The following is a 242,883-nucleotide window of genomic DNA, read 5'->3' on the forward strand; positions in this document are numbered from 1 at the left end:
GCAGCATGGCGTCGAGCGTCGTTGTCAGGTTCCTGCCGTAGACCAGCTTGAACGGCGTGATCTGTGTTGTTTCTTGTACCGCCGTGTTGTAAGCGAATGTTACGTACGGCAGGACGACATCCCAGGTCTTGTGTTCGGCGTCGACGTACATCGCTAGCATGTCGGCGAGGGTCTTATTCAGCCGCTCCGTAAGACCATTCGTCTGCGGGTGGTAGGCCGTTGTCCTCCTGTGCCTTGTCTGACTGTATTTCAGAATGACTTGGGTGAGCTCCGCTGTAAAGGCCGTTCCTCGGTCGGTGATGAGGACTTCTGGGGCGCCATGTCGCAGCAGGATGATTTCGACAAAGAATTTCGCCACTTCGGCTGCGCTACCTTTCGGCAGTGCTTTTGTTTCAGCGAAGCGGGTGAGGTAGTCCGTCGCCACGACGATCCACGTATTTCCGGTTATTGACGTCGGAAAGGGTCCCAGCAAGTCCATCCCGATCTGCTGGAATGGTCGGCAGGAGGCTCGATTGGCTGTAGTAATCCGGCTGGCCTTGTCGGCGGTGTCTTGCGTCTCTGACAGTCTCGGCATGTTCTGACATAACGGGCGATGTCGGCGGTCAGGCGCGGCCAATAATACTTTTCTTGCATCCTCGATAGTGTCCGGGAAAATCCGAGGTGTCCAGCGGTCGGATCGTCATGTAGGGTGTGCAATACTTCTGGACGAAGTCCTGAGGGGACAACGAGAAGGTAATTGGCGCGGACTGGTGAGAAGTTCTTCTTCACGAGTAGATTGTATTGAAGCGTGAAGGAAGATAATCCGCGCTTAAATGCCCTGGGGACAACGTCGGTGTGCCCTTCCAAATATTCGACGAGGCCTTTTAGCTCCGGGTCTGCCCGTTGCTGTTCAGCGAAGTCTTCCGCGTTTATCATTCCAAGGAAGGCGTCGTCATTCTCGTCATCTTGCGGCGGCGGGTGAATGGGTGCGCGTGATAGGCAATCGGCATCGGAGTGTTTTTGTCCGGACTTGTAGGTTACAGTGATGTCGTATTCTTGTAGTCTGAGGCTCCACCACGCCAGTCGTCCTGAAGGGTCCTTTATATTCGCTAGCCAACACAACGCGTGATGGTCACTGACGACTTTGAATGGCCTGCCATCAAGATAAGGGCGAAATTTAGCTGTAGCCCAAACAATGGCGAGGCATTCCTTTTCGGTCGTAGAATAGTTGCCTTCCGCTTTTGACAGCGACCGGCTAGCGTAAGCTATCACCTGTTCGACTCCGTTTCTTCTCTGGACTAGAACGGCGCCGAGGCCTAGGCTACTGGCGTCAGTATGGATTCATGTATCGGCGTACTCGTCGAAGTGCGTAAGTACCGGCGGCGACTGCATGCGTCGTTTGAGTTCTTCAAATGCGTCGGACTGCGGCGTTTCCCACTTGAACTCAACATCACATTTAGTTAGACATGTCAATGGCTCAGCGATGCGTGAAAAGTCCTTGACAAAGCGCCTGTAGTAGGCACACATGCCAAGGAATCTACGCACTGCCTTCTTGTCGATGGGTTGCGGGAACTCTGCGATGGCAGCTGTCTTTTGCGGGTCTGGGCGGAGACCAGATTTGCTGATTACGTGGCCTAGGAACAGAAGCTCATCGTAAGCAAAGCGGCACTTTTCCGGCTTCAGAGTGAGCCCTGATGACTTGATGGCCTCTAGTACTGTTGCAAGCCGCCTAAGGTGATCGTCGAAATTTCCGGCGAAGACGACGACGTCATCCAAATAAACGAGACAGGTCTGCCACTTCAGTCCTCCTAACACCATGTCCATGACGCGCTGGAACCTTGCAGGCGCCGAGCACAGTCCGAATGGCATAACCTTGAACTCGTAAAGGCCGTCTGGGGTGATGAAGGCCGTCTTTTCGCGATCTCTTTCGTCGACTTCTATTTGCCAATAGCCAGACTTAAGGTCCATCGACGAGAAGTATTTAGCGTTGCAGAGCCGATCCAATGCGTCGTCTATTCGGGGGAGGGGGTATACGTCCTTCTTCGTGATCTTGTTCAAACGACGATAATCGACGCAGAAACGTAGGGTTCCGTCCTTTTTCTTTACCAGGACAACAGGGGATGCCCACGGGCTTTTCGACGGCTGGATGATGTCGTTGCGCAGCATTTCGCCGACTTGTTCTCTTATAGCTTTACGTTCTCGCGGCGAAACTCGGTAAGGGCTCTGGCGAAGTGGTCGAGCGCACTCCTCGGTGTTTATGCGATGCTTGGCGTCTGGTGTTTGTCGAATCCTCGATGACATCGAAAAGCAGCCTTTGTATCGTCGGAGCAGACTTCTCAGCTGCTGTTGCTTAATCACGGGGAGACTTGGATTAATGTCGTAGTCTGGTTCGGGAGCCATGGTCGTCGGGGTAGATGCGGCCGAATCCGAGAGGACAAACGCATTACTGGTTTCCAGAATTTCCTCGATGTACGCGATCGTCTTGCCCTTGTTGATGTGCTGGAACTCTTGGCTGAAGTTTGTCAGCAACACTTCAGTTTTCCCTCCATGCAGTCGAGCGATCCCTCTTGCGATGCAACTTTCACGGTCTAACAGTAGACGTTGGTCGCCTTCAATGACGCCTTCTACGTCAGCGGGTGTTTCGGTGCCGACCGAAATAACAATGCTCGAGCGAGGCGGGATGCTCACTTGATCTTCGAGAACACTCAAAGCGTGGTGACTACGAAAGCTCTCCGGCGGTATCGCTTGATCTTCCGACAGCGTTATCGATTTTGACTTTAGGTCTATGATTGCGCCGTGTTGGTTCAGGAAGTCCACGCCGAGAATGACGTCTCGTGAACACTGTTGGAGGATAACGAAGGTGGCAGGGTAAGTCCGGTCATGAACGGTTATTCTTGCCGTGCAGATTCCAGCCGGCGTAATGAGGTGTCCTCCAACGGTCCGAATTTGGGGGCCCTCCCATGCAGTCTTAACCTTCTTCGACTGGGCGGCGATGTGTCCGCTCATTACGGAGTAATCGGCCCGTGTGTCGACTAAGGCAGTGACTGCGTGGCCGTCGAGAAGTACGTCGAGGTCGGTGGTTCTTTGTCTGGCGTTGCAGTTGGGTCTTGGCGTCGGATCACGGCTGCGTCGTGTTGAACTGAAGCTGGAACGTCGCGTCGTCAAGCCGTCTTTCGTCGGTGTAGTCTTGGCTTCCTGACTTCGTCGGGACGGCGGCGTGTCGTCATTAGGTCGTCGAGATGGTTTCTTTGTCGTCTTCGTCGGCGACGGAGGATCTTCGTCAGTTCGACGAACAGCAACCGCACCTCCATCGGTTGCTGCTTTTAGTTTTCCGGATATGGGCTCGCTGACCGGCCCCGGGCTGGGCCAGTGTATGGTCGGCGCTGCGGCGAGAGGTAGCGGCCTGGTGATGGCGAACGCGACGGTCGTCGAGAGCTCCACTGAGTAGCGGCGAGGTAGTCGGCGATATCGCGAGGGCGTTCACCTTGCTGCGGGCGCGGAGCGTTGACGGCGAAACCTCGCAGTCCCATCTCCCGGTATGGGCATCGGCGATACACATGGCCGGCTTCTCCGCAGTGATAGCAGAGCGGGCGGTGGTCGGGGGCTCGCCAAATGTCCGTCTTCCTCGCGTAGGTGCGCTGGGCGACGGGTGGGCGTGCTGGCGGCGGCGGCGGCGGACGACGGAATTGCGTCGTCGCAGGGCCCTGACGTGGTCGCGGAGGGGGACCTTGACGGCGTGCGACGGCGGCGTATGTCATCGCTTCTGGCTGGGCCTGCGGTAATTGTGGTTGCAGCTCGGGAACTCCAAGCGATCGGTGCATCTCTTCTTTCACGATGTCGGTGATCGAAGCCACTTGGGGCTGCGACGAAGGCAGGACCTTGCGCAGTTCTTCGCGCACAATGGCCCTGATGGTCTCCTGAAGGTCACCGGAATCCAGTCCTTGGATGGCGTACTGCGGCGTGAGCCCCTGGCGGTTATATTGCCGGGTGCGCACCTCCAGAATTTTCTCGATCGTCGATGCCTCTGCAGAAAACTCAGCTACGGTCTTCGGCGGGTTACGACTAAGTCCTGCGAAAAGTTCTTGCTTGACGCCCCGCATCAGGAAGCGGACTTTTTTCTCCTCTGACATTTTCGGGTCGGCGTGCCGGAAAAGACGGGCCATCTCCTCCGTGAAGATCGCGATCGTCTCGTTTGGCAGCTGCACTCTGGTTTCTAGTAGTGCTTGGGCTCGCTCTTTTCGCACGACACTTGCAAATAATAATAATAATAATAATAATAATACTTTATTGACACAGAATTCCGCTAATACTAATACATAATAGGCCTGCCAAAGCCGCATTGGGCTTGAAGGGCAGAGCCGACAGACAGCGTTTAACACGATGTAATATCGCGGATAACGCAAGATATGCAGAAGCATTGTTAACAGGCACGGACACAAGGGATATACACAAACAGCAATGAGGAGGCAAAAAAATTGCACACAAACCACGTATCCTGCGATGAAAAGTAACATAACCCACAATACTTAAACAGAGCAAGAAAACATACATCAGGCATTTGTATGTCACTTAAAATCCGTCAATTATCCTATTGACAACAGCCAAAAAAGACAAAATGAAAATAGGAACCAAAAAGAGACAGGAATATACATATGATGTCAGCAGGGAGCAGGGCCTTGAAACAAAACGAAAGTATTCTTTCCAGGCTCTATTCACACACATCAGTAGGCGTAAAATGAAACAAATAAATTGACCCTAAATTTATGTAGGGTTTTAATACAAATGAAAGAAACCAACCGCATAATGGATTAGAGGTTAATGCGACGAAGAATTTGTTTTAATTTATACTTTGATTTCGCGCGAAAGGCGCTTGCTGGTAGTTTATTGAGAGAGGAAGGGATGAAGTAATGACGAGTGCGCTGACCGTACTTTGTAGAACAGCGAGGCACCCGAAAACGGTCTTTCGGCCGGAGACAACGAGCAGGAACATATTCAACCTTGTATTTGTGCGACCAGAAATGCCTCAGGATGGCCGTTTCCGCTAGAAGGGCGTTAAAATCTGGCAACCTTAAGGCTTTGAAAAGGTCGATGCCGGTGGTTAAACCTAAATCATAACCAATAATTTTCAGAATTGATCGAAGGATAGAGTTGACTCTATTTTTCCATCGAATCGCGCAGTGACCGTACACCGTAATCCCATAGCGAAGCATGCCGTAACCCAAAGCTTGCAAAACCATTTTACGAACTGAGAGTGGCATGTAATATCTGATATGGTATAATGTACCTGAAACTGCACGTAATCTTGAGCATATATGGGCCAGATGCGTATTCCATGTGAAGTCACTGTCGAGGAAAACGCCGAGGTATTTCACTGTTGAAACATATGGAACGGGTGAGCAGGTGCAGGGGGAGCAAGATGAAGAGTGTGCCAGTAATGGAAAGTTTAAACTGACCTTCTTCAAAGGATTATGAAAACATATAAGCTGTGTTTTCGAGACGTTTACTTTAATGACATTGTTATTAAACCAGTTGATAACGCTGATCGTTGCATCTTGTAAAAGGGAGATTGCATCTGAAAAACGGGGAGCTTGAGACAAGATAACTGTGTCGTCTGCGTACTGAAATGTAAAAATAGGGGTAGCAGCGGCAAGGTCATTCACATATAGATTGAAAAGAAGTGGACTTAATATAGATCCCTGAGGTACTCCGGCTTTTATTGAAGTTGTATTTCTCCGGTACTGACCAATGGAGACTAACTGCGTTCTATCCTCCAAAAGGTTAGAGAGTAGTTTTAGGAAAGGCCCACGAAATCCCATCAAGGAAAGTTTATATAACAAAAGACTATGGCAAACACTGTCGAAAGCTTTGCTAACATCAAGAAAAAGAGCACATACGACCTGGTTAGCATCAAAAGCTGAATTTATAATGTCTGAAATATCCTCAAGGAGAGCCTGTGTGCCTCTGCCTGGAACAAAACCGTACTGCGTACTTGAAATAATGCTACTGGTGTCGAGGTACGATGACATGACTTGCAGAAGGTGTTTTTCTAATATTTGAGAGATACACGGCAAAATTGAAATTGGGCGATAATTTTCGTATCTATTTCGTGCACCACTCTTGAAGAGCGGTATGACTATGGCCTTTTTCATTTCTGTAGGTACAATACCATTGGTTAGAATGTGATTCAGCAGTGATAACAGCACATACTTAACAGCGTCGAAATTTCTGCGTAATTCGTCCACAGTAATGCCATCAACGCCCGGTGATTTACCATTCTTTAGATTAAAAAGAATTGATCTGAGATCAAGTTCTGATAGAGGAGGAAGGTGTGCAGATTTGTATACGCTGTTCCTTAAAGTACAGTGATCAGGGTGTGGTTTAGCAGTACCAGAAACCTGCGAGAAGTATGTATTAAATTCATTTGAAACAGTTGCTCCATCTGCAGAAAAATGGGACTCAAGTGGGAACAGGCGACCATCATGTTTGAATTTACCTCTTAATTCATTTGCAAGAGACCACGTCTTTTTCACGTCCGAACGAGCTTCTTTGAATTTTTGGCGCATATGATTTCGCTTTGCTAGCCGAGTCATGGAATTCACTCGATTTCTACATGTTTTAAATTTCAGTAGTAGCTCCGGACAATTTGGAGCCCTTTTAGCTTGGGCCCACATAAGGTCTTTTTCCTTAATTGCCGCTAAAATTTGTGGCGATAGCCATTTGTTCTCTTCTCGACGTAATCTCACTTTTACAAACCGGGTGCATTTGTTTCTGTAATTGTGGAGAATCTGAACGAAACGGTCGTATAGATCAGCTGGAGAGAGTGTATATAACATGGACTGCCAGTCATGCTTTGTGACGCATTCGTCAAAGAGCTTAGGATCAACAATGCAAATTTCCTTTTTCGTGCTGGTGACTTTCGAAGGCGTGGCATCTTCTACAAGACGACAACAGACGAAGTAATGATCAGCGACCTTAGTTTCAACAACAGCTGCCTGCATCACATAATTGGAGCACCGAACATTAATATGGTCAATGCAGGATTGAACCAACTTTCCACAAAGAAATTCTTCACGCGTTGCTTGATGTATAATGCCTTCTAATCCCCATTTAGATAATAGATCGAGATAATCGGCGACCGGTGGCAGAGTGGGGCGGAGGGTGTCGATGTTTATATCGCCTAGCACACACACGTTTTCGTCAAGAGATAGGGATGATAGGGCTGTGTCAAGCTCTGATAAGAATAAGCGAACATTGCAACAAGGCGGCCGGTACATAGACAAAAGAAGCAATGAAGTCCCAGATGAGCATAGTCGCAGAGCAACAACTTCAGCTTGCGAAAAGGAAACCGGTATTTCTGATACAGACCATTTGTCTTTCGCAAATACCGCCACGCCCCCACCCTTACGCAACGTGCGAGTGTATGAAAACAACTTATAACCTGGTATAGAATAAGAAGACATAGCGTCCGCAGGAACATTAATTTCTGTCAAAACAAAGACGTCACAGATAGACAGGAAAGGCGAAGTTAAAGCGCAAAAATGATTACAGTGTTTACGGATGCTGCGGATATTAACATGGGTGGCAGTGAAGGCATTACCGGTGTTAGCAATAAAAAAGTTATGAACGTCTGAGAAGGTATAAAACGAGAGTGGTCTAGCTACAACCATATTTATACGAGCTTTTCGAGGTCAATGGAAGTATCAATGCGAATGACAGGAGCACCCTCAGCCTTTCTGGCCAGCACCCTTCCGTTGCGTGTCCAGACAAACTTGTAGTCCTTTTGCTTCCCTCTTAGGCGAGCCTGACGAAATAAATCTCGGTTAGCGCGTGTGAGATTGTCGTTGAAATATAGCCGAGGATTTGGAGCCATTCCATTAAAGACAAGACTTGGGAGACAACTGCGCGAATCGAGCCACTTTTGCTTGATCGCTACAGTTTGTGCTTGCACAAGAATGGCCGGGATGGAATCCTTGCGAGCTGGTAGCCTGTGTGCAGCAGAAACTTCTGAAGGCTGAAACTCTATATCAAGCTTTTCCGCCACTTGACCCAGTACAGATATCAGGTCCTCGTTATGCTGAACGGGGAAACCGTGTATCTCAAAATTACACCTTCTGGTGTACTGCTCGAGGGCATTGAATTCAGTGGTCATACTGTGGAGGGCTGCAGCCTGAGAAGAGACTGTCGATGACAACGTCTCGCACTGGGCACGAAGCTGGCCAAGTTCAGCTTGGCTATCCGACACCGCCGAATGTACGGAATCGTATTTTGAGGACAGAAACTCAATAGACTTCTGTATTACCCCAACAGACTCATTCAGCTTTTCTCCCGAGGTTTTGAATTCCAGAAGTTCTTCCATCTTAACCACAAGTGCTTCTACAATTGTTGTAAGCTGATCCAGTTTGTTCTTGACGTCTGTTAACTGATGTGAGAACGAAACATCGCTATTCGTGGATCCAGATTGCCTACATGTCTGGCAGGACCAGGCTTCGCGTTTTTCGGACGTCATTTTAGTGTAGGTACCCTCGGTAACCCCCGAACAACTTTTGCCAAGATGATACCCCCGCTTGCACAAAGAGCACGTTAAACATTTACCATCCGCAGGTAACACCTGGGGGCAAACAGCACAAATATTCGGCATCTTGTTGCAGTCAGCGGCAAACGAGGACACGTGAGAAAAGTACAAAAGCAGGTTGATACAATGACTCACCTGCCGACAGCAAGGTAAAAACAGTCACTTGCTGGTCACGGTCTGCCGCTGACTGCAGAGTAGGCCGGTGGAAGCGAGGTTTAAATAACCGCAGATGGACGTGACGTCAGGGGAGTTGACTTCAGCGACATCGGTGGCGGCAAAGAGCCGACTAGAAGCATCCCAGGCAGCAGGTCAGCATTCCGCATGCGCCGATGTGTATTCCAAGACGAAGCAGCCTTTGCAGATAGAAGATCCTCCCACAAGCTGACAGGGATGCCGCCACGTAACCTGCCGACAGCAAGGTAAAAACAGTCACTTGCTGGTCACGGTCTGCCGCTGACTGCAGAGTAGGCCGGTGGAAGCGAGGTTTGAATAACCGCAGATGGACGTGACGTCAGGGGAGTTGACTTCAGCGACATCGGTGGCGGCAAAGAGCCGACTAGAAGCATCCCAGGCAGCAGGTCAGCATTCCGCATGCGCCGATGTGTATTCCAAGACGAAGCAGCCTTTGCAGATAGAAGATCCTCCCACAAGCTGACAGGGATGCCGCCACGTAACCTGCCGACAGCAAGGTAAAAACAGTCACTTGCTGGTCACGGTCTGCCGCTGACTGGTCAATGCAGGATGTTTGCAGGAAGCCGCTACGGAAAAGTGCCCAGGTCGTTAAGGTGGCTTCTCGGTTCTCGAACCACGTCCTGGCCGCGTCTTCCAATGCGAAGAAGACATATCGCAGTTTATCGTCGCTGTTCTAGTTGTTAAACGTAGCGACTCTCTCGTACGTCTCAAGCCAGCTTTCCGGGTCCTCGAAAGTTGAACCGCGGAACGTCGGAGGCTCCATGGGCTGCTGCAGCACGACGGGGGACGCTGGGGCTGCCATTGGGGTGGACTTGGTGGCCATCTCCCTAGTCGTCTCAGGCAAAAGTCCGTGCTCCGGGGGCAGTCCTTGCAGACTGCGGCTACCTCGCTGGTTCTTGGTGACGTTGGTGTCTTCCGCGTGAGGGTTTGGGTCACGGCTTTGTGGGCGCGTCCGGTACATGAACGCAAAGCACCTCAACCAGATGTCACGTGGTCGTGACGTCAAAGAACACAGTAGCAATACTGTGAAAGGCAAAACTAGCTTTTATTGGGCGAACCTGTGCCCACAAAACAGGCTACACTTAAAGCACAACGAGAGCGGCGAACACAGTCGGCGATCGTCGAAAATTTGATCAACGGGTCAAGCGCGTCGGCTTTTATACATCAATCGTCGAATGTTCCAGACTAATCGTTGGGACCTGCGTGCCTTCCACAAAGTTCTACACCATTCGCGTCAGGCGATGAAATCAGATAACATAAGGTTCGGCGGCAACAGAAAGCGGATAGAAGCATCGATAACTTTCCAGAAACTTCGGATACATGCAGGCGCGTCCCGCGCTGTGCGATAACATTTGTTAGGCGGCGAAATGTGGTCGCCCGATAAAGATAAGTACACGTGTCAATATGTGTTCACTGTTGCGACTATAATTTCCTCACAATTACAGACAATACACGACCAGGGACAGCTGCTCCTGAGCAATACATTGGAACAAATGACAGCGTCATTGAAAATTTTCACTGGCCGGTGCACATGTACAATAATGTAGACAAGGTTCTTGACTGGCAAAGTTTCATTAAAACATTTGTCCTCAGCTTGTTCATTTCATGGCCTATACATTTTTCATATCAGCGGCATGCACTGCTTTGCTGGTTTCGAACTGATATATTTCTAATGTTCGTGTGATATTTTCGTTACTTATTAAATAGACAAAAACCATAGAAGCATTGATATCAGCTATTTCGGACACAATTTTTGGGACACATGAGTATATTCTTCTATGAAAAAATACATATTTTACTTGTCTGGACAGTGCGTAGCGTTGAAAAATTCGTTTGCAGCTTCTTTGACAATTGCAATGCAGTTATTATTCATATATTGAATCACTCGACAAACTATGAGGAGGACGCCGAGCTGCAACGTGACCCCCCCCCCCCTCCCCGAACAAAATTTCTGGCGACGCCACTGCTATCAGTACTTCGTCTTTCGGGCGCAGCAGTTGTGATCGTTATTGATAGTTTGTGCTTCTTCGCCCGGTAATAACGCTAAGCTCAGTTAGACTTGAGTAGGTCTCACACATTGTTGTTATAGCATACGTAACACCAGTTGTGCAGTTCACGTTCGGCCTGATGGCTTCATTTGTCGTTAACTTTCATTTGGACGCAGCTCATGCCTAGACACAAGTCAATGGCACTTTAATAAACACTATGTAAGAGAGTTTGTTGGATGCGACGTTGTTGTGGAATGTGTCTAAATCGTGGGAGCTATGTCTGCTGATCATTTCGTGTATTTTTTGAGGGTACATTTGAGATCGGCACAATAACATTTTCTTATCTCTCCAATATATATGCATTCGTTCACCTGCTGCACTAGCGCTTGGTGCAGTAAGGTTTTTAAGCAATAGTGCTGACAGCTCTCCGGTGTACGTTTTGCAGTTTTCATTCTGAGGCCAATTACAACGACCGTCTTCATCTGTAGATGTCGGCAAACCCTAAAAATGTGTACATCCTCAAAGGTGTTCGTTCGCACGTCTCATGGCGGACACCGTTACCTTGAGTGTTATAAAATTGTTTATTGCAAGCGACAGAGAGAAAAGACATAGTTGGAAGCTGTGTATTAACTGCAACCACCTGGTGCGCATAGAACCATCTGACGCGAGAACTTGACAGCGACAGCTATGCAAGTTTTTTTATTGCACATTTGGTGTCGTCTGTTGCAGCTATCACCATTTTTACTTGCCACGAAAAGTCACAGAAAAAGAAAACTTTATTTGTCCTCATTATGGATTGAGTATTGCCCCTTAAGAGCCAAGTATTAGGCATGGAACAAACCAAGCAGCCTTTATGCGTCCATAAAGGCGTTAAATATCAACGTGAAGCAACGACCATTGTTGCGTAGTATGCCATGGTGGGAAAATGGTTCGATAACAATGTGAAGCTGCACAATAATCGCAAACTTTTAGAAAAATATTCGATATTTGACTCTGTTTGCTTTTGGGGCAACTCCACTGTGTCTCAATAAGCATTCGCACACCCACAATTCGTTTTGTAGTGAACTACTCCTCCCTACTCCTTCTTGTAAATTTCCAGGGTATTTCTTCATTTTTATGCCGTTTCTGTTTACATGACAACCGCATATTTATCAGTTAACTATAAAATTGGGTATGTTAATGTTTGTTATCATTGTTAATTAAATTATTGGGTTTTACGTGGCAAAACCACGATCTGATTATAAGACACGCCATAGTGAGGAACTCCGGAATAATTTGCACCACCTGGGTTTTTTTAACGGGCACCTAGCTCGAAGTGCACGGGTGTTTTCGCATCTCGTCCCCATCTGAATGCGGCCGCCGTGGCCGGCATTCGATCCCGCGACTTCGTGCTTAACAGCCCAACACCATAGCCGCTAATCGAGTTTGTCGCACTTGTTATATGTTCGACTGATAATTACTGTCAAGTGCAAACATCTGTTTCATAGGAAATGTTTACTTGCTACATGTGTGGTATGGCGATATATATGTACTTATGATAGCGTATGTAGTTAGTACCAGTGCTTGCCTCACTTTTAATCTCCCGTTGCACCCGCAGCAAGCCATCGGTTCCTGGTCCAAACAGTTCTGAAAACTTTTACTTTTGCGTCAGTCGATTAAAATTGATTGAGTTACGCGTTCTGTTACAGCGGAGAGCCGCTCTGTACAGAAACCGACCGACAGAGCTTGCTGTAGCACTGAATGCCGCGGACCCTTTGCGCGCAGGGAACGCAGCCGCTTCCGGTGGCTGGCGCATGGCCGCCACAGCGAGGTGTTCCTGGTGTCGTCGCTCCTCAAGCGCACCGTACTCAAGGTGATGCCCGTCGTGGGACACTTCTCCCAGCAACGAGTAGAGGCCATCACCGCGGCCATCGAGTGCTACCTGTGAGCGGCCGCCTTGAGTACTATATTCTCACTCGCGCTGTCCACTACACAAGTGACCCCTGCGAGCGCATACGTGGTTTCCCGAATGAGATTCCCGAACTCATGCAGCGCTACTTGTGTAACCTCGATAACGGGGGCTTGGCAAAAAATTACAAAATCTATAAGTTCAAACAAAATGTCATCACACCAGAGGGTGCCATAATTGCTATTATGAACTTGTCGATAATTTTATGACGTATAGCACGATAGTTAAAGTAGCTAGCGCAACTCTATTCTTGTTCCCAGTCTCCACTGGACGCTATAGCACCTCTTGTCGGCCATGTTGACAAACGCTCGGCTGTTTCTTTCTTTTTCTCTATTTCTGCACATTGTCTTTAATGTGATGCCGCGCGAAAGCCCTATCCACCAACCACGGAATTTAACTCTTGAGCTTCGTCTGCGGTTGAAAGAGAAGCGAAAAGCGCACTGGAGCGACGGCGAGACGCGCGCGCTGCCGAAAGTCCACCTCAGCGATTTGCGCAGGGCAAAGCGCCACCTGAAAGTGTACGCGTAGACTGCTGAGTGCCTGCGTGCGCAAGGTGCCGATAAACATCGCCACCAATTGCGAATGCCATTTTGTATAGCCGCGTCGACAGGGAACGCAAGAGCGCAATGACATTTGGCATGAATGTCATTTACTGTGAATGACATTACACGTGCCGTGTGACATGTGTCTTAAGAAGTGATTTTGTGGTCCTGAAACAACTTCTATCATCTTTAAAGCTTCTCATGGTGTTGCAATTTACAAGTTCATCTAAAATTCATTGCATATTGTATTGATTGTATTCTTTTTTGACATACTCTACTTGAAGAAAAGAGCGCTACGAAGACGCGGACTAAAAGAGGAACATGTGCGACGGACAAGGCGCTTGCATGTTCATGTTCCTCTTTTAGTCCGCGTCTTCGTAGCATTATGAAACATAGTTCCAGCGCACATTTGGACAAGGACGAGGAGAGAAAGACAACACGAACGCCGGCTCTTTTCTTCAAGCGCTTTTCTTCAAGTATGCAAAACCAACTCGCCCACATCAAGCTTCTGCTGCTTGACATACTCTAATTTATTGCTGTAATTGTTTTTTGTTGTTGTTGTTGTTGTTGTTGATGTTGATGTTGTTGCCTTGTAATTACACCTCTCTTTAATACCGTATGACGTTGAGGGTACGTAAATAAATAAATGTGGCCGATACATTCTGTACTGGCCATGAATGCAGTGCACCACAACATTTCATGGCAGAGACGCCAACGTCACTCGGCAGCACAGGATAAGGAGATGAAAAATCCGATATGTTCACCATAATGCTGATCTGTTAGAAGGGCTTGTCTCGTGGGAAATATTTAACTTTCTGCTTGGTGTCTCTCTTTCAGCAAGCTCAACATTCTGAGGAACGGAACGCGTTACAGGGCGCCCAACTTCATCGAAGTTCAAAGGTACGAAAGCCACATTCTTCGCGAAGCATCCAAAGAAAACTACATTGTTAACCTTCTGAGGCACCTTGAGTTTACCCTTGCACAAATCGGCTAACTCTTTTAAGGTTAAGCCATACGCGATAACACGCGCACAAAAAAGAAAAGAGGACGGCAACCACTCCATCCTATGGAGATGATGGAAACGTTAATCCGATTAACAATTTACGTTATGTGCGGTCTATAATTGGTGACATGATTATATCGCATGATGATTGTTATGAAGAGCGGCACACACCCAGTATCTAGGTGACCCAAGTCGGCGTCAAAGCATCACCAGCCTCGGCCGTTCATTGGAGAGCGGTACACGACCAGCGACACATACCCAGTGGCACGTACCCACCGCTAGGAAGCGTGCCGTGAACCCAGCTCACCGGCGTGCAACGAAAACTCGCACGCGTTCTATTTCAAGCGAGTGCGTGCCACTTACTCAGTGCCACGTACCCAGCGACCCAGTGACACACGTTGACATGGTAAGAAAACGGTTAAATCCATAGACAGACAGACAGAGCAGCTGAACAATCTCGCGATGAATGGCGACGGTAATGCGCTTAGCATTGAAGCACTGCAGCGACGCATGGTATTGACACCGACTAAACCCGCCGTGTATAGGATGCGTGGACGCAGCCAAGCTCACGCCTCTCTCCTACTTCCCTGTGGACACGCTGCGCCATCTGGCAGCGCCGCTGCAAAGTCCATGTGTGGTGGGTGCCTGTGTGAACCCCTGTATCCATACAAGATTACGTATATTGATAGAAGACTGCCTCCATATTGTGCGATTAACAAACAGTAGGAACTGGGAAAACAGGACAGGTCAGTTTAATTAGGCAAACTGAAACGATTAGGCATGGACCTCTCGTCTTCTAAAAATAGCGAGATCGTCTTTTTCTACATGCCACATATTGGATGTGGCATTTGCTTCCTTCCAGACAGAGCATCGTCCCGATGCTCACCTAACAGCAGGGAGCTGTCGTGGTAGCCGAGGTTTGGGCACTGCACGTCATTCGGAACAGTAGGGCTTCATGCGCAAAATGTGCACAACTTCTGGTGGCGACTGGTGCACCCTGGAGGAAGGAGGGCTATCAGGGATAACCTCATAGAACACGTCGCTGCGACGTCGTACAACCTAGTAGTAGCTTTTCTCGAAGTACTCGCCCGCAGATGGGACTCCAAACCCGCACTTTCTCGCCTGACTGGTAGGTGTCGTATCGGTGCCGTAGCTTGTAACGTCGAGCGTCGGAGTCCTGTTGTCGGGTGATGCTGCCGCGGCGAGCTATTTCGCTTCTTCAGCCCACTGAGCGAATGTTTCAGCATCCGTGCCTGTATCATCGCAGTTATGTGGTAACATCGCATCGACCACCCTCGTAGTTCGCGAACATTAAAAAAGCTAAATGGCGTCCTTCATGTTGTATCCTGCGGCACCACGCTATCAGCGAATGTGACGCACGGTAGAATGACATCCGAATTTCTGTTCCACGTCTGCATACATACTCAGCATGTTCGCGATAGTATTGTTCAAGCGTTCTGTTAGGCTGTTTGTTTTCGGGTGGTATGCTATGGTCTTTCGGTGAGCCGTGCCGCTGAGGCTAAGGTCAGTCTTACGGAGTGTAGCCGTAAAGGAACTACCTCTGTCCTTTAACAGCGTTGGCGAACGTCGCATCGGAACCATTTTAGAGCGCAGCTCTTTGGCGTCCGTTCCTGGGTTTCGCGTCGTCGTCGGCGTTGTCGTCGGCCTCGTAACCAGCTCCGCCCCCCTTTCATCCCCCCAGCGCTAGCAGCGACCGACTGATACCGCTGGATGCCGCTGACGCCGCTAGAGAGTCAAGATAACGTGACTGCATAGAACACCGTCGCCGCCATGCAGAAAGAGGAGGAAAGGGTCCCCTCCCCCCCTGTTCTTGTGTGGCGGATAGGGTGCTCTTCAGTTGCCGACGCGCCGGTTATTTCACGTAGGCCCCGGCACGTCGACGAATACGTGACCACCTTCCCACGGCTAGACCTGGTTCTTAGCGCTGCGGAAGCGAGGGTATCATATTGTTTGTGTCGGCATCGGTGGCGTTGTCCCTGAAACCAACTCCGCAGCTGAGGTTGACTCACTATCGGCGTCAGCGGCATCAGTCAGTCGCTGCTATCTCTTCCCTCCTCCCTTTATCGTGTTGTCCGCTTGCTGCGCGCGCTTCTGCCCCCATCGTTTGCCGCTGGGTGTACACGCCGCCCCCCTCCCCCCTCTTCCTGCGAGTCTCCGGTTGTCAAAGCGCCGGCTCGAACTTAATTCCTTTCTTCGCTCCTCCTCCAATGCAACCCCTGTGCGGTGGCAATCAGAGAGCCAGATCGGTGGCGGCGGATCTGTATATGTGCACCGCCCGAGCCGAAATTGCCGCTGCCGTTCGCCCTGTGCGGTGGCAATCAGAGAGCCAGATCGGTGGCGGCGGATCTGTATATGTGCACCGCCCGAGCCGAAATTGCCGCTGCCGTTCGCCACTGCGAAATTATCTGCCAGTTCTTTCTGAGCCATGAGCGAGACGACCGATGGAAGTCCTCCGTCTGCTGCTGCTGCTGCTAAACGAGCAATACCAGTCGAAATGTTTGGCACGTGACATGAAGTTGGCGAACTGTGCGCCGCAAAGTTGCCCAACGGCTTGCTGGTAGTAGCTGCCTACTTCGCCCCTACCGCACTCACGAAAGACGTCGTGCACTTCCTGCAACTCGCATTAACCGTCCATCGATCCACACCGATGTTAGTAGTGGGGGACTTTAATGTTGACATAAAGACAAACAGCAATTTCCTAACACTTATGCGGGAGAACATCCCGTTCCTCTCGCTCGTAAGGCGTCCCACGGCTGTGACAACCTCGCGAGGCACTTGTATAGATCTCGTCTTTGAGAATCAAGCATTGGTGTACCAAGTCGAACATATATCAGTCTATTTCTCCGACCACAAAGCTTCCTTCATGACTGTCAAGAACTGTTAGTGGAGTCTTTGTTAAAGGAATACGTGTGAAAAATAAAAAAAAAATTCTGTGATAGCGCATACATGTGTTGCTCGATTTCTTTGCCTCAATCTATCGAAAAGGTGAAACAGCTTATTTGCTGCGCTCAAATTTCGCATTAGGAAGTAACGTAATCGTCGGTAACTTTTTTTCAATAAAGCATCGCGCTGCTACAACTGTGTTTCCGCTTGGAAGAGCCTTGCTTTTTAAATAGAGTGTCAGGTAATCGGCGCCAACTATTACCCCCCTTATTTCCAATGTTTGAAGTTAAAAAAAATACGGGATTTTACGTGCCAACCCGCGATCTGATTATGAGGCACTCCATAGTGGGGGACTCCGGAAATATAGACCACCTGGGGTTCTTTAATGTGCACCTAAATCTAAGTACACCGGCGTGTTCGCATTTCGCCCCCATCGATATGCGGATGGCGGGGATTCGGTCCCGCGACCTCGTGCTTAGCAGCCCAACACCATAGCCCCTAAGCAACTGCGGCGCTTAGTGTTGGTGGTCGGGAATGTTCCGAGAAAATTCATGTCGATTTCAGCAAATGGCGTCGTGGGCACTTCGATTGGTTGTTATAGCCTAGCCGGTTTTAACGGTGGCGGTTTGCGTCGTTTAAAGTATAGGCACCTGCGCACGTGATTCACAACGGTTGCAAGTCCTTGACCCGTAACATTTCTCTTTGACTCCGGTCAGTTTTCGCCTGTAGCCGAAGTGGCCAGACGTCGGCTCATCACGGCAGGCTTGTAAAACCTCATGGCGGATAGACGTCAGGACGACAACTGCTGCTTACGCTTGAAGAAAAGTTATTTTTGTTTTTTTAGAAGAACTTGTTATTGGGCGAGTTGGTACGTATTAGCGAACATCGTTTATCTGCGCTAACAAACGGACCACAGAGACAGCATGGGACAAGGACGGGCGCAGTTTTCGTTTTACTTGCAACTAATGTTTGCAACTAATGCAACTAAAACTGCGCTCGTCCTTGTCCCATGCTGTCTCTGTGGTCCGTTTGTTAGCGCAGTTAAACAATGCTCGCTATTTTTTTTTATCGGATAGCAATTATATTGTTACGGGGATGTTGGGAGTATACAAATAGTATGTACAATATATATAGAAAGTTAGATTAGCTAAGATGACTGACAACCAACAACATGCAGCAGCCAGCGTCCCGCAATCTTCTTCCTCTCTCTTTCATCCTTCCGTAACAGGACCCTCAGGTGGTGAAGCGCCGTCTCGGCGCATGGTAGGCGAAGGATTGCGAGCGAAGTATGACTTCAGCCGCGAAACGTGCATGACGTCAACAGGCGTCGGACTTCAGGATGCATCAAACTGTAGCGGCGAAATCTCGAAATTTACGTCGTTAACTTGACGTAGGACTTCATAAGGCCCTGTGTAGCGAGAGAGAAGCATCTGGGAGAGGCCAATCCGACGACATGGTGACCAAAGGAGCACCCAAGCACCAGGCGCGAACTTAACATCGCGATGACCCTGGTCATAACGCTCTTATTGTATATCCTGCGAGGCTAATAAACGAGATCGGGCGACTTTACGTACCATGTGAGCGCGATCGATGACTTCACGAGTGTACTCTGTTGCCACACGCGGCACAGAAGGGAGGATGGTGTCAAAGGGCAATGTGGGGTCGCGACCATACAAAAGATAAAAGGGTAAATTGGAACGAGTTGTACGCTAACGTCACGTAGGCCAGCGCGGCGTCCCAGTCGCGGTGATCGTCGGAGACGTACATCGACAGCATCTCTGTGATTGTTCGGTTGAGACGTTCGGTAAGACGGTTCGTTTGTGGGTGGCAGGCGGTGGACAGCTTGCGCTCAGTGGCACAAGAGTGGACGAGGTCGTGGACAACTCGAGACCAGAACGAACCGCCGCGGTCTGTAAATAACTGTCGAGGTGCACCATGGTGGAGAATGACGTCGTGGAGAACAAAATCGGCGACGTCTGTTGCGCAACTAGTCGGCAACGCCTTTGCTATCGCGTAGCGTGTCGCGTAATCAGTAGCGACGGCGATCCACCTATTCCTTCTAGTCGTCGTCGGAAAAGGACCAAGCAGGTCAAGGCCTACACGAAAGAACGGTGAAAAGGGAACTTCAATTGGATGGAGTCGTCCGACAGGTGGCAGGGGAGGTTTCTTCCGGCAATGACACAATTCGCAAGTTGCGACATAAAGACGCACAGAGCGGTAGAGGCCCGGCCAGAAGAACCGGCTTCGTACGCGGTTGTATGTACGCAAAACTCCAAGGTGTCCCGCCGTCGGTGCATCGTAAAGTTGTTCGAGAGCGGCGGATCGCAGATGATGAGGAAGGACAAGGAGCAACTCAGGGCCGTCAGGGTTGGTGTTGCGACGGTAGAGGATACTGTCTTGCAACACGAACATGCGACACGTGCCGTCAGTGCTGCCAGATTGCACTCCGGCGATGATGGACTGTAAGGATTCGTCACGTTGTTGTTCAAAGCGCATGTCGGTCATGTCAGTAAAAGCCATCACGCAGGTCACCGGATCCTGCGCAACAGGCTCAGGGGGATCCACGGGGTGACGTGAGAGGCAGTCAGCGTCATTGTTGAGGCATCCAGTCTTGTAATTGACAACAAACGAAAATTTCTGGAGGCGGAAAGCCGAGCAACCAAGCCGTCCTGTCGGGTCCCGGAGGGAAGACAGCCAGCGGAGTGCATGGTGGTCTGTAACGACCGAAAACATGCAGTCGTACAAATATTGCCGGAACTTGGCGACAGCTCAAACTAAAGCCATGCACTCCCGCTCGGTGGAGTAATTTCTCTCGGCAGATGTCAGCAGGCGGCTGGCGTAATCTATCACGCACTCGGTACCATTCTGTTGTTGGGCGAGAACAGCGCCGATGCCATGACCGCTTGCGTCAGTGTGGACTTCGGTCGGTGCAGATGGATCAAAGTGGGCAAGTATGGGAGGGGTGGTCAGAAATCCGATGAGAGCAGTGAACGCGTGAGCTTGCTCAAGGCCCCATGAGAACGGCGTATTCTTGAGAAGATATGTCAAAGGTCGAGCAACGTCGGCGAAGTTTTTGACGAAACGGCGAAAGTAAGAGCACAGGCCCACGAAGCAGCGCACGTCAGAAGCAGAACGTGGCACAGGGAAACTGCGTATGGCACGAACTTTTTCCGGATCTGGTTGGACACCGGATGGGTCAACAAGGTGTCCCAACAAGGTAATCTGACGGCGCCCGAATTGACACTTCGTGGAGTTCAGTTGGAGGCCGGCTCTTCGGAAGAGCGCAAGAATAGCATCGAGTCAGATAAGGTGGCTGCCTAACGTGGGATAAAGAACAATAACGTCCTCGAGATAACACAGACAGGTGGTCCATTTGTAGGATCGCAGAAGAGAGTCCATCATACGTTCAAATGTTGCGGGAGCATTTCATAGGCAAAAGGGCATGACTATGAACTGATATAAGCCATCCAGCATGATGAAGACCGTCTTCTCGCGGTCCATTTCATCAACTGAAATCTGCCAGTAGCCGGATCGAAGATCGATGGACGAGAAATGTTTAGCTCCGTGCAAGCAGTCCAAGGCGTCATCGATGCGTGGTAGTGGGTAGACGTCTTTTCAGGTGATCTTGTTTAAACGGCGATAATCGATGCAACAACGCCAGGTACCATCTCCGTTTTTTTTTTTCACATGAACGACAGGCGAAGCCCAAGGGCTGGCTTACGGTTCGATGACTCCTTTCCGGAGCATTCTGTCCACTTCTGATTGGATGGCTCTACGTCCCACATGCGATACACTATAGGGACGCCGACGAATAGGATTCGTGTCTTCAGTGTTGATACGGTGGTGAACAGATGTTTGTCCTAAAGGCCTGTCGCCGAAATCACAGATGTCACGGTACGATTCCGTGTCTTATGTCCGTGTCGTGTGCAGAGGTGAGGTCAGGTGCAATAATTTTCGCGATGTCATCCGTTAGGGATCCAGAGCTGTGAGCTGCAATTGGCGTGGAGCAACCGCTCTCGGCATCCAGACTTTCAGTGACAAATTCGGAAGTACTAGAAACAATGACCAAGAAAATGCCGGCTGGAAGCACTTGAGGGCACAGGCTGAAATTCAGAAGCGGAAGAACGACGCCGCTGTTTGTAATCGTCACCAGTGTGGTCACCAGTGTATGCGGAAGACCAATGTTCCGGTTCAAAAGCACGTAGATGACGAGGCGAAGTACATATTCATCGTCAGGAGTCTGTGGCTGTGCAGGGAAATCAACGTAACTGACTGCCTCAGGTGACAAACGCACATCGTGAAGCGAACACAAGTGCTGGGAGTGGTGCTCGGAGCATCGGAGACTTGAGGCAGTTCCCACTGAAGAACACCGGTTGCACAGTCGATGAGAGCGGAATGATAGGATAAAAAGTCCAATTGAAGGATAATGTCGTGAGGGCAGTTGTCGATCACAGCAAAGAGAATGGAAGTAGAGTGGCCGGCTATACTTAAACGCGCAGTACACATTCCAAGAATCAGCATGCCGCCGTCGGCCACACGAAGCAGGGCAGTTGCTGGGGTGAGGACCTTCTTTAAACGTCTACGTAGACTAGTACTCATCACAGATACGTGGGCACGAGTGTCGACGAGTGCTTGGACAGGTACGCCATCTATTTTGACGTCAATTACACTTCTCTTTGTGGGCACAGACAGAGGATTTGCTGCAGTAGGCGGCAATGCCATACCACCTCCGAGGGCTGCAGTTTTTTTTTTCCGAAAGGGTGCGGCCAAAAGCCACAAGGTACGAAAGGCGACGTGGCTGCGGCGAACAGGAAGATCGGCGACCGGTTTGAGGTGAACGAGAGTAGTGTCCACGCGGCGATGGTGAGCGACTGTACCACGTGTTCCTAGCAGAGTTGTCGGCGCTGTTAGATTCGGTGGTGGGCGAAACATTGCGGGCATTTCCATTAAAACGGCTCAGGTTGGTCGGCGTGCGATGTGTTGAGGGCCACAAGTTGCGACAGTATCGGGCGACATGACCAATGTGGCCACAGGTGAAACATATCGGCTGATCGTCCGCAGTTCTCCACTCAGTCGGGTTGCGATAACGCGGAGAGCAGCGTCGGGGTGGAGCTAAAATAGTATAACGGCGTTCGTTAGCTTTGGGATGGGCGACAGCACACACAGACTGTAAACCAATGTTTTCAAGTTCCTGGCGAACGATGGCTTGTACGAGAGGAACATTAAATGTCGTAGCATCAAGGCTACGCGAACAGAAAGCTGCGGGCGCCATAGCATCCAGTTCACGTCGAACGATTCGCACCACGTCCTCTGAAGGCGACGCATGCTGCTGAGCGGGTCAATCTTCACACGTCGACGTTGCGGCAGTATTGGGAAGTCTGGCGAATGGTTGCAAGACGCGTCGGCTTTTGGCCCGCTCGAATTGTCGGCACTCTTTAATGATTGCATCAGCTGTAGAGCAGCTCTTGCACATGAGCAGATTAAACACGTCTTCAGCAATAACCTTAAGCACGTGCTCGACCTTCACAGCTTCTGTCATGTCGTGATCGGCTTTACGACAATGTGCCAGCACGTCCTGGTTGTAAGAGACATGGGACTCAGTGGAGGATTGGGCACGGGAGGCCAGTTCCTGCTTTGCGGCAATTTTACGGCCGGCTGGTATCCCAAACAACTCTATCAATTTCCCTTTACATTGGTCCCAGCTTGTTAGCTCCTCTTCGTTGTTTTCGTACCACACCTTTGCCGTGCCTCTTAGGTAGAACAACAGGTTAGCTAGCATAAGCGTAGGGTCCCATCTGTTGATTCCACTTACGCGTTCGTACGTGGCCACCCACTCTTCAATGTCGGCGCCATCGGTGCTGCAGAAAGTTCCAGGATCCTTGGGTTGCACAACGACAACCGAAGGTGACAGCGACGTAGCTGGCGACGGTGACGTAGGAGGCGGCAACGACGTTGATACCGCGTGCTCACCGTCATTCATAGTGCGGACGATGATTCGACGCCCAATGCGGAGCTCCGTTTCCAGCCGTGGTACCCCGGCACCTCTCACCAATATGTTACGGGGATGTTAGGAGTATAGAAAGAGTATGTAAAATATATATACAGAATGAGTCATAGTAGTTAAGATGGCTGACCACCAACAGTACGCAGCAGCCACCGTCCCGCGATCTTCTTCTTCCTCTCTCTGCTTTCATCCTTCCGTAACAATAGGGACACCATAGGCGCATTTTTGCGGTCACCGTGATGTTCCGTATAAAGTCCAAGGGCGACAACACCGCCCTCGCGCGTAGTATGCTGTATATGAGAGTTAAAGCAAGCGAGAGAAGTCCTATTGCGGCTCAATCTGGCGCGCGAAAGAGAAACCGGAGAGAAAACGCGCCGTCTTCCGTCGGGCGAAACGCAGTGAGGGTAATGGGAGGGAGGGGAGCGGCCTTGTGCTCTGACAGCAACTGCGATGTGGAGGCGAGGACTTACGGAGTCGCCATCTGTCGGAAGCGCCTCCCTTGCGTAGTATGAGGGATCACGCGGCGCGCTCCTCATAGGTTTCGCTTACGGCGCTCAATAAAAACACCACGCGGCAGCCCTCCTGGACATTTATGTAAGTACTCTCAAAACAAGGGAAGTTTTTGACTGTCGATATAATAATCTTGGGAAAACTGAAAGCACAGAATCGTTTACAGACGCTATCTCTTTACCGAACACGTACAGTAAACGCCACTACGTGCGATTGCCGCGATGGAGTCTCCCGAACCGGCTTCTTGCGTGAAAGGTAGGCAAACGCTGAAAGTAAACTATGTGAAGAAATATGTTTTCATAGTAGGTTGTCTGTATAACCAAATGGAGCATAATAGAATGAAGCCTCAATGCAGCGATCGCACGAGTTCGCAGCAACTGACTGCGCGTCTGCATGCATGTCCGCGCACAATGTTTTGCTTTCGCTGTAAGCGCGTTTTCGCACCGTGCCGTGAGCTTTAAGCTGCAGCATATGAGCATTTGACAGTACAGAAGCAACCATTGTTGCGTGGACGCTATCAGAACTGTTCAAAAATAATTACGTCATAGAGACTTCGACGCCTAGCTACGGCGACTGTGATGTGCCGTCGCGACGATTCAATCTTTTTTGTCTTCTAAATTCTTGGACATTTCTACATTATTTCTCAAGTTGCGTCGCACTGTATATTTATGGGCCTTCTCAGCGTGCGATGTTCCTCTGCTTCTTTTTCGTAATCCAGTGCATTCATTCCTAACACAAGCATGACCATATGCCGTGCCTTTTTTTAATGTGCGTCTTACCGCTTCCTTTCCGTTCCAGTGAACTTGACAGTATCTTGCTTCAACAAGTTCATAGACCAAACTGTCATGACATTAGCCGGGCAGCGGGTGTGGGCGAGCGTCTCAGTGCGCGTTGTCTGCTACTCACCGAACATCGCGCAGTCCCGGCGCCGTAGCAAAAATCTTCCTCGCGTGTGTGCTTGCTGCATACCCGAGTTGTAGCCGATGGCTGTCTGCCGGTTATAAGTTTCGCCAGCCAAGCTTCACGCAGCTCCTTGTCCAGCGGCTACGTGTGACTAAGGCTCACACCGGGCTCCGTTGCGTATGTCCGGCACTGCGGCACCGAGCAGTAGCCTACCATGCTGCACGCCTCCAACTGCAGCCACTACCTATTATAGCACTTTCAAATGTTGTCAAGCAGACAGCCAAAGCGGTAAAGCCTCACCGCTTAATCGGAACCGCAGCGCAGCTGGCACTTTAAACTTTCGTTTTCAGCTTACTTCGGCGCTTCCGGAGCAGCCGACGCGGCCGCTGTGTCCACGTGATCCCTCATGTCACGTCGCGCCGACGGTGGCGCCAGCTTCTCCGTGGTGAAGCTCGCCCCCAATTTCTCAACCGGGCGCAAGGGGAACTCAAGATCGGGGCTCAATCTCGTGCGCCATATATGGGGGAAAGCGGGGAGCAGCGCAGAAATAAAGGGGGGGGGGGGGGGGGGGGGGCTGCTTCGACTCTACCAACAAGTGCGTACTTTGCGCGGCCACCGCAGTCGCACACGCCGTATGTTGAAAAGGGATCTGCAGACGGTTCAGACCTTTGTGCGCAATTTTCTCGCCGCTCTTGCGGTGAAGCGATAGACCATACAAAGGCTGCCGTGCTTGCTCACACCAGCGTCCAGCGTTTTGCAGCGAGTTCCCGCGCTCATCGAGTGTGATGCGTTCATGTTTGCTTGTGCGCGCTGACACCTTGTTTGTTAATTGTCTGAGTAAGCAAATGTTTCCAAGTTTATACGGCTGATAAAGCTACTATTTGTTCGTATAGATGTCTACAAATTTGCTGTCGCAATCGATGCTTCGTCTTTCGGGCGAAACTGTTTTTTTTTTTTTGTAGAGAACATCCTTACGGAACTAGAATAATGGCAAGCTTCTCGCAAATGTTTACGGTGCGCTTGTGATCCGACCTTCTCAAAAAACAATAAGCAAGTCATCTCGCTGTCTTGACGCTGCTAACGAACAATGGTGGCTGTTTCCAGATCCTCTCTAAAAGCCATGTCTTAGTCATCTTCTGTGACTTCCACCTAAATTGATGATCCCACAAGGCAGTCGGCGTCTTAGTGTTGTAGTCTAGACATATAGACCACTGTTCTTTCGAATTCTTGAAGCCTGAGGCTTCAGCGTGCTAGTCGACCAGACGAATTCTTCAAGGTCGTCAGCGAGCAATGTGAGTAATGATCGCTAACCACACTGAAAAAGGGCATGAAGATATGAAGGAAACTTCCCAACTACCCATACCATTGCAAGACATTACCTTTCTGTGGTTCAGTCATTAAATTCGGCACGTGAGAGCGTCCTGCTTGCGTCCGCAATGCCTTTCTCGGCTGTCTTGCCAATGGACGAGCACAGCGCCTGGACCTACGTTCATGGGAAGAGCGTCTTTGTCAAAGTGAGCCAGTAGAGGAGACGTCTGCAGGTGCGGTCTGAGATAATTAATTGCTTCTTATTATTCTTCACTCCATATGAAGGCAGCGTCTTCTGTTGTAAGGCGTGATAACGGCGAAGCAAGGTGTGAAAGATTCGCATTAAAACTTCGATAATACTCGCAGAAACCTAAGAAACGCCTCACTGCATGTCTGTCCGTTGGCGCTTGAAATTTAGTGACAGCTGTGATTTTGTCAATGTCAGGACGGACACTTTGATGACTCACAACATGACCTATGAGCTGGAGTTCCTCGAAGCTAAAGGCTCCTATTGTGGTTTCAGTGTCAGGCCGGCGGACCGTATCGCTTGTAAGCCGATAGAAGACGTATTAGGTGCTCTTCGAAAGTTTCCGAAAAAACTATGACGTCGTCGAGGTATGTCTGCCATGTCTGCCACTTCACACCTGGCAGAACCGTATCCATCAGTCTCTGAAACGTTGCTTGAGCTTAGCATAAACCGAAAGGCGGGACCTTGAAATCGTAAAGCCTCTCAGGCATTACGAAAGCAGTCTTTTCTCTGTCTCTCTCGTAGACCTCGATTAGCGAATAGCCAGTTTTTGGGCCATCGACGAGAAGTAGCGGGCATGCTTCGGCCTGTCGAGACAATCGTTGATACGCTGTAAAGGGTGTACGTCTTTCTTTGTCACCCGATTCAGCTTACGGTAGTCGACACAAAAACGCAGACTCCCGTCTTTCTTTTTGACCATCACTAACGACAATGTCCACGGGCTTTTTTAGGGCTGCATAACGTCGTTGAGCATCCTCTTCACTAGCTCTTGAATCACTTCGCGTCCCTTCGGGGCCTACACGGTACGTGTTACGTCCGATTATTCTCGCTGTCTCCTTCGTCATAATGCGATGTTTCGCCAGTGGCGTCTGACTGTCTCCGGATGTCGATAATGAATAATCGGGAAACCGGTGCAGCAGGTCCACAAGGCGCTGCCTTCCCGCGGCTGATAAGCTTGCACTCACATCAAGGACACTGCCGTGGCCGAAGTGTCTTGCTCTCCCTGTTTAATGCAAAGCATTCGCGGAATTCTGCAGTAGCGTCGACGTAAGCAACTGCATAGCCTTTTGCAATGTGTCTTCGTTCGTTGCTGAAGTGTGTCAGCAGTATTTCGGCTTGCCCGTGCATTTCTTTGACGAGGCTTCTGGGTATGGCAAAACCTTGAGTCAGCACAAGCGTAATTATCTGCTCAGCAAGGCCTTCTTTCTTCTACTCCGTGTAGCACCTCACGGAAACAAGACGGCAAGATAACGGTTATGCGGTCACGTCGCCTATGATCCGCAAGGACATGCGTTGTAACCTTTTGCTTCGGTCCACAGAAAATGTTAGTATACCGTCTGGTCTGTTGATGAAAGTCCCTACCTAAAATTTCATCCTTGCAACAGTCGGGAAGGATAGCAAAATTTACGACGAATGATAAATCCCCTATGTTGATTCTTGCAGTACACTTACCAGTCGGTGCCAGGAGCTGGCCTCCAGCACCACTAATGTGCTGCCCCGTCCACTTCTTTTTCGCTTTCCGAAGTTTCTCCGCCAGTTGTTTCACTTATTATTGAAAAGTACGCGCCAGTCTCCACCAGCGCCGTCACGTCGTGGTCGTCAATTGATACTGTTACGTGTAGCTGGCTGTTCCGTAGCAATACAGTAAAGTTGGCGCTAGCAATTTTATCTGCTTCAAATTATTCTGCTTTATCGGCTGCTCGCTGGATGGTAATGAGGAATTTTATGTTTAGTGCTCTGTCTTTAATGTTTCCGTGAATTCCGTTCGCTTACATTATATGCCACTGAGTTATACAAGCTTCTCACAGTATCATGCGCTTGGCCTAACAGTACCATTTTCTCTCAATTCTCAGGGTTGCGTGCGTGTTCGACCACTTTCCGGAATGTCTCTTGCGCAACGACCAGGACCACGGGTCGACCGAGTCGCTGGCTGACAGCCTGGCTTCCGAGATAGCGGGTGAGGGAACATCTTACTCGGAAATATAGGTGTTTCCGGCTCCTAATTTCCTTCCAGCGCGCGCAGCCAGCAAAAGCAAGGCCTTAGAGATATGGTTATTCAAAGAGGGCCGTCGCCGGTGCGCGGATGTGGACACCACCGATTATTCGTTGTCTGTATAGTAAAGACTACGCGCATGTTGTGCCGGCTAAATTTCTGCGTGATCTAGAAACTAGTAGAAAACCGTCTAACCGACGAATGAACCCAGATAGACTCTGCTTGTATGTATCGGCGTGTGACAGCCGCTAGTTTTTCTTTCCATGTCGCGTGTTAATAATTAACGCTATAGTTAACACTAGTAGCAACGTGATAAGGACCATTGTAGAAAATCTAATTACCCACAGAAATTCATTTGGCACTCTGATGACGGTATAACCAAATTTTTACTCCTTATTTTTACGCTATCTTGCATTGCTAAAGCTGGTGCGGCAACTCTCTGTTCAGCTCAGTCTGAGGCCTGGATGGTGGCAACAGCGTGCTGCCTTGACATTTAGACACTGATATCGGGACACACGAATAGATGCCGCTGCGCGTACTGATACTCATTCTGTGGCAGCACAGGTTAAAACTCATTCTCCAGTTTACTGTCACTGTTCCAGATATTGTCACGTGGTGGTGACGTTGAATAACACAGTAGCAATACTGTGAACGACAAAACTAACTTTTATTGGGTGAACCTATGCCCACAAAACAGGCTACACTTATAGCACAACGATAGCGGCGAACACGCTCGGCGATCGTCGAAAATCTGATCAGCGGGTCAAGCGCGTCGGCTTTTATAGAGCAGTCGTCGAATGTTCCAGACTAATCGTTCGGACCCGCGTGCCTTCCACAAAGTTCTACACCATTCGCATTACGCGATGAAATCAGATAACACAAGGTTCGGCGACAACAGAAAGCCGGGTAGAAGCATCGATAACTTTCCAGAAACTTCGGATACATGCAGGCGCGTTCCGCGCTGCGCGATTACAGTTGTTAAGTGGTGAAACGTGGTAGCCCGATAAAGATAAGTGCACGTGTCAATATTTAGGATAACAAAGAAAGAGAGAAAGAAACCAAAGTAGTCCTTTTATGCTTTGTAGTTTGTAGTTTTTCCAATAAAAAAGAGCAGAGTTGCGGAACCTTTCATATTCACAGCGAAATTTCCAGCAAAACTGTTTCATTCGAGTATAGTTTCAGCAAAAATTTTAGTTCGCTTATATAAACCCGACGCTTAAGAACGTTGCTTGCATATGACTCACCCGTTTGCAACGTTGCACTTATATAACACTTTCGAACGTTTGCTTAAAAAATTTTCACCCGAGGCGCTACATAACCCATACACTTTTATTCTCGCATGCACGTCAGCCATGATGTCCCCCCTCCCTTTTAATTTTTACCAAATGTGATCTCATTGGCTATTCAGTTCTTTCGAGAAAGCACACTCAATTCTGTGCGGTACTTAAAGCACAGGCGTTGAATTTTGCCTACACATCACCCGCAATGGCCTGTCGTAGGACGAGTTGGTGGTCCCGGTAAAGTATCACATTATGTGCAGGAGGAACACCACGATGATGAACAGCGAGGGCATTCCGTTCTCGTCTGTCGTGTTCATCGGGGTGTCACTTCTGCTCATTTCGTGCTTATTTCTGGACGTCACCAATATTTTGCCTCTTATTTTAACAAAATATAAACAAGGTGACTCGTTTAGTTCACCGAGGACACCGCTTGCAGGCGTCTCGTATGACCCCATGATGTAAGAAAAGAAACGGAGGCTCAACAATTATTTCAAAAGATAGTAGTCATTACATTAATGTTAAATTTTCCCCACAAATCGCCCCTGACGTCGCTCTCATATCCAAAGAATGGGTGCTCGGTGTAACGTACAACTCTCCTGGGACAACGGTTAACATTAGGAATAATTAACGCTTTCGTACACTCGCGGAAATTTTTTTTTAGAAAGATTGTAATTTATGCACACGCATTAAACTTCGCATACACACTGCCGATGAAGCTTCTCTCTCTATTTTCAATAAGTTCCATATTGCGACACATAGTTTTACCAGGACAGTGGGCTAAATTTTTCGCCGTTCGCGAAACACACTTAGAACGTTGTGGGGCGCTTGCTTGCGTAACTGACTGCAAGAACCAGGCACTTTCACCTTTCCCTACACATCACCGATAACATTACCCCATTAGACGAAAGATAAACAGACTGACTGGTTCAGTTCCCCGAGGACACCATCTATAAGGCAGGAAAATAGGGGACAAACGAGTGCCCAGTATTTATTCACAAAGCTCCTAAGTCACAGAGAAAGTACTGCCACATATTAGAGATGTCATCTCCCAAATTTTCACATTTTCACCAAATATAAGCTCGGTGGGACTCGGTATTCCTTCGGGACACTGTAAAATAGGGCGCATATTGCTCATATTGCCACATCCTATATGGTCACCGCGGGTATGTGCCAAGCCATGAAAAGGACGCTGAGGTAGCACGCGGGTGGGAAAACAGAGACGACAAGGGCGTCGCGTTGACTGCTCTTCCAAAGTGCTTTTACACGTCCTCTACACCGGCTTTACCGTCTCATACTAGGCCGTGACACACATGTGGAGGTGGAGGCAGAGGTGGAGGTGCTGGGTAGGATTTTCTCATGCTCAGCACCCCTAAGCGGGGCCACACATCGAACGCGGAATTACCTTCGTTCGTCGAAACTCCTGTCCTCCGGTACAGTCGCTTCCTGCTAGGCCTGACGCTGGAGTTCAACTCTTTGCAGGACCCTGCAGGAATGCGTCTACCTACTTCCGTAGGTAGACGCGCACAAAGTACATACAAACAGGGGAGTACAGTAATAGAGCAGCAGCTTCTAGGTTTATTTTACGCGGACGACATTCTGTTGCTAGCTAACAAGCAAAGTGATTTGCAACGTCTGGCTGATATCTGTGGACAGGAAAGCAACAATTTAGGTTTGAAATTTAGTGTTAGAAAATCAGGTGTTATGGTATTCAATGAAAAAAGTGAACATACACTGGCAATACAGGGCCAGGAAATACGTCGGGTAAGAGAATATAAATACCTGGGTATATGGGCAAATGAAGGCAGTAGATAAGGCAGAAGGCAGTAGGAAATGCAGGAAAAAGCACTAACAGGGAAGGGGAAGAGAAATGCAGCCATACTGAAGCACAGAGTGCTATGCGGATACAATAGGTACGCGGTGCGCCGCGGTAGTTGGAAAGCTGTAATGGTTCCAAAACTTACTTTTGGAGATGCGGTTGTTTGCTTTAAATCAAGGGCGCAATCAGGACTCGATGGGAACCTAAGGTCAGTGGGTCGCCTCGCATTGGGCGCTCAGGGGAAGACTACAAATGAAGCTGTGCAGGGTGATATGGGCTGGACTAGTCTTGAAGTGAGGGAAGCTCGTAGTAAAATTGATTATGAAGAACGACTGAGGAATATGGAAGAAAGTTAATGGGCTGGGAGAGTGTTGAGGTATCTGTACAAGAAAAACATTGATTCACGGTGGAGGAAAAGAACTAGGAAGCTTACCAAAAAGTATGCGGCCTGTAGGGTGGGCAACACAGCAACAAGGAACGTCATGCGAAAAGTCAGAGAGGCTGAAATAATCTCATAGGCGGCGGCAATGGAAAGAAAACCTGCCATGCGTAACTACTTAAGAGGAAACAACGAAATCACGAAAGAAACAATTTATGATAACTTAAAGGGAAGCTCATTACTTTTCGAAGTGAGATCGGGATGCCTTAGAACACGCACCTATAAAGCGAGGTATAAGAAGGAAGAAGAAGCATGTGCCTGGCTGCGGTACAGCTAGGGAAACGATGGAGCATGTTTTATTAGAATGTGAAGACGTCTGCCGAGCGATCGATTTAGGCACCACTGGCCTCCTTGAAGCCCTTGGGTTCTGCGAGAGCAGTGGAAAAGTCAACATGTCCGCAATAAGGATTATTAAGAGGCGATTAGAAGATTGGTGGAAGAAAAGTAGGGAAAAGACAAAAAACGGAGACGTACAAAAGCAAAGTTCGCATTAGGGGATCAGAAAATTTGGTTGTGGGAGATCATAGGGTTTTTCTTTTCTTTTTTAACCTATGCAGGGCATTAGGCAGTATAATAGCAAGAGCTTGGTGGCGCAAACCACCGCCCCGTTTCATATGGAACCCTCATAACATCCATCGATCCATTCATCGCGGCTCATACAAGAGGCCGCGTTTCTACCAGAAAGCCAGCCTTCTTGCATAGCGTTCGCGGCCAGCATTTCACGGTAAACATTATGGTTACATACGCTCCAGTTGCCGGGAAGCGTGAGAAGCAGTTCCAGATTTTTAATTATATCGCGTTTCACTCTTAAAGGCGCAACTCAAGCGTCCTCCATCTTTTTATTCTTACATTTTCAGAAAGTTTGAATTTGGTGGCAGAGACAGTTCTCTTGTTACAGTGGAATAAATTCGGCACCTTATAATGCTTCGGAGAGGCCGAATACGTAATTTGCTGCAAAAGCTGCACTTAATGAACCCGTACACTTCGTAAGTCACCCACATATTACCCACGACACTCCGCTATATTACTAAATATAAAAATACCGGCACTGGCAGAGCTCACCCGAATCACAACCTCAGGCAAAGACCGCATAATCAGCAAGACCCTCCGTAGCCTAAGAAATAACGCGGCAGAATACCTCGTCAACACCATCCACGAAAGCAGAGCAAGTGAACATCCCAGCAATCGTAAACACGCTGAGGTCATCATAATCCCGAAGCCAGACAAGCCACTGGGAATAAGAACATGCGACCCATATTCCTGACATCATGCGCCGGCCTAACAGCTTAACTCCCTACATAGAAGAAAACGGGTACATGACCGACACCACGCATGGATTCCGCCCCCACCTAACGACTCCAGACATCTTGCCACAGCTGAAAAAGGACGTCATGGATCATCTCGGCAAACACATCGAGAGCGCAATCCTGGTCATGGGCGTGAAATGATCCTTTGATAATGGCTCTCAAAAGGTAGTGTTGAAGAACGTCCGGGACACGCACTGTGGAAAAAGAGCATATCGCTGCGTACAAAACTACCCCACCATCAGAACAGCGACAGTGGCCCTGGGCAGCCTCAAGTCGCACAAGTTTGAGATGGTCAACAAAGGGACTGCGCATGGCTCTGTCATCTCGCCTCACCTTTTTAACAGCCATGCTGAAACAGCCAAATATATTAAAAGGAATAGAGTGAATAAGACACGCCCTCTGTGCAGATGGCATTTCCATCTGGACAACAGGCAGGTCCCCAGGAACACAAAAGAAGGCACTTCAAGAAGTGGTGGACCGTACAGAAAACTACCGCAAGGCTTGCGGGCTCGCTTGCGAGCCAGAAAAATCGGAGCTTCTCATACCAGAAGCGAGAACCAGGGGAAGACCGGCATAAAGTGAAATCCAATAACCATAAATCTGTCTGAATGGTACGCAAATCCCTAAAGTACAGTCGCTCAGAATCCTCGGCCTACCTATACACATGGACGGTTCATGCGCCGCCAGCCTACCCAAACTGCACGAAACCATCACGCAAGTAACATTGTTAATACGGCGGGTAACAAACAAAACACACAGCTTGAAAGAACAAAATGCAATCAGATAAATCCAAGCCCTCATCATCAGCAGAATCGCCTACGGCACCCCTTACGGAGACAAGAATGAAAAAATCGAAAAACTTAACACCCTCGTCTGGAAGACCATCCAGATTGTCATTGCGGTCTCAAAACGCGCCTCCACACAACTATACTCGGCTGAGGTCTCCGCAACACCTGGTAGGAGCCAGTCCCAACAGGCAGAGTTAACCAACTCGAATGTCTCAAATTTCCTGAAACAGGTAGGGCAAAACTCAGAAGATTAAGATATACTGACGCTATGAAACTGCGCGGCGAGGACATTAATATCCCAGACACAATTCCAGAGTACATCGCTTTAGCCCCTACTTCAAGAAATATGCATGCACAACATGAAGGAAGAAGAAAAGCTAGAATAGATTCTCTCCGATAAACCTACGGCCAAAATCCGAACACACGGTACATCCATGGAGTGAAATATTCGGGAACTCCAGCCAAAGCTATCAGCGTCATCGACAGCAAGGGCATAGAGAAAACGGCAGCTAGCGTCTTAACAAGAGAAGTATAGATACAGGAGAAGAACGGCAATAGCCCTGGCCATCACAGCCTGTGGTGAGCGAGGAATAATACTCGCTGATTCACAAGCTCCTTGCCAGAATTTTCCGAAAGGGAGAACTCAAGAGAAGCCCTACAAATTCTCACCGAAACAGCAAAGAAGCACCTACCAGATATATACATCGTTTGAACTCTGGGGCACGAGTCCCTTCTGTGGAATGAGGCAGCCGACGCCTTCGCCCGAATTCCCCTTCAGCGGGCTTTCACAAAGGTCGCGCCAAGAGGGACAGATGAAGTCCCCAAAAAGCACACCGATGTTCTGCAACACTACAGGCTAGACAGAAGATCTAAACCGCCACCTCATCGCAGCCTGACTAGGGAAGACGCAGTAACCCTCAGGAAATTGCAAACCAACAGCCACGTATTGCATCGAATCTCACCTACTGAGCAATTATACATCTGCACGTGGTGTGATTTCCCAGATACACTATGTCACATGGTACGGGAATCTGTAGGAAAACATGACACCGTAGACTCCAAAACACTAACTGTAAATAAGTGGGAGGCTAAGCTATCAGGCTCGGTCCCGAAGAGACAGAGCAGCCTCATTGGACGGGCACGGGAGATGATCATGCCCAAGGCTACCTGGAAGAAGGAGGCCGCCTACCTAGGGCCCAGACTGCACATGCTCAGAAATAAAGTTCATTATCTCTCTCTCTCTCTCTCTCTCTCGCTCTCTCTCTTGTTCAATTCGCCGATCACACTGAGAAAACCTACTCTGAACCTCGTATAACTAGGGAGACAATAGGTGAACGTTCAATAATTGTTTGCTAATCTCATAAGCAAGGCATAAACACTAATGTTTGGCCACGCCTAACTTTTGGCGTGCACTACGTTGTTTCCAAATTAAGTTGGCGTGACGAGCATTCTCTGAGGCACTGGAATACACAGCTGATAAAGGCCATTTTATGCTTTCTGTCACTTCTTTAAGGAGTGTTTTGCAAAAGCTGCAATTACCTGACGTTACTGAAACTTCACCTATGCGTTACACACAGGATTCCCCTTATTACCTTAAAGTATCGCCTTTGTGGCGCGTAGAGCTCAGTCAATACATTGGGCAAACGTCTTGCGATATTTGTAATATGCGCTTGTAAAGCTCTGGAGCGCTTATATAAGTAGTCATTTTCTACAACAATTGTAGGTGACCTACACAATTTAAACTTCCAGTACGCATCGTCCTTAACATAGCCCACATTCTGTACAAAAATAAAATTGTTCTACCACTGTTGATCAACTCAAAGCAGTGAGAAAACATTGTAAGCATTCAATCTAACGCTTCTAAACCAGCAAAAACACGACAGGTTAGCAATATTCATTTAAACTCTAATTAAGCAACCAGTTAATAAGTTTTCTTCAAGTCACCACCAACATGTCCCACATTCCCTTGAAATATAAGCTTCACGAATTATCCAAGTCTCTCAGGAGACCGCAAAAACACACATACAACGTTTTCAGCACTTCTAAATAGTTACACTAACAGGTTCGCCGTGAAAGAACTGAACCATATTAATGAACAAACTAAGAAATTTTCGCTGTTTCATTTTGTCTATTTGTGCCAAGGTTGTTTCTTAATGGAATATTTGCTGCCAAGCTGCACGAGCCAGCGTCTGAATAAATGCTCAATATAATTTTGCATCAGGAACATACGTGCGCACAACGGCTGCAATTTTGAAACTTAATACGCAAGAGGTACGCAAAGAAGATGCACTACTGTGCGTGGCGTTATCCTTTCCAGGTTCGATTTCCGTTGCCGCCTAGAAGCGGACTTTGGAAATCTGCGATAAAGTGTATAACGAGAGAAACTGCGTTTGTAAACATCAAACAAGGGGGCTCACAGTAAAAGTGACAAAATGTTTGTCCCTACCGTCACTGCTTACTTCAAAATTATGAATGAACTTCTTTATAGCTAAAGAGGATATTGTGTCATTTTAAATATGAAGTTCCCTACCTTTCTGTGACCATGTTTTACGGATGTCGCCAGCACAACGCAGGTGCGTTCATCGCACGGAAATGCAGGCGTACATAATAATGACAGAGGAGAAACGAAATAACAACAGGAACGCCTATGTTTCTGTTTCAATTACATTTTCCGTGAATATTTATTTGAATTACTACGAATTGACCACACAAACGCCAGGTGCTTGCGTTTATTGCGGCAATTTATTGCGTCTTGTTTTCAAGTTTTGCACAAAGTACTTTTAGATTGTTACCTGTCTTAAGTGAATCCTTACTAAGGCATGTCTGTTGTTCATGAGCGCTTAGAAATTAACGGTTGAATGAATCTACATCATCGGCGTTATCAATCTTTTCCCTTTTTTTTTCTGTCTCCAGGCACAAATGACTGCTGCCTGACTCGACATTTTGTCGTGTTTGAGCTGTGCTATGCTGGGAAGCCGCTTTCACATGTTACAGTAAGTCATGTGCAGGGATTCATGTGAACAAATTGTGCGTGATTCCAAAGTTCGTCAGGGAAAGCCCTCATAAAACAGGGATCCTATTCCCACAATTAAACAAACTAATTAATCAACGCGGTATCCCGTCTTGAGTGCTGGCTGTGTACGGTTGCAGGCGGTTCGAACAAGAAATGTGCGTACACAAAAGTGTCATCGGAAAGATTGCCCGTAGCTGTCTCGTTTACGCCAGCACGTAAACACAACCCAGGCTCGGCTACTGCATTGGATATTCTTGCGTGTCCTTACTGTACCACACGATATCGCTATCGACTCTGCTGTCCACTTTCGATGCTGTCAGAAAGATACGCTGCTTCCTATGTTGGAAGTCTAATAAAACTTACCAGTACTTGCTGTTCTACCGTTGCCATCCAAAGGGACAAGTATTTGAGATAACCATACTATCAGTATCAGCGGGTTGACAGCAAATTTAAAGTACACGAACACATCTGTATAACAATTATTTCGTACGTCCTTTTTTATAAAAAGGATTCATGAGTAGAATCCGCTGCATCCTTCTACTGTAGGGATTTATTTTATGACTATATTTTTTCCATGGGGAACTGATTTCATTATCTGTATCTTCTCTTTGCTGTAATTAATTTTTGTGCTTTAGAGTGGCACTATGCCTTTTTTTTGTACATGTATAATTCTTTGATGGTTTTGGCTTACATATTGTGTGTGTCCGGGTACTTGCGTACGTGCGGGCGTTCGCGCGATTCTGTTATACAGCTTTATCTACCAAAGTCATGTTCGCAGTGCCCTCGTGTCCCAAACTCGTTGGTTTGGCTGACATTTCCCCACACTGTAATGCCTCTGGCGCTTTGTGTAGAGCACAAAAAAAAATAAAGGTTCCTGGTTGCAGCTTGCTAAGTCTTCTGAAAGAACTTTTAATCAGCCTTCCTACCCCAAGAAACAAGATGTGCCGATGCTTGTTGGCCAACTGGAGGCGTATTCTTGACCTAAAAATTTGGTGGAATGGCTGTAATCTCAAGAATTACGCCTTCTTGTCAAGCATGTGGAACGGGCCATGGTTTCATTAGCTATTCTGAGCACTGTTGTTTTCATTCTCTTGTGATAGTCAATAGAGTTATTTGTGCAGAATGTATACAGGGGGTTTTTACGGAATTTTTAAAAAGCGCCTGTTGCAGACAGCATAATTCTAGTCCTTGAGCTGCATTATTTAGAGAAGTGGACATTACTTGCACGAGAGATGAACACATATTCAACTAAGTAGAAACATTTACTGCTAAACTTTAATGAATTACGTTACGGCACATTTTGCAATTTACGAAAGGTGGCAGGTGAATTGGCAAGGCGTATTCACTTGGAATGAATTTCCAGAATGATACCAGTTTGGAGACATGCGCCGTCAAACTCACCGTAAAAATGCGTTGTTGGTCCGTTTACTTTTTTAACAAGACGATCTTTATGCATTGAAGCAAAAGTCACTGGAACGCCCACGTATTTCGTTCCACACTTTGGAAAATAATGCCTCACAACTGGTGTCATCCTGGAAATTTATTCCAAGTGGATACGTCTTGCAAACTCACCGGCTACAATTCGTAAATTTATGTATGTGTCGCAAAGCAATTGATTAAAAAGTGAATTCGTGAATTTTTGGTAGTTAGTTGAATATGTGTTTTGATTTTTCGCGTTAGTGACGCCCGCCTCTTCGAATAATTCAGCTCAATAACAGGAATTACGCTATCTCCCACGGGCAACTTTCTTTTCAATCCGTGAAACGTGAAAATCATCACCCCGTATAGTTGTGAACGCAGAGAAGTGCCCGGCTTCAAGTAAACGACGCTTAGAGCTAGCAGAAGTTAGGAATGATGGCCTCGCCTATGTGTCAACAATTCCCGCGTCTGTACATAGGTTGTCTCAGCAGCTGTCAATTGTCGATGCGCACTGGCGCGTGTGTCCTGCAGCTACGCAGTGCGGTGCAAGGTCGCAGCCTGGTACGACAGGCGTCTTGCTGCTTGGCGGTCGCCGAGCGCGCGCTGAGTTTCCGGCACCTGGGCGTGGACGCGGACAAGCTGCTCGTGGCCACCACCGACACGGCCAGCTTCGAATATCGTTTCGTGGGACGGGACCCCTTGTCGGTGGACAGCGCCGGACTCAAGGCGCACCTAGCCGGGTGCTTGTCGTGTACCCTCGAACCAGGCATGGAAGCAGCGTCTTTTACACCGTCATTCTTTCCTTCGGGAGAGTGCGCGATCTGCGCTCTTGTAAGCGCCGTTCGTGCAGCTGGTTTAATTAGTTCGTTAGCTAATTTGTTGTTATATAAATCAGTAGTCGAAGTATCACTAAATGTTTTCTCTTTTACGGATAATTTGTGAGGAGTGCGAATTGTTCTGATGATAATAGTACTCACTACAGCTCGATTATTTGGCCTCCACAGATCGACGCTTCAGCTTAACTTTTCTGTTGGCGTCCTGCCCACAAAAAAATATGCTTGTGAGGAAATAACAAATTCACAGGTTCAAGGGGCACTAGCTATGCGAGCATTTATTTAGGGTGTCCATAGGAGAACGCATGGTTATCCCTTTAAACCATCTTTGGATTTTTATGTATCTTTGTGCATAGCCCAGGCTCGTGGGTTTCTCTTTTCGTAAGCTTGGAAGCAACATAGCTATGTATCCTAGGCTACCAACTATGTGAAGGCGTTTCATTGCGGTGCTTCCACACTATCTTGTGCAGAGGACAAAGAGGATGACGACTCCGAGTGTCACGAAGACGCGTTCGGCAGCCCATCCTCAGATTGTAGGTAAGCGACAACGAAGTGAATGAAAGCTAGCGTAAGGAATGACTCGGTTGCGCATTTCTCCTGAAACAAAACAAAAGGAACTGAGAGGAAAAGATAAAGTGAACTAGCGGTACTCAGATGTGCCATGCTTTCAGGTGTGGGGCGTGAGAGGCCTTGTAAAAAGACCGTCCAGCAAGGATAATGCAGCTTCTCATACTTCACTCGAGCTACTGTAATGCAATAACATCATGGGATTGCATTATTGGGTGATTACCTCTAAACATCCCCGTCACCCCTCCTATCTCGGAGTCATCTGTGAGTTATGGCCTTATGATGGGCTGTTGCTGTGTGTGCCACTGTTTCTAATGCGAACTCAAGTATCAATGCAAACAATAGCAACTCCAAATCAACTACAAGTGTTTGACTTTCTATGCTGACCATCATTTAACCCAACATTATTTTAGGTTCTTATATATATATATATATATATGTGCGTGTGTGTGTGTGTGTGTGTGTGTGTGTGTGTGTGTGTGTGTGTGTGTGTGCGTGTGCGTGTGCGTGTGTGTGTGTGACCATAAATGTATGATTGACGCTCTTTATTTGTGTTGTACAACACTCTCACTATGCATTCAAATACAAAAGCGTGAGAGGCGTTATGATTAGCTTCCTTATTTTTTCGCGTTTCAGCTAACCTCCAGAGGCACGGCACTATCGTTTCGGAAAAGACGGGAAGTGGTGTGACAATTGTGAAACGGCTGCGGTAACAGTGTCACAACGAAAATCCTTTTCTTTTCTTCGCTCCTAATGTTAATCGAGAGATCATTTCAGTGCGCGTTAACTGTCTGGCCGTGTAAAGCAAACATAGAATCGTAATACGCGAACAAATTACGACTGTATGGTAGCAGCATAAGAGTTTCTCAAAATTATAGGAGCGTGCTTATTGTCGCGATTATTGTCGAAGTGGTTGTTGCGATTATTGTCGTGAGTTTCCCTGTTAAACTACTTTCAAAGCTTCGCAGGAGCTCTCATAAGGTATCAGCCGAATGTGCCTCGAACCAGCACTAGACAAATGTCTCACAAGTAGATAAAGACTTGAAGTGATAAACAGTTGGCGAAGAATGAATGTGACTGAGCCAACGTTCTGAGAAGGAGATTTGTTTACGTCAGGTTAACCACTGCGCTTACGAAGACTAGTCTCCTTGTCGAACCGTTCACTCCAGCGACATTCCTGTTCGACAACTGTTGATTATAAGGCAGCACCGTTTGCCGTCTTAGGTTTATGAATAGGAAAAGATGAGCACAAGATAATATGAAAGCAATGAAGACGAGAGCACCATTTGTTTATATAGCGTTCACTTACTACTAGTTTCATTCTGGAAAGCACACACAAATATATTGCAACGTAGCCATTCGGATCTATGCAGAAGCAACGGCGGTTCGTCAGCACACGTGGAATTCGATGTGTCTATAAGCCGTATTCACTCTTCTTGACTAAAAGATGTGCCGCTATGATGCACTGAACCACTTAGTCTAATGTGATAATTCTCGAGCAGTTCAAAGCCATCGTGTCCCTACTTACGGCGGAATTTTCATCATCTCGTGAAACAGCGATCTGCTAGAGCTCCAATCGTAGTGCACCGGCAGACGAGCAAGCGGCTAGTGTGTGAATGAGAAGGGGCGTTGCGTAGGCCGCTCGTTTAGACATTGGCCAAACGAGACATCCGTGACGCATCGGCCAATCCAAGGGAAAATGAAAGCAATTTGATTAGTATAACTGTTGAATTACGAATGTGCTGCCGTTCCTCCGTTGACTATGTGCATGTCTGAATGCCTAGGTTACGTATATTTGCCTGCCTTCTAGAATAAAAAAACTGGTTGTATATAAGTGATCACTCATCGGTGTTGCGTTCCTCGTTCTCGTAACATATTTCGCGCTCGTCTTTTCCAATTCGTGAACGTGTACCAACTGCCTCGACCACTTGCTTAGCGCGCTGTGTGCGCCTCGCGCAGCGGCCGCATCCCGCCACGCTTCTACGGCAACGTCATGTGGCTGGGCGCCGTGGTGGACAGCGTGGTGCATAAGCTGCGCTCCGAGGTGCCCGAGCACCGGGCGCGAAGCGAGCGTCCCGTCTTCGAGGAGTTGCTCGCCTGGCAGTCCAGACTGCAGCAGTGCAACTCGGCCACGGAGTTCCTCACGCTGGCCTACCTCTGATAGGAGCGCGCGCGGCCGCGTGGTCGCACACTCTCGCATCTTTACCGACAGCATTAAACGCCTCGTCTTATATAGTTTGCCAAAAAAAGCTCGAGTGGTTTGTGTGGCGTGTGTGTCAGTGTATCGCGCGCTAAGCAGCCGTGTTTGAATGAATTATGTGGTTTTTACGTGCCGATACCACGATTTCATTATGAGGCACACCGTAATTGGGGACTCCGGGTTAATTTTGACCTTTTACCATGCTCGCAATGCAAGGGCGTTGTATTGTTTTTTTTTTATTTTTTGCATTTCGCCCCCATTGCAATGAGGCCGCCGCGGCCGGGATTTGATCCCGTGACCTCGGGCTTAGCAGCGCCTCGCTATCGCCTCTAAACCACAGCGGCTTCTTTTTCCGTATTACCTCGTAATTGAAATGCGATGCGGAACAAATCGTTAAAACAAAATTCCACCTACTTTACGCTGACTGAGTGGCATTAAAATAGTTTCAATTTAACCAACTCCTCGAACAGCGGCAGCCAATCCGGTGGTTCTTTCTGTGTTTTATACCCTTCACGCGTGCAGGCGACACTTTTCAAAAAAGTTTTCTGACAGTACGGACACTCACATCAGCATGACATACCGACATCCTTGTTCACCATTTACTATGGGGGCTCAGTAGCATAATAAGGCCATATGGAACATTGTTGTTTTCTGTATCTAAGGATCTGATATCACGTGGAGTTATTGGTCATTCTTTATAATGGTTCGTTGTTCAATGTGAAATGAAAAAGTCGCAGTTTTGCCCTGATGGCGAAGCATCAATTCCGATAGGAAATTAGTAAACGCCTATACGAAGTAACGATAGTAGGTTTAGGGGCCGTATAAACTTGGAAACATTTGCTTACTAACTAAATTAGCAAGCATGGTGTCATCGCACACAAGCAAGCATGAACGCATTACACTCGATGAGCGCGGGCACTCGCTACAAAACCCTGGACGCTGGTTTCAGCAAGCGTGGCAGCAGCAGCAGCAGCAGCAGCGAGCGAAGTGACCTTCGCGCGGTCTATCGCTTAAACGCAAGAGCCGCGAGAACAGTGCGTGCACAAAGGTACGAGCCGGCCGTGCAAAGTGCGCACTTAGCGGAGTCGAAGCCGCCCCCTCCCTCCCGCGCTGCCTCCACGCTTTCCTCCATTCATTGCGCGCGAGATTCAGCCACGATCGTCAGTTCCCCTTGTGCCCGGTCGCGAATGCGCACTTGCTGCCGCAGCACAACGTCGCCCCCCTCCCTCTTTCTCTACCATCCATCCACGGCCTTTCCCGTGACGAAAGACGGCGCGTTTGCTCTCTGCTTTCAGCATAGTGCGCCAGATTAAGCGGCGATAATCGGCTTCCCTCGCGTGCTTTCACTCGCATATACAGCACACGACGCGCGGTGACGGTGCTACCGCCCTTGGACTTTGTAGGGAACATCACGGCGACGCCGACAGCAAAATGCGCCAGGAGTGTCCATGCGATTGCTATCTCAATAAAAGGGGTTCCAACAACCAATGAAGACATAGTCAACAGTGTCTGGTTTTTACAGACCATACGATTAGTAGCCCATGGCACAGATGTTCCCTTGTGTGCCAGCCAAGTCTTTCAAGGCAGGATATATGTGTGTTGTATAAAAAAGAATGGCTTTACCAATGGCGTCACAGGCATCTTTTTTTACTCTTTTGAGGACATGATCTCCAGAAGTTCCAGAGTATGCTATCCTATACAATGGCACTGGTATTAATGACTGTAACATATGGTGATACAATATCTTTCTTTTAACCGAGCTCAGATATTATAGCGAGAAACGAACACTAAGCATACGGAAAGATGACACTACTTCCCGAAGGAAGTCTCACTGGACGTGATTCAACGTACGAACAGGAAACGTGAAAGTCGGGTAAAATATTGCTTAATCGCACTTGTATCATGGTACGCAATAATGGATCACTCTGACTTCGAAAGAACATAAACCGCGATACAATTTGACGTACAAATAGATTTGGCTGTAATGATAAATTATGGGGTTTTACGTGCCAAAACCACGATTTGATTATGAGGCACGCCTTAGTGTGGGACTCCCGAATAATTTGGACCAACTGGGGTTCTTTAACGCGCAGCTAAATCTAAGCACACGAATGTTTTTGCATTTCTCCCTTATCGAAATGCGGCCGCCGTGGCAAGGATCTGATTCCGCGACCACGTGGTTAGCAGCCCAACACTACAGCCACTAAGCAACCACGGCGGGTAATGTGACAGTCCGAGACCAATGCTGTGAAACACTCTGAACAGAATAGAGCGGCTACAGCGTTCCCAAATTGAGTTCCAATTGAACACTGTGCAGCTTCTGTACATTCACTCGTGACATGCATAAAGCGAGTAATTAGTACAAAATGTGGCCCTATAATGTAAAACTATTCCAATATGTTTTTATTCCAATCTCCTGACATCAAATATGCTAACCGCCGACGCAGGCATGAGGCGGTCACCCTCAGGGTTGCCTGAACAGCCCAATCAAACGCTCTCCTCGTTCATACGAGGTCACTTTTCCTTGCTTGAAGAACGAATAACATTGCCTACACTGAGCGGCTTGTCTTATCTAATTGGTTCACAAGAGGCGATGAGCAGGCTCAAGTGGAGAGGGATTCGATAACAGGATGAAGAGGGTGGTGCCGGCGTCTACGATTGGTCCGCTTTTCCTTACATAGCTTGCGGTGGCTCGCTGACAATCGCGGCGGCATGCAACGGATGCTTAAGAATGACGCTAAAATGGATTCTCAGCAAAGAAGAGTTGGTAGAACGAGGACGTAAACATGCCTAAAGTGCTCGAAAACGTTACACGGCTACGCAAAAAGTTTTATTATACTCAAATAAACCCATGCTTTCCGGCAGGTGCGAGTAGGCAGTGCCTGAGCGATCGGCGGCAGCCATCTTTTATTCCTTTCGGAACGGTGCAGCCTGCGGCTATTCAGAAGAAAATTCAGTTTTGTTCGGCATATTAATGCATCTTTAACGCGTACACGTCACTTTTACACAGTGAATTATTGCGGTTTTGTGACATCGCATGACAGGCAGGTGAAGTGGGTGCAGCCCGAAAACTATCGACCAATAGCCGAGGGCTAATGGCGAAAAGGCGTCGAATGAGAAATAACTTTTTTCTTTTGTTCGGTCAAATAATGCATAATCAGTGTGTACACGTCATATCAGATGGGGAGCCATCGCGGTTTTCGTGACGTCGCGTGACAGACAGGTGAAGTGGGGGTGGTCTAAAAAAGCTTTTGGCCAATCGCGGAGGGCTGATTGCAGAATTGGAATAGAAAAGTTTCGAATAGTTTTACGTTATAGCCCCCCTGACCTTCAAGCTCAGCCAAGGCCAGACTGGGACTCAGCCTGTCACTACCGGTGGCTACTGCGTACGCCACTTGCGCGCCCATATCTTGAAAGCTATCTGCGATGCGGACAAAATTCGCGGCCGCGCGGGCCTCATCTTCAAAGCAATTTGCGACGTCTACAAAGTGCGCCTAGTGCTGGTAGCTTCGTATGTGCTATAGCCGTCACTGCTGTATTTCAGTCTCACGTTTAGCAAGAATGTTGCAGACAAGATAACTGACCAACGGTCTCTTCGTTAATGTTCTTTACGAGTACGGTAGCCCAAAGATCAGGTGAAATGCCCGTCCTCTTTTCTTGCCTTGGCCTACAGCGTACTCATAGACCATTGCGTGAACCACACCGTGCTGTTACGCTTGCGATTCAGTTTCTTCGGTTGGGTTTTGGCCCCTTTTATCCCACATGACTGGTATCCATGGTCTTAAGAGGAATTATGTGTCCATTATGAGACGGCCGAATTCGATTTTCTTCGGCGCCTCCGAATGCTAGCAATATATTGCGGTGCTCCAGCTTTGTTCTGGTTATAGCTTTTCTGGTTCGCGATCGGATACCGCACATACCCGGTGTAACTCACTAGTGAGTAGTGCATTTCTGAGTTGTGAATTCCTTTGGCGTAAAACATCTGGTTACTACAGGTAGTCACTATATTTTGCTATTTACGACTGGTGCCGGTCTCGGCTGCGTGAAGGCCATGCTGCGTGGCCTTCACGGCACTTAGTCGGCTGCCTGCCGAGTTCGTGTGCGTGCCACGTGTACGCACGGAGTTCGGAAGCGCTGGCGCGGTTTTTTCGATTTGCGCGCTGTTCGCGCACTTCGCGCAACAGGGCATGCGCTGTTATTGATCGTTCTAGAGCGAATTTTCCAAGCGAACAGCAAACGGAAGAACCTCTATTTAGGAATTTAGGCATCACAGTTCATTAAATAAGTTGATGGGTAAAGGTACATAGCATTTGCTGCTTACAGTCCATGTTATATGGGTTATTTGCACAGAAATGTTATCCATGTCATTGTGGAATTTATTTGTGCACGATTAATTGCATATAGGTGCAGCGGTGGCGTAGAGGTAGAGCATCCGCCTCGTGTGCAAGATGACAGTGGTTCGAATCCCGGTGCCGCGCAATTTTCCATCGGATTAAAAAAATACGCGTATTGATAAACTGCATAAACAGGCCTGGAGTGCAGCCTGAACCCTGTGACCAGAACCGGTGACGCACTCCCTCACCAGAGCAGGATTGGCCACCCTGGTGCAGTACTTGGCCACAACCTCCTATATGAATACAACAATCACACCTCGGCCCTCAGTCCCCAGCAGCTGCGAAGAAACTGACCACGGCGGCGGTCAGACCTGCGACACAGCAGAGGGTGCTAAGAATCCCTGGTTCCGGACAGGCCGCCATTTGAATCTGAACCTCGTAACGTTTAACGCTAGAACGTTATCTAGTGAGGCGTGTCTGGCAGTGCTATTGGAGGAATTACAGGACAGTAAATGGGATATAATAGGGCTCAGTGAGGTTAGGAGGACAAAAGAAGCATATACAGTGCTAAAAAGTGGGCACGTCCTGTGCTACCGGGGCTTAGTGGAGAGACGAGAACTAGGAGTCGGTTTCCTGATTAATAAGGATATAGCTGGTAACATACAGGAATTTTATAGCATTAACGAGAGGGTGGCAGGTCTTGTTGTGAAACTTAAGAGCTACAAATTGAAGGTCGTACAGGTCTACGCCCTACATCCACTCATGATGACCAGGAAGTCGAAAGCTTCTATGAAGACGTGGAATCGGCGATGGGTAAAGTCAAAACAAAATACACTATACTGATGGGCGACTTCAATGCCAGGGTAGGCAAGAAGCAGGCTGGAGACAAGTCAGTGGGGGAATATGGCATAGGCTCTAGGAATAACAGGGGAGAGTTATTAGTAGAGTTTGCAGAACAGAATAATATGTGGATAATGAATACCTTCTCCCGCAAGCGGGATAGCCGAAAGTGGACGTATCGGAGCCCAAATGGCGAGACTAGCAATAAAATAGACCTTTAGCTCTGCGCTAACCCTGGCATCATACAAGATGTGGACGTGCTCGGCAAAGAGCGTTGCAGTGACTATAGGATGGTAAGAACTCGAATTAGCCTAGACTTGAGGACGGGACGGAAGAAACTGGTACATAAGAAGCCCATAAATGAGTTAGCGGTAAGAGGGAAAATAGAGGAATTCCGGATTAAACTACAGAACAGGTACTCGCCTTTAACTCAGGAAGAGGCCTTTGGTGCTGAAGATATGAACGACAATCTTATGGCCATCATTAGGAAGTGTTCAATAGAAGTCGGTCGCAACTCCGTTAGACAGTATGCCAGTAAGTTATCGCAGGAGACGAAAGATTTGATCAAGAAACGCCAATGTATGAAACCCTCTAACCCTGCAGCTAGAATAGAACTGGCAGAACTTTTCAAGTTAATCAACAAGCGTAAAACGGCTGACATAAGGAAGTATAATATGGATAGAATTGAACAAGCTCTCAGCAACGGTGGAAGCCTAAACGCAGTGAAGAAACTAGGAATAGGCAAGAATCAGATGTATGCGTTAAGAGACAAAGCCGGTAATATCATTACTAATATGGATGAGATAGTTCAAGTGGCTGAGGAGTTCTATAGAAATTTATCAGTACAAGTGGCACCCACGACGATAATGGAAGAGAGAATAGTCTAGAGGAATTCGAAATCCCACAAGTAACGTTGGAAGAAGTAAAGAAAGCCTTGGGAGCTATGCAAAGGGAGAAGGCAGCTGGGGAGGATCAGGTAACAGCAGATTTGGTGAACGATGGTGGGCAGATTGTTCTAGAAAAACTGGCCACCCTGTATACGCAATGTCTCATGACTTTGAGCGTACCGGAATCTTGGAGGAACACTAAGATATTCCTAATCTATAAGAAAGGGGACGCCAAAGACTTGAAAAATTATAGACCGAACAGCTTACTGTCTGTTGCCTACAAAGTATTTACTAAGGTAATCGCAAATATAATTAGGAACACCTTAGACTTCTGTCAACCAAAGGACCAGGCAGGATTCCGTAATGGATACTCAACAATAGACCATATTCACGCTATCAATCAAGTGATAGAAAAATGTGCGGAATATAACCAGCCCTTACATATAGCTTTCATTGATTACGGGAAAGCGTTTGATTCAGTCGAAACCTCAGCAGTCATGGAGGCATTACGGAATCGGGGTGTGGATGAGCCGTATGTAGAAATACTGAAAGATATCTACAGTGGCTCCACAGCCACCGTAGTCCTCCATAAAGAAAGCAACAAAATCCCAATAAAGAAAGGTGTCAGGCAGGGAGATACGATCTCTCCAATGCTATTCACAGCGTGTTTACTGGAGGCATTCAGAGACCTGGATTGGGAAGAATTGGGGATAAAAGTTAATGGAAAATACCTTAGTAATTTGCGATGCGCTGATGATATTGCCTTGCTTAGTAACTCAGGGGACCAATTCCAATGCATGCTCACTGACCTAGAGAGCCAAAGCAGAAGGGTGGGTCTAAAAATTAATCTGCAGAAAACTAGAGTAATGTTTAACAGTCTCGGAAGAGAACAGCCATTTACAATAGGTAGCGAGGCACTGGAAGTGGTAAGGGAATACATCTACTTAGGGCAGGTAGAGACGGCGGATCCGGATCATGAGACGGAAATAATCAGAAGAATAAGAATGGGCTGGGGTGCGTTTGGCAGGCATTCTCAGATCATGAACAGCAGGTTGCCATTATCCCCCAAGAGGAAAGTGCATAACAGCTGTGTCTTACGAGTACTCACCTACGGGGCAGAAACCTGGAGGCTTACGAAAAGGGTTCTACTTAAATTGAGGACGACGCAACGCGCTATGGAAAGAAGAATGATGGGTGTAAGGTTAAGGGATAAGAAAAGAGCAGATTAGGTGAGGGAACAAACGCGAGTTAATGACATCTTAGCTGAAACCAAGAAAAAAATGGGCATGGGCAGGGCATGTAATGAGGCGGAAGATAAGCGATGGTCATTTAAGGTTATGGACTCGACTCCGAGAGAGGGGAAGCGTAGCAGGGGGTGGCAGAAAGTTAGGTGGGCGGATGAGATTAAGAAGTTTACAGGGACAACATGGCCACAATTAGTACATGACCGGGGTTGTTGGAGAAGTTTGGGAGAGGCATTTGCCCTGCAGTGGGCGTAACCAGGCTGATGATGATGAATTGCATATATTGGTCCCTACCTGGAGGTCTTAGTAGATGTGATTACAAGGCTCCAGTGTGCCAATAAACGCAGCAATATTGGACTAATGCTTAGTAACTTAGCATGGTGTCTTGAGTGGTAGTAAGCAGGTGACAGATGACATAAAACGTGATAATATCTTAAGTACATAGTGGCTTTAATTCTTGCTTCATTGCAATGTGTCAACTGATCGATCTCATTCAGTCCACTGGAATCAACATAGCCCTTGTCAAAGGCGGGAGAACATATGGCTATACATTGTGGCATCTTCCCTCATCTGCTTTAAAGGACGTCCTTCAAATTGTTTAAGAAATACATTGCAATCAGATTGTTAGCACAGGAAGAGCGAGTGAACGCAACTTACACTGCCGCTACATAGTTGAAATGCTTAGTATACTTCATGTGGGATCTACATATTTGTCCATTTCATTGAACAGCCTTTTCAAAACAAATTGTGCAATACATTTTTTAGAGTTAGCATTGGTTATGTTTATGATCTGGACACAAGTTTGTAGTTGCATATTTCCTGCTCATTCCACTTTCATAAATCATAATATTTAGCATGCATTTCGCATTGTAGCCTAAATGTGCTGCTATTGTTTCTTTAGAAACTGCAAAAATTTCAGTGTGAGGCCTGCTCACCTATCTGGCAAGCACACCGAGAATGAACACAAAGTTCAGTGCTACCAAGTGAAGAGTGAGCGCATACATGCGTCAGAAATTGTATGTGGGCAAGTCGTCCTGGTGAAGCCACTGCATCTGCATTCAAAACATTTCAACTATCAGCGAAGTGCAAGATTTCGTGTCCACGTAGACGAAATGGAGCACCAGTGCAAATGTCTGGGCATACCTGTCCAGGGCAGCAAGTGTGTCTACAATGAAAACATTTAAGTACCAACATGTACGGCAGTGCCATCGCCAGCGGAACTGTAGAGTACAAAGTGGTGTGCTCCCAAGCTGTTTATCATGAAACTCTACCTGGAATGTGTGCCAAACATTTCTGAATGTGAAAGTGGGGTTGAACAGGTAAAGCATTTGCGCGGGGCTACATGTGTGAAATCTTTTTGTCATTCAGAGTGATCTTTACAGCGAAGCTGTTAGCCCCTAGTTGGTCGGCATTTTTTGTGTCCGTGTCTGTTACCGAAAATGTGGGCCGATCACGGCGGCAACGCAGGGCCAGAAACAATGGCTCGTACGCCCGTAAGGCAGAGGTGTCAGCAAAGTGAAGTGCACAGTGCATACATTCATTGGAATCACGGATAGAGCATACAAAACAGCGTACAAAGAACAAGCGCAAAACAAGCATCCGAGCCACATAATTGATGATAAGGTGTCCCTGGTAACAATGCGAAGCACGTGGCTCTCCCCGCATGCCTTTCCCGGTAGCGATTTCTGCTGCGCAAGCTGCCGCGGCGATGGCAGCTTGCGACGTGGGCAGTGACGTGCCTAGCTTGGTGTATATGGAATAACCAGCCTACCACCTGATTTCAGTGTTTTAGCATCCTTACGGGCGGCGGCGTGCTGTTAAAGATACCATCACTCTAAAGCAGTAAAGCAGAGCATACAACCACAGCAGTTGTAGTGGTGGTATTAAACAGCTTCGCTGGACATCCACTTTCGTAGGGCCGGGAAGGAGAGCCAATTTCTTTCATATACTTTAGGAGACTGGAGATATGTGGAAAGTCTACTAATGTCTTCATGTGTTTGCAAATGATTATTTGCGACCTTATGCCTGTTTTTGCGAGAGTGGTGCATTTATACCTTTTGTACAATGCTGTTTATATAAACGGATTCGTATTTATTATGAGCATTGCTCCCTGAGTTAATGAAGCGCAGATTCCTGTGCTTTCCAGTTAATTTCCAGGTTTATACAAGTTTCTAATACGAAGCTTGCACATTTATGTCTCGTGTACTAGAGTACTAAGATTTTTTTTAGTTATGTAGCGTTACTCAGTGTCATCGCACTCTGCATTACAGTGGTGCTCACTTGTTACACAGATTTCCTTGTTTGAGTATTCTATGCGATCTTTCACTTGGTTGTTTTTTAGTTTGATGGTTCTTTTAATTCTCTCACTATTACTATATTTGGTGCACCGTACCGTATATCTTCAATTTTGACATGTTCCCATTGTTTGGTTTTTATCAGAGCATTGATTTTTGATAGTATGTGTCGTTATTCCTTTTCGTGTTCTTTTCAAGCTTCTAGATTATTGGTAACATTGCTTGTAGGCAGATACCATGCGATTCAATCTCGCATTTTCACTCTGCTTCTTGCAGTTGCTGTGATATCAATTTCTAAATAACTCTAGTCTATTCATCTGATAGCATGTGCTCTTCACTGTGTAAAACAAGAAACTTTAGCACACTTCGCGTTCTTGCTGTTCGCCAGTATATCCGTACTTACGAATTTCGTTTATGCATGTTCTAGTCATTGATGATCAATCTCTAGTTCATTAGGAATTGTTTCTAGTAGTTTGTCAGTCTTGATGTGCTTTTAATTCGATTTACTTTGCGATTCTCACATATATTGCTCAAACCTTGCATAAGTATTATTTTCGCAATAAAGTGTTGCTTTTTGATATGCTCATTTCATGCACTTTTGTCACAAAAGCCCTGGCTTGGCCGATTGTAAAGACGAGCCCATTTCTTAGCGAGATGTAATTCCCATTTTGTTTGTCAACAACGTTGCTGCATACCAAAGGCGGCATCGCGGATTAATTTTTGTGGACATGAGCCTTTTCAGGTGACTTGGTCGAGGATGCGGGGGCCTCTATAGGCAACAGTGCTTGGCACTGAGCCAGCCCTAGACACCGACGCTTCGACTCATTTGATAACCGCGAAAACGAGCTTGAGATTATTGTAAAACTTTCAAGACTACTTCTAGACCAGCTTTTTGAGAAAGTCCTAAAAGCGTTTAGAAATCATATGTGAAGAGCCCTGACAAAGGGATTATTTGTGTTTTTCCCAATCCTATTTCAAGACCAGCTTTCCGAATACGTTTTGAAGAGCTGTTCTAGATCGTCTGAAAAAAGTAATTAAGCCGGACATTAGCAGACATATATGACGTCTTAACAACGAAGTTGTCTTACTCGTGTCTTCTTTAAAGCGTTTTTATCGTCTCGGATAAACGCTATAAAAACGTTATGTATCTTTTTTCGTGCTCTCCGGGACTATCTCAGGGGGAATAAAAAACAATCTGAGTATCTCAAAGCAATGACAAACAACATTACCTTGGTTCGGTCCAGCTACGTGGCACTAGTATATTTTCGAAGTTTGGCTCAAGTTATGTAAAACGTCATGTAGTATGTTTGCGTTGGCCTCATGTCTGACATTGGTAACCTGCGCTGCGTTTTTTCATGACTTGCCTTTTCAGAGCTGCTTATCGATGTTATATACAGTCTATCGCTCGGGATAAAAGCTGCTCGGTGCGAGAATATCGTGGCTGTATTGAGATAAACCTGTAAATTACATGGAACCGCAGGGTTGCAATGTGGGCTTGTTGGTAATGCATCTTCAAGGGGGGTATGGTAGCGCGATACAAAGACGGGACAAAAGAAGACACAAAGGGACACACACACACATAGCGCTGTGTGTGTCCCTTTGTGTCTTCTTTTGTCCCGTCTTTGTATCGCGCTACCGTACCCCTCTTGAAGAACCGCAGGGTTAGGTTTCAAGCATTTAGTTTGCGGGCTGGTTGCATCGGAGCAACACTGCCATAGAGTGGACGCAGGCGCCCCTGTCGTCTCCTTATTTCCAAAATATTGCAACATGGAATAAGAGCCTCGAAAAATGAGAAGGCAGAGGGCTAGTAAACAACTGATATGGACATTTCCGAATATCACATATACTGAAGCAAAGTACAGGTATGCACAACAGTATTTGGAACACGGGAAGTGTTGCCGAACTTCATAACAGTGCCTTTTAGCAGCTTCGGGGAAAGCAAGAAATTATGTCACACGTGCGAGCAGACCGGCGCTGACAGCCAGTTTACCCCATTTCGCGAAGCTGAAAACTCGCTATTTTGATGGTTCTGGTAGCATAAGCAGCATAAGTACGATTGGTTGCGCTGTTAGCGGCCTGTCTATAACGCGTGTGAAATTCCGAAACAACGATGCTCAGCGCTACCACGTGTTTGAGTATTAAGCCACAGAAGCTGCTCGATATATGGGCAAGGAAAGAAATTGAGACGTGTGAACTGGCTGTCTGGGCCATAGGTCGGCAAAATAAACGACTCACTGAGACACATTCACAAACATTAATGCAAATAGCTTTCATTGCTTTCTTCCGGCACTATCTATCCGTCTTCCTATATCTAGCCTCTTACGCCGACCTCTACTAGCTTGGGCCGCTGTGCAACTTTCGTCATTCCAGCTTCATCATCGAACACACCTTATGCCTGCGTCGCTACGCCTTCATCGTCAAATAGTTGCCGTCATGCCACTGTCTTCACGCTGTCATCGTACCATCGTTACTTCACAAACACCATTCAAATGCAGTCATACCGTCTTCGTTGTTACATCGACGTCTTTCCTTCTTCTTCATTCCATTGTAATCATGCTGTCGTCATTCAATCATGATTATGCCACCATTGTCCTGTCATCGTCGTCATTGTGACGTCGTCATACAGTGGGCCTCAAACATTTGTTGACACACCGTCGTCATGATGCCGTTACGATCATTCCTTCGTCGTCAATCTATTATCATGAATCCGTCGTAACGTTATCGTCGTCATTCCATTCCGCCCTCGTGACGTTGTCGTCGTTGTACGTTCGCCATCATTTCGGAATCGTTGTAGCGCTGTAGCCATACACTCGTCGTCATAGATTGGTTGTCATACTGTCATCGCCATACCGCTGTGGTCGTTCCGCATTTCGTATTTTACGCACTTTCGGAAGGCTTTCTATCTGCCTGCCTCTCTACCTGTTTTCTAAACATTCTCCCGTCAACTTGGGTCACGGGCTCACTAGGTAACTGGGTAATCCCTGGTCTGGTGGTTGAGTATCAAGCTGCTGTAATGAGGAAACCGGGTTTGAAACCAATCGTCGGACCAACGGGGGTCACGGGTATGTCAGATTGGGTATGGGCCGCTAATCATTTAACCCGCTTCACGCCAACTTGTGTTGCTCTTCAATGAACTTTGTTCCCCTAACTTGGATCACTGCGCATGTGAAACTAGGTATGCGCCATACTTCAATAAACCTCCTTGATGCGGGCCACTGGGATGTGTAGCTGGGCCTATGCCGCTCTTTTATGGACCTCTTTACCACCAATGTAACTTAAATTAAATTCTGGGGTTTTAAGTGCCAGAACCAAGATATGATTATGAGGCACGCCGTAGTTGGAGGCTCCGGATTAGTTTTGACCACCTGGGGTTCTTAAGCGTGCACCCAGTGCACAACACATGGGTGATTTTGCATTTCGATTACTCTTTCGCCCCCATCAAAATGCAGCTGCCGTGGTCGGCATTTCGTCCCGCCACCCGGGCTTGGCAGCGAAACACCCGAGAGACTACGCCACCCCAAACTTGGGTCATTTAGTACTTGCTATGTGCCACAAGGTATGTGCCACTCTGCAATAAACCTGTTTCATGCCAGCTTCGGTCACTATGTACAGTGGTATTCAACGAACGTCTTTGACGCCGACATGGGTCACTAGCTATGCGCGACTGGGTATGTGCTGCTCTTCAGGGAGCCTCTTTGACACCAACTCGTGTTATTGCTTATACACCACTACGTATGCGCCGCTCTTCAATGACGAAAATCATTTAAATTTTGCCGGTGGCGGCGCAGTCGAACCCACGTCGTAAGTGTTCAAAAACCATTGTCTGAATATCTCTTTATTGACGAATGTTGCCTACAGGCAACATACAAGAAAATATATCTTTTTTCTTGCTGAGTTTTGACATTTAGTCCAACGTCTCGGGCTAGATGTTCTTGGCCAACAATGAGTGACAGGCAGCAATAGTCATCTGACGATTTAAAGCAAGAACACAGTACGAGATAGAAGTTTGACACGCGACTCACACTGTTCTATCTGCACGGACCGATGAAACTCTACGAATGGTGTCACACATGTGATGTAAAGCAAATGAATTGTATACCCATGGTTTACATATGACGAGGGCTGTCTGTGGAAATTCCAAACAAAGCGACAGTGGCTTGGGGTGAAGCCCACTTCCAGTTTTCTGCCTGGGGTTTCCTCCTTATTGCTGAAAAAAGTACCGACGAAATATGTTTTTCTTTTAGTTGATTATGCTATTCTGCAAACCAATCAATAAATCAGTTTATTTCCCTTTCAAAGAGCGAGGGTGTAAGAAGTAAAAGCTCATGTACTATTCAGCAGGAAAGTAGGTTAGCACGTTTTCAACAAAGTACACATTCAGCAGCACAGTACATTATTGATGGCAGCACGCATCTGTCTTGTGTACAACACATTTTAAAAAAGAAAGAAAAAAGACAACACGTGTCTGTGCAAATGTAATACATATTTACGTGAACACACAAACTCAATCGAAATAGTTCTGCAAAACGAGGTTAGGAACATAAAAAGAAAAGGAACATTTTCGCATACAAAGGAGTTACACATAAAATACATGACGTTCAGAGTTGCTAGATGAAGTAATTTCAATACCATTCTGCGCTATATCATTTAAAACACAGGGCAGTGTAATTCTTAGCATGTGGGCACCATAATTTGTGCTAGGTGTGGTTCTCTCTTTTTCATATGCCACAGAGGATATATTGAAGTGTAATCATTTAATTCTGCTGAAATACCATCTTTTATTTCGTGTTTGTATCGTGGAGCTAGTCGTAATTAATAGAAATTTAAAACGTTTTGAATATCAGCATTTCGGAAGTACTGTGCAGTGAGAGCATCGCGGGCTAAGTTATATATTATGCGTAGCGTCTTTTCTAAGGATATAAACCTTTTCTAGGGATTAAAATTAAGTTATTTGACTTTACGTGCTAAAACAACGATCTGATTATGAGGCACGGCGTGGTGGGAAACTCCGGATTAATTTTGACCATCTGGGTTTCTTTAACGGGCACCTAAATCTAAGTAAACGGGTATTTTTGCATTTCACCCCCATCGAAATGCGGCCGTCATAGACAGGATTTGATCCCGCGACCTCGTGCTTCGCAGCGCCACTCAGGAACCAAGGCGGGTCTTTTTCTGTGGCTATATTTGTAGCGGTGCCCCATACAAGTTGTTAGTAATTCAAGTGAGACATGAACATAGATTTATGAAGCAGCAAATTAATCTTGACAGGTAGCTCATGATTACTACAGCATTAGAGACGAATAAAACGAGAGGCGGCTAAGCAGACACGAGTGACATGCACATCCCACAGCAAGCCCTCCGTCGACCAAACATCAAGTGTTTTCAAAGCTGGCACAATTTCTATGGTATTGGAATGAAAACTCGTAGATTTTAAACACAGTACAATTTCACTCTTCGGAAGGAGAATCATAGCTTTTGTTTTTGCAAAATAAATTGGTAAAGCATTAATTTTCAACCAACACTCAAGCATCACCAGAATTTCATTAGCTTTTCTAATTCATTTGTAAGGATTGTTACCGGAATAAAATCCACTGGTGCCGTCGGCATACATAACATAAAAAGAAACATTAGTACCCTACCACTCTGTGCAGAAGGATGATCAGCGAAGCTGTGTATGTGGGCCGTTTAATGGCGAACTGCACCTCCGCCACAGGTGGGCCTGACACTGCACTATCTTCGGGATCGGCGCACGTATGGGGAAGGCTTAACGCCTGCCTCACCTCCGCCGCGGGTCGGCCCTGTATCGCACTATCTTTGGGATCATCCCCCGTATGAAAAATTGGTGGTCTATGTCCACAGAGACGCGATCCGCCAGTACCTAGCCATAAACAGCTTCGCTGTACAAGAATGAGAACAAACACTTACGACGTCATTATTATATAAATTAAATAAAAAAAGGCCCCAGTGTACTTCCCTATAGTACCTCTGACGTAATTTGTCGCATTCGTGACGAATGTTGATTATTGCTAACGTACTGTCAGCGAGGAGACAAATAAGAACCTATTAGTTCAAGAGCATGTCCTCTCATACCATAGTTGTGGACCTTGGCAAGGAGTACGATGTGTTTTCACAACTGCATAGAAAAATTAACATTCTACAGTGAAGCTGTTCAGGGCTACTTTCTCCACTATCGTGCCCGCGAGTAGAAAAATAACCCCGAAGATAGTGCAGTGCCGGGCCGACCCGCGGCGGAAGTGAAGCAGGCGTTAAGCACTCCCCATACGTGGGCCGATCTCAAAGATAGTGCAGTGCCGGGTCGACCCTCTGCAGAGGTGCAGTTCGTCATTAAGGGGCCCACATACACTGCTTCGCTCGTCATCCTTCTTCACAGTGTGTAAGGGCACTGAGTTAAAATTTTTTGTGTGTTTCTACGTATTGTTGCGGCGCGTCTTTCTCCTTCTGGCGCGGCCCTGGTCAACCACGTGATCTGGTGCGACGACAGGAGAAGGAAGTGGCCGAGGAATAGACGGCGGGTGGGTCCGCAGTTGGGTCTCTCGCAACCGCTGAAATAAAGTCGCAAAGTATTTAACTGTGCTTAGCAGCCCACAGTAACTGGTAAGCCGGACATGAGGTGACTCATGCGGCTTAACACTTGCTATAGGTGAGTGACACCTATTCGTTGTCACTTGTATCAAATCAAATAACCTTGTGACGCGTTCTTTCAGACTACTCACGTCATACGATGCATCCATTATAGACGATTTGGAAACATGCCTTTCTGACTTTGTTGAAAATGATGTGAACACACTCTGGCGTTGTTCGAAAGATAGGTTGCATCACTGTGTAGATAAGTGTGCCGCGCAAACGTAAACTAGTTCGTAGGCAGACTCTGTGGATGACGGATGAAATAATCCACCTGAAGTGAAATATAAAAAGGTTAAAGAAAGGGTGCATGCATATCTGTCATGTAAAAGAACTCAAAGAAAACCTTGCACGTGCGGTACGCTCTTGGAAAGAACACTAACACAATGCTGCCGAACTTCATTGTAGAGGAGTACTCACTTTGAGTGTTTAGGAGTTGAAGCCTTGGCGGCGGTTCGCCATGCTTTTCCAAGCAGTTTCTGCGCCACCTAGGGATCTATGTTCGTGGCTCGGGGTAGTGTGAGATGGCAGCCCCCGATATCATGAGTGCACGCTGGCAACGTGCAGGAAAAGCCAGGGTATGAGCTTCCGGGACATCGTCGGCAACACTCTTGAACGTGCAAGGGTTGAAATTGAGGTCATTGTCGTGCGTTTCTTTTTTCTTTGGGGGGGGGGGGGGGGGGGGGTGATTGCGCGGGTGTGTGTTATTTGTTACATTCCTTTATGCTATTCAAAGTAACGCGTTCTCTTTTCTCATGTTACGTGGACAACAAGCGTCCAATAACGTTCTTATGGGGAGGCGAGTCAGTTTGAGGGTTTAAGAGTTGGGCCTTTGCGGCGATTCGCCATGCTTTTCTGCACAGTGTTCTCCGCACTGGATGCTCAGCAGTGCGCACGGGGGCCGTGACAGCGTCCGCCTAGCCAGTGCGCAGAGATATGAAAAAGGGCGCGTGAAAAGCCTGTTTCGTGGAAGTGAGGCGTGGAGGCGGGTCCATAATTTGGGGAGGAAGAAAATTCCGCTGGATGTGCTTTTTCAACCCATGCCGCTGCAGATGACCACAAACCGGTAGCTGTTTGCTCAGGCGGGCATGGTGAGTGACGACCGGTAGCGGGCAACTAGAAACGAATGCGGGGTTCGATGAAATCAGTGTTGCCCCATAAAGGCGGGTGAAAGCAGGTGCAGTCATGGGATATCCTTGTTGTACTTCTCTGAGCTGGCTATACTGAGCCTTTAAAAGCGGGCGCTCCCGATGAGACGGGAGAGTTGTCTGTGCGCAGTCCGGCCGGACGTTTTGCTGCGGAAATAAGCGTTGCCCTCCGCCGGACCCATGGCTCGTCCTTCGCGTTGCCAGCTTGCACTCGGGCTACCGGGAGGCGCCACCAACACAAAGCAACAACAGCCATCGCTAACTGGCTGTATGGGTGGAAAACTTTATTGAGGTCCATTAGATCGCGCTACTTTCCAAGACCGAAGCGGGCCGCTTTCACGTTGGGACTGGAGCCAAAAACTTTAATCGAATTATGTAAGCGAAAAAAATTAACCACTAATTTATAATAATGCTTCTTTAGTTCCTGATCGTGGTGATAGTGCGAGTCATTTCAATGACTACTTCCACAGCATGTTTTCTAACTCTGGTATTTGTCCATCCAGTGACATAGTATTTCAACCCGCTGATGTGAATTTTATTTAATTTCCTGGCGTAGTTTCTATGCTACTAAATTTAAATACTAAATCAACATGTGGTCCTGCAACCTTCTTACGTGTTTCTGAAGCCATATGCTAAGTATAATGCGAAGTTCTTTTTCCTTTTTATTTATCGTATTTCATTTCTTCACGCAATTAGCGGGTGACAGGAAGATAAAAAGCCACGGCTGTGCCCGTACACAAAAAAAGGTTATCTGGCTTTTAACACAATATTACCGTCCCATATCGCTTACATCGGCATGCTGTAAGATATTTGACATTTTTGCCAATCAGATAAACGAATTCTTAGATAGCACTCTGTCCTATCTAGTTACCAACACGTGTTTATAAAAGGCTAGTCAATAATTACAGAAATAGGTACAGTAATACATTCACTCGCTGCATGCCTTGATAAGAACGGCCAGATTGATGCAATATTTGTATGTTTCAGCAAAGCTTTTGATAGAGTTCCATGTGACAAACTACTACTAAAACTCAGACGCATTTCACTTCTGAAAATTTTGATCATATGGATAACGAACTATTTAACCAATTGCTACCGATTTCTAGTAGTAATGAACGCCAGCCGGGTTGTCTTCCTGTCGGCTCCGGGTTCCCTCAAGGAAGTGTGCGAGGTCCATTACTGCTTTCACTGTATATTGACGATATAATCACTCTAATTGATCCTAACGTCCAAACCATGTCATTTGCACATGACTGCGTGCTTTTTTAAGAAATCACTTCAACTAACAATCGCCACCATCTAAACTTAGCTCTTGCAAACATGTTTAAATGGTGTGAAGCATGGGAAATGCAGCTTAATACTGATAAGATCGCCTTTCTTTGCTTGGCTCTCCAAAAAGTTCCACTCTTTTTTACCTACAGGCTAGGTTCGTCATCGCTGCAGGAAGAGACTCAATACAACTACTTAGGCGTTACACTTACTAATACTTTATCCTGGAATTTACATATGGATAACATTTGCTCTTCTGCATTCCGTAAACTATATTTTTTAAGGCATCAGCTTAAAAGTTCATTCCCGAGTATAAAATTAGTTGCATATATTACAATAATTAGGCCGCAACTTGAATATGCATGCGTTGTTTGGGACCTGTTTTCTAAATGCATTACCCGTCTCGAAAAGTGTAAGGTTTATTTGCTAAAAATATTCTCCGTTTGACACACCCTCTGAAATAATGTAGGCTAATGGCATTCAATGTCTCGAACCATAGAAGGAAAACTTCACGTCTGCAATGTCTTTTCTTGCTTTGGAATCGAGACCTAGCAATTAGTCCATCAGCCTATCTATCGTCTTCAACATCAAGGCATACTCGCCACCATCATCCTAATTCGCTGACGCCGTATTTTGCACGAACAGATTTATTCAAGTTTTCATTTTTTCCTCGCAGTATAACTGATTGGAATAATTCTCTGTTGCCTTTCGCCATGCTTTGATACTTTGAAACTTCATTAACTTTGTTTATATTTGCTTTGTTTCTCGTTTTACCCACCCTGCTTGGACCTGTCCAAGGTTTGCATCATTGAATAAAGAAAGAAGAACATGTTCTCACCTTGAATTAACCATAAAAAATTATGGGGTTTTACGGGCAAAACCACTTTCTGATTATGAGGCACGCCGTAGTGGAGGACTCCGGAAATTTCGACCACCTGGGGTTCTTTAACGTGCACCTAAATCTAAGTACACGGGTGTTCTCTCATTTCGCCCCCATCGAAATGCGGCCGCCGTGGCCGGGATTCGATCTCGCGACCTCGTGCTCAGCAGCCTAACACCATAGCCACTGTGCAACCAGGGCGGGTTAAAAATTAACCATAATGCTGGATCGGCGATCCAGAAATGCGGTAGGGTGATGTTCCTTGTAGCTCTTATCAGATTCGCGGAAGGTCAAGAATTGGTATCAGTTTGTACGGGCGACGTTGCTGGCATCTGTGGTGCCCGGTTAATGCATTGCAGGACTTGTTACAGTCAGAGTTAAAGGGCATATTTGTCACACACGAGAGAGCATCCAGGTTTCATACACGACTCATTTATAGTGCGGTTACAATACATTGCTTCAGTGATTCAACATACATCGGAAGATTGGTTGTGCGGACTTTTTTTTCACTATATCTTATTTATAAAAATGCTGATTTGCGGTGTTAATCTTTTTCTGATTTCACTAATTACCTTTCTAACAGGTCCGTTTCTTGCTCGATTCCGCTAGTGCGTATTATATACATAAAGGCAAACCGACCACCTAAGCAGCCTTGCTTTTCCAGCCACTGAACCTTGGTGACGTCAGTTTGCGCATCGTAAGCAAGATGTTATCAAATCCGCGAAAAAAAGAAAGCTCCATTTTTTTTTCCCCTTCACCTGCTATACGGCACAGTTTCTTGTAAAACAAAGTGTTCAAACCACACGCTCAAGATGCTTGGCAATGACAACCTTCTGAAAAACTGGATCCAAGCGCGTTATTGCTACTATTCTAATTTATTTTCCGGCGCAACATTGCATTTCTTCCTGCGTTCGACCCCGCCTTCTGGCAATTGCGTAAACACTATACAAGCCTCGCGTCGAAAGCACACTTCATATTTATTTTCTTTGTTGAATCTTGTGCGACGTTTTCTGTAATGGCGTCAATTGACGCATAAAGAGTTAAAAGGGTTATTGGTGAACGGAACTTGAAAAAATTTAGCAGCCCTTCCCCTCCCGCAAATGGGCGTAAGCAAAGCTTGTCCTGCATGCACTTGACCTTCGTCACGGTTAAGTAACCCACAGGTAGCGGCGCTGAATTGTTTCGGCTTCCCAATCCCTCAGCTCGGGATATTCTTCTCGTCGCTGTCCGATTGCCTGGGATCTGGCGGTTCTAACGGCTGGATCGGCGCTCCGACGGCGAGCCTTTTCCCATGCGAGTCCTCGCCGCCGCACGTCGAACGCTGCCCGTTCCTCGGGGGAACCCACAACGCCTGGCCGTCCCATCCCTTTTCCGAGACTCAACGGAAGCGAAGCCGGCGCAGCGCACGCGATACCCTTTCCTGGCTTTTTTCCCCGGTGGAAGCGAAACGGCTCTGATTGGTTGCGCGCGTGACGTGAGCGCGTGCCTATGCAGCTGGAACCCTTGCTTATGACTCACGCTCCGTTGCCGGCGCAGCTGTCAACTCATCAAACCATCCTATCCCACAGCTGCTCTGCTCTGGGAGCAGCTGGTTTTCGTTTTTTTTTTTTGCGTGACCAAGACAACGCCACTGGTGAGACAGTGCAAGTTTCGCTTCCGTAATAAATTGTATGTTTTACGGGATATAACCGCGATATTATTATGAGGCACGCTGTAGTGGAGGACTCCATATTAACTATGACTAACTGTGGTTGTTTAACATGCGCCTAAATCCAAAAGCGCACGAGCGCTTTTTTTGCATTGTTTTTCCATCGAAATGAGGAGGCGGAGAATCGAACCCACGGCCTCCTGCTAAGCCGTGCACCATGGAGGATGACACGTGATTTCAGTAACGCTCACTGTTTCATTTGACTGTTGCACTTTTTTGTTATTAGCGAACTTTAATATTGTTTGGTCGTTTTGATTAGCAGCGGGGCCCTTCCTGAGGGCATGACTACAATGACTGAAATCTTATTCGTGAGATTCTGAATACACTCGCATTTCCTCTACAGGTAAATTTTCAGTGTCGTTTTCAGATAATATGTATGGAGAGCCGAGCATAAAACACACCGGTACCAAGGTGTGGAATGACATTCCTCCAACTATTTTTCGGAATTTTACCAATAGCTATGTAATAAAGAATATTTCACTCCAGTGGAGGCATAACATTCCACATATTGTTAATAAGCTTTTGTAGGTACTTGGTGTGTTTCTTTATTCAATACATCTTAAATCTGTATAATTCTACTGTCATCATCATCATCAGCAGCAGCAGCAGCCTGGTTACGCCCACTGCAGGGCAAAGGCCTCTCCCATACTTCTCTAACTACCCCGGTCATGTACTAATTGTGGCCATGTCGTCCCTGCAAACTTCTTAATCTCATCCGCCCACCTAACTTTCTGCCGTTCCCTGCTACACTTCCCTTACCTTGCAATCCAGTCCGTAACCCTTAATGACCATCGGTTATCTTCCCTCCTCATTACATGTCCTGCCCATGCCCATTTCTTTTTCTTGATTTCAAATAAGATGTCATTAACTCGCGTTTGTTTCCCTCACCCAAATCTGCTCTTTTCTTATACTTTAACGTTACACCTTTCATTCTTCTTTCCATAGCTCGTTGCGTCATCCTCAATTTAAGCAGAACCCGTTTCGTAAGCCTCCAGGTTTCTGCCCCGTACGTGAGTACTGGTAAGACACAGCTGTTATACACTTTTCTCTTGAGGGATAATGGCACCCGGCTGTTCATGATCTGAGAATGCCTGCCAAACGCCCGCCAGCTTATTCTTATTCTTCTGATTATTTCAGTCTCATGATCCGGATCCGCCGTCACTACCTGCCCTAAGCAGATGTATTCCCTTACCACTTCCAGTGCCTCGCTACCTATCGTGAACTGCTGTTCTCTTCTGAGACTGTTAAACATTACTTTAGTTTTCTGCAGATTAATTTTTGGACCCACCCTTCTGCTTTGCCTCTCCAGGTCAGTGAGCATGCATTGTAATTGGTCCCCTGAGTTACTAAGCAAGGCAATATCATCAGCGAATCGCAAGTTACTAAGGTATTCTCCACTAACTCTTATCCCCATTTTTTCCTATTACGTTACTATAATTACATTTATTGCACGTTCTTTAATAACACAAAGTGCGCTATCCCGAATTGCGGTTTTACAATTTTGCGTTTTACGTTGGATTCATAGCTAGCCTTTCGCTAAGGATGTTGCTTTTTTGTATTGGAAAAATTTATATGCAAGCAGCAGTAAATTCAATCCAATTCAATATTGAAAGTACAGCGCGCAATTTGTAGTAGATCTATCAATAGGCTCATGGGTTCAGTAAAACGAGAGTTCCAACATAAAACATTGAATCTTTGATGTGGTTTGTGACTTATTATTTTCGTACAGCTGCATTCACGGTTATTTTGAATGTACGAGCTTCCTTCACATTCTATTCGCAGTTTTATTTTTGATAAATCAATTTCGGAGAAAGCTTGTGTTCATAAAGTGTATTAAGTTGTAAATTAAACCCTGTAATTCAATTGCAGTGCCTGCAACACCGTCTGTGATAAAGCTGATATTTGCATATCAAATGCATCTGTCATTAAAATTAATATAGGAGATTACCCATTTCATTTATATGTATTTTATTTCCCTTTTGTGTTCTCAGTTCTGTTTTTTACCGTTCTGCATCAACTTAGAAGACGATATACTGTTTTCAGGCACCGCAATAGACAATCGGGTTCATCTCACTGTGGGTATATGCCACGTCTAGAGAGGTGAAGAAGAAGAACCGTGACACCGAAAAAGGGATTTTGTACGAGCCATGTTTTGAGGCAACAACAACAACAATTTCGCTTTAGAAGTGAGGTAAGCTAATACATCCTACATTTATTGTCGCATATTTTTTCTCCTATAGTTTTAAAATAACACCGTTTTTAACGAGGTAGAAGATGGAGCAGCTTAGGCGCACTGCATCCACACTGCGTGCATAACGTGGTAGTCGCACTTACGACGCGCTGCCCACGTAGGTGCAGCTTATAGCTCTCCTCAATGCAGCCTGATCGCACGTTACCTATTTCATGAAATATCATAGTCTGTTCCTTGCTACTGGCGTGATTTCGAGGCGGGAACAATTCCGTTCTCACGGGCCACTGACCTTTTTTTTTTTTTTTGCAACGTACAGCGCAAAGAGCGCAGACCCAACGTGCAACGCCGTTTAGCTTGGCAGTCCTCAGCTCAGGAAGCGAGCCAGCGGATGTTACCTAGAGAGGATTGTGTAACCAGCCTCGACGTCCGCACGTGGGCGCTCGGTTTGGTGGTGGGCATCGCGCTGGGCCTCATGTGGCAGCAGGCGCCTACCGACGGGCTGGACATCGGCGCTGGCTGGGCACAAGGCCCCCCGACGCCCACCGGTGGGGGCAAAGCCGCTCTCGTTCGGCGCCATCTGTCGGCCACCAAGAGCAACGCCGCGCTGTCCGCCGCCCTCAAGAGCCCGCACGTCATCGAGGCGCTGCAGGAAGGTGCGACATCTTTCTAGATTACCGCCACGTTATTACGTAGCGCATTCTGACAAAGCGTCAAGCCCCAAATTCACGGGTATTGAGCCTCGCAAAAACGAAGCTCAAGATCAAATTTCAGTGATGTTGCCTTCTTGTGCATTGAGCATAAAATATTTGTAAATTGCTTCATTGTGTGTAAGTGTGGCGGTTTTTTCAAAGCATGTTTCTTTATTTTGTATGCTTTATGTCCATTTTTAGATTTTTATGAAGTGAGTGCCATTAGGAAAGATGTTAAGGCACTGTAAGGAAAGGCGCAGTCTTTATTATTTCAAGCACATTGGAAATGTATGTCACTTATCGGAAGTTTCGCGAATGTTATCGGTGGTTCTGTCGGTTATCTGTTGTCGACGAACCTTGTATAATCTGATTGCATACGCGGCGCGAATTGTGTAGTAGCTTCTGGAAGGCGCGCGGGCACAAGCGAATGCTCTGGAACTTCCGACGACTGATCTATGAAAACCGACGCGGTTGACCCGCTAACAAGATTTTCGACGATCGCAGACGTTGCTCGCCGCTATCGTTGCGAATGAATGTTGCTTTTGCTGGGCACAAGTTCGCCTAATAAAGAGTTAAACTTGTAACTCCCACTTTTGACTCTGCATCATTTTTCACCATCATTACTATGTGACAATATTTCTAACACAGATTTTTCAGTGATGAGCAATGAGCTACCAAAAATGAAATCGTTGAACAGCTTTCGATACGATATGGCATGGTCGTGCAAATGTTTGCAAGGCTAGCTTGTAGATAGACGACGCGCGAGCGCTGATGTCGATATTTTGTACACTATTGTTACTTCAAAGGTAAAAAGAAACTTTTGCGGCAGGGGTACACTTATTAATCAAATGCATCTTTTTTTATCTGAGAGAGCATACAGATAACTAACCTATTGTTTCAAGCTCAGTTTAGAGCAGGTTATTTTAGGCCGGACTTTGCCTGATGAAGACAAAATAGTCCAGCAACAGTACGCCGCAGCCAAGGAGCGAGCGTCGGCGCGCGTCAGAGCTTGTGTCCCGTGGTTGCGCGCCCTTTTCCGCCAACCGACGCGTTCGCTTGTCGGTGCGCCGAAACTTGCCGACGCGTGCCAGTGGTTGGGCTTTAAGCCCCCTGAATAGCGCGCGCGGAGTATGGAGGAGCACATACGTACTTTTCCCGGCGCGCCATTCTCTACTCTAGCTCCGGGCGCCTTCCTCCTCCGGCGCTCGCTTCCCTCGCGGCGACACACATAATCCCGCCGAATTGACTGACGGGGCATGTACGCTTGCACGCAAAATAGATTACAGAATAGTAAATGAATACATAAATCAATACTTAAACGAACGAACGAACGAACGAACGAACGAACGAACGAACGAACGAACGAACGAACGAACGAACGAACGAACGAACTATGGACATGGGAGCTGCTTAGATTCCTCGGAGAACTCATCGGCCCATTGTCAAGACCACACGCTAACATATGCAGCTACGCACCAGCGCATCATACTTCACTGCTCACCTGCGCGTTAGCTTCCACCGATGCAAGGATCTCTCCTTCGACGTCGATACTGCTTTCTGGTCACCACCTGATACGCTGGCAATGGCTTGAGTCGCCGAATACCAACACTATCGCAGTGTAGCACCCTCTGGTTGACCAGGAGAGAGTCATCTGCAGTGGAGTACATGTTTCACGCTCCCAAGTTCGTCACCGCCAACTAAGCACAGCATTTTGCGAGTATCCGTTATATGCCCGTGGCGGAATCGTAGTGGCTCCGATAAATCGAGGTTCGCAGCGCTGCAGGACCGGCCTCAAAGAGCAGTGGACTTTCCGCGCTGATATCATGAATACGATATGTACAAATCGTGTCTTTAAGCGTCCTGTGAAGTTTTAGGGTGGATTTGGTGGTCATGGCATGTCGTCACTGTGTGCTCTCTTCTTGTACGCATTCTTTGGCTACCTGCGCCAATTTTCTGGCGTTGTCGGTCTCAATGGGGTGTTAACACGGCAAGCTGGGCGAGTTGGTGATTGAACATGTTCCTATGGGTGGGCAGCGCCCGTAATGTGTACTTCCTCTTGTCTTTCGTCGGGGTTGCGCTGCCCACCCATAGAAAGATGCTCGATGGGATGGACGAAGAAGCCATATTTGCGCCAGTGAGGGTGCACACGAGGGCACCATTTTATTTGGATGCCTCTCACATGCGCATACCGGAATAAACTGCGCACGCACATCTGGCATCATCCATTAGGTGCAGGCGGCTCTCGTACGTGAGCATGCCCCGCGCCTCTCGCTAACAAGGCCGATCTGTTGTAGTATCACAGGCACCGCCATCGCAGTACGTTCCCAGTCCCAACTGAGGCTGCTCGAAGGTGTTTTTTACGGTTTGAAAGCAAGTCCCTTGTGACACTGAACAGCCCTCGTAGGCATTTGTAGTCAGCATCCAAATACCCTTTCCGCTGAGAAGGTTCAGAGGGTAGGGGTGGGGAATACTGCCGTAAAACTGTATTGCTGCCGGCTTCTTCGCATCTAGCTCGAGACCCTAGCCTGCGATGCAGCATGTAGTGGTTGTGACAAGACGCTGGAATTCATCCACGCTCTCTGCGAGCAAAAAAGTACAATTATAGAGTTTTACGTGCCAAAACCACGACCTGCTCTCTGCGAGCAGGAAGGGATTGTCCGCGAACGCCAGGCCTGAGGACGTCCATGTATGCGGTAATCTGGCATCCAGGTGTTGCAGTCTTAAGCCAAGCCCACTCTCAGTGAGATTGAGTTCTAGCCCCTAGAGGTACAGCGCGCACAGGAGAGCTGATAGCGGGAAACCCTCTGAGACCTCTCCCTACTGAAACAGGCTGTGTGCTTGCTTCGCCAAAGGCTACTACCACTGTGTTGGCCCGGTATAATTTGCAGAGGAGATCCGTTTACATTGATGGAATGCCGATATCTCCCAGGCGCTGGAAAAGGTGGTTGTGAAGGACGCTATCATGCATCTTGGACATGTCTAGGAAGCAACATACCAGGTCTCGTGATTTCTTGCGTACTATTTCTATACACTGGCTGAGTACGTATACACTGTCGTCCGGACGTCGGCCCCAAGGGAAGCCGTGTTGTAGTTCCGTAAATTGGTCGTTTTTTTTTTTTTTCGGGCCTGGCATTCATCCAACCTTTGACAGTGTGAGCAAATATTCTGTAATAACACTTGTCTCTTAAGGGGTCGATAGTCACCAACTAGGTTTTTGTCAGCACCATTTTTGATATGAAGTATACCCCCTTCCGCGGAGCCGGTCCGCCGGCACTGGTGCCCCTTTGGTAATGCCCTTGAAGATTGCCACTGGACGCTCAAGTCGTCATTCACCTAGGCATTTTACCAGGCCCGCAGGGACACCATCGAGGCCACATGCAGTAGACGTCACAATATTAGAGATAGTCCGATCTAGGGCAAAGCGCTGCCTCCCAATGAACTTGTTCCCCAGGCAGGTAACTGATGCCTCAATCTTGGGGGTGCGGTTCTTCCGCGGTCACATCCGTCATCGGTCACGTAAATATTCTTTGTATGTGGCAAGTGTGGTGCTGTTCGAGGTCCGACACTGCCTCTCCTGTGCCTTGTTCCCGTAGTATGGCTGTCTTGTCTTTCCGGTCGAGAGATGCCACATATGATGCACGGATGGCAACAACAGTTGGTGGCGCTCTCCTGCCGTCCCACTTAGCTCGTAAACGGCGAAATAGCGACATTGCACGCTGATGCCACGAAACCAGCGTGATGATGATTTCCTGACGCACGTACACCGGAAAAATGTTCAGTGGAGCGCGACATAAAACACTTTCGTGTTAAAAAAGGAAATGAAGGCACATCCACAAACATACCATACAGCCACAAGCAGACGAGATTTGACAAGACCATGGTTGACCATAATACAACCACTAGTTAACGATAATTCCAGCACATCTTCGTGATCTTCATATCAAGTTGAAGCACGACCTTCCGGAAACAAGAAATCATTAGTGCTGTTCCAGCAAGATTAAGCTATTGGAACTTTCTCAGCAGCACATGGTGACAATTGTGCACAGTAGGCCATTCTAACAACTGCTCAAGCGTTTCTCTGTAATATTCCTGTGCTAGCTCTTGTAAAATCTGCAGTCCAAATGCTAGGCCAAGAAATCAGCGGCAAAGTACCCTCAACGGCAAATGCTCTTAGCCTATACACCTTCGTTTGCAATATGGCGGCCAATCACCGCCAGATATTGACGTGTGCATCTATTTATGTTCATTCGTCACTGCATCCGCTCGTTTCTCTTTCCTTTCATTCGTCTTATATACTACGGAGATATGGGCAGCAAATTATTAAGGCGAAAGGGTTTTATGTCTCATCGGTCAGTCGACCTTGAGCTAAAATTCGTCGACGGCACGTAAGACACAAAAAAGGCTACGAGCCTTCAACCTTTGCTGGGAGTCGAACCACGTCCATTTGTGGGTGTCGAACCCATGGTCTTTGGTGTTAAAGAAGGCGAAGATAATTCAAGCACAGTAATTTAGACATAGTTACGACTCCACGGCCTCTGGTGGGAGTCGAACCCACGGCCGTAGTGGGAGTCAGACCCTCGGTTTTTGGAATTAAGAGGGATGACTAATTAAAAGGATGAGTAAACGAATTAAGCGGGGTGGGGGGTGTATGTCATGTGTCCGTGTTTAATTCCTCGGCACTTGGGCTTTCGACTTCAAGTCATCTTAGGGATAACATAAGAGACCCTGTGAATATTTGTACCATATAATTGGCGAGTTAATGTTACCTGGTGCGCGAGATAAACCGTCCGCGGTTGTCAATTCTCCTAAATCATAGGGGTTCCTCAGTCGTTCGATACGTCCACAGATAGAGCCACCTTGTGCAGCCGTGTGTTGATGTTGCTATTGTAGTTGTAGCTGTAGTTGAAGTCCTTGCAGGTTGTAAGTACTTTCAGAAGAGCGACACAGACACGTTCGCACAAGCTATATTGCTTTCTTAGTTACAAGAGCATATAAACGCACACGGAATACACCAGTGTCTTTCCAATGCACTTTCTATCAAGTGCCTCTCTTTGGCTGTGTCCTGAGCGTCTCTCACTGCTCTTTCCAGTTTCTGTGAAGTGTCTGTAGACAGGCTGAAGGTGACTCCCGCCATGTTTTCGGCGGAGTCACACGTGTCTAGGCAAACAGTGGCGGCGCCGTTCAGCAGCACCTGTCTCGGTACTCGCCGGCTCGAGGTTCTATAATTGCTTCGAGGGTTCATTCGTTCATTCTAGCCTCCTTTCGTTCCGCTTGCCCGAAGTGCCAAAAAAAAGAATGTAATGTTACGGCTCGCCATTTTTGACGAACATTCGTGTCACGCAGTCAAAAACGACGCCCTCGGAGGTATCGCTCAGACAACGGCGATAATTCGAAAGGTCAAGAAACGCCGAAAACCCTGTGCTTCCAGCCAGCGTGAACAGGGGTAACGCCGCTCATCGGCGTCGGTGCTCGTGGTCAGGTGCGAAGACTTCTCCTTTCTCTCCGATGCAAGCGGTGCCTGACTCACGCTCATTGGTCGTCACACGAGTACACGGCCTCATCGTCACTCCAACTTGATTTCACAGACGTGAGATGAGTGACGAAAGGTTTCATTGGATGTGGATATGAAATGGAATGAGTGCCGGTGGGATTGAGTGGACGTAGATATGTGAAGAGTAGTCAGTGCTGGTTAACGTATTTCTCAGTCAGAAAGCTTAGGAAAGCTCCACGTTGGAGCCGGGCAATCGGTAATGATTTTTTCAACGTCGGAGCCGGGAAAGTCGTTTTTCTTATACGGACACGCGGATTTCAGATTGAATTTTCATCTGTTTTGGCATACCTACATCGGTATAAGACATTGCAGACACGATCGTCACCACGTTATCAACGCACCGCGCTTGTCGGTTCACAATGACAAAGCTTGGTGACGGCCGTTCAACCAGTTCGGAGGATTCATATGTCCGTGGTTTGCCAACTTCCATAAAAGGGAAGTTTCTAGTTAAGACCAGATCCTAGTGCTGAAATTGTTGGTCATATCTCACAATCTATCCTACTAATTACACTTTGAACCGCGTTATTCTTTACTTTTACTATCGATAACGTGAATTGTGCTTTGCTGGGTCTTTTTAACAAGAGCTCCTGTAATCTAAGCATGCCTGCTAACCCCGCTGTCTAAGTGGCAGACACAACGCTTCGCCGAGCGGGCACTACTAATACGTACGTGTGCCTGAACCCCTGCAGAGCTGCCAGAAGAAACACCGCAGTCCAGCACAGCCATTTTCTGCGTGGTGCACATGTTCGGCCACATCCAGCACGACTTCGACCTGATCGTCAACGCCAGCTGGGGACGCCACTGCGACCACTTGCTTTTCGTGAGCAACAACCTGGACCGGGCGCGCATTGGGCTCACCATGTACGTGGAAGAGCGCAGTCCGACGAAGGCCTGTCTCGCAGTGCTGCGCTACCTGCAGGAGCTGGAGGATGACGCCGTCGACGATGTCAACTGGTTCCTCTGGACATCGGTCCACTCCTTCGTCATCGTTGAGAACCTCAGGTGCAGTATGTCTTATGCAGTATGCCTTATCAGTATGTCTACTAAGTGCAGACATACTGATAAGAGGGCGCATTGCTTCAAATTCGATATCGTGTGACAGCACATCTCGTTCGTGCGCTCTTTATTTTCGAGTGGACAGATTTCTGTGGCTCTTTCAGTTGTTTTTGTGGTTGTTTGGTAGTCGGACTCGGCAAGGACAACGTTCCTTAGCTCTTTCGCTTTCCCTCTCTAGCTTGCCTTCTACGCTCTCCCGTTCTTTCCTTTGCTCGCTCGTTCGTTCGTTCGGGCTGTTCGTTTACATTTTCTCTCTCACTAACATCCCTCATCATATATACAACTGTTGTAGAATGGCAAGTCTGTAGGTATGTAGGCTAAACCCTTCAGTAAACAATAAATCTGCTTCTCTGAGCATGCCCGTGGTATAGTCATTTTCAGAGCGATAGCGGACATGAACTCTTTGCTCCGCTCAAAATTATGCCGTTGTATCTGGCATCCGGTGTCATCATCAAGTAGTCGTTGTAGAAGGCGGCGCAAGCTACAGCAGTGCTACACTCAGATGTATCTGTAGTTTCGTGTGGTTGCCCAGCGCAGAGCGCAAGCTTTGTGCGGTCGTCATCTTCGGCTTTGCTCTTCCCATTCGTTGACATAGTCCTCGTTCGACCAGCTATCGCTGTTCTTGTTTGTATTTGCGGCTTTATTTAGTGGCTATCTGCATTTTTTATTATTTTCCCTATAAAGAAAGCTTTTGTCTACGGCCAACGGTAAGGAAGATTAAAACCAATGTTATTCGGTGGCGTTACTTTTTCGTAAATGCTAGACTTTATCTTCATTTCAAACGAATACTAAGTCTGCGCTTACAGAAAGGCACGCGCATAAAGACCGCTACCAGAGCAGGGCTTAAGGTCTCCCTTCAATGGAGGAGAGGCACTCATAGCGGCGACCAGTGTATATATATAGCAGGTGAACATAGGAAAGCAGGCATGTGGCTAATAAACCCTCGTATGCTACCTGACATCGAGGCTGCCAGAAGGTCATTGGGTGGCATTATTGCAGCAAGTATTAAACAACCGAACGCTGTATCGGGAGTTTTTCATGCTGTTCTGCAATTTTCTCATTGACACTTTTCATCCAATTATAATATGCTAAATGTTGGTTAAGTAATTAAGGCTAATTATTTAATTAGGCGGAATGGAAAAAATAATCTGAGTATCTCCAAACGACGGAAAACAACATTAACTTAGTTTTGTTCAGCTACGTGGCATTTGCATATATTTTTAAATCATGGTGCATGATAGTTAGGACACCCTGTATATGCTTCGCCTTCCTTCCTTGTGGCAAGATACTCAATGTGTGACGTATGCTGCCACATCTCAGGTGGATACCTGTTGCTTAACGACGACAGCAGATTGTAAAGTACTTGTTAGTACCTTTGTCAGTACACGTCCTTCACTGATCGGAACACGTGAGCTGGGTACGTGAGCATGGCTGCTATTGATTCTGAATTTCGGTTACTGAGTGTACTATATATTTATGACCTCTGCATGCAAGTGGCGATGATGAAACCGCGCCCCAGGCGTCGGTTATCTGGTACGAGGCCTTATGGTCGTAAGCCGATGGATGGATGGATGGATGGATGGATGGATGGATGGATGGATGGATGGATGGATGGATGGATGGACGGACGGACGGACGGACGGACGGACGGACGGACGGACGGACGGACGGACGGACGGACGGACGGACGGTCGGGTGGGTGGGTGGGTGGGTGGGTGGGTGGGTGGGTGGATGGGTGGATGGATGGATGGATGTTATGTCCCCTTTTGTAACGGAGCGGTAGGTATCGCCAGCAAGCTCTTGTTATTTTACTGCCTAATGTCCTACCTATGTCAAAACAGAAAAAAAAAGGGGGAAACACAAGATGAAATAATATAATCAAAGTTTCTGAAACCATATTGGGAACTTTGTTTTTGTACGCCTCCGTTGTTTGTCGTTTCCCTACTTTTCTTCCACCGATCTTCCAATCGCCTATTACTAATGTCAGTTGCAGACATGTTTACTTTTCCGCTGCCCTCGCTGAACAAGGAGGCCAGTGATTCCTAAATCAACCGCTGAACAGATATCTTCACATTCTAATAAAACATGCTACATCGTTTCCCTAGCTTTACCGCAGCAAGCACATGCTTCTTCTTCGTTCTTATTTATCGCTTTATACGTGCGTGTGCTTAGGCATCCTGATCTCGCTTCGAAAAGTAATGACCTTCCTTTGAGTTATCATAAGTTGTTTCTTTCCTGGTTTCGTGTTTTTTTTTTCTCTTAAGTAGATACTCATGTCAGGTTTCTTTTCCATTGCCCCTACCCATGAGAATATCAGCCTCTCTGACTTTGCCCTTGACGTTCTTTGTTGCTGTGTTGCTCACCATACAGGCCGCATACTTCTTTGTAAGCTTCCTAGTTCTTTTCCTCCACTGTCAATCAATCTTATTCCTGTACAAATACATGAACACTATCCCAGCCCATTTACTTTCTTCCATATTCCTCAGTCGTTCTTCATAATTAATCTTAGTGTGACCTTCCCTCACTTCAAAACTTGTCCAACCCATCTGAACCTGCATAGCTTCATTTGTAGTCTTCCTGTGAGCGCCCAATATGAGACGTCCCACTGACGTTTGGTTGCCATGGAGTCTTCACTGTACCCTTTATTTCAAGCAAACAACAGCATTTCCAAAAGTAAGTCCTGGAACCATTACACCTTTCCACATACCTCGGAGAACCTCGTACCTATTGTATCACCATAGCGCTCTGTGCTTCATTATGGCGGAATTTCTCTTCTCCTTTTCTGTTATTGTTTTCTCCTTTGTTTTCACATATCTATTGTCCTCGTTTATCCATATACCAAGGTATTTATATTCTTTTACGCGAGGTATTTCCTGGCACATTATTGTCACGGTCTGTTCGCTGTTTTCATTGAATACCACAACAACTGATTTTCTAACACTAAATTTCAAACCTAAATTCTCGCCTTCCTGTCCACAGATATAAACCAGAGGTTGCAAATCACTTTGCATGTTAGCTAGCAACACATTGTCGTCCGCACAAAACCAACCTGGCAGTTCCTGCTCTACTACTGTACCCGCCTGTTTGCATGAGAGATTACACCCGATATTACTTCCTTCTAGCGCCCTCTCCATGCTCACCATGTTCATCATAAACAGCAGTGGCGATAAAGGGCACCCCTGCCTCAGTCCTTGTTGATATCAACTTTATCCTCGCTCCTCATCTCTTCCCATTCAACGCAAACGGGATTTTCTAGGTAAGTCTCTCTCAAAAGCTGTAGAAAGTCGTCGCCTAGGCCTTCCCTTTCCAGAATATCCCACAAAATGTTGCAGTCCACGTTGTCATACGCTCCTGTAATGTCTAAATATCTACATATATTCTGAAGCCATTCTGACGTTCTCCCAAAAGCCGTTGCGCTTGTTATGCCAGCGCCTCCCTCTCCCCCCCTTTTCCCGTATGACATCCCTAACAAACCAAAAGCAATCTCGCTCTTTCGCGATTCCCACTCTTCTGCGGCAGGCACGTGGTGGAAGGCCTGGATCCATCCGAACCCTCGTACCTGGGCCCCTTGTGGAGTGGCGCGCGAAGCCTACGTCCGCTGAGGAACACCACTTTTGTGGTCAACCGAGCCGCCCTGAATCGCATTGCACGCACCAACTGCTCCTCCTTCCGGACGATTGTGAGGTAGGCCACGTGACCTGAATCAGTGCTTATCAGTGTTTACCTAATGCTGTGCAGAAGCCGTTTGGGAACATTACTATTCTTGAGAACAGTATATAGGCCGTTCATTTCAAAACGTAGCACTCATCTTTCCCGGGAGCTGTCAATTAAGGGATCTTGTAAATACCAGCACCATAAACTAGTTCGTCAAAAGTCAGGAGTCATGCTCCAATTATTCCCGGGACACTTATTACACGTAACTGGCCTCTGAAAAAAAGGGTTGAATAACGGTGAGCGTTACCGAGGGAAAAAACGAGTATTCGAACAATTACAATACTACCAAAAATTTATAATTGAGTGCGAGGCATTAGTTACATGTTTTTCATTAAAGTCTGTTCCGATGTCGCCTACTACCCATAATCGTCAGTATCGGCCACTCGGTTTCACGAATGATAAGGAAATGATAGAAAATTGAATGCATCGATCGGAGCCACGATCGCGGCAAAGTGTTGTGCTATACAATGCGAGGAAACTCTCTCTCTGTATAGGTGCGTGAACAAGGCGGGCGTCAAGGTGGTGGACAGCCGGGACGAGCGCGGCTGCGAGCGCTTCTTCAAGGGCGGGCTGAGAGCTGACTACCTTCCCTTCCGGAACGCGTTCACGCCGACCCTGCCGGTGAGACGCATAGCTGGGTGGTGCGCACGAACAACAGGATGGAAACAAGGAAGACCGCGGAGATTTACAAGAATGACAAGGAAGGAATTAGCGAGGAAAATCCGTACCAAATAACACAAAGGGCAGTCGCTTGCTTTGAAGCCCAAGCTGCTTGCCTAAGGACGAAAACGTACGGGAGAAAATATTCACAAAAGGATGAGGCATCTGTCTGCTTCAGCGAAAATTAGGAGATAACTCAACACATCCTACTCAGAGCGGATGGAAACATTAACCGCTCAGCAATCGATAGAAGTAAGAGACTTGGAGTATTGGTGAAAAAAAAATCCAGAAACAGATTCATAATACCGGATTCGGTACAGGCGTAGGCATAGTACAAGGTCTCGAGGAAGAAAGAAACGACCAAACAGATGTAGGTAAATTGCTAGAATAATAAGCGTATACGCGTATACCTGGTTAACTCAAGCACGCTAGTGCACTATTTCTGACCATCCCGTTTCAAAAGGGTGTGCCAATTAATCACCACCACCATCGTCAATATCTTCCGCCAGGGATACCCGCCGCGGTGGCTTAGCGGTGTTGCGCTGTTAAGCACGAGGTCGTGGGATCGATACCCGGCGCATTTCGATGGGGGCGAAATGCAAAAATGCCCGTGACCCCTGCATTGGGGGCAAGTTAAAGATCGCCGGGTGGTCAAATTTATTCCGGAGTCCCCCACTACGGCGCGCCTCACAACCAGATCGTGGTTCCGGCACGTAAAACCCCAGAATTCAATTCGGCCAGGCATTCCCAAATATAAGAATTCAAGCTAGAACTTAGCACCACTAACTCTCTGATGGTGCGTTCGTCTGGTTCCTACGTAACTCGGACTTGCAACGATGCCCGCTGAGCCCGCTCTTCATGGGGGCCAGAGATAGCGTGACCAAGCCGAACGTGTAGCCGCTCACCAGAATAATTGGACTGCCATAAGAGGAAACACGGGGGTTTGGTTCGTCTTGCGTTGAAGTAGCAAAAACGAAAAACAAGGCGCGCCATTGTCGAGGCCAACGTTTATAGATCACTATCTGTAAACGGTGGCCGAGACAATATGCTGCTACTGGCGTCACGAACGGAAGATGCAGAAGCCACGTCACCGGGCAAGTCTGGGTCTCGCTCCCATGTAGACGGTGGAAGCGCATCCGAGCGTTCTGGGCTGGAGCGCGGTGCTCTGAGAGAACCCACCGAATGCGTATGTGTACAGAGCGTTCGATTTCGACCAGCTGAACGCGATGCATGACCACACCACTATGCAGCGCACCTCTTCGACAAACCGCACCGGTTGGAGCCGGGTGCGCCGTTTCATCCAAACATCCTCGCATGAGGGCGCACCGGTGCGTTTTCTCGAGGATGTCGTAAGATTTGGTTGACTGTAACCATGAAGTTTCCTACAGTAGTGTGACGTTGCAGTGACGGTGAAGAACACCGTACTTAAACTGTGAATCGCGGAACCAACACTTTATGGGGCCTGTACCCACAACAACAGGCTACACTCAAAGTGCAACGATAGCGGCAAACCGTGCGCGGTCCTCAAAATCTCATCTGCGGCTCGAATGCGCTGGCTTTTTTACATGACTCGCCGAAAGCTCCAGGGTAATCACTAGTGCCCGCGCGCCTTCCCGAAACTACTACACAATTTAGTGTCGCGCAATCTGATTGCACAAGGTTCGGCAAGAACATACACAACATATAGAATCAACGATAACATTCCAGTAAGTTGCAGTCATGCAGGCGCGTCTTGCGCTGAGCGATAACCTTAAATTGTTAGTGGGTGAAACACTATCCCCGAGGAAAGGTTAAGTACACCCGTGTCAATGCCCCCCTCTTAAATAATTCATCAGCTCTTCCACTCTGTGAAGAAGGATGATCAGCGAAGATGTGGTGTGTTTTACCTCAGACGCTCTGGAAACCAGAACCACCAACCTAGAGTCTCGGGTAGCCGCGACCGAAGCCAAAGTACTTCACTGGGAGTCGAGATTTACATCCACGCCTCCGGCTCCCTTAAGGGCGTGGCATCCAAACCCTATGACCGTCCATCCCTATCCGAAATCTCCAAACCGATCGCTGAACCCCCGCCACCTCAAAATGGCTCACACTCCTAACTACAAGATCTGGCAGTGGAACTGCCGTGGGTTTCGCCACAAACGGGGAAACCTTCAGCAGTTGCTTGGGGGTAAGGCGGCCCCGGATATCATTGCCCTTCAGGAGATGGGAGGCCACGCAAAATTGGCAGGGTACAAATCCTACAATGCTTCTGGGTCGGATTCCACCAACGCTATTCTAGTTCACAGAAATCTAACAGCCATTAAAGATGGTATTGAAGAAGTCGACATAGACCACGTCTTTATTGAACTCATCCCTAAACGCAAGGAGGATGAAAGCACATTCATTCTTAATGTCTATACTAGCCCAAAGTGCCGACGTCACAAGTTCGGAACTCTATTCAGGGAGGCTCTCAGAATCTCCCAACAAAAGGCCATATTATTATTAGGTGACTTTAACGCTCCCCACACTGCATGGGGATACCGCACAGAGGTAGTCAAAGGTCGTAATCTTTGACTATAGAAGCCCAACAACAGGGACTGACTCTCATCACAGACCCCCAGACACCCACCCGTATCGGGAATAGTGTCAGTGTTGACACCACTCTAGACCTAACTTTCATCAAAAACATAGGCAACTATGATTGGACTAATACCGGGGAAGGCCTCGGTAGCGATCATTATATCATAGAAATCCACATTCAGGCGGGTTCACCCCGCAAGAAGGGCAAACGAGTTTCGCTCACGGAGTGGGACCGCTTCCGCCAGATTCGGGAGACAACCGCCACCGAGCATATAAACGATCTCGAGGCCTGGATCGGGGATCTCAGAGATTGCGTGAAACGCGCCACGAGGGAAATCCCTGAAGACGATGGTCTGGTCGAGGTAGATAGCCGCCTCCTACACTTGTGGGAAGCCAAAAAGAGCATGCAAACCCGCTGGAAAAAGAATAAACTAAACCGTACACTCCGCTTGCGCATCACGCAAATCAACATAGAAATCGAGGAATACGCTAAACAAATAACCAAAAACCAATGGGAAAAGGTATGCGACAGCATGCAGGGACAACTCGGTCTAGCCAAAACGTGGAATCTCCTCCGATATCTTATGGACCCGGATAAGAGTAAATCCGAGCAGAGGAAATGCCTCAATAAGATCACTCACCAATACCAGGGCACGAACGACGAGCTCCTAACAGAGCTCAAAACCCGGTACATAGGCACGAATGCACAAATCCCCCAGAAGCCATACACTGGTCCGGAGAATCTTAACCTAGACGCACCCATCCTAGAGGCTGAAGTACGAGCCGTCTTGCTGAAAAAACTCCGAAATAAGTCTGTACCAGGCCCCGATGGCATAACAAATAAGACCCTCCGAAATCTAGACGACGTATCTATCGCTGCCCAGCAGAGTACTTCAACCGCTGTTGGGAAACAGGTTCTATCCTTTCGCAATGGAAGCATGCACAAATAATATTCATACCTAAACATGGTAAGCGACTACAGCTCGAGAACTTACGCCCGATCTCTCTGACCTCATGCGTAGGAAAACTCATGGAGCACGTTATACTTAACCGCCTCCACAATTTTGCGGAGGACAACAACTTATTACCGAACTCCATAATTGGCTTTCATCCAAAACTTTCCACGCAAGACATCATGCTTCAGCTTAAACATCAAGTTCTGGACCACATACCCAAGAATGGTACCCGGGCTGTCCTGCGCATCAGGCTATACTAGAGAATCTGCAGTACTTAGGTGTGGGCCAGAGGACCTACAACTACATCAAAGATTTCCTCAACCACCGCACAGCGGAACTAAGAATAGGAGAACTACAATCGGACAAGATCCCTCTTGGAAGTCGTGGCACACCGCAGGGATCAGTCTTGTCCCCCTTCCTCTTTAATTTAGCGATGATCCGATTACCCGAACAACTTAATCAGATACCAGATCTACACCACAGTCTGTATGCCGACGACATCACGCTGTGGGTGGTTAAAGGTAGCGATGGAAATAAAGAAACCACGCTGCAGCAAGCTGTAGACAGGGTTGAAAAGTACGTTACCGACAAAAGCCTCGCCTGCTCCCCCCAAAAATCAGAACTCTTCCTACTCAGAGCCCCTACAAACCGCAAATCCGACACTGCGCCACCCCCAGAAATCACTGTGCGAGCCGGAGGAGGCGCGATCCCGGTGGTGACCACCATCCGTGAACTAGGCCTCTTCATGCAAGCTCACGGGCGCAACGGCAACACAATTCATAAACTTGAAGCATACGTTCAGCAGACGATGCGACTCATTTCAGGAATTGCCAACCGACACTCTGGCATGAAAGAAGCCAACCTCATAAGGTTGGTACAAGCCTTCGTTCTCAGCCGCATCACCTACATCACCCCGTACCTCTGCCTCAAAGCGGCTGAGAGAGAGAAAATAGAGGGAATTATCCGGAGGGCCTATAAACAGGCTCTTGGGCTACCTATAAGAACGGCCAACGTTAAATTGCTAGCCCTAGGTGTGCACAACACCCTCGATGAACTTATAGAAGCGCACCTTATATCTCAATACGAAAGGCTAGCTCAGAGTGCCGCCGGGCGAGACATCCTCCAGAATCTCGGCATCAACTACGAGTCGATGCAAAGCATTAAAGAAGACATTCCTCACGATCAGAGGCGCCATCTCAAAACTAATCCACTCCCTAAAAACATGCACCCCGAATTCCACAAGGAAAGGAGGGCCGAGCGGTCCAAAACCCTACATCAGAAATTCCACGCCTTCAAAGACGTAGTCTATGTCGACGCAGCAGAATACGTAGAACGCAACTGTATGTCCCTTGCAGTGGTGGACTCCTCAGGTCAAATACGCGCTGGTGGTTCAATTCGCACCAGAAGCTCCGAAACAGTGGTAGAGGCGGCTATCGCTCTGGCAATAGCCTCCACACATTGTCATTACATTATTAGCGATTCCAGAGCAGCAGTACGCAATTTCGCGAAAGGTCGGGTCTCGGCTCCCGTAAAACACATAGTAGACACCAACCAACACCCACGACCAATCCAGATCATTTGGGCATCAGCACACTCCTCCCTACCCGGCAACGATGCTGCCCACAACGCCGCTCGAGGACTCGCCAACCGAGCACCTGGACGGCTCACGCTAGCATCAGAGAGGGATCGCATGATCAGTTACCAGGAAATAACTCAGCACTACAGGTTAGCCAGGGCAGTGTACCCGCCAGCACACAAATCGCTTAACAAGCGACAAGAAGTAGCTTGGAGACGACTTCAGACGAACACCTACCCCAACCCCGTAGCCTATCACTACTACTACTCGGACCAATACCCTAATACATGTAAGCATTGTAAGCAAAAAGCGGATCTGTTCCATATTATGTGGTAGTGCCCAGCCGAAAATCACACAAATCACGAAATATGTAATACTGAGCAGTGGGAGGCCGTGTTGCTCAGCTCCGACCCTGACCTGCAGGCCAAGGTCATCGAGAGAGCTGAAGAAGCCGCCCGGGCCCAGGGGCTCGTGGCTGCCTAACAACAAGGTCCATCCGCCAATACCTTGTTTTTCAATAAAGTCTTTACTCACTCACTTACTTTACCTCAATTGACGCATCTATGTATATTATTATTATTATTATTATTATTATTATTATTATTATTATTATTATTATTATTATCTTTTCTATGTGGAGTGATTTATTCTCATTCTTTTATGAAGTAGTGACGTGTGCAAGTACCGCCGCATCGCAGACAGGAATTGCACAATATTTACAATTTCACTGTGAACTACGTAATTAAGAGTACTAGATGAAACTCTGCGTAATGTTAGATTCTTACCGGCTAATTTTCATATAGTTTGTTACAACATAGTTTTGATAAAGTAAGAGTTACAGCCGTTTTCCTGTAACCATACTCCCTCTGTAGACGGCCATGTATTCTGTAACGTTTGCAACTTCACTGTGAACTAACCAATTATGACAAGTAAATGAAACACGGCGTAGAATCGTTTTAGCGGTCAATTTCAGAATTTATTGTTTTGCTATAGTTTCGATAATACAAGAGTTACAGCCGTTTTCGGTAACCGTACTCCCTCAGTAGATGGCCATGTATTGGCAGCAGACGGGAATTTGGTAACGTTTACAACTTCACTGTGAACTAACTAATTATGACAAGTAAATGAAACTCGGCTTAATGATATAGTCATCTTAGCGGCCAATTTCATTGCAATTTATTCCAATATGCCTACATTAAATTAAGAGCTACAGAGCATTCGCGAGAAACAAGTCGAATATTTTTTTCTTGTGACGCGACGTGTCGACGGACGGACATCGACCCCCGCCGGAGGGTATCTTTATACAGCTTCGCTGTAAAACAGCGTCCCGATGCTACAATCACGAGAGCAAGAAGCTAAAGCACATGCAGTAAAGGAAAATAACAAAAAGGACGAAAGGAAGCCCCAGAGTTGACTATCGCTGGAAGAAGAGCTTAAGGAACACAAGATGGATTATTTCAGGCCGTGAGCCGCGCCGAGGTGATTGAGTCTGCTGGCTGCTCTTCAATGAAGTCATACACACTCTTTGTTCTCAGGAAGGCGTCATCCTCCTCGTCTTGCGGCGGCGGGTCAATGCGGGCGCGCGACAGGCAGTCGGCATCAGAATGCTTCCATCCGCACTTAAAGACCACGGTGATGTAGAATTCCTGAAGGATCCCTTAAGTTTGCCAGCCAACACAAGACATGATGATGGCTTACGACTTTGAAGGGCCTGCCGTATAGGTAAGGGCGGAATGATGGCAAGGTATTCTTTTTGCATCGTCGAGTAACTGCCTCCTGCTTTCGACAGCGACCGGCTAGCGTAAGCAATGACCGTTTCAAATCCACCTTTTTATTGGAATAGCAAGGCGCTGAGGCCGAGGCTACTTGCGTCGGTGTGAATTTCGGTGTGAGCGTCTTCATCGAAGTGGGCGAGTACTGGTGGTGACTGCTAAGTGCCGTTTAAGCTCTTCGAATGCTTCGATTTGCGGTGTTTCCCACTTGAACTCGACGTCGGATTTTGTGAGATGTGTCAATGTGTCAGCGAAGCGCCTGTAGTAAGCACACAGATCAAGGAATCTGTGCACTCCTTTTTTTGTCGGCGGGCTGTGGAAAGTCAGCGATGGCAGATGTGCTGTGCGGATCAGGACGGACTCCAGATGGGCTGAAGACATGGCCCAGGAACAGAAGCTCGTCGTAGGCAAAGCGACACTTTTCCGGCTTCATAAGTGATCCCTGATGACTTGATAGCCTCTAGTAGTGTCCCAAGCAGCCTAAGGTGATCGTCGAAATTTGAGGCAAATACAATGACGTCATCCAAGCAGACGAGACCCGTCTGCCACTTCAACTCTGCTGATACTATGTCCATCACGAGCTGAAACATTGCAGGTACCGAGCACAGTTCGAATGGCATGATATTGAACTCGTAGAGGCCGTCCGGCGTTATGAAGACAGTCTCTCGCGATCCCTATCGTTGACTTTTATTTGCCAGTAGCCAGTCTTTAGATCCACTGACGAGAAGTATTTAGCGTTACAGAGCCGGTCAAATGCGTCGTCTATCCGCGGGAACGGGTATACGCCCTTCTTCGTGATCTTGTTCAGTCGGCGATAATACACGCAGAAACGCAGGGTTCCGCCTTTTTTCTTCACCAAGACTACGAGAGACGCCCGCGGGCTCTTCGAAGGCTGGATGAAATCGTCGCGAAGCATTTCGTTGACTTGTGTTACAGCTTCACGTTCTCCCGTCGAAACTCGGTACAGGCTCTGACTGAGTGTCCGAGCGCATTTTTCGTTAATAGTGCGATGCTTAGCAACTGGTGTTTGTCGAATCCTCGATTACATCTAAAGGTAGTCTTCGTCTCGTCGGAGAAGACTTGAGCTGTGGCAGCTTACTCGGGGAGAGACTCGGATTGATGTCGAAGGCTGGTTCGAAAACTATTGTCGCACGACGTATGCAATCGTCGTGCCTTTGCTCACGTGTTTGTTCTCCTGGCTGAAGTTTCTCAGCATTACTTTCGGTTTTCCTCCATGCTGTCAGGCGATTCCTCTTGCGACGCAAATTTCGTGGTCTAGCAGTAGAGGTTAGCCGCACTCGACGACGCCTTCTACGTCTGCCGGTGCTCTGGTTCAGGCGGAAATGGTGATACTGGAGCGAGGCGGGAATTTCGTGGTCTAGCAGTAGAGGTTGGTCGCACTCGACGACGCCTTCTACGTCTGCCCGTGCTCTGGTTCAGGCGGAAATGGTGATACTGGAGCGAGGCGGGAATTTCATGGTCTAACAGTAGAGGTTAGCCGCACTCGACGACGCCTTCTACGTCTGCCGGTGCTCTGGTTCAGGCGGAAATGGTGATACTGGAGCGAGGCGGGAATTTCATGGTCTAACAGTAGAGGTTAGCCGCACTCGACGACGCCTTCTACGTCTGCCGGTGCTCTGGTTCAGGCGGAAATGGTGATACTGGAGCGAGGCGGGAATTTCGTGGTCTAGCAGTAGAGGTTGGTCGCACTCGACGACGCCTTGTACGTCTGCCGGTGCTCTGGTTCAGGCGGAAATGGTGATACTGGAGCGAGGCGGGAATTTCGTGGTCTAGCAGTACAGGTTGGTGGCACTCGACGACGCCTTCTACGTCTGCCGGTGCTTTGGTTCAGGCGGAAATGGTGATACTGGAGCGAGGCGGGAATTTCGTGGTCTAGCAGTAGAGGTTGGTCGCACTCGACGACGCCTTCTACGTCTGCCGGTGCTCTGGTTCAGGCGGAAATGGTGATACTGGAGCGAGGCGGGAATTTCGTGGTCTAGCAGTACAGGTTGGTCGCACTCGACGACGCCTTCTACGTCTGCCGGTGCTTTGGTTCAGGCGGAAATGGTGATACTGGAGCGAGGCGGGAATTTCGTGGTCTAGCAGTACAGGTTGGTCGCACTCGACGACGCCTTCTACGTCTGCCGGTGCTCTGGTTCAGGCGGAAATGGTGATACTGGAGCGAGGCGGGAATTTCGTGGTCTAGCAGTAGAGGTTGGTCGCACTCGACGACGCCTTCTACGTCTGCCGGTGCTCTGGTTCAGGCGGAAATGGTGATACTGGAGCGAGGCGGGAATTTCGTGGTCTAGCAGTACAGGTTGGTCGCACTCGACGACGCCTTCTACGTCTGCCGGTGCTTTGGTTCAGGCGGAAATGGTGATACTGGAGCAAGGCGGGAATTTCGTGGTCTAGCAGTACAGGTTGGTCGCACTCGACGACGCCTTCTACGTCTGCCGGTGCTCTGGTTCAGGCGGAAATGGTGATACTGGAGCGAGGCGGGAATTTCGTGGTCTAGCAGTAGAGGTTGGTCGCACTCGACGACGCCTTCTACGCCTGCCCGTGCTCTGGTTCAGGCGGAAATGGTGATACTGGAGCGAGGCGGGAATTTCATGGTCTAACAGTAGAGGTTGGTCGCACTCGACGACGCCTTGTACGTCTGCCGGTGCTCTGGTTCAGGCGGAAATGGTGATACTGGAGCGAGGCGGGAATTTCGTGGTCTAGCAGTAGAGGTTGGTCGCACTCGACGACGCCTTGTACGTCTGCCGGTGCTCTGGTTCAGGCGGAAATGGTGATACTGGAGCGAGGCGGGAATTTCATGGTCTAACAGTAGAGGTTGGTCGCACTCGACGACGCCTTCTACGTCTGCCGGTGCTCTGGTTCAGGCGGAAATGGTGATACTGGAGCGAGGCGGGAATTTCGTGGTCTAGCAGTAGAGGTTGGTCGCACTCGACGACGCCTTCTACGCCTGCCCGTGCTCTGGTTCAGGCGGAAATGGTGATACTGGAGCGAGGCGGGAATTTCGTGGTCTAGCAGTACAGGTTGGTCGCACTCGACGACGCCTTCTACGTCTGCCGGTGCTTTGGTTCAGGCGGAAATGGTGATACTGGAGCGAGGCGGGAATTTCGTGGTCTAGCAGTACAGGTTGGTCGCACTCGACGACGCCTTCTACGTCTGCCGGTGCTCTGGTTCACGCGGAAATGGTGATACTGGAGCGAGGCGGGAATTTCGTGGTCTAGCAGTAGAGGTTGGTCGCACTCGACGACGCCTTCTACGCCTGCCCGTGCTCTGGTTCAGGCGGAAATGGTGATACTGGAGCGAGGCGGGAATTTCGTGGTCTAGCAGTACAGGTTGGTCGCACTCGACGACGCCTTCTACGTCTGCCGGTGCTTTGGTTCAGGCGGAAATGGTGATACTGGAGCGAGGCGGGAATTTCGTGGTCTAGCAGTACAGGTTGGTCGCACTCGACGACGCCTTCTACGTCTGCCGGTGCTCTGGTTCAGGCGGAAATGGTGATACTGGAGCGAGGCGGGAATTTCGTGGTCTAGCAGTACAGGTTGGTCGCACTCGACGACGCCTTCTACGTCTGCCGGTGCTTTGGTTCAGGCGGAAATGGTGATACTGGAGCGAGGCGGGAATTTCGTGGTCTAGCAGTACAGGTTGGTCGCACTCGACGACGCCTTCTACGTCTGCCGGTGCTCTGGTTCAGGCGGAAATGGTGATACTGGAGCGAGGCGGGAATTTCGTGGTCTAGCAGTAGAGGTTGGTCGCACTCGACGACGCCTTCTACGCCTGCCCGTGCTCTGGTTCAGGCGGAAATGGTGATACTGGAGCGAGGCGGGAATTTCATGGTCTAACAGTAGAGGTTAGCCGCACTCGACGACGCCTTCTACGTCTGCCGGTGCTCTGGTTCAGGCGGAAATGGTGATACTGGAGCGAGGCGGGAATTTCGTGGTCTAGCAGTAGAGGTTGGTCGCACTCGACGACGCCTTCTACGCCTGCCCGTGCTCTGGTTCAGGCGGAAATGGTGATACTGGAGCGAGGCGGGAATTTCATGGTCTAACAGTAGAGGTTGGTCGCACTCGACGACGCCTTGTACGTCTGCCGGTGCTCTGGTTCAGGCGGAAATGGTGATACTGGAGCGAGGCGGGAATTTCGTGGTCTAGCAGTACAGGTTGGTCACACTCGACGACGCCTTCTACGTCTGCCGGTGCTTTGGTTCAGGCGGAAATGGTGATACTGGAGCGAGGCGGGAATTTCGTGGTCTAGCAGTACAGGTTGGTCGCACTCGACGACGCCTTCTACGTCTGCCGGTGCTTTGGTTCAGGCGGAAATGGTGATACTGGAGCGAGGCGGGAATTTCGTGGTCTAGCAGTACAGGTTGGTCGCACTCGACGACGCCTTCTACGTCTGCCGGTGCTTTGGTTCAGGCGGAAATGGTGATACTGGAGCGAGGCGGGAATTTCGTGGTCTAGCAGTAGAGGTTGGTCGCACTCGACGACGCCTTCTACGCCTGCCCGTGCTCTGGTTCAGGCGGAAATGGTGATACTGGAGCGAGGCGGGAATTTCATGGTCTAACAGTAGAGGTTGGTCGCACTCGACGACGCCTTGTACGTCTGCCGGTGCTCTGGTTCAGGCGGAAATGGTGATACTGGAGCGAGGCGGGAATTTCGTGGTCTAGCAGTACAGGTTGGTCGCACTCGACGACGCCTTCTACGTCTGCCGGTGCTTTGGTTCAGGCGGAAATGGTGATACTGGAGCGAGGCGGGAATTTCGTGGTCTAGCAGTACAGGTTGGTCGCACTCGACGACGCCTTCTACGTCTGCCGGTGCTTTGGTTCAGGCGGAAATGGTGATACTGGAGCGAGGCGGGAATTTCGTGGTCTAGCACTAGAGGTTGGTCGCATTCGACGACGCCTTCTACGTCTGCCGGTGCTTTGGTTCAGGCGGAAATGGTGATACTGGAGCGAGGCGGGAATCTGACTTGACCTTCAAGAAACTCAAGACATGGTGGCTCAGAGAGCTCTCCGGCGGTATCACGTGGTTTTCTTATTGGACTTGTACTTCAGGTCGATGGTTGCGCCGTGGTGGCTCAGAAAGTCCATGCCGAGAATTACGTCTCGCGAGCACTGTAGGAGGATAACGAAGGTCGCAGGATAGGTCCGGTCATGAACAGTAATTCTTGCAGTGCAGCTTCTAGTCGGCGTTATCAGGTGTCCTCCAGCTTGCCGGATTTGGAGGCCTTCCATGCAGTCTTGACTTTCTTTAACTTGGCGCATAGGATCTACTCTTGACGAAGTAATCGTCTCCTGTATCCACGAAAGCAGCGACTGCGTGGCCGTCGAGAAGCAGATTGAAGTCTCTGGTTCTTCGTCTTGCGCTACGGTTAGGTCGTGGCGTCGTGTCACGGCTGTGTCGCATTGTGCCGTTGTAACGTCTAGTCGCGGGATGAGGTCTTCTGTAGGCTGTGTAGTCTTGGCTATGAGGCTTCGTCTTGATGGCGGCGTGGCGTTACAACGTCGTCGAGTAGGATGTTGAAGCGCCAACGGTGACGGTGGACGACGGACTTGCAGCGTGGCGGGGCCCTGGCGGCGGGCGACGGCGGCTTAGGTTGTCGCTTCCGGCTGGGGCTGCGACGATTCCGGCGGCGCTTCGGTAACTCCGAGTGATAGCTGAACTTCATGTTTGACCATGTCAGCGATTGAGGCCATCTGTGGCTGCGACCTAGGAAAAAGCTTCTGCATTTTCTCGCGAACGACCACTCTGATGGTCGTGCGCAGGTCGTCGGCGCGGAGTGCTTGAACATCGGTGTATTTTAGGATCGTTTGGCGGTTATATCGCATTTTCCGCATATCCAGGGTCTTAATGGTTGTAGCCTAGGAAAAAAATTCAGCAACGTTCTTGGGCTGGTTGCGTAAAAATCCGGCGAAGAGCTCTTGCTTGACACCCCTCATCAAGAAGCGAACTTTTTCCTCCTCTGACATGTCGGGGTCGGCGTGTCTGAACAGGCGAGTCATCTCCTCCATGAAAATCGCGATGTTCTTGTCGGGTTCGGTGTGCTGGAAAACCGAGTTGCACTCTGGTTTCCAGCAGACCGCGAAGGTCTCAAGGAAGCCGCAGCGAAACAGGTCTCACGTTAAGTTATCACGTTGTTAATTCTCGAACCACGTCCTGGCGGCGTCTTCCAATGAGAAGACATGGCGCAGCTTATCGTCGCTATTCCAGTTGATAAATGTAGCGACCTGTTCATACGTCTCCAGCCGGCTTTCCGGTACCCGCGGTTCCAGCCTGCACTCGCAGGATGTCGGTGGCTTCATGGGGTGCTGCATCGCGATCGGTAAAGCAGGTACTGGGGGTTTCATTGTTGCTGTTGTCGTGGCTGCGCACTTTCTGGTCTTCTCGGGAAGAAGTCCGTACTCATGAGGGCTGGTTTCGTAGTCTGCTAGCCCGGTGGTCCGGCACGACGTTGGTGTTGTCTTCGCGGTTCGAGCTTATTTCCCGGCTTTTCACAGGCGTCCGGTAATTGAGCTCAAAACGACTCCATCAAATGTCACGTAGCAGCGATGTTGAAGAACGCTGTAGTTAAACTGTGAATGACGAAACTAACTCTTTATTCGGCGAACCTGTAACCACAGAAACAGGCTGTATTCAACGTACAACGATAGCGGCGAGCACAGTAGGCGATATGGTCAAAATCTGATCTGCGAATCAAGCGCGTCGGCTTTTTTACATGACTCGTCGAAAGTTCCAGAGTAATCGCTGGTGACCACGTGCCTTCCATAAGCTACTACACAATGCGTAGGGCACATGCAATCTAATTATACAAGATTCGGCGAGGACATACACAACAAATAAAATCAACGATAACATCCACGTAAGTTCTAAATCCTGCAGCCGCCGTCTTGCGCTGAGCGATAACTTTAAGCTGTTAGCGGGTGAAATGCAGTCCCCGAGGAAAAGATAAATAAGTGCACGTGTCATTAATTACTAAAGGGAACCCTGGTGCTGCGATCGTTCAGCCACCATGGGAACGAGGGATAGTACAAGGATTTGTCTGATCTTCGTGCTTGTGCATTCAGACATTCTCGAGGCTTGGTTTATTATGCTTTCTTTCTTTCATTGGCCTATATTACGAAGCAATTTATACTATTTTCTCAGATGCAGAAAGCACTAAATTCTTCGAACACGCATAATCGCTGCCAATTGCAGTGGCTCCGCTTGTCCGTGGGTCCGTGGCGTGATTGTTTCAATATCGGGCTTCTGTGCTAGAGGTCAGTGTCCTAATCCTGCCGTTAGACAATTTAATTCATCTTTACGTATCTATGACGCAGAAAATTGTTCGAAATGATGAGTTTCCAAAGTCACGAAGCCGTTTAAAGCCAGAAGGACGAAGTTTAGGCAAATCCATGTACTACCCACCGTTCCCGTGCTGGCTGAACCGCACTGCTTGCCGTTCCCGTAGACACTAGCGCCACCGTTCTCTTTGGTATTTGTATGAAACTCTATAATTATAACATCTCGGCAGCATGCTTCACGCGCCATCTTGCGCGCCCTCATTTATCAAACTGACATTTCTATACCGCGTATCGCTTACAAACTTAGGACTTTGTGCACATTCTGACGCGATCGTGTACACCCAACACACCTCGAATTTTCAACTAGGTACCTCCAAAGTAGGTGAAAGTTATAGGTGACGTCCACCTATGACCTTATATGGAAATGCGTGGCCGATGGTGAAATCTAAACTCGGGCTTCCATCACGGCGGACCAATTCTCTGGCCATTTATTAGGCCAGAATCGCAGGCATGCTTCTCCCTTGCCGAAGTTGCTCTACTCACGTCATGTGCCCGTGTGTCTTCCATCCTGACAGCCAGTTCTTTATAGACGCTGTATTGAACTGCACTGCTTTTGGGACCCGCACTTTTAGGCTGCATTGTCCCTGGGACCGGGCCATATTTATCGCCAGCCTGAATTTTTCGGTAGAATGCAAACGCCAAAAAATGTGTGCAGACTGTAGTGTTTTACAAAGGCAGTATAGACCCCGCACGCTATATAAGCCCGAAGGCGCTGAAGTGAATCCCGGCTGCGGCAGCCGCATTTCGATGGGGGCAAAATGCAAGAACGCCCGTGTACCGCGGTACATTGGGGTTCGGTAAAGAACCCCAGGTGGTAAAATGTAATGCCAAGTCTGAGGCGTGTCTCATAGCTATATATGGCGGTTTCAGCCTTTAGAACCCCACATTTAATTTTTTCTTCGTTTTCTTATGCAAGTAACTTATACCCTAGTTTCAAATATATGTACACTGTCCATCGAGTTATCTTGGAAAATTTCCTATCTTCACCTTGTTCCCCTAGTTTAGTTTTTCATTGCTGTGTTATGTTTGTTCTCTAAGCACTGATATATATATATATATATATATATATATATATATATATATATATATATATATATATATATATATATATATATATATATATATATATATATATATATACATATATATATATATATATTCTTCTTATTCAATAACAGTCAATCAGGAATAGGTAAAACATTATATATTTTACTGGCTAGCCACCGCTGCACGCGCTCTTATCCCCAAAAAAAGGTCAGATATTTTTCCTGCAGGACCAACGCATTTAAGCATTCCTTTTTCCCGCGCACGATTTCCGAATGGAACGCATTACCTGCCGTAACTGTTGACTGCCCAACGGTTTCATCCCTTCTTTCTGCACTTTGTGAATAAACCATAGCGTTTTGTGCGGTTTGTTATGCAGATTCTTGTTCAGTGTCTGCTATCTTGTTTGATCTCATTTCATACTTGTGTTTTCTTCGAAATGCGCAATCCTGCCTAAGGCCTGCTAATAAGGCTGGCAGTACTTGTAATATGTATATAAGCGTTACACCCACCTTGTAGAAGCGTTTTCCTTCCCACTGCCGTTATTGCTGTGCACAGCCCGCGGAATCTCCTTAGTCGAAGACGGTCATGTTCGGCCTATTTCCCAGAATTACAGCGATTGATTGCAGCAGAAAGCCGACATGGAGTGATTGTCGTAGAGCGCTCGTCTTGAAGGCACCTAATTAGCACTGGATCGATTGTCTGTGTGCGTCACCGCGCAATTTCTTCATGTTGTACGAGTCTTTCGAAATTGTTGCTACATAACGGATGGACATGCTCTATTCATAACCGCTGCTCGCGTATTCTGTGCCCTGTCACGTGTCCACCTTGCCTCCTTTCCCGAGAAAGCTCGTTCCTCGTGCAATGCAGGCGCAACAGCGCTGCCTGAGCACAACGTTCGTGTCGGTGCACGCGCATGCGCACGAAGTGTTGTTGTTCGAGTACCTGACGCACGTGCTGGCTGCCTACGGCCAGCGAGCACGGCTCAACGTCACCGACGCGCGGTTGCCCTGGAACGCATCCGCCATGCCCGCGTGGTCTGACCAGGAGCTGCAACTCATCCAGAGATCGGCGAAGAAAGGGACCGCCCGCGTCGCCAACCACACGACGAAACGCCGAGTGAAATTCCCGAAATAGAGCTGATATTCAACAATTGTGACCCATCCTCGTTCCAATATAATCAATAAAGAATCAACAGAACGGAATCAAGTGGTACTGGGAAGCAATTATGACCATGCCAGCACGTATCACGCGACCGGAATCGCAACGAGCGTTATCATTGGCCAGCACACTTGTGGAAAAGACGACGCCGGTCGGTGACGACCCGCCTGGCGTGACAAATGTGTCGCGATTTTCAGCACAGTGCTCAAGGGTAGCACACGAAATACAGCGCACATTCGACAATGGCAGCAAATAAGATGGAGTCGAGGCATTTACCAGTCATAATGAGACCGCTTTCAATACGGATCAGAGCAGCCGAGTCGTTTGTACACATAAGAGCGAGCGCCGACCAATCGCGATGTACAGCTATGTGGTGGTAGCAATTCTTAATATTCAAAATCTTTTTAAAGGCAATAGTCTTTCTCAGTAAAATTATAAGTTACTCTTTACGTATCGAACATGCATGTTTTCTGGGCTGATTCCGGAAATAGTGCATTCTTAAAATGTTGGCCGATCCTGAATGTTGTCAAATCTAAAAATTTGGGTCGTTCCCGTGCATGGGCAGGTGCAATCTGAAAATGTGGGTCGCTCCCGTGGATATGCGCAGTCTAAATATGTGAACCGATTCCGAATGTACTGCAGTCTAAATATGTGGCCCGTGCCCCGAAGATAGCGGAGTCAAAAAAAAAAAAAAAAGTTAAGCAGTCCGATGTTCCTCCGACTCCCCTCACGCGAGGGGGGTGCGATAAAGTACCTTGCACTCTATTCTAACCCCAACTCGCTCTGGAATACATTGTCTTTGAGAACTAGAGATTGACATTCCTCCCATGCTTTTTTTTTATTGCTCTGAATCTAACCATCCACTAATATAGCTCCTTTGAAAACATGTATTTGCGTGAGTAAATTTCTCTGGTAACAAAAATTGGCAGTGGCTTAGCTCGGCTATGCCAGGATATACGTAGCGAAAGCTAAGGCCTAGCATGGTTATCCTTGATTAATCTTGATTGCAAGTCCAGGTTCGTCTGGTTGTCTAGCTATGTTGCGGCGTTTAGCCAGTCATTCTGCGCGCTGTTTGTCTGTTTCCTGGGCGATTCGTTTCCCGTTCATCTCGTTCCGATGTCGATTCCATGCCTCCTCCTGCTTATCAGAATTGTCGCCGTCCATACTGCCGCCTCAACTGTGGTTGCGGCGCACGCGAGCTCTCCTTTTCAATCCGCCGACATGTTATGTTATCAGGCACGCGACGCAGCTGGCGAAGCGAGCGGAGGCGAGCGCAACGACGAGGAACGTGGTTTGCCGTCATGTGCCTCCTCGGAGGACCTTCATGGCGAAATCACAACTTCGCGGCCAGTAAAGCTTTCGCTTTAAAAATAAATGCGTCCGGCAAACTCTCAAATGCCTATATGGATATTGTTACGTTTCGCCTACGACGCGCGGTATAGCCGGCGCGGATGCAACGGACGCCGGGGCCTCGTTCAAAGCGGCGGACACATTGGCCCGTTCAGCGCCGCCGATACGCCTCCCCGCCACGCGCGTCCAGGCATGTTTCAGTGCCACGTGTCTTCAAGTGTGCGTGTGTGTGTGTGTGCATGTTGGTGCCCACGCTTGTCAAAGCGCGGCAGCCGGGGAGAGGAGCTCCCCAAGTGTGAAGCGAGGAGGTCTGACCGGCGCCGGCTCGGCGGATGCGTCACTACACTCGTCTCAACATGTCTCTCAGCGTGTCCGTGCCCCGCCGTCACGTGGCCTCGTCACGAGGCCTTCCTCTTGCCCTCGACTCCGAGAGTATAAGAGCAGCTGCCCCCGGACACCAAGAGGGAGGCTCCGATTTCTTCCGTTGAGTTACGTGCTCTCCCGTCTCTCCACTTCGGTCGACCTGACCGCCCGCTCTTTTGCGATGCTAGAATAAACAAGTTGTTCTGTTACCAGTCGACTCATGCTTTGCCCAGATTCCAACAATATCCTAAATGGATAACAGTTTTCCTTAAGACATCCCTTCTAAGGCGCACTGACCGCACATTCATATAGACAGCTTAAGTTCTCCCACACTTCCCTGTCGAAACAACTGTAATTCCAATATCAAATAATCGCACTTAAAGGTATGGTGACCCCGTATAAAAATACATGTGTTCCCATTTATTTATTTATTTATTTATTTATTTATTTATTTATTTATTTATTTATTTATTTATTTATACCTACTGCAGCCTCAATAAGGCTATTGCAGGAGTGCGATGAACAGCAAACATACAAACGTTTATAAACAAGCTTGCGTGAATCTTTTCAGTGGTAGTGAACGGATGTTGGCCAATAATGAATTCCAGACTTCAATTGCTGATGGAAAAAACTGTTTTTAAAGAAATCAGCGTGGGCAAAAAAGTTGAGATGTTTAGCGCATGGTGACTAATCGCACATGAGGCATTGGAAAAAGTCAAGTAGTTAGCTAAAGAGAGGCGAGGAGAATTTATTAACGTGTGAAGGAATTTTAAGCATTCATGTTTGCGACGCTCTGCACGAGGAATGAGACCAAGTAGGGGAAGAGAGTTAGACGGTGAAAATTGCTTGTCATAACTTCTACAAACAAAACGCACTGCCTTTTTTGCACTGATTCTAGTTTTTTGACGCTAGAGTGTTTGCATAGATTCCATACAGCGCAGCCATATTCGAGGATGGGGCGAATGAGGGTTTTATATGTAAGAAGTTTAGGTTCTTGAGGAGCAAGACGCACCGTACGATGTAAGTAACCTAGTCTTTTAAGGGCCTTCTTACAGGTGACATCAATGTGTTTCGACCATGACAAATCGTGTGTTAGCAGATACCTAAATATTTGAATTCGAAGACCCTATTTAAAGTAATATTGTTAAAGACATAGGCAAAGAAGGAAGGGGATGAGCGTCGTGTAAATGACATGGAGACAGTTTTGGAAAAGTTGATATTCATTTGCCATGCTTTGGACCAGTTACAGAAATCGGCAAAATAATTGTTAAGGACAATATGATCAGTAGCAGATTTAATTGTATGATATAAAACGCAATCACCTGCAAAAAGGCGTATTTTAACTGAGGTGTGTAGGGGGAGATCATTCATATAAAGCAGGAATAAAAGAGGACCTGGTAATGATTGTTGGGGAAACCCTGATAAAACAGGCATCAAATGTGAGTTAGTAGAGTTGAAACATACATATTGCGAACGCTGGGAAAGAAAGCCCGATATACAGGTAACCAAAGATGCATTTTTTAGTATAGCGAACAGCTTGTGCATAAGTTTAGGGTGGGAAACAGTGTCGAAGGCCTTTGCAAAGTCTATAAAAACTGCATCAATGTGGTCACCTATGTCTAAAGAGCTGCTAATGCCATGAACGAAATCTGTCATTTGTGTTATAGTGCTAAGGCCACGTCTAAAACCATGCTGGAAAGTGCATAAAACTTCGTTAGTTTCAAGAAATTCCATATGTTTTAAGATAATGTGTTCGAGTAATTTACATGAGTGTGCTGTTAAAGGGACACTAAAGGTTACTATGAAGTCAAGTTAAAGTGACAAAGCAATGCTCTAGAACGTCTAAGGCGCCAATATAATCGCCTACAGAGCTTTAGTAACCGAGAAATTGAGGTAAATGCATGACACGATTTGAGACCCCCCAGCGACATTCCGGTACTAGCCCGATGACGAAGGCACTCCTCATCATAATTTGTCACTAGTACTCAACTACTCGTGTTAAAAATATCATTTCATTTGGTTATAAGACGGAAGAAAATGTTACTTGTCTACTTCTGTTCGATTCTAAGAAAAAACATTTTGACGTTACCCTTCAGTAGTATGGGTAGTCGAAAGGTTTCGTTTTCGCTCGACTCTGCACCGCGAGCGCTTTGGAGTATCAGTTGTTTCGTTATCGCGTCGTTCTGCGCTGGTTCTGCTGGCTCGCGAAACTTGCATTTGGAACCAGCAGCGATAATGCCACGTCCATGTGATGTCGTGGGATGCGCGAACGGTCCGCGGAACTTGGCCAAGGGCAGTTGCAGCGGCGAATCCAACGTTACTTATTACTGTGTGCGAACGAGTGAACCTCTCACTTCGAAGTGGTTAAGTGCCGTACCTCTGCCACAGCGCATTGGCAAAGAGCCGGAAAGGTACTAGCCTAGTGTGCTCGCTGCACTTTCGTCCAGAGGATGATGAGTTCAACGCCGACTTACTGACGTGTGGAGTGCCTTTCAAAGCAATGCTTTCCCGTAGCGCTGTTCCGTCGGTCTTGCCTGCATTCTCCGAAGCGCAAGAACAACTGCAGGTCGGAGACGGGGCGGTGAGTGCGGCATTTGGTTTTCACGAAGGAAAAGCTACAATGTGCGAATATGTACAGCCATGACATACAGTTGCCGTCGTAGTAGTACGCAACGACGCCGGCAGCGCGAGCCCTCAGCAGCAGGTCACGTTCATCAGTCCTTAATCGCTGAAGTCGAGCCCAGCCCAATGTGTCGTTGTCAGGGTCGTTCATTGCAACGAGCGTCAAAGTTGGCGTCATAAAGAGATTCTAAAGAAGGAGATGGAAATGTGGGATTACGTGCAGCGCATAAAATGAACCAGCTTATCGTCGCGCGCTTTTTCTTCCGCTAGCCACCATAGTTCCACTTTCGTGCTGCTGTCGGCTCTATCTTTGCTCTGTTTCTGGCCGCGCGTTTGCGTTTTGGGCAGAAAAACCGTAGCGCCCTCTGCGGGCGCCGTTTTACTCACCGACGGCGCGACGTCACTATGAAACCATGACGTCACCACTCCTCGACTGGAGTGCGGGCGATTTGAACTGCGCTAGAGGTACACGCATTTTCTCTTAAAATAAGTATATTCTTCGCATGAAAGAAGCGTTTCGAGGTTTCTGGGATGATATTTCAACAGTTCACGTTGATTTAACATTAACCTTTAGTGTCCCTTTAAGGAAATTGGCCTATAATTAGATAACAATTGAACGTTACCCGACTTAAATAAGGGCAGAATTGAAGCAAGTTTCCACGAGGGAGGAAGGGTGGCTGTTGAGAAAGATTTTCTAAAGATAACTGTTAGATATCTGCTGAACAAAAGAGTATAGAACGAGAAAAACAGTCGCGATACCGTGAGGACCGCACGACTTCTTGGTGTCTAAGTTTAGGATTAAGTTGAGTACACCCTCAGGAGACAGTGATATATCGTCGATTGGAGGGTATGGTTCGGAATCAAAAACAGGGGTTACAGAGTTATCAGTCGTAAAGACACAGTACAAGTAGGTGTTAAAAGAAGAAGCTATTGTCTGCGAATCAGGAACTGCAACAATGTTAATTATTAGCGTGTCCGAGGATGACCCAGGCGGTAGGATGGCTTTCCAAAATTTACGGGGATTAATCGTCATTAATTTTGACGAGGTTACCTTGAAATAAAGTTCTTTTGCAGCAACCATTTTAGAACAGAGTTCCTTTCTTTAGCGCTATCGAATTGCGTGAGTTTGGTTGAGTCACCAGAGCGTTTCGATCGACGTAATCTGGCCACACGACATAATAAATGCAAAAGATCCCAATTCACCCAAGAAATTTCGGTGTTTGTTTTCTTTGTTTTTAAAGGAATAAAAAAGTTGATAAACTTACTGACAAGATTTTCTAAGATACTTGTCAAAGTATTAGTATCACTAGTGGTACTTATTACTTCAAACTCATGAAAACAATCGCATAGAACGTCTGTTATTGCCGAATCATCAGCGTGGTTAAAGTCAGGAAATGTGCGGTAGATATAGCGGGATTTAGGGACGATGCCTGGCACTGCAATGAACACAGCATTGTGTTCATCAATAACATCGCATTCGTAACCGGCATGAAAAAAGATGTAGTAAGAGAGACGATACCAAGGACTGAAGTTTACCGAGTAAAATCCTGAACGATCTGGTGCAGGCCACAGGAAAGTGAAATGCGGACCACTTACCGCCCTATAGCTACTTCGTGTCCGCTTACTTTCATAAAAGACTAATCAACACCAGGAGCAATAAAATCGTCCATGCAGATAACATTGGAAGAATTATTATAGCTGTGCAAAAACTTCACTTAGATTGTGTAAATACTCAATATTACAACCAGGCGGACAGTAAACGACTCCTATAATCAAAGATATAGTCAAGTTGGACTTTACACCACAAAGGCTCAGTATCAAGTGGGGCAGGGAGTACAGAGAAGTGAAGGTGTGATTGAAGAAATAGAGCAACACCGCCTCCTCTTCCGAATTTTCTCTCTCGCCTAACCACTTTGAAACCAAGGGGGAGTTAACTCAGAATCATGCACACCATCATGTTACCAGGTCTGCGATCATATGTGGCGACTAAGACTGGACCAAGGAAAGAAATTTAGAAGAATTGCTGACAAAGCTTCTTGCATCAACGTTTAAAAGGGAAAGTGTATTCCCCGTACCGTGAAGTCAAGGGTATTTGGTCCTATCAAGCGTTTCGGCGGGTTTAGTTGAGTCAGCAGATGATCTGACGAGAGTATTGAATGTGCTATCCCAATCGTATTGTACCCTGTCAATAAATACATGATCAAGTCGAAGTTGGACAGATGAGCCACTATCCCTATGGGAGCAGGACGCTTTCCAGAGCTTGTTGCGAACCTATGGCGAGAAGTCTCCTGAAACACGAAAGCTAGTGTTTTTAAGTTTATAGCAATTCCTCAGCACCAGCACCTTATTCTGAAAATCAAGGAGCTTCATAATAACGGGACGTGACCGACCTAAGAAATTATTGCCGAGTCTATGACATCTTTCGATACGTGGACGTGCGATCAAGAGTGTCCTGGAACCACTTAGCAATGTTGGAAAAAAGTTCCTTATAATTCTCGTTAGGGCCTTCGCTGAGACCATGTATAATAATGTTGTATCTACGCGACCTGTTTTATAAATTGTCGTTTCTGCAAGAGAGAGTTGATGCAGCGTTCTTTTTTTTTTTTTAATTGCTGGATTTGAAGGTGTAGGTTGTCATTGCAATCCTGCGCACCACTAGACGTTGAGGGTGACTCCAGAGAAGATACACGAGCTTTCAAAGTCTCCAACCTCGTGTTGACAGATGATTGAAACATTTTGATTTCGGCAATATCTAGAGCCAGTTCCTTTTGACCGTTTACGAGTTCGGAGAGAATTTCCGCTACTTCGTGTTTATCCACTTCTGTCAACCGGGTTTGGGAGGCAGGATCGCGCTGAGAACGAGCATTGGGCCCAGGGTTAACTTCCACATCGCCGCTCAATAAAAGTCTGCGGGTAGCATTTAACAGAGCAGAATACAAAGAAATATAGACAAAACCACGCTCTATGTGGGCGAGGCAACAGCAGCGTATATCGGTCATCAGAACAGATGCACCGAGCATTGGGAAGGTAATACACCTGCGTGATGAACAGACAGCGGATCAAACATGGTGACCGCGCCGCTATTGCCTCGCCCGCTGAAGGAAACTGCCGCGGATGCTTTTATAGCCGTAAACCATGTCGTCGTGGAACCTGGTCTGTCGATGATTGGGCGGTGGATTGTGACGTTAACCATCTCCAGCGGAGGATGGGGTATATGGACCGATGAAGCGAGGAGCAAGCTGTCGCTGTTATCCGCGAGGAAGATAGGGTCGACCACGCATTGACCGCCCGGCACATCCATGACACGGCGAGGGAACGATGATGACGTCGAGTGCAGCGCGACGTCAGGGACCTGCGCAGCAGCATTCTCAAACATGGAGGCAGCAAGGTAGCCAGCGAACTGCGTGATGAACAGACAGTGGATCAAACATGGGGCCCGCGCCGCTGTTACCTATATGATTATAAGAACGTATATATGATTATACGTATATTTGATTATAAGGAGGTAATAGAATCCCACGTGAATACCCTTGTGTTACCATATGATACATATGCCGCCAATTAATCACAGGGGATCCTGATCTCGAGAAGGAAAGTTACACAAAAATAAAGAATGGTTGGAGTGCATACGGCAGACATTAGCAAATCCTGACTGTGAGCTTATTACTGTCGTTGAAAATAAAAGTGTACAGTCATTGCATTCTACCAATACTAGCCTATGGAGCAGAAACTAGGAGGTTAACAAAGAAGCGTAAGAACAATTTGAGAACCGCGTAAACAACGATGGAACGGAAATGTTAGGCGTAACGTTAAGAGACGGGAAGACAGTGGTGGTGAATCAGAGAGCAAACGGGGATAGCCGATATTCTAATTGACATGAAGCTGGGCAGGCCATGTAATACGCACAATGGATAACCGGTGGACCATTAGAGTTACAGAATGGGTGCCAAGAGAAGGGAAGCGCAGTCGAGTCCGGCAGAAAACTAGGTGGTGTGATGAAATTAGGAAATTTGCAGACACAAAATGGAATCAGTTGGCGCAGGACAGGGGTAATCGAGATCGTAGGGAGAGGACTTCGTCCTGCAGTGAACATAAAAATAAGCTGATCATGATGATGATAGCTACATAGGAAGGGACCATAAACGTGATTTTGAAAATGGGATCTGTAGTTGGGAAAGAGAGCAAGTAGCGAAGAGCGGCCAGTCCAAATTGGAACGTTGAATAAATAACAAACGTAGTCACAGGAGTACAAATACAGAGAAAAAGAAAAGGTGGCGAGTGAGCTTGCGCAAGAGAAAATTGAATGCACAAGTGAACGTTGGGTGCCTAACATTCGTAAGAGAGACCAAGGTGCACCAAAAAGATTCTGTAACCATGTAAGAGCACTGGGAGCTCCAACTAAAAGTTCGCAAACAGCTATAAGGGATGAAGATGGTAACATATTTGAAGGGAAACGATGCACTGCGGTCAGAGACCGTTATTAGGGAAAACTTCGGTACAAAAGAAATCCTATTTCGCATCCAAACAGATCCAGCAACAACAGAGAAGCGTGAGAAATCAAAATTTGGCACAGAAAACATTTAGTGGTAAAAGGCAGAAGGAAATGTCTTTAATAACACCGTCGCAGGACCTGATGAAATCCCAATACATCTAATCAAAAACCTCGGTCTAAAGAGCAAGGCACTGCTGACTAAGCCGTAGATCAAGTGATTAAAACGATGGAAATTCCGGTTGGATGGCGTAAAAGCAAGATGAACCTTGATCATCTACAAGGGCAAAGATGATAAGGATAGGAGGAGCTCGTACAGGCCAGTTACAGTAACGTCGGTAATATAGAGAATGGGAATACAAGCCATAAAATTAGAACTGTCAAAGGGGGTGGGAAAAAATGATATACTGCGGGAACTACAGAATGGGTTCAGACCAGGCAGACGCTTTAGAGGATAATTTGTTTGTGCTGACTCAGTGCATAGAGATTTCAGTAGCTTTTAATAGAACTATATGGATAGCATTTCTAGAGAGAGAGAACTTGAAGGAACGCAGAGAGGTCGGCGTGAGCTAGCGTGCTCTAGCCTGCTACTCTGCACAGGGGGAGCGCGGAACGGCGATGTAGATGCTGGATGAGTGGTGATGAACTCATAGAAGAAGGATGCACAACAATGAAGGCGAATTCAGCATTCTCATGGTCATCAATAAAGTCCAAAAAGTCATTCAAAAGTGTCATGCGCCTTCTAGAGCATGGCTGGAGTTCTCGAATCTAATTGAACTTCACAAAAACACGCTACGAAGAAGCCTGTGCGTGGATTTCTCCTGCGTGAGCAGCACATGTGCAAAGAAAGGTCTTTAAATTATGTAAACAGCAGCGATAAGCGGCTCCAGTACGGCGAGAACATGCAGGGCCGGAGTCTGGAGGCCACAGCGAATCACGCGCATTGATTGTAGCAGGTGCTTCAGCATTTTTTCAACGCTTTGCTTGTCATTGTTTTCGGCTCCTTGCTTGCCTGTAGGGTCATGGGCTTTACTAGCCTTAGCATCCACTCCTTGACGTAGAGAAACACTACGGTTAGCAGTGTGTTCAATGGGGCAGGTTGGTTCATCTGTAGAATAAAAAAACAGAAACAGCGCGACATCGGACGAGCGAGTAAAGAGCACAGGACAGAGCGCTGACTAGCGATCACATGCTTTATTTGCAGAAGCAGCATATATAGACATCATTGAAGGCGACGTAAAACCCGCCGTGGTTGCTCAATGGCTATGGTGTTGGGCTGCTGAGCACGCGGTCGCGGGATCGAATCCCGGCCACGGCGGCCGCATTTCGATGGGCGCGAAATGCGAAAACACCCGTGTGCTTAGATTTAGGTGCACGTTAAAGAACCCCATGTGGTCGAAATTTCCGGAGTCCTCCACTACAGCGTGCCTCAGAATCAGAAAGTGATTTTGGCTCATAAAACCCCATAATTTAATTTAAGGCGACGTAAAGAACAGCAAAAGAAGGATAAGCGTTAGCCACGGAGATAATCCGGTTCTTTTGTTGATACCGTGAGGGACGCAGAATTGAAGCATGCGCCGCCGCTTGTAAATATGCAAAATTCCTCAAAGATTTCCCGCGCGCGCATTTTCTCTATACGTTCCAATTAGTTTGCACTTCTTAAGGATCGGGGTGCAATTAAACGTGTTACAGTGGGCAGCCAAATGACTGTACGGGTTTCCTTTTAGTGAAGCGGCATGCTCGCGCAAGCGATCATTAACGCACGTCCACGTTTGCCCGATATAGCAACGTTTACGCAGGCCGTCTGTAAAATCCCCCCCCCCCCCGATATTGTTTCGTGCTTTAACGTTTTGGTTGATGCCATATAGCATTCACACACCTTCACTGCAGTGACCAGCAGTTGCCAAAGTTTTTCATACACTGTAACTTTCCTTACTTCCCTCTTCATCCTTCCCTCAAGCCTTCCCTTTTACAAGACTTACAAGACCACCTCAGCGCTCCCTCTACCGTCCGCCCGCCTTGCACAGCCTTGCAGCTCACCCTCGCGTTCCTTCGCGTCTAATTTTTTTTACGGCTTTCAGCCCGTGGCGGCTCCTATATTGGTTCCGGATGCTTTTCCTGCCAAATTCCTCTAGAGAAGTTCTCCGCCTGTGCGGACCACGCTTGTCGGCTTCGAGACCCTGTGAAAAACGCGTACGTCACTTTCAATGGCAGTGGTGAGCCGTCTGCAGTCATTTGCAGAACAATGGCACACGGACACGTGTCACACCTCCCCGTTGGCCGGGCCCTACCGCAGGAAAACAAATACGACTAAGCAAACATTAAAGGATAGCAGCAGTTGTAGTGAGAGGAAGGCATTTCAAGAAATTACACATATGCCAACGAACACAGGCCATCAAAGGATATGTAACTGCTGCCGCCGGGGATGCGCGGACGTGAACAACACATTGAAAAAGATGCGCCAAGTATTCACAAGCCGTGTGTAGCGCTACGAAGGCCACACGAGTGGTTCGGGCTTTGCCAGCCTGTCGATAGCGAGCACACAGCTCTGTCCGTATGGATGGCATGCTGAAAACAAAAAGCAAAAGAATTGAATTTTAGCGTTTTCCGTGCCAAAACCAGGATTTCTTTATGAGGTACGGCGTAGTGGCGGACTCCGGATTAATTTTGACCATCAGGGGATCTCTAACATGTCCACAATGTACGGGACACCGGTGTTCTTGCATTTCGCGCCCATGGAAATGTGGCCGCCGCGGTCGTGATTTCATGCCGCGTCCTCGTGCTTAGCAGTGCAACACTATAGCAGCACCACAGCCACTAAGCCGCCGCGACGGGTAAAAAGAGAAAAAAACCTGTACGGTGGCATAAGGGGAGAAAAAATAAGGTGGCTGTTCCTTGCTTTCCAAATAAGATAGAATAAAAAACGAATAAGAGAAAAAGAACAACCAAGAACTTGCCGCAGTGAAGCCGACATTTCCGTTCCTGCTGGATTATCGAAAAAAATGGGTTCTTGCAGTAAAATGCGGAGCCCAAGGCTATTCTGCAGTTTCAAACGCAATACAAGCGTGCAGCAGGAGAGGGTGTCAGGGTAGACTATATGCGAATTCATTCTCTCTCCATTCGTTCCACGACTGGACTGGGTGGCCCGTACTCGCGGCTTCCTGGCAGACCAACAGACGGGCTTCCGGCGGCGGCGGTGCACTGCGGACTCCATCGCTGACACGGTGTCCACCCTGGAGGACGCCAAGGCCGGCGGGGACCTCGTGATGCTCTTGCTTATCGACGTACAGGGTGCCTTCGACAGCCTCCCTCCCACAGTTGTCCAGCAGGGCCTGGACCTCCTCGGCATCTGTGGCAACCTGCGGGAGTTCCTCTCGTCGTTCCTGCACAATCGCACCCTCAGGATACGTGTGGCTCAATCGCAGAGCACCCCCCGTTCAGTCGCTGCAGGCGTGCCACAGGGATCAGTGGTGAGCCCCTTCCTTTTCAACCTGGCCTAGGCACGGTTGCCTGCTGCCCTGCCGATCGACCCTCACTTACCCGTGCAGTCCTCAATCTACGCGGACGACATCGCCCTATGGGTGCAGGGACCACCGCAACACATTTGCAAGGTACGTGCGGCCCTACAGAGAGCCCTGGACACTGCGGCTGCCTACTTGTGCAGCATCGGCCTTACCATCTCGGCCAGAAAGACCGAGGCCTTGCTACTGCATCCCAGAGCATCAGCCCACCACTCAGCTGCCCGGCTGCGCTTGGAGGGCGTCCAGATCCCATGGAGCAAGTCAATCACCTACCTGGGGCTGCGCATTGATCATCGGCTGACTTGGCTGCCGGCTACCAAGGCCTTGTGGGCCCAGACGCTTCGGGTCCGCAAGGCGATCTCACAGCTCCTTGCCCGTGGACAGGGCTGTACCACCAGATGGGCCTTGCAGCTATTTGAAGCTGCAGCCACTTCACGGCTACTGTGTGCCCTCACTCTCGTAGCGCTGCCCCCACCCCGCCTACAGAAACTGGAGCTGCAGCACCGGTCAGCAATACGGCTCTTTCTTGGCGTTCCCCGAACCTCACAAGTGGCCGCCACTTTGGCTGAGGCTGGTGCCTGGCCCCTGACATTACTCTTCCTGCAACAGGGGCTACGACACATTGATCGTCTACACCATGCCTCAGATGGTCAAGCACTCCTGACCCGCCTACGCTCCCGGCCAGCATCACACATGGGACGGCTGTGTGGCCTCTATAAGGAAGTCATAGGGGGCACGCCTGCAAACGCTGTACAGCCTCGAGCACCAAATCGACCACCAATCCCTATCTCGACGGAGTTGCCAGGTGTCTCGAAGAACCGTTCCCCAACATGTTCCCTACAGCAGACGGCAGCCTCTCTCCTCCAAGAGAAACTTGGGGACCACCTTCACATCTTCGTCGAAGGATCCGTGATACCGGGGACGGGCTCAACCACAGCAGCCTGCGTTGCACCGGCCCTACAAAAGAGCAAGCTGTGCCGTCTCCCGGGACATGCAAGCTCTACCGCAGCAGAGCTAGCAGGACTCCACCTTGCTGTGGACCTACTTGCAGAGGAGCTACCAGTGACCCCGGCAGCCATCTTCTGCGACTCCAAGGCGGCGCTGCTCTGCCTGCAGAACCCTGACAGGGCTAGCCTTGGGGTTGCGCTGCCCTCTTCAAGACCGACGGCCCTTCAGGACGCAGGATGTTCACTATCCATGCATTGGCTACCGGCACACGTGGGGATCCCGGGCAATGAAGAGGCGGACACTCTTGCAAAAAGTGCCCACCACTCGAGCGTCCCCCTCAGCCCCGCTATTATGGCCGCAGACTTCTCGAGACACAGGCTGCGCCGGCACATAATCGCCTGCCACCCGGACAAACGGATATCCTTGCGCCGGCCTCCACGACCTCTTCCACAGCACGGCCTCCTAATAAGGGATGCCTCGTTGCTGCTCCGACTGCGAGTTGGGTGCTACTGGACGGCAGCCCTCCGGCACCGCCTTGGGAAAGCCACCTCGCCAGCCTGTGCCTCCTGTGGTGAACCAGAGACTCTGGAGCACCTCCTGCTGGCCTGCCCTGCTCACCTGCAGCACCGCGGCCGACTTCTGCAAGAGTTCCACCGCCTGGCGCTCCCATGTTCACGACAGGAAGATATCCTCTTCCCCTGTCGTAATCAGCTACCAGCCTTCCCAAGTGTCGTCGAGTACCTCGACTCGTCGGGGCTCTCGGCGAGACTATAGGAAATTTCTACAAAAACGGATGGCCTAACGGCCATCCCACCACCTCGGGCTTCCTGATTCGCCACTACTTCGCTTCTACTGGACCACCTCCTATACGGTCAAACCCCAGCCTACTCCTCCGGTCGAACCCACTGGGCCCTCCCTGCTGGGCTGCTCTGATGCTGCTAGGACGACCTTCTACCTTTCTCCCTCCTACCCTCTCTCTCTTTTAATCCAATCTCCCCACCCTGCTAGCGCTGAGCCGTGCTCCCGCATGGGTTGCAGAAAATAGTGCTAGCCTTTCTTCCTTCCCCACAAGAACCACTTCTCTCCATTCGTCCGACGTCTTCGTCAGGCAATCGCAAACGTGTCTCTTTGGAGTCGCTGGCCACTTCTGTTTGCGTGCACCGGATTGCAGTAGCAAAATGAAAAGACACGCTGCAACAGTCAAGCAAACGAAGCTTGCGTCTTACTTCAAGAAACACCGAACGGATGAAGCAGGCGGATGAAAAGAGGTACCTTCGTCAATGCACAAAACTGCCCCTTTCTCAGCACAGCTGGAAAACCAAGCGCGTCGGAACTTCCGTAGTGACTCAGGAAAAGGCGCAGTCATATGTGAATGGCCCGAGAATTAACCTCAGTAGGTCTTAAAGAACGACAAGCACGAGACCGACGCGCTACTGATAAATGATGGCGACCGCCGTACAGTTTCAAGGGACATTTGCTCTAAAGACAGCGCCGTGCAAAGTGGCGCCATCGCCACGGAGCAATACCCAAGCAAGGTGAGTGGCATGGCACCTACACATTCTTGTTCGCCTGCCCTCGTTGCGACGAGTGCAAATATTTTTTACTTCGAGCTTTTTGCCTCAAATACTCAACACGTACTTGATCCAGAAACGAAGGAGACGCTGCTGCTCGATGCCTGGACCCCTCCGACTATGATTATCCAGTCACAGAGAAAAGAAAGCGGAAGTTCCAACCTCAATCGGTAGATCATTACCCATGGCTAGTTTAATCAGAGAACCTTCAAGGTGCGCTATGCAAACATTGCGTATTCTTCGCAGGCGAGTATGCAAGAAAAGGGGAGCACCAGCGCTTGGGCTGCATTGTAACTAAGGCGTTTACCAAGTACAAGAGACATGTGCATTCCTTCAAAAGCGACGCATCCACAGCAGACAAGCATTCACACATCCACGCATCCAGCAGTGAACAACTGAGAACTTTCTAGCAGTCCGGTCCTCCTGACGGCATGACATCTTAACGCAACTTGACCACAGTCTTAAAAAGTAGTCGGAAGAAAATCGCAACAACTTGCTACCAATAATAGAAACACATTTTTTGTGTGGCAGGCAAGAAGTGCCGCTTCACGGTACAGACAATTCTAGTGCAATCTCAAGTGCTGCCATTGACAAACGACGAAAATTTCCACGTGCTGCTTAGGCTGAAGGCCAAATGTGGAGTTGCTGCCTTGAGAGCTCATACTGAAACATCTTCAACGAATGGGCTGTACACTAGCTCAAAATTCAAAATGAGTTTATCACCATCTGTGGTAAAATCATACAAAGAGAGATAGTTGACAATGCCAACCCAGGCTAATGTTTTTTTTTTTTTTTTTCAGTTGTACCTGACGATCGAGGTCACTGACATATCTCGCACTGCCCACATTTCCCGATGTGTGAGATACGTTGAACACGACGCTTTGGAACTACCCATACTTCACGCGGATTTTGTAGATTTCGCTCCATGGAGTGTACGATCTCGCTGGCAAGGTGCTGGCGAGCACAGTCCTGAACAGCCTTAGGGGTCATGGCTTTAACCAGCACCTACTTTGAGGGCAAGGATACGACAGCGCGGCATTAATGGGCGGCCACCTAAAGGTGTTCAAGCCTTGATTCGTCAAACGGCGCCCAAACTGTTCTACGTGCATTGTAGCACCCACTCGTTAAGCCTTGCTCTGTTTCACGCACGTAAACTCCCCAGCATTCGCAACTCTCTGGGAACGGTATCCGCAACCTGTGCGTTTATAAGGGCTTCGCCACAGAGAACGAACCAGCATCAAAGCAAAGCAGAAATCTTAACACAAGAAAGAAAATAAGTTCTTTCCTTTTGCCTGACAAAATGGTGGAGAGTATTCTTGAGCTGTACACACCCATTGTCTAATTTCTCCAATATTTGGAAGAAGAGGGCGTGTAATCTGATACTTCATCAAATGCTTCTCAACTGCTCAGTGCTAAGGAAGCCCGAGTTTGTCATTCCGCTTCAGATATATAGTTACCTCTTTTCTTTAAGGGGGGACGCGGGTCTTGAAATCGCGAAAGATGGTCAAAAATGGCAATTTTCAAAAATTGCGTTTATGAAGTCTTTAATGTCCCAAGTATGCCTCTACAAAATATTATGGCTCAATTCCTACTCGAAGTATAAACGGCAATTTAGAACGTCGGTGAGCCGAAATTGAACGCCAAGCGCGAAGGTTTGCCTCATTTTCAAGCTGCCGTAGCTCCGCGCGACGCGAACCGATCGGCGCCATCTCGGTCTCGTTTGAAAGCTGGTTTCCCGCTCTCCATTCTGGCGAACCTCGGCACGCTGTAGACCCTCGTGCAGCGGAGCGATCGGCACCCGTTCTCAAGCGGAAAATTGTCGCGACACGGCCGCTGATTGGGTGAAACGGGCGCCTCCTCGAGGCGCAGACCTCTGATTAGCCGTGACGCACGCTTCGCCGGCCGCGGCCCCGCGGCCGCGTTGTTCGACTCCTTAACGTCGTCTGCTTTCGCCTGCACGCACGTCATTTTTCGCGCTCCTCTTTGTTTCCTAGTATTTTATTGCGAAAGCAATACTGCTCGCACTTTCGGCCCATCGATGGTCGTGGCGCCTCCTTACACAGCTGCGCGTCACGTGACCGTGTGACGTCACGCCAGACCGAGAGAGGGGGCCCAGCTTGCGGCATCGATGGTGGAAGCGAAGCCTTGCGCACCGCTGCTCCGGCGCTATCGAGAGAGGGCGCTCGCTGGTGTGACGTCACCCCAGACCGAGAGACGGGGCCCCAGCTCGCGGCATCGATGGTGGAGGCGAAGCCTTGCGCGCCGCTGCTGCGGCGCTACCGAGAGAGGGCGCTCGCTGGTGTGACGTCACGCCAGACCGAGAGGCGGGGCCCCAGCTCGCGGCATCGATGGTGGAGGCGAAGCCTTGCGCGCCGCTGCTGCGGCGCTACCGAGAGAGGGCGCTCGCTGGTGTGACGTCACGCTAGGAGGATAAATGGGGTTACAGGTCGGCTCCTCGCAGTGGTCGGCGCGCTGCCTTGCGCTATGTCTGTGATGTAGAGCCATAAGTTTAACAAAGGGCAACTATGTCCACACCATCAGCCGAACCAAGGCGCAGCCAAGGGTATTGCTTTCGCAATCTTCCAGGCTTAAGCAAGCTAAGCCTTCAGCCAATTTTTTCGTTCTGCCTTTTTCTTTATCGTTCTTGTAGATATTTTGGCTATTGAGTCGCTTCTTTTAACCACGAATTTCTTGCTTTTGCGTGCCTGGTGTCTTTGTTCCGCGTGTCACGATGGCGCGAGACGCGCGCTTGAAAGCAAGCACGCGAAAAGCAGTCAGCAAAAAGAGACGCGCATGGAATAAGAAGAGCGCTACATTGTCGAGAACTACAGCTTCGGTGTTACCGCAAGCTGCTGTGCCCTTGGTGGATGCGGCTGGACTAAGCCCGTCAAAAATGCCAACTTTTGAGACTCTGCAAGTCGCTTCGGATTCCGTGTCGTCGGAAGCGGCCGAGACGGCTGACCTAAGCCTAACGTCAACTTCGGCGTTCCCGCACGCCGCTTCGATGCCGACGGACGCGGCTGAACCGAGCTCGCGTGCTCAACGCTTCGACACGGTGTTTTTCACGGAGGCGGAGTGCGCGGGGGCGCGAAAAATACGCAGACAACATTAAAACTTCATTGGCGAAGAAGTCCGCGACTTCCCGCAAGTTCGAGCTAATGAACGTCGGCACAGCAAGTGAAGACGACGATCGCGGCACAGAGTACATCATCGTTGATCTCTCTGTGCTAAATAAGCTGTTTGCGTCCACAAGGTGCAGCAAGTGTGGGATGGCCACTCTCCAACTCGCAAAGTGCAGTGAGAGAGAATACAGCCTAGCAGTGAAGTTGGAGCTCACACGCTCAAATTGCGATTTCGCCAAGCGGCACTTCTCGTCGCCACGAGTGCCCAGGAATTCCAACATCACGCACTTTGCAAATTTTTGCAAAATGTTTCCTGTGGCTTGTCTGAAGTGTGCCATCACGTAAAGAATGCTATAGACGTTCTTTCCAGAAAAAGGGCGAGTGCGCAAACAGAATTCAATAGGATTTGACAGAAGTCGCTCTCAATGCTGCAAATTGCAAATGTTGAGATGGTCCCACTACGCATCACCGGAAGGCAGATGCAAAAAAGCAACATACCTTCTGTTACTTCCGATGAACACTACCGGAGGAATGCCTTTGCTGGCGGCCTTCAAAAATCAATTAAGGGGCCGGTTCGATGCCCATAGGAAGGTTGCCGTTCGGCTTAACGTGCGGCTGCCGAAATTCTGCTCATCGGCTAGCCTTTCTGCTATTCATGACGCAGCGAAGTTTTATCTTGGCGACTATCCTGTGGCTGCTGCCATCAAAGCAAAGCTGATTGTGTGGATGAGCAAATGCTCTCAAATCAAAGAAAATGATCGCCTAGCTTGCGCTTTGCAGGTCTTAGGAATGCGTAACCGCAACTTTTTTTTCTAAGATACACAGCCTGCCTTCTACCCTGATGACATTACTCATGTTGACATCAACCCGTAACATACTTTCTCCACACTAAGAAGGCTGAAGAGCTACCTCCGGAATCGTATGAACCAAGAAAGATTGACCAGACTAGCACTACTCAGCCTCCATCGAGAAATTCATGTGACCCAGGAACACAAGCTTTTGCAGCTTGCCAAGAAGATCATTCTCGTTTAAACTGCTCTCAATGCTTCAAGAGTCCATGACAAGCAAGACTAGCACTACTCAGCCTCCATCGAGAAATTCAAGTGACCCCGGAACAGAGACTTTTGCAAGTTGCCGAGAAGAACCTTCTCGTTTAAGCTGCTCTCAATGCTTCAAGAGTCCATGACAAGCAAGACTAGCACTGCTCAGCCTCCATCGACAAATTCAAGTAACCCCGGAACACAGACTTTTGCAAGTTGCCGAGAAGAACCTTCTCGTTTAAGCTGCTCTCAATGCTTCAAGAGTCCATGACAAGCCAGCACCAAGTAGCCCAAACTGCAACCCATCTGTGCTCGGTTAAAAGACGTTGGCGGGCTAGTTGGTTAAACTCCATGATAGAGTGTATAAGCGCGACTGAAAGAGGATATAGAAAGAAACAGATACACACAGACAGCGCTTCACTTTCAACTATATGTTTTTATTTTCGCACGCGTCGATAAATATATACCTTACGATAAATATATACCATAAATATACACATTTCAAGCATGCCCTCGACTACTGCTATTAATAGCTACCCAAATGAGTTTTCTGGGCCTCAGTAAGCTGCTCCAGTAGGTTGAAGCTCCTCTTCTCCAGCTTGAATCCAATCTCGACATGCAGGCGGCGCACAGTACACCGCTTCAGCGATGGGATATCCATACACTTTGAGAACACGTTAGTTATCTTCTCGACCGTTGGTATTGTTGGAATCGCACCGCTGGCACGAGTTGAAGGGGTCTCGGTGCTGACGCCCGTTATTGCCAATGGGTCGCAAGCCCCAAGGGTAGCGTTGGCCTGGCGGCCTGGGGCACTGGAAGCATCCGAAGGTCCCGGCAAAGCAAGAGAAGACTGGTAACAGAACAACTTGTTTATTCTAACATAGCAAAAGAGCGGCCGGTCAGGTCGACCGAAGTGGAGAGACGGGAGAGCACGTAACTCAACAGTACAAATCGGAGCCTCTCTCCTGGCGTCCGGGGGCAGCTGCTCTTATACTCTCGGCGTCGCGGTCCAAAAGGGAAGGTCACGGGATGAAGGTCACGGGACGGCGGAGCATGAGCCCACGACGGCGTGCACGGTCGAGCCGAGAGACCTGCTGAACCGAGTGTAGTGACGCATCGCCAACCCTCACTTGGGGAGCTCCGCTCCCCGGCTGCCGCGCTTTGACAAGCGGGGGCACACACACACACACGCACACACGAAGACACGTGGCACTGAAACACGCCTGGACACGCTTGGCGGGTAGGCGTTGCGGTGGCGTCGAACGGGCCAAAATGTCCGCCGCTTTGAACAAAGCCCCGGCGTCCGTTGCATCCGCGCCGGCATTACCGCGCGTTGTAGGCGAAACGTAACAGACCGCCCCGCCGGGGGAAGGAGATCCCGATGGTCAGGGGACTGCATCCGCTGTCCGGAGGGATGTCGCTCGATGATGCTCATAACCGTAGTCGGGCGTCCTTTGGCGTTTCTTGAGCGCAGCGCACAGAGAAGGCCTCGTTCTCACGTTCAGGTGCACACAGGACACTGCAAAGTGACTTCGGGAGAGTTGACATTTTTGTTCTCGTTTCCGGCAAGCGTTAGAACCACGCCTGAAAGTCAACCGCTCAGTCAGCAAGCACGGCACAACCCTCACTAAGCCCTGCCAGGCTCTTTCCCCTTTTATACTGCTGCCTAGTTCCTTACAGTAGTTTAGCAGCACTCAGAACGCGTCCACAAATCGGAAAATTGCACTAGAAAGCACATCATCACTTTGAAACACTACACAAAAGCAATAGGTTAAAAATCCTGCCTCAGGAAGAAAAACATCAGTAACAAGCAATTTTGAGGCTGATTCCCACGTTAGGGGCTTCGACTTAAGCCATCGGCGTTACCGTTGAGACTCCCCTTTTTGTAACGCACCTCAAAGGAATATTGTTGCAAAGCGAGGCTCCAGCGCAGGAGGCGGCCATTTTTGGGAGAGATGGTCTGCAGCCATTGGAGAGGGCAGTGATCCGTTTCAATGATAAACCTCGAGCCGGCTAGGTAACATGACAATTTCTGAACGGCCCACACGATACACGCACACTCTTTCTCGGTGGCGCTATACGCCTGCTCACGACTGGTCAGCTTACGACTAGCATACAGGACGGGGTGTTCTACTTCTCCATTTTCCCGTTGGCACAGTACAACGCCCATGCCTCGCTCACTAGCATCACACTGAACAACGAACCCTTTTGTGTAGTCGGGCGATCGTAGCACAGGCTGGCTTGTTAGGGCGCTCTTTAGGGCGCTAAAAGCTCTTTCCTTCGTCTCATCCCAGACGACTGTTTGCGGCTCTGTCTTTCTTAGAGCATCCGTCAAGGGAGCCGCGATATCAGAGTACCTGGGGATGTACCTCTGATAGTAGCCGGCGACACCTAAGAACGACCGAATATCGGTCTTCGTGCGCGGTTGCGGGAAGTCTCGCACAGCGGCCACCTTTATTTCAGAGGGGCGGCGTCGACCCCGACCAATCACGTGTCCGAGGTAGACAACCTCGGCCTGTGCTAACTGGCACTTGGGAGCCTTGACTGTCAAGCCCGCATCGCGCAGGCGGGTTAGCACTGCCCGCAAGTGCGCCATATGCTCAGGCCAGGATGCGGAGAATATCGCTACGTCGTCTAGATACGGTAAAGCGAATTCTTGCTGTCCCCGCAACACTTTATCCATGAGGCTTGAAAAGCAGTATGGCGCGTTCTTCAAACCAAAACTCAAAACTTTAGGACGGAATGTCCCCATTGGTGAAATGAATGCCGCATACCTACTAGCCTCTTCTGTAAGTGGAACCTGCCAATAACCCCTGACAAGATCTAGGGTGGAAATAAACTGAGCGCTACTCACTCTCTCAAGGCGCTCCTCGATGTTAGGGATCGGATAAATTTGATCCTTAGTGATGGAATTAAGCCTGCGGTAGTCGACGCAAGGACGAGGTTCCTTGCCCGGTACCTCAACTAAAATCAAAGGGGAGGTATAATCACTCTCACCCGCTTCAATAACACCGAGCTGTAGCATTTTCTTTACCTCAGCCTCCATAATATCGCTCTGGCGGGGTGACACCCGGTACGCCTTGGATCGTACTGGCTCTGGGGAGGTAAGTTCTATGTCATGAGTAAGGACAGAAGTCCTACCAGGCCTCTCAGAGAACAGACCTTGAAACTCTTGTAAGAGCTGGTGTAGTTCGGTTTTCTGCTCAGGCGACAGCGATGCTTTACTTATTAAGTCACTAATGACTTGATCGGTGTCTTTCCTGTTCGTCACTGAGCCTAGTCCCGGAAGCTCGACCGGAAGCTCTTCTAACTTTCCCGCATCGGGAATTTCCTCTCCAGTATCTGGTGCCTTTAACGCTACAGGCTCAATTTTATCCCGTTCGGGCGTGCCCTGAATACCAGCTTGCTGCGCCTCTGACCCTTTTTCATCGTTCAACAACGTCGGCCCCGCAACTACCGCCTTTGCAGCGAGCTCCCGAACCTTCGATCTGGTTAAGGCCTGAACGCTAGCCTCACCAAACAAAAGCCCCTTCTCGCGCAGGAGGTGATCGGACCTGTTCGAAAATAGGTACGGGTACTGGGGGGGCAGCATAGATGACACTGCGGCCTCCGTCTCAAGTGCTCCGAAAGGTCCTTCAATAAGCACTTTTGCTACCGGCAGACACACGCTATGAGCTTCCACTGCTTGCTTGATCCATGCGCACTCGCCCGTGAACATATCGGGTTCTACGTAAGAGGGGTGAACGACATCCATCGTAGCTGCGGTATCGCGAAGCACTCGGCACTCTTTCCCGTTCACGAGGAGGTCTCGCATGTAAGGCTCGAGAAGCTTCATGTTCTCGTCAGTGCTGCCTAATGAAAAAAACACGACTTTTGGTTTTGTTTCTGGGCACTGCGCCGAAAAGTGTCCCGGCTTCTGGCACGTATAACACACGCGCACTTGCCTCATCTCGAACCGCTTTCCGCGTTCGGCTTCGGCTGCCGCCGTCTCCTCACGTTCGGTCGGACACTGCGCCGAAAAGTGACCCGGCTTCTGGCACGTATAACACACGCGCGCTTGCCTCGTCTCGAACCGCTTTCTCATGGGCGTGAACTTCGGCCTCTCAAACTTAGAGCCAAATTCACCCTTTTGACCGTCCTTAGCTCCACGAGCCCGACGCGTCACAAACTCCTCGGCTAACTCAGCGGCTCTAGCCACCGTACTAACGTCTGGCCTATCCAAGACCCAGTACCGCACGTTCTCAGGTAACCGACTATAAAACTGTTCTAGCCCGAAACACTGCAGAACTTTCTCGTGGTCACCAAACGCTTTCTCTTCTTTGAGCCACTCCTGCATGTTTGACATAAGCCTGTACGCAAACTCTGTATATGACTCACTTCTGCCTTTCTCATTTTCCCGAAACTTCCGACGGAACGCCTCCGCTGACAGCCGGTACTTTTTTAGCAGACTCGATTTCACTTTGTCGAAATCCTCTGCCTCCTCTCTCTCCAAGCGAGCGACTACGTCGGCCGCCTCGCCGGGTAGCAAAGTGAGCAAGCGCTGTGGCCACGTTTCCCGAGAGAACCCCTGCTTCTCGCACGTTCGCTCAAAGTTAACCAGGAACAAACCAATGTCCTCTCCAAGCTTAAACGGCCGCATCAGGTCAGTCATTTTGAACAATACTCGTTCTCCTGCACCGTGTGCCTGACTTCCATTACGAGCGCGTTCCATCTCTAACTCGAGACGCTTCATTTCCAACGCGTGTTGACGGTCGCGCTCTTCTTTTTCTTTCTCTTTTTGTTCTTTAAGTTCGCGCTCCTGTTTCTCTTTTTGCTCTTTAAGTTCGCGCTCCTGTCTTTTTGCCGTCTCCCTCTCCTCAATGGTCTCAAGGCATTCCGACAGCTCGTCATCCTCAGCTTCTAACTCAAGAATAGCCCTTAGCAGTTCTGGTTTTCTGAGTTTGTCTGAGACATCCAGACCCAACTCTCTCGCAAGCTCCAGCAATTTCGGTTTGCGCAACGACTTCAAATCCATGGCTGCTCTGAATGCTGCTTTCTCTACTGCCTACTATTGTCTTGCCGCAAACTAACCCGGTAGCAACGACAACCACAATTACCAGCTCTGTTTCTAACACTAACAAAAGCCTGGCAAAACTCAGAAGAAGAAAGTCCCGCACTCACCAAACCTTGCAGCCAAGACTTCAGCGCAGTCGTTCCGCTGCAGGCAACCAGTCATCACACAGGGCTCGTTGCGCTGCTCCCGGATGGTCGTTGTGCTGCTCAGCATACAGTCAACCGCATCTCTTCGCTGCTGGCCTCCGTTGTCGCGATCTCACCGCTGGCAACCAGATGTAGTAATCGCACCGCTGGCACGAGTTGAAGGGGTCTCGGTGCTGACGCCCGTTATTGCCAATGGGTCGCAAGCCCCAAGGGTAGCGTTGGCCTGGCGGCCTGGGGCACTGGAAGCATCCGAAGGTCCCGGCAAAGCAAGAGAAGACTGGTAACAGAACAACTTGTTTATTCTAACATAGCAAAAGAGCGGCCGGTCAGGTCGACCGAAGTGGAGAGACGGGAGAGCACGTAACTCAACAGTACAAATCGGAGCCTCTCTCCTGGCGTCCGGGGGCAGCTGCTCTTATACTCTCGGCGTCGCGGTCCAAAAGGGAAGGTCACGGGATGAAGGTCACGGGATGAAGGTCACGGGACGGCGGAGCATGAGCCCACGACGGCGTGCACGGTCGAGCCGAGAGACCTGCTGAACCGAGTGTAGTGACGCATCGCCAACCCTCACTTGGGGAGCTCCGCTCCCCGGCTGCCGCGCTTTGACAAGCGGGGGCACACACACACACACGCACACACGAAGACACGTGGCACTGAAACACGCCTGGACACGCTTGGCGGGTAGGCGTTGCGGTGGCGTCGAACGGGCCAAAATGTCCGCCGCTTTGAACAAAGCCCCGGCGTCCGTTGCATCCGCGCCGGCATTACCGCGCGTTGTAGGCGAAACGTAACAGTATCTTGTTGCAGTGAAAGGAATCGTGCACAACGTGGAGCTGTCATACTTCATGCTGTATCTTCTTTTCTCCGCATTTTGTGGGCGCTTTCACGAGGGCGTCGACAGTTTGCCGCCCGAAATAGGCGACGCTTTGACCTCCTTCCTCACATTGAACTTTGTGCTTTCGCTGACACCGAGCATCTCAGCGACGAACTTGGCCGTGGCCTCCACGCTGCGTTCAGGCACCCTGTTACGCCAATACGTGTAGCAGTGGAGGGTCATGTTGCGTGAATCACTATTCAGGATATGGCCACTCTTGTTCTTGTCGAGGCTCCTTGGTGGTATGGACATCGAGGCGACACAAGGCTCGTTTGGCAACAAAGTCCGATTTCAGCTCACTGGGCTCCACGGCGGAAAACTCGTACGGAATGCCTTGCGTGAACTGGCAAGATAGCAGGCTTACAAAAATATAATAATAATAATAATAACGCAAAGGAAAAAAATTTGTGAGAACACAAAACCAAGATATATGAATTTTATGCTATTTAAAACCAAGAGTATTTATTTAAAACCATGTTTAAAACGATGAATGAAGCATTTTTGTACCTTTTCTGCCTCGACCGTATCCTAACCCCAGGTTTGTAATGGTTGCAATAAATGCATTGTTTTATGTAAGTATTGTTCAATAGCAACTGATTCATTTTAAGCTCGGAAAGCAAGTAGTAGATATGCTGTGTACATGTAAACAAGCACAAAAGCCATGCAGAGCTGCTCTTTCCAGTGGCGTAGCAACAGGGGGGGCCGGGGGGCCGTGGGCCCTGGGTGCAAGGGGCCAGTGGGGGGGTGTCATTTATGCCTGAATGCACCCCTCTTTCCGCCGGCTTGACTGGGCGCAAATCGCAAAGAATGCTCCGGTATCCAGTAGCCCGAGCTCAGGCACCCGGTGAGTTGCGCCGCAGAATTGTCGACTGCAGCTCTATCAACACCCCACGAAGTAATTGCACGAATGTGCGGGCTAACAAATTTAATTCGCGAAATGGTCGCTAAACTACTCGCCTTAGCGGAACGTTTCATGTGGGGTGCGCTCGTGCTGTGCGTTCATGCTGGGAGCAAGAGTCGCGAAACATACAGTGAGGCGTTGTAAGGCGTTGGGGCTCTTGGGTCCCTCTTCCTTTCAGAACGCGCAGCGAAGACGAACAAAGACAGCAGCAAGAGGGCGTTCAACCAGCACGCCCGGCGCTCGCGTTTACGGCGAAGCGTTCGTTGAGAGCGACGTTGCATAAATGGGGCCGTCAAAAGTCGCGAATGGGATTCTCTGCATCGTCTTCAGACTCGGTTCGGCCGAAGAGTTTGGCGGCGTATGACTCAACAGGCTGTAGTCGCGGGCCCGCCGTGATGTCCGGCTCGCTTTTACTTCCCCTCTCCCGCTTGCTCCGAGAAGCCGCTGCGAAACCTGCCGTTATGTTTCACGCTTTCCTTCTTACCCTCGAAAGTTTCAGAAAACTGTTGTTGTTGTGTGACTTCATGCCACAAGTACAGTGTCTGTATCAGCTGCACAGAATTTTATTAAAAAAAAAAGAAAGGTGAATTTTGTGAGGATATTTCCCGATCGAGATTCTATGAAGTTATGTCTTTTTGTGATTACTAGGAATTCGGTAGCGCGAAAAATATGGCATATAAGTAATAACCATATCCTTAATAATCCCGTAATTAGTACTTATAGAGGAAGCACTTCAATTTGAGAATTGAGGACTCAAAGTCATATCATTAACTCAACAAAAACTTCTTAAACAAAATCGTTTTAGGTGCTACAACCTACAGTACTTTGGCACTGCGGGCGGCGCCCAGTATGAAACCCGGAAATTGTCGATATCCTCGCCTTCCTCGACTACATCAGAGGGGGGGGTGACAGAAGACCTATGGGCCCCGGGTGCCAGACGACCTAGCTACGCCACTGGCTCTTTCTACTTTTATCACTTGCAATGGAGCCAAAGAGCAGACGACGAGCAGCATTGTATAAGGCACAGGGTTATTTTTCTGACGTTACCCGGCATGTGCTATAGCACATGAAAGCTCTACTAAACCTGTCATTAAAATACAAAAGTATTTATTTATACCAAGAATTGCACGTTTCAGGAGCACGATTTTTCGAGCGGGACTATTTTAGTCACGGAGGCAATCAGCTGTCACGCTTCGGTCATCTGGGCGGGGCCTCCCCTTTTTTTCTAAAGTTGTACTCAACTTATAGTTCAGAAAGTGCAGGCAAATCAAACAGAAGTATGTTATAGTCCTCTTCTCCTGTTCTTCGGTGCAGTATAGCCAACCAAGCTTCACCTGGTTAACTTCCCTGCCTTTCTCATGACTTCCCTCTTTCTTGTGATAAAAGTGGCACACTACACATGGTCAGTATTCCTATACAGTCACACTTTATTTTACTAGCCTAGCCCCTGTATTAGCAGCATCCTCCAGGGTTCCTTCAGCAATGACTGGTCATGATCGTCCAAAGAGCAGCAGCAGCTCGCAGTGCCGCGTCTGTGGGAACATGTCCACGGGACAGGCAAGCTGCAGCCGGAATGGGGGCCCTAGCTTGTGGGCCTTAGGCCGGCTGTCACACAGCCTGCGTAAGGGGGGGGGGGGGGGGGGGGGGTAATGTTCTCTCAGCACTCAACAAACAATAGCTGAGTAAAATGTGTTAGTTGGTGCTTGTTTCCATTCCATTTGTCTAATCCATTTGCAAAAAACTCTAGCCACAAACTAGCCCATCTGAAAGCATTTGTTACATATTATTGTGGTTTCAGCCTGTGACTATTCTGTTGCTGGGCCCGTCACCCGCTTTTATCACTCAAGTGCTGTAGCATTAATTAATGAGACAAACACCAAAGCAGGAAAATAACACAATGCAGACTACAAACCAAGCTTGCTTTCTTTTATTTAGTACTACGTCACTTCACTGATAGACTGATGTCTTGCCATCTTTTTTCCTGCCCATGAGCACCTGTCTCCGGCCATCTCTATTGCTAAAGTGCTCTGGATCATTCACTCTACTCTCATTGGTAGACATTCAGCCTTTACATCACACATGGCAAGTGGATCAATGGCTCTCATGCCAATGTGAGGTTTTATTTTAATTATTTATTTACAATACTGCAGCTCTCGACTCTGAGCATAACAGGTTATCGTGACCAGCAGTTCAATCCTTAAATTCTTGCTGTTATATCACTCTCCTCTCGATTTCTAGCATTTGCTTCTTTTGTAATGAAGCAGAAACCAATGACTAGTTCCTTTTTTCTTGCCACTGTTTAACCTCACTAGCACAAAATTTTTCCTCTAAGTCCCTCTTCATCGTTTTATGTTTCAGATTACTTTTCTAAATTTTAATTGTTCGTAGCTGTACAGTTTGGCCATCGCCGCAGGGCAGTTTGGACTAGTACACTGCAACAGGGTTGAGTTTACCTAAAGACAATTTATACTGTAAAACAGGGCCAGCCAACAACAGTGATGAAGCAGTTGGGCCTGAAGCATTCTGCAATATCATGGTTCATGGTGGTGACCTGAAGCACCGGGGGCAAGTGGTCAAGTTTGAACCCTCAATGGAGGCTGACAGTATCCTGCGTGCGCTATTCACCTTTGCTGTTCCTCGGTAGCTGGTCTTGTCATTTCTTGATACCTCCAGACCATTACCCTTATGAGCCATCGCTATTTTAATAAACAATTATCATAATCATCTCACACACTGCCTCAACTTGTGCCACTGCACACCCAAAGACTCTTCTACACAATGCACCGATTACTCACTCAACAAAGTTGTCCATGGCTGAACCCTCAGGCTTACAGGAGATGTAGACCAGGCGCTTGATTTGTCTGTACTCCCGCAGTGCTCGGATGGCGCGAGCGTCTGGCAAACACAGACATGGGCAGACAAGAACAACAAAATGGAAAGTTGGTAGTATGTATATTGTTGGTGAAACATAATTAGATGGGCCGCACAGAAATACCATGCAGACAGCACAACGCACACAGACATATTAGTGCTAACTTAAAACAAATTTATTGAACAAAAGGCACACAAAATATACTGTACATATGTAAGTATGACAGCCATTAACAGAGCTAATGCCGTACTATATGTCAACTAGTGAAGCTAATAAGATTGTGCAGTTAGGCAACTCCTGTGTAAGTGCTCCCATGATGACCATACTGACGAACTAATCAAATCTTAGATATGCAGTGACTCAAATGCTAAGGCACAAGTTTGCACTGTTTTTTAAACAATGTTTTGTTGATATCTGTAGTATTTGACATGCGCACTGTTGGAATACTGGGTGGTGTAGCCCTTCATGGTTTTTGAACGGTGTGTAAATTAAGGGGCCTACCCAGTCTTCCTTGCCAGCTAGCACATGTTGTCGACAACCATTTGCAAAGCCACCATCCAGGTGGGAACACAGCTGACTCACCCTCAATGCTGTGCACCCGGCGTCTCTTTTGTCCGAGCTTCGGCATGACGCGAGTCCTCGCATGCACCATAGAGTTTCATACAATAATTACTAGAAGGAACTCTGGCGCTGCAGTCGTACCACTATGGGAATGATGGGAAGTGCAGTAAAACCTCGTTAAACCGTACCCGTTTAAACAGTAGTTTAGTTTTAAAAGTAGTAAAGTCAAATCCCCGACTCAGCGGCCATTGAACATAATGTGTTTTGTATCCACATAAACTGTACCAGCTTATTGCGTACGTACCGGTTAACACGTAGTGTTTCCACTTTTCGTCGCACAAACCCGGCGGTGCTTTGTCTCCATCGGGTGGCCCGGCAGAACAAGCCTCAGAGATCTGAACAACGGCCTCCAAGTGCCCCGTGCTTTCGCGCATGAAGCCACATCATCATCATTTCGCCGCCGTCCCAGAGAGCGTTGTGGCATCGTGTAAGCCAGGACTCATGTCATGCCGAAGCTCAGATAAATCAGCGCAATCTATATATACTCTTCGAAGTGCAGAAGACTCCGCAAATGTGCACAACTGCTATTAATTGCAACGACTGCGCTTGTCCAGGTAGCCAAATCGAAATGCGCCAAGCCTCTCAATGCACAGGCATGCCCACAATAAATTCAGAAAGGCGTTTCATTCGCTTGTCAATACATGCGTCCGTGGCTTAATGGTTTGAACATGAGGCTTCTGTGCTAGAGTTCCTGTGTTCGAATCCTACCATTGAACAATTTTAATTATGTTTATTTAATTATTTATTACGCAGGACATTGTTGATACTGACGAGTTTACAAAGTCACAAAGCCCCCCCCCCCCCCCCCCCTGAAATTTTTTCGTGCTGTCTACGCACTGCCGACCAAGGCAACCCCTGGCGCCAGAAATCATTCTGGATTTTGTCTAGAATGTCTTCTTCACGCACGAAAAGACATTTCATTGCGAACTCAGGCTGGATTTCGCGGCAACGCCCATACACCGGGAGTAACATAACGCAAGCAGCCCAATCCGAGCACAAAGTTTCAAGGGCGTTTTGATGGGGAACGAGCTCACCGCGGATGTGAATTCCTAAACTTTATGGGCATAAAGTTCTCATAAACTTTTGATGTGAAAGGTGCAATGACATTTCCAAAGTTGTGCTTTAGATTTTCAGTTGCGGAACTTTGTGGGTTTAATGTTATAAACATCTGATGCCAAAGGTGAATTGACTTTTCTAAAGTCTTGCATCGGAACATACAACGAGACAAGCCAAATCAACAGACAAGCTGGCAAAGGACGCAGCGAGGTCCAGTGAGACGAAGCGTTGTGGTGGTTCATTTGTGCTGTCATGTCACAGAGAAGAATATGAACATTTTTTTGTACCTACGCTAAAGCATCCATGCCAAGGCACTAAAGCCAGCCAAGATAACTACGTCCTTATTTATTTCTTCTGCTTTGACTTTTATTCGCGAGGACACATTGAGCCTCTTCAATATTTTTGTTCTTGCTACCCTATCCGCGGGCTGCCAGAGCCCGCCAGAGCGCATGAGTTTTCCTCGTGTTGCCCCGACCACGACGCGGCGCACTTCGGTGTGCGTTCGGTTTTCTCTGGCCGAGTAGATTTTCGCCTGGCAAAGTTTCGGGCGCTTTCTGGCTAGCAGACGAGAAAAAGAAACGATAGTCGCTCGCCGCCATCACTGTGGGGGCTCGACGGATTGCACCCCGTTTGCTTGAGCGCGACCTCTCTGGAATGTCTTGTCTCGCCAGTGTAGGATACCGAGCAGTATGCGCATGGTTCTCGGTGGACCAAGTGTCTCATGTTTTCTTCGATATTCCTTCTGTAGTCACATTAGGTGACCAAAGTAGGCATTCAATTGTGGCCAACATACTTGCCTTTGCATTTCTTGATTTTGGTGCCCCCGCCCCACAAAGGGAAAAAAAGAATACATTGTTGCAGTGCAGCGAATTGTCGCATGGTGAAAGTTCGATTTTGTTACTTCTTCTTTTGCGGAAAGTAATGGGCCACGGGACACATCAGTTGCCGGATACTCTTACTATATTATTGCGATAGCAATTATATGGACACTCCAGGCGCATTACTGCCATCGCCCTCATGTTTCGTATAAAGTCCAAGGGCGATAACATTGCACGCCACATGCTGTATGCGGCAGTGAAAGCGAAGGAAGGGGGGTGGGGGTGGAATGGGTGAGCCGACGATGGTGGCTCAGTCTTGTGTGCGTAAAGGAGAAAAGCGGGGAGCAAGCGTGCCACCTTCCACCGTGTGCGATGCATCGGGGGGATTGGATGGAATGGGGCAGGATCTAGGATTCTGTGAATCTGGGATTGCGCAACATGTTTGTTTGCTTGTTTGACGCGTTATATACAGTGACCTTTTCTTAGGTACGTAGATTTATTGGATACTTATACGTATATTTAAATATCTTGTTGTGAGGTTTTGTGTATATGTGCGGTGAACTTTGTTTCCAGTGATGCATTTTTACCCTTTATCAAGCTGTATCTTCACATTTGTATATCCAATTGTATCTTCGCATTTCTAATGTACGAGGGTGAGTCAAATGAAAGTTAGCCTACTCACCCCGCGCAATAATGGTTCAATTCATTATCTGCGAGGCATGCACGTAGCACACAGGCATCTCTCACTTACAAAACTGACATGAAGGTGTGAGCATAAATGTTCTTTAATGCTCTCATACATTGGGTTGAACACGGTTGCGTGACGTAATGGATGCTCCAGAAGTTGATCAGCATGGTGCCGTGAGGTTTTTGACAGCTGAAGGTGTTTCCCAAAAATAATTTAGTCACTGTATTGCTGCCATGTATGTTGGACATTGCATTTCATTGGCCACTGTGAAGCGTTGGAGCAAACGGTTCAAAGAAGGACGTGAAAGTTGCAAAGACGATCCAAGACCGGGCCAAAGCCATCGTGCAATCACCCCAAACAAAAGTGCAAAGGTTGGTGAGCTGATGAGACAAGAACGGAGGACAAGCATAGATGAACTGGCAGAGCGGGTGAACATCAGTCATGGTTTGGTTCACGCCATAGTTCATGACCATCCGGTTATCGGCTCTTGTGTGCACAATGGATGCCTAAGATCTTGAACCACTGCCAGAAGACTGAGAAGTTCGGTGCTGCTTTGACTCATCTGATCCGGTATCCGGAATGAGGGTGATGACTTCTTGTCTGCAATTGTGATTGGGGACAAACCATAGTGCCACTACTACGAGCCTGAAACACAACGGCAAAGCTTACAGTGGAAACAATCAAATTTACCACCCCCAAAGAAAGCAAAGGCCATCATTTCCGCCGAAAGGTGCTGACTTTTTCGATCGTCAGGGGCCATTACTGATAGAATTTGCTCAATCTTGAGAGACTATCAATTGTTTTTGATATTGTGAAATGCCGGATCGGCTGCGAGTCACAATCAAGAACAAATGACATGGAAAATTGATGAACGGGGTCATCTTGATCCTCGACAATGCCTGTCCTCATGTCGCTGATGTGGTTAATATAAAACTGGCAAAGTTCAAGAGGGAAACGCTATAGACCTATAGACCTATCGCCTTGCGATTTCCACATTTTGAGGCAACCGAAAAAACACCTCAAGGGATCATTCATATTTAAAACAGCGCCAAAAAACACGGACAAGGGAGGACACAGGACGAGCGCTGCGTCCTCCCTTGTCCGTGTTTTTTGGCGCTGTTTTAAATATGAATGATCCGTACCAACTAGCTCGCACCCAAACCCTTCTGAGACCTCAAGGGAACCAGATTCATGCCGGACGATGACGTGGAAGATTCATTTGCAGACTTTTTGAAGCAGCAACCCAAGGAGTTTTATGAGACGGGAATAACGCAACTCGTTAGTCAATGGGACCAATGTCTAAATGCTCATGGAGACTACTTTTAATGTGCCCCATTTGTCATATGTTCGCATTGACTCACTTTGGTTTGACTCGCCCTCGTATATATTGAAGAACTCCTGCTTTTTATACGTACTCTCTGCTGCGGCTATAATTTTGGTGCAGTTACTCACGATACACGACTGGCGACAGCTGCTCCTGCGTAATACGTTGAATTAAATGACAGCGTCATTAAGATTTTTGACTGGCTGTTGCATATGTACAAAAATGTAAACAAGGTTCTAGAATAACGAAGTTTCATTAACATATTTGTCCTCAACTTGTTCATTTCATGGCCTTTACATTCTTCATATCAGCGGCATGCACTGCTTTGCTGGTTTTGAACTGATATAGTTGTAAAGTTTGTGTGATATTTTCTTTACTTATTAAATAAGCAAAAAACATGGAAGCATTGATATCAGTTATTTTGGGCACAATTTTTGGCACATACGAGTATGTTCCTTTATGAAAAAATACATATCTTACGTGTTTTGACAGTGCGTAGCATTCAAGAATTCGTTTGCAGCTTCTTTGGCAAAAGAAATGAAATTATTATTAATGTATTTGATTCCTTGACAAATTGTTTAAGAGGAAGCTTTAGCTCAGGCCCAACTCTGACCCGGCCTGTTCAAGTACATGTAAAACGCAGAAACGCTTTTCTGAAATAACCCCTGGATCGCTTTTGATGAAATTTGTTGAATTTGAGAGAGAAAGTTAAATTCTAGTGTCTGTTAGAAGCGAAATTTTGAATTAGGGCCTGAGTATTGTTTAAGATATTCTGAAAAATTCGAAAACATAGAAGCACAGCGCTTACAAACTAATAGCTCTGCATCAAGAACAGATATCAAGGTTCTGTAAACAGCATCTATTAAAACAGTCAAAGCAGACAGATTTGGTGTGTCAATTCGTATCTTGTGAATTGGTTACGTTGTGTACAAAGGTTCTGAAAAAGCCGTATTTCCATAATACTAAATTTCTTGGGATTCATATGTAACATATCAATTTTGTTTGCTGTAGATGTACTATTTGATGCAATTCACAGAATTGTGATATCATTTTTTATTGTTGAGTTACCCAGAGTTTTATTGAAAGTTTCGTTTTCTGAAATTTGCGACTTTGGCCAATTTTTATTAAGAATTGACAACCTAAATGAAAAATTCAAAACTAACAGTAACTAGAATTTAGGTTTTTCTTTTAAATGCAACAAACCTCGTTAAATTTAGTGCAGCGGTTGCCCAGAAAAATGAATTCTCCTTCCACATGTATTTAGATAGGAGGACCCGAGCTAAAGCTTCCTCTTAAGAAGGAGGGCGAGCTGCAACTTGAGCCACCCCCCCCCCCCCCCCCAACGAAATTTCTGGTTGTGCCACTGCGTACAGCCCCATAATTCAATTAAAGTTTAACACTTCTACCACGAAGCGATGTGCCATGTGAGGCAGTGATAATGCTCAACTCTCAGAGATTATGAACAGTGACACGCCTCAAGCAGACATGTTTGTCTCCCTGTATGTTCTATGGACTACGCAGACACACAGCAGTAGTGCAAGCAAGGTAACATTTAATATCAACTCATCACTCTCGTACCGGACTAAATGCTGAAGAAATTACACATTTGCTGCCAACATCACCGCTAATTATCATCAATCAAAGCAAACAGCATACACAGCTTAGAAAGCAAACAGCATACATAGCTTAGCTTGCATCGAATCCCACAGTGCATAGGATCCGAATCTTTTTTTTACTGCTTTGCGGCGCTGTCTCTTGCTCCATAAGCTATGACGATAATATGACGCTCCATAATATATGACAACAACCGAAATTTAATATACCTTACAGCACCATTCAATAATTCAGACTCCGCCTGCACAGGTGGAGCAAAAATAGCAATATTTTGGCTTTTATATGTCGCCAGCATCCCCGCAGCATCGTCATCTGCCATGTTGCCAACGCCCCCTCGAAACTGAAGCTAGTGAAGCCTAGTTGATCCAGCGATGACTGTGTCCAAACTGCAGAACAGGCCAAGCGCAGCAAGCTTATACTAAAGCTACATTGTAATGAAAGTTCCGCCAGTGTCAGTTCTGTGCATCTAACGTTTGTTCATTCCCATGTTACAGTGAAACTTCATTAATAACGTATTTACCGTATTTACTTGCATGATGATTGCACTCGCGTAATGATTGCACCCCAAAATTTCGTCGTCAAAATTCGATTTTTTTCCTTTCCCGTATAATGATCGCACCCTGTACTTGCTACAGCGATATGTCGTTCTAGCTAATGATGATCGCGCTTACCATCTGTAGAATTCTATGCAAACGACTCTTCAAACATACCAAGCAGTCTGCACGCACCTAAAATTCTTAAGCAGATGCCCCATTTCATTCCTTTCATCACTTTCCGCACTTCCACGAAGAAAAGAAAAGCTACAACCAAGCTTGCCTTGGCTTTATTATTTGTAGGCTTTATAATGGTTGCGGTCAACAACAAAAAAGGCGCTTTTAGATTCTTCTCGTCTGCACTCGTGGGCACGCAACAAATCGTAAGCAGCAACGATAGTAGCCGCATTTACACTGATACGTTAGAAGTGTACCCTATTCATACGCCAATGTTTGTAACACAGCTAAGATATTCGCCCACCCATAGCAGAAGCGTGCCGTATTGCCGCAGTTTCCGTAGCGTGCCTGCCATGTGTTTCTATGTAACTGGCAGCTAAGTGCGCCCATCTCTGTCCCCTCAAAGTGGACATGGCTATGTTATTGTCGCAAACTGGCCAATACAAACGATATTATTCATTACTAATACGGAAGAAACTATTTCAATGCGCGTAATGTACTCATGAGAAGAGAGAGAGAGATAGAAACAACTTTATTTAGTCACCTGCAGAATGACACCATGACTAAATGGCGCTGCGATGCGGACCCTGACGTCTTCTCAGCGGGTGGTTTCTACTCAACTCCAGTGCGTGTTACACCCACAGTCGGTCGCCCTGAGGGGCAACATTCCGTCGATTTCGCTCGGCTTCTGTTTTTCAAGAGCCTCCGAGACTTGCTGGACGGCCGAGGTTTGGATTTCGTGGTCGTAGCATTCCACTGCAGCCGCGAGTCGCGGCGGAATCGTTGTACTTGTCAAAGCTTCGTCGGGGAACTTGGTGCAATGCTATAGGATGTGCGTCAGGGTGGCCCTCTCCCGCTGGCACACGCGGCACACATCACTCCTATATACCTTCGGGTACAGATGATTCATTAACACTGGGGTGGGTAACGAACCAGATTGTAATTGTTTGAACAGCACCGCCTTCGCACGGCTCAGCCCCGGGTGCGGGGGTGGGAAAGTCCTTCGAGCCAGGCAGTGAGACTGTGTAAGTTCGTTGAACATCGTCATGCGGTCCTTGGCACTACACCGCGTTGGACGGTCGGTTGCAGTGGCACGGTTGGTTAGCGCTCGCGCCACTGCGTGTGCCATCTCGCTGTGGTTATCGTGCTTCTCCGACGCATTGTTGCCCGCGTGCGCCAGGAACCCCTCGATTTTAACATACCTATTATTCCGTTGCAGGTCAGCCGAGCACAGAACACGCACAGCCTCACCACACACTTTCTATAAGGAGTCAGGAACTCATTCTCCACCTGAAGAAAGTAAAGATGCCATGGACGGGACCTCACATAACGACGGCCGGCAGCCAATTACTGCTGCCTACTGGAAGATGTACAGCTAGTTAACATCAGGGATTCTTCTTTCATGGCCACTTTCATCGTTCTTCTTGTGTGCTGTTAAGATTTGATTATTGGAATGGATTTCATAAAAGAATGTGGTGCCATAATTAACATCCCGGACCGCATGATTACGTTTTATAAGCGACCTGGTTTAGTCCATTGCTTATCGCCGCAACACAACTCCTTTCGTCTAACAGAAGACGACATCGTCATCCCACTTCGATCATGTATCCTTGGTTCGGTAGCATGTGATGTACCGTTTCATTGCAAAGGAGTTGCCAACCAAATAACCACATTGTTGTTTACTCACGGTATCTCGGTCGCATGAGGAATCGTGAATGTCACCGACGGGCGCACGAACCTGTTGCTAACAAATTTTAGCACAGAGCGGCGGCACCTATTAAAGGGCACGGCTGTGGCTTATTTTGACGGTGTTGTGAACGTTCGTGGCTGCTGTTCACTACTTGAAGAAGCGCCTACGCAAGACCCAGCTCCTATACTTGATTTCAGCACTGCTTTGTCGCAGCACGAACGAGAATGGCTTCTTACACTACTGGCTAAGTTCAACAACTGCTTTGAGTCGACGCCCTGCATCGATCGGACACCTCTAACAAAGCACCAAATAATTACAGAGGATACGGTAAGGCCAATTCACCAAATCCTTATCGTGTGGCTTCCAGAGAATGTAAAGCCATATAACAACAAGTGACAAAAATGCTTGAAGATGACCTGATCCAACCATCAACAAGTCCCTAGGCATCTCCTGTAGTTCTAGTCAAGAAAAAAGATGGTAGCTTGCATTTCTGTATGGACTACTGAAAACTCAATTAGGTGACAAAAAAAGGTGTGTGCCTGCTTCCCCGTATAGACAATTCACTTGGCAGGCTTCGACATGCACGTTACTTCTCTTCAATGGACTTAAAAAGTGAATATTGGCAAATCGAAGTAGACCCGAGAGACTGTGAAGAAACTGCCTGTGTGACGCCGGACGGCCTGTACGAATTTAAGGTCTTGCCCTTCAGCTTGTGCTCTGCCCCTGCTACATTCCAGCGCCTCATGGATACTGTGCTTTCGGGTCTGAAGTGCAAAACCTTAGTGTACCTCGACGACGATATTGTGTTCTCGACAACATTTGAAGAACACCTCGAATGGCTTGAAGCAGTTCTGCAGTCCATACGGTCCACTGGCCTCACCCTGAAACTAGAGAAGTGCCACTTTGGCTTTGCGGAACTACACTTTCTTGGTCACGTTGTCAGCCACGCAGGTGTCCGCCCGGATCCCGAAAAAATTGCCGCTGTCGCACAGTTTCCCGTACCATCCAATAAAAAGGCTGTCAGGCGCTTCCTCTGTCTCTGTGCCTATTACCGGCGGTTTATTGCAGACTTCGCTCATATTGCGTCGCCGTTAACTAGCCTGACGAGAGACGACGTTGCTTTTGTATGGGGTGATGAAGAGCAAGGTGCATTCAATGACTTGTGGCAATGTCTCCAGACACCTCCAGTGCTTGCTCACTTTGATGAGACCGCTCCTACATTGCTCCACACTGATGCCATCAATGCTGCCTTCGGAGCTGTTCTTGTGCAGCAGCAGGAGGACATAAAATGAGTGCTTGCCTATGCAAGTAGAACACTCTCACGCACAGAGGATAATTACTCCACAACTGAGAAAGAATGCCTCACCGTGGTATGGGCGGTTATGAAATTTCGCCCATATATGTATGGCCACCACTTCACAGTTATCAGCGACCACCATTCACTCTGTTGGTTGACAAACCTTAATGATCCTTCTGGACGATTAGTGCATTGGTGCCTAAGGCTGCAAAAGTTTGACATGACTGTCATGTACAAGTCGGGGAAACGACACATGGATGCTGACTGCATGTCTCAATTGCCGATAGAGTTGCCTGCTCCACCCGAAGAAGAAGACTCAGCATTTCTGTGTTCTGGACACATCCGCCATCGCACAACAACAAGACGACCTTGAGTTGCTTGTGCTAATCAATTACTTAGAGGGAAGATCTGTGAAACTGCATAGAGTTTTCGCAAGAGGACTGTTATCGATTTGTTAACAGGCCAAAGCCCTTCACAAAAGAAACTTTTCTTCGACCGGGCCCCCTATCTGCTCGTCATTCCTGCAGCTCTTCATACGGAAGTACTTCAAGCCTGTCGCAACGAGGTGACTTCTGGTCACTTAAACACGCGAACATTGGCCAGAGTGCAGCAAAGGTACTACTGGCCGAGACTTACCACCGCCGTGAAACATTATGTTTGCACTTGTCTCGACTGCCAGAGGTGCAAGTCACCTCCGATGAAACCAGCTGGCCTCCTACAATTTGTCCAGGTTCCTCGAAGACCATTTGATCAAATTGGAATGGATATTTTGGGCCCACTTTCTCTTTCTACTGCTACTCCAGGGAATCGCTTTTTTATCGTCGCACCTGATTATCTCACACGTTACGCTGAAACAAAGGCAATCCAGAGAAGTACAGCAGCCGAGGTGGCGCGCTTTTTCAGTGACCATGTTGTGTTGCGACACAGCGCAGCAACCCTCGTAATAACAGAGCGAGGAACCGCGTTCACGGCTGCACTTTTAGATCACGTCTTGCTGCTAAGTGGAACGGTTCATTGGAAGTCAACCACCTACCATACACAATCTAATGGATTAACGAAGTGCCTAAACAAAACAATCAAAGACATGCTCTCAATCTATGTTGGTGTTGAACATAAAAATTGGGATGACATCTTATCTTACATTACCTTTGCGTATACTCAGTGAAACAAGAGATGATGCGCATGACTCTGTTCACCCTTGTTCACAGACGGGATGTACGAACGATGTTGGATGCGATGCTTCCACATGACTTTGACGACACTGACACGAACGCCGATGTGTTTACGCAATGCGCAGAAGTGGCTAGGCAGCTCATGCGCTTGCGGATCTGCCAGCAGCAAGACTACGATGCAGGCCGCTATGATCTTCACCGTAGAATAGTAACCTATGAAGTCGATGACAGAGTGTGGGTTTGGACACCTAACAGAAGCGAGGCATCTACAAGAAACTGCTAAGGTGATACTTCAGACCATATCGAGTATAGCGGCGACTCAGTGATGTCACGTACGAGGTCGTTCCCAATAGTCCCAATTGCATGCGGTGCCGCACGCACCGTCCTCAACTTGTGCACGTTGTCTGCATGAAGCCATATGTGAGCGAATAACTATGACAGGGATCCTTACTTCCGCAAGTGACATTTCTGGTCTACCATCGGGGCAATGCTCTCTTAGGGAGGGACAAATTATGCGTGTATTCTATGCAGACAACGACGATGGGGGCATTAACGGACTCCGTCAGGTGGGTCACTGAGATTGGACGAGGACGAAGAAGACGTGTCTCTGTTCTGTTTGTTTTTGAACAGGTTGTCCTATCGTTCTTGAAGAGCGTCTCCCTGTCTTCTGTCCATGTTGTACCGCGACAATATAATGAAGCAGCAAAAAGCTTGGTTAAATCATGAATTTTGTTAATTTGGGGTTTTAAAGTCTCAGCAGTAAAATAATTCCAGAAATTTCATAATGGATATTATCTTGTCAGAAGGAACTTATACAAATAAATCACAAGGTCAGGCCATAATAATGCAGTCATGAGCACAAGAGCTATAGGAGCAGATCACGCCGAGAACAATGCATCGGCGTGGTGCACAGAATCCGAGATTTGCGAGTGTTGCGTAGCGGGGCACTGTAAACCTTCAATGCCATGGCTGACTGCGCTTGGTGCCAGCAGCCGTCTTCAGATGGGCGCCCACAAATTAAAAACAATAGTGTCCAAATATAGCGATAGTCGTCCTGATAAAAAATTGTCACAGTATCGCAAAAAAAGGTGGAGCATTGATGGTGATAGCAAAGAGACAAAGATGAGAAGTAAGTTTTGTAGTTTTATTGGTGTCACATGCAACTCAAGTAAACAAGAACAGATGTCATTCGATGACCACGAACACTTGCTGTCACAAGTCGAGCGAACGTCTCACACCCTGTCTCGGAAATTTGCGATTGTGCGACCGTCAACACTAGATTCACGGGAACACAGTGTGCATCATGGCATCAACTATCTCGACTCAGCCTTTGTACTTGCTGCAGATTACCTCCAAGATATGGCGCATGGACCGCATATGGACAGTCATGCACAGCCACAGCAAGGGTAGAGGAGGAGACATGCACGCACTAGGCGAACAGGGTATATAAGCACGCGCAACCTGCCTCCCCCACCTCCCTACCCTGTGCTTAATCAGATTACCGCGTGTTCATCCCCTTCACACCCACTTTGCACTCAAGGGATCACCAGAGCTCGTGTTCCTTTGAGAGCTCAGAGCTGCCACATGCCCTGTGGTTTCCACAAGTTGTTTACTAACGCGAGAAATGGCACAGCGATCTTTCCATTAAAGTCTACTAGAGTTGAAATCACTATGCTTTGTATACACTAGCTTCCTGTATGAGCCTAATGGCGTTACTCAAGAAGGAATTCTAGGGTTTTACGAGCCAAAACTACTATTATGAGGCATGCCGTAGTGGAGGTCTCCGGATTAATTTAGACCACCAAGGGTTCTTTAACGTGCCCCCATCAAAACGCAGCTGCCGTGGCCAGTATTTCATTCCGGAACCTTGTGCTTAGCAGTGCATCGCCACAGCCACTAACAGCCACAGTGGTTACGTGTTACTCAACACAGCAATCACTGCAGTTAATAAACCAGCACAATACATGTATAAGCGTTGTGACCAATTTCTGACCATAAGACTTATGGTCAGTTAGTGCAAAATGGAAACAGAATGGGAGAGGAGACAAGGTGAGCGCTGTAAAACTGAAAATTCTTTAGTATCAACTGACTAGCCAAGTAACGCGTACTACTGATATGACCTTTGCCTTTTGGCATTGCCTTTTTGCCCTGTAAAGCAGTAATAAACGAAGGGAATCACATAAAGAGAATCCGTCAGCTATTTGTGAGGAATGAATTTCTGTACAAGTGGTGAATGCACTGTAGAGGATGGAACAAACAAGATTAGCAAAAAAAATTGTTCTCGTCTCCTCCTTTCGTGAGAAAAAGACAGAAAATGTGCTAATGCCCTAACAAGACTTCGGATGGTCATGCCACATGCTTAGGCCATACGCTGTATAGAACAGAGCTATAACCCAGCATCTACCACTGCTTCAAACGCTCGCGCAGCCCGCAGATGGTCACTCGAGCACTCTACAAATGTAATTCGCACTGCACGGGTTGCTGCTATTACTAACCAAAGCTATTTTATTTGTGGGTGGAAAACTCGTCCAACAAACGAAGTAGTCACGCATTTACAGATAACAATTTGAACAAAGTAAACAGCACTGCTTATTCCGTAGCAGTACCCAACACTGTTGGGATCATCTTATGTTTTGGAACTACTCATTGCAGCCAAGCCACAGTTTCGGACTACAGTGAGAATGCTGCAGTAAGGTCGCATTAGTGAAACGAATTTTCGGAAATACAAAACTTATCTCCGAGGCTAATTGTAGGCTCAAACATGCAAACACACACACACACTGTGTTGGGTGCTTTGCGCACCTCAACACCGCAGCGACTCGGGCCATGCTGACTTAAATCTCTTCAGTACGTCTCACAGAACCGCTTCTCATGTAGAGATGCTGCATTATGCTAAAGAGACCGTGCCAATTGAGAACAACCATCAGAAACTGCCACCAAGCGTATACCTGGCATACAACACAGAGCACTCGCTTAAGCCAGCAAGCCGGAGTCAAAGGTCACACCACTGCATACACAATATGGCAGTGCCCATGAAAAGAACAGTCTATAGAAAGTCACGATGCCACAGGAATGTTCAAATAACTGAGCATCCCCAAAAAATTGGTTTGTGACTAAATGAATTTGTTTTTGGCTTGCCTTGGCCATGAGCCTGGTTAGTGATTTGCAATGTGATTTGCTCACCAAAACCCAAACTGGCTATTTTAAGTGTTCTTTATAATATATGTTCGTTCATTCTGAATTGTTCGAAAATTCCATGTACAGTTATACCTTTGCATATACAGCTATAACGAAGTTGGTAGATTTGGCAATTTGCTTTGTTATATCGAAATTTCATTGTACTGAAATTCAACCTTTTATGCAAACAAGAAAATTTGCAGATGGGTTTTTCTTGCACAGAAGCAGCCGTAAAATTTTACGCATTATCATGCGTACCAAAAGCACGTTTGAATGAGAAAAAATTTCATTTTGTTGATTTTGAGAACCAGCAATGAAAAAGACGCCTTCATGCTGTGTTGACGAAATCTTCGTGGTGATACAAAGCGAAGTCAGCCACGCTTTAGCGTCCCCTCTACCCTTGTGGTTGTAGCGTCGCCTGCAGTGGGACGACACTATATTATGATAAGTCCTGGCAGCGAGGAGCAAATGCTTCATCTGCTCCTCGCGTCAATGCCTGTCTCCGAAACTCGAGATTACACAACCTCCAGTACAAAATGTGCGGGAAGACAGTGCACATGATGCCAGGTCATCTCAGCATGCCCACTTTTTACACATGCAGCAGATTGCCACTAAAATTGGCCACGCTAGCTGCGTATGCATTCAGCTGCCGTGATAGTCATGCACAGCTACGGCCGCGCTAGAAAAGCAGACGCGTGCCAACCTGCCCCCCGCTTCCTCCCCTCCACTCAGGTATGCTTGATGGCATTATCGTGAGCTCCTTTCCGCTTGGAATTTATCAAGTTGCATATGTAAGCAATGGGCATGCTGAGATGGCACGGCATCATGTGCGTTGTCTTTCCCCACATTTTGTACTGGAGGTTGTATAATTTCGAGATTCGAAGACACAATTCAATTCAATTCTCTTCATTTACCAGAAAATATCATGGCTGGTTTCCTGGGCTAAAAGCTGCAAGCTAACAGGCATTGAAGCGAGAGGCAGATGAAGCATTCGCTCCTCGCTAACAATGCCTTACATAATATAGGGTCGTCCCACTGCGGGCGCAACTGTGAGCCACAAGGGTGAAGTGGACGCTAAAGCGTGACTGACTTCGCTTCGTATCGCCGTGAAGATATCGTTGACACAGCAGAAAGCATTCTCGGCTTACCCTCAAATGTTTTCACTCGCACCCAAAGCATACAGCGCACGGGGTGCAATAGGATTTATCGCACCTGGACTTTATACGGAACATGGTGTTACTCCACTCTGGCAGTTGCTCGTGGTGGCGAGGCGCATGATTTGAGAGGTGTGTTCGCGAACAGCCACTTGTAATTCAACCATTTAACAATCTGCATCTGTCGAAGTTTCCATTTATTGTCTTGGTATTTCTTCGCGGCAACAGTGAAATTTTTTTATTATTGAACTTGTGTGTAAACACACTTCATTATATTGAAGTTATAAATACAGTCGACGACCAATAATTCGGACTCCACGGGGAACGTAAATAAATCCGAGCTATTGAATATCTGAAAAAAACGAATGTATCTAAAGAAAGATCACTTTATTTACGTTTTAAGGCCCCTGTGCACGGAACAAGTGGTCCATGTGTTGCTGCACGCACTTCTGCTTATGTGCAACCAAGTCTGCCTGTATTTCCGCCAGTTTGAGTTTCGCTGTAGGCCGATGCAAGGACTGCAACTGCAAAGGCTCGAGTCAGATTCGCCTGTGGAGGGCTCCGGAGCACACAGCACGTCATTATCATCCGAGTCAGAGTTGCTGCTTGATGGTAGGAGAACTTGTTCAATCATTTCGACACCAATCAGTTCGACACACAGCAAAACTGCTCTTTTGACGTCTGCAAAGGCTTCATATCTAACGGCGGCAGGTCATCAATGATGTCTGCATTTAAGCTTGTTGTGGTAGGCGGTAGTTCAGCCTCTTCAGTTGCGGAGTCAGACTCATTTGGACTGCGACTCGAAACTCATTTGGAGTCAGACTGCAAGGCCACCATTGGTGTCATTTGATGCAGCCTATCTATAACTTCACGAGAAAAACTTCTTGGAGCCAGCAGAGCGCTGTCTGGAACATAAACTAACCAAATAAGCACAGCATGGCAGAATGCTGTCCGCAAGACAAACTCAACAAACAGAATGGCGATAGTGGGCCATGCACGGGGTGCTAGAAAAGGATGTGATAATCGCGATGTTGATGCGACCTCACAATTCAGGCAAACCCTTCAAGGTCAGCAGATGCCGTTAAATCTCAGAGGCGTAGAGCGGCGACCAAGGCAAGGCTTCAGAGATTACTATATAGCATGTTATCTCTGAGGCCATACTTTGTGTCTCGTCGAGGCTGCCAGAGGAGATAATGGCAGCAGAGTTGGCGTACGCTACAGCCACAGATGGAGTCCAGATAACCGAATGTAGAGCTGGTGGCTGTCTGAAATATCGGTCGTCTTTACACATTAAGTCTATGGGGCCATTGGCGGTGCTGCAAAGCTGTCCGAATTACCAAGCATGTCCGGATTATCAGTGTCTGATTTATTGGTTGGCGACTGTACATGGTATTCTATGGACAAGAAGTTATAAAAAGTTAAATACTTCATTATATCGATGTTTAGCTGTACTAAAGTTCGAACCTAAGCAAATATTGAATAGCATGATATTATTTGATTGAATATATGAAAACAAAATATTCACACCAACCTAGCCAGTTTTTCCATCCCTCAAACAAAACGAGACAAAAGCAAGTGTTGACACTCTATCTGACTGGATGCATTCAGCACTGTGAAAAGCTACCAATTCTGTCAGCCGCAGGAACCAGAAGCAGAAGGAGGTCTCCACCAATGTCCACCACTAATCCCCTCGAGCACAATGCAGGCTGGTCCGAGGAGAATTAGTGGCTCACAATGGGCAAGCCCTGCTCCTTTTGCCCACGCACGTGAGTGGCTCTCATTTCCAATGGGCTGACATGACCCACAGCTTTCACTGCATCGTGTGGATTTAGTGAGACAAAGTACAGATGGGAAATTGCCCCAACAGCCATTTGACGTGGCGATCCACTTACTCAGGCCTGCCCGACCTGGGTTGACGACGGCACAAAGCTCCTCGGCAACAAACAGGTGGCGCATCTCGGGCAGCAGCAGCTCAGCACGGCCCACCTGGTACTGCACATTGCTAATGCCTGGGAAGGAAACACCCCGCAGCACCCACTGCATACACATCACGTGTGACAGAGCTCTTCCAACCTGTAGAAAAACATGCAGACGCAAGGTGTGCCCTGCGCTACCTGCTTCACGAAGCTGCCGCTGCCACGCTTACAATCATCGGGCAGTAATTACGGGCACAGTGGTTGCAACATGCCAGCATTTGCCACAAGTGACTGCACATGAATTGAGCTGCGTCGAGAGCACACCAAGCCAGGCTAACAGGGAATTTTGTTGGGCTAGATGGTGCATGCCAACAGGGTCGGCCTGCCTAACTTTGCACGAGGATGACGTTCACGGACTAAGCCACAACTTCAAGAATATCACGAAGAGACAAGGTATTACGTGTGCTCTACCCTGCGAAGGCATATTCCATGTGCCAGCGTGTGCACAACAAAGCTGCTGTTCGCTACTGCACTTAAACATAAGAAGAAATATCCTGAATGTGAAGTGGGTGTGGTCTATATGTTGCCTTTCTTGTGTAGTGCCTGTTACATAAGCCATACTGGCCAGTGTATTAATGAAAGAGCAGGAGAGCATATGAATAATATGAATGCTTATGCAGTGACAAGCCACTCGGCAGCACATTGCTGTAGCTGCGGTGGTGTTGCAGTGCCATGTTTCAAGAGATACGTGTTCTCAGGAAAAAGACTGACACCGACACAATTCATCCTAGAGGCGGCGGCAATATGCTAGAGAGGCAGCTCCTGCGTTAGCGTGCTGTCAATCACCATATTTAAAAAGAAATCAGTTATCTTTCTCACGTGCATAGCAATGTCACTTAAATCCGCAAGTTAATTTTTTATTTTTTTTCCATATCCTTTGCCTTTCTATGCATTGCTATACAAGTCCTGCGCATCATCATCATTATCAGCAGCAGCAGCCTATATTATGCCCATTGCAAGACGAAGGCCTCTCCCTGCGATCTCCAATTACCCCTGTCCTGCAACAATCGATTCCAACTAGCAGCCGCGAATTTCCCAATTTTATCGCTCCACCTAGTCTTCTGCAATCCTTGACTGCGTTTCCCTTCTCTTGGTACCCATTCTGTAACCTTAGTGGTCCAACGGTTATCTAACCTGTGCATTACATAACCTTCCCAGCTCCAATTCTTTCTCTTAATGTCAATTAGAATGTCGGATATACCCGTTTGCTCTCTGATCCAAACCGCTTTCTTTCTGTCTCTTAACCGTTATGCCTAGCATTCTTCGTTCCATCACTCTTTGCAAAGTCCTTGTTCTCAAGTTTCTTTGTCAGCCTTTAAGTCTCTGCCCCATATGTCAGCACTGGTAAAATGCAGTGATTGCGCACCTTCCTTTTCAGTGATACTGGCAAGCTTCCAGTAAGGAGCTGACAATGTCTGCCGTGTGCGCTCCAACCAATTTTTATTATTCGGTGAATTTCCTTCTCGTGATCAGGGTTCCATGTGATTAATTGACCTAGGTAAAGGTACTCCTTCACACACTCTAGAGGTTGACTGGTGATCCTGAACTCTTGTTCCCTTGCTAATCTATTCAACAGACTATACAAACTACAGAAAAAGCGATTAGGCACATTGCAAATGTTGACTATTATGCACACATGGGTGAATTATTTAAGCAGTTTAACATTATTCCAATTCATCAGCTTTACGAGTATTACCTAGCAATAAGATATAAAAAATTCCTGCTCAATAGCAATCGCACTTTTTTGGATATTTTTCAACTAGAACCATACATTATCCCATACCCTACTCGTCATCAACAACACTGGATCATTCCATTGTGCAGAACACACTTTGGCTGACAAATGCTTCGCTTCACTGTTCCTTTTTATTAAACAAATTAATTCAAAAAGGGATAATAATTGAAGAATGTGGTGCAACTGTTATTAGGGAAGCACTTTTATCGTGAAATCAACGCAATATTATTTATCACTACCTAAACTTTCAGTGTATATTGTAATTTGTCTTCATGTATTGTACTGTGTAATTTAACCGTAAAAGAATCTGTGTATCTATATCTTCAGTTCATGATGAATCTATGTGTATTATGACTTGTAAAATATTAACCCCTTCTTGCTATGAATGGATGCTGTTCAATTGTCCTCAATGCTTTCCACGTATCAGGGAGGCTCGGGTTCCTCTCAAGTGACTAATGTCACTTTTATCCCGAGCCTGCCCTCATCCTTGAGATGGAAATAAACTGATTTGATTTGATTATCTTTGTCTTCTGCATATTAATCTTCAACCCCACTCTTACACTCTCTTTGTTAAGGTCCTCAGTCATTTGTTGTAACTCATCTGCAGTGTTGCTGAATAGAACAATGTCATTGACAAACCGAAGGTTACCGAGATATCCGCCGTCAATCCTTACTCCTAAGCCCTCCCAGTTTAATAGCTTGAATACTTCTTGCTATTGTCCTGCTGTTGTTTAATAAAGTTTGGTAGTTAGCCAGTGGTGCTCTCATCCTTTTATTTTCTGTCATCCTCGTGCAAAGTTATGCTGACCAAACTTGCAAATCAAGCTAAGAGAGTGCGTGTCTCAACCTTTCTTTTAAATCTTTTCAGTTTAGTTAAATGAAAATGCAACCAAAGTGCTTGTCAGATATTTTCCTTAGTTTTTGAGTGTGTGCTTGCTCAGACTGCAACACCAACACATATTCAAATGGAGAGAAAAAACAGAAGGGCTCCAACTCCTTTCATGAGTGTGATGTTTTACGTCACGCACCGCCAGATTGTGGCTTATTCGGCACAGAACGTTAAAATTAAATCTTCATTACGAATTAGAAAATACTTATTACATGTATATTCATCCTAAAAGAGTCACAGACCTTACAACTCTTTTAAAATGTGCAATAACGCGACGTGTCCTTCTGTGATGCTCACCATTTAGTTGCGCGTTGTAAGCGGCATCCTCGATAGCTTGCGCAGAGGCATCCATGCCAAACACCGAGTGCAGTTGACGAGCCATGCTCAGCCCAATTGTGCCTGCAGATGCATCAGCAAAGCAGGGCCGACAACAGAATTTCCAGAATAGGAATAGGCAAGAGATGTTCTATAAAAAGAGTATTTCCTCAGGGTACAGGCGCTGACAATGAAATTATTGACTTAAGGTACTTGTTAATTGACATTACATTCCTCGCATTAAAATCAGTAATAATATATTGAATCCTTGGTTCAGAAAAACTCTTAAGTGCATGAAGAATAAAAAAAAGCATCTGTACAAGTGTGCAAAGCGCTTTGGAACGCCTTCATCGTGGAGTGAATACAAAGCCTACCTCAAGTCATGTTGGATTGCTCTATGCACAGCAAGGATAAGTACTTTTCTAACGACCTTCCACAATTACTCAAAAACAACCCATCACAATTTTGGAAAGCAATAAGCCATAGTGAAGAGAGTAACCGCATTCTATTACACGATGATAACGCAATCGCTCTTTCTAAGTGTGTATAACGGTTTTCAATTCCTTTCTCACATCTGTATTCACAAGTAAGGATAGCTCAAATGTACCCTTCATACCTGATATTGATTACGATTACATGGCACCAATAAACATCATGGTTGAGGGTATTGCTTCGTTAATAAACAACCTTAAAGTGTCGTCTTCTTGTGGCATTGAGGGAATAAATTCTAAGATATTAAAATAATATCACTTCTGTTTCAAGCGTCATCCTGGCTCATATATTCAGGCAGTCCTTAATGTCTGGTATGCTTTCTTCTGACTGGAAGATAGCAAAAGTTGTACAGATTTACAAAAACGGAAAGAAAAACTCCAGTGAAAATTACAGGCCCATCTTGCTTACCTGCATTTGTTGAAAAATGCTCGAACATGTCATCACTTCGCATATTTATAACCATCTCGAATCTAACAGTTTCTTTTTCCGCTATCAACACGGTTTCAGAAAAGGCTTTTCGTGCGAGATACAGTTACTCAAATTTACAACAGATATCCACCATAGCAGGAATCACTACTTGCAGACTGCTTATTCCTTGACTTTTCCAAAGCGTTTCATTGTGTTGCACATTGCTGCCTCATATCAAAATTATCTGCATTAAAATTAGACCCCTGTACGTTGTCATGGCTTCATAACTTTCTATCTAATCAAGAGCAATTTACCTCTGTTAATGACTTTAATTCCCCCAAATCTAACATTACTTCTGGTGTGCCACAAGGAAGTGTCCTTGGGCCTCTGTGGTTTCTAATGTATATAAATGATCTGCCTAATAACATATCGTCTTGCATACGAATATTCGCAGATGACTGCATAATCTACTGCCCAGTAACCAATAGTGATGATCATATAATGCTCCAACGAGACCTAGAGATAGTAAACCAGTGGTGTACTACATGGGTCACGACACTAAACATACCAAATGCAAAACAATGTCTTTCACCCATAAATCTCTCAATTCGCAGTTTATGTACCACAACAACAGTATTATATCCCTGACTGCACAATATAAGTATCTTGGCGTACACCTTACACCTAACCTATCGTGGTCTGAGCACATTATGTGTGTCTCTGCCAATGCATCCAAATCATTAGGGTTTTTGCGCAGTGTTCCATCTGCCTTGCGTAAAATGGCTTACTTAACATTCGTGCGACCCCAGCTTGAGTCTCCCATTTGGTCTCCACACCAGCAATACCTAATTGAAGCGTTGGAAATCATTCAGAACAGGGCAAGCCATTTCATTACTCACAATTACAGCGCCCAGTTTAGCATAACACAGATCAAAGCCGAATTATTGTTGCAGTTGTTGAGTAATCGCCGTGATATTGCATTGCTGTCATTATTCCATAAATTCATTCACTCTGATGGATTATCCCTACCATGCTTGAAACACCATGTCTTCATCTGGCACAGACTGCACAATAACTTCAGCTATGTCCGCGTATATGGAGTGACACAAGCATTTAACTTTTCACCACTGCTTCACGCTATCCGTCTCTGGAAAAGCCTTTCAGATTGCACTGCTTCGGTCAGAAATCATGACGCCTTTTGCAGTAATTTGGTCATTTTTCTTCACACTGCAACGCATAGTTCTTGCTGCTTTTATGTAATGCTTCTTGCTGTTTTTGTACAATGCTTATCTGTTCGTTCCTTTTTCTTTTTTTTTTTCACATCTTTCTGTACATATGCAAATTTCAGCATTTTGTGCCAATATCTGAATTGCTTTATGCATCGACATCTTTTTACCGATTGTATCTTGTGATAAACTGCGCCATATGTACCTCACCCTGTGCCTCTTTGTAGGCCTGTGAGGTGTTTCTAAATAAATTTTTTTTTAAGTACAAAAGGGCAAGGCACACAGTCATCTCCTTGCACACCATAAGCAGGGATGCCAGCCTATACCTAAACTTCAGGCTGCACATGCCTTCGCAAATTACTTTAACCCTTTGAGGATTAAAATTTTTATGGAAATGCGTCAGCCACATTTTTTGATTGCAGGTTTAAATTCTTCAGAGCAACCAACACTGAGAAAAAATGTTTACATTTTTACGCAACATTAAAGTGACATAACTTTTTTTAATGCATGCAGTAACATATACATGATTATACATAAATAAAATAGAATAATCAATAATTTTTTTTATAGTACAGTAAAATTCCCACAACCTACTTTCCCCGTTTTGAACAGGCTTGACACAACCAGAATGCTTTGCTTACGTTGCTTCCTTGGCCGTTCTTCCACAGAGAACGTCATCAGTACAAGCGGAACAAAAGCCGGCTGCCATTGCTGGACTGACATTTGGCAGTAGTGACAGCTGATCGGCGCAACACTAAAAACCTTATCCCTGTACTGCAGGTTGGTGTACAAAGTATATATGCTTTGTAACTAGATAGTTTATGCTGTCACTGCTGCCTTTCTATATTGCTTTGTATCTCTTGTAGATTTGTTATATTTTGTTTCGACTGGTATTGTTCTTCCTTTGCAAAGACATGACGAAATCTACGATTGAAAGAGAAAACCGATGCGAAATCCAAGAACTTCGTGCTGAAATGAAGTCCTCTAATGGAGAGCATTGAATTTATGAATGAAGAGTTTGAGAACATGAAAAAGAGGCTTAGAGAAGCCACAGAAGATAGGGAAGCCTTGAGAAAGGCTAATGAAGAGTTAAGGTGCTAAGTGCAATGAAAATGAAAACAACAACTTCAGAAGAGAGTTGTTCAATCGGAGCAATACTCTCGCAGGTCCAATATAGAAATTAAGGGACTTGTGCAACAGGACAATGAACGCATTGCTGAACTTGAAGAAATTGGTGATGTACTAGGTGAGCCCATAACTCATTCTGACATTGAAGTTTGTCACCATGTGCCCACGCAAGAAGCTGGCAAATCGAACGTAGTTGTCCAGTTTAAGAGCAAACAGAAGAGGACCAGTGTTCTCGAAAAAGGGCGGAAGGCTGAAGTGCGAAACGACCAGGTTGGAATTTCTTATGATCCCAGAGTATTTGTTCACCAGCACCGGTCCCAACCTTGAAATGTCTTCTATCGCTGGCATTAGCAAGAAAGCGCAAATGTCAATGGCGCTTTGTCTGGACACGAAATGGGAAAGTACTTGCACGCAATACTGAGGCCAGTAGTAAACGAGAAGAAAGGGGGTTAACCGAGGGGCCCGATTTTTATTAGTCATATCATAAGAAGCGAACAAACACTGACACCAAGGAGAGCATAGGGGAAATTACTTGTGATTAATAATTGAAATTAAGAAACGTAAACTTAATGGAAATTAAAGTGGATGAAAAAACAACTTGCCGCAGGTGGGAACCGAACCCACAACCTTCGCATTTCGCGTGCGATGCTCTACCAGTTGAGCTACCGCGGCGCGGTTTCCCCATCCACTTTCTTGGGTATTTATGTGTCCTAGTAGAACCCCTGGGTGTGTTAGCCAGCGCCACCACTCACAGACCTTGGCGGCGGACGTGGAACGTCCTTCTTGCCGCAGGCGTCACGAGAACGTGATCTTTTCGGGTGAAGGCAACTGGTCAATAAACCCACATATGCTATGTTCAGTTCCCACCTGCGGCAAGTTGTTTTTTCATCCACTTTAATTTCCATTAAGTCTACGTTTCTTAATTTCAATTATTAATCACAAGTAATTTCCCCTATGTTCTCCTTGGTGTCAGTGTTTGTTCGCTTCTTATGATATGACTAATAAAAATCGGGCCCCTAGGTTAACCCCCTTTCTTCTCGTTTAATACATAACGAGGGTCTCGAATCCGGCAACATTGATGCCTTCAGGTAGCATATGTGGGTTTATTGACCAGTTGCCTTCACCCGAGAAGATCACGTTCTCGTGACGCCTGCGGCAAGAAGGACGTTCCACGTCCGCCGCCAAGGTCTGTGAGTGGTGGCGCTGGCTAACGCACCCAGGGGTTCTACTAGGACACATAAATACCCAAGAAAGTGGATGGGGAAACCGCGCCACGGTAGCTCAACTGGAAGAGCATCGCACGCAAAATGCGAAGGTTGTGGGTTCGGTTCCCACCTGCGGCAAGTTGTTTTTTCATCCACTTTAATTTCCATTAAGTTTACGTTTCTTAATTTCAATTATTAATCACAAGTAATTTCCCCTATGTTCTCCTTGGTGTCAGTGTTTGTTCGCTTCTTATGATATGAGGCCAGTAGTGTCATTCATATTGCCTCAGAGGCTGACCTTCAAGAGACCGCCTAAATTGCGGTGTCTAAAGAAGTTAAACTTTGCTTTCTTTTGACTACACAATGTATTGTGAATATAGCTTACCACAGAAAATTGCTCTGCCTGCACACGTAAGAAACATTTACGCACTTCACGTGAATTCACATTGACTTGCCCATAAGCAAGACATACATACTAACGATGTTTCTTGCTGAGTTTACTTTTCCATTTGACATCATGTTCTCTGAAACATAGTATCAGGAACACAGTGAAATGCTTATCATAGATGGTTACACACATTTATTTATGAATTGCACTGGCAAACGTGGGGGCGGTGTAGCATTGCATGTCAAGCGCAGCGTACAGTGTGATGTGCTTGAGGAATTCACCTGCGTCACGTCACATTACAAAGTGCTAAGCGTTAAGTCTGACAACAACCTGTTTGTTGTGATGTACCAACCACCTACTGGTAACATATCTAATTTCTTAGAATTTATTGAAAAACTCTTAGAGCATGCTACTTTCCACAATTACAAAGTGCTTCTTCTTTTATAACAAAAAAGATGCTAGTGAAGCGTACAACAAATTTCTGTCCATATTCAGTCGCCTATACAACTTGTCTCTTCCACTTAAAACAGGAAAGGTAAAAAAACGCATTAGAAAGCCTTGGGTGCAGCCTCAGCATGTTAGAATGACAAACAAAAAAAAAAATTGGCTGTTCAATAAATTTCTGCGAATGCGTCAGCAAAGCAATCTTGTTGCATTTACGATGTTAAGGAATATACTAAATAAAGAACTGCAAAAAGCTAAAGAACTTTATTACGAAAGCCTCCTTGCAGCCGTGCAGAAAAAAATCCAGGAAGGACTTGGGCAATTATCAATAATGCAATCAGACAGGGATATGTGAACCGCAAATTTCGTGAAATAACCGTGAACAATGAAAAAGTGCCGGCCATCATTTTAACTGAGTGTTTCAACAATGCGGTCAGTGGCACTGCTGTTAAGAGATGTATGCATAGCATTTTTTTCAAGCCGACTGATGATGCTGAAATTTGTTGTACATTTTTGAGCTTAAAAAACAGCAACGCTGTTGATGCAGACGGCATTCAAATCAGACATATAAAATGTGTAATTGATGTCATCACAGCCCATCTCGCATTTGTGCTTAACCTTGTTCAGGAATCTGGCCATTCTCCAACAGCTATGAAGAAAGCAAGGGTGTCAATTATTTTCAAAGGTGGTAGCCGAAATGACATTGGAAACTATAGGCTTATTTCCATTTTATCAGAATTTTTGGGTTTAGAAATGCTGATTTCTGCTTGTATTAACAATATCTTTGCGAATAATGACATTCTTTCTGATTGTCAACACGAATTCCACCCGGACAGGTGATCCGAAACTGCTTTGTTACGTCAAAAGGAGCCAATAATTAATAATATTGATGCGGGAAAACTAACTTGGGTATTTTTATTTATTATAGCAAGGTAGTTGATCATTTAAGTCATCAAATTTTAATAAGTAAACTAGAAGAATGTGGTATCTATGGTATGGCAAGTCAGTTGCTTCAATCTAATCTTTCTGGGCGGACGCAGTGCATTGCTATAGCAAAATACTGCTCTTCCTATAGAGAAATTAAATCAGGGGTGCCACAGTGTAGCATTCTGGGCCCGATATTGTTTAATATCTATGTAAACGATATTGATGAAATAGGAAGTAACGCATCCATTGTATGATACGCTGACGATAGGAGCCTGTTCGTCTCTCTCAATGATCTTGATGATCTGTTACAGAGATCTTGCAGTATCGTTTGCAATTTGTCGAGTTGGTCTCGTAATGACGTTCTAACAGTTCATCACTCTAAATCAAAGGCCATATTATTCAAGGCAAGAGGCAAATAGTCTCATTTAAATCATGAATCATTCTTGGATGGTGCGCCCATTGAAACTTTGAGCAAATACAAAGTATCGGGCGTTACGTTTTCAGAAGATGTGAACTGGACATGTCACACTGAACTACAGTCGAATCCACTTATAACGATACCGGTTTGAACAATATATCAGTTATAACAATGAAAAGCTGCTGCACCATCAACTTTTGTATGTTTTCTATGGGGACATAACCCGCTTACTGCTATGTCCCCATGTCGTATTATCTGTCATAATGATGAGGCGTGGCTACTGGGTGTCTGTGCCAAAAGGTAATGGAATGCGAAATCCTTAAAAAGAAAAAGTGAAATGCGAGCCGCTGCACAATCGCCCGCCACCCCAACTGCCGCTACGCACTTCTCTACATGAGAGATACACGCAGCCTCATGCACACCTCTCCCGTCGCCCTCCCGCCCCTACAAACACGATTGGGTTGCGCCCATAGCTCTGCGCCGCGCCACCCTCCGAAACACGAATGGACCGCACCAACTGCGCTGACAACGCTGCCAGTGCTGCTCCCAGATTGTTCGCTCAGCCCTCACAGTTGGTTCTTTATTCTGTGGCCCTCATTCTGCGCAATTCTGCGCAATTCTGCGAACGAATTAGGTCGCTCGTGCTAGTCTTTGTTGCGTCGAAGTCGTTCCTGGTCACGTGGTTTCTCAGCCTCGTTTGACTTGCCGCCGAAACAGAAGATGGCTGATCCGCCTGCTGATCACTGGCAATGCACGACGTTGCCGGTGAAAAGAAAGCGCACTGCTTTATATTTGGAAACAAAGTGCTTCTAACCAATGAAGCAATCATCATGAACGTGCTTGCATCGGATAGCGACAGTGACGGCCACAGCGGCAGTGCTGATGCGTAGGACAGGCTGCCCCAACATTGTCCCTGCGGGAGGTCCTGTAGATAATTCAGTCCCTCACGGGTTTGTTTCTCGAGGGACCTTCCACTTCACAATGTAGAGCACCTGGATGCTTTGAGCAGGATTTCGGGAAGCTTCGCATAAAGCAAGCAAGGCTGACAAACATGCGGTTTTCTCGTGCAAGCTAATGGGAAGTATGTGGCAAGATGCCTGTGGCAACCTTGATTCAGTGTTTCTTCTATATTTCTCAAGCTGAGATGCTGCCGCGGCAACCTTCTCGCATTTTTTAAAAGGTGCCTTTCGGGCCCACCGAAGCGATGCCTCAGCGGAGCTCATATGTCACTTGCTGCCCATGACCCTTCTTTGCAGTCATTATAGCAGTTCCATTCTTGAACACCGACAGCCGTGGCTTCTTACACGATCGGAGTGCACAGCAGAGTTAAACAGTTAAACGACTCAACACAATCAGAAGCCGGATGGAGGAAAGTGGTGGGGAAGTGGCCTCCTCACCATTATAGCTTTTTTGGAACAGCTATGTCATCGTCCATGTTTTTTTTTTTTTTTTTCATGCAACCCAGTTTTAACAATTATTGGTTATAACAACGGAATTTTCGTGGCACATGAATGTTGTTATAAGTGGGTTCCACTGTCGTTACGACATCACTGTCATCTGCTGTAGGTGTATCATGTCGTTGCCATCACTTCTTTTTTCCAGAAAAAGTAAATTTGCAGATATATTGTGCGTTGTTTGAATCGCACCTGAATTATTGTGCACTTATGTGGGCTACCACCACGAAACGTAATCTTCATTCACTTCTTCAACCTCAAAAACAAGAACTTCGACATGTAGCGAATGTACCTTATTTTCATTCTACTGCGCAACTTTTTGATAAATACAACGGTATGAGTAACTAACCTTTATGAATACCGGCTACTGTATTCCTTTTCCTTCGGCTCCGAAAATTGTAGAACCTTTTCAAAGCATACATCACGAGTTGAATGCGAAAGAAATGATGTGCGTACCCACAGCGAAGACAGGTGGTTCTCACCATAACCTTGGGCGCGAAATGCAAAAACATCCTTGTACTTAGATTTAGGTGCACATTAAATACCCCCTGGTGGTCGAAATTTCCGGAGTCCTCCACTACGGTGTGCCTCATAATCGTAAAGTGGTTTTGGCACATAAAACCCCAATAATATAAGTTCTTTTTTTGTGTGTGTTCTCACCATACTGGCGTACAAATCATGTTTTGCAGTCGCCAAGACGCACGCTACCTTCACTGTTAACTAAATTTGGGAAGAAAATGTTATAACTACCTTGACTTGAAAACAAATTACTGTATTTACTCACATAATGATGGCACATTTTTGTCAAAAAATTTGACGCAAATTCAGGGTTGTGATCATTACGTGGGTTAAATTTCCCATAAAAAGAAACATTTTCTTTTTTTATCCTGCATTTGCTGCAGGATGACAAGCAGGCAGCTGCCGCTGTCAGCGCGGGACACCAAAACAAAAATGGCGGCCGGCGGAGCAAGCTCCAGGCGCAATTATTTTTTTTTTTCGGAAGCTTGATTCGACTTGTGCACTCCTTCGTAATCAGCCACGTCACCTATGTTGCAGCCTTCCACAACTGGATGCAGTGCGAAAAGCATAATATCAATGCCCTGATACACCGAGCTTATAAGGCAGCGCTCGGACTATTCGAGTGTATGAACACGAACAAGCTCCTGAGCCTGGGGGTACACAATACCCTCGAGGAAATTGCGGAAGCGCAACGGACCGCCCAGCTGGAACAGCTCTCTATGACCGAAGCTGGCAGGTGCATACTACAATACTTGGGCTTCACGCCCGGGGCGAAAAAGGCAAGTAGCGACGTTCGTGTCCCGGACGGGACCCGGCACCAGATTCGGGTAGACCTCATCCCGAGAAACATGAACCCGGAGTTTAACAAGGAGAGAAGAGCGGCGAGGGCCAAGGCCCTCATCGATTTTCCCACCAAAGACGAGCAGGCAAGGTTCGTGGATGTGGCAGAATACCAGGGAGACAGCACGGCATTCGTAGCTACCGTCATCGAGGCGTCATCCGGCGCGATGAGGGCAGCGGCGAGCATACAGGTCCGAGAGGCGTGTCAGGCGGAGGAGGTGGCCATTGCCCTGGCCATTGCCGACCCCGGGTGCGAAACGGTGTTGTGTGATTCGCGAAGTGCAATGCGGAATTATGCCAAGGGCAAAATGTGTGGTGAGGCTGTGCGTGTTCTGTGCTCGGCTGACCTACGAGAGAATAGGTATGTTAAAATCAAGTGGTTCCCGGCGCACGTGGGCAACAATGCGTCGGAGAAGCACGATAACCACAGCGAGACGGCACATGCAGTGGCGCGAGCGCTAACCAACCGCACCGCTGCGACCGACCGTCCAACGTGGTGTAGTGCCAAGGACCGCATGACGACGTTCAACGAACTTACACAGTTTCACCGCCTGGCTCGAAGCACTTTACCACCCCCGCACCCGGGGCTGAGCCGAGCGGAGGCAGTACTGTTCAGACAATTACAAAGTGCTTCCTTACCCACCCCAATGTTAATGAATCATCTGTACCCGAAAGTATATGTGAGTGATGTGTGCCACGTGTGCCAGTGGGAGAGGGCCACCCTGATGCACACCCTATGGGATTGCACCAAGTTCCCCAACGAAGCTTCGACAAGTACGATTCCGTCACGACTCGCGGCTGCGGCGGAATGCTACGACCACGAAATCCAAACCTGAGCCGTTCAGCAGGTCTCGGCGGCTCTTGAAAGACAAAAGCCGAGTGAAATCAACGGAATGTTGCCCCTCAGGGCGACCGACCGTGGAAGTAACACGCACTGGAGTTGAGTAGAGACCACCCGCTGAGAATACCTCAAGGCCTGCATCGCGGCGACATTTAGTCATGGTGTCGTTCTGCAGGCAACTAAATAAAGTTGTTTCTCTCTCTCTCTCTTCTCGTGAGTACATTACACACATTGAAACAGTTTCTTCCGTATCAGTAATGAATAATATCATTAATATCAGCAAGTTTGCGACAATAACATAGCCATGTCCACTTTGAGGGGACAGAGATAGGCACACTTAGCTGCCAGTTACATAGAAACAGATGGCGGGCATGCTGTGGAAACTGCGGCATCTGCCTTCACTACTATCCTAATACGGCACATTTCCGCTAATGCTGGGCGAATATCTTAGCTGCGTTACAAGCGTCGGCGTATGAATAGGGTGCACTTCTAGCCTACCAGTGTAAACGTGGCCATTATTGTTGCCGCCCACGATTTGTTGCGTGCCCATGAGTGCACACGAGAAGAATCGAAAGGCGCCCTTTATGTTGTTGTTGAACAAAACCATTATGAAGCCTACAAATAATAAAGCCAAGGCAAGTTTGGTTGTAGCTTGTTTTGTTTTTTTCGTGGAGGTGTGGATGGAGAGTGATGAAAGGAATGAAATGGGGCATCTGCTTAAGAATGTTGGGTGCATGCAGACCGCTTGATATGTCTTCAAGAGTCGTTCGCGTAGTATTCGAGATATGGTAAGCGCAATCATCATTAGCTAGTCTTGGCACATGACATATCACTGCGACAAGTTCAGGGTGTGATCATTACACAGGAAAGAAAAAAAAATTTAATTTTGACAACGAAAATCAGGGGTGCGATCATTACACAAGTGCTATCAGTATGCGAGTAAATATGGTAGAGCACGGTTTTGTAAGCTTGACTGAATACACAATAAAGAGAAACATAATTTATATTTCACATTCTTTATTGCATGTAATATCCATTCGCACTCAGTATTTTCGTAATCCAATGTACATCTCAGACATGTTGCCTGTGGTTCTTATTTTTTAAATGTGATCTTCTGGGATGTATAATACAATATGCATCTTAGCTTTGTCGCTCATTAAGAGTAATTGATTTTTATAACTTCATTATAATTATCTGAAAACATTAATGTTTCTTTACATGGCGCACATTTCTTTTTCTACATTGTAATTGTATATCCTAATAGATGAGTGTTTCGTATGTTGTACGTTTGCCAATAGGAGACTTACTGCTGCCGTGCGGGGGCCTTTGGGCACATTCAAGCTGTATGTCACAGCTTCTCGCCTGGCGGGCCCCCAAGAAAGTTTGTTGGAAATAAAAAAGCATTTCTGAACCATGGCTTGTACTACTTTTATGTTGAGAGGGGGGAGGGAGAGAATTAGCCACAAGGCATAAATACTAAAAGAAAGCTAAATCAAGGCTTCCGACTCTGTGCTGTGCAAGAACTATATTTTGTGATGCTCCACTCCACTTTCAATTGTTATGTGTCGCAACGAGAGGCTGGTCCCAGTAAAGACAGTGCAGCAGCACCAAAGCCGCATCTGAACCAATGACGAAGGAAGGGGGGGGGGTGGAAAATGAATTTGATAATTAGAGCATGCAGCCCCGGGACATATGGCCATGCCAAAAACGAAGCATGCCATGTGAGCAAGCAAACTTGGTGGTTGCACACTCCCCAGAAAAACAAAGCAAGTGAGAAACTTGCAGTAATCAATCGCTCCGACACTAGATGTGATACAATCAGTTCTTGCATGTCTCAGAAAAACAGACATACGCGTGGCAGTATCAATGGTTTGCAAGTGCCTGCCTGCAAGCAAAAGAATCACATGCCCACAGGAGAACCACGTGAACGAGAATCGCGCGGTAAAACTTTGAGGGATAAGGAACAAGATAGAAATCAGTTCAAATAGGATTCAGGGGTTTCACATGCAAAAACCATGATCTGATTATGAGGCATGCCATAGTGGGGGACTGTGCAATAATTATGACCACCTGGGGGTTCTTTAACATGCAATTAAATCCAAGTACACAGGTGTTTTTACATTTCACCCCCATCGAAATGCAACTGCCTTGGCCAGGATCGAACCCGTGACCTAAAGCTCGGCAGTGCAATGCCTCAGTCACTGGGCTGCCGTGCCAGGTGAAATTGGTTTTCACAGTGCCCACGATTCTGCCCATGTAATATGTGCAACAATGCCAGATATAAAACACAAGAGTATGGACACGAGCACGCAGTGGCAAACAAGACGAAGCTGGAATATTTCTAGACCACCACGGTGGCAACCCCGATACCTCGAAGCAAAAATCAGTTCTGGTGGATACTGAGGGGCAGCAGTACAATAAGAAATTATTTCCCAAGTCACGCAAGGTGGCAGCACCATGGTGTTAAACTAGGTGGTATTTCGTGCCGAAAAGGGAAGGTTTTTTTTTTTTTTCCGAGTGTTCAGTTACCGCCACACATGTAAGGGGCTTGTTTCCATTGTCGTATATATATGGTGCTGACTTTCAAAGGGTCACTCCATTACCAGTGCTTCCCCACAGGTTCTGTGGTACAATGCTCCCATCCCAAATACACAACTGAGCATCTATGCCACCACGTTGTAGAGAAAAAGTTTTGCAACCTTTATTTGTTAAAGTATTGTTTCATATCTCTCTTCCAAGGGCGATTTCAAGCACCCTTCAAGCATGCTAAAGAACGTAAATTTGAAAAATAATCTTGGTTTATAAAAATTACCTTAATGTGCCTCTTACATTGACAGTCGTTATTCGTATAGCTGGAGTATAGGAATGGGAAACAGTTTGATATTAGTGTGGTTGAATAGCCAAGACGTGAAATGAACCAGGATTTTTTCCATCTGACAGGGACAAACAACATCACAGTGAAAATGAAACTAAAAAAAACGCAAAAGAAATCTGCCATTTAGGATGTAAAAGGCCCCTCACCAGGCCCCACTGCAAATTTTAGTTATACACTGGAAGTTCTAAAACGCCATCTCGGAATCGTTTTACCAAAATAATTTTTCAAACAGGTGTATTATTGGAGGAGATAGGAGAAATTGAAGGCACTGTTACCATACCGCCAGGAAGCGGGCATGACTGCCAGCAGGCACACTCTCTCTCTCTGCCTCGAGTAGCGTCTGCAAGCAATTGTGCAGAACATTTCCTGTGGCGCATTCCGCATTGGATTGTGTACAGACGTACTATAACGCGTCACGGTGAGTGATGTTGCTGGCGCTGCAATTTACGTAGGAGCATTTGCCTGCATTAGCTCGACTCTCTGGCTGGGGGCGAGGCTTCCTCAAGAGGGAAGTCACAGAATGCTGGGTTTGAAATTTCAGCAGCTGTCGTGGTTCGCAGCACTTCAATACTTTGCAAACACAACCGTGAGTGTGGCATGAAGTGCGCGCTAAGCGTGTGTGTTCAAAATTGCCAAACCGGGTGAGGGGCCCTTTAAATGAAGCATCCCTGAAGCTGGCTATGTATGAAATCTGTCCAAAAAGTCTGTGTATTGAGTCGGCAAAGAAAGGCAAGCCGGGTGCAGCGGCAACACTCTCCTCTCAAGGGGACCCAGTTGACCTGTAGTACGTGCCAGATTGCCGTATGACAACACAGAAGTTTATGTGTTCACTTTTTGTACAACTCATATTTAGTCTTTATCGAAATGTAGATCGACGAACAGACGGCACAATGGTTCGATATCAAATTTTTTGTAAAATTGAGCGAGAATGGTGCAGAAATTCATCAAGTCTTGCAAGAGCCCTAGTGAAAGGGCGCCCTAAAGAAAGAACTGTGTTCAAGTGGGTCCTGCATTTTCGGGAAGGTCGTGAAGACCTCAAGGATGACGCAAGATCAGGACACCCCTCCACCTTGTGCAAAGATGAAAACATCGATTGTGTGAGTTCTCTTGTGCTCAGTGACCGCTGAATGACTGTCGGAATGAAACAGAAGCAACTGCTTTGGTAAAATCATTCATTCAAAAGACTTTTACTGAAATTTTGTAAATGAAAAAGATTTGCACTAAAATGGTGCTGAAATTGTTCTGACAAAAGGAATGTTGCATTGACTAGAAAACTTTGAAACAACAGCGATGAATTCTTACAGTGGTTGTGCCCTCCTTTCTTCTGAAAACTGACCACAGAAATAAAGGGCAGGGACGGGGGGAGAGAAGGTAAGCTGTAAATGTTTTCAGAAAATGTGCACACTGCAGTCATGGTGCCAAATGTGGTGACGTCACCCAGCTACTAGTGAATCTAAGCGAACAATGAGACGGCATTCTAGTTTTTCAGAGGTTGCCAAGGAGACTGCTAGAGACCTTGAAGATGGGCTAAATATATTCTACCATGAAACTGCTCACAGAGACGGTACCTGTTCCACAGCAAATGTCCAGCAGGGTGCCTTGAGGCTTTGGGTGGAGCAGCTGCCGCACAGCATCATACAAGTACGCTGCCACTGGGCTATTCACCTGCAATCCAGAAAAGAGTAGTGCGAGCTATTTAGATACTGTTGGGAGCAAGGTTTATCACAGGGACAGCTGCAATTTCATTATTCAAGTATGTGTGGAACATGCAAACACTCATTACATAGCCTAAAATTAACTTAAGTGACATTTGTCACATTCAAAAAAAGAAGTCAAACTCTATTGTAAGGAGCAGATCTAGACTGCCAAGCTTAGATGGAATCCTCTTTATTCCTGCGCAAAGCCACAGAATGGCAACAACAATAGTTGGGGTACCTTATCGAAGACTTGCTTATCCTTGTGTCCACTGAGACGTTACAGAACCTAAGAGCCAACCGCTTAATAGAACACACCATGTTTCGTAAAGCATGTTACAAAGAGTGCGACACCACAGGATATGCAGCCCAAAAATGCACAGTCAAGCCAAGGGCCAGCTCAATGAGGCTTCCAGTCCCTTTGAAATTGTAATATTACAACATATCTTGAACACAGCAACTGACATTGTTCAGAAACCTCCAACTAGTTTCTTAATGTGACATTTAAAGGGACACTAAAGGCAAATATTAGGTCAAGCTAGAGTGACAGATTAGAGCTCAAGAATCTTTAAGGCATCAATGTTATCGCGAACAGAGCCTTAGCATAGTCAAACCCACTTATAACAACACCGGTTTTAACAATATATCGGTCATACCGATGAAAAGCTGCTGCACAGTTAACTTTTGTATGTATTCTATAGGGAAATAACCCGTTTACAATGTCCCCATGATACATTATCGGTTATAATGATGAAGTCTACCTGCTGGGTGTCCGTGCCGAAAGGTAATGGAATGTGAAATCCTTGAAAAGAAAAAGTGAAATGCGAGCCGCTGCACGACTGCTCACCACTCCAACTCCCGCCGCCACGCGCTTTTCTGCATCACCAGTCTCACGCGCATCTCTCCTGTCACCCTTCCACCCATCCGAACACGAATGGGCTGCGCCATAGCTCTATGCCGCACTACGCTCCGAAACAGGAATGTACTGCGCCAACTGCACTGACAACATTGCCGGCGCTGCTCCCAGATTGCTCGCTGGGCCCTCATTCTGATAACAGATTAAGTCACTCGTGCTTGTCCTTGTTCATGGCGTCGAAGTCGTTCCTGGCCACATGGTTTCTCAGCCTCGTTTGACTCACCACTGAAACGGAAGATGGCTGATCCGCCCGCTGATCATTGGCAATGCACGACATTGCCGGTGAAAATAAAGCGCACTGCTTTATATTTGGAAACGAAGTACTTCTAACCGATGAAGCGATCGTCATGAATGTGCTTGCATCGGATAGTGACAGTGACGGCCACAACGGCAGTGCTGATGCGTAGGGCAGGCTGCCCCAACATTGTCCCTGCGGGAGGTCCTGTAGATGAATCAGTCCATCATGGGTTTATTTTCGTGAGGGACCTTCCGCTTCACAACATGGAGCACCTGGATGCTTTGAGAAGGATTTCGGGAAGCTTCGCGTAAAGCAAGCAAGGCTGACGGGCATGCGGATTTCTCGTGCAAGCCATTGGGAAGTACGTGGCGAGATGCTTGTGGCTACCACATCCCAGAATTTCTTCTCGATAAAAGGCACTTTTTGTGCCCACCAAAGCGATGCCTCAGTGGAGCTCATATGTAACTTGCCGCCCATGCCCCCTCTTTGCAGTTGTTATAGCGGTGCCATTCTTGAATGCCAACAGCTGTGGCTCGTTAACAACACGCAGTCGGAGCGCGCAGGAAGCAGAGTTAAATAGTTAAATGACTCAACACAATCAGAAGGGAGATGGAGGAAGGTTGTGGGGAGGAGAACTGGCCTCCCCACCATTATAGTTTTCTCAGAACAGCTATGCCAATCCCCATTTAGATCTTTTTTATGCAACCTGGTTATAACAATCATCGGTTACAACAATGGAATTTTCGTGGCACTTGAATATTGTTACAAGTGCAATTGACTGTAATTGAGAAATTGAAGTAAACGCAGGACACGATTAGAGACTCCCCCGGGACATTCAAGTACTTGCCCGATGACGAAGGCACTCCTCATTTAAGTTCGGTCGCTAGTACTGAACCACTCGTTGTAAAAACATCATTGTATTGCATTATAAGACGAAGGGAAATGCTGCTTGTCCAGTTGTATTTAATTTTTAGAAGAAAAAAAATAATCATTGACATTACCCTTGACAACGACACAGGCAGTCAAAAGGTTTTGTTTTTGCTCAACTCTTCGCTGCCCACGCATTTGCATTTCAGTAGTTTCGTTATCGCGCAGTGCTACGCTGGTTTTACTGGCTCGTGAAACTCGCACAAATGGCAAAAAGCAGGGAATGTCCAGGTGATGTCGCGAGATGCCCGAACGGTCCACACCCCTTGACCAAAAGCAGCTGCAGCAGCCCGCTCTGTCGTGGCTCGGTTTCTCCATGGCCGCGCATTTCCGTTTTGTGCGAAACACCACATGGCCGTCTGTCAGGCGCCGTTTTACTCACCAATGGCAGGAAAGGGCAGTGATGGCACAAGCTATGTCACCACTCTCCGGTTGAGTGGCGGGAGATTTGAATTACGATAGAGGTATTCGGACTCTTCAGATGCATTTTTCTTGTAAATGAAGTCTTTTCTTGGCATGATACAAGCGTTGCAAGGTTTCTGGAATGGCATTTAAACAGTCTCCGTTGACTTCGTATTTGCCTCTCATGTCCCTTTAGATATGAAAGCCCAGCTACTTGTGCAGAATCGGCAGTAGGCTGCACCCAAGTGAATCAGCACCACAGTCGAAATGCCAATATATTTGAACCTTGATATAACATAGACGGATGTAACGAATTATAGGATATGATGAGGTAAATATAGAATTCGGTCAGTCATGCTTTATTTCAATGAAGTATTTTCCTGTTATAACGAAATCGGAAATGTGAGATCCGACACAGCATGGTTTATAGCGAAGCAGACTTGTTTCTATGTGCCTCAAGATATCTATACTGGTAGCAAAAATGGCAAGCACAGCTGCTGGGAAATTATGTAAACGCCCTATTTTTCACACATGCACAACTCCGGCGGCACCACCGCCAATCTAATGTACCGTATTTTTTCATGTATAATGCGGTGTATAATGTAAAAGGAAACATCTATGCGCATAATCCACGGAAATGACTGCATACAAATCTTTACAAAAACAGTCTCCATTTGCGGATGCACAACTCCTTGATGCACGACTCAGCCAGCGGCTGTTCCCCCATTCTTTGGCAATTGGCGGCGAGCTCGACCACTGGAAAAGCTAGCGCCACCGTCGGCGTGACGTGGCATGAGGGATCACGTGGACACAGCGGCCGCGTCGGCTGCTTCGGAAGCGTCGAAGCGAGCTGAAAACGAAAGTTTAAAGTCCCACCTGCGCCACGGTTCTGATTAAGTGGTGAGACTTTACTGCTTTGAGTGTCAACTTGACAACATCTGAAACTACTATAATAGGTAGTGGCTGCCTTTGGAGGCGTGAAGCATGGTAGGCTACTGCTCGGTGCCGCAGTGCCGGACGTACACAACGGAGCCCGGTGTCAGCCTTATTCACACGTAGCCACAGCACAAGAAGCTCCGTCAAACTTGGCTGGCGAAACTTAGAACCGGCAGACAGCTATCGGCTACAACTCAGGTATGCAGCAAGCATACATGTGAGGAAGATTTCTGCTACGGTGCTGGCACAGCGCGATGTTCAGTGAGTAACAGAAAATGCGCACTGAGATGCTCGCCCGCGCCCGCTGCCCGGCTAATGTCAGGACGGTTTGGTCTATGAACTTGCTGATGCCAGATACTGGCAAGTTCACTGGAACGGAAAGGGAGCGGTAAGATGCACAATAAAGGAAGGCACGGCATATGGTCATGTTTGTGCTAAGAATTAATGCACTGGATTACAAGAAAGAAGCAGAGGATAATCGCACGCTGAGAAGACCGATAAACATACGGTGCGACGCAACTTGAGAAATAATATTGAAATGTCCGAGAATGTAGAAGACAAAAAAAAATTGAATCGTCGCGACGGCACACCACAGTCACCGTAGCTAGGCGTCGAAGTCTCTATAACGAAATTATTTTTGAACGGTTCTGATAGCGTCCACGCAACAATGGTTGCTAATGTACTGTCAAATGCTCATATTCTGTGGCCTAAAGCTCATGGCACAGTGCGAAAACGCGCTCGCAGTGAAAGCAAAACATTGTGCGTAGACACGCATACAGATGCATAGTGGGTCGCTGCGAACCCGTGCGATCGCTGCATTGAGGCTTCATTCTGTTATGCCCCATTTGTTTATACAGACAGCCTACTTTAAGAACATATTTCACATAGTTTACTTTCAGCATTTGCCTACCTTTCACGCAAGAAGCAAGTTCGGGAGACTCCATCGCGGCGACCGCTAGTAGTGGCGTTCGCTGTACGTATTCAGTAAAGAGAATGTCTGTAAACGATTCTGTGCTTTAAGTTTGCCCAAGATCATTATATCAACAGTCAAAAACTTCCCTCGTTTTAAGAATGCCTACATAAATGTCCAGGAGGGCTGCCGCGTGGCGTTCTTATTGAGCGCTGTAAGCGAAACCTATGAGGAGCGCGCTGCGTGATCCCTCATACTACACAAGGGAGGCGCTTCCGACAGATGGCGACTCCGTAACTCCTCGCCCCCAATACTGACAGAGATGGGTTCACACGCCGGATGTTATCGCGGAGGAATCAGTCACATGATATCTGATGCGAATCAGATCACTTCGCAGCTAGCATTCACTTAACGGAGGATGACAGCACGGATGGAGGAGCCCTTGCATGGGCAACAGCGAATGGAGCAAACGCGACTGAGCCAAATATCTCAGCAGTGATTTGGTCGCCACTGTATCGCAACGCTGACTGAGGGAGCACCACGGGAACGGGTGACATATGAGTCTGCCGGTGCCGCATGCGCAATTCGCCTTCTGCTAGGGGCCATGTGGCGACCCTTAAAGCGGAGGAGAATGGGCGACCATGAAAGAGGGGAGAAGGGAGCTTCGACACGCAGGGTGGGAGCCTTGCCTTGAAGTGTGGCTTCACGACAGCTCGCGCGCACTGCAGTGAAGCCGCACTTCAAGGCAAAATTCGTATATAGCCCACACCCCAACGTTACTGCTAAATTTTTTGAATTTTTGTTGCGGGTTATACATGCGACAATGTGGTTTAGTTTAGGCACTCTGCTTAGGCCGCTAGGATGGCTGGTGACAAGCCGCCAACATGTTCGCACTTGTAGACTTTATCGGCGATTGAGGGCAAGATCAGACACAGGGGCTAGACTGACGGCCGTAGTATTGGAATACATATTCACATGTGGTCCCCTCCGTGTCCAAAAAACTGTTGGTGGCGTGCACATTATGACCAGCTGCTTGGCCTGGTTAGACACAGAATAGCTTTGTTAAAATGTCTATTCGTTTTGGGCCAATACGATCAAGGAACATATCCAAAATCCCTATAGTAAAAGTGGAGTACTTCGCGGGCAATTTCACAAGTGCCGAAAATAAATGTTGCAAGCTTGTTTTGGTTTCACTGATGTCATGGGGACGATCATAACATTTCAAAATCACAAGCAAAGTGGTCTTAGAATTAGTGCTGACTCTGCATTTCGTGTTTTCTTATTTATTCTTAGAATTAGTGCCGACTCTGCATTTCGTGTTTTCTTATTTATTCTTGAAGCACTGCTATCAAAGCTACACACTTAATCGCAGCGAAGTGAGTTCACCAAACACACTTGGTGGCAAGTCCACTCCACAGGAAGCGTCACTAAGCTTTTTCCTCCGACAGCCTGCAAACGGGATTAATGGCGAAATGCACTTGCTCAAGGTGACACTAAATTTGCCCATGTGAGCCAGGCATAAGGTGTGTTGTAAAAAAGAAAGAAGGAGCTCACCTGAAAGAAGGACTCGGGAGAGATGCGGAAGCGCAGGTTGCCCAGTGTCTCCTCCAGGTGCGGCAGGCCATGCAGCAGCTCAAAGGGTGCCTGGGCATGCGTGCACCGGCTGTGGCGGCTGCAAGCACCACACAAGGCTTTTCGGCACAATCTACTAAAGATCGCCAAGTAAGAAGACGCACAAACAAAGTGTTTAACATGGGCAAACAAGAAACACTTTCTACAGAGTAGCTGGTCCTCGTTAGGGAAGGGACTTCTTTTGGCCCTTTGAAGCTCCGACAAACACGGGCCTTTCTGTTAGACAAGGCCTTTCTCTGGGAGAGACAAGCTACCTTGTTGAAATGTCTCCAGACTAAGGCTTTCCTCATTTGTCTGCTGTTAATTAATAAAAAAATCTTTCGTGACCCTTTTGTTTTGTATGCACGAGACAAACACAATTTCCCTTTTAACAGCCTACCAGGGTCTAAAAGCCTATTTGGCTTTTTAAAAAGTCGGAACCTGTCATCAGCTTGTTTCAATGTCCACTGAATGTTCTCCTCTGCATGAATATATTGGTGCAAAACTGCACGCAACAGCAACAATGAGCTTTTTTAAGCAAGCGCATTCTTCAAATAGGGTACTTCCTGGGTATCGGTACTTTTCCAGCTAGCCAACCGAGCTCCAGGAAAATTATGCATGCAGTGCTGCTTCCGGAAGCTTCCGGAAGGATTTTCTCCAAAAGCACAGAATTAAGCACTCCTGCTCATCAAGCTATCATCCCCAATGTAACGGACAGGTCGAACGTTTCAACAGGGACTGGAAAGACTATGTTCAACTTGCAGTCTTGGAACAGCGACCTATTGAGACAGCAGTATTAGAATACCTTGCTGTTTATTCCAGTACACCATATGCAACAACGGTGGTGGCACTAGCTGTACTTTTACATGGACCTGCTCCACACGCTGGACGAAGTGGAATTTCCAAGCCCAGCCTTTTACAGTGAAGCTGCCTGTGCTCAAAATCCCAGGATTTTTTTCGCGCCCATCACGTCGACAGAAAACCCAGATGGATCAATCCTGGCAGCAGTGCGGGGCCAGGAGCAATGGCTCGTACCCCCATAATGGCACGTTCACACTGGGGAATGCATCGTCTACAGCGAATGGAATTCTCCTGCCGCTGAAATTCGCAGCGTGCACACAGCTTGCCCACCGCGCCGCCGGAACGCGATACAGAGCCATCTGCCATGTAGGACGCTCACCTCCAAACAAGCTTGGGATATCCCGGATGTTCCCGCAACACAAAACTAGAGGGTACTGAAATGGGGGAGTGGGTCCAGCGAACGGTTTGGCAAGCGCCGAGGGTGTTGCGAAAAATGCTGAAATTGCGGCGGCGCTGCCGTCGCCTTCTCCTGAAGCCTCACCTGTTTCAGCAGCGCCCATTAGCTGAGGCGAGCTCACGGGCTGAGTGGCTGTCGTCTGCTCGACGCACCATTGTTGTCGTGTCGTTAGCATTGTTTCCGTCACTCTTTCTTCATTTTATTCACTGCAGGTCGACGGGGAAGAAAATCACTGTTTCTGCCACCGAGTATCAGAACTAGATGCAGCAGACTGAAACGCCTGTCAAAGCTCCATGCAGCTGCAGTAGGGTCTCCAATGCAACTGTGTTCGACCAGCGTGCGGAGCCGCTCATTCAGGTGAAGGCGACGGTGGCGCCACTAATATTTAAATTTAAAAAATCCTCAGTGGAGAGCCCACCGTGGACCCACTCCCCCTTTTCTAGTACACCCTATAGAAACTGCGCAGTTATCTCCACTCGGGTGGAGTTTGCGTGTTTTATTTTGGTCACTTCATCACTGCTAGCAACGATAATAATAAACACTGAGCAAGAAGAGGCAGCATTGCTAGGCCTGCTGGCAAGCACCTATCTGGCGCTGCGTGACGCGCAGAAGCATTCGCCGAAGACACGATGCCACCGGCGTTAGTGGGGTTTGTCCTGCTTTGCAAGAGCGCGCATAGCTTGGTCACGCCACCTTTTCAGGTCGCTTAGTCCTTGTGCTTTGTGTGGTACTTGTCGAAAATGACGGGGCAGTTATGCACCAATTCGATGAGCATTTCCGATGTCGCAACACGTTCGAAGACTGCGATATGACGAGCGAGTCAGGCTTGGCCGGCATCTTTAGAATTGCTGAGACGTGCTCCGATTAGTCCACGGTGAGGGAATCCGGCAGCAGCTGCTGCAAAAATCGGTCTGGGTGCTATTGGCGCAGAAGGGTCGATTTCGGCGGATCTCACCATTGCCAAACTGGGTTCCACACCACTCCACACCGAATGTCTCAGTGTGAACGTGCCATAAGGCAGAGGCATGAAGCGCACATACGGCACAGCTTTTGTTTCAATATGAAATGCACATACAAAAAAAAAAGCTGTCAAACCACATGGTTGATGACGACGTGCGCGCACTTCTGCGTTGATCAACGTACGTTGCAGCCAACCGCTCGCTGGTGGTCGTTGTCGGAGACTTTAACATAGACATTTTAAAACCGGAAACAAAGCAGTGGTTCACCCACTTCATGGAAAACTCTGGCCTCGGTTACTCCAACGATTCAAGTCAACCAATTACCATACACGGGTCGTGCATCGATCTAACTTTGGCCACAAACATTTCCTAAATAAGAACGGAAAAAATCAGTGTGTGTCACAACAACCACAAAGCAGTTACAGCAGTCATTTCAATGTAATAAATAAAGTAAGGGTTTTATAAACAGCACTGAAACGTGTGTTTGTGTCATATATAACTTTGAAGAGCAATGTGCGTAATGGGCACACATCATGGGATCAGTGTTTGACCGATTGTTCTACATTAGGTGTAACATATTTACAGCTTCGCTGACCAACTACCTTCACAGAAGTGGATTGCTGGTGATGTTTTTTTTTTTTAAAGCCTGCACCAAAAATTGCTCAATTACAAAAATGGGTGAGAGATAAGTAGACCATGAGAAAAGAGTATACCGATTGAAAGAGGGGCAATGATTTCAACGTTCCGTATGGGCGATTTCGTGAAGGTAAAAAAAGCTCACGTTTCCAGGAAGGGTGACAGCGAGCCCCTGAAGATAGCGGGCAAGAAATGAAGTAATGCTTTCATGCTGGAAGACAACAGCACATGAAATGCTGCAAGAGTGTCTAGAGTGCCTTACACAGGTCTTCAGGGAGGCTCAACGCTGGCATCAACAGTTCCTGTGGCTGGCAATTCGTACGCCAGCGTTGTCATTGTTCCCAAGCCTCGAGACACTCCAGACGAGCACCCTGGCATTTCCGACAACACAGAAGAGCTGGCAAATCAAGCAGCGAATGAGCAAGCAGGGGAGCAGCATCAAGTAGAGACTCCTTCAGTACACCAGAACATTACAGCGCAGCCAGGGCTTAGAACAACTCGAGTTCACTGACCTCCGGCATGGCTGAATAATTTTGTCACCACTTAGACTGTCTTTATCAAGTGTTCTAGTTTGATTTTTTTTAAGGGGAGCAGTATATTCTGTCCAGCAGTTGTTTCTTGTTCTTGGTTTTGGGTTTGGTTTACATGGTCATCTGTTACGTCACAACTCACGTGTATATAGCGTCATAGTTTGAAATAAAAGTGGGGTTCTGCCAAGAATGCGCAGACACTACCGGAGAAGTTGTTTTACTGAATTGACACGCCCGAGTTGGCTCAGCATGTAGTGGCCATATCTGACTGACGATACCAAAGCCACCATGACAAAACATGCTCCTCGTTCAAAATGCCTGCCTCGCTCTCAATAGGACTGCAGCAACACTGTACCTCACTTCCAACGTGCAAGCCAAGTTCTACTTTTTGGCCTTATGTTGCCTGTTGGGCCAAAAGACAGCTGGTACAACAAAGGAAACACAACCAGAAGGATACAGATGTACGTATGTACATCAGGCTCGGTCTCTCCGAGATGCTGAGCAATTACAACATAGCAGAAGTGTGTTTCAGCTTATACTTGGCACAAAGCAGACGACACAGAGGCACTGGATGAGTGAGTGCCTCTGTGTCTGTGTATTGTGAACATCTACTTCATACTGAATTTTACACAAAGGTGCCTAAACAAGACTGACTAAAATCTCTACTCTGAAGTGCTGGTCAAGATACACTGTCTAAGCCCACAATGTGCAAGGCCATAAAATAGAACACGACAGCATCCCGGGAAGCTGTCACTGCTGCAATGAGCCCTCACCAGGCCTGGAAGTAGAGGGATGACAGGTTGCACTCCCTAACCGGGCCATGGACAAAGTGCTCCACCAGACCTTCCTTCTCTCGTGACAGCTCCTCCTGAGAACATAATTGAGATAGCCAGCTGCACACCCTTGGCAGCCACAGACAGCATATCCTAGCCAAATCCACGCATTTAAGTAGACACATGCTAACTACATGTAACACGATGGCAGACTCGTGCGACATATCTGTCACTTCTTTAACTAAGCATGCAGCACACAGGAACAACAGTGAGCTTCAAAACTGCCCATTTGGAATCGTACTTTCCAAATGATTTAACGGAGGGATGCTTAAATTGGAACAAAAGCCAACTTCAAACAAGGCTGTATCAGCTTCAAAGTGCCACCAGTTTCCTGCTCCTGAACACAACCCTCGATTGTACAAGTTTCCTTTTTATTGCGGTAGCAATCATGTGGACACTCCAGGCAAATTTCCGCTGCAGTCATCAGCATCCCTGTGCGATCCCACATAAAGCCCAAGTGTGATAAGATTGCAGCTGTGCGCCGTATGCTGTAGGTGCAAGGGAAAGCATGCGAGGTTGAGCCGAGAAGGATTGCGGCTGGTATTCTCATAAGTGCAAAGGATGGGGGCAGCAGGATGCACACTGTCTTCTCACAGATATCTCTTTCTTTTTAAAATCCTGCCGTGACTGTGCATGGCACAGCTGAGCGTGACCACGTGTGCCCCATCTTGGACATAATCTGCAATGAGTGCAAAGATTAGGGGACCCAAGGTGACTGATGGCTTGGTGCGCGCTGTGTTCTCGCGTGTCTAGTTTGCGTTAAAGCGAGGGGCAGCACAAAAGTGAATTCGCTCACCGCAACTGCCACTCTTCGTCATGACAGCGTTGTTGAAGCATGTGCTCGCAGTCATCGAGCGAGGTCTGTTCATGTTTACGTGTACGCACGTGACCCCATGGTTGTTAGATTATTTAATAAGCTATAGTTCACTGCAATTTATACGGTCAACAAAGCTATGAACCTTGCTTTGTGTACTAGTTGTATAATACTTTGCTATTGCTATCAATGTTTCAGCTTCCGAGCAAAACTGTGCCTTTCGCCGAGGCACAGCGGACACTGCCTCAGAACAATGTGGATCTTATGACATCTTACAGGTGTCAGCTGCTGTGGATGCATGACGACGATGGCCATGAGCTGTCCGGCAGAGTTGGAACGCACAACCAGGTGCTTCCAGTAGCCCTGGAAGTTGGTCTCATAGCAGCCGGGCAGTGGGGAACGCTGAATGTACTCCTGAAATGACTGCACGCCCACCGTACAATAGTGGTGCTAGTAAGTGCCACAAATTGAAAATATTCTGTGAAAGCCACTGGATGTTAATGTCTGAATGGAAGAAACACAGCCAAAGAAAGTTACACTCAATTTTCACAGCAAAAGAATCGTACTTAAGAAAAGAACCACAAGCACACAACTTATCAAAAATCTTTCTGATCAGTTAGTAAACAATTATTTCCCCTACAGAACTGCATCATTCTTGAAAATTTGCATTGGTGCCATTAATCCAGAACATTACCAAACATAAGTGTTGGCACACCAGATTGTCCACATAATATGGGTATATATTACTAATTCTCAATATGCAATATGCCTATCTGGAACTTATCTGAAAGCTCTACATGTTATGGACAGTTACCCGAGATTGTGACTAATGGGAACTCACCTGTTGGTTTCTTCAGAATTGTTTCGGATGCACAAAAGTTATTTTGATTATTTTACTTTTTTGCACGCAACTGTTGCAAGTCACTCACAATGCGGAATGGCCTTCGATATCCTTATCACATTTTTAACCCTAGAGGCCCACATCACCTAGATGCATGGCATTGCGGTGCATCTCGCACGTGACGAAGTGCTCATTACACAATTTCATTTCGGAGAAGGTCTGTGAGAGGCATTATACTTGTGTTTCGTTCACAGAGACCTGATCACAAATTCTCTTGCCAATATTTTAATGTATGCTTATAAAGTATAGAGAGCTTTAGAATAGGGGCCCCAAAGTTTGGGGCCCCAAAGAGCTTTGCAGGTGTTAGTGCTGGGGCACGCAGGAGTGAAGCGTTTTAGAATAGGGCTTTGCATTTGCGGACTGCATCTTGCACTTGCAGCGCCACTACGGTGACAAAGAAAACCTATTATAAATAATTGAATAAAATATACCATTTTATGATAAGAATAGTAATTCTGACATTCGTGTTTCTGCGTTCAATTACAATTTAGAGGTTATTCTATAAGCAGCAAGCAACCAGTTGTGCTTAGTTTTGAGTAACCAACTTTACATGCCTTCACCAGCCAAGTTAAGGCATGTAATCCTACGAACCATGAAATCTAAAATCGAATTCGGAATCAGCAGCATCTAATCAATCAATCTTCATAACATACACTAGTAAAGAGAAAGCGATAACCACAGTCACTTCTCCTAGCTTGCAAACTTCACACGTTACCACGAATCGAACCCAGTTTGGTGCTAGGTTAGAGCCGTCACTTCGATGCGTGCCACCATGTTTGTTGACACAATGCTTTTGGGACAGCTTTTGGGGCTCCCACTAAATCAGTGAAATAGCATGCCCGACGCAAAACCCAAATGCCGTTTACATCCTGCGCATGCACAGCAGCTTCAACGCTATTTCTTTGGGGCCCCAAACCTTTGGGGCCCTTATTCTAAAACTCTCTAATGTCAGATAGAACAAAGGTACTGTATTTATTCAAATATAGGTCGACCTTCTTTTTTCAGATGTTATCCAAAATGAGCTATCAACATATGTTTGTGAGCATCTCGACCTATATTCTCAACCTATATTAGTGAACCTATATTAGAAGAATCTTGACCTATATTAGTGAACAAAGCTAGCAAAAGTGCCGAGCTAATGGAGTTCCTCTGTCACGCCTGCAGTACAGCCAGTTGGGAAATTATCCAGACCAAAAACAACGTCGTTTGGGGTGCCGAGAATGCCCGTGAAGCATCCAACGAGGACGACTTCTCTGACAGTTCTGACAAGATGCAGTCGACTAGCAAGATTTAGTAGCCCAGCGTACAGTAAATAAAGGTACCGTATTTATTCGAATCTAGACCGAGAGTGTTTTTATTCATATAATCAATACCAAACTCAGATTCGAGGATATTACCAATACCAATACCAGATTCGAGGATATTAAAAACGCGCCCATTCTTAATTGAAATTGATAAATACAACACATAGCAAGTGCCATCTAGAAAAGTCAGTATCGCAGCCGTTATTAGCCCCACCAGTAGTCAACTGAAGTAAACGAGCGACGTCGCCATCTTAACCTAAGTTGTACACTCTTTAAAAAAATTACACCCTTTGTGTGTATCTTGTCCCACAACAATAATCGTCATCTTTCTTGAATGCATTTCCTTTCTTTAACGCTGCGAGCCCTGCTCTTTCTAGTCACGAACCGCTTTTGCGTTTATCAGCGTGACCCAGCACTCTTGACAGGAAAGTAGCGAGCGCCTAGTTTTCAAGAAAGAAAACGCAAGTAAAGCAGATGACGATTATTGTTGCGGGACAAATATACACCCCAAAGGGTGCAACCATTTTAAGAGTGTATCCATGGAGGAAGGAAAAATACCTTTTTTTCTTCCTCCATTGTTCTATCGGCATGCAGCATGGCATTATCGCAATGGCACCAAACAGACGATGCCACTACAGTGCCGCTTTCAAACAAAAAGTTGTGCTAGCCACAGAGGCATCGTCAAACATTTAAGCCAGGCGGGGCTTCGGCATTGATGAGAAAATCGTCCATCGTCGGAGGGGGCAATGGAAGAGAGGGAGAGAAACAACTTTATTTAGTCGCCTGCAGAACTACACCATGACTAAATGGCGCCGCGCCGCGGGCCCTGACGTCTTCTCAGCAGGTGTTCTCTACTCAACTCCAGCGCACGTTACTCCCGCGGTCGGTCACCCTGAGGGGCAACATTCTGTTGGTTTCACTCGGCCTTTGTCTTTCAAGAGCCGCTGAGACCTGCTGGACGGCCGAGGTTTGGATTTCGTGGTCGTAGCATTCTGCCACAGCTGTGAGTCACGGCGGAATCGTTGTACTTGTCGAAGCTTTGTCGAGGAACTTGGTGCAATCCCATAGGATGTGCGTCAGGGTGGCCGCTGGCACACGCGGCACACATCCCTCACAGATACTTTTGGGTGCAGATGATTCATTAACACTGGGGTGGGTAAGGAACCAGTTTGCAATTGTCTGAACAGCACCGCCTCCGCTCAGCTCAGCCCCGGGTGCGGAGGTGGGAAAGTCCTTCGAGCCAGGTGGTGGAACTGTGTAAGTTCGTTGAACGTCGTCATGCGGTCCTTGGCACTACACCACGTTGGGCGGTCGGTTGCAGCGGTGCGGTTGGGTAGCGCTCACGCCACTGTGTGTGCCGTCTCGTTGTGGTTATCGTGCTTCTCCGACGCATCATTGCCCGCATGCGCCAAGAACCACTTGATTTTAACATACCTATTCTCTCGTTGCAGGTCAACCAAGCACAGAATGCGCACAGCCTCACCACACACTTTGCCCTAGGCATAATTCCGCACTGCACTTCACGAATCACACAACACCATTTGGCACCACGTAAGCTCGCCGCTGGCCTCGTCGCGCCAGACGACGCCTCGATGACGGTAGCTATGAACGCCGCGCTGTCTCCCTGGTATTCTGCCGCATCCACGAACCTTGCATGCTCGTCCTTGGCGTGAAAGTCGATGAGGGCCTTGGCCCTCGCCACTCTTCTCTCCTTGTTAAACTCCGGGTTCACATATATTCCATATACTCAACCTCCCCCAAAACAGCGGAGGAAGCTGTGATCGCTCTAGCGATTGCTAACGCCACCACCGGTATAATATTCAGCGACTCAAAAGCAGCCATACGCAACTTTGCGAAGGGCCGCATATCCCCCACCACCCTCCTCTTCGTTCGTCACGCCGCATGTCCTCTCCGAGAGATTGAACTGATCTGGGTACCAGCCCATTCCTCCCACACCAGCACCCGAGGATTCATCGGCCAGGCCATGGACGTCTCCGACCTAAGGTCTGTGAGAGACAGGCTGGTCTCATTTCATGATATAACGTACCACTATCGCCCTAACTTGCAACTCTACCCACCCCCTCACAGGACCTTAACCAAGACCCAGGAAATCATTTGGCGCTGATTAAAGAGCTATTTTTTCCCCAACCCAGCAGTATACTCTCACATAAATCCTAGTCAGTGTGCTCCCTCCTGCATTCATTGTGACGACAGATCCACATTAGATCACATACTTTGGAATTGTACAGAGGACCCACTGTGGTATCCGTAACTTCTGGTATCTGTTTTGGGCCTTTACATCAGGGCGCCACTCAGCACCAAACGCTGTAAGTTGCCTCCTGTAAGTTGCCTCCTCAGAAATAAACATTCATTCTTTGTCTGGTCCCCGACTGATGCAGTCCGGCTCTTTCTTGCAGCGCTGCGCGCCACGGCCGTTTAGGCCTCATGCCGTAACCCTTCCGTCCGGCCGCCCCGTCGAAGCTACAACAAACTGGCGACGAGGATGGGACCCCTTCTTTGCAACCACCTGTCTCACCACCACCACCTCCGGGTTCACCCCGTGCAGAACAGTCTCCTGAACGTCCGTGCGACACTCCTCCCCAAGACACTGCCCCTGCAGGCACTCAGGTCTCTGACACACCTTCCAGTCCCGGTACAAGTAACCCTTCTGCTGTTCCTCCTCTACAACCTGAACCAGTCCTCCGTAGGTCTACACGCCATAGACAACCTCCAGAACGGTTTAAGGGTTATGTTTCCAAGTAGCTTGTTGCCTTGGGTTACTGTCCACAGAGGTTATACCCTCCCATGCGAATTCGGCTATTAACGCCAAAAGTATTTCCTTTCATGTTCGTTAGGTGAATAGGACATATGTAGTATCCTTCAAATGGGGGGATTTCTGGCAGCATAAACAGTACTATACGCACGCTGTATTTACCGCTATACTACAGATTTATCAGTGGATCCTAGTTGTAGGAACACTTTTCTTCATTTCTTAGCATCCCCGCAGAAGGGATACCATACATTTCTTGCAGCATAAACATGTATGCACATTTTCACTACGGTAGTAGCCGCCATACTAATTTGTCTTTCATGCCAAAAAGTTTTTAACATTAAAAGTCGTTAGCATTCTTACGGGGGGGACTACGGAGTGTAAAGTGCTTTTACGCACAATGCCCAAACTACGACAGCCACAAAGACTGTCTCGAGTCAGGCTCAGGGCAAATGAGCCACCCATCAGTGCTGTCCCAGGGGGCACACAGATGTTTGTTACTGTATACTTCTGTACTTTGTGAATTTTTTATGTGTTATCTGTGTGTGCAAGGCTGCATCTCATCGTCCTCCCAAGACGGGTACTGAAACTGCAGAACTGGAGTACAATAATTCATATTCAGTTGTCATGTGCGTTTTTTTTAAATGGGGAAGCCCGAGATATAATTTTCTATTGTGTAAAGATGTCATCACTAATCATGTGTGTTACAGTGCTAACATGTGTTCTTTGACTCGTGACTTACTTTTGTTGCGAGGAGAGCGAGTAGAGCATTTTTCCTTTCAAGGGAGAGGTGATGTGGTATCCGTAACTTCTGGTTTCGGTTTTGGGTCTTTACATCAGGGCGCCACTCAGCGCCAAACACTGTAAGTTGCCTCCTGTAAGTTGCCTCCTCAGAAATAAACATTCATTCTTTGTCTGGTCCCCGACTGAAGCAGTCCGGCTTTTTCTTGCGGCGCTGCGCGCCCCGGCCGTTTAGGCCTCATGCCGTAAACCTTTCATCCGGCCGCCCCGTCGAAGCTACAACACCCACCTCCTCTGAAACTGGGTCAGTTCCTTACTTCTGAGCAGTGGGAGGCCGTGCTGCTCAACTCCGACCCATCAGTACAACTTTGGGCAATCGAGCGGGCCGAAGAGGTCGCCGAGAGCCAGGGGCTCCCAGCCACCTAGTGCGACCAACAACCCACCATCTCCCAACCTTCTGCCGATGAATAAAGTCTTCCATCCATCCATCCATCCATCCCTAGCCTTAATCAAACTTAATGTTAACTCTCTTCTCAGAATTTCTGTCTACCACGTCACTCGTGCAACATCACCTAAACGTAACAATGGGCCAAACAGTGGGTTGCTAAACAAAGCTCTGCTGCCTAGTGAGTCTGTGTGGAAGTCCTAAGGCTATGTTTACTCTGAGCCCACACAAAACTCAATAAACACCTATTTCTTGAGATTCAATATTGCAAAAAAGGAAATGTTTTATCAGTCCTAGAACTTTCCTGACAAAGGGCATACAATTGATATGTCAGAAGCCTGCACTCTTCCTAGTTTTGTGTGCATTTTTCCTATACAGTAGACTTGCATGAACTGGATTGTTCGGCTAATTTGATCCCGGCAGAAACTCCCGGCTGGCATGCATGCATTTCTATGGGCCCATACTTTCTTTCTTTCAATCCTAAAATCGGCCTTCGCCGGATAATTAGAACTTGACCAGTGAACACGTATGTGCCTGACCCCTGAGGCGACTCCATTAGTGGCCCCTTTAGTGACAGCATCTGTCTCAGGGGACAGTGAATGCGTTAAACACATGCCATTTCCCATTGAAAACGTCTATTTTCTACCTTCCTTTGGAAGATTTCCAAGTAATAGTCGTAGGTCAGAATGCCTGACTATTGTGTTTAACTAATTCTAACACATGCCTTCTTTCCTTTTTTCAAGCAAATCGGACCGAAAATTGCCTGCGCTGGTGCAATCGGACACAGTACCAAAACCGCTTTCGCGGCGTTTGTTTTACCGCATAACACTTTTGCATCGCAGCGAAGGTGACTTTAGCAATCCGGCTACCATAGTGCATTACATATTAGACCCGTGCCCATTTTCCTTGCTAAAAAATATTGGGTGCACGTTAGATTTCTACTTCGTTTAGGATCTTTAATGTAATTTATATGTTAGTTTTCTACTTTGGACCCTTAAAAAGTGAAGCATCTGATTCGGGGGCTTTATAGAATCGGCAAAAAACTTCCAAATGAATCAGTAGTGTTGAGGTGTTTTTTTCTGAATTTTGTTTAATTCAACCCGCCGGATAATTCAATAAATTTTGACGGTCCCAGCAGGGTCAAATTAACGAAAGTCGACTGTACCCTTGATCGCCAAGAAAGATTTTATTTACAGTACGAACCAACCAGGTGTTAGTATAGATGTTGACGTTCCTGATAAGGGGGCTGGTTGGTGCTTACAGTTTGCCTCCCATTTTTACTTGTCAGTGAAGGACGTCGACAAGGCAAGTTGCACCTCAACGTTCAACTAGTGCGCGAGAACATGACACTGAGCCCTGTGCAAACTCTACATGATGAAGACAGGTAGGCTAGGTGGTACACTGTATGATAATGCACTGTGGTTTCAGCACAACAGCATGGGGAACAGCCAGAGCAAACAGAACAAGCACTGCAGCATGATTTGATGCTATAAGATTGCACAGCTCTGAAGATCTCATCAAAGCTTAGGATCGTTTGCTGTAAACTTTTAATCAATGTCCAGTGCTTGTTGCAACTACTCTACCTGTCTCTCACGAATTTTTTCACAGAAATCACAAGCCGTTCTTTATAAGTTGCCAGCTGGACATAGACTGCAGCCAAAAGCACTCACCTTGGCTACTCGCTTGTGGCTATCTTTGCATACAACGATGTGCTCGGGGCTGACGCACACCACCTGCTCCAGATCTGCACAGATATAGCCACAACACTGCTATGGTATAGCCACATTGTTCCTCCAGCCACTGATTGGTTTTCCACATCAAAAATTAAAACAAAAACAAAGGTATAATTAAAAGATACTGTGAAACTCTTCATTTTATATTTCTTGAGTCATGTGTCAGACATTTGTGCTGTACTTATATACTTCAATTATTTTGTGTACTTTGCTCTTATGTTTGCTGCTGCTTTTTAGTGCTAGCCCTGTGCAATGCTTTCCTTTTTTGACCTGTATATTTTGCATTTCTTATAATATCTTTGCTTGTCCCACTTACTCAATGGCCTCTGGGCTGTAAGGTAGTGTAAATAAATAAATAAATTTTTGATTGCCCTTAACTTTCGCGAATTTCAAAATAGCAAAATGTTGTTAAGTTCAAAGGCACATAAAATTTTCAAGGAAGAAATATGGGCACTATGCTGAAAACAGACAATTTATTTTTCCGGCTAGTTGTGCAGGCTGTACCCTTTAAAACTTAGCTCATTTAATATACCTTGCTGGTGCAAGCTATTGCTACACTAGCCCTCTCGTACACTGTACAGAGAATCTCCAGCTTCGAAGAGATGGAGTACCATACTTTGACAAGCCAGGGGGAGTGCAGTGGCTTCAGTGAGGCCATTCAAGACACTTTGTCACGTTTGCCTTGCTTCAGCTATGTCAGCATACTAATGCGTGAATTTGGTTTTCATTACAGGTTTGAACACGCTGTTAAAACGTGCACATCTGTTCAAGCATACATCTAGCGATGAAATTAATGAAAAGTGATGCATAAAACATCATGCAAATGTCCTGCTTGAAGAATGTGTGTGACTGCAGTGTCACACAGAAGGCTAAACAGAGTGCACCGTTTTGAAAAATCAGAAATAAAAAAAAGCGCAAAGCAGCATTTGAGATAAAGTCAAGCTTTTGATGGAAGCCCACCTAGTCAGGAGGCATCATGAAGAAGGGTAAAAACAAGGACACCGACCACTGAAACAATACAAGAAAAGACGTTTCGGCTCCCCTGACCTGACAGGAGCCTTGTTCACAATGTAATCAAGGACGTGCGATACAATGTTTATATATGTATATATGGCTTTAAAGTATGACGTAAGCGTGTAGATGGGAGGAAGACTTCCGTCATTCTGGTTGAGGGTGCTATCTGTCAATTGGATGAGAAGGCACTCCAAGTGGCGTGCGTCTTCAAGTCCGTTTCTTCCCTTTTCTAATATTTTGGCATCATCCCAATCAATCCTGTGGCCCAAGTCACCTGCATTTTCTGCCAAGGCATTTGATGCTACTTTTTATTGTTTACATCAATGATATGCTGCTTCAACCGCTGTTCGAAATCAGCTGTTTCACCGATATCTGCGCAGTCACAGTCCCATAGAAGATGCCAGGAAACTTTATATTCAGAAGCTTGTCTTTCACGTTTACCAGGCGATGGCTTAATTTTTTTGGTGGCACACGAGCTACCAGGACGTCATGGCCACATAGAATGTGGGCCCGGCCCTCGCTCACACCAGGCACCTGTGGTATGGCGGTGCATTTTCATGGGAGCACACAGTGAGGTCTTGGGGGCTGAATCAGATGGTGTTCCATAGAGTTCAGAAACCACCTTGGGTAGCCACGTGCCAAGATATTTTGGTACATTTCTTGTAGGTCAGCAGCCCGGCTTAGTGGCATTGTGCAGATGTGGTTGGTTCTGCCGACAAGGGAGATGACCACCGATCTCTTCTGGTTTGTCTGGTGCATTGAACTAAAATGCAGATACCTGCCTGTGTGTGTGCTCTTTCTGTACACAGAAAATGCCAGATTGTGCTGGTCACGTTTCACGAGGATGTCCAGAAAGGGTAGCTCACCGGCTCTTTCTTCCTCAACTGTGAATAGGATAGACGCCTCAATACTATTTAATGCAACAGGAATGAAGAAATTTCTTCTCACTGAATTATGCAGAACACATCGTCTACGTAACGAAGGCAGACCCTGGGCGGCGAGTTGAAAGAGGTGAGTGCTCGACGTTCAAGCCATTCTATGGTTAGATTTGAAGCAGTTACCGAAATAGATGCACCCATCGGTGTCCCGAGCACTTCCCTGTAGAAGGTGCCTTCAAAAGTGAAGCAAGTGTTCACCCGGTAGAACAGAAAGAGCCTCTTCAAGTCAGGGACGTCGATGGGTGTCCTTTCTGGCAGGGTAGAGTCATCTTCAAGAGCAGTGGTGCATGTTTCCACGGCAAGTCAAATAGGAAGGCTTGTAAAAAGCGTCACAACATCGAACGAGACAAGCACATCCCGATTGTTGGAAGTAAAATGACAAAGTCTTCAGAATGGGGAACGAGGGTGGCACTTCTACCAATAAGAGGGAAAAGAACCTTATGAAGGTGCTTGGACAGTTTATGAAGCGGAGAGCAAGTAAAGTCAGCAATTTGTTGCATTGGGACGTTAGTTTTATGGTTATTCAGCAAACTGTAGAGCGCTGGCGCCAAACTGTTAGAGCACATAAGGGAGCAGTACAAACCTTTGTGCATTGAGTCAACAAAATGAAACACCTCCGCAAGAAGCCTCTGGAGCTCACGCTGTACCTTAAGCGTAGGATCCTTCTTCAGATGACTGTACGTCGCCTTGTCCACAAACAATGACATCTTGTCATGGTAGCCAGTCCTAATGAGTAGCACCGTGGTATTGCCCTTGTCTGCCGGGAGGGTGACAAGGCATTGGTTTGAGCGAAGGTCTTTGATAGCAGTCTACTGTTGAAAATGGGGAGACAGAGTGGTTTGTGCAAAGCCATGAGAAAACGCCTATAGACCCATGTGAGCCATATGGCACATGCCTGAAATTAAGTTCAGTAGCCATGAATACGGCGCTGCAAAATTACAGGATTTCACAGCACATCACAGAAGAGGTTAAGAACTTAGAATGTTTTCAACAAGTCTTGTTGTATCACAAAATGCGGACTCTATATATAAACTTTCCGAAGTACTGCTTCAGGCATAAACCCTTTTGATGGCGATCCTGTGGGCCACCATGTTTGATCATGCGATGACGCATGCATTGCTTGCCACAGCCACCTCTGTTGCCTCTGGGTTTACAATGCATGTGCATGACATCAGTGAAGCTTGGCAAACCTCTGTTTCGGTGAACATCGGGAACAGTGACTGGGTGGACGATATGAAGCTTTGGCCACAGCTGCAGAAGACATGTAAGCTCTTTTGGGGCTCATTATGCCTTATCGAAACGGTTCGAGCAGCATATACGGTGCTTGTACTATGCGGGGGACTAAAAATGTCCAAACCTATAGCTTTTGAATTAAATTAGTATCAGTGTCTTTTGCTCTTCGTTCTATATTTGCCACACACTCTGAAACAGCAGCTTGTCATGTTTTTGACTCAGCAACATTCCTCCGTGTGACCACTGCCCAATAGCCTATTTTCTGCCTAATTGCTTGTGTGTGCTTAGTTATGATAGATTTGGTGTTGCTGTGCACAAAGCTTAGTATACAGATGTTCTGTACTTTGCAATCATCATCAGCAGCAGCAGCCTATATTTATGTCCACTGCAGGATGAAGGACTCTCCCTGCAATTTCCAATTGCCCCCATCTTGTGCTAGCCGATTCCAACTTGCACCTGCAAATTTCCTAATTTCATCAACCCACCTAACTTTCAGCGATCCTCAACTGCCCTTACCTTCACTTGGCACCCATTCTGTAACTCTAATGTTCCACCTGTTATCCTCGCTACACTTTACATGGCCTGCCCAGCTCCATTTTTTTCACCTTAATGTGAACTATAATATCAGCTATTCCTGTTAGCTCTCTGACCCACACTGCTGTCTTCATGTCTGTTAATGTTACGCTTAACATTTTTCATTCCATCGCTCTTTGCATGGTCCCTAGCTTGTTTTGAGCTCCTTTGTCAACCTCAATGTTTCTGCCCATATGTTAGCACCGGTAGAATGCAATGATTGTACACTTTTCTTTTCAACAACAGTGGTAAGCTTCCAGTCAGGATATGGTAATGCCTTACTTTGTAATAGCTTGCAGCAAAGACGTATTGTTGCTGGTCACTTGCTTACTCTGAGGACTGTCACGAAATGATGAAACGTTCAGCTTCGAACATCCGTGTGCTGTTGGTGTAGTCCATCACACACACTTCGGCAGATTGATTCAAGAGTGTGCCCATTCACTTATTCTTAATACGTGGTCAATATAGTGGCCATAAGTTTAAGTGTGAATTGGGGTGGATGCATGTATATAGGGTGTGAGAAACTTGCTATAATAGGAAGCGGCACTACTCCCTATGTATCTGTGTAACAAGCGGTACTCACTCTTGCCAAAGTTCTAGGGTTGAAGGCCTTTCTTTGGAGGTTAGCGATCCAACACTGGCAGATGAGTGAATGTTTTTTATCCTTAACGGAAGTCATCAATTGCAAAGGGCCAGCAACACAGGCAGTCCTTGTGTAGCAGCAGTCAGTGAACTTGGCCATGCAGATTCATCCCATTCCTTGGTATCCCAGTCCCTATTTTTCCAGCCAGCTACTGCACGTCTTCCCTCTACCGTTCCACATTTTGCAGCATGAATGGAGTACAGTGTGTTGGTGACCACCCAGTTGCATTCCCAACAGCTAATTGCAGTGTAGAAGCGGTAATGAGGTGATGGTCTTGCATTCGCTTGAGGCAACGTGCAATAAGGATGACGATTTATTGGCACCCTTTTGAAATGGGGCAGTGACAAATATTCACCTGGCCTCCTTGAGTTAATCACGTATGCTATACATGCTTGTCATTTTAGAATTCTTTATACATTTCTTCCACCTTTCTTTTTCTCTACCTCAAAAGTTCTCTACCTACCTTGTACCGCTACCTATGCCTTAACAGATCCGGTCATATCAATCTCTTCCCTGATCTTTTCCTACCATCATCACCCCACTTCAGTTATCTTGCTTATCTCAAATGCTTCTGTCCACTTTACATCCAAGTGCTTCTAGAAGGTGTACGTTACCTACAGGTCTCACAGGGTGAATCCCTTCGCATTCCATTAGGATGTGCTGAACGGTCTCCAGATATTCGCTCCAGCATACACGTGCCTCATCTTGTTGGAAATATTTGCTCCGGTATGTTTTTGTCCTTATGCAACCAGCTGAAGCCTCAAACAGCAAGGCACTCCCCTTCACATTATCGTACAGATTTTCCCTTGCAATTGTTTGCTTCTCATTCTTGTAAGTCTCCATGGTCTTTTTTGTTTCCATTCCTTGCATCCCATTCGCTGTCTCTGTTTCTCTCACTTCCTTTTTGATGGCTCCTGGTTGTCTATTGAAACATAGATATTTGTGCACATTAGCCGTTCATTTATTTTGATCCATGTTCCCGAGTCTTTCCTAAAAACTAATTTTTCTCTGTGCTTCTCTGACTTCAAAATAGGCCCAACCAATGTCCCCTTGTACTGCCTCATTTGTGGTTTTACCGTGGGCTCTCCAAGCCAACCGGCTTACCGATCTTTGGTCAACTTCCAACCCCGACAACCTATCTGATTTTAAGCACAGAAAGGCATTTGCGAATGTTCACACTGGCACCATTACTCCTTTCCAGATTCCATGCACCACCTCATCATTATTGTGGACCCAAAGTGATCTGTTTCATTATCGCTGCATTCTTCTTCCCTTTTATTATCAGGTTATCTTGGTGGGTGCTTAAGTAAGCATTTCCTTTGTTTGTGTATACGCCAAGGTATTTATATTGCTTGACTATGGGTATGACTTGCTGTTGAATTGACACCACATAATTAGTCATCTCTTCATTAAAGATCATAATTCCTGATTTCTCTGTGCTTAACTTGAGGCCTAGATTTGGTGCTGTGTTGCCACAGATATTCGCAAGTGTCTGTAAATGTCTTGCATTGTGTGCTAGTAGCACTATGTCGTCTGCATACATCTGTCCAGGGGAACTTCTATTGCACCATCTGTCCATTACGCATTTATGATAATCAAACCCCAATTCACAGTTTTCCAGTCATCTATTCCTATGCTCTTAACATAATGTGTGAACAACGATAGATACAGGACATCCTTGCTTCAGTCCTTGGTGTATTTCCACCACTACATTACATTTTCCGCTTTCCCCTACTGTATTCCAGCAGTGCACCACCCGAAGCACGACCTCGTTCCTCCAGAGCAAACTACTCCTCAGAAAGAGCCTATAGGAGCATAACTGACAGTTCAACATTGATCGTACTTGGAAAATCAGCAGCCACTTGAGAATTTTGCCTGAAGTAAATCATCACTGAAAAAGGGAGAAAGACCACAACCCACTTCATGGCCACCATAGTGGCACTGCAAACATTTCCCAGATGTTTACATTTCAACTCTTTCATATCAAGAACACACTTAGCCCATACTACTATCAACTCCCATTAACTTGACCCTTATGGAACAGCAAGATTTCTTTGAATTATGCAAAATGTGGAATTAAGAGCAGCAAAATAAATGGACTCAAATCTTTTTTATTGCTTGAAGTAGTCTGTAGTGTCTTCTTTTTTTCCCTTGCTCTTGAAGTGTGACTCAAAAAGCATGAGGCATAGAGCCCCAACACGTTTAAGCCGTGTCTCAGTGTGAGACGACACAAAACAAGCGGCAACAAATTGACTCATGGGCAGAAGAAGCATTGGCCACTAAAAAATAAAAATAAATTTGCATAAGACAGCTTCAAGTCTAGAAAAGCAGTAGCATCAATCGCCAAAATTCTTGTGTTTTCAAGCTGATAGCAACCGCTACGCGTCTGGCTGGGTGCCGGTGCGGGTTAGTGGGGATTGAATTAAACACAGCAGGATGCTTTCGAGTTCGAACAAAATAAGTTCTACTTTGATGGCAGTGCGTGGTTTCTCGTATGGACATTTCAGTGCGCTCAAATTAAGTGAAGAGTCAAATTAACCAAGGTCAAATTAACGGGAGTGAACTATACCGAATTTCACAACATATGTGTGCAATCACATTTGCCTAAGTGTGTATGCAACACATATTCTAATTTTGAGGCATTGTCTTGGTCCGCACATTGTTTGTAAGTGCAGTGCCCAAAGGAAATAGCACATTTTCTTGACCCTAGCAAGCGCACCTCATTTGAAGTAAACAAAATAGTCTGAGGAAGTATGCAAGGAATAAATATCCGAGTGTACAGTAACTCAAAGTTAAACAATCCACATTTATTCGTAACAGCTGGGAGTAACTTGCACCGAATGCAGCAGGTGAACTTACCACCAGGGCTGCCAACAAGGAAGCCCACAGTCTTGGGCTCGCCACTGGGCCCTCGACGGATAGAGAATTCGTCCTTGTTGCGGTAGCCTTCTATTATGGGCTGCGAGGAGAACGGCATGCAGAAGCACATTCTGATTGCACCACTAAGGCATGGAATTCTTTAGGTGTTAGCGCAGTAGAAAAGGGGCTACCCACTACGACTATGAAAAGTAAGAGGTACTGAAACTGCAGAAAGAGATCACAGTCATGCGTTGGTTCAGATCTGAGAGAAAGAGATGACGAAAGAAAGCAGAAGGCAATACACCAACAGTAAGAGCCGAACTTAAACAAGCTTGTGCAATGCAAGTGGACACCACATTACGGGCACTGGCTTCCAACTATATCATTTGAGAATCATCAAATCAACTTTTACACATGCACACATGTTATTAAACAACAAATACATATCAGAAACTACAGTTTATAAAAAAATTTTAAGCTAGGGGCGCTCATGCAGAGATCACCAGCTTTCCTTATGTGTGCTGCTTCAACTACCTCTCTTTGTTTTCTGCATGTCTCTGCATGAAACACGCAGAAAATGGGTCGCTCATGTTCGCTCATGTTGCAAAAACAAATGTTGCTCATGTTCTTTTATGTCCCGTTTATTCGTGCTGCACAAACTAAGCTTTCAAGAACAACATACAAACCAGCCTATGAACAAATTCTTTGTAAACTTACAACCCTGAATGTTGTGTGGCATCATACCAACTGAGCTAGTTTTTCCGACCCTCACTGCACTTCCACGAACATACACCTGTAATGAAGAATTAAAGCTGCTGGCCAGTGCTGCTTCAGTTCGTGGTTGCAGTTAGCAAACTGTGAGAAATCACAGACATCACGAGATGTCATCAACATTACAAGGCAACTAACTGGCTCGTATATGATTTTTACAGCATCTAGAGCACTAGGACCCCTAGATCCAGAGTGTTCACATGGCATGCTTCTTTTAGCTCTTGCCACTAGTCTGTACGCAAGCCAATAGATCTGCTCTCTGCCATGGTGGCTCAGTGGCTGTGGTGTTCTGCCATCGCATTATGTCATGCAGCAAGAACGTGTTCTTTGGAGAAAGCACATCGATGAGACTACTAAGAGGCGTGGTTTAGCAAATGACACCAAAGGACATATGTCCTGATCAAACGCCAACCACAGGATTTATTTTTTATTTATTTCTTGTGCATGGCCACGGGCATGGGTTCACGATTAGACATAGAATGCACGCTGCATAAAGATGTTCTCACAGCACACATACTAGGCGCATTTAAATGTGCCGTGCAAGTGGCAGGCATGCGTGACAGTGCCGTCCCGCTTTTCGCTCAATGTGGGCTCACAGGTGCTCACCGAGGGTAGCACGGGACGCACGGGGCAGGGCAGGCCGTTGGGGTCCTCGGGAAATGAGACCTCAACTTTGCGCAGCTGTTGGCCCAGACGCCGGAGGTGCCTGCTCACGTCCTGGTACTTAAACTGAAACATTTCACATTCTTTTAATAATCTCCTCTGTTCCAGCGCTCATAAAACCACTAGCAAGCACCAACGTGCTCTATACAGACACAGTGATGTTACTCCCCCGTGCTACATTGGAGCAGGATTTGGAGCTGCAAAAAGTGCATTTAGGAGCAGTAAAATGAGCTTCCAGAACAGGTTTATGAAACCAAAGCATATTATACAAAGCCTTTCTAGTAGGCAAGCCATTTCAAAGCATTAAGTGGTTGCTTGCTCATTACCTTAAACTTTAAAAACGATATCACCGCTGCTTAAAAAGCACTCAAGTGGCTCAGAAAACCACGGAAGCACTCGAATATGCTATCTATAGACTTCGGAGGCCTTTGAGAACTTTCACCATAATCCTACCACTATAAACTTATCTTTTAGATGAAGCACTCCATGAAACAAAAGATGTGTTGATAATACAGCCAAGGCTTATGTAATGGGTGTCCCCTTACCTTCTTAATAGAACTGGTAATTTTTAATTTCTTTATTCTCATGGGATCATCACACAACCTAAGTTTATCTACAAATTATACAGGTCCTTTCATATTACACTTACCAGTAATATTGATAGAAATGTTACACTAGCAACAAAAATACAGCACACTTTGGTTAATTCGACTCCAGTTAATTTGATCCCAGCTGGCAGCCATGCACTTCTATGGGCCCAATTTTTCTTTATTTCTATCCTAAAATTACCTTCCGCCGGATAATTCGAACTTGACCAGTTAGCACACATGCACCTGACCTGAGTATGGTGACTATACTGCACTTCAGGCATCAGGTGAGGACCGAGAGACTTATTGCAGTAACTGCAATTGTGCCAAACTGTTCTTCGTATAGGCTCAGTACGTATCTGATGAAAAAAGTTTTAATCCTTAGAAACAAACAAACCGTTCTATACAGCCGCTAGTGCATCTTACATAAATTTTCTCTTCGTTGTTTTTCTTTTCCTCTTCTTTTTAATTTTTATTTTCGGCCTGTCACACCAGCAACACGTGCGTGCTCGTGTGAGCAAACCCTGCTCATCCGCAGCAAAGCATTGACGGAACGCGCGGAGTGATAAATTTGCATGGCCAAACTTTTTGTATAGTTTCTACAGCGTTGCACATGATGTCTGAAACAAAGTACAATTGCCGGAATTATGGCACAGCAAAAGACGAAGTATGACAAAAAGCAACATAGAAAGGCGCACGTACATATAGTGTGCCTGTGTGTTTTGCTTGTGCCATCCCTCGTCCTTTGCTGCGCCACCATTCTGCTGATTAATCGTGTACCAACTAGCCTAGCAATGGGTTTTATTGACCTATGGTAACCCTGATAGCGACCCCTTCAGTGGCAGCATCTGTCTCCACGGAGCTTAGGGGACAGTGAATGCATTGAACACACATCATAAGACCTCTCATCAAAAACACCTATTTTCGGCCTGCCATAGGAAGAGTTTCAAGCAATAACCATAGCTCACATTATCTGATTACGGTATTCACCCGATTCCAATGAGCACCTCCTTATTTTTCTCTAAAGAAAAATGAGTTGCCTGAGCGGTGCTATTTTGCAGGAAACCAAAACCGCCTTCACTATACCAGGCAAAGAAATAAAGGGTGTTCCACATCTGCCTCAGGCTATGGCTAACACGCCCACGGCTAGATCTAGTACACATAAATACCCAATTTAGTGGATGGACTGATGGCTGTCACCGTAGCACAATTGGTAGTGCAACGCACACTCAATGCAGAGGTTGTGGGTTCGTCTCCACCCAGCGACAAGTTATCGTTTCGTCCACTTTCCCTTTTCCTCATGATTTTGTACATTTCAATTTCAACCACAGCTTATTAACCCTACGCTTTCCTCAGCTTCATTGCCTGTTGGCCTCATATGGTCGTGATTAACAAAAATCGAGCCTTTTTTTGTCCTTTCTTCGTGCAGTTAAGATTACTTTAGGAAACCAGCTGCCATTGTACAACAGTTTTCCTTGCCAAAAAAAGATCGCTGCGCGTTAGATTTATACTTTGCTTAAGAGCTCTAATAACATTTATACATTAGTTTTATATTTTGGACACATAGAACATGGAGATGCACGTTTGTTTTGGAGGCGCATTAGAATCAGGCAAATACTGTCATATGGATCAGCGGTGTGTTTTGGTGTTTTTATGCATCTTGTTTAATTCAACCCACCAGATAATTTGATCAGTTTCGTCGGTCTATCAGGGTTGAATTGATGGAAGACAACTGTAGTTGCTTGCTTAGGTGGTTTGTGTGTCTTGTCAAACACATTTGCTGCGAAATTGTAGAATTGGCAAAATTTATAACAAAACCTTGTTTTTAAATTTTTCGTGATTCATGGTATGTTTAATTTTAATATGATCTTATTTGAAGATGTTGTTTGATTCTTTGGAGGACTTTTGTTCCCAGTTATTCATCATTAAATTTGGCTCAGGCTAATTTCATATTCGTAGGTGGGAGTCTTGACACAAAGACAAACTCCACGTCACGCAGCTTATTGTGGGGTAAAAAGGGAAGTCAGTCTTGCTTTTACCAGCAGAGATATCAAGCACAGCTGATATCAGCTTCGTCCAACTTCTACAATGGCATGCTACAGAATCCCCTGCCTCATGTCATGGGCTTATCCCTGCATTAAGACTCCCACCTCTAATTGCAACATTTCCGCATAGTGTGTAAAATTTGATGATGAATACAGTTGCTGACCAACTTTTAGACTGGCAAGAGGCCGCAAACGTCCTAATAATTGAGCAGTCTGGAAAAAGACAAGAAGTTTTGTTGCCCTTCACAATGCCAGTGGTATAAAAAATTGACTTATTTTGCCTCATTGTGCTTCATTGAAATAATATACACTTCAAGTACCGCAATTGGTTGAGACGGAAGGGGTATTTTTCTATTGGTTGTCATGCTACCCAATGTGTGTTGTGTACCATCGGCAAGTGCAGATACAGTGCGTGCAACCTTGACAGCATGCAATTGTGCAATGCTGCCGTAGTGTGCTGAATCGTGCAAATTCAGTTTGGAGCTTTTTGCCTACATGTGTGCTTTCGCCGTCCTGTCCAGTAAATGTACAAAATAGGAAGAGGTGGTCGCTGACAGGTCGCTCTTGGACCTGATGTCGGTTTCCACGACCGCCAGACTAACCCTAATATGTGATCCTATGCCCAATCACTGAAAAAAAAAAAAAGAACTAGTTTGGACAAAAGCTGTAATAGAGGCCTGTCACCAATACCTTTAAAAATGTCTAATGCTGACAATAAAATAAGTATTGCCGCAGCTCAGCTGAAATGACCCATTTTCTGCTGACGTACAAAAGTGTTTGAAGCATCCAGTGATGGAACAGCCATTTGAACTTTTGTTAGGAGATTATGGCGTAGGCAAAAAGCTTATCTGGTTCAGTGTCGAATGTGCATCTATGCACCATATGGTCTCAATAGTAACTCAAATAATCAATACATATAGCAGCAGCATTCGAGATAAAATTACCTAACTATTTTCAATAATTTTTAATAGAATGGTTTTCCCTATGCATATATCGAGGTATAAAGCCACTTCTATCATTTTAACTTGCAACAAACATTTGCCGCACTTCAAGCAAGCGAGGAAAAAAATTTTGAAGAACTGCTGGCTCTCCCGTAATCGAGAGTAGATGTAAGCATGAAATGGCTACAGGCAAAGCAGACTGGTTGGAGATGATGCTAGCCAACTATCTTAAAATGGTTATTGGCCTCGAGGGCCACCACAGGAGAAACCGGCGCTGCTATTGCTGTGACATAGTAAACGACATCACATGACTCGCCTTTGCTGCTGCCAGCATTGCTCGCTGTCTTTCATCGCAAAGGCAGTAATTTCGTTTATTGTTTCAGCATGGTTTACTGCTAGGTTCCGCTGTGCCGAACGTATTCGACGGAGCCCAGTGCGAGTTTTCATGCGTACCCGAAAACCAAGCAGCAGCACGATGCACGGTTGATAAAGCTGAGAATGGGGAAGCAGCCCACCATTCATTAGCACGTGTATAGCAAGCACTTCTGTGAAGAAGATTTTGCATACGGAGTTGGAGCTAAAATGTTTGGCTAGTACGGTGTGGAACTTTCCGGGACTGTAGTACGTATTAGAATTTACAACGTTTAATCGTGCCAGGCTGGAAAAGACGGTGCCTTGTTACTGGAGCAGTGCCATCACAGAACCTTCCTGACCGGCCCTTGGACCGTCCAAAACACACCGCGCTTCGCCGGAACCGGGGGCTGGAGATAACCTCGCGGCTGATTTACGGCTCACTTACGCACAACGTGCAATGTGGAACCTGATGATTTGCTAGCCTTTGTGAAGTGCTCAGTGTGATTTCATTACGTAAAGTTTTTATTGCAAGAGCAATTATACGGACAATCCAAGCGCATTTCAGCCGTCGCAGTTACTATGAAGTTCTGTGTAAAGTCCAAGGACTATAACACCATCACTCCACAAAATTATGCGAAATTGCCACAGGACTGACTGCTCAAGGCACTTTGCGTGTACTGTATTCACGGGCTTCTTTTGCGCTCTGAAAAACGCTTTTATGTAGCATGTATTGAGCAACAGAAAGCTGTATCGGCAGTTCTTTATGTTGCTCTACAATTTTCTCATTGATGCTTCTAATCAAGCTATAATATTTTAGAAATTCATTAGTTAAGACTAGTAATGATCTAATTAGGCAGAATTTGTCCTCATGCTGTTCCATTGCGCTGCATATTCGAATGTGGTCAGCCTCACACACTGCCTCTCCTTCTGTTAGCAGTCGTGATGTGTTAAACTGCTGGTCAACGAATTGGTTGATGCTGGAGACCGTCAGAGTCGCTGCATATGAAATATGGTGATCGTAATTAAGAGTCGAGCAAGCGATGTACACTGGGCTTACAGCGTGCTCACTTGATATTACATCAGTGAAAATACCCTGCGTACAGAAGCGCAAATAGAAGAAGCACAGATTGAGGACACAAAAAATATAATCATTTGAACTTCCACTTATTAAAATATATCAACGATAAATCATCGTCCTGCGATAATTCTGGCAAAAGTAGCACGGCGCACTCGCCATGGCGAATGCTGCGAACAGTACTGTTATTGCGCCAAAAGCGCATATGGCTACCTTTATTAAAGGTCATGCGAACTTAATAACCCATATCAAAGCATCATATGCATCAGAAATTTAATTACATGCTCAAAACTAGGGCAAAGCGTTGATGTCATGTATGGCAACCATTGCAAATTGAAATCTTGCCTCTCGGCCGTGCACCGCGTATATAAAAGCAAGAAATAGGTGCGCCCAATCATGCTTGTCTCAGTAAACATAAATATACACGAGATGGGTGAGTGCTTCGAGTTGTAGATTACTAGGTAAATTTCACAACAGCTCCCATATGTACGAGTCACGCTCTTCACGCTCGTTGTCCGTGGCACCGCGTGCACACACTCAGACGAGAGCGGACGATGGCGTACGTCAGCTGGCTAAGTACCTTTGTTGGCCTGCACACCAGGTTGTTGTGCAGCTAAGATGCACACATTCAACGCTTGCAACACGAAAACAACGGTGGCTGAATGAGCTGAGCCACTGGAGACGTCGAATACTTTGCAATCGGTATCATGTGATGACGTTTTCCACGTCACGGAGAGATTCTGCCAGACGGCGCCATGCTATGTCCTCGGCACCAATAGTGCATGTTCGCAACGGCACACCCCACCGCATCACACCATACTGTGCACTGGTCCATATGTACGCAACTGTTTCCTGTCACAGACAGTGACAGGAAACAATTGCGTCCACATGGCGTCTTTTGCTGCCTGTGGTTCCGCCGCCTTCAACCGCTTTTTTTCTTCAAACAGTGCAGCACGCTCAGCGTCTTTTGCTACTTTTTTTTCTTGTCAGGTGGAAGTGGTCGGCTGCAAATGTGCAGCCTTAGGTAGGTGGGCCTCGGTCTGTGGCGGTGTTGTCCCCTTGGCGAACGGCCACATAATCCTGGCATTCTCGGCACAGTCAAGCAGTCTTCTGCTCTGGCGTATAATTCACCAAGCGATCAGTTTCCGGAAAACGCTTCCTACCTCTACTTTCACTGGGCTGCACCTGCTCGGCTTAAGCTTTTGTGATGGCAACCTCCCTGAAGTGAAGAGTGATGTGGAAACGTATGTGGCCCCAACGCGACACAGGCCTGAGAGCTTACTGACCCGAAATATACCTGTTTTGAACTGAACCTCGTTGTAAGTCTCCTCTTGGCCCAAACAACCATCCGCGGCACACCTGATGCTGCCGGCTTGGTCACGCAGAGTGGCACCATCTCTCGAGGAGACACAAAGCCCGCGCCACGTAATTCACAGACTGCTGGCATTGAAAAGAATGCAAGCAATCTTCATCTCAGCACCAAAATATGATAATCAGGTGTATGGTACCCTGTACTTGCCTTTTGAACATCGCTATTAGAAATCGCAAACTGAACTTCAGCATACTAGAAGTAACAGCTTGAGTGATATTATGAGCAAACACTAGGAAGAAATTGGAAGCAATATTTTTTTTTTTTTTTTTTGCAAATTGTTTGGGCAGTAACTAGTGTATGTAATGTGGTCTTGGGGGCCAGAGACCACATATTCTAATGTTTTGATTGGTTGCCTGGATGATCTCATTTTGTTCTTACAACAATTCCTGGATGTTCTTGTTTCATACTCGCTCCATTCTCGTCTTGAGTGCCCAGATAACGGCTCTGGATTTTGGCTCAAGGTCCCTCGTAGATCACCCACAATGGGAGCTAAAAGCATTTCGTGCTTAACATTGGAACAAGGACATGTAAGCAAAAACACAGCCTAAAGGATGTGTGTGACTCAAAGTTACAATGAAGACGTTCTGAGGTTCCTTTACTTCTAACATGTAAAATCTCTCCTGCATAACTGCACACTGAATCATATGAAAGCTCTTTAAATTACAACCACAGTAGATGCACATCAGGTTGTGCAGGGTTGCAAGGACCATCCATGCTAATATCAAATTATGGGCCAGCTGTTGTGAAGGAATTTAGAGGGGATTTATGTACATTAAAGGAAATTTCTAAAGTGGCACCATCAACAATTATGCTAAGCAATGTCCAATCAGACTTTATCCGAGGCTTCTTTTCAATTCAACAGCCTCCTTGAGTGAGCTCTGTGCCATGCTAGTTCGAGTAAAACAAAACTGCTGCACAAACAGATCAACACTGCAGCAGTACATTGGAATCTCCACTGGAGAGAAATGTAAAAAAAGAGTGAAAACAGCAAATGACAGCAGGTTGATGGCATCAGCTATATCTATGGCTTTGGCTGCTCTGTTGACTGTCGGGATGATGATGATTGCGTCCTTTAAGTTTGGTTCCGAGTTTCACTAGAGAGCTTTACTAGTTTTACTACATCTAGTTTTACTAGCATGAACGGAATGAAGCTTCCATTCTTCTGCTTCTCTAGCACAGGCTAGACACAATTTTCGACTAAACTGCCGTTTTGGAGCAAGATGACACAGAGGACTGCCCTTGGCACTATTGGCACAGCTGTTCCACCACTGAATGCAGCTTTTTGCACACAAGACGAGGACAGAGAAGAGGCTAAGAAGACACATGAGTGCAGACTTACAACAATGTTTTATTTTGAAGAAAGTGACCACATATATGGCAACTTCTGTAGCACAGCATGTGTGGGTCGGTTGCAGAAAATTCCTATCTCTACACAAGAAGGATAGCTCCTTTGAACTGTGGGTCGAACTATGTTGATCAGAGCAGACAATGTCTTAATGACAGGCTTCGGGAGCATCGCCACAATGTCATAGTAATGAGAGGGGGGTTTTTTGGATGCACACTATAGAAATTGCACACGTAATCCCGCAAACGCCACAAAAACGGTCACGTGTACACCAGTACATAGTGCTTGTTCAATTGTCAGCAAAAATCGTAATCAGTTAACCCCCAAGGTCATCGAAGCAGAATTGATTGACAGGTTTGGTGACACCTGCGTGTCAAAACCGTCTATCGCCCTTTACAGCAAGGAGCTATCCTTCTTACGTAGAGATAGGAACATGGGAAAGCCACAGTATGTGCTCTCTCGATTCTCCCTCGCGACATGTGCACCGTTCCCTCCCCCTGACTCGTGGGAGAGGTATCCAATGCACGAGTAGGAAATCGCCCTCGCAAAGGTATAGAAGAGCATCACCAAGGGAGACTCTCTCTCTGGTGCCCCATCCTCAAACCTGCTAGATACGGATACCTGCGGCAGTCCGTGAGTGACCTCGGTGCCTGAGTATCACGTGAAATGATGCAAGCCTATTTATTACTTAGTACAGAGTCGACTTCCCTCTGCAAGTGTTACTTTTTGCTTGAAGCAAAATTCAAGAAGCACTTAGTTATCCCTATTGGATGAATGCGAAAGCATTGTGACCACTGCGCAATGCTTAGACATTATGCCACAAAGCATTATGCCACCGAAGGTCGAGGGTTCGACTCACAAGAAAGGTTGTGGGTTCAAGTGCCTTTATTAACTCTACCTTAATTCACTGTGCCTTAATTAACTTCACCTTAACACCAAAGGCTGTGGGTTCAAGTGCCTTAATTAACTATACCTTAATTCCCTTTGACTTAATTAACACCAAAGGTTGTGGGTTCGACTTCCCCTAAAGGTCAAGGGTTCGTAGCCTTTCTGGACCATCGGTGGTCACACAAACTACGCCGGATTTTCCACCTCAAGAGCCATATAATGCTTTCACATTAAGAGGAAGCTTTAGCTCGGGTGCTCCTATCTAAATACATGTAAAAGAAGAATTCATTTTTCTCGGCAACCACTGCACCAAATTTGACGAGGTTTGTTGCATTTAACAGAAAAACTTAAAGTCTAGTGACTGTTGGTTTCAAATTTATGATTTATGTTGTAAATTCCTTATTAAATATTGGCAAAATCGCAACTTTTCAGAAAACGCAACTATCAAGTTTACCACTCAGTAAGTCAGCAATGAAAAACGATATCACAATTCTGTGAATTGCATCTAATAGTACATCTAAAGCAGACAAAATTGATATGTTACACATGAATCTAAAAAAACTTAGTAATATGAAAATACAGCTTTTGGAGAGCCCTTGTACACGATGTAACGAATTCACATAAGATATAAGTTGACACATTGAATTTGTCTGCTTTGAATGATCTAATGCATGCCATTTACAGAACCGCTATATCTGTTCATAATGCAGAGCAATTAATTTTTTAACTTCATGCTTCTATTTCTTTCACACTTTCAAATTCTTGAAAATCCGTTAAAGAAAATTCGGGTCTAAATTGAAATTCCACTTTTAACAGTCACTAGAATTTAACTTTCTCTCTAAATGTAACAAATTTCATTAAAATTACTCCAGGAGTAATGTCAGAAAAGCGTTTCTGCGTTTTACATGTATTTGAATAAGCCAAATCGGAGTTGGACCAAAGCTAAAGCTTCCTCCTAATAACCACTGTTAGAGTTCACACCACTGGTTGCCTTATTCACCCGAACCCAACGTAGGTGCAATTAAACACACTGTGTGCAGCTAGATCTAAGCACTGTGCGTGGCAGAGCATACCCCCACAACCTCTGGAACAAAGATGTGGATGAATGCAAGGTGTTCTTCACATAGAGATCACAGGAAGGATACTACTGCCTCGAACTTTTTTCTGAAGAGCCTCTTGACCTTTCAACTAAACAGCAAGGTCAAAGGCTACTGCCACGATGCAGCACTGAAAGCTGAGCTTATGGTTCACCAGAAATAGTTACCCTTTGTTTGAAATTAGAACAAGATGTGATGCCTCCTACTTATACTCTTAGAAACTTCAACAGATACAAAGAATACAACGTTACCAACACTGACAGCTATAACAGCTTATCCTTTGACATTGCTTCCTTCAATCGCTGCACATTTTCACCAGAGGTTAATGAGTGTTGCCAAGTACATTTGTGAAATAACCCAACATTCAGTTGAAAAAGATGCTACATGACACTATGCGCCCAGACCCAGGAGATGAGGGGTGGGGGGCTAGACACATTGAAGCGCACAGGGATAAAGCTCACCATCAGCTGTTTCCTGTAAGGATGTTTCCACAGTGGCGTCACAGAATAAGCCAGCCTGCACAAACACATGTCGCACTCAATGAACCAACAGCTCGGAAACATGGTGCACTCACAATAGGTGCACTTGGCTGTTGGGCTAACTTTGCCACAAAGGCTTGTCCACTTAAACTGCTCCACTTTGACCCACCAGATGGCACTACAGTCTCAGCTCTGCAGATTACATAAGAATACTTTTGTAGCAACTGTAATTGTAAGCAACAAGGACACTTTTGAGGTGCTAAAGTCCCATACAACACGCCTGTAAGTAGTCATGCTCAGGGCAGCCAGTGGCATCAACTAAGTGCCGCTGCAAATTTTGACAGCAAATTCAGAATCCCAAACTGGTGTGACAAGAAAAGACTGACGAGTGTGAGATATTCTTTTTGATAAGCAGGCAGCAAACACTAAGCATAGAGTTCTCTTGATTTCATTCTAAGGACTACAAACGCATGCATTTGCATCATATTCTCAAGGCAATAATTTGGGGCCAAGGCTCGGGAAGATTTCTGAGTCTAGTCTGAAGCTTGTTACGGACTCCACAGCATCGGAAGTCAAGCATTTCAGAACAGTGATGTCAAATAAATGCTTCAGGCAATGAAGATACACCGATGAAAGGTTGCCATGACTTCAGTTTAGCACACAAGCCACCATCTAGACCAGCAATGACTTGTGATGATGATGGTTACTTTTTCTTTAAATGCTGCATTTTGCATAGTTAAGACATTCGGCAAAGTGTGGGGTTAAGTCATGATATTCAGAAGAAATGCAAACTTTCACATTTGGTTTGTTTGGGATTCCTAAATATATGAATAAACCCCTCACCAAATTCGGCTACCATATATGCGACAGAAAAGAAGCAAATTAGCTTTACCTTTTTCCCGGCCGAAAGCCTGTACGAACGCTGTTTTTAAAATGTGGCCGTAGAGCGCGGGAAAGCAGCCTGAGTCCATTAACTGATTAGAAAGTTTGTTATTCCCACTTTCAAGTGATGAGAGACCTTTCTGTTGAAAGTATTTAAAAATGCGCAAAAAGAGAGAAAAAAAGAAAGGCATGTCATTGGTCACGGTGAGCCCGGATTTGCTTGCAAAACCGAAAAAACCGAAACTGAAACTTGGATTGGTAGAAATGTAATTTGTGCCATTTCATTTTCCCCACGCGTGAGGTTTTTGTGCCCAGCCTTGTTTTCATATCGTCGGCACATGTCATTTTTGTATTATAATGAATTTTTTTAGTTGTTTGTGATTGGCAGGTGGTGGGTGATGTGGTGGACTATGGCCACCACAAAGTCTACAATGCATAAAAGCCTGGAAATGTGAAGACGCATCACAAAACAGAAGCAAGTGATGCTAAGCAGCATCGAGGTGAAGGAGAAGCCCTAGCCTATGCAGCAGGGGCATTCGATTAAACACTGTTGCCTAGAGAATAAAATAGCATGTTATGAAATCTCAATTTTTTTTAGTTGGCACTTTTTGGCCGATTCGCATTTTCAGAAAAACAATCATTTTGATTCTACAATGACAAAGGCTGTTTGCAAAATTGTTTTTAGGCTGAAAATTTCTGTATAACAAAGGTATCGATGTCTTGAATTTCTGAATTGCTTCTATCAAGAAAAAAAAGGCTAAACTTGTGGATCACAGCAAAACAAAACAAAAAGATATGTTGTCTTCAAGTGATATGGTTTCTACAGAAAAAGGCATAAAATTAAAGTGGGTGCCACTATACTGTAATATAGGGCGTCAAGAAGATATCTGTTCAGAAAAATTTTATTGTTAACATTTAAATGTTAATGCTTAACAAGCATGGTGTCACGCCCGTACAAGCAAACATGAACACGTCCACACGTCTCACTCAATGACCACAGAAATGCTTTATCAAAATTCTTGAGTGAGGAATTGCGGTAGCAGGAGCGAGGGAATTGACCTTTGTGCGGCTTCTTGCTTCAACGCAAACTAAGCGACGAGAACACAGCATGGTGCACCTAGATGCATAGACTCTTGTCTCTGTCGGAGATCCCTTTCAAGATAGGGGCCGCGTGGCAGCATCGTACCTAGCAGCCGCCGGTGTAGAACGCCTCTCCTGTTTTCACCAGTCCCACACGCAAGTTTAGGGAACTCCGAACGCCCGTGATGTGGCCCCATTTTCGTCCGTCTTCGCACACGTGATCACTTTCCTTTTAATTGTGGTATCGTGATGAACTCGGCATGTCTTTGCAGTCTGCACTTACATGCTGATAGAGCAAACGCAGAAAACAGGAAGACGGATGGTGCATTAACCTAAGCCAAAGGAAGCATTGCCTAAGCACTGTGGGGTTGCGCGACCCTCGCGCCTCCCCTGATGTTTTTCCCGCATAGCGCGTCTCCTGTAGTGCGGCTTCGCCGCTCACGCGGCGGTCCGAGTGGTACAGGCGCAGTCCGAGAGATGGCGCTAGTGTTGCGCGGCTGCGGGGTTACCCTCGGCGGGAGAGACAAGGCGCGCTCTCTTGGGTTGGAGACAGCAAGCAGCACGGACGTGCCGTGCCGCGGGTGGAGCGACCCTTTTTCCCGGCGGGTCTGGCGCACGGCGTGGACGTCCCACGCGCGCGCGGCGACCCATGCTTCTGCGAGACCGCCTCGCGTGGCGGCCTTCGAGCGCGCCTCCGTTGGCGTGACCGAACACGCGAACGACCAGGCGTTGGGATCCAGCATGGGGCGAACATATTCGCTCGCTCGCGGTGAGTCGGAATTCTAGATTTGTCGCGCGCCCATCGGCATGTTTTGTGGATAGCCACTCGGCTAGCAGGCATGGATCTATGAAAGGTGCAATAAATGCCCTTGTGACTGTTTGCACTACTGTGTTGTCGTTCCTTTGTCCCAAGAGTCCGTATCTCCCACAGCACATGTGCTGCAGCACGTGGAGGAAGCTAGGGCAGCTAGGCTCGAAGTGCTTACAAGGCGGCCATTTTTAAATGCTGAAGGTGATTTGGTAATGCAGATTTAGGGTTGCACTCGATTCTAACAAGCACGCTATTTTTGGACCCGTTTTATCGAGAGAAAAAAAAATGCACGTTAGATTTGAGTAAATACGGTATGTTCACATTAAGACATACACCACTCCTATACTTTAATGACGTGCTGACGCTTCAGCTGAGGTGAGCTCAACCAAGTTCACCTCAGCCTCAAAAGAAAACTAACTGCTGGCATACCGGTTGAAATGCCAGACGCTAAAGAAATTCAAACATTCGCGCCAAGCAGCATAATATCTTGACGTCACTGCCATTTCCAATTGTTACGTCACTTTCTTTATTTTTTACTTTCTGTTAGTTGTCCCCCCGATATGTAGATGGCAACGGTTGCAATAGGCCACCATTTTTTTGGCATGTGGGCTTCTATGGAAGCTTCGCTACCAGTTTACATATACCTTGCCGGCAAGGCGCTTGCTCGCTGGCCCCACCGAGTTTACCAAGTGGCCATGACATTCACGCTACCGGCACTGTCATTGGCACGACATTCACGCATTCGTGCGACAATAGCTAGCTCCCCTCCCCTTCTTTCCCGTTGCTCGTTTGGGGAGGCGGCACTTGTGTATGAAGCCATAATTTTTCTTTCTCACCTTCGCACACTTTCACTCACACCTAAAGCACAAAGTCCGCGGGGCACGATAGGATCTTATCGCACTTTGACTTTATATGGAACATGCTGAGGCTTCACTTCGGCGGTCACTCTTGTCGTGCCACGCGCGATTTGAGAGGTGTGTTTGCAAGCAGCCACTTGTAATTCAATCATTTGACCATCTATGTCCATGGAAGTTTCCATTTATCGTCTCGGCATTCCTTTGCTGCAGAAGCGAAATTTCTTTATATTGAAATTGCATACAAACACACTTCGTTACACTGAGGTTCTAATTAGATGGCGTTTTATGGACAAGTTACGGAAAGTTAAATACCTCGTTATATCGAGAAGTTCGTTATATTGAAGTTCGTTATATCGAGATTTAACTGTATTTCATTCTATATTTACTTTTTTTCTTGATGCGGCTCAATATTCAATTCTATAAGTACTACTCAGTATTTGTACACCCTAGTCTTGCTGATTTTGCTAATCTTGTACTAGTCGCCCATTTGTGTGTGATTTTATTAATTATTGCTGTCTTATGTTCATGTACTCTTACTGTTTCGTCTTCCCCACTCATTTCAGTCATGCCCATGGCTTTCAGGGTAAATATATTTTTTTTAAATATTGTCGGCATCACTGTTTCGTATATCCCACAAGAGCTACCAATACGTACACTGTTGAGCAGCTCTGACAGTGTCTCACTGACAGAGCCTACAACATAACATTACAACTGTTAGGAGTGAAGCAAGCATTTAAAGTTGCAGTCGAGCCCACTTATAACGATCCCTTACAGAGTGAACTTCTGGCTACTATGAACTGTTTCTCAAAACTGAAAAAGTTTTCCAAAGAGTCTATAAGAGAGCCGTCCACTTGTAACAATCCCACTAGCCTGCTACGTTGAGTTCAAATGAACAGAATGAATTGTGAAGCGGCGTTGTTTCGAGGAGCGAAAGCAGGGGAGAAGGCTGCATGGCCAATCACTGCTGTAAACAACATGCTGCCTTCTTTTTTTCCTTCCTCTTTTTAACAATTTTATTGTTCCCAGACTGCCGATACTCCTGGACAACGTGGAGTAATCTATCTTTTTTTTTTCTGGGAAGGTTTTCAACTCAGTTTTGGGCTGCCATCACAGCAATTAGTGCTGCTGCTAATGGAGGTTTCCAGTGGCGATTATGACCAACAGAACAGCAAACCTCCAACTGTAAAACTCATTGGCTAGGGGTTCCACCTACAACCATATCGACAGATTGACGAACTTCAAGAGAGTGATTATCTGGTTTTAAATGCACTGATTTCTGCCACTAAGTGCTGTGCACATCGTGTTTAGTAGTAAATCGCCCTTCTAGGTCATGTTCAGTTCTTTAGCAGTAGTTTTGAAGGAAAGTTCATTTATAATGTACTTCTGATATAGCAAGCACATTTCGTGCAACAAAGGTATTGTTGTATCCCTCCCCCTGGACTCAACTGTATTCATCACTCAATCTGTTTCACAAGGTTGCACCTGCTATATTAACCATTCCATGGAGCACATCGAATTGCTAATGACCAGATCAACAGTAAACATTAAGTATACCTTGGAGCTCGGGTTCAAGACAATATATTTCTAGTGCCATTAATATTACGTGAAATAAACATGGCAGACCTGCGCACCAGTAAAGGCCGCACACACACGGCCAGCAGTGCATTGCTCACTTGTCGTATTTGTTGCCCTCATCAATTCGAAACTTCTCACGCAGCTTCCTCAGGCGAGCTTCCTTGTTTTCCTTGGCTTTCTCCTGCAAATCTCTCTCCTTTGTAGAAGAAACCACTGGAGCAGCCGGAGCCTTCTGCTGTTTTGGCTGAGTGGGTGGTTCACTCGGCGGCACAGCATTGCTGTCATCGAACAGAGGAACCACTCTGCAAGAAGAAATGCTACGCCTAAAGAACCTCAAAGAATCAAATATAAACACTTTTACGCAGGCTTTGAAAGCAGAAAGGGCAGCTGAACGACTGATCAACTGATTGACTGGACCAAGACAACACAAGGAAAGAGCAAAATAGCAATACATGCTTCAAATATTCCAACAACTGCATGCAATATTTATACACAGGGCTCAAATCGTGGCAGAACTTGCTTGCTATATTTTCAGAATTTGAACTTCACAGTTATGTTTTGGGAGAGAGAGATCAAATCTATTTTACAAATGGCTCATTGTGCAAGCCATCATCACTGGTAACATGTCACATGGTGCAGAGATGTACAAGTTATTCAGAAAAACTAACTAAGCTACTGAATACCAGGTAAAAGGTGAGTAGGTAGTGTGCTACCATAATTACTCCCTTTCAAAAAGTACTTGAGTAGAATACTAATTACTAAGTGTTGTGTCGGCAGCGGCAGGCAAGCGGGGGGCCCCGACGGGCGAACGCGCGGCTAGCGCCGGCGCAGTGAAGGAGACACGGAGCTAACTGCTCCCGATGAAAACCGGAACGAAGACTCCGCCGACCTGCGGCTGTTTATTACTTATAAAGGCTTCACATGCTAGATGACACCTCCCGATTGGTCCAAGCTTGTCACATGACAGAAGGGGGGTACGCCATCTAGCTAAGCAATTACAAAACATACATGTGCGATGACACAGAGATCTGACAGGGGGCGACACTATACTACATCATCCCCCCCTGGAAACAAAGTAAGCATACAGTGAAACGCGCACACATGACGCGCACTTAAGTCCAAGGACAAATTCAGTTCGTTCACCCCCACGTTCACACACGCGCACCAGTCGCACACAAAGCACGCACTTAAGTCCACAACAATTTCAGTCCGTCCCTGCCCAAGTTCACATACACGTGCACCAGTCTTGGGCACCAAAACACAGGCAGTCACTCAAATAAAGTCCAACAAGAAACACGGCACAAAACTCACTGCACCGCAACAAGGAGCACATTTTATACCTGTGTTAATGAAACATGTGGACTGTCTGCTAAATGTCACAACGAGGCCCTTAGCCGTGGCATTTCGAAGACGTAAATACGCTCTACACTACAGAAACAAAATCATCGAGCCACGGAGGCAGTTTTCTGTCACGATGAGGACGCGTGCGTACTTCAGAAGAACTTAGGGGGTTGCGACGCGTATCGGTCGACTTTAAAGACCCAGTCGTCCCACTATTATTTACCTCCCCCTGGTTGGAAAACTGAATGTGGTTGTCGCTCAAAGCTGGAGAGGGTTGCCCAGGAAGCTCCTCTCGACGTCCCAACAAGTCCTGGGAGGCTACCAATTCCCCAACGGAATCAGAGACTGCTGACTGTGCAGACTCGGAAGTGATACAGTCAGTCGAACTGCTTAACTGATGCCTATGAAAGGACGATGTCACTACAGACAAGTCATCGGAATGACTATCCAAGTTTGAATATGAGTACAAAAAGTTTCTATCACTTGTACACATTGTACTACCTGCTGGATCCTTCATCACTACGGTTAACTTAGACACATGCCACGTTTGCCCATCACTGAGTAGAAAAGTAGATGGTCCTATCTGGGCCTTGACTTTACGAGGTTTACTGTACTTAAAAAATCCCTTCCTGTTAAATCTTATTCTGACGGTGTCTCCCACCTTGATACGAGTTGCCTGAGCACCTCTACGTTTGTCTACGTACTGTTTAGTCTGCCACTGTTTCTGCAAGACCCTTTCTTGAACTTGAGACACAAGACTGTCCTGTTCTCGTAGGTCAACACAGAGCCGCATGGTTCCATCCTTCTTGTGCACCACCACGAGTGGAGACACCCACTCAGTAGCCTCGACGCGCTCGATGACGTCGCAGTCCTCGAGACGTCGCAATTCATGTGTGACCTGGTCACGGAGAGCCAGGGGTAGTCGGCGCAACTTTGAAGATACTGGTTTCGCATCTTGCTGCCGATGAATTCGGTGCACAAAGTTGTTGACGAGACCCAACTCGTCACTGGAAAGGTGATGAAAACCCGGAGGCACACCTGTGGGGCTCTGTACTGAAGGAAGCGATGGTAGACGACATGTCAACGACGTACCATCGATCTGTATGCCCAAGCGTTGGATGGCGTCTAAACCCAGCAGTGATGTTCCTGTAGTCGTTACGTGGAACGTGACGGAGCATGACTTTTGGAAAAACTGGACAGTGGCTTGAAACAGGCCTTGAATGTCAATGCATTGCTTAGAGAAATTTTTCAAGTCCACTGTTTGTGACAGTCTGTGCTGTCGACCAAAGTGCTTTCCAAAATCTTCGACAGTCATCATTGAGACAGACGCTCCCGTATCCACCGGCAGTCGCATGGAGACGCCGTTCACTACGACTGGAACTTCCAAATCTTTTTTAGTTTCCAAGGTGCTCACCGTCAAGACAGACGCGGACGGCTGTCCTGCGGAAGTTGACAAAGACCGCGTCTCTGCGGAAGAGACGTGCTGGACAGTACGGGTTTTTCGGCATACTGATGCAAAATGGCCCAACGTGTGGCAGGCGTTGCACCGCCGGTTCCTTGCTGGACAATTCCTGTACGTTGCAATATGCTTCGCGCTGCCACACCGGTCGCATGCACCACGGTTCCCGGAGGAGCCATGTGCGAAATGTCCGTCGTCTCGGCGGCCTCTCGGAAGAAGGCCGTGGTCTCGGCGGCCTCTCGGAAGAAGGCCGTGGTCTCGGCGGCCTCTCGGAAGAAGGCCGTGGTCTCGGCGGCTTCTCGGAAGAAGGCCGTGGTCTCGGCGGCTTCTCGGAAGAAGGCCGTGGTCTCGGCGGCTTCTCGGAAGAAGGCCGTGGTCTCGGCGGCTTCTCGGAAGAAGTCGGCCCTCTTGGTGGCTTCCCGGAAGAAGTCGGCCCTCTTGGCGGCTTCCCGGAAGAAGTCGGCCCTCTTGGCGGCTTCCCGGAAGAAGTCGGCCATCTTGACCCGTCGACGGAACGCCAAGCTGGGATGCTTCAATTCTTCGAACATTTTCGGAGCCGAACGCGCGGTTCGCTCGATGCAAGGCTTCTAACGAGCGTCCAATTTCTTCTGCCTTGTCCAGGGACAGGGTTTCGCCATGAGCCAGCAACTTTTCGCGAACGCTGACGTTCGCTACGCCATGTATTATCTGGTCTCGGACGCGCTCGTTGTAGGCTGTGCCGAAGTTGCACTGTACCGCCTTCTCCTTCAATGCGGTCACGAATTCCAGGAATCCTTCACCCTCGAACTGCTTTCGACTGGTGAATTCGTGCCGTTCCGCCAGGACATTTGTTGACGCGGCGAACAGCCGGTCAAGCCGCTCCAAGAGTCTCGGAAACTCTGACGCTGGCGGGACCGCATCACTTGACGTTGACGCTGCGCCGGTCGACTGCCTTGCTGCTTCGCTTGAAGCTGACGCTGCGCTGGTTAACTGCCTTGCTGCTTCCTGCTCCTCGTCTGCAAAGTACTTTCGTTGTCCCTCACGCCCGAGAGCGCTGACGAGCGCGGACGCTCGTCGCGCGTCCGTCCAGTCGCCACCGCCGGCCGCTTCGAGGTGGGCCTGAAAAATTTTTTTCCATCGTTGCCATGGAATTAACGGTGGCCCGGGCAATTCCAGAAAAACGGGAAGGTTCGCCGTGAAAGACGCCATGCCCGGTAGCGTGCAGGAGACAGTGCAGAAAACAAGCCGGAGCTCGCAGCAGGAATGGGGCAAGGAAGAACAAAGGGGCGAGTAGGCCTAGGCTCGGAAGCCTCGCGACGCCGTGTGCGTCGGCGGCGTTTGCCTGCCGTGCGGACACGGGAAGGGTCGCTTCACTTACGAAGCTCGTTGGTGTCCCGGGGCTTCGGTCGGAACCGCTGCGGGAATCCCATCCTCGTCGCCAAAAGATGTTGTGTCGGCAGCGGCAGGCAAGCGGGGGGCCCCGACGGGCGAACGCGCGGCTAGCGCCGGCGCAGTGAAGGAGACACGGAGCTAACTGCTCCCGATGAAAACCGGAACGAAGACTCCGCCGACCTGCGGCTGTTTATTACTTATAAAGGCTTCACATGCTAGATGACACCTCCCGATTGGTCCAAGCTTGTCACATGACAGAAGGGGGGTACGCCATCTAGCTAAGCAATTACAAAACATACATGTGCGATGACACAGAGATCTGACAGGGGGCGACACTATACTACACTAAGTAACTTTCAAGTCACATATATGGAAAATAATACGAGTCTAGCATTTTAACGAAATTGCATACCTGCCCTCAAAATTTGTTGTTTTTCAAAATTCAAATTGCCCAGCTTCAAATTGTCACTTAAAGACGTGAGAAAAGGTTATTGCTGCGGCTGCACATTTGTTATAAAAGGCTTTGAGAGTAAGCTTTCAGGAAGTTCATAGTGGCCAATGTGTTAGATACGGGTAAACGTCACCTGTTGCGGGGCAAAAGAATTCACATAATCCATCTCGCTGGAGGCACCACACAGGTTGCCTTTTATTTACTTATTAGTAAACGTATTTTCTCTCCTGCACATGATACAGCTTAATGTTTTCTTAAGAACATTTGAACTATGACTTTATGGATAACAGTGCTCAGTTGGATTATTCCTGTGTCCTCTTGTCCCTTCTCCTCCCCTACCTTGAACTAAATAACAGCACAAAAGACAAGTATGCAAAAAAGGCACATAACAACCACATGTAGCGCTGACAAACAATGTTGTTAGTCTGTGGTATGTGTGGTAGTTGTGTGCCTTTTCTGTGTTCTTGTCCTTTGCACTATTCCTTAGTTCAACATGCTCAACCAACTAGCCAACAGGTTCACTTTACTAGCCTCCTATCACTATTGCTGCCCAATATTCAGGTGTCGTTCTTAGGCCAAAATGTTGCATTAGCAGGCTTCTGCTTTCACTGTCAACTACTCTTTCTCCGCTTTACCTTAATGCATATTTGAAGGCAGTGGTCATCACAATAATGCCTATTTTGTGGCATTTCATTTGCGAGCGCAAGTTTGGAAATAGGAGGCATGAATATAACACAGCTCATTGCCATAGTCATAACTCCAATGCAATATGGTGTTCCTAGAAGCAACACGACCAGTGTTGCAGCATCGTGTTTCACAATATGCTGGAGCGTGTAGATTTATCATGGCTCAAACAAAGGCAGTCAGTGATGTCCAAAGTCGAACAGATCAAGACGGAGGGCTTCATGCAATGGTGTTTGCATGCAGCCAACAGTGGGCATAGTAGTACGATGCCTAATATTTCCAAGCACATCCCAGTCATAGAAATTTTGCACAAAGCACAAGTCTGGAGCAATGATCACTTTCATCCTTGCAAAATAAATGTGGTCCGTCCTTTGTTATAAACTAATATGGTATCCTGCGAAATTTATACTTAAATTTATGTATTCACTTGGACCAGTATTATGGTTGCAAAATGTAATTTGCAGAGCTGCTAAACTTGATTGTGTGACATTATTTTGTAAAGCTCACTTTTTAACCACTTATACAGCACTATTGAGATACCATTTATTTATTTATTTATTTATTTATTTATTTATTCATTTATTTATTATACCCTCAGGGCCAAAGGCATTACAGAGTGGTGTTAATATACAAGCAAAATGTAAAAGAAAAATACGTAAAATATTAGCACAATAACATGAAAAACCAACATTACAAAGATCTGTTTATACATTGTTAGCTAGAAAATTTTGGAAGTGTTGGTTATCACTGATAGATACAGCTTCAGAAGGAAGGTGATTCCAATCGCGACTAGTCCTGGGCAAAAAGGAGTGAAAGAAATGCTTAGTGTTGCAAATGTCACTTCCAACTTTGTGGCTGTGGTCGATGTGATGGGATCGGTAATGGAGCCTAGAGATAAATTGGTCGCACAGTACAGGATGATAATACAACTTTTGAAAAAGATTTAGTCGGGAAGTTTGGCGGCGTGCAGACAGGGATGGGAGAGCAAGATTAGACTTCATGGCAGTAATACTAGCGATTCTATTGTAGTTACACAGAATAAACCTAACAGAGTTATATTGAACAAGTTCTAGTGCGGTTACAAGTTTGTGCTAACTTGGATCCCATATCGAGCATGCGTATTCCTGGAACGTATTAGTGTTTTACACAGCAATAGTTTAAGTGACGATGACGCTCTAAGGAAGTTACGACGTAAGTAGCCTAACATGCGGTTAGCGTTGCTAATTATATGTTCAATGTGAAGGTGCCAGGTTAAGTTAGTGGTATGTGAATGCCAAGGTATTTGTATGAGGTGACTGATTCTAATTGAACATTGTTAAGGTAAAAAGAAGATATGGAGTTCTTAGTGGAGGAAATATGCATTGTTTTACATTTGCTAGTGTTCAGTTCCATTAACCACATGGCTAGAAAGAAAGCAACAGTTGTGTGCCGCGATGGTAGTTCGGAAACATAAAAAAAAATGCACATTTAAATTTATACTATTTCTATTTCTTTTTTTTTTTGGTCCTCCGGAAATAATAAGTTTGCTCGGACGAAATATGTACACCTCATTTTGTTCCAGCAGAATTTGTAATCCAACACAAACCAATAGACTTAATGACTACTTGCTGCCTCCAACATCGCAATACACAATATATTACCAAGACCTGCTGCGCCTTGCCAACAACTACAAACTGGTCTTCACTTTCTTGCAACAGGCTATACACATTTTTCGTTGAAGTTCATCTTTACCTTAACCTTCATCATTCCCTACGCACAGGATTTCTGTTGTCTCGACAGGCTTTTCATGACAGCTAGGCAGCGCAGCCGAAGACACTTGGCGTGATCCCACAACCTACAGCTTACTTACTGAGGACAGGTTACTGCCGAAAATTAATTAAGTTAGACTACAGTTGCTGACTCGTAAAAGTTATTGCAAGTTTCCAGATTTAATTACTCACAAAAACAACTAATATAAGTTGGTCCAGTACCGTACTTTCTCACGTACTACAGGTTCTTTCCGTGTTACGAGTCCCAAGAAGCATTTAAGCAACCTTCACGCAGGACAGCAACCTCCAGCAACTACGTAGCTTGTGTACAGCGGCTAAGCTTTGTAACAAGCCTATTGATTGATGTACGGGCAAATTAAGCACTTCACAACAGATACAACTACAAGAAAAAAAAATTTCTGTGACATTTCACTAATCAGAGCTCGAAACCAACATGACGAGAGGGTACAAAAATGATGCAGCGCAAGCTCTCGAGTCAGTTTCTTTCTTACACCAATATTTCCGCGCTTTGACAAACAAAATGAATGGGTAAAGATAAATTTGAAACGTTGCGGCCAGCCTAAAATTCTCACCTTCGCGCCGCCGTGCGAAGCCAACGCTCTACGTGCAACCGCGTGTGTGTCTTCCCGCAAGAAAGCTCACCGACTGCCCTCATAAGAACGGACAGCCTATTCAAGGAGTTCATGCTCGTCAAGATGCTGGCGCGAAGCTACAGTTGAGTGCACATTCTAAACTCGACGGCCGAGCACGAGCAGACGGTAGCAGGCGAAAACACGCACCCGATACCCAAACACTAGAGTGTACTAGACTACGGTCATTGAGAAAGTTCTATCCCTTTCTCTATGCTACGGTCTAGTGGCCTGAACGGCGCTTTCTCGCTGAGGCACCGCGTGTGGAAAAATTTTGCGAGGGCGCTGCGAGCGAACTGGGTTAGGGTGGAGACTCGCTTTGCGGCACTTTCAACGCTGCGGGCCCTGAGACAGATTGTGCGCGCACGCTTAAATAATAGTGCTTTATTTCCACTGCAAATTTGTATTAACAGCCTTTTGCTGCGTATGTACATTTCAGGCATGTGTTATACAACACGACGTCTTTAATTTTGCTGTCGTTGTCAAGTGCGTCGTCTGTTGGTGAGCACGCGTTCGTTGAGCCAATGCCTCCTTTACTGGAGGCATTGGTTGAGCGGACGCTGGCGGATTGGATTGGACAAACTTTAATAAAGGCCCTGCAGGACGCACGTCAGCGCGCAGTGGGCGTCGCCCACGCAGGGTTATACTAACCATAGAGTTTCGTAGGAAACTCTATGATACTAACCAACTCTGTGGCAGGGACCGACAGGGAGTACCTGGCGGCCGCTGCGCGAGCCTTCTGAACGGCCCATTGCTGTAGTCTCGTACACTCTTAGGCAAAGTTACGCCCTTTGGCTTGCCCCTTCTGCCACACAACAATAAACGTTATCTGCCTTGATGCGTTTCCTTTCTTTAACGCTGCGAGCCCGGAACTTTCCAGTAACGAACGGCACGCGCGTTATCAGAAGGGGCACTCCAAACGGTGTAAACTGTTCTATGCTGATAACACGCGTGCCGTTCGTTACTGGAATGTACCGGGCTCGCAGCGTTAAAGAAAGGAAACGCATCAAGGAAGATAACGATTATTGTTGTGTGGCAGAAGGGGCACGCCAAAGGGTGCAACTTTGCCTAAGAGTGTATGCTGGCTTCGTAGGGTCTTCGCCCACACTGGCGGACGCCCAGTAGAAGCAGTTTTATTTTAGAGCGCAGCTCTTTGGCGTCCGTTCCTGGGTTTCGCGTCGTCGTCGGCGTTGTCGTCGGCCTCGTAACCAGCTCCGCCCCCCTTTCATCCCCCCAGCGCTAGCAGCGACCGACTGATACCGCTGGATGCCGCTGACGCCGCTAGAGAGTCAAGATAACGTGACTGACTGCATAGAACACCGTCGCCGCCATGCAGAAAGAGGAGGAAAGGGTCCCCCCCCCCTGTTCTTGTGTGGCGGATAGGGTGCTCTTCAGTTGCCGACGCGCCGGTTATTTCACGTAGGCCCCGGCACGTCGACGAATACGTGACCACCTTCCCACGGCTAGACCTGGTTCTTAGCGCTGCGGAAGCGAGGGTATCATATTGTTTGTGTCGGCATCGGCGGCGTTGTCCCTGAAACCAACTCCGCAGCTGGGGTTGACTCACTATCGGCGTCAGCGGCATCAGTCAGTCGCTGCTATCTCTTCCCTCCTCCCTTTATCGTGTTGTCCGCTTGCTGCGCGCGCTTCTGCCCCCATCGTTTGCCGCTGGGTGTACACGCCGCCCCCCTCCCCCCTCTTCCTGTGAGTCTCCGGTTGTCAAAGCGCCGGCTCGAACTTAATTCCTTTCTTCGCTCCTCCTCCAATGCAACCCCTGTGCGGTGGCAATCAGAGAGCCAGATCGGTGGCGGCGGATCTGTATATGTGCACCGCCCGAGCCGAAATTGCCGCTGCCGTTCGCCCTGTGCGGTGGCAATCAGAGAGCCAGATCGGTGGCGGCGGATCTGTATATGTGCACCGCCCGAGCCGAAATTGCCGCTGCCGTTCGCCACTGCGAAATTATCTGCCAGTTCTTTCTGAGCCATGAGCGAGACGACCGATGGGACTTTAATGTTGACATAAAGACAAACAGCAATTTCCTAACACTTATGCGGGAGAACATCTCGTTCCTCTCGCTCGTAACGCGTCCCACGGCTGTGACAACCTCGCGAGGCACTTGTATAGATCTCGTCTTTGAGAATCAAGCATTGGTGTACCAAGTCGAACATATATCAGTCTATTTCTCCGACCACAAAGCTTCCTTTATGACTGTCAAGAACTGTTAGTGGAGTCTTTGTTAAAGGAATACGTGTGAAAAATAAAAAAAAAATTCTGTGATAGCGCATACACGTGTTGCTCGATTTCTTTGCCTCAATCTATCGAAAAGGTGAAACAGCTTATTTGCTGCGCTCAAATTTCGCATTAGGAAGTAACGTAATCGTCGGTAATTTTTTTACTTTCTTTTTCTTTTTTTATTGCACTAGAGCGATCTCTGTTGCTTTCTGTATTAAAAAAATATAAATGCGGTTGCTGGGCACCGCCTATTTAACGCGATAGAGCTGTTTTTCGCGCCAGTACCCCTGCAGCGTCTCCCAGTACGCCGCGCCTGCCCAGCGCCCCAGCATCCAGCGCGCGACACTTGGCCCATAATCCGGCATGGCACTGGACACTGGGTACTGGGTCTTGCAATAGGGCGGTATGGACATTTCCAGGGCGGACACTGGGTTCTGTCATGGAGCGAGCAAAAGCAAAGCTTGAGGAAAATGCCCACGTGCACAATTTTGTCATAGTAGCAGGTGGTCTAAATGAAGTCCTAAGCAGGAAAGGGACAGGACTAGACCATCGCTTAGCGAAAGAGGTAGACGACTTGCGCAAGCTATCCCCTCAGGTGCAAATCGATGGTGTGCACGGTGCCGGAAGTGTCTGTACGTGACAGTCACGTACAAAGAGCCGTTAATGAGGCGATATGGAAAATGACCCAAGAGACAGGCTTCTAGGTTGTCACAGTAAAAAAGGAAGTGAGAAGGTGTGGTGGCATTTCACGAGATGGGATCCACTTCCATTACAGGTTTGGACGAGAAGTGCCGGGCTGGCGACTCGCTAGTCGCACTGTTGCTTATTTAGGGGGCCCACGGGCGCTCAAGAGGAGAGTAGGTAATAATGAAGAAGGTCCCGTAGGGGTACCTCGACTAGCATCGCCGTCAGTAACACAAACCGGGCTAAAACAAGAAAGAGAGCTTGTCATGCAATAGGCCACATCAACATGCAGTGCGGAAGCAGAAAGTAAGAGTGGGCAGAGATTGAGGAGTAGGTAAACAGAGAACAAATAAGGGTGTATGTTGTAGCAGAAACACACGTTAGAGACTCGAAAGAATCGGCAGTGGTTGAGAATTATGTTTGGGAAGGGTGCAAAAGAAGTAAGTCGGATAGAAAAGGGAGCGGGAGTCGGAATATTCATCCATCAGGGAGCCAAATGGAAAAGAGTAACTTCAAAATGTCAGGAGCATCTTTGGTTATCAGGTACAATGAGTGGAAAAAATACTTGGCTGGACGTAAAGTATTTGTGGTCCGGAAATAATTGCAAAGAGAAGAATCAAGACTTAGTGGAATGCATAAGTGCTGATATTAAGGGTTTCGGGAATGCTGCGAAATTATCCTATTAGGTGGCATTAATGCCCAAATACAGGATGTAAATGGCTATTCACGGGAAGTCAATGCTAAATCGTTGTGAGCAACATAACTTCGTTATGGTGAAAACAGCGCCTGGGCAGATCCCGTGGGAAGTTGCAAACCGGCAATCGACCATTGATTACTGTTTGATGACAAAAGGGATTTATGATAAGTTGAGAGAAATGGTCATTGACGGGGAAGGGTATAGCAGCATAGGGAGTGACCATGCATTTAAACGCATCGTTTTGAAAATGGGATATGTAGTTGGGAAAAAAGGCAAGGAGTGCAATATGACCAGTCCAGGTTTGAACGCTGAACAAGTATAGTGACAAGAGTCGAGGAAGAACTTTGCAAATGGCCAAGTTAAGAGTTGGAATATAGTGAGCTTCTAAGTGTAATAACGAAAGAAATACGGAAAGAGAAACAACATGTTCGTTGGAAAGGAAAAAAATAAACCGGAAAGTTGGTGGAACAGGGAGATACGAGAAGCGATCGCCGAACGACGGAAAGCATCCCGAGAGCACAGGCAGGCAAAGAAGGCACAGTTGCCGCAGGATGAAGTAACCAGTAAATGGGAAATATACCGTGAGAAAAAGTATGTGCTTGAAATAATGGTGCAAGCAAAGATATAAAAGGTGAAAGTGACCGTTGGTTGTCAGAAATACGTGAGAAAAGGAAGGCCGCGCCTAGAATATTTTGGAACCACATAAAATTATTAGGCAGGAAGTCGATCAACAAGAATACAACAAATTAACATATCCTAGACGAAGATGGAAACAAACTAGAAGGGGAAGCGGCATTGAATCACATCCGAAATATAACAGCCGAATCTTTCCAAGGCAATGACGAGGTTATATTTGAAGAAAAAAATAGCATGAAAGAGAACCAGATGGAAAAGGAGCTGGTGCTCACAAATTTCAACTGGAAGAAAGCCGAAGAGAAAATTCCTAAGCACACAGCCACAGGGCTAGACGAAGTTGGTGTTGGGCTGATTAATGAATTAGGACCAAAAAGTAAGGAAGCTCTGGTGAAAGCAATGGAAAAAGTTTTAGAAGATAGAATAATTCCAAACAGTTGGCGACAAAACTGGAATGAATTTAATTTACAAAGGTAAGGGGGAGAGACAATTCACTCGTATAGACCATTGACCATCTACAGTTTAGCAATGCAGGCAATCAAATTAAAGCTGCAAGCATGGGCAGAGAATAATGACATTTTGGGAGAACTTCAGGATGGCTTCAGAATAGGTAGGCGTTTTGATGATAACTTATTTGTTCTTACTCAGTATATTAATATATCTAGAGTAGAAAGCAGACCGTTATATGTGGCCGTTTAAAACATTACAGTAGTGTATGACAGCGTAGACTGCAATCATCCGTGGGATATTTTTGAAGGGGAAGGTTTAGGCGATGATTGTCTACAGCTTTTGAGACACATTTACCTAAAAATATACCATTTGCGATGGATGGGAAGGGATGAGGAGCGAGGAGAAAGTTGATATGAACAAGGGACTGAGGAAGGTGTGCCCTTTATCCCCATTGCTGTTTATGATGTACATGGTGAGGATGGAGAGGGTGCTAGAAGGAAGTTATATCGGGTTTAATCTCTCATACAAACATGCAGGTACAGTAGCAGGGCAGCAGCTTCCAGGTTACTTTATGTGGACGACATTTTGTTGCTAGCTAACAAGCAAAGTGATTTGCAACGTCTGGCTAATATCTGTGGACAGGAAGGCGAGACTTTAGGTTTAAAATTTAACGTTAGAAAATCAGTTTTTATGGTATTAAATGAAAACAATGGACAGGCAGTGGCAATACAAGGCCAGGAAATACCTCTGGTAAAAGAATATTAATATCTTGGTATATGGATAAACGAAGGCATTAGATATATGGAAAGACAAGAAAAAACAGTAACAGTAAAGCGGAAGCGAAATGCAGCCATAATGAAGCACAGAGCTCTATGGGGATACAGTAGGTAAGAGGTGCTTCGAGGTATGTGGAAATGTGCAATGGTTCCAGGACTTACTTTTAGAAATGCGGTTGTTTGCTTGAAATCAGGGGTACCATCGGGACTCGATGGCAACCAAAGGTCAGTGGGACGCCTCCTATTGGGTGCTCAGGGGAAGACTACAGATGAAGCTGTGCAGGGTGATATGGGTTGGACAAGTTTTGAAGCGAAGGAAACTCACAGTAAAATTGATTATGAAGAACGATTGAAGACTATGGAAGAAATTAAATGGGCTGGGACAGTGTTGAGGTATTTGTACAGAAGAAACATTGATTCACAGTGGAGGAAAAGAATTAAGAAGCTTACCAGCAAGTATGCGGCCTGTAGAGTGAGCAACCCAGCAACAAAGAAGGTCAAGCGGAAAGTCAGAGAGGCTGAAATAATCTCATGGGTGGCGGCAATGAAAAAAAAACCTGCCATGAGTAACTACTTAAGAGGAAAAAATGAAATCAGGAAAGAAACAATTTATGATAACACAAAGGGGAGCTCATTACTTTTCGAACCGAGATATAAGAAGGAAGAAGAAGCATGTGCTTGTTGCTGTAATGCTAGGGAAACGATGGAGCATGTTTTATTAGAATGTGAAGATATCTGCCCAGTAGTAGCTTTAGGCACCACTGGACTCCTTGAAACCCTTGGGTTCTGCGAGAGCAGGGGGAAAGTAAATATGTCCGCAATAGAGATTAGTAAGATGCGATTAGGAGATTGGTGCAAGAAAATTAGAGAAACGAGAAAAAACGGAGACGTACAAGTTCACAATAGGGGGTCAGGAAATTTGGCTATGAGAATTCATCGTTCGTTCTTTTTTCTTTTTTTTTCTTTTTAGCCTAAGTAAGAATTAGGTAGTATAATGGCAAGAGCTTGGTAGCGCAACCCACCACCCCGTTTCGAAGGGGGAAGCTCATAACATTCATCCATCCATCCAACTCGCCAGTCCACCCGCCAGTTTGTCCCGCGTGCGTGGGATTCTTTGTGCTATGCTGCAGTGGCGGTCGGATGTCAGCGACTTCGTTGCTTGCTGCCGGTTTCTTTTCCGTATAGTGCCTGTCTCTGCGTGTCGCCTACGTTACAGACGTGTGTTCGAAGTAGGCGAAAATGCCTAACCGTCGCTGCAACTATTGTTCCGAGCCTTGGTCCCGCACGGGGTACAGCCGCGTGAAAGGCGCACCGAAGCCGTCCATGTTCAATGTTCCGCGAGAGAAAGAAAGAAGAAAGCAGTGGGAACGGAATTTGCACCGTTGTTAAGAATGGCGAGCTGCAATGTGGGATTGCCACCCAATTACGACTGGGGGACAAGACGCGCATCCCCCACTCTCCGTCGCTTCAGCTAGGATGCGTTCGATGAAGCGGGCTTTGTGCTGACACCGCCGCAAATCCTCCAGCCCCATCGCCGTTGTGACGGAACGAGTTCGGAGGGCGAACTATTGTGCCCGAGCTCTCCAGCGCGGACCTGATCTGCTACGCGTGAGCGAGCTGCCGCGGGAAAGCCGTCTTTTGGTGCTTCTCACGCGACGAAGATGAGCAGGACAACGAGTTACCCAGAATGGCTCCGAGCTTCCCGGAACGGCGCCCCTCTGACGTCGGCGCCGGACATCGGAAGGTGTGTGCCTATGTGTGCGTAAACTGCTCCCGGAACGGCGCCCCTCTGACGTCGGCTCCAGACCTTCGCATCTGTGTGTTTGCGTGTGTGTGGGTGTAAACTGTGCCGTGGAGAGGCGACTAGTTTGCGATGACTAAACGAACGTTCGCATCACCTTGTTTCGCGGGAGGACCGAGCGTTTAAAGACGTATGTTGTGCGGATGCTCGACACACTTCTCTCGTGCAGTCATGTCGGACTGACACTCTTTTTCTCAAGCAGTCATGTTAGACTGATTTAAATACTGTAAATAAACCCATTTTCCTCGTTCTCGATGAGAAGCAGTTCTTCCCTTTATCAACGTCCTCAGCGTGGATAAGCTGGACGGCGGCATGGGCCAGCTACCTTCGAATTCATGCCGGACTCCAATCTTGGCAACGGATCTCGAGCGATGGGATTGAGCCCCCAATCCTGACACCGTGCAGATAAAGTATCGCACGAGACATGTGCGGCCTGCGAGCTACATTTCGAGCCGCGGTACATAATCGGAGAACATGTTCATAATCAGACACTATGTGATGTAATTGATAGCAAGGAAACGCATATTCCTCGAGGAAGGCCCCTGCTATCGGAAGACGCCACCCCCACGATTCTCCCGAACCTGCCTGACGTCTTCCCATGAGCACAACCAGCACATAAAGAAGAGCACCTCACGGTTAACATATTATGTCGCTGGTTAGGTCGCACGAAAATGTGTGTTAAAACTAAGTGTGAAGTTTGCAAGCAAGCTTTGACAATGCCAGCCAGTGAGGAGTGCTCAGAGGCCGCAGACTTAATGCGGCTCAGGGATAAAGGAGGGCTATTGTATCCACGTGGGGCACTGTTCTGCTTTGTTGAAACACTTGCGAACTTGTTCACGGAATGCTCTAGCAAAAGCAGGCTGCACTCTGAAAGCATCCTGGATGTACTGAGTTTGGCAAAGGCCAAGTGCACGAACACGATTGGTTACAGCGAACACGCGGCTGAACTAACTTCAACGAAGGTGGTCAGTTTCTACCTGACTACTCGAGTGCACTTCTTCGTGAAAGGAGAATGCAGAGAAGCGAGACAACCAGATACTCCGAAGGATGAGTAGGTGTGCCTAAGCTAACTGTGCAACACGAGGGGGGGGGGAGGGGTGATGGTCGTTTGGGATGCTGCTTGGCTTGCTAACTGTTCTGCTATGTTTTTGCATTATGCGCCTGACCAATGTGTTGTATTTATTACTGCAAATAAAGTGTTTATACATGCTCTGAAAATGCTTATTTGTTTCGGCGAATTTACTCATGCGTTGTATTGTAAGAAAATGCACGTTTGTCTGCATGCACGAGTGCCGCAGACAAACCGTTTGAGATTGTATATCCATAATTACTGAACAAATTGGTCTCCGAGCCTATGAGAGTGCATGACAAGTTTACTTTCGTGCAGCCACGTAATGTACCATGGCAGTTTAACAATCTAACTAGATGCGGTTATAACAAACGGCATGACAAAGGTTATGGGTCAATATTTTGCGTATGATTAGGCTGTGGCAGTGACAGTCAAATTAAGCTTCCCGCGGAAGCGTGATGATTGTGAGAACAAACTGCGCACACAATAAACATCATCGCGGGAACGACATGCGACCTTCTCCGAGCTTTCTGCAGTGGTCGAGAGAATGGCACCCTTTTATTCTTGTCAAAGTGTCGGGTTACCCTACAAATAATTTCCCGGGAGTCTCCTTACTTTTTGGTCCTAGTTCATTAATCAGCCCAATAGGAACCTCCTGTAGCCCTCTGGTTGAGTACTTAGGAATTTTTTCTTCGGCTTTCTTCCAGCTGAAATTTGTGAGCAGCAACTCCTTTTCCATCTGGTTCTCTTTCATGCAATTTTTTTATTCAAATGCAACCTCGTCATTGCCTTGGAAATATTCGGCTGTTATTTTTCGGATGTAATTTAATGTCGCTTCCCCTTCCAGTTTGTTTCCATCTTCGTCTAGGATATGTTGTTCTATTCTTGTTGACTTCCTGCCTAATAATTTTATGTGGTTGCAAAATATTTTAGGCGCGGCCTTCCTTTTCTCACGTATTTCTCACAACCAACGGTCACTTTCACCTTTTATATCTTTGCTTGCACCAGTATTTCAACCACATACTTTTTCTTCCGGTATATTTCCCATTTACTGGTTACTTCATCCTGCGGCAACTGTGCCTTCTTTGCCTGCCTGTGCTCTCGGGATGCTTTCTGTCGTTCGGCGATCGCTTCTCGTATCTCCCTGTTCCACCAGCCTTTCGGTTAATTTTTTTCTTTCCAGCGAACATGTTCTTTCTCTTTCCGTATTTTTGTCGTTATTACACTTAGAAGATTATTATATTCTAACTATTTACTTCGCCATTTACAAAGTTCTTCCTCGATTCTTATCACTATATTTGTTCACGTTCAAATTTAGACTGGCCATTTTGAACTCCTTGCTCTCTTTCCGTACTACATATCCCATTTTCAAAAATGATGCGTTTATGGTCACTCCCTATGCTGCTATAGACCGTTTCATCGGGCGAGGAGGATAGGGCGCGCGGAGAGCCTTTCCTCCTCTCTGGCTTGGGCGATCCGGCGCGGCGCTGCTTGAAAGTATAGCCACTGTATTGAAAGTATTGCTGTCGCGTGCTGCGGAACGATTTCGAGATGTTTTAGATCTTACTTTGTGAAATTTACGCCATGTTCGTTCATATAAGGTCGTCAGGGAAGCCTTTCTGTGCATCGGTAACTACTGTAGGCAGAAATATTTCTTGGGGGCGCAAAAATGTGACGTGCATAATCAGCCGCGGTGTACGCACATTATCAGTCGCGGTGTGTGTATGTGTTGTGAAATATTTTGCTTATATCGGTTTTAATTCAACAAAGAAAACCGGTGTCTCTGTATTAGCAGCATGAAATGGTAAATCTGCTCACTATCTGATCGCTTGGCGTAGGGAGTAAAACATAAAGCATAAGAGCGCATGCTCGTGCACGGACAACCTAAGGCAACCACGAAACATCCAAGCGGCAGGCGCTATCAAATATTTGTGATGCACCGGCATCGTTCTCGCGCATTTCAAGTCTAGTAGGCTTCAAATTACCATATGTCTACGCTAGCCTTCCTGCATGAGGCTGATGGCGCTGCTCAACACAGCGATCACTGCGTTTGGTGAACCAGCACGATACATATGTAAGCTGTGCGCTTCGGCATTGCCTTTTTGGCCTGCATACAGCCATAATATATGACATGGATCATATAAAAAGAATGCAATGCCTATTTTGAGGACAAAATTTCCGCAATACGTGTGAGTGCGTCGTAGAGAACGGAATGAACACAAACGAAAAAAAATTCGGTTGTCATCCTCTTTCTCGAAAAAGCAAGAGACAACGGGTTAACACCGCAATAGGAACTCGCATAGTCACGCCGCACAACGTTTATAAATATATAACCGCTGATGCAGTATGCTTGGACCACGCGGTATATAGAACAAAGATATATCTAATCCAGCACCTACCACTGCTTAGGACGCTCGCGCAGTTCGTAAACAGTCCATTTGCTGGACAAGCTTAATTCAGACTGTAAGGTATGCTGCTGTTACTTGCCAAAACTATTTTATTCAGGGGCGGAAACCTCATCCATCGAACCAAGTAGTGACGCAATGTAACCTGCCGCGAACAGTTTGAACGCTTGTCAAAGTATGACATCATAGCTCCTACCGTAGCAGAACGGTACCCACGCTGTTACGATCGTCGCGTATGTTTCATGGCTCCTAAACCGCAGCTTAGAAATAGAGGATAATACTGCAATAAGGTCACATTAGTGAATGGAACATTCAGAAATACATAACTGATCTCGCAAGCTGATTGTATACGCAAAAATATGCGCGCACACATCGGGCTGCGTGTTCCGTCCACCTCAACGCCAGCAGAAATTCCGGCCATGACGCCTTTAACCACTTCAGCACGTCTCACAGAACCGTTTACCACGTAGAAGGCGCACGTCATACCAAACAGACCGCACGACCGCGAAAACAAACGCCAGAACCTACCGCCGAGCGTATACCTGCCATGCAAAAGACCGCTTTCACCCAAGCCAGTATGGCGCTGCTCATAGGCGGCGCCACTGCGCTCACAATATGGCGGCGCCTACGAAAAAACGGTCTATACCCTTCCCCGTCAATGACCATTTCTCTCAACTTATCATAAATCCCTTCTGTCATCAGACAGTAATCAATGGACGATTGCCTGTTTGCCACTTCCCACGGGATCTGCGCTTCACACTTAGGCGCTGTTTTCACCATAACGAAGTTATGTTGCTCACAACGATCTAGCATTGACATCCCGTTGTTGTCGGAATAGCCATCTACATCCTGTATTTGGGCATTAATGCCACCTAATAGGATAATTTCGCAGCATTCCCGAAACCCTTAATATCAGCACTTATGCATTCCACTAACCCTTGATTCTTCTCTTTACAATTATTTCCGGTCCACAAATACGTAACGCCCAGCCAAGTTTTATTTCCACTCATCGTACCTGATAATTACCCAAAGACGCTCTTGACATTTTGAATTTACTCTTTTCCATTTGGCTCCCAGATGGATGAGCATTCCGACTCCCCCTCCCTTTCTTTCCGACATAGGTTTGTGGCACCCTTCCCGAACATAATTATCAATCACTGGCGGCTCTGTCGAGTCTCTAAGGTGTGTCTGTAACCGCAAACACCCCTATTTGTTCTATATTTAGCTGCTCCTCAATCCCTGCCCACTTTTCCTTTATTCTGCCGCCCTGCATGTTGATGTAGCCTACTGCATGGCGAGCTCTCTTTCTTGTTTCCCTCCTTTCTGTGTTATTGACGACGATGCTATTCTGAGGTTCCCCTAGGGGACCTTCTTCATTACTACCTACTCTCCTCTTGAGCGCCCGTGGGTCCCCTAAAAAGCAACAGCGTGACCAGCAAGTCGCCAGTCCAATTCTCGCCCAAGCCTGTAATCGAAGTGGATCCCGTCTCGTTCAAAACCACCACACATTCTTACTTCCCTGTTTACTTAGACAACCTCGACACATTTCTCTCGGCTAATTTTTCATATCGCCTCATTAGCAGCCACTATCCTACGAAACATGCAAGCAGCTCTTTGGTGACTAAAAGATGTCTTGAACGGCTAATTCAAAAGTCTGGTAGCTGTCTTGATCAAGACATTTTGTAGCCATGGACGTCTAGAAGTACTTCAGTAAGCCCTACTAACGTTACGCTAAAGTTTGGCTAATGGACAGCTTGACAAAAACAACTGAAGACTTCTTTTAGACATACTATCAAATTTTTGCGACAGCTGGTACAGTAACACGAGGTTTGCCCACAGTTACAATTTGTTTTAAATGATGCACGGACATCAGAAAAAAAAGTTTATGTTGTCAGATAGAGTGATGCACAGGTAGTTTTTCCGGATGTGAACCATGGGAATAGTGTAGTGTTACAGCCTCATTGGTCAATTAGTGCTATTTACTTAGACCGATCAATTGAATGCCGCCTGTCAGAATTATCTTGCAAATAAAAGAAGATCTGTATTGTATGCTGGTATCATTCCAATGTTGGCCCATTGACCTAAACAAGAACACTTCTGTATGAAAGGCGTCATTATTGACAAAACCTCGCCCTGCTGGGTCTCCAAATTGAAATACTTTCTAGCAGCGAAACATTTTTTCAGTGATGCTGCAATTCAGGCAAAAATTACATCCTGGTTTCAGCTACAGTGGACACAATAGCCTGACACCAGTATACGAAACAGAACGCTGTGCTGCAATGAGTTAAGAAATAAAGGATAGTACACATTTGGAAAAACATTCTCCGAACCACGCTAACTGGCAATATATATTTTTTCTGATGTTCATGCTTTATTTAAAAGTAAATTGTAACTTATTTTGTGGGTGCCCCTTGTAAAGTAACGCCGCATGCTTGCACAGTTTCATACAGAAATAATGGCCAGTTTTTCGGCATACCATCCATTAGTGAATTCCTTGCACGTTGCATGTTACCGGAACTGAAAGATACATCATATTATGCTATTATTTTTTTTTCATACACTGTACGATGAGTTTCTCATGCAAAAAAGATGATTGCAAGCGAAAATGTAGCAAGATATCTACTTTGCACCATGTCACATAGTCATACTTTATTACCTAATAAATTAGAAAAGATGCAGAAAGCGTAATTAACAAGAGTGACAAATAGCAGCAAAGGGGATCATGCACAAATCTTGAAGATGATTGCCGGCCAGAGCAGGCCAGCCTTCGTAGGAGAGCACTGGCTGCCCACAAAAGCTTGCTGTCACAGGCCACGCGTGAAGGTTCTTGTCTCGACACAACAGTTCTTGCAGACATAGGCAAGCAATACCTGCACAGAAGAGGGGAAAAAGGCGAGGGAGGAAATGGGAATGTTGAAATTGGAACTTCAATTAGCAATATGGGCTAATTAAGAAGTTTGGCTCACATTAAAAATAAATTTAAGCACTCCTTTCTCCTAAATTACGGGTATCTTAAGGTATGTATGTGATGATGTTTAAGATTACTAGTATATTTCCTGGCATATAGTTATTAAACTGCAGAGCAGAGTCAGACAAAGTCAGCCTTGAAATTAATATATGGTGTTTTGTGGCCAAAAAACCACTTATCAACTTGTCAAACATGTCTGAGAAGTTTCCTGCAAAATATTATCTGTTTAAAACAGTAATCCACTCTGCAAGTAAATGATGTACGAACTTAATTAAAAAGTTAAATAGCGTTTTATATTGTTAAACTAAAGGCAAGTTTGACATTTTGCACTGCCTAGCTGTTGCCTTCTTTTCAAGCTTAAACATGACACAGTACAGAGTAAGCAGGTAGCATGAAAAGGAGGACTGGTGATAAAGTAGTGTTTCAAAGCAACATTCCTAGCTGGATCAATCACTTTTGTTGATATTTTTTCATGTGACCCTAATTGGCTTAGGGCAATACCTCACACCAATCATGCATCATCTTGGATGATGCGTCATACAGAATTGAAAGTATCTCATGATGTGATTAAACGATAACATTGCCCACTGTCTTGGAAGTGTTAACATGCTGTTTGCGCGAGAAAGTGCAAAGTGATTCGTATAAGTAGCAAATTCATCAGTGCATCTATAGCCTCAGGTAATGCTGAGCATCTACGCTGACTCGCAATTGAGAAGCCACTGCCCACAAAACGATGTATTCAAATAATGGTCCATGTTGAATAATTGTACACCAAGCGAAAGGTCAAATCTGGCAACCTAATATGCCAAATGAACTGCTAAATTGTGATGACACCTCCAATGATATTATTGAAATAGATGACTACAAACAGCACAGGTAAAGTTATTGTTATGACACACTGTTAAAAGCACCTCTGCAAACTGCTGGAACCCTCAGCATCATGCCTGTTCTACATGCCCATATGTTGCAGCCAGGCACGTACGCAGGATCTTTTTCGGGGGGGGGGAGGGCAACCCAAGGTAACTTTTCGATGAAAATGAGGGGGAGGATACTTTTACTAGTACAAATGTGAATAATCCCACCATTCGCCATAAATACCAGTAAACCCGCAAAAGAGGATTGAAATAACGTGTATCTCACAGGTACGCCTGTGAGATACACCTCTCCTTTACTTGGCAAACAGCGAACCACATCAAATGGACTCGCGCATGAAAGATGGGCAGGAAGAACCTTGCCAAGAAAAAGTTAACAAGCGAAAGTGCAAACTAATGATTTCTAGTACCGTTTTTTGAATTAGCTCAGGAAGAATTACAGAGAAATAAATATTTTTGCAACAATCACAGTTCTTTTGGATCCCCCGTTTACTGCTCTACCAAGTGCCAAAACCGACTCGTGTTGTTATTTGGGAAGTTACGTAACGATTCGTGGTCACGAGTTCCGTAAAACCGCGTAGAGAGCAGGACGCTGCGGTTCTAGACTTACTGCGCCCACCACGGAAGGTTAGAAAAACACCCCCATTAGCACAACAGGGAAGTGGCTACGTCAGGCGGCTCGATTGATAACTGTAAAAGCGTCATTGAAAATACGGAATTATTCTCCAGATCCGGCGGCGTTTTCTCTACTTCCTTTTTAAATAAAAAGATAATTAATAAATATTTTTACAAACAGTTTCGCTTTTCCTCCCTGCTTGGCTGTCACCTTGGCTTTCTCCCTTAGTAGATCGCTTAATTTCTCATCTCCTTGCGACTCTTGTTTCCAGTTGCCAATTTTGCTCGAAAAGTGCTGTACAATTAGGGAAAAACCAGACGAGGTAACGGGTGACAGTCATATTGCTTATGGTTTGAACGGTTATTGCAATGTCTGAAGTTGAACGCTGTTTCGCAATATTTTATTTTCCACCTTATCTAACGCATATCGCGGATATATGGTTCCGAGGATCTGCCAGCGTCGCGGCGAGCCGTCACTCGAGGAAATAATGAAGCAAAAGGAAAAGTTAAACGCAATTGTCGTTTTCTCCGGCCACAACTCGTTCCACAAGCATACATACCAGCTGACTATGAACCATATCCCTTTCCTGGCCCCTGGATCAGTCTAAGCAAAGAAGGTTGAACTAACGAAGCAACAGCGTTGCGCGTGATCGTTGAATAGATGGTGAAATAAAAATTGTGTTGGGCATTATAAATAAAATAGTATAATTAAAACAATAAACTACGCCCTGCCTGCTGCAATAGATGGTGACAACTGAATTGATCTTGAGTTAATCGCGTGGGCACCGAATCGATGGGAAAACTGGCCTCCACAACCCAGAAGATGCCCATAACTACCGCCATCCAGCAGGAGTGAAAAAAATTGACTATTCTACTCTATGAAGATGGAATGGCAGCGAAAGCTGACAGTCAAAGCTCTCAAACGAAAAACAAAGTGTTTTACATCCGCTGCGGGTCGGCCTGAAGATAGTGCAATATCAGGCCGACCCGTGGCAGAGGTGAAGCAGGCGTTAAGCACTCCCCATACGTAGACCGATCACGAAGATGTTGCAATACCGGGCCCACCCGCGCCGGAGGTGAAGCAGGCGTTAAGCGCTCGCCATACGTGGGTCCATACCGAAGGTAGTGCAATGCCAGCTGGGCCGACCCACGGTGGAGGTGAAGCAGGCATTAACAACACCCCATACGTAGGCCGATGCCGAAGATATTGCATTACCGGGCCCACCCACAGCGGAGGTGAAGCAGAGCGCTCCCCATATGTAGGCCCATCCCGAAGATTCCGAAGGGCGCGTTATAGGTTCCCGAGTCCACAGGGGTATGTGCCATTGATTTTGGACCATTTTTTCACTATCACCAGGATCGGCCCACATGATGATTTTTTCTGTTAACGGACGCCGCAAAAAAAACTACGGAAGTTAGTCACACACTGCTTTCGCTGTAAAAGGCAGCAGAATGTTGATCGCCGAGTAGATTTATTTTTCGGCGCTTTAGGAATGTGTGTGAGGGTTGTGGCGTGGGCGGATAGGGGACGAGGGGGGGAGGTATTCCGCTTAATTTCGGGGGGGAGGGGCCGCCCCGCCCCCCTAAGTACGTGCCTGGTTGCAGCACAATCTCTATCTCAGACGCAGGCGCCTCCACACATCACTGTGTGATCCCCTCACAATAAGGTTAAAAAACAGTCTGGCACAAGCTACCTGATGTGATTCATTTTGCAAGCGCGAGCCAAGTGCTGACGGTGATAGAGGGAAATTGAAGTTCGTCCTCGTATTGTAGCGGCAAAGAATACCATTTACAGCCCACATAAATGAGACTGCTTGCTGATGCTGTACAGTAACTTCCTGTAAGAAACTAAATCACACAGAAAACATTTAGAATACAGAACTAATCACATACTGGCTTGAATATATTGGTGCATTAGGGAAGCAAGGTGTATTGTATACTGTTGTAGCAAATTTTGCTCATGCATGGAATACTCGTATGACACAACATAGTTAATTTGTGAGTTCTTACATAGCACTGACTACCTACAGTTAAATTTTGTAAGGCTTAAGGAAACTAATTAATAGTAGAACTGTGTATGTACACTGGCACTGAAAAATTGGCTATAATAGTGGCAGCTTATAACGGACCAGTGCAAAAAATGCCCGTTTGTGAGACACCAACTAGCTATTTTACCACGAAGCGCTCCCTGGCCTTAACCCATATACAAAGCACAGGGAGGACCATAGAGGGTACAGTACATTGGCTTGTACTGATCATGATGAGGTCCCGTCATCCAGCTAGCGCCAAGGTGCAAGAAGTTTGTCCAGCCGTCTATGGAGTGAAAGGAACAAAATAAAAGAGCATCAAGTCAGTTGAAAGACAGATTTGCAATTACAAATCAGGTGACCCAGTCACAGTCATTCATTCATAAATGCCAAGCAGTCGAGATTGCACTCCCAGATGAAGCACCTACTAGGCTAAAAGTTTTGCTGCTTATTTATAACATACAAGTGAAATTTGTACATCAGGAGACGATTGCATTTGGAATTGTATAGATGAAGTAAACATTGCAGTCATGTTTTTTGTTTTGCTACAAAATAGGAACCTTACAAGGTGCATAGTCAGTGACACGCGCGCGCGCACGCAACGCTGTAACCCATGCAAGAACAAAAGGACACAGAATAGGGCGAGTTTAGTCTGGTTCAGGATTACAGCCAGCGCGTCGTCTTCGAATGCACTCCCTTCGGTTGATTCGTGCTACGTTAACCACAAAGACTAACAAGCAGGGCAAAGTTCTGACTGTTGTTGCGCAAGTCGTGGAGCATGGTAGTGCTGAACTGCTGAACACAAGCAGGACCCTCGTATAAAAGTAAACATGACGAAAACCCGCAGGGCAGAAGAGCCCATTCATCAAGAATTGTCGCGGGTAACACCTAAAAATATTCATATTGTTGTCGAAAAACGAAGTGCAACGTATTTCACTTACCGGAAGAAGTGTTACCCGAACGTGCGACGTACAAAGACGCACCCAGACACGAAGGCGGCAAACGCAGGTCCCGCCATTGTGGTAGTAAGCCGTCGGCAAAAACATGCGCTACAGCCGATATGACGAAGCACTGATGCAAAACACACGGCAAACAGTATCAGCACAGCTAAATGACTCCAGTTAATATCCAGTATAAATGTACAGAACGGCTTAGAATGACGTTCAACGGGCATAACGAACCCACGACCGAGACATTGCGAGCGGCTGTGGCCGGTTTTTGAAACTTCCTGCCTTTCTGTGTTTCCAGCACGGAATGAGATGTCTGACAAATTTGGAGCGTGCCTACTTGACTGCCGCCGAAGTGATCGCGGCCCGGTGGCTATGTGACACCGCTGTGCAACACCGGCGTTTCGCTCCTGCTGCTGTCAGTACCTGCTGCGCGGACATAGAATGGTTTCCAGGTGTCGTGTGCGCGCCCCGTATGGAAAACAATAAGAAGCCCTTGGTTGTTGAAGTTCTGGTGCGAAGTTATTTAACATTAAAGCCAACTTATTATGTTGCTTCCAACGAGTTCAATTTGTCTGTGGCGTCTTTTATTCACTAACGCAGACGGCCGACGGTAACCGCACTTTTAACACGTCGTTTGGCATTCTATGCACTTTTAGACAAAAAGGTATAACAAAGTTCTTGAGTTATGCGTTCTGAATGTTTACCAAAATACTCTAGTGACACCAGTAGGGTGTTTTACCGCAGATAGAATATATACTAGCATATTCCAAGTGCTGAGGTCATGTTTAGAAGAAATTCTATTTTCAGTCTTATCATAGACCAAGACGTCTATAGCCGTTTGTAGCCGTTTCAAGAAGTTTTTAGGAGGTTCTGTGTTTCGTGGGATGGCTCTATACATGACTGTCATGTACAGGCATCTCCGGCACCGTGCACACCACGATCTGCACCTAGGGCGGACAGCTCGCGCAAGTCGTCTACTCCCTTCGCCAAGCGCTGGGCTAGTCCTTTTCCTGTTTACGACGTCATTTAGCCCACCTGATACTATGACAAGGTTCCGCACGTGGGCATTTTCCGCGAGCTTTGCTTTTTCTCGCTCCATGACAGAACCCAGTGCCCGCCCTGGAAATGTCCCTACCGCCACTCTTTTATGGCCTTTCACCCTCTCCAGAATTGCTTCTGAGGACCTAGTCAGGTTTGAGTAGCCGGCGATAATCACCATTTCACTGTCTCCTTCTCCCTGCTTCCCTTCGTCCTTTTCCGCGTGATTCGGACTTGACAATGAGCACTGACCCCTGCGCTACTGCTTTTTTCGCGTGGTGGCCTCAACGTATAGGTGCTGCTCTTTCCAGCTACCCCCTCACCCCGTTGCATGCATTCCACTTACTTTGCTGGCACTCCCTCTCCTGTCACGTCGGGGACTCCGTTCCATTGTCACGACCATTCTCGTTTACAATGGCGGCCCTGTTCAGCTTTTCCTGGGCTGCTTGAGTCTTTTTTCCACTGCCTCCCGCACCACGCGCCATATTTGGGTCTTTTTTGAGCTCTTCGACGTGTTTGACAAGCTCATCCAGGAAAGTCTCCATTTTCTTCAGCCTAGCATCGACATCACAGTGTGGGCCAATTGACTCGATTCCCTCTCGATTTTGATCCGTCCCCTCGTCTGCCTTGAGGGAACTCCCGCACACTTCACCAGTGGCGTAGCTAGGTCACGTGGCACCCGGGGCCCTTAGGTCTTCTGTCACCTCCCCCCCCCCCCCCGCTGGGTGTAGCCGGCGGAAAGAGGGGTGTCTTCAGACGTATATGACACCCCCCCTCCCTCACTGGCCCCTTGCACCCGGGGCCCACGGCCCCCCGGCCCCCCCTGTTGCTACGCCACTGCACTTCACGCTTTCCCAGCTTTCTTGTCATATATTGCACGGGTTTTTCTGATGTAAATGTTATAAGACACTAATAGTGCAGAGCACGTGCCTTCTAGCAAGAATTAACCGATACGCACAGTATCTAAATCCTTAAAATGCCGCAAAATAATTCTCACCAATCTTTTAAAAGCAATCAATGCCGCATTGACTTAAGGTATGCCGCGTTTTCGCACGTGTTCAACCACGCGGGCACGCTATCGCTTTCCTAACAAAGCAATATTCCCGATACCAAAACACACACAGTAAAACCACTAATAGCTATTACTTTTGCCACTTCCAAGCTACTATTTAAGGGGTATAAAGACTTGGCGTCCCACCTGGTTGAACGTGTTGAAGCACGTGGCGCGAAAGGACACCCTGACAATCCTGCAAAACCAAATATATACGATACACACGCACGCACTAGAAAAAAAAAGAAAAAGAAGGAAACTACCCAATTATTATTTATAGGCTAAAAATGCCACAAATAAAAAAACAAGCAAGCTCCGTCTATCCGAGGGTGCCTCGAGCCCTCCCTTGTTCACGAATCCGGGTGGATCGTGACACTGGCGACGAGGCTGGCGACGAGTACCCACGGATCGTCCCACGCCGCCGCGAGCGGCGAAACACCGCCCCCTACTTAGCCCTCCCCCCGTTGCTGCCGCCATGCCGCTGTACGGAAGGCTCGAGCCGTTCGAGGGAGATGGGTCCGCCTGGAAAATTTACGACGAGCAAGTGCACGTGTTCCTCCGGGCAAACGACACACCCGAGTCCAAACAGCGGGACATTTTCCTGGCCAGCTGCGGGACGCGCTTCTTCAGCCTCTTGCTCGACCTTCTCAAGCCAGGCACGCCGCACGTTAAGACGCTGGGTGAGCTGCTTGCCATACTGCGCTCGCATTTTAATCCAGCACCGTCCACACTAATGGAGCGTTTCCGCTTCAACAACCGGAGCCGCCGGGAAGGAGAGACCCTCGGGCAGTTCGTTGCTGCGCTACGAGGGTTAGCGAGTGCCTGCGTTTTCGGGGACCAGCTGGACTCGCTGCTCCGGGACCATTTCGTCTGCGGCATCAACCCCGCCATGCAGACGCGACTCTTGGAGCTTCCCGACCCCTCGCTGGACGACGCCGTGAAGGCAGCGCTGGAAATGGATGCTGCCGCCAAGGACGCCGGCGAGATTTCCCGTGCGACTGGCTCGCCGTCGGCGGAAGCGGAGGTCAACGAGTTGGCGACAAAGGGCAGTACCTGCGGTAGCTGTGGTGGTGCCCACTCCCCCTCACAGTGCCAGTTCTCTCAAGCACAATGCTTTACGTGCGGGAAAACTGGGCACCTAGCACGTGTTGGGGGAGGACGAACAGCAAGCAGGAGCCTGATTCAAGCCGAGGTACCACACAAGCCCGCGGCCAGGGTAGCCGTCGCAAGGGTACGCGGCGGAGGCGTGCGGCAGCAAGCTCAAGTTCTTCCGCGGCCAGGCTCCACGTCCTGGCCGAGGACCCGCTGATTTTCGACATGTGGCACACAGGCTTTGTACCGTCGTCTGTGCCGCCGTACATGCTGACCGTCGAAATCTGCGGGCACCCCATTTCCATGGAGCTGGATACAGGGGCCAGCGTGTCGGTAATGGCCGAGAAACTCTTCAAGCGTACCTCCCCGGCGTTTCCGTCGAGGCTTCGGGCGTGATGCTGCGCAGCTACTCCGGGCAACTCTCCCAGGTCCAGGGTCAGGCACAGGTCAGCGTTCGCTTTGGCGACAGGGAGTCAACCCTTCCCCTTTACTTAACGAAGGGGTCGTCGCCGACGCTGCTGGGCCGAAACTGGATTCATGCACTGGGCGTTCGTCTGCCAGAGTACCAGGAAGCCAGCCTGCATGTGGTGCAAGACGTCCCCAGCTTCCTGACCGAGTTGATGTCCCTGTTCCAGCCAGGGGTGGGCACATTTGCCGGCACGACGGCTGGCATCTATGTACCTGAGGGAGCCCGGCCACGTTTTTTCAAGCCTCGCCCACTGCCGTTCGCCCTGAAGGACGGGGTCACCCAGGAACTGCAGCGGTTACAGCATGAGGGCATCCTGGTACCTGTCAAGACATCTGAATGGGTCGCTCCCATCGTACCAGTCCTCAAGCGACACGGCAGTGTCAAGATTGCGGGGATTTCAAGGTTACCACCAAACCCGTCGCTACCGTTGAGAAGTACCCGCTGCCCCGGATTGAAGATCTCTGGTCAGCATTGTCCGGTGGACAGAAGTTTACCAAGCTCGACCTCAGAGATGCTTACCAGCAGCTGGTGCTCCAGGATGCCTCCCGGAAGTATGTCACAATATCGACAACTTTGGGACTCTTTCAGTACACGCGCTTACCGATTGGCGTGGCCTCGGCCCCAGCCATATTCCAGAGGGAGATGGACAACCTCTTCAGGGGCATGAGGCACGTAGCGGTGTACTTGGACGACATCCTGGTTACTTGCAGCGACGACGGGAACCACCTGCAGAACCTGCACAACGTCCTGGCACGACTGCAGGACGCCGGCCTCAAGCTTAAGCTGGAAAAATGCGTTTTCCTAGCCCCCAGCGTTGAGTACTTGGGACATGTCATTTCCCAGGCAGGCCTAGCCCCGGCTCCCCGCAAAGTTGATGCTGTGCTCAAGGCACCTAAGCCCCAGAACAAGGAGCTTCAGAGCTACCTCGGCCTCATCAACTTCTACAGGTGTTTTCTGCCGAACCTGTCGCAGCATCTACAGCCGCTCCATCTTCTGCTTCGAGATGGTCAGCAATGGGTCTGGAAGAAGGAGCAGGACCGGGCCTTCCAGCGCAGCAAGGAGCTAAGCACCAAGGCTCCAGTGCTGGTGCACTTCGATTCTGCTAAGCCTGTCGTCCTTACCGTAGACGCGTCGCTGTACGGTGTGGGAGCCGTCCTGGCACACCGGGACAAAGATGGCCAGGAACGCCCTGTGTCGTTTGCTTCTCGACGGCTTCATGCTGCAGAGCAACGTTACAGCCAGCTGGACAAGGAAGGTTTGGCCCTCATGTTCCGTGTCGAACGCTTCCACCAGTATCTGTGGGGCCGGAAGTTCGAGGAGGTCACGGACCACAAGCCGCTGTTGGGGCTGCTGGGGCCTGACAAGGCAGTTCCTGTGCAGGTATCACCTCGAGTGGCACGCTTGGCCTTGAGGCTGGCAGCTTACAGTTACCAGCTAGTTTACCGTCCGGGAAAGGACCTGGGACCTGCTGATGCCCTGAGCCGCCTGCCCCTGCCAGAGGTGCCTGATGCTGTTCCAGAAGCTACTGAAGTGTTCATGCTGGCACACGCGTACCCGCAGGTGCTCTCCAGATCTGCGGTATCTCAAGCGACCAACCGGGACCCAGTCCTGTCTCAGGTGGTCAAGGCGGTGTCCGGTGGAGAGGAGTTGGTGCAACAGGCCTATATCCACAAGGCCGCTGAGCTGAGCTTGCAGCAGGGCTGCCTACTGTGGGGTGGTGATCCCACAAAGTCTCCGGTCCAGGGTTCTGCAGTTGCTGCATGCGGGTCATCCTGTCGTAGAAAAGACCAAGATGGTGGCCCGGTCCTATGTTTGGTGACCTGGCCTGGACCAGGACATCGCTCACTTGGTGCAGAGCTGTAAAATCTGCCAGGAGCATCAGCGAGCCTCGTGTCGTGTGGAGATCACCCCCTCGCCGTTCTCAAAGAGACCCTGGTCCCGCCTACATGTGCATTTTGGGGGACCCTTCAAGGGCCATTACTTGCTGGTGGTGGTGGACGCCTTTTCGCAGTGGGTGGAGGTTCTACCTGTCACCACTCCATCAGCAGGCGCGACCATTGCAGCGCTACGACAGGTCTTCGCCGCCCAGGGGTTGCCGGATGTCATCGTGTCCGACAATGGTCCTGCTTTCGCCAGCGCAGAGTACCTGGCCTGGCTGACGAAGAACGGAATCCGCCGGATGATGTTTTCGCCATACTACCTTACTTCAAATGGTGCAGCCGAGCGGGTGGTGCAGACCATCAAAGACAAGCTCAAGAAGAGCCAGACTGGGGATTTCCGGACGCAGATTGCCCGCATACTATTTCAGTACCGGACCACGCCCCACGATGTCACTGGCCGTGCCCCCTGTGAGCTCCTGCTGGGTCGGATGGTCAAGACACCCTTGGACGTCTTGCATCTAGACCTCCGATCCACAGTGCTCTTGAAGCAGCTGAAGCAGAAGCTGGCTGCTAACCAAGGGTGCCGTCCCGGGCCTTTCCCAGAGTCGGGAGCTCCAGTTTTTGCCAGGAACTTCCGTCCTGGCCCACCCTGGTCTGCCGGACAGGTGGTGTCTCCTGCCAGTGCCTCATCGCTGCTCGTCCGCATGCCGGACGGGGCCATGTGGCACAGACACGCCGACCATGTCAGGCCTCGCCTCGGGACCTCGCCAGCACCCTCGACTGCCACTTCTGAGTTCCAGCCCGCAGGAGGACTAGCGGCAGCACCAGTCGCTTCCAGCGGCAACCGTAGCCAGTGGTGCGGCACCCGTTGGACCGGTGTCGAGCCCAGAACCACTCACGAGGCCGACCACTACGGACCTCCGGCGTTGCCACACCCGACCCGTCAACACCGGTGCCCAGGCGGAGTACTCGACGGCGGAGGCCACCGGACCGTTACTCGCCTGGATAGCAGGCAGCGTCGACCCAGCTAGGGTGGACGCTGCCTTTGTCTCATTGTCTTTGGATGTGAGTGGTCAGGGCATCAAAAAATGGGGATGGGCTTGTGATGGCATGCAGCGACTTCGTGGGGCAGGGCATTCCAGTCGACAATTGCTTGTGGGAAGAAGGGTGCTGAAAAAGTTGTAGTGCAGGCAAAAGGCAGTGTAATCTAAAATGGATGCGCAGTGCGGTGGGATATGTGGGCGCCTTACACAACGTACTGTTATGAGCCTTCAGAAGTACTATTGGGGTTTTAATAAACCGCAGAGCAGCTGGCTCTCGGAAAGCGCGTCCATCGGGGTAGGCTCGCGAGCAGGGAAGGCGCGTGGTTTTCTTTGTTCGTTTGGGTTCGACCCACTCTTGCCCTCGACCCACTACCTATATGTGGCATTATCCCCTCTTCCGAATAAAGGCATCGTCTCGATGCTCTAAAATAGGCGTAAGCAATAAAAACAAAACAAACAAAAAGACCACAACGCAAAGCAAAAGTAAAAAAAAAAAGAAACGTTCCGCTGGCGCTCACAAATATAGATGAACAGTATAAAGAAAGAAGGGTGAATGAGAAAACAAAATTACGAACGGGCGGTGTACGGTTTCATGCGCCAAGATGAACTATGTCCGAGCTCGGTTGTCTTTGTGTCCGGGTCCGTGTCTGTGATGATGTGTCCGGGACCACTTCGTAGTTAACTTTAGTGACACGGCGCAGTATTTTATACGGACCGACATAGCGGCTCAGCAACTTTTCACAAATGTCACGGCGGCGAAGAGGAGTCCACACCCAAACTTGGTCTCCGGGGTTGTCGGCCACGTCCCTGTGGCGGATGTTGTAACGTCGTGCGTCCGTCTGCTGCCGCTGGCCGATGTGCGGCCGCGCGAGCTGCCGCGGTTCTTCGGCAAGCTCAGCGAATTCATCGGCGTCAGTTGTCAATTGGTCGGCGTCTTCACCCGGCAGCATAGCATCCAAGATCGTCTGGACTTCGCGACCGTAGATACAGCGAAATGGTGTGAATCGCGTCGTCTCTAGCACGGCGGTGTTATACGCGAAGGTCACGCAATGCAAGATCCGATCCCATGTTTTGTGTTGAACGTCGATGTACATGGAGATCATGCCTTTCATCGTCTTATTCAGTTGCTCGGTAAGTCCGTTGGTCTGTGGATGATACGTGGTCATCGTTCGATGCCTGGTGTTGCTTAATTCAAAAACTTCATCCATAAGAATGCTGTCCCTCTGTCTGTTATGACAGTAGAGGGAGCACCGTGACGAAGTACGATGTCACGCATGAAGAATTCCGCTACCTCTGATACCGTGGCTCGTGGGATAGCCTGCGTCTCAACATAGCGTGTTAAATAATCAGTCGTGACGCTCACGTTGTCGACGGCAGAAAGAGGAAATGTTCCGAGAATGTTCATGCCGACTTGGTCAAAAGGCGTGTGAAGTGCTTCATTTGGCTGAAGGAAGCCAGCCGGCTTAACGGATAGTGTCTTTCGGCGCTGGCATTCAGGACAGAATTTAACGTAATGTTTTACGTTTGCCGAAAGCTCAGGCCAATAGTGCCTCTCTCTTACTCTAGCGAGTGTTCGTGAGGAGTCTAAATGGCCAGATGTGGATTCGTCATGGCAAGCGAAGAGGACGTCGTCTCGTATGTCTCTTGGAACCACCAGAAGCTAAGCACGGCTGTTCGAACGGGCGTTCTTCCTATACAGCACGTTGTCTCGTGGACAGAAGGACGTCAACGAACGGGACAGATGGCGTGGTATGGCTGTACCGTGGTCCTTTAAATAATCGGCGACCGGTCGAATCTCAGCGTCATCACGCTGCCGTCTGATCAAGTCCGACGAACTGGTGCCGACGAACTGGGTAATGGTGCCCAGGAAGCCGTCATCGCCCTGTTTCCTGACTGACAGGATCAATAGGTGCGCGGGGCAATGTATCAGTGTCTTCGTGCTTACGGCCAGACTTATAAACGATAATGACGTCAAATTCTTGTAGCCGCAAGCTCCACCATGCCAGTCGTCCTGAAGGGTCACTCATGCTTGCCAACCAACAGAGGGCATGGTGGTCCGTCACTACTTTGAAGGGACGACCATGGAGGTAGGGGCGAAACATGATAATCGCCCACACGTCTCCGAGGCCTTCTTTCCTAGTAGTAGATATAATTCACCGCGGCACGTGACAGTGAGCGGCTGGCGTAGGCTATTTATACTCTTTCCATTCCATCTTGACGCTGGACGAGCACTGCGCCAAGGCCAATGCTACTGGCGTCGGTATGCACGTCTGTATCGGAATCATCGTCGAAATATGCAAGAACAGGTGCTGACTGTAGGCGCTGTCGTAATTCAGCAAAAGCTGCCTGTTGCTCATTATGCCAGACAAATGGCATGTCGTCCCTTGTAAGGCGAGTCAGAGGCTCCGCTATCTTCGAAAAGCCCTTAATAAACCGGCGATAGTAGGCGCACAAACCCAGGAAGCGCCGGACGGCCTTCTTATCGGCAGGAGCTGGAAATGCGGCCACAGCGGCCAGCTTGTCTGGATCGTGTCGGACCCCCTTGGCGCTTACTACATGCCCGAGGAACTTGAGCTCTTCCTAACCGAAGTGGCACTTTTCCGGCTGAAGTGTGAGGTCTGCCGATCAGATGGCTTCATGCACACTCCGCAGGCGGCGAAGATGCTGCTCGAACATTTCAGAAAATACGACCAAATCATCAAGATACACAAGACAAGTCTGCCACTTCAGTCCAGTGAGGACAGTGTCCATCATTCGCTGGAAAGTAGCCGAGGACGAACACAAGCCAAAAGGAAGGACTCAAAATTCGTAGAGACCATCTGGAGTCACAAAGGCTGTTTTCTCGCGGTCTCGTTCGTTTACCTCGATTTTTCAGTAGCCACTTTTTAAATTGAGAGAAGAAAAACAGTGGGCACGCCGTAGCCTATCTAACGGGTAGTCGATACGCGGCAGCGGGTACACGTCCTTTTTAGTCGCATTGTTAAGCTTCCCGTAGTCGACACAGAAGCGGAGCGTTCCTTCTTTTTGACAAGCACGACCGGAGACGACCGCGGGTTGTTGGAAGGTTCGATGACACCATCGTCAAGCACCTCGCGGACCTGCGTACGTATGGCTTCGCGTTTATTTTATTTTATTATTATTACTTTTTCTTTTTGCCGACACGCGGTAAGGCTGCTGGTGTATCGGGCATGCGTCTTCGAACGTGATATGATCCTGTGTTTAGTGATGCGAGTCTGGCGTACCTTTGAAGAACTCGCAAAGTAGGTCCGGAATTCATGCAAGAGCTTGCGCAGCGTCTAGCTACCGGTGGACAGTTCAGAATTGATGTCGATATGGCCCAGAAACGTGTCTGCTGTCTCCCCTACTTCCGACGTGAAACAGTTAACATTTGCTACTTCGTCTGCAAATGCTATCGAAGTGCCGTGGAAAAGATGTCGATGCTCGTTGCCAAAGTTGGTAACAAGCAATTGCGTCTGGCCATCACGAAGCTGTACAACACTTCTAGCCACACAAACACCTTGCTTCAGGTGTTCCAAATTAGTTTCGGCCATCGCTTCGCCATCGCGTAAGCCACAGCATGTGACGTCGACGCGAACACTGGCTCCTGGAGGAAGCGTTACACTCTAAGAACAGTTTACACCCTTTGGCTTGCCCCTTCTGCCACACAAAAATAATCGTCATGTGCCTTGATGCGTTTCCTTTGTTTATCGCTGCGAGCCCGGAACTTTCCAGTAACGAACGGCACGCGCGTTATCAGCATAGAACAGTTTACACCCTTTGGAGTGCCCCTTCTGATAACGCGCGTGCCGTTCGTCACTGGAAAGTTCCGGGCTTGCAGCGATAAAGAAAGGAAACGCATCAAGGCAGATGACGATTATTTTTGTGTGGCAGAAGGGGCAAGCCAAAGGGTGTAAACTGTTCTTAGAGTGTACACTGTCTCCAGAAACAGGAAGTACGTTGGCCCGCCGTTGATCGTCCTGCACGTCGATCGCTCATTCGGCTGAAAATGTGATACTACGCCCTTGAGAATTAATAATAGCGCCATACTCCTGCAGGAAGTCAACGCCAATACTAACGTCGCGGGAGCATTCACGTAACAAGGCGATACGCTACGAATGCAGATCCTTCAAACTAAATAGTCGTGCAGGCGCCCAGTGGGGTAACGACGTGGCCGCCAGCTGTTCGAATGTGCGAGTTATACCAGGGCGTGATTACTTTCTTCAGCTGCATTGCCATTTTCAAACTTAGTATAGAGTAGTCGGCGCCGGTGTCCACTAAAGCGCTAATGGCGTAACCGTCAATAGTCACTGCTATATCGAGAGAAAGCAGGTCGTACCGTTCACCTGCATACGGTGTCTGATCGGGATCTGTCCGTGTCTGCGTCGATCGGGGGTCTTCAGAACTTTGATCGTCAGCGACCTCGTCGCCAAATATCGCTTTTGTTAGTTTTCCCGACGGGGACTAAGCGACCGCGCGGTAGAATACCGCTGGGGCGGAGGTGAAAGTCGTCTCGGAGACGGTGACCGCGACTGCCGCCCGGCAGGCGGTGGCAAGTGCTGCTGAGAGAGGAAGCTTTAGCTCGGGTGCTCCTATCTAAATACATGTAAAAGGAGAATTCGTTTTTCTCGGCAACCACTGCACTAAATCTGACGAGGTTTGTTGCTTTTAAAAGAAAAACTTAAAATCTAGTGACTGTTGGTTTCGAATTTTTGATTTAGGTCGTTAATTTTCCTCTTAAGAGGAAGCTTTAGCTCGGGCCCAACTCCTAAGCGGCCTATTCAAATACATGTAAAAACGCAAAAACGTTTTTCTAAGATAACCTCTGGACCGATTTTAATGAAATTTGTTGCATTTGAGAGGGAAAGTGAAATTCTAGTGACTGTTGGTCGCGGAATTTCTATTTGGTCCTGAATTTTGTTAAAAAGATTTTCAAAAATTCGAAAGTTTGAAAAAAATAGAAGCATGAAGTTTACAAATTCATAACTCTGTATCAAGAGCAGATATCGTGGTTCTGTAAACGGCATCCATTCGACCATTGAAAGCGGACAAATTTCATATGTCATTTTATATCTTACGTGAAATTGTTACGTTGTTTACAAAGGTTTTGCAAAAGCTGTATTTCCATATTACTAATTTTTTTATATTCATGTATAGCACATCAATTTTGTTCGCTTTAGATGTACTATTAGATGCGATTCAAAGAATTGTATTATCGTTTTTTGTATTAGAGTTACAGAGTTGTAAACTTGATAGTTTTTTTTTTGAAAATTTGCGATATTTGTCAAATTTTAATAAAAAATAAGGACCTAAATCAAAAATTCGAAACCAACAGTCACTAGATTGTAAGTTTTTCTTTTAAAAGCAACAAACCTCGTCAAATTTGGTGCAGTGGTTGCCGAGAAAAACGAATTCTCCTTTTACATGTATTTAGATAGGAGCACCCGAGCTAAAGCTTCCTCTTAATGTCCCGGGATCGCTAGCCGTATCGGGGCGGCGGCGAGCATGCGGAAAAGCTGCGAAGTCAGGCGCCGGTATGGGCACTGCCGGTACAGGTGGTCAGCCTCACCGCAGTGAAAGCAGAGAGGCTGGCGATCGGGTTTCCGCCAAACATCCGACTTCTGAGAGGACGTGCGTCTATCGTCGATGTAGCGGACCGGTTGCTCCGGGAGCGGCATGAGCAAAGGGCGGCGGCGTGTACCCAGTTTCGCAGTACGATATCGTCTGCGCCGACTGAAGTGACACTGCAGGAGAAGTACGAACGAACAGCGGTGGAGAGGAAGCAGGGTGCCTAAGAGGAAGCTTTAGCTCGGGCCCAACTCCGACGCGGCCTATTCAAATACACGTAAAACGCAAAAACGTTTTTCTGAAATGACCCCTGGACCGATTTCAAAAACGTTTTCTGAAATGACCCCTGGACCGATTTTAATGAAATTTGTTGCATTTGAGAGAGAAAGTTAAATTCTAGTGACTGTTGGAAGTGGAATTTCGATATGGGCCCGAATTTTGTTAAAAAGATTTTCAAATATTCGACTGTTTGAAAAAAATACAAGCACGAAGTTTACAAATTCATAGCTCTGCATCAAGAACAGATATCGCGGTTCTGTAAACGGCATCCATTAGATCATTCAAAGCGGACAAATTCGATATGTCATTTTACATCTTACGTGAATTTGTTAGGTTGTTTACAAGGGTTCTGCAAAAGCTGTATTTCCATATTACTAAATATTTTTATATTCATGTGTAACATATCAATTTTGTCCGCTTTAGATGTGCTATTTGATGCGATTCATAGAATTGTATTATCGTTTTTCGTTGTTGAGTTACAGAGTTGTAAACTTGATAGTTCTGTCTTTTAAAAATTTCCGATTTTTGCCAATTTTTAATAAAACTACGACCTAACTAAAAAATTCGAAACCAACAGTCACTAGATTTGAAGTTCTTCTTTTAAATGCAACAAACCTCGCGAAATTTGGTGCAGTGGTTGCCGAGAAAAACGCATTATCCTTTTACATGTATTTACATAGGAGCACCCGAGCTTTAGCTCGGGCAACGTTGTGACAGCGAGTGCTCGGGATATTTACAGGTTTACATGGTCCGTGCATTACATTATGTTTATTTTAATTAGTAAGTTAATGTTTACAACAATTTATATAGCCCAGATAACTAACGAATAGACTGGCGTAAGGGCCGCACTTTTTTGTCGCGATTTTTGCGAGCCTTACATGGGACCCGGCAATTTTATCTAGTTCTTCCAACTACGAGTATGAAACCCACCATAAACCTCCACTATTTATCCGCTGTCGCCTCCCCTCAACATCTAGTAGCGACGCGCGAAAGTACGCTTTGAGTGCGATCAGAATCAGCGCACCGAACGCGGTTCCTCTCGTTTTTTTTTTATTTAAATATTGGCCATCAAATTGGGGGTGCGGCCTTTACACGGATTTATACGGTAAGAATCTTCCTTCGCGTAATCGTCTTATACTTCGCTATCACTAATACTGCGTCGCCTTTCCGGCGGAATTGTGCCGCCCTTTTCTTAAAACTGCGAGTTCGATTATAAGCGCCGCCGCGCATGGCTACTAATCATTCTGATTTCGAGTGAACTTTGTCCCGTGTGTATATTGAAATATATTGTCTGTGCCTGGTGTTTACCGCGGAAAATTTTTTAAAACTTTTTTTAAACGTTGAAGTGATAAAGTACGGCTCAGGTAGCCGCCGGTGGTACTCCTAATGCGCTTGTCCTCCTATTGTCAGGATTTTCAGAAATAAAGCAAAGGTATCAATTAGAAGCTGTCCACGTCCGAAAGAACAATGATGCAGTAAGGTTTTAGCCACAATAATATTTTGAGAAGGTAGAGGCAGCCTAAAAGAAACCTCAAATGATGTGGGTAACACAACTCCGGAAATAACATTTATTTTTGGGGAGGGGGGAGCAGGCGTCGGCATTGCCGGGAGAGGTGGGGGGGGGGGCGGAAAACATCGGAGGGGGCTCAGGCCCCAGAGCCCCACTGTAGTTGGGGCCTACGCCCAGAGGGTTTTCCGCATTATTGTTTTGATTAGCCGTATTGGGATTTCATCGGGTCCTGCTGCAGTGTTATTAGGGACATGTTTTTTTGTTTTTTTTTGATAAATTCTCGGCTTCTCTGTTGTTGCTAGAGCCTGAACTATGCTTTCTCTTGTGCCAAAGTTAACCCTAATAATGCTCCTGGTGTACCACAGCGCATTGTCTCCTTCATAGATGTTGCTGCCTTCATCCTTTATTGACGTTTGCAAATATTTAGTTGAGCTCCGAGTGCTTTTATATGGTTCCAGAATCTTTTTGGGGCACCTTTCTCTTTTGCGAATGCTATGCACCCAACTTAATGTGCGCCTTTTTCTCTTGCACGAGTTTACTCGCCACCCTTTCCTTTTCTCAGTATTTGTTACATCTAAGGATTACCTCTTCGTGTAATCCCTACTTTCTGGCTTCTCGGTGATCCGTAGATGCCTGCTTACGCTCTTCTATAGCTTGCTTTATTTCCTTGTTCCACCACTTTCATGGTTACCTCCTTCCAATCCAACAATATTTTTCCCATGCTTGGCTTATTTCTTGCTGCATAATGACTACTAGTTATATATATTCCCAGACTGCTGTAGGAAGAGCCTCCATTTCCTTCCGTTTTTTTTGCAATCTGTTATTTGCTCTCCATTCATGTTTAGAAATTCTGACGCTATTGGTTCATGTTTTACATTTGTATCTCTCAAACTTTAATGTTGGATGTCACTGATCACTAACCAGGCAATTTTTAAATGTTCGTCTATTGCCATTTGGCCTAGTTCTTCGTAGACCATTCCAAGACTAGGACGTAGTCGATACATGACTGCCTGTTTGCGCATTGCCACGTTACCTGCCCATGACACTTATTCTCCCTGTTAACTGCTATAAGGTTCTTTTCATCACACAGATCCAGCACTAGCGAACCGTTGTACTCATTATATCCATTTAAATCATCCATGGGCACATTCATATCTTCCACTAATATCACCTAGCCAGATTTCTCACTAATTAACTCATTACTATTGTTTCTAGTGCAGTCACTTTATTGTTATCTCTGCTATCATTACCCATCCATAGGCAAGCACTCCCAGCAACGTCTTCTTGCCTTGCCATGTGCCACTAATCCACAAATGCTAATTTCTTTACCTTTTGCCACTTCAGACCTTGCCTAATTAGCATGCCTACACATCTGCCTTTCCTTGACACAGCCATTCTGTTGCAACCCTCCCATACAATATTGTTAATAGCAGGTGGTTGCTCCAAATTTCGTAGTTGTGTTTCGGTTAAGGCATACATGCTGATCGCTTCGTCATTCAGCTACGTTTGAATTTCCAGCAGTTTTTCGTGCATAAAGACCACCCTGCATGTTTATGCAATATTAGCTTCTCTACTCTTGTTCTTTGTGTCCGTTTTACTAATGCCTTGTGGCCCTATTCTGCCCTTTGCTTAGTGTGTTAATCTTCCTTCCCGATTTCCTGGCTAAAAAAGCTACAGCCCGTGCTTTGAATTGGTGCCACAGTGCCTGTACCATCTGATGATGGCTGCGGGTACTAAGCACGGTCAGCCATGGTGTCAAAGATTTACAGTGCCACGCAACGCAACCCGCTAGTCTTGGACGTCGTGAGCTATGCCGATGCATCGCTCTGGGCACGATCTGTACTACGAGTGCAGATGCTCATAATTACGCCATTATGGCTCGACCTTCATGCGATTTGTTATTGCGATAGCAATTTTATGGACACTCCAGGTGGATTTCTGCCATCGACGTTACCATGAGATTCCGTATTAGTGAAAGCGTGCGAGGGTGAGCCAGGCTAACGCGGTTCAATCTCATGCGCGTGAGCGAGGAATGCAGCACGGATGCGTGCCCTCTCCTGTGGCACGTGAAGGCAGGGGGGTGAGGCGAAGGAGGAGGGGCGTCCTCCGGTGGCTGCTACAGTGCCTCAATGTCCTCTTTGCCCGCTGCTCCATACAGAGTGAACACAACCGCGGCATCTACTACGGCATTGGCCATGTGAATCGCGGACACCGTAGGGATGCTTTGCCAGCGCTCGTGTGTTGAAACTGGTCTGCGACGTGGCTAAAGTGTGCGCCCACGCGGGCCTCATCTTCAAAGCAATCTGCGATATTTGCAGAGTGCGCTTAGCGCTGGTAGCTTCGTATGCGCTAATCTTTCGAAGTTTTGTACGCGTTGAAGCAACATATGGCACAGAGGTCAATTGGCCCGTGGCTGCTGCCACGATTCCTAACTCCAGCGTGTTCAGTCAGTTTCCACTGTCATCGAGAGATGCGTGTTCATGTTTACCTGTGTGCGCGACACCGCGCTAGTACATTTAGTTCAAATACGTTGACGGGCTAGTTAGTTTGAATCCATGATAGAATGTGCAAGCGCAATAAGGACATAGAAATATGCCCTCGTTGAGTCACGCTTACGTATTCTACAATTGTTAATTTAGTAAGCGAATGTTTAGAAGCTTATACAGCCGATAAAGTTACTATCCTTACTTCATACAGCTACCTACCAATTTGCTATCGCAATCGGCGCTTCGCCTTTCTGATGGAACTGCGAATCTTTTATAAGACATTACTGACAAGATGCTACCCACCAGGAATGTTCTGGAAGTTCGTGAAATTATTCTTACTGTTAAAGCTTTGAAACCTCAAATTAACAAAATTACCAGATTTCACGTTGTTTT

General features: G+C 47.1%; 3 protein-coding genes, 1 long non-coding RNA gene and 1 other non-coding gene across 6 annotated transcripts; 2 read left to right on the plus strand and 3 right to left on the minus strand.

Moving 5' to 3' along the window:
• Positions 1-71,013: 71,013 nt before the first annotated feature.
• Positions 71,014-94,139, plus strand: LOC126539735 (glycoprotein-N-acetylgalactosamine 3-beta-galactosyltransferase 1-B-like). The gene is made up of 5 exons (XM_055075845.2): positions 71,014-71,080; positions 72,122-72,434; positions 76,008-76,172; positions 76,697-76,823; positions 92,991-94,139. Exons 1-5 carry the CDS (start codon positions 71,014-71,016, stop codon positions 93,255-93,257), a joined length of 939 nt encoding a protein of 312 aa, XP_054931820.1. The 3' UTR covers positions 93,258-94,139.
• A 26,545-nt stretch (positions 94,140-120,684) lies between these two features.
• Positions 120,685-208,091, minus strand: LOC126539905 (tRNA (uracil-5-)-methyltransferase homolog B-like). Of its 2 annotated transcripts, XM_050186723.3 has the most exons (14): positions 207,842-208,087; positions 200,293-200,496; positions 194,972-195,026; positions 184,750-184,872; positions 183,373-183,472; positions 176,050-176,123; positions 168,495-168,641; positions 167,345-167,439; positions 163,132-163,249; positions 157,123-157,219; positions 142,372-142,473; positions 139,367-139,483; positions 122,077-122,176; positions 120,685-120,898 (listed from the first exon to the last, which is right to left on the minus strand). In XM_050186723.3, exons 1-14 carry the CDS (start codon positions 207,952-207,954, stop codon positions 120,772-120,774), a joined length of 1,572 nt encoding a protein of 523 aa, XP_050042680.1. In that variant the 5' UTR covers positions 207,955-208,087; the 3' UTR covers positions 120,685-120,771. The 2 variants fall into 2 exon arrangements, with proteins under 2 accessions (XP_050042680.1, XP_054931675.1); XM_055075700.2 differs by lacking the exons at positions 120,685-120,898; positions 122,077-122,176 and adding an exon at positions 137,843-138,379 and having other exon boundaries at positions 207,842-208,091.
• TRNAL-CAA (transfer RNA leucine (anticodon CAA)) lies at positions 146,914-146,986 on the plus strand. The gene has a single exon. It is a non-coding gene; the product is annotated as a tRNA-Leu (tRNA).
• Positions 201,056-207,120, minus strand: LOC140216236 (uncharacterized). The gene is made up of 3 exons (XM_072286636.1): positions 207,105-207,120; positions 204,352-204,545; positions 201,056-204,092 (listed from the first exon to the last, which is right to left on the minus strand). The coding sequence occupies exons 1-3, from the start codon at positions 207,118-207,120 to the stop codon at positions 201,618-201,620; spliced, it is 2,685 nt and encodes an 894-aa protein (XP_072142737.1). The 3' UTR covers positions 201,056-201,617.
• A 13,183-nt stretch (positions 208,092-221,274) lies between the features above and the next one.
• On the minus strand, positions 221,275-225,330 carry LOC129387104 (uncharacterized). Its single transcript, XR_008614408.1, has 2 exons — positions 224,795-225,330; positions 221,275-221,515 (listed from the first exon to the last, which is right to left on the minus strand). It is a non-coding gene; the product is annotated as an uncharacterized lncRNA (long non-coding RNA).
• Positions 225,331-242,883: the final 17,553 nt, after the last annotated feature.

This window comes from Dermacentor andersoni, chromosome 2 (assembly GCF_023375885.2).
Source record: "Dermacentor andersoni chromosome 2, qqDerAnde1_hic_scaffold, whole genome shotgun sequence".
In the NCBI taxonomy this organism is placed as follows: Eukaryota; Metazoa; Arthropoda; class Arachnida; order Ixodida; family Ixodidae; genus Dermacentor; species Dermacentor andersoni.

Bases quoted from the DNA above. Each gene is read 5' to 3' on its own strand.
- LOC126539735 (XM_055075845.2), top strand. From the start codon at position 71,014: ATGTTTTCGGCGGAGTCACACGTGTCTAGGCAAACAGTGGCGGCGCCG. The intron at 72,435-76,007 runs GTGCAGTATGTC...CTTCTGCGGCAG, and splicing joins GTCATCGTTGAGAACCTCAG to GCACGTGGTGGAAGGCCTGG. The intron at 76,173-76,696 runs GTAGGCCACGTG...CTCTCTGTATAG, and splicing joins TCCTTCCGGACGATTGTGAG to GTGCGTGAACAAGGCGGGCG.
- LOC140216236 (XM_072286636.1), bottom strand. The intron at 204,093-204,351 runs GTAAGTGAAGCG...AAAATTTTTCAG, and splicing joins CCGGGACACCAACGAGCTTC to GCCCACCTCGAAGCGGCCGG.
- LOC126539905 (XM_050186723.3), bottom strand. From the start codon at position 207,954: ATGAACTCCTTGAATAGGCTGTCCGTTCTTATGAGGGCAGTCGGTGAG. The intron at 195,027-200,292 runs GTGAGCAATGCA...GTGTTTGTGCAG, and splicing joins GAGGGCAACAAATACGACAA to GCTGGCTTATTCTGTGACGC. The intron at 184,873-194,971 runs GTGAGCTTTATC...GAAATGTTTCAG, and splicing joins CTTACAGGAAACAGCTGATG to TTTAAGTACCAGGACGTGAG.